At 46.2% G+C, this 278,707-nt stretch overlaps 3 protein-coding genes across 7 annotated transcripts; 2 read left to right on the forward strand and 1 right to left on the reverse strand.

Moving 5' to 3' along the window:
* Positions 1-17,424: 17,424 nt before the first annotated feature.
* Positions 17,425-74,626, reverse strand: LOC119168188 (uncharacterized). Of its 3 annotated transcripts, XM_075882524.1 has the most exons (5): positions 61,251-74,626; positions 59,810-60,986; positions 41,866-42,018; positions 39,856-39,944; positions 17,425-38,824 (listed from the first exon to the last, which is right to left on the reverse strand). In XM_075882524.1, exons 3-5 carry the CDS (start codon positions 41,938-41,940, stop codon positions 38,710-38,712), a joined length of 279 nt encoding a protein of 92 aa, XP_075738639.1. In that variant the 5' UTR covers positions 41,941-42,018; positions 59,810-60,986; positions 61,251-74,626; the 3' UTR covers positions 17,425-38,709. The 3 variants fall into 3 exon arrangements, with proteins under 3 accessions (XP_075738639.1, XP_075738641.1, XP_075738638.1); XM_075882526.1 differs by lacking the exon at positions 59,810-60,986 and having other exon boundaries at positions 74,499-74,626; XM_075882523.1 differs by lacking the exons at positions 17,425-38,824; positions 39,856-39,944; positions 41,866-42,018 and adding an exon at positions 57,093-59,592.
* LOC142783844 (uncharacterized) lies at positions 45,628-49,495 on the forward strand. Its single transcript, XM_075882522.1, has 4 exons — positions 45,628-46,623; positions 46,715-47,030; positions 48,070-48,153; positions 48,765-49,495. Exons 1-4 carry the CDS (start codon positions 46,521-46,523, stop codon positions 48,838-48,840), a joined length of 579 nt encoding a protein of 192 aa, XP_075738637.1. The 5' UTR covers positions 45,628-46,520; the 3' UTR covers positions 48,841-49,495.
* A 167-nt stretch (positions 74,627-74,793) lies between the features above and the next one.
* Positions 74,794-222,555, forward strand: Ufsp1 (UFM1 specific peptidase 1). 3 transcript variants are annotated; one of them, XM_075882527.1, is made up of 9 exons: positions 74,807-75,034; positions 83,732-83,823; positions 86,979-87,050; positions 119,412-119,552; positions 120,890-120,992; positions 162,770-162,849; positions 195,984-196,035; positions 196,596-196,723; positions 221,637-222,555. In XM_075882527.1, the coding sequence occupies exons 2-9, from the start codon at positions 83,761-83,763 to the stop codon at positions 221,805-221,807; spliced, it is 810 nt and encodes a 269-aa protein (XP_075738642.1). In that variant the 5' UTR covers positions 74,807-75,034; positions 83,732-83,760; the 3' UTR covers positions 221,808-222,555. The 3 variants fall into 3 exon arrangements, with proteins under 3 accessions (XP_037274023.1, XP_075738643.1, XP_075738642.1); XM_037418126.2 differs by lacking the exon at positions 83,732-83,823 and having other exon boundaries at positions 74,794-75,034; XM_075882528.1 differs by lacking the exons at positions 83,732-83,823; positions 221,637-222,555 and adding an exon at positions 218,912-220,260 and having other exon boundaries at positions 74,794-75,034.
* The last annotated feature ends 56,152 nt before the right edge of the window (positions 222,556-278,707 follow it).

A 278,707-nucleotide genomic window follows, 5' to 3' on the forward strand; every position in this document is an offset into this window, starting at 1 on the left:
GCGCCACTTAATTTTTCTTTATTCTTTATTTAATGATTACCCCGCTTAGCCCGAAGGCGCTGCAGCAGGGTGGTTACAATGTCGAGAAAAACACATCTTCATTAATACAGCACACTTGTTCATTTAAGTGATTCCATTCTCTAATGAAACGAACAAAAAACGAATTAGCATACAAACTAGATCTGGTACGGTACTCTAAAATCTTGAAACAATGATCATTTCGCGAAGAGATATAATCTCTTGATCTTGATCTTCATATAATCACTTGATCCATCCTTGTCTATTGTGGTGCATAAGACCCTTATTTGTTGAAATTTTTCTGTCACCCTTGTTCTTATATATTCAATAGCTTCGTCCCCTTCTAGCCTAGCACCTTGAGCCGTAGTTATAAACCCCTGTTCTAGGTTTGTTTAATTTCTTAAGGAGTTTAGATGGTTCCAAAATTTCGCAGCTGCCTTTCTGTCCTTTTTATGCACTTCTGCTAGCCACTGAGCACCTTTTTTTCTAATGTTTTCATTGATCAGGAGGGATGCTTCTCTTCTAGAGCTTAGAAAGATGTCCCATTTTCTTTCAACCTCATCTGTCGGTTCACCCCGCTGCTTAGCTTGTCTGTGTTCCCTAGAGGCTTCCTGACATTTTGCTATGGCTCTCTTAACTTCCTCATCCCACCAACTCTTGGGCTTGTGTCTTCTTTTCCTGGGTGACTTGTCATGTGCCTTAGCAAGCTCTAGTCCAAACAGTCTAACTAGATTTGTCTATGTCCACACAGTTTTATTATCCTCAGTGATTACTTTCTCAATTTGTTTAGTAGCAATTTCTATTTACCTTTCTGAACGCCAATTTTCCTGTAGTTGCTCATCTTGTTGTAGTTGTCTCCTTCCCACTTTCGCTGCCTTTCCAAAACTTAGCTTGATACGCTTGTGATCACTACCCAGACATCTGGAGCCGCCTTCATCTATGTGCATTCCCCTGGGCTTATCATACATCCTATCAGATATCAGTGTGTAATCTATCGTTGACTGCAGCCTTCCTACCTCCCATGTTATTTGCCCTTTACACTTCTCGGTACTGTTGCAAATTTTCGAATCATGCCTTTCACACATATTCATGATCATTTTGCCTGTTGAGTCAGTATACCCATCTATATCTTCTATGTGCGCATTCATATCTCGTAGTATAATTATCTCGCACTGTCCTCCTAATTGCTCAATGCCCTTTGATATACACTCCACCATTGCTTGGTTTTCTTCTCTGGCCTTTGCTCTCGTCCACAAGTAAACCAAACCAAGGAGTGTCATCTGCCCAGCTAGTTTCCCTCTTAACCATAAATGTGCCACGCATCCCTGCTTGACTCTTTGCCAACCCATGCTCTTATGTATAAGTGCACCGATTCCACCCCCCTTTTTGCTGCCTTCCGTTCTATTGCAATATTCCCATAAGTAGTCCGTATTGTAGGGTGGTTGCTCCATGTCCCGAAGATGTGTCTCCACAACCCCATATACCATCAGCTCCTCCTGCCTCAACTGCTCTCTTATCTCTTCCAACTTTAACCAATTCCTGCCACCCTGCATGTTAATATAGCCTACGTCTGACTTAGCTCGGCCCTTGTGCTTACGTTGATTTCTTCTACAACATACTTCGTGTGGCTTGATTATTTGAGCCCCTTTAGGTCCGTCTTTGGCTACACTGTTGACCTCAGGGCTCTGGGTCCCCCTAAAAAAGACATGGCTTTTCGACCCATTCTGTTACCGACCCTCTTGCCCGTCGCACCATTGTAGTGAATGCCATCTTGTGCAAAGGGGCAAGCGCCGGGCTCGTGCACGTCTTTGTTAACTTCCATTACGCTGTATTCGAGTTGCCGGCTCAAACCCTTGATCACACAATTGGCCTCGACAACCCTCCTTTCGATCCCTCGAGGCTGCCCTCAGGCCTCTGGGACTGTGCATATGGTCACATGCACACTCCCAGAGGCTTCTCGGAGCTTACGCATATTATCCTCTAACTTTTTCTGAAGGTTCTGATCCTTGCCCTTTAACACATCATTGAGCCATCATGCTGTTTTCTACAACCTCCTGAGCTTTGGCCAGTGCATCTACATGCTCTTCCCTGACTGTGCCTCCACCCTGACTTTCCCATGTTCCTTCACTGTCTTGAAGATGCCATTCCTAACCCTGACTACGTTAGAGTCCCCCACCACTAGGACCCTTCTACGCTCCAATCGCTGGCTTCCTGTTTGTGATGGCGCCCCTGTTTGCTTCACCTGTCTCTCTCTCTGCCGTCTGTCCTGTGTTTCTGCCCTGCTTGAAGAGTGCCGCGCCACCGAGCTGTATGTTCTCGGAGCCTCCGTGCTGTGGCCAGACACTGCGACCCCCTGACCTCCCTTCTCGCCTGTTCCTTCCCGCCTGTCGCCTTCTCCGCTACCCACACCTTCCGTCTCACACCACTCGGGGCCGGGGCAAAGCGCCATTAGCTCCTTTACCCGCTGCTCGAGCTCGGTCCGCCCTTTCCGTTCTTTTCGAAGGTCGCATTTCATTTGCTCTAATAGGCTGGTGGTAGCCTCTTCCCGCTCACGCGACGCTCCGAGCAGTTTTTTGGAGTTCTATTCTCTGCTCCCGTTCTGCCCTAAGCTCCCCTTGAAACCCCTTGATGCTAGCCTCCATGCGCTGCACGGCCGCCTTCAGTGCCTCGCACAGCCTGCACACGAAGCTCGCCTTCTGCGCGTCGGCCAAACTCGTGAATGCTGTCTCATCTAAGCAGCACCAGCGCTTGCATTCTCCGCACTGCACCAGCTCACTCTTGCTCGTGGTTTTCCTAGCCTCCTTAGCCATGGCCCACCCGACCATCGGACCGAGTGCCCGACAGGCCTACGTTCAACCCTAATCCCGCTATCTAGCCACCTCCGTTAACTCTCCTACCTCAACAACTGTTTGAAGCTGCCACCTACACCGCACACATACGTGTTCAATTTCGCTAGTAGCCTCTCACTAGGTTCCCTTCGTGTTCGGCTCTAACTCTTTAACAAATAACCGGGCGCCCCGACCTTCTTCAAAACAGCCGCCTATTCCGTTCACGTGGTCAACGTGACTACAACATTGCCCGTGTCCCACACTTACGGTACTCGCAACGCTAATTATTGATTATGAGAGAAAAAATAATAATGGTACTCACAAATATTAAGAAATAAAGAGAAACTTATCTCTCGTTGCGCTCTGCTGCTTCACCAACCGACCTTGCACCACTTTGCACGACCTTGATTTCGCCGAACAGGCGGAGCATGCGAAAACACCAAAAATAACTTGCCGTGAGCAGGAATCAAACCTACGACCTTCGAATAACGCGTTATATACTCTAACTACTGAGCTATCAAGAATAGGAGAAGAGAACCACTGAGCTATCAAAAAGAGGGGAAGAGTGCCGCATCGCGGCGTATGGCAGATTTTTTCCAGGTACATTTTTTCATTGGGGCGCGCGCCGAATGAAACCGCCGGGGAAATGTAGTTTGTGTGCACACGAACTATAGGTGCTACGCGTGGTGATTCAAGATGGAGGACCGAGAGATGATCAACTTGTTTTGACTGCACCAGATAACTTTCAGTGCCTGCCGGAAGGGGAGGAGAACAATAGGCGGTGGCCGTCGAAGCGAGTGCAGCTGCTCACCACTAGGCGCCACCACGTAAACATGAGTCTCTCGTGTTGTCGGTCGCAGCTCGCGCATCACCTGCGCAGATGCGGCTGCTAGTCTCATTTCTCGGATTCTGGTCACCTGGGTGCTCATAACGACCGGTAAAGCCACAAAAAGGCTTCCTCGACTGGCAAGCTCTCGAACCCGCTTGCGATAGCGTCTCAATCAACCAGACAAGGACAAGACTTGGCAAAACCAGGGGTTGCTATAGCGTCCCACAACGAAACAAGTTTATTCCAGATATCTCGTGAAATCGCAGTGAACCATGAAAGAAGTGCGTTCTTCAGCCTGGGGTGCACCCTACAATTCCCCAGTAGTAATCGGACCACAAGAAAAAAAAAATAACAGTAACCTACTTTACGGCCTTACATATGTTGGCCTACAAATCGAACGTTTGGTGACAAAAAAACAGAGTATAAACTAGAGAAGAAACAGTATTTGTCACAGTCCTACGTACACTGGCCTAAGGCTAAAAGATTTGGTGACAAATAAATCAAATTGCACAAGAAAACAATATTTGCTCAGTCTTACTTACGGCCTACGACAACAAAAAGTACACTTGGCGACGTGAGATCATAAAATTCCAAGGGAACATTTTTTTCAGTGTTATATAAGGTGGCCTAACACCAAAACATTAGGTTTTATTGTTAAGCCAGTTTGACATACTGGCCTACAAAAAAAATAAAAACAGAAAACTTCATGACAAAAGATCACGAAATGCACAAGGTAACACCATTTTTTTCATAGTGTTGGGAGACTGAACCATTTGGTGAAAAACAAATCTAACTGCACAAGAAAGCCAGTTTGACACACTGACCTATAAAAAAAAGAACTTGGTGACAAAAGATTATAGATTGCACAAGAAAACACCATTTTTCTTGTTACGTAAGTTGGTCTCACATTAAAGCATTTGGTGGCAAAAAATCAAATTGTACAAGAAAGCCAGTCTTACACAATGGCCTAAAAAGAAAAAAAAACAACTTGGTGACAAGAGATCATAAATTGCACACGGAAACAATGTTCTCCCCGTCTTGCATACTGGCCTATGAAAAAAAAAACTTGGTGATACAAGATCATAAATTGCGTTGGGAAAGCAATTTTTTTTTCACAGTGTTATGTAAGTTCGTCGAACATTAAAACATTTGGCGACAAAAAATAAAATCTTAAGGGAAAAACACTGCCCAGTCATGGATACACTGGCTTGGAATTCAAACATTTGCGGACAAAAGAAAATTCGGTCACATGCTGGAGGAGTCTCGGGCGGAAAGTTACTGCGTTGATTGGTAACGCTGAAAGCATCGGTGATATCCATGGGCTCTGGTTCTTCAAGTTCGTGGTTTTGTGGTGTCGGTACTGCAGGGGGCAACACCACAGATGCAGCGGCACTCGTCGCATTATCACTTTTCTGTTTCAAAGGAACACAAGCTCGCTTTACGATGCTTGCTCTGCTTCGCTCGGCGCTTGATTTTAATTGCAAGTGCGCAGGGTAATCTTCAAAAACTCAAGGAACAACACCTTTTTTCAAAAACCGTCGTCGTTTTCCTTCCACAAAGTCCTCGGCGTGAAAATGACGACTGCATACCTTTGTGTAGCAGGACGATGAATTTGGCGACCAGTTGTCACGTCGAATAACGGCCAGCCACTTTTCTCGTACGTCGGCGACAGAAGGAATCTAGTGAAAAGACAGTCCCGGCGTTTTCTTTTTCTCGTCAGACTTACACAGCGGTACGCAGCAGTACATCTTCAGTCGCGCTACACGCGCGGCTGAAGCACAGGATTAAAAAAAAAAAGAAACGTGAATCAATATACGACAGCATGCAACTTGAACGCAACACCACGTGCAGCACAGCGAAGGGAGTACTGCCCACGACCTCCTCGGTGCCACCAAACCTTAGAAGTGTGGCAGCTTGGGCTAGTTGGTATGGCATGACGATAGTTATAGCGCGAGAACAAAACGACGACACAGAGTTTCTTTCGTGTCCTTCTGGTCTCAGTGTCATCGTTTTTTTCTCGCGCTATAACATATCGCCACCAAACCAGCGAGCCATGGATGGATGGATGGATGCTATGAGCGTCCCCTTTATAACGGGGTGGTGACAAGTATGCCACCAGGCTCGACAAAAAAAAAAAAAACTTTTTTTCTTCTTTTTATGTTGGCCTAATGCCTTTACTTCGATAAATTCTATCTTAATAGAAAAAAAAGGTAAATTTTCAGCTTAAGTTCTCTGCCATTTACGGCACACTGTCCATATTTTATTTTTCCAATATTTATTTTTGTCCTTTCTCTCTAATTTTCTGCCACCAATACTCTAACCGTCTCTTACTTATTTCAATCGCGGGTGTGTTCAGCTTTCCATTGTTGTCCCTAAAACCCAAGGCTTCCTGTAGGCTCGTGCCCAAACGTACACCTGGGTGGATATCTCCACATTCAATCAGAACATGCTCCGCCGTTTCCTTATCTTTCCCGCAGCATGTGCATTGTTCTTCTTCTTTACTGAATCTTGCTTTATAACTACGCGTTCTAAGGCAACCCGATCTCGCTTCAAACAGTAAAGCGCTTCCCCTTGAATTATCGTAAAATGCCTCCCTCCTTATTTCATTTTTGCCCTTTCGGTAGTTACTCAAAGCCGGTTTTTTCTCCATAGCTGCCATCCAGAAAATCCTCTCCGCCTCCCTGACTTTTCCCTTAACGCTCTTTGTTGACATACGGCTTACAATACCAGCCGTATACTTACTAGTGAGTCTTCTAGTTCTTTTTCTCCACTGTGTGTCCACGCTCTTCCTATACAAATAACGGAACACCTTCTCTGCCCATCTACTCTCCTTCATATTTCTTAGCCTTTCTTCGAACCTTATTTTGCTCTGCGCTTCCCTCGCCTCAAAACCTGCCCACCCCATATCGCCCTTTACAGCCTCGTTTGTCGTCTTCCCGTGAGCACCCAACGCGAGGCGTCCCACAGTCCTTTGATTTACATCCATTCCCGCTTGCACCTCTGCCCTCATGCACACCACTGAGTTCCCAAAAGTAAGCCCTGGAACCATTACACCCTTCCACAGACCTCGAAGCACCTCATACCTATTGTATCCCCACAACGCTCTGTGCTTCATTATTGCCGCATTCCTCTTTCCTTTTGCTGCCGAGGCTTTTTCCTGTACCTCCATGTATCTATCACTCTCATTTACCCATACTCCAAGGTACTTGTATTCACTTACCCTCGGTATTTCTTGGCCTTGTATGGACACCGTCTGATCACAGGGATCATTGAATACCATCAATCCACACTTCGTTACACTGAATCCTAGTCCAAGAGCTTCACCTTCCCTTCCGCATATATTCGCCAGCTGCTGTATATCATCTCGACTGTCCGCAAATAAGACGATATCGTCCGCATAAAATAAACCTGGAAGCTTCTGCTCAATCATCATGCCGCCCTGTTTGTGTGACAGATTAAAACCAATGTTGCTACCTTCTAGCGCTTTTTCCATACTCACCATGTACAGCATGAATAACAGCGGGGACAAAGGACATCCCTGTCTCAGACCCCTGCTAACCTCAACGTTCTCTTTGCTACGCATTCCTTCCCACTCTATGCAAACTGTATTTTCTCGGTATATCTCCCTCAAAAGCTGTATACAGTCGTCGCCCATGCCCATTCCTTTCAATATATCCCACAAAATTTCCTGATTAACGTTGTCGTATGCCCCCGTGATCTCTAGAAAAGCCACGTACAAGGGCCTATTCTCTATTTTGGATATTTCTATACACTGAGTGAGAACAAACAGGTTATCGTCTAACCGCCTGTCGACTCGAAATCCGTTCTGAAGTTCTCCCAAAATATCGTTATGTTCGGCCCATGTTTCTATTTTCATTTTTACTGCTTGCATCGCCATCCTGTATAGTACCGATGTAATTGTTAGTGGTCTATACGAGCGAATCTTGTCCTTTTCTCCCTTGCCTTTATAGATTAAGTTCATTCTACTTTGTCGCCAACTGTCCGGTATTTGTCCGTCCTTTAAGCTTTTTTCTACTGCTTTTAACAATGCTTCTTTAGTGTTATGTCCTAGTTCGTTAATGAGGCTAACGGGAATCCCATCTAAACCCGCGGCAGTGCGCTTTGGAATTTTTCCTTCGGCCTTTTTCCAGTTGAAATTATCAAGTACTAGCTCTTCCTCTGTTGCTTTTTCCGCCACACTTTTACTCACCGGGGAGATCCCCTGGACGCTCTTTTGAAACGAATCGGCTGTTACCTTTTGGATGTAACCTAGCGCTTCGTACCCTTCCAATTGATTTCCTCCTTCATCTAGAATATGTTGTTGCGTTGTGACAGACTTCCTACCTAGCGCCTTTATGTGGCTCCAAAAAATCCTAGGCGCGGCCTCCTTTTTTTCGTGTATCTCTGTCATCCAGCGTTCACTTTCACCTTTAATTTTTGCCTCTACCAATTTCTGTACAAGGGATTTTTTCTCTAAATATATTTCCCATATTTTTTTGACTTCGTCCTGCGGCCGCTTCTCCTTTTTTGCCTTTCTATGCTCCCGTAAGGCTTCGCGTCGCTTCTCGATCGCCTCCCGGATTTCCTTGTTCCACCAACTTTTTGGCTTTCTTTTTCCTTTCCAGCAAACAGTTTTCTTCTCTTTCCCTATCTCCTTCGTCATTAGATGTAACAGCTCACTATACTCCCAGTCCTTGCCTGGTATTTCGCCTACTTCTTCCTCGACTCTTGCGGCTATATTTATTATTTGTTTGTCATTTAAATACGAGCTGCCAGACTTTGATTCCATGCTCATATTTTCAGTTTCGTATCCCATTTGTAATGTTATTCGTTTATGATCACTACCCAAGCTGTTAATGCCTTCCTCGTCTATCCTCATTTCTGTCAGTTTGTGGTAAATTCCTTCAGTCATGAGACAATAATCAATACTTGATTGCTTGTTTCCGACTTCCCATGTGATCTGGCCGTCACATTTAGGCCCCGTGTTAACTATCTCCAGACTATGTTGCTCGCAAAGATCTAGTAATAACTTCCCATTGGTGTCTGAATATCCGTCAAGGTCATGTATGTGGGCATTCATGTCCCCTAGAAGGATGATTTCGGCCCCATTACCAAATTCCTTAATATCCGCACTCATGCAATCCACTATCTCCTGATTCTTTTCTCTGCAGTTATTCCCCGTCCACAAGTAGGCTACCCCTAGCCACGTTTCCTTTCCACCTACTGTGCCCCGAACCCAGAGGTGCTCTGAACACGTCTGTTTCACTCTAACCCATTTGGCTCCGCGGTGAATTAGCATTCCTACACCCCCACCTTTCCTTTCCGATATGGTCCTGTTACACCCTTCCCAAACATAATTTTTAATATGTGGTGGCTCTTCTAAGTCTCTAAGGTGTGTTTCTGTAACCGCATACACGCCTATCTGTTCTTTGTTTAACTGCTCCTCAATCTCTAACCATTTTGCCTTCTTTCTGCCGCCCTGCATGTTTATGTAACTAATTGCAACACGCGCCTTTTTCCTTTTTCTTTTACCTTTTTTCTGGTTTTTCGCAATTCTACCTGTCAAAGCGTCCTCCTGGTTGCTTTCCCTGTTACGAGCTACCCCGGACTCCGAAGGGCCCGTGAGCCCCCCAAAAAAGCTACTGCGCGTCCTGCCAGTCGCCAGCCCACCTCGTGTCCAAGCCTCTTATCGAAATGAATCCTGTCTTTTTGAAATCCACCCCACCTGTGCACTTCCCTGTTTAAATCCACTACCTCGAAACCCTTCTCTCGACTAATCCGCCATATCTCCTTGTTTGCGTCGACAACCGCTCTTCGCAGGTTGACGTTGCGCACCGGTACTTCCGGTACTGTGCATACTACAATTTGCACCTGGGGGGACACGGTGCGCATGTCATCCACCCCTCTCGCCAAGGCCGTCGCTAGTCCTGACGATTCTTTTTTCAGGACGTCATTTAACCCTCCCGCAATTACAACGAGGTTACGATTGCCAGCCTTAGCTGCGAGTTGTTCACCCGCTTGACTCATTACTGTCCCCAGCGTTTGTCCTGGGAACGTCCCTATCGCAACTCTCTTGTCGCCTTTCACCCTTTCTTTGATTGCCGCTGCGCATCGGACCAAATTTGAGTCACCGGCGATGATGACCTGTTCAGACATTCCTTCTGAAACCTGCCCCTGGCTGCTGACTAGGTGACTAGCGTGAGTCACGGCTGCTGGTTTGCTCCCTCCCTCCCTCAAAACTACTTCCCGGTAGCTGGGCCCTGTGGCCAATGTATCTGCCTTTGTCATGCCTGTTTCCTTCATCTCTCCCGCACGGGGGGTCGTCGCCATAATGCTTCCGCCGTCACCTGCGTCTTCGTTCCCTTTCACGACCTTCGATAGGCCCTTCTCGGCTGCCCGGAGCCTTTCTTCCATGGCTGACGTTTTCTCTCGCTCCTTCGCCAATGCATTCTCCAGCGCTGCGATTTTCTCCATGAGCCCACTCTGGACCACCATCATATTTTTCATTTTCTCCTCGAACTCGCACTGTTTACACTTGGCGTCATCTTCTGCTTTCTCCTCCGCACTAATTTCCACCTTCAGCCCTACCCCGCACTCGGAACACTTTACGGTCTTTTTGACCATGGCTAGCTCAGTTTACCGATGCCCACGTGTTAGAAAACTGTACTAAAATACACTGGTCTAAGCCAAAAAGAACCACAATAATAAATAAATACGCTACACTTCACAGCACCTGCGCATGCACGTGGTCGGTCTACGCGCAGGCTTCAGCCACGTGGTGGCTGGAGAAAAAAGACACAGTACAAAATACTAATAAAAAAAAACGTACACCGTACTAGACCTAATCAAGCCTTACGCTAGTGCCTTACGTTCTCATAACGCTACATATAGAGGCAAGCTGGAAACATGCAAAAACACTTATCTGTAGCTGTCATTCCGGAGCTCTCCAAAAACACGTCCGACCTCTACCACTCAGCGCCTGCCCACTCAGCCAACCATGTTTACACAGCGCCACTACCCATTAGCGGCGAGCGGGGGAAACACTAGCGCCGACGGCGGTGAAAGGGCCTTCTTTTAGGCACTGAAAGTTATAGAGAAGGCACTGACTGCACGTAGCGTGTCTTAGCAGGCCGGCCTTTTGTAGTCTCTGTCAGAGCAACGCCTCCTATACTTTGAGATGCCTGGCACGTCAGCCGCTATCCTATTGTTCACCCGCGGCCACGGTGTTTTACCGGACTGCCGCGAGGCGGCGCCAGCTTTTGACACTACGCTCCGCCACAGAGAGTCACTACGCTAGTCGCTCTGTGGAGCTTCGCAGCGCTCATCTTTGCCGACCTCAATCAAAAGATGATTGAGGTCGGCACTCAGGTGAATGTTACCAAGAAATGCATCTCGTTGCTTGTGGCACTCAAGCTTCTGTCGAATGCGCATTTCATCTACCACGAGACTACATAGTTTTAATTGGGGTGTTGTGAGACATTCCAGCTCTGCACTCAGCCTTCTCTTGACAAGTTCACTAAATCCAACCTCTCCTGATGAACTTCCGAGGTATTTCGTCAGAGTATTTCTGCACGGAAAGGAGAGCAGGTTCTCAGTTCTCATATGTTCGTAAGATTTTGCTGAGAGGTGGCGCAAAATGGTACATTGCCTAATAGTTGTTTCTGATCATATAGGCTTCTTCTTGGCCTTATAATTATTCACTTGGTCCAAAATAATTTTGGCCTTCGTGCACGCAAGCTCCGAGTCTCTGACGACGTTAAGAAATTTGCTGACGTGGCACTCCTCCTTCAATCGTTCGAGCTCCTTCTTGTACGCGTCAACCGTTGAACGCAACCTCTCATTCTGTGCCTTTAAGGCCTTTTCTTTCTCACGCCACTTTTTGCTATGCAAGAAAGCCGCTGACGAACTTCGCTCATTTGTCTGCGTGCCAAATAACCTCATGGCGTATGCGGCCTGGCCGGCATGTAGCAGTCTATCTGCGCTATTTGGATCAGGCCTCTCATAGGAATTTTCGCTGGCACGGGACGTGCAGCATTGTTGCATGAAGTCCTGAGAGGCGACGCTGCTGTTGTCACACACGGGCACGTCCACGCAATCAATGGACAACATTGAGTCCGACACATTCTGCTGCGTTTAACGAGCACGAGTGAGATTTTCAGACGCGCCATTGGAAGCTGATTTCGTCGGTGAACATTCGCGTTTCCTTTTTGCAATGGTTCTCTCACCTCGCGGCTTCGACGGTGCTGGCCTGAGGTAAGAAGGGTATTGTGGGAAAACACTGGGCACAGTACCTGGCTTCAGCATGCGTCTCTTGGTGTCTTCACGAAAGTCCGCATCGAGAAAATGAAGGCTGCAGACAGCTCAGTAGTTAGATGTGGAATTTGGCTGCCAGTCCTTTCTTGATATAACTTTCAGCCATTGTTCCCGGAGTGTTGCATCTGCAGGTATCTCGTGGAAGGAAACGCCAGGCTGCTTCTTGCACTGGCTCGAGGTGCAAAAGGGCACGCAGCAGTACCGCATGGCTGGGTTCAGCTGCGGTTATTAGATCGAGCTCCGAAGAGGCAATACGCGCGATAAAAAGTAGCACGTGGCACCCTGAGAAAAAAATGACCAACAGCATTAGCGCTCACTCCGAACGGGCTACCGCAAAGCCTGCGCGGGCGCTCGCCTGCCGGCAAGGCGCACGATGGATGGATGGACGGATATGGCTGTACCCTTTAGATCGGGCGGTGGCTAGCGCCACCAAGCCGTAATACTTAATGGACCCAAAACTATATTTATTTTTTTCCTTAAAAAGTGAGTTTGAGGATTCGTACTTTGCAGTGAAGAGTTTAATTTTCATTCGTGCCTTGACTTTAGCCACCAATCAGATAACCTCCTTCTAGTTAAGTCTACTTGCTTAAAGTCTATTTTACCCTCCCGGTCCCAAAACCCCAGTGCTTTAAAAAACTCTGCGCCATCATCCTGAACTATAGGGTGAAGCCCTTTACAGAACATTATCAAGTGTTCGGCAGTTTCTTGTTCCTCTCCACACGCACTGCATACTATGTATACCCCTTCGTATTTGGCCCGATGGGTCTTGGTTCGCAGTACTCCCGTCCTTGCCTCAAACAGTAGAGAACTACCCCGAGTATTATCATAGATCCTTTCCTTGGCAATTTCCTGCTTAAAAGTTCGATAGATCTCTAGTGCGAACTTCTTAATCATGCCCATTTTCCACACATCAGTCTCCGTTTCCTTCACTTTCTTCTTAACCGATAGTTCTTTTTGGTTTGGCCACCTGCTGTTTTCTAAGTATTTACCGGTTAACTTCCTGGTTCGCTTCCTCCATTTTGTATCGACATTCTTCATGTACAAGTATCTGAAAACCTTCGTAGCCCAACGCTCCTCCTTCATTTCTCTCAATCACTTCTCAAATTTTATCTTGCTGCTAGCTTCCCTGCCCTCAAATGATGTCCATCCCATATCACCTTGTACTCCCTGATTTGGTGTATTCACGTGAGCTCCTAAAGCAAGCCTACCTATTCCACGTTGCTTAATTTCTAATCTTGCTTGAACTTTTGATCCCATGCACAAGACCGTATTGCCGAACGTCAGCCCAGGAATCATGACCCCTTTCCATATTCCTCTCACAACATCATACCTATTGTAATTCCACAGTGCCCTAGTTTTTATCACTGCTGCATTCCTGTTACCTTTAGTCGTCACGTATATTTCGTGTTCCCTCAGGTATTCGGTCCCATTGTTTATCCATACGCCCAGATATTTGTATTTATCTGTTATCTCTAGCGTGACCTCTTGTATCCTAAGCTCACTCCCTTCGTTGTCATTGAAAATCATGACTGCTGATTTTTCCTTACTGAATCTAAAATCTAACCTATCTCCCTCATTACTGCAGATCTCCATCAATCTATGCAAGTCTTTCTTGTTGTCGGCCATTGGCACTATATCATCTGCGAACACAAATGCTGATAATGCCTGCTCAATGAGTTTTCCTTGTTTGACGAAAGAGAGGTTGAAGCCAAGTGCACTTCCCTCTAATTTTGCCTCTAATCCTTGTAGATTCTTTATGAATAACAATGGTGACAGAGGACACCCCTGCCTAAGCCCCTGTTTTACCTCTGTGGGCTTGGATACCTGTTTTTCTCGCTTTATGACTACCTTGTTACTTTTATAGATTTCCTTTAAAAGATTAGTGACTCCATCTTCTACACCCAGTGTGTCTAGTATTCCCCACAATTCCTCTTGAACAACGCTATCGTACGCTCCCTTGATATCCAAGAATGCTAGCCACAGGGGCCTGTGTTCCTTTTCTGCTATTTCGATGCACTGTGTCAATGACAACAGATTGTCTCCCAACCTCCTGTGTTTCCGAAACCCATTCTGCAGTTCCCCCAGCACCCCCTCATCTTCTATCCATGCCTGCAGTCTTTCCTTTATAATCTGCATCGCCAGCCTGTAGACCACTGATGTCACTGTTATAGGACGGTAGTTGTTTATGTCAGCTTTGTCCCCCTTTCCTTTATAGATCATGCTCATCCTGCTAAGTTTCCATCTATCAGGAACTTCACCATCGATTATTATTTTGCTCCCTGCCTCTCTCAAAGCCTGCTTAGACTTCGGACCTAATGTCTTTATCAGCCTAATTGGAATGCCATCTGGGCCTGTTGATGTACTACTAGGAACCCTTTTCTCAGCCCTTTCCCACTATCGTTGTGAAAATGGAGCCATTGCACCACTTGATTCGTCCTTGTCTTCTGTGGTGCATAAAGTACTTCTTTGTTGAAATTTTTCTGTCACCCTTGTTCTTATATATTCAATAGCTTCGTCCCTTCTAGCCTGGCACCTTGGGCTGTAGTTATAAAACTCTGCTCTAGGCTCGTCTCATTTCTTAGGGAGTTTAGATGGTTCCAAAATTTCGCAGCTGCCTTTCTATCTTTTTTATGTACTTCTGCCAGCCACTGAGCTCCCTTTCTTCTAATCTTTTCATTGATCAGAAGGGATGCAGCCTTCCACAGCTTGGAAAGGTTTCCCATTTTCTTTCAACATCATCTGTCGGTTCACCCCGCTGCTTAGCATGTCTGTGTTCCCTAGAGGCTTCCTGACGTTTTGCTATGGCTCTCTTAACTTCCTCATCCCACCAACTTTTCGGTTTGTGTCTTCTTTTCCGGGGTGACTTGTTACGCGTCTTAGCAAGCTCTAGCTCAAAGAGTCTAATTAGGTTCGTGTATGTCCACACTGTCTTATTATCCTCCGTGATTACTTTCTCGATTTGTTTAGTGGCTATTTCAATTTGCTTTTCTGAATAAAAATTTTCCTGTGTCAGAACACAGCGCCGTGGCGCGGCGGCGGCGTGCGTAAACGAGAGAGGGACGCGCCAGGCATCTCAAAGTACAGGAGTCATTGGTCAGAGTTGATTCTGAACGGCTGTAAAATGCCGCTGCCTTTTGCAAAGCAGCTATCACTAGCGAACATTATGGCACACCTCGAAGCTTCTGAAAAAAGGATTCGGTGTTTCATCGAGGAAGTAGAGGTTTTGAACGCCGGCCACCTTATTTGTTGTGGCGTCAAAGCAAGAACAAATTCGTTTATGTAAATATTTGTATGCATTACATTAAGCACCACAATTTCCTAGGCTATTGGTAATCTTTCTGTTAAACCTCCATCATTCCAAATCTGAACAGTAAATTTTGAAACCACTCGATTCTTGGCCAATCCCCCACAGTGGGTGTGCGCCACTAACAATAGGAGAACAACAACAACAGCATGCAACATTGACGCCGTTACCATTCAAGGACTCTGCCTGCAAACGTCCCATGTTCGAGAGAAGCATAATGAGCTGGAGCTAAACTCATAAGCGCGAAAATGCACGCGACAGCGACGAGCGATGCTATGAGCGACGAAACAGGGCGTTCGCGCGCAGCGTCGCTTGCTCGTTTTCACGCGATCGCTCGGTTCTCCAGATTTGGAAACCGTCGCTCATCACCCGGAAGTGCTGAGCTCAAGCAGCCAATAGCCAAAAACCGAAAAAGACAAAGACTACATAGGTGCACGTGGCCCTGCGCGAGTCACGTATGTGCAACAAGAAATAACGCAATGTTTACGCACGTGCATTTAAAGAAAGTGCTTCAAGGCATTCATAAACACTTTCCGTTCCATTACACAACAATATATCTTATTTTTAAATTGCATACCGCTCGCTACGCGGTTTTCTTGGTGCGAGTAGACGGCCTCATGCCAGCAACAGTGGAGTTCGCTCGCCGAAGTCGTCGCGTGAATCAACGTTTATAAATATATATCTATAAACGTTGGCGTGAATGAGGTTTGCCTGCGCCAGCGACTGATCGCGCGAAGACAATCTACGTCGCGTCGCTGTCGCGTGCATTTTCGGGCTTATGAGGTTTGGCCCTTATGCGGTCACAGTGGCTGCGCATATGTCTACACCAAACCGTCATATACCCTATGTGAATATCGATGACTAGCATGTTCAATAAGTAATGCTTACGTGCTCGACATCGTGCCGTCACGAACAAGAAGTGCGTACGCGCTTATCTTACCGCACAGTATCTGAAAACGACGATATGGCTGTGTGCGTTTTCGGAGTAAGCCAGAAAAAGTACGCTGTTCTCGTTTGCAAATTGGATTATGATCGAAGGTAGTTAGTGTACAATATAAGATAGAGATTAGATAGCTAGCGACGGCGTGGACCCTGTTATGTTCGTTTGCAATGAGCCTGCGAGGTGAAGGACGTACGCTTCAGCGTGCCGCCCATGAAATTTGCTTATTATGTTTCGCCTGCCTCCGCAACGAAAACAAAGCAAGATGCTTGGGGTGGGGTTGAAAGCACTGTCGTACAACCTACTTGGGTTACAAAAAAAGCACCGCGAATAGCCGAAACCCAAGAATTAATCGGTGTACGTTACGGTGAAAACTTATTGTAATGCGCTCCTGGTATTACATTGGGTATGAAACAGGCTGTACCTTGCCATTTTTTCCTGCGTTAGGAGCTGTACTTATGTACTTGAAAATTTTATTTTATTTTTGCCAAACTATCAAACACTCAAAATTCATGCACAGCGGCGATAAACTGTGTGTATGATGCAAGTGATCAAGCAGTCTTCTTAACTGAATTTTAGTCCACTATAATTATGGCACTCCTAAATAATGAAACGTTACCCAAAGCAACCAAATTTTTTGTTGTAAACAAAATCGCAGTAGTAGTAGGAATACCTAAAATCAGTTTGCAGATTTTATGCTTATATAACTGACCCAATTAAAGCATTTTTAGGTAAACTTTGGGTGGTTATGGTGCATGTGATGATATGGTGGACCAAGTTTGACAGCTTCCAGATGGAAGCAGCTTTCTTTTCTGAGCCTAGGTGACTAACGCAGTAGTGCAATCTTTATTTAGAAGAAGCATTACCATGTTCTCAAAGTTGGCTTATGTGCATAACCTACTTTCTTCTGCAGGGGCACTGCTCCTGCTAGGCCGGAAACTCTGAGCGTTGCAAACGTATGATTGCAATGTTGCTACATGTGAACAAGCAAGGAGCAGTTTTCTCATTTTATTTAATTGTATAAAACAGCAGCCAAGCATACAGATAGCCAAACTATGCGATCTAAACTTCCATCAATGTTTTCTACAGTGATGATACTTGTAGCTGGGTGCTTTGGTTCACACTTGAACGTAAAAGTGGTATGTTCTTATGAACTCGGCAGGGACATGGAAAGAATGAACATGAACAGGCGCCAACTTTTAGCTTTTATTTATCATCACCCTACACTATATATTCATGATACAGACATTTACAAGTGTACGTAGTCACATGGTCATAATCAAACAGGTTACAAAAAGGCATGCAAAAATTTGCACTCACTATCAAATGATGATACTGATCTGTCGCTATCACAAGCATTGCCTCTTACAGCAACTGGCGTTCTCACACTCTCAGGCATAGCATACATACTATTCGAATTTGTGGTGTCCAAAACTCAGAAACCAACAAAAATTAGAGGTGGTTCTAATTTTCCCTTCGCCACTTTCGGCTTATGGCTTTTAATGCTGCAGCAGCCAGCATTCAAATGCACTGATGCTTCTGGTGCCTCTAGCATGATTTAATGGGGCTACTGTCTCAACAGAAATTGTTCGTAAACTCTGATGGTAGTACCATAAGCTTCACCACCAAAAATATTTGTGCGAAAACTTTTCGCAGCATTTTTTTTTCAATTTGCCTCTCCTCAATCAAGTAGCTCAAGACTGACTGCACATAAATATTTTGTATAAGTAGCTAAAGTTACAAATGAGTGAAAAAGTAATTTTATGGTTCACTATGGTCTCTTCATGCTGTTTGGTTCATGCCAGAATCACTGCTAAAACCTCATTGATACAGAGCAAAATAAATTATCAAAACCAAGAACATTGACGTGCACAACAAAATGTTCAAGATAACTGTGTAGCAGGCATGTCTCAAAGTGAGCCAACGTCACAGGTTACTAACCAGCAAACCTTTACGTGCGACTTTGCAAAACATGCTCGACACGTGCTTCTCAAGTAATCTATTTCACAGCACTGCAATGTAGCAGAAGCTATCTTGAGTGTTATCTGTGGTTCCTTTCATTTTATTAATAGGACTTGCATTCAGAACTTGTATCTGCTGACATCTACTGACGTTACACAAGCCTGGGGCAAGTTAAAGACAAATACACTATATGAGGCCTGTAAACTCAAAAAACTGTGCCATGTACAGTCCAAACCGCTGCCAATTCTGGGCACCGAATAAGAAGAGGAAATACGCCAGCGACTGATTGCGACAGCACACCAGAGTGCGTTGGCGCTGCATCAGCGTGGCAGAATGCACCATATTGAAAGCAATCAAGTTCGCGAGTGTGCCACTATTCAGGAGCAATTTTTAATCAAGCCCATCATGAAGAATGAAATGGAACAATACAGTGAACTAATGTTCCATGACGTGGCATTCAGTGATGCAACAGCAATGAAAATTTATAAGTTTTCCAAAAATAACCTTGCGAAAAATGAGCTTCAATTCTACAACACACACATTGAACTCACTGGAGAGGAGGCACTTCTAATATGCACTGAGACAAGGCATCAGGACAACACAAAGTGGCGAAGAGCTCGAAAAGTGAGGAGAACAGGGAGAATATGTCACGCTTATTTTACATACAATTCAAAAGATCCAACATCTTCGGAAAGCAGGGTGTCAAAAATGCTCTCCGAAAGCTTCTGGGGAAATAACGCTACTCGTTATGGTAAACACTGCGAACAATTAGCCATTGAGAAATACAATAGCATAACCAGAAACTACGTTTCAAAGATCGGTTTCGTTGTTCACCCCAAGGTTCCATGGCTTGGATACAGCCCAAATGGTGTTGTTTTCAAGAATTCCAACCCTGCAATTTTGTTGGAAGTCAAGAGCCCTCTACTGGGAAAAGCTTCAACTGCTGCCTAACTTGCTATGCAAAAGAATCTTGCCTACATAAAGAAGAATGGCGAAAACTTCACTGTGAACCCTAGGCATGCATACTTCTCGCAGATGCAGCTTGGCATGTTTCTTTTGAACTTGGCTGTTACACACTTCGTAGTGTATTCAAAACTGGAGTCAATGATAATAACTGTGCATAGAAATAATGACCACATCGACAAACTTGTCTGCAAGCTGCAATTTGTGTATTTCAAGCATGTTTTGCCGAAACATGCTGAGCTTGCTTAATGATAAGCAGGCTATGCATTTCTGTTCAGTAACATTTGGCCTCGTTTACCTGCTCTGCCATGTTAAGTTCTTAAGGACTGAGGGTAGTGTAAATTTAATAAAATCAGATTTAGATTTTTTGGTTGTTTGTGATGATAGAGCTTCCTTAACAATATTCAGTTCCCCACACATTTTTGTGTGTTTTGATTAAGCTGAACGACCTGGCTTTTGAAGACCAACTGACGAGCAGCCAAGTCCCTTTTTTTCTCGGAGCGTGCACAACCTGGGGTTCCTGGCTCAAGTGAATACAAGGTTACTTGCTTGAGCAAGTTAGTATCTATTCATTGTTACGTTATTGCGCACCACTTACATGACGAAGACTTTTGTAGGGCCACTGTGATACCATACTTTCACAATGTTTCCCATAGCCTGAAAAAGATTGGGAGCCGTGTCTGAGTGCAAGCGGTTCTTCTGGCACCCCGTAAGTTCTCATCACTTTGCAGGGTAACAAAGAAAACTGTGACAGGAACAAATGCTTGCACAACTAACCACACCAACAAGTTTGTGGATTGTGTCGAAAAAGTGGTGATGTGGCACCGCTCTCGTGCGGAAAGAATTACGTAGGCCAGAGGGGAAGGTGCGTTAATAAAATGACTCCGGGAGCAGAACAACACTGTGCACAAATCTGTACAAGGACACCTAGGCTTGCATTGTCAAGATTGCGGATGTCAGCCGAAGTTCTATGAAACCAAGGTGGTCGCTATACACAGTTATTAGATGCGCGAAATCATTGAGGTGTCAGAGATTATTCGACTGCGGAATGGCTGCGTCAGTATGCCATCTGTGGGACTAAAGCAGAAGGATGTTGTATCTGTATTCGTAATGTAGGGTTGTGCGATAGGTATGTGATTTCTTGGCATGTGTGCTTATCAGCGGTGTACTGTTTACATTTTTGTAAATCAATCTTTGTCAACATTTTTTTTCTAACCATGAAACACGATTGTACAAAAGCATCATGTGTCCGTCTAATAAACTCAGTTATAAGTTTTCGCTTGTGTCCATGTGGTTTAGTCTTTGTCGCCTAAGCGGTGTGCAATAACATAAAAATCAAGTGACTGGTTTTTAAAATTGAAACCAGTAGTTCTTATTAGCGTAACAGACTTCCAGAAAAGTATTATGGCTACTTAAAGATACTTGACGCTGCTTTTCTTAACATTTAACATGTGTTGCATTCACCTAGGCCTATTGCCTTGTGTGTCCAAACGTGCATGTAGGCGCTGTTCTGTGCATCCATATTCAGTTTAGTTGCACTACTGTTGATTTTGTTGCGGTGGCAAATCATATTCTTCCTTTATTTATGTGGAGCTTCCACAAACCGTGGCGGAGACGCAGCGTTTCAGCGCGCGCGAGACGCATGCCACGTCAGCTCCGTCGGAAATCGACGAATGTTGTGGACTTTTGGCAAATATCCTCCACCAGAAACTGGTTTCAGCGTTTCGGCGAAGCCATCAGGAACCTCTGGATACCTATTTTATCCAGGTAGGCCCATTTTCCGCCAATATACGACTGGTTGAACACCACGCGACGCCCGAGCCCGGCTAAGCCTAACGCCGACGAGGCTTACGCCCGGGCTCCCCAGCCATGGCAGCGTCCACGAAGACAGGCTACGACCCCAGCACGATGCAGTGGGTTGACATCGAGGTGGCAGAAACACGGGAAGACCCCATACCAGGTGAAGACGAATATCTTCAGATCATGGTTCGCCAACTGCAAGAAAAGCTCGCTAAAATGATGCCCCAAGGCTCGACGGCCGCCGCCCAGCCACAGGCTCGCAAAACAGGATCAACACCCGCAGCTTGCGTTGAGTCCCCGCGGAAGCTGGCGACGTGGAAGCCAACACACACGCCTCGAATCCGGTCGGACGAGTTGGTTATTGTGCTTAAACCAAAAATAACCATGGATCTGCACGCTGCGTTCGGCCCAGACGAGATTGGCACAGCAGTGCAATGCTTCAACGGCAGCACCACGAACGCTGGTATCTCCGTGTGGCCGGTGTGGGACCAAAACATCGTTGTTGTAGGTGTGAAAACGGAAAGCCTGGCCTCGAAGCTCATCGGGGACATCACGCTGACGATCGGGGACCGCCAGGTACCGTTTCAAGGACATTTGAAATCAGCCGGAGAAACCTGCAAGGGTGTCGTCACCGTCGCAGACAATGAAACTTCGGAATCCCTTCGACGCAAGCTCGAGTGGATCGACGGCGAAATTTTGTATGTGCGGAAACTCGGAACATCCAATGTTGCAGTGGTGACCTTCAAAGGACGCCGCGTTCCAAGATTCATTCACTACTGCTGTGAAAACGTGCCAGTGCGCTACTACAAGAAAACGGTTCCGGCATGTTACCGGTGTGGAACGGTGGTCCACAGACCGGATGCGTGCCCCAATCAGGACAATCAGCGGTGCATTCACTGTGGTGCGAAGGTGGAACTCACTCTGGAGGGCCCAGTGAAGCACGATTGTCAGCCCGAGTGCCTTATATGCGGTGAAAACCATTTCACCGGCTCAGCGCAGTGCATCGGAAAATTCCGGAAGGCATGGAAGCCCGCTCTAACACAGCGGCAACATGGACTAAAAAACAAGCAAGAAGAGCCCTCAGCAGCTCTCAGGAGTGACGAAAAAGTGAAGCCCATGCATAACAAGCCCAAGCAGATCGAAGCCCCAGCCGGACAGAAGTCGAGGCCGTCTACCTTCGGCGCCGAGGATTTCCCGCCACTGGCAAACCCGCCCAAACAGGTGAGCAATTGGGTAGGGGTCTCCTCTCAGTCTCCCATCACCACCACTGCCTCCCCCTCCCATCCTGAAATTTTAAAACAATCGGAAGCCATGAAAAAAACGCATTAAAACTCTGGAACGCGAAAATCGGGCGCTGAAGGCGTCGCAGGCTGCTATTTCTCCACCACCGTCGGAACCGGTGGCTATGCACACCTCCGACTGCTCGGACGATGAGCAGGACACTCAGTCAGACGTATCAGGTAACACTAGTGTGTCTAAAACTGTAGTAGGTGCTTCGAACGACATAGAAGGTCGACTAAGCAGACTAGAGGCTAAACTTGAGGAGCAGAGCAAAATGATCTTAGAACAAACCAAGCTTACAGTACAAGACATTATTCCGCAGCAGCTGAACCTATCAGTTCTAGCCGCTATGCAAGACCTCAAGCAAAGCGTTTTGCCAATTCTCACAGCCAGTGTACTACAAATCATTCAAAATTGGCTCACACCCCAATTGGACGAACTCAAAACTAGCATTAAGACAACAGAACAACCCCGACGCCAAATTGTTCATCGTAACCTGGCAAATTCTGAATCCGAGAGCAACATAGCCCAGTCGTTAACAAACCAAACTGAGTCCCCCACGCCTCTCCAGGCTCCCACGCTGGCTGCAGTGGCGAAAATGACACCTCCTCAATAATAAATCCATGATGGCAGGCAATTCTAAACATAATAATAAAAGCTCCAAACAACAGCAACTCGATATTTTCCAGTGGAACTGCAGGGGGTTTAAAGATAGGAAAAAGAGGGCCACTCTTAATCTTTTCCTGCAGAATCAACATTTTACCCCAGCAGTTTTGGCGCTACAAGAAACCGGCTTACAGGCGAAATTGCCTGGTTACAACTCATTTCAGCGAAGTGCGTCCACCTGTGTTCTCGTACACAAGGAGTATACCGCTTGTCAGATAGACCTTGATCTGTCAGAGGCGCATGAATACACAATGGTCAAAGTCCTTCTCAATAAAAGACGAGATCCTAGCTTGTACATTCTGAATGTATACAGTTCTCCAAAATCTAGGCAATGTGTCTTCAACGAAACGTTTTATAAAGCGATTAAGGAAGGAGATAAAGACCCACTGGTGATTTTGGGTGACTTTAACGCCCCCAGCTATCATTGGGGTTACACCCGCGAAGTCCCCAAGGGACGGAAATTGGCAGAACTCATATCCACTCTTCGTCTATCGCTTCTCACAGATCCAATGAAACCCACTAGAATAGGGAATTCTGTAAACCGAGATACTTGCCCGGATCTATCACTGACTAAGAACATTTCCTACGCAACATGGGAAAACTTAGAAGAAACGCTCGGCAGTGATCACTGTCTCCTCAGAATCACACTCTCCGGCAACATAGGCTGTAGAACATGGAGTCAAGCTAAGCTGACAGATTGGACAGCCTTCCGCTCACAGGTGATCCCCTCTGTGCCAGGGGCGGGAGGATATACGGGATGGGCAAAACAGCTCCTTGCAGCCAATTCCAAGTGTCTTAAAACTATAAAGACAACGGAAGACACCCCCACTGTCGATAAGTACCTGCTCCACCTTTGGGACGCCCGCAGAAGCTTAACTAAACGTTGGCGAAAAAACAAATTCAACCGCAAGCTTAAACTTAGAATAGCCAAGTTGAGTAAGCAAGCGGATGAATATGCTGCACAACTGAACGAATTCCATTGGATAGAACGGTGCAATGTTATAGCTAAAGAAATGAATACAAGGAAAGCATGGCGCCTTTTTCGAACTCTCGTGGACCCCGCCCAAACCCGAGGAGAAGCGCAAAAGCAGCTCCGTCGAGCCCTGCACAGTTTTCAGGGAACCAACTCCCAGCTGGCTGATGATTTGTGTGCTAGATACCTAGGTCGCACCACGGATCCCAACAGGAACGCATATGAATACGCAGGTAGAGAAAACAGTCAGCTCGATGCCCCTTTTGAATTGTGCGATCTGAAAGCAGCACTGAAAAAAATGCGCAGGGGCACTGCCCCGGGCCGAGACCTGATCACGGTAAAACTGTTAGCAAATCTGTCAGACGATTCTTATCGGCATCTATTGCAGTACATTAACGCGATCTGGGATGGCCAACCACTGCCAACTGAATGGAAAACTGCGGTTGTCACATTCATCCCCAAACCAGGCAAGCAAATCAGCACGGACAACCTCAGACCTATATCATTAACTTCATCTGCCGGCAAATTGATGGAAACAATGGTTAGAGACCGTCTCGCCACGTACCTCGAGAGCAAGGGGCATTTCGCAGATTCCATGTTTGGCTTTAGGCCACACCTGTCTGCGCAAGATATCCTCTTGCAACTAAAACGAGACGTTATCCAACCCATTCCCTCGACGCACAACGACAGAGCGATCCTTGCACTAGACCTTAAAGGCGCATTCGACAACGTTAAACATGAAAGCATCCTGAAAAACTTGAGTAGTGTCCATTCCTGTAAGAAAATATTTGCCTACATCGGAGACTTCCTCTCTGAGAGACTGGCGTTCATACACATAAATGACGAGGAACATGGACCATTCAAAATGGCGACGCGGGGAACCCCGCAAGGAGCTGTCCTGTCTCCGCTGCTATTCAACATTGCCATGATGAAGCTCCCGCAAGCATTGGCAGTAGTGGAAGGAATATATCATGCAATATACGCCGATGACATAACAATCTGGACGAATCGGGGCAGTTTAGGAGAAATTGAAGACCGCCTGCAGCAGGCCGCCTCTATTGTGGAGGACTATGTGGCCCAGTGTGGGTTGCAGTGCGCTCCATCCAAATCTGAATTCCTGCATATCAGAGAAAACATTAAAGATAGGACGACCCTGAACTTGATGGTATCAGGATCAACAATACGAGAGGTTTCAGAACTACGAATCCTTGGCCTTCTGATTCACAACAGAACAAAAAACAGTACCACGCTAGACAAGCTACGGAAAATTGGAGAACAGGTAGGGCACATGATCTGCCGAGTGTCAAACAAGCGCGGGGGGCTACGAGGAAGGGACGCGATTCGGCTCGCCAATGCTTTTGTAACTAGCAGGATTCTATATTCAATACCGTACTTACAAATGACTAAACACGAAGAGAACAGAGTCGATGCTATTTTTAGGAAAGTAATTAAGCGCGCACTTGATTTACCCATCAGCACTTCAAATCAGAAACTCTCTGCATTGGGAGTCTTTAACTTTATACAAGAGCTCCAAGAAGCCCACCTCACAAATCAATATACGCGTCTTACGCAGACGCCCCCCGGGCGGCGCCTACTGGACCGCCTCTTGATCCGGCACGAATGCGAAATCGAAAACGCGGAGCGTACTACTGAACTTTGGAGAACAAAACTCTGGATGTCCCCGCTTTCCCGCAATATGACCAGGGAGGCGCACCAGGGTAGAAGGCAAGCGCGCGCTGAGGCACTTGAACAACGACTTGGCTCCCGTAATGGGGTCTATTACGCCGATGTGGCCGGGCCGTCACCTAGGGGATACTACACGGCGGCGGTAATACATCAAGGAACGCAGGTGGACTGCCTCACTTTCAAAGCCACAAGCTCAAGTAAGGCGGAGGAGGTGGCCATTGCACTGGCAGTATCCCATCCAAACTCAAAACAAATAGTTAAAGACTTCGGAGAGCCTGCGAGAGCTATCTTCCAGGAGAAATCTCTCCATTGGCTAATAGACTTTTAAAATTCAGCATCAGGAACCGCGATCCTACCTCAAAACGTCTTATATGGACTCCGGGACATCAGGGTCTACAGGGTAACGAGGCTGCACATGCAGCGGCCCGCGTGCTTGCTTCCCGGGAAACTCCCCGTTCCCCTGATAGACCTGAACGTCCCCCACCTTTAACACGGTTTCGAGAAATCAAAGAATACTACATTGAGCAACGCCGCTTGTATCCCGCACCAGCGAAGGGACTCTCGAAAACGGAGGAGCGCATCCTGCGGCACCTACAGACAAATACGCTGCTCTGTCCAGCCATACTAAAATATTACGACCCAAAAACAAGTGGGCTGTGCCAGTACTGTGGGGAAGTGGCCAACACTTACCATATGGTCTGGGCCTGCCAAATGAACCCAAAATGAACCCCCTTTCCCAACCCCACCAGAGAGGACTGGGAGACGACCCTACTCAATAGCTCCACACTAGAGGAACAGCGAACTCTAGTTCAGCGGGCTCGGGTGGCGGCCTCGACTAATGACGTCCCGGACTAGGGATGTCAACCAGCCCGGTGGGGATAAAGGCTATCTGGCACAGCCAGCATCAATAAAGGTTTTTTCCTTTTCCTCCTCCACAAACCGTGATTTCGAATAATTGTATCTGCACCGAATGCAAAGGAACCATGGAACACATAGAGAACACAATGTATCATGTTTATTTAAATAAAAAAAGCCCCCAAAACTGCCACCTTTGAAACTGTTCTCTGACTATTTAAAAGGCCTGCATGGCCGCAGTAAACACTATGAAGGCGGTTTGGGCGTAATGCTGCGATATGATTTGGTGCAATTGATCGCTATCATCAGTATTCGGCCAATAGAGACAGAAGTTACAGCAAAGCAAACCAGGAACAAAGAAAGGGAGATGATTCATGTCATGATTTCATGGCAGATGATCTATTCGAACGAAACAAGAAATTAACTTTTTTTTAACTTCAGCTCTCTATATGTTGAAGCTATTTTTTGTTACCTTTGACCAATTAACAGAGCAAGCTAAAAAATTTGGCAGATCTGACATACTATGAGAATCTTATGTTATACGAAACATGTGCAAGGGAAGTGACTGTGATCTAATTGATCCAGGAATCACAGCACTCGGGGCAAACGCTCGCGCTTGGCTCCTCTCGCTAAAGGCGTGACCCTGTGCGGCACGTAATCTTCTTCTCTACAATACCCCGGCAACGAAGACGAGCCATCTTGGCAAGTCAAGGTGACGAGAGTAGGAGTGGGTCGTGATAGGGCTTGAGACGACTCACGTGGACAGTCTCACGACCAAGGCGTCGCTTGTCTGTAGATGTGTGACCGGCTCGATCACGTATGTTACGTGAGATCGACGTTCGACCACGCGATAAGGACCGTGAAACTTGGGGCCAAACTTAGAGTACAGACCTGGGGAGTGGAAGGGCAGTCGGAGCCAGACGAGCGAGCCCACGGCAAAAGTCTCGACTTGCTGGTCGTGGTCGTGGCGGTCTTTTTCGAGTGCTTGCTTGTCTGAGGTGAATAATCAGGCCAACTGACGACACTCTTCTGCGTGGTGCACAATTTCAGAGAGAGGGTTGAACTCTGAGACATCGGGATGATACGGCAAAATGGTGTCAAGGGTGGAGCATGGCTCACGCCCATATAAAAGAAAGAAAGGCGAGAAGCCTGTGGTTGACTGCGTCGCGGTGTTTTACGCATAAGTCACAAATGGAAGAATAACATCCCATTTCGATTGGTCAGAATTGACATACATGGAGAGCATGTCTCCTAGCGTTCGGTTGAAGCGCTCAGTTAGACCGTTGGTCTGCGGGTGATAGGCTGTAGAGGTGCGGTGCACCGTGCGGCATGCTCGAAGGGGTTGTACAACTTCGGATAAAAAGACACGCCCTCAATCACTCAACAGTTCACGTGGTGCCCCATGGCGCAGTACGAAGCGTCGTAAGACGAAATTGGCTACGTCACGTGCACCAGCCGTAGGTAGTGGAGCCGTTTCAGCATACCTCGTCAGATGGTCGACCGCGACAATGATCCATTGACTTCCAGTGGCAGTGTATGGAAGGGGACCATATAAATCAATTCCAACGCGGTCGAAAGGGCGCGCAGGACACGGTAGAGGCTGTAATAATCCGGGTGAATGGGCCGCTGTTTTTCGTCGTTGGCATAATGAACAGGACCGAATGTATTTTTGTACAAAGGTGTACATACCACGCCAGTGATAACGCTGGCGGATCCGGTGATATGTTTTTAACACACCAGCGTGAGCATGTTGTGGGTCGGCGTGAACATACGCACACACATCACATCGCATGTGGCGTGGTATAACCAAGAGCCATTTACGGTCATCTGCATGATAGTTTTTGCGGTATAGTTGCGCATCCCATATCTCGAAATGTATGGCTTGGCGGCGAAGAGCGCCTGGGCACGCAGACGTTGAGGAGTCGAAAAGAATGTTGAGGAGAGATTTTATGCATGGGTCTTTCCGCTGTTCATACGACATGCTTGAGACGGAAATGGGAGTGATGGGAAAGTTGGCGTCCGAATGCAGGTCTGCGCTGGATCTCACTGGTGATCGTGAGAGGGCGTCTGCATCAGAGTGTTTTCGTCCTGAGCGGTAGATGACACGAATGTCGAATTCTTGTAGGCGAAGAGCCTAACGTCCAAGGCGACCTGAAGGATCTTTTAGCGACGCCAACCAACAAAGTGCGTGGTGGTCTGTCACAACGTCGAAACTCTGTCCATACAAGTAAGGACGAAACTTGCTTAACGCCCGAACGATTGCGAGGCATTCTTTTTCAATTACGGAGTAGTTTATTTCCGCTTTCGTGAATGCGCGGCGTGCATATGCGACGACGTACTCTGGAATACTGGGCTTTCGTTGCGCGAGTATGGCTCCCAGACAAACGCCACTGGCGTCTGTGTGCACTTCAGTGGGGGCACTTGGATCGTGATGGCGTAGAATGGGTGGCGACGTAAGCAGGCGGCGCAGTGTAAGGAAGGCTTCGTCACATGCCGGGGTCCAGTTGGAAGGATTAGCTGGACCATTCAGTAGTTGCGTAAGTCGGGCTATTAATGCAAAGTTGTGGACGAATCGGCGAAAATACGAGCACAAGCCGATAAAGCTCCCAAGTTCTTTGAGTGAACTTGGCTTCGGAAAGTTGGCTACGGCTCGAAGTTTGTCCGGGTCGGGGCAAATTCCATCCTTTGACACAACGTGACCAAGTATAGTAAGTTGGCGAGCCCCGAAGTGGCACTTCTTTAGGTTAAGCTGGAGGTTTGCCTTAGTAAGGCACTGAAGAATTGTGCGCAGATGGTCGACGTCGGTAGGGAAATCAGGAGAAAATACGATAACATCATCAAGGTAACATAAGCATATCTGCCATTTAAGGCCACGTAAAACGCTGTCCATCATTCGTTCAAACGTTGCAGGTGCATTGCACAGACCGAATGGCATAACCGTGAATTCGTATAGGCCATCCGGCGTAACGAACGCTGTTTTGGGACGGTCACACTCTGTCATCAGACTGAACGTAAGTCCAGCGAAGAAAAGAATTCGGCACCTTGTAGGCAATCGATAGCGTCGTCGATGCGGGGACGAGGGTACACATCTTTCGTGTAATTTTGTTCAGTCGCCGGTAGTCGACACAAAATCTAATCGAACAGTCTTTTTTCTTCACTAGCACAACAGGTGAAGACCAGGGGCTAGAAGATGGCTTGATGACACCGCGCTGAAGCATATCGTCCGCGTGCTCTGCAATTACACTTCGTTCCTAGGGTGATACGCGGTAGGGGCGTTGCCGCAAAGGAGGATGCGTTCTAGTGTAGATTGTGTGAGCGACGGTGTTAGTTTGACTCAGTGCCTTTTGAGGAAGGTCAAATGAATCACGGAATTCATGCAGAAGGGTTATTAGCTGGTTCCGCTGATCCAGAGGAAGCTTGCTATCGATGGAACGATCGAAGATATCCGAGGAGTAGTCATCTCGCGTAAAAGGAGGAGTAACAGCGTTCAGTTGAAGTTGCTGGCCAGGGTCATGGGACTCAATAGGCACAATAACGTTGTCATCAACAGGAAGAACATAGCCCAGTGTTTCGTGAGCTTTTGAGGTGACAGGGCAGGAGCTAGGATTGCAAACGACAATTCCGGAAGTATCTTGGTGAGGTGGCAGAACGGCGTATAACAGAGACGTACCATGGCGGCGACTGAAAACGTGAGATGGATAGAACGCAACGGTAGAGCCGGACAATTCAAAGCGATTGACGGGGACAACGATGGCACTAAGAGGGGGAGCATATATGTCGGAAGCAACAAGAAGCTTGCCAAGGTGAGTGCGCTCATTGTCGGTAGATGGCGCATCAGAAAACACAGAAAATTCAACTTGCGCGCGAGCGCAGTCAATTACGGCATGGTGGCGTGACAAAAAATCCCATCCAAGTATCACGTCGTGGGAACAAGTGGCCAACACGAGAAACTCAATGTGGTACAGGACGTCCTGAATGATGACTCTCGCCGTACATGCTCTGACTGGTCGAATAGGTTGCGTGGTCGCGGTATTCAGCAATACGTCGGAAGGCGACTTTTCGTATCGAACGGCAGAGTTTTTCACTCATCACAGATACGGCGGCACCCGTGTCAACAAGCGCAAGAGTTCGTCGACCTTCAACAAACAGTTCCAGAACATTTGTGGGGGACGGGCGAGGACTTCTACAATGCGACGATTTCGCAGCTCGTGCCTCAGGAGCTGCGGCAGTCAGTTTTCCGTCTCTACGGGGTTCGGTCGGCGACGCAGCGGGGACGGAGAATGGTAGCGGCGTGGTGAGGATGAGCGACGGGGACCGAATGGTCGGTAGTCGGCAGCAGGGTGGTGTTCTAGTTCGGAAGGGGACGGGCCGCGTTGCACTGATTGTCGGTCGCATTGACGAGGCATTTCTTGTTGCGCGTTGTACGGGGCCGGGAAAGAGTCGTCAGAGTACCTCGGAGCTGCAGCCGAGCCCGTTGCGAAGCGCAAGCGACAGAAGCGCGCCACTTGACCTGGATATCCGCATGCGTAACAGATTAGACGTGGTATGTCAACTGTGCGCCAAGGCATGACGATAGTTATAGCGCGAGAACAAAACGACGACACAGAGACAAGAAGGACACGAAAGACACGAGCGCTAACTTCCAACTGAGTTTATTGCGCAGAGCACGAAAATATATAGAGGAGACAGTGACCATGGCACAAGAGCAGAACATGAGTAAGAAAACCAAAAACAAACAACACAAATACAAAGGCACTGAAAAACAGCAAAGAAAAGCCTAGAAGAAACCGAACCAGAAAGGTAAAGCTACCTGCCCGCACCGAATCCTTCGAGGAACCTGCGTTCCTTCTCGGACTAAGCCATGGAGGGCTTGCTAATCCAAGGCACCTGTTCGCGTTACCTGCCCGCACCGAATCCTGTGAGGAACCTGCGCTCCTTCTCGGACAAGGCCACGGAGGGCTTGCTAACACAAGGCACCTGTTCGCGTGCCATCTGCGCAGCCTCGACAATGACCCGGGTGCTTACATCTCTGTGTTTGTACAGCGTCGCTGTTTCCTCGAAGAGGGGAACACACTTGCACTCAGTGCAGTGCTGGGCAAGAAAACCATCTTTCCCGTTTTTAACATTGTTCGCGTGCTCTCTCAGCCGATCGTTCAGACACCTTCCGGTCGTTCCGACATAACAAGCACCGCATGAAAGGGGGGTCCTATAGACGACTTCCCGGGAGCAGGCCGCATACCTGTTTCGATGTTGAACTCTGCAATCTGTTGATGATTTTGTTTTCAGGGGGTTGGTAGATTTGGTGAGGCTGATTAATTTGAACGGTGCTGAGAACAGGACACGAACTCCAACACGTTTTCCAATTTTTTGAGCCTATGTGATATCTGGTGTATGTATGGAATCACGGCTATCCTTTCACGTTCTGTATCCGTGTTGATCAGATTCTGTCGCGTCCTATGCTCCGCCTTCATAGTCCGCAGGATCGTCTCCGCAACCGACGCGATAAACGCCTCGGGGAAGCCTGAAGCCTTAAGGCGGGAAACTTGAGCTTTGAAGCTCGCAGAGATATTGTGGGCGCAAGACCTATTTAAAGCATTCTCAAGGCAAGTTCGTGCTATGCCTCGCTTAACTATCTTACTGTGAGCAGAAGAAAAGGGGAGTAGAGGTTTCTGCGCACGTGGTTCATAACACCAACAAATGTGCTGTGGGCTAAAAACCAGATTTAAATCCAAAAAGCGTAATTTGTCATTATCGGGCATTTCATGTGTCACCACAAGAGGCTGCAAACAATTTTCGAACACGCCTATAGTTTGAGTGGCCAACGAGTGAAACATAGAAGACTTACAATTTAGAATAACCAAGAAATCATCCACGTATCTAAAAATTTTGACGACATGCGAGCCTTCTAACTTTTCCTGCAGTTTTTTGCCCATTTTTGCCAATAGAAGATCACTGAGTAGAGGTGCTATGCATGAACCAATTCAAACACCCTTTTTCTGCAGATGAGTGCGATCATTCCATTGAAAGAATGTAGACGTAAGATACAGCAAAACCAGGTCAAGAAAATTCCGCGAACTAATGCCAGTTTTTAATTGGAAGTTCAATTCCCCGAAAATTTCTATGTTATCCCTTATACATTCTAGTACCTCATCGTGAGACAGCGAGTACTGCGACCGAATTGAGTACACTGCAAACCGCCTGTGGTCACGTGAGCTTGCCAGCCTTCGTGCACAGCGCCCAACTGAGCCTCGGCAATCGGGTGTCGTCCACTCATGCAGTGACGTTGTTCTCCCAGACTACGTCCACAACACCCTCGCTTTAGGTCCGAAGTTCGCCGTTGACCGAGGGAGGTCCGCACCCGAGCTTCTTTCAATGGTGCGCTCTGTGGCTGGCCATGCTTCACCTGAGGATTCAGACAGGTGCATCTCAGAAGGCGTCGACGTGCTCCTACGGGGTAAGCCTACCAGCAACAGCCTTCCGGTGCGGAAGACGACCAAGTTTCTTAGAGACAATGAACTTTGTGTCGTGCCGTCAGATAAGGAGGGTGGTTTCGCCGTTCTTCCTAATAGCTTGTACCTGGAAAAGGTGGTCACAGCTATCGAATCTGTTTTCAAATGTTGTACCGACATTCGTCTAGATAGGGTAAAAACGCAGGCCAGGGAAATGTGTCGTAAACTAGAGTTAAAACAGTTAGCACAGCACATTAGAAAAAGTGACAAAAATGGGCTCAGCATGTTTTTTTCTGCCAAAACACATAAGGTTGACATGCCTTTCCGTGTCATTGTGACAGAAAGTGGTACGTGGCAAAAGCAACTCGGCTTGTTTATTCAGACCCATCTTAAGTGTCTAAAGATTGATGACCCATTTGTGATCAAAAACTCGCAGGCTCTGATAGAATTTTTCAAACGGTCAAATCAATCTAATCTTTTCAGTTTTTCTACTGACATAAAGGACCTATACTACTCGCTGCCTCACGATGAGGTGCTAGAATGTATAAGGGATAACATAGAAGTTTTCGGGGAATTGAACTTCCAATTAAAAACTGGCATTAGTTCGCGGAATTTTCTTGACCTGGTTTTGTTGTATCTTACGTCTACATTCGTTCAATGGAATGATCGCATTTATCTGCAGAAAAAGGGTGTTTCAATTGGTTCATGCATAGCACCTCTACTCAGTGATCTTCTATTGGCAAAAATGGGCAAAAAACTGCAGGAAAAGTTAGAAGGCTCGCATGTCGTCAAAATTTTTAGAAACGTGGATGATTTCTTGGTTATTCTAAATTGTAAGTCTTCTATGTTTCACTCGTTGGCCACTCAAACTATAGGCGTGTTCGAAAATTGTTTGCAGCCTCTTGTGGTGACACATGAAATGCCCGATAATGACAAATTACGCTTTTTGGATTTAAATCTGGTTTTTAGCCCACAGCACTTCTGTTGGTGTTATGAACCACGTGCGCAGAAACCTCTACTCCCCTTTTCTTCTGCTCACAGTAAGATAGTTAAGCGAGGCATAGCACCAACTTGCCTTGAGAATGCTTTAAATAGGTCTTGCGCCCACAATATCTCTGTGAGCTTCAAAGCTCAAGTTTCCCGCCTCAAGGCTTCAGGCTTCCCCGAGGCGTTTATCGCGTCTGTTGCGGAGACGATCCTGCGGACTATGAAGGCGGAGCAGAGGACGCGACAGAATCTGATCAACACGGATACAGAACGTGAAAGGATAGCCGTGATACCATACATACACCAGATATCACATAGGCTCAAAAAAATCGGAAAACGTGTTGGAGTTCGTGTCCTGTTCTCAGCACCGTTCAAATTAATCAGCCTCACCAAATCTACCAACCCCCTGAAAACAAAATCATCAACAGATTGCAGAGTTCAACATCGAAACAGGTATGCGGCCTGCTCCCGGGAAGTCGTCTATAGTACCCCCCTTTCATGCGGTGCTTGTTATGTCGGAACGACCGGAAGGTGTCTGAACGATCGGCTGAGAGAGCACGCGAACAATGTTAACAACGGGAAAGATGGTTGTCTTGCCCATCACTGCACTGAGTGCAAGTGTGTTCCCCTCTTCGAGGAAACAGCGACGTTGTACAAACACAGAGATGTAAGCAACCGGGTCATTGTCGAGGCTGCGCAGATGGCACGCGAACAGGTGCCTTGTGTTAGCAAGCCCTCCGTGGCCTTGTCCGAGAAGGAGCGCAGGTTCCTCGAAGGATTCGGTACGGGCAGGTAACACGAACAGGTGCCTTGGATTAGCAAGCCCTCCGTGGCTTAGTCCGAGAAGGAACGCAGGTTCCTCGAAGGATTCGGTGTGGGCAGGTAGCTTTACCTTTCTGGTTCGGTTTCTTCTAGGCTTTTCTTTGCTGTTTTTCAGTGCCTTTGTATTTGTGTTGTTTGTTTTTGGTTTTCTTACTCATGTTCTGCTCTTGTGCCATGGTCACTGTCTCCTCTATATATTTTCGTGCTCTGCGCAATAAACTCAGTTGGAAGTTAGCGCTCGTGTCTTTCGTGTCCTTCTTGTCTCTGTGTCGTCGTTTTGTTCTCGCGCTATAACTATCGTCATGCCATACCAACTAGCCCAAGCTGCCACACTTCTATGTGCGCCAAGGGTTTCCGTTATAGCGCTGTTGTGTTGCTGGAAATGGCGTCGTTGGTACTCGTAGAGGTTGGGGAGTCGGCCGAAGTGGAGGTCGTGGTGGAGTAGCAGCAACAGCAGCGTAAGTCAATGGCGCGGTGACAGGTGTTGACTGAGAGACGAGCAGCAGCGCCTCAGAGACCTGCGCCTGTATTACCTGTCTGATGGCGGGCGCGAGACGCTCAGAAGAAGGTTTCGTTGCCGGTTGATACGACAGACACGAAAGTTGTCGGGCCACCTCCTCGCGCACATATCGTTTGATTTCCGACATGATTGTGTTGTTGTCTTCACCTAGGGACAATGCCGCGAGAGTTTCGTCGGTAGCCCCTGGCCGCCGTGTCATGACCCGTTGTTTGCGCAATTCCTCGAAGCTCTGGCAAAGAGTGGCGAGTTCGGACACAGTACGGGGGCCCTTGGCCAGCAGCATCTGGAAGGCGTCGTCGTCTATCCTCTTCAAGATGTGTTTGATCTTGTCTGCTTCGATCATTGAAGGGTGAAGGCACTTGCACAAGTCGAGCACATCCTCGATGTAGCTTGTGAAGCCTTCCCCCTGAAGCTGTGCGCGTCCCCGTAGACGCTGTTCGGCACGGAGCTTGCGTACCTCGGGGCGACCGAATACATCAGTAATGCGTAGCTTAAAAGCACCCCAAGTGGCGAATTCCGAGTGGTGGTTGTTAAACCAGAGACTCGCTACCTCATTCAGGTAGAAGGGTACATATTGCAGCTTCGATAAGTCATCCCACTTGTTGCTTGCGCCTACCTTTTCAAATGTTGACAGCCAATTTTCTACGTCTTGCTCATCGGTACGTTTGAAAAAATGTGAATCGCGCACGCGTAGCGCAGTGGGCACGATGACCATTGAAGGCTGGGTCGTACCTTGCTGGGTGTTTTCTTCAGCCATTTCTGGGATGGCAGGTAATTTCCTGTTGCGGAGTTCCAGGTTGAGTTACCCAGCACCTCCACCACTCTGAAACGGGGTTTATTGGCGCAAGTAGTACTTGCACTGCAGGCCTATTGATGCGGAAAGCGGGCGGCAGCAACGGACCCAGGAATCACAGCACTCGGGGCAAACGCTCGCGCTTGGCTCCTCTCGCTAAAGGCGTGACCCACTGCGGCACATAATCTTCTTCCTCTCTACACTAAAGATATGCACAAATGTTGTACGCACACACAGTCACATGTGTTTTATATAACCAGTTGTTAAGAGTTCTGTAACAATTCCAACAGCAACGTAGATATTACCAACATCAGAAGTGGTTAACTTATGTGTATCTCTTATGATTGCTGGCTAGTGCAACCTAAACTAGCTTTGGAGGATGGCGCCTAGCCTAACTCCAAATGATGTTAACTCGACATGACGCCTGCATCATTGAAGTACATGGGTAATATATAGGTTTATATAATTAGGTAGCAAGCACCACAATTGACCCTGCACTGGCATTATGGTTACACAGGGCCTTTTTCCAAAACTGTTTCGAGACCTGGTGTGTTACTATGGTAGAATGTTTGAATGCCCCAAAGAATCACCAATGTTTGTTCTCGCCATACCTAGGTAGATAAAAACTGTCAATCACCTTTCTCGCATTAGCATTCTACTGCGACCCATGATAACAGGTATGGGCCACACATGTCTTGAAGAAAGATTTAGACGTACTTGACATGATTGTCCCGTTATGCATATCATGATCATCCACATATATTCCCAAAACCCTCTTATCCTTTTATACTAATTTTGGTCTACCTTAAGTCAAAGAGGCGATCATGAGGCATAGCATCCAGGCTTAGGCGGCGAGACAGATAGCCTGCAGTTCGCTAAGGAATACTTCCAATTTAAGACAGATCAATTCTTCCTCAAATAAACCAAACATCAATACGAAGCTACCGAACTATAATGAGGTAATGACAAAATGTACATACTTCGCTAAACAAATGTGAAAAATATCAGCAGTGGATAGATTAATATCATTTAGTTCCACTGCAAGAACATGCTAATGCACAAAATGAAACAAACCCAAACAATTTACATGCAGTAAAGAAAAAATGCATGCTACTGTAGCCTTAGAATACATGGGAGATATCGGCCTACCCTCTGCCCTTTAGATATGTGTAATGTCACTCGTCATGTGCTCTATACACAGCCATGGTGTGAGCAGTCGGAAGCATAAATGGGTTTGGGAATAATAACGTGGTAGCATTAAAGAACTCGTTTCACAGAAATTCCGGCGTCGGGATCGTTGGTTGCGAGTGAACAATCACCTTGTCCATGATTGAAAAATCGAGACATATGCGAATAAAATAAGTAATGAATTTCCGGGTCCGAGTGAAGATTAAGCTCAGGCTATTTGCGTGGCTAGCAGGTGTTCTACCACACAGCTATGCATATGTTTAGGAGTACATCGAAAATAACTTCCTCAGCTCGGAAATGCAGTTAAAATAACTCTCTTCACAAACACACGTGTCCTGGGTGGGGGGGGGGGGGGGTACAACTGTGCATCGACATAGAAGAAAAAGAAGATGGCTTTCGTTTTCAAGTCTTCTTAGGTGATTGCCCAAGGGACCCTGTGTGTCGGTCCGTTAACTCAATAGTCTTTACATAGCACAATGGTGTGTTATCCCTCATGTTGTGGTGCTCAGCTTTTTTAGCTTCTTCATTGACCTCAGTTTCTGACTACCTGCATAAAAAGTTCTACTACATTTCATTGCGAACACAAGTTCCATAATATCCCTCGAACCTTTTCTCAGAGAGAATAGGGGAGAAGAGATTTACAATTCCACCAATCACAATAAATATTTCATCAAGGGCGCCGACAACTTTTCAAGGTACAGGTTCCTTCAGAACTTGAAAAACTTTCATCCTCTGGATTGCACGCTCGACGAGCACACGTGCCCTGGCTATTTTTAGAGTCTTTTCTGAGTCTTTCGCTGTGAACTGCAGCTTTCGCCATGAACCCCCAGCCCAAGGTTTCCGCATAGCGAGCTCAAGTTGAAACTTTTGTCAACCATGGCATCATCTTCAAAACTGTCGAGTTTTTCTAGAACTTCCAATTTCTTTACGGAAGTCCTGTCCAACGCTCGGCCTCCGAAACTGCAGCTCACAAAAGTAATTAAGCCAGCAGGTGAGACGCCAACAAGAAGCTTTTCTGTTTGTGTACCTTTTTAATGAGAGTATTTTAAAATTCTACAAGAAGCACAGTGCGATTTTTCTACTGCAACCTCTGTGCAGTCTAGCACAACACGTACCTCTTTATATTTTTCAAAGCATTGAGGCAGATTGTTTGCAATTTCTTGTTTGTTTGGCCATAGAACTGCACATTTCAGTACCGCTACAAGGCTACACCGTGCTGTAGAAGTGGCGAGAGATGGCTGTGCGGCTCACAGAAAATAGTGGTGCCATACACACAAAGGGTAAGCTAGTTTTCAATCGCACAAGAACGAGAATGACTCGTTCAAGAGTATACATTTCAGTTACTGCGTCTTCAATCCTGCTCACTTCATTACTAATGGCTACAAGCAAAGTCATTGATGACACACCAGTAAAAGCAAGCACAGTATTATCTGATGTCAGCATATCTACAAGCCTGAACTGCTTCCCTATAATGGAGTCTACATCGACCTGGATGCCTTGGTCTTGTGCGCACATGATGCCTAGTACATCCTTCATGCACTGCGAAAGGTGAAGAAGGGCTTCTGCAACCTCCACTGTTGATAGAGCTGTAGCAGTTGCACCACTAGCACATAGATGTGATGCAGTTTCCTGGCCCTGCTCTTGTACCTGCACGCAAGAAAGATTTCCCATAAAGACAGATTCAAGCCAATGCTAGAGTGCTGAGAATCTTCTAATTCTTGGAAGAAATGATGTCAAAATGATTTAACTTGTTTTGGCTTAATTGCTATAAAAAGCAATTACATAGCTCGTTTGGCTTTGTAATTGTTTTTAAATGCTTCATAGCATCACATGTATACACAGTTGCCTAACGACTGATGATACGTGCCATAGTGTGATGCCACGATCTTATACTGTTTATATCAATTTGTGCATACGGTTGAACCCTTTTATAAGAGGCATACACCGGGGAGCAATTCTTGTCATGTACATGAGATGTCTCTTATGAGCAGGGTACCACGTAAGCATTTTCTTATGAACCCCTATTTAAATCTACGCACACTAGTGTCTCTTATATCCAATTGTTTCTTACATTAGTGTCTCTTATAAATGGGTTCGACTGTACCAGTGTTCTGGCATTTAGCTCCCCGCTTATCTTGTATATTGCTTGACTCATTGTTTCTGTGATAAAGTGGCATGTTGAGATTTTCGACTATGGAGCAAAATATGAAAAAATTCAAGGTATATGCTGCAACAACCCTATTTTGAAACAAGAGTATGAATGCTTGCAATAGGTGAAATGTGGCATATTTTTTTCCTGAAGGGTCTCTAAAAATCAGTAGAAGTTTTCACTTTATATTCGATGATAATGCATAAGTTAATATGCATTCCTTGAGCAGTTTTGTAATTTTACCCTGTGCATACCTTGCATACTAGCTCGTGCTGCTCACTTCATTCTCCGCTGTCGTCCTGCCAGCTATTAATCGTGCAATATCGAAGGTTAGATCAAGGTACGGCTTATGGTGGTAAAAAAGTTGCCAGAGGGCGTAACAACGCTTTGAGGGATATGTGCTTCAAGCTATTAACATAAAGTTGTTCTCTTTGGTTATTATAAATCCTTATTTTAGTTTCCAAGCTTTCACCCTGGATGCATATAACTACAATAGCACTACCTATTACGGATATGATTGAGCCTTTACATCACAAAGGGCTTCATCGGTGTTCTCTTCACAAGGTGACACATGCACAGGTTAAGTGGGCTCCCAACATGTTCCTTGAGAAGCTGATCCTGCACAAAAGTAAAATGAAAGAATTTGTAAACATTCTGCATTACAAAAGAGTATACAGGAACAGTGACAGCTCAGAGTGTACTTACGATATGTTGAACATGCAAGCCTGAGGCAGTTTATATTTAGGAGTGATTGAAAACCGCTTTATCTTGGCCATAGCACGAAATGGGTATACTTTGAACAGTTGTAGATTGGTTTACGTTTTCTAGCCCCAGATGAGTGCAAGCAGCTATACTGAGCAACACATTTTTATTCTTGTTTGCAATGATGTAGTCTAGCCATGTGAGTAATGCTTTAAATTAGCCCTGTTATATCCTGAATCTCAAGATATTATCTGGCATCAAAGGCTGGCAAACTCACAAGTGAACTCGCTCAAACTCTAAGTGGTGAGTCTGTGTATGAGTGAGTCGGGATAAGTAATTTAGTCAATTTGAGTCCGATTGAGAAAATGTTTTGCAAGCCTGAGGCAGAATAAGCCCTAAGGGCAAAATGTATTTGCCGAGCGTGAGTGAGCTCTACATGTTTTGCCGACATACGTCTGGCATTAATGCATCTTGTGACCACCTGAAATCACTGCAAAGAAGCCAATTTTTGGAGAGTAAAGGAGTGTAACTGAAAGCTCTCACTTCCTGTCCTGTCATTTCTTCACTGCTTGAGCTGGAGCACGAGAAAATGCCGTTTGGACAATGTCACAAGGCACACTCTATGCCTTGTTAGTTTTTTTTTATTGCTGCAGACTTTTTACAACATGTACTCGAAACTGCACAGCAGCTCTTTTATGTCAAATAGTCAGAGCGATAAGTTTTCGCTGCCAATCAGTCTGTCTCGTTTACGGTTCGTCAACCATGCATTTCTACAGCCAGCTGTTGCATTTTTTAAAGACTTAGGCACTTTCAAGTTTCTTTCAAATGTTATTGCAAGGCACAGACTCAACACTAAAGACAAATAGAGACACAAAGGCAGTGCGAACTCTACATAAGCACAAACAAAGACACAAAAACGCGCTCTGTGTGTGTCTTCTTTGTGCCTTTGTTTGTCGTAGTGGGGAGTGCATGTTTCAACCAATTGCTAATATTGGTGTCATGCACTTATGACACTTTGCATTAGTTTCGTTGTGTGCATTCTTAGCTGTTCCATGACGCACAATTCAGTGGTAGCCTTAATGTCGGGTAGCATTGTTTTGCAGTGTCTGCAACATCATGGTGGTTGAAGAAGAAATTAGAATCTTAAGAAACCTAGGAGAGATGAAACCTTTGCCTATGGATGGTGTAGAGATCGCTGACAGCCAGTGGTGCTTAAATAGTTTGCAGCACTTCCAGAACAGAACTGAATTGGTTTGACAATACACAACTCACTATTTTCTTACAACTGACTATCTTACATTTTAGTTACATTTTTAGTACATCGGGCATCTATATCTCCTCTTGTACGAGCCGTTCTTGTCAGTTTAATCAGTGTGGTGGTTTGCTGCGCATGCTCTCTGGCGTATTGCATCCGGCTAAAGATACTTCCCGAATCAAGGCATTGTTTGGGGGCCTCACTCCCTCTGTTGACAATTTAAGAGTATCCAAGATTCTATGCTCGGAATGGCTTCGGCAAGCTCACCTGTACCGTCAAGCCCTGCAAATACAACTTCTCGGAAACGATCGCACAGCAGCTAAACAAAAGAAGTGTCGCGAGCTCTTCAGCCTCCTGGACCCTGTCCTGTCCCTTTTTTGCTGTGTTTGCGGGCTGAAAAAACTTGCAAATATGACTATCTACGGGTTTACTATCTTTTCCAATCTAGCAGAACAAATGCCGACTAATAAACAATATACCAGTGTGTGACCCACTTATGGTCGATTCCACAGCCTTCCAAAGTTTCTTTGTTGTATGCCCTGTGTGACGTGTCATAATAAATGTTAATAATAACAAACATACCATGCTCATGTCTAGCAGAGGCACAGGCATCTCGGGCAGCTGCTTCCTGAATCCATGCCAGGTCTTCTTTTTCATGTGTTCTTATGGGCAAGCTCCACGAAGGCACAGCAGTCTTCTTCAGTCGTCTTCGTTTAGGTGTCCACAATTTGGGATCTACATAAAATGAGGATTGAAATTAAATCCTGCAATTTCATGTGCCACAACAACAACCTAATTTAGTGCATTACAGAAAATCACATTTCGAATACCTTACTGTTAAATGAGCATTCAATGCATGCATGGTAGCCAAGCATTTTACCTAATTCTGCATTCATAACGATGCACCAGCCATATTTAATTAATGGAATGAAATGCAAATTACAGAATTCGTTTTAATTAACAAAATGAACCGCGCCTCACAGAAGTCATTCCGTTAATTAAAACGGCCTCATAATTGCATGGCAGCGCCGCGCTCGACTTCTGCTAGGCGCGGTTCATTCCGTTAATTAAATTGGCCTCTTAATTGCGCAGCAGCGCCACGCTCGACTACTGCTAGGTGCGGCTCATTCCGTTAATTAAAACGGCCAGCGTCGCTCGTTCACGAAATGCACCGCGGATGGCACCTAACTCTCACGAAGAAGCCACAACTACAGAAAAAAAAAATTTTGCAGTCAAAGTTAGTAGCAGTCTGGCAACACTGACCCTCCCAGTCTGGAAACCACTTATGCAAAGCTAGAGTGTACTAGAAAGGGCAGTGAAGCGGGCGGAGAGAGCGACCCATAGGACCGGTAGACACCGCCGCTGGCGAACGAAGCGGCGGCGCTGTAGTCGTCCAATCTTGAAGGCGGCTGCTTCGTGTTGCCGGCGTTGCCGGTTCCTTGGCTGGAACGCGCTTGTTTGGAAGTGATTCTCCCGCTTTTCTCTCATGCTATAACGTTCGAATGGCTTCTAAAAAACAACGCTTGAACCATTGCTTCGCTCCTGGATGCAGCACAGGGTACTCTCGAATGAAACAAACGGCGAAGCTTTCGTTGTTTAAAGTGCCCGCAGACCCAGAGCGAAGAAGCGTTTGGGAACGTTATTTGCACAGAGGCGACAAGAGACTAACACCGGACTCTGCAGTGTGTGAGCTACATTTTGAGCAGCGTTTCATCGTTAGGGACTATGTGCACATCATCATTGGCACGGAGGTACGGATTCCTCGCGGAACGCCAACGCTAACACCCGACGCTGTTCCCACCATCCTGCCTAACGTTGCCCCGCACTTGACACTAACTGGGGAACGTTTCTCTCTGGAGGCAAGCGCTTGCCTCCAGAGAGAAACGTAAGGAAGAGATCCGAAGAGGATGCTGTGCCACGAAAAAGGCGACGGCTGTCAACTACGGACGAGCCAGCTGTGCGGAACAGGTCTCCTTCAAGCGTATCTGATGTCCTCAACGAGCCCACGGCGAACGACGACGTCCTTGCAACGATTGCAGCTTTGAGGGATGTGAAACTCCCCAACAGGTACTGGACACTTCACGAACTTCGGGAGGTTGACGGTGCGTGCTTTACGTCTTGTTCACTGAATGGTACCACGGGTGAAGAGAAAGTAGAAAAGGCCGTGTTTTTTACTGTGAACGCCGACGGTGGTATCCACTCGAGAACCTTTGTTCAAGGGAAGCCCGTAGCAGAGGCTGCAGTTTTTACGATGCTGGACGCAGAAGCGGTATTGGACTAAGCATCTCTACTGCATTTGTGCAAGGGTGCGGGAACACAAGCTGATTCTTTGAGAGCCAACATTACTGTGAATTTGCAACGCCAGCTTGAGTTGAAGACGGGAGCAGTTTTTAGTGTCAAGTGCCTTGGAAGCACCAAGAAAGACGGAACGCCCTGCTTCAGCTGTAAGTACTTGAGAAAGGCCCTCATCACAAGGCAGTCGCGGATCAGGAAACGACACAAGACATCAAGGGCCTGCAGTAGTACTGTGAAAAAGCTGAAGGTGTGCGCCCGCAGGAAGAAGAGGCTCATGGTGAGGCTGGGGAACCTAGCAAAAGATGTTCGTAGGTTGAAGGATGAATCTGCTGCGACTGCTGAAGAAGTATTAGCAACAAAGATAAGCTTGCTGTCATCAAAACAACAACTTGCCGTCAGAGAGTGCTTTCGAGAATAATTTCGAGAAAATGAAGGCAAGTTATGCTTTTCAGATATTTGGAGACGGTCCACTTCGGGCCTTTTTCATTTATCGTACACAGCTGCAGAGACGCTTTGGGAACATCGATGCCATGGAAAGTTTTTTTAAAAAGGATGAAAGCTCTGATCGCTGTTATGACTGGCAGATATACTGCAGAAGCCATCCAGCCAAACTCTCCTAGTGTAGGAGTCATAAAGGAAATGCTTGAGTTCCTAAACAAGTGGGAGGACCACACAGACAAAAAGCAGTTCCTCAGCCAATCCACAGCAGAAGGGCTAAGAGTAACCCTTACCAGCACTCATGAGCTCCTCGACTACCTACACAAGAAAGTGGGATACACGTACCTGATGACATCTCGACTCAGCCAAGACAAAGTTGAGAACTTTTTTGGAATTGTAAGGATGTCTTCAGGCTGCCATACACACCCGACCCCGCAGCAGTTTCTCCTCACAGTGAATTGCCTGTCGTTTTATAACCTTGACCGTAGCGTAACAGGTGGAAATTCAACTGCAGATACAATCAGCTCCCTGCTCAGCATTGAAGACAATGAATTGACAGGCAAGAAGAAACTGATGGACACAGTGAATTTGTACTTGAACAAGCAAGCTCCTGCCAACGAGTCAACGTCAGGAAATTCTGCATAACATCCATACAATGCCAGAAGAAGCAACTCGAGGCTGGTATGTCACATTGCCGGCTACGTTGCCAAGAGGTGCGTCTTACCAAGCAGTTGCCCTGCTTGTACTGACTGCCTTCTGCTTTCAGCACAAGATGGGCGTCGCATGCCTGCAGCAGAATTCATCAAGCACATCGACCTGGGTGGCCTGCATTACCCCTCACTTGAACTGCTGAAGTTCATCTCACGTCTTGAAGATGTGTTTACAAACTGCTTCAGTGGACGCAAACTTCGTAGCGAGAGTGTTATGGATGTGTTGCACATGATTCATCATGCTTCCCCATTGCAGGTTGGCTGCGAAATTCACGCCAAGAACCTAACAGCACGCATTGTTGGCTTTTACGTTACTATGCGACTGCACTTTTTTTTGAAAGGCGAGAATAAGTCAAATCTGCTGAGGAAACTTAATTCAGCCAAGCGCCTCAAACTAAGCAGGCTTAACTAGGTGCATGGCAACTCTCTTAACATGCATTATGCTTTTGCCTGCCTCGCCTGCTGTTATTTATTTTCTGAGATTTACCTTGTCAGCTGTGAGGATTTGCTGAATCAAAGCAAGCGGCTTCCCTTTTGTATAGTAGTTCAGTTGTTTTTTTACCCATTACAAGGTAATGTTCTCATTGCATTAGTGTGAAAAACAATTTCATATATCAATGCCCTGCGCCCTACTGCCTCATGTGTGTGTTCTCAAATTCTGTGATGTATTGTCACTATTAAATCACAGATTACAGAGACCATGACCTTGTGTCCATTTTGTGAAATGCTGTAGCTCGTTTAACTGCTCACCGCAGCGTGCACGGTCACTATAGATACAATCGGCTGCTCTGCCAGTTTAAGCAAGTTCCCACTTGGCTTTCTTTCTGCATCAGTGGTGTGCTAGTCCTCTTTTTCAGCTTGCTTGAGTTGCGTTTGGGGCACGATTTCTATTGGTAAATTTCAGTGTCCTTTTCAAAATAAATTGTTGCTGTGGGCGTATATGGCTATTCAAATTCGTGCACGAATGTTTTATTATAGCTGTTTCAGCAACGAGTACAGCTGATTCTGCGTGACGTTCATTTTCGCGATCATTAAAAAAAAATTTTTTTCAGGCCTTGCATACTATGCTGTTGACAGGGGTTGCAAGAGAATGAGCGTGTTTCATAGTTGTGGCGACTAGCTACGTTTATGCTCCTCTCACACGGCATCCCTATTACGATTACCCAAGATCCGAATCTACTCGCTCTCTATCAGAGATTCATCTGCGCTTTCAAATTTTGTGGGCTAAACAAACTCGATCCTGATTGTTAAAACGGTTCAAAAATGTTCTAATGGGGCTCAACTGCGATGGAAAGTGTCCGTGTTTTCGAGAGCGTGGCTCTATTAAAGCCACCAGTACTTTCCCAAAATGCGTTTGCATCTGTGGGAAAACCAATCTGTCTTGTAGTTTCTGGTCCTTAGCAGATAATAAAGACTAAATAAGCGAAATGCTTACGCGCAAACATCTGAAGCACAGCTACAGCACGCGTCAAGCACACGCGAGCGTCGCAGTGAGCTTCATCGATTTACAGGTCCCGGACGGCTCCGGACGGGCCCGGACGCCGGCCGGCGTATTTGTTTTTCACGGGGATCAACCGGAAGCTCCGCCCACTGGTCCGGAATCGCTCGGCGCATGTTCGTTTTTTGCTTGCCTGGCGGCCCCCGGACGGCTCGGGACCGCCCGCGCAATTTTGTTCGGGCAGCAGCAGACAACGTTTATTACGTCACGACAGCCATTTTCAAGTGGCCGCGAGAACTCAGCTGTGCGCGTTTGAGTGTTTTAGTGTGCCGATTTTTCGCAGCTGCGCGTGCTAAATGGCCGAACAAGTATTTGTTCGGGAAGATGGCGAGACCGTCGTGCTTCCAGCCAACATCTATGGAACACCTAGGCTCGACGAAGGAGTGCTGTACGTTAACAGTAAGTGTCCACATAAAGTGGCAGTAGTAGCTGTTATTCTTCGTCGCCTAATGTCACCCTATATCAATGTCGCATTTGTTTCCGCTCGTAGGCGACGACAGCAGCGAGGTGCTGCCCCAACTTGCTGAACCCTGTGCCTTGAGCGAGTGTAACCTGTGGCCTCGACCAAAAGTTCTGAGATTCCTTGAAGAATACAAGACCTTCAAAAAAACCCCCAAAAACCGGCTGAAATCGAATCGGCAAATGTTTGAAAATATCGCCACAGTACTGAACAGGCACTTTCCGGGTCGTGCCGTCACGGGGAGCCAAGTTGAAAACAAGTGGCGGATCCTTAAACGAAGCAACCTGTGTACGCGCTGGAAAAACAACACCTCTGGGCATGGGCGCGTCATCTGCGAGTACGAGTCGTGAGTTGCTTTTGTGAATCTGTGCAGTACATCTTTCTGTTTTGCATTAAGTTTAACATGCACACGTGTACGTCTTATACGGCGGTAAATTAACGCATAATTTCGCAAGATAAGTTCCCTTCACATTGCACCAAATCGTACGCGCTTTGCAAACATGATTTGTACAATGTTAATTGAGAAAATAGTGCGAACAAGGGACAGTGTAAGAAAGTAGTTGACGTTTCCTCATGTCTTTCTTTTAGATATTCGATTATAATGATTAATTGAAATGAGCAATGGAGTGTTCAGTGGCAAAAGTAACGAGCGCACACACACACACATACACACACACAGAATCATTGAAGAAATGTCCACACGGAATTAGAGCGAATGGGTGTTTATTAGGCACATGTGTTCATAATATTTTTGGTCACACCTGGCAAGGACCAGTTACGATAGAAAGAGATAAATACAGGTACATGTGCACGGCAACCTTGTTTTATGATTGAGGGGGGGGGGGGACAGATTTGCAATCAAATTCGTAAATGAAGTCGCTGTACACGTACCTCCATAAACTTGACCATGATAAACATGAGATATCACAAGGGAATGCCACTCTCAAAGGAGCTGTGGCATGCAGGTTTCACACTAGCAGGGCAAAGCGGGCACCAATAGGGAAGAATGAGCAAAGGTGCGGTAATGGCCTTTCCTGCAGTATCGTATTTACTCAATTGTAACACGAGGGGTTACCTCATTGAGTTCATGGAAAAAGCTTAAGTGTTTCGTGCGTGATTTTGTACTACATTGCAATGCGACAGCCTGCTTTAGGTAGAGAAAAACCTTGAAAATGCTACTATTACAATAACGTAAATACGGTAATCTGCAGGTGTCAGGTAATTTACAAACATAAGTGTTCGGTGTGCTTATTCTAAAGTGTTTTTTCTCGTACAAAGTAAACCGTAAAGAATGTACCGCCAACTTGCAGAAACATGGCACTTCAATACTGCAATGTCTGTTTTCCTAAATAACTAACGATCACATTGGTGCTGCATGTATGCAGTGAGCTTGCAGACATCCTTGAAAAGTCACACGTGGCCAATCCGCCGCTGCTGCTTGGGCCAGGCCGTTTACGAAGGCATAATGAGTAAGTACGTTTATCTGCATATACCGATTTTATTCTTACCTTTTGGCACACGCACATGAACAATGCAACACATGCACATGGAGACAGTGTGTTCACTGTTTGTGTTCATTGTTTCTGTAAAAATTTTACCATTATCATATGCTTGGTGTTCTCGAAGGTGAGCTGCCAGATACAATTAAGTGCAGCATTTTTCTGCAGTAACTTTTCTTTTTTAAATGCATGGCCAGAAAAATTGCAACTATGTTGCTTTATCACTTCACTGGCAGGCAGCTCACACAAGCCATAAGCTTTATTCTTGATGATGTTGCAACTTGCAACGAACCTCAACGATTGATGTCATGCTCATGTTGTGTACTCCAGTTTGTCATTTTTCACTGAAGAACTTTGCATCGTCGATATGTCAAACCAGCTAAAGTAAACTTCCGCACTGTTGTGGTAGTCTGGTGAGACATGAGCGCATGCATTTTTTTCATATCAATGGCACCGTGCTTTCATGCCATGCAAAGGCACTATCTTGGTAGAGAAGTTGCATGCATACCTCTCATCTGTGTTTATTCACCGGCAGCAATGCCACTTTGTGTGCATCTTGTGTAATGCATACTCTCCTGCAGGAGATCAACCGTCTGGGAGCACAGGCAGAGAAAGTATCAGGCAGCAGGCTTCCGACAGCCCACATGTCAGAGATGACACGGCCGGCCAAGAACACCATGCAACACACCCCCAGATACCACCAACACCAACACCCACCACCTCGTCAGCTACGACCACAAAAAAACGTCGCCAAACACCCAACCAAACACTCATGGCAGGCCTTCTGAAATATCTGCATGAATCAGAAGCGAATCGAGAGAGAAGGCATGCTGAACGCCTTGCTGCCTATAAGCCAGCTGAGGCGGAAAGAGCCAGGTTAATGAGAGATCGAACCGCTGCTCTTGACAGGCTAGCCACTGCCCTATTACAGCAAGGGCCTCCTGGAAGCCACAGTGATTAGGCCCAACACTTGCTATGGTTCATTGTAGTGTAAATTTGAATGTTCTTTGTTGGGATACATTTATTTAATAGAGTTCAATACAATGTGCTGTGTTGTCAAATGTATTTATAATTGTTTATTTCATTTTTTTGTTTAGCATGATTGCTTACATTCATACACATATTTTACGTTTGCCTATTTCACCAAAAACTCCATTTAAAGTGTTTTGCAATTAGAGCCAGTTGTTATATTTAGTGTACAGTGATTCTTTATATATGTTTTTTTTTTCTTTTTTGCTGTTATGTCTTATGTGACAAAAGAGCAGTGATGTCACAAGTGATAGGTACAGTCGTTCAAAGCTTTAAATATTGATTATGCATGGCAACTACTTTTCAGTCTGTCAGCACCTTACTGTGGAACAAAGCTATGAAAAAATGCTTGAAAGACATGTGCTTTGTGGGCATACACTTGTCCTCACCTTTTTTGAAAATTAATTCAGTCGTATGGCAAATATATACAGAAAATCTACAAGTCATGCATGATAGCCGAAGATTAGGCCTACTGTAGAGGTAGTGAAGTGTATATTCATAAGTTCAGTTCCATTAACAGTGGCGAAGTGCACAATGCACACTATTGTGTGTAAGTGCTGTCATTATAGGGCTTGTGAGATCTCAATTTTTCGTAGTGAGATGTGGCAGAGCAAGACTTTCGCAAGCAATATCCACATATGATTTATGATTATGCAGTCAAATCCTTTTATAGGAGACACTGATGTAACAGACAACTGCGTGTGACACTGGTGTGCCTATGTCAATATAGAGGTTGACAAGAAAATGTGAAACTGGTACCATGCTTATTGTTATGTCCGGTGTTGCCGTCGGCCCATAGAGAATAGACCTATGCGTTGGTCGCGGTAGTCCAAAAAGCTCAGACAGCCTCGAACGGTTAAAAACAAGTTTATTCCTATTCGGATGGAGGCGGCGGCCGAACTGCCGGGGGAAACGACGGTGGCTCGTTTGCCCCGAGTGGGGGAAGGGGAGGAGTCAACATCTGGAAGCAGTTTCAGCATCCGGTCTTTCGCGGGTTCGGAGGCTCGCTCGTGACACAGAGGTGCTTGGAACACAACATCTCCTCCCTCCTTAGATTGTCGCTTGGAAGCGATCTGGGGGCCGCCGTGGGCGCGTGGACGCACTAGGAAGAGAAGTCTCCGCTCGCTGGGTGTCGTTTCTTTTGTGTTCAGGGCGGGCGGGCGGCGGCGCCGATTCATCTGGTGCGAGATGCCAGGCTAAGTGGAACGAAGCTTCCGTCGAGGTGGCTGCTTGAATGGGAGGTTCCCTTGGCAAATTACCTGAACGGCGTAGCTGATTAAGGTGGCAGCGTGTGGCCTTTCCACCAATGTCGACGAGCCATGACCGCAAACCTATGCGTTTGAGTGCCGTCGCTTCAGCCCAGCCGGGCTTTCTGTGGAACTGGCGGGCGTATATGCGCTGTCCACTTTCAATTCTCCTGCTATGCGGGAGCGTTTCTTCCTCCGACGGTGCTTTCGCAAGGGCTCTGGAACAATTGCTGTCAGCTGGGTTCTCATTTCTCGTCCGAACATCAATTTCGCTGGCGTTTGATCAGTAGTGCTTTGAACAGTGTTGTGCTGTCTGAAGAGAAAGCACGCGATGCGGCGTTGCATTGTCCCAATCTGGTCTTTAGTAAGGGCGCGCTTTAGCTCAGCCACGTAGCGCTCGGCTTGTCCGTTCGTAGCCGGGTGGTAAGGAGCTGATGTAACAGACGAGACGCGGTTGTCGCTGTAAAGCTTGAGAATCTCCGTGGACACAAACGGAGTGCCGTTGTCCGAGACCACCTTGCGCGGTAGGCCAAAGGTTGCAAACAACGACCGCAGAGTGTCGATAACTGCTGCCGATGTCATTGCAGCCATTTGTTTTACCTCCAGCCACTTGGTGTATGCGTCTACAACCACCAGGAACGAACACCCTTCGATAGGTCCAGCAAAATCAATGTGCAGGGTGTGCCAAGGCGTGTCTGGTCTTTCCCATTCAGGAATAGGGGCTCTTGGCGGGCTTCTGTGGTTGCATTGGCAAGTCTGGCAATCGTGAACTGTTAATTCTATATCATGGTCGATACCAGGCCACCACATATAACTTCTGGTGCACTTTTTCATGGCAACAATGCCTCGATGACCTGCGTGAACAAGCGACATGGCCTGTTCGCGAAGTGCTGCTGGAATTACAACTCTTGATCCCAAGGTGACGCAACCGCGATGAGTGCTCAACCCCGCAGCTCGCTTGCGGTAAGCGTTGAAGTGTTCACCCTTTAGCTTCTGCACGTTGCCTTCTTGTATAGCTGCGTAGACTTCCTTCAAGACAGTGCACTCCTACGTTGATGCTGCTACCGTGTCAGCTGTTAGCGGAGGGTTCGGCAGCGTCTCGAACATGAGTATATCACCCGGCGGGGGTGGTTCATCTATTGTGGTGTCTAGCGGCAGGCGGCTTAGTGCGTCGGCATTCTGGTGTTTCTTCCCAGTGCAATGTACGAGTTCGTAATCGTACGCCGACATCTTGATGCACCATTGTGTCATTCGCGGCGACAATGTCTGTGGCATTGGCTTCTGGGGACCCATAAGACTCAATAAGGGCCGGTGATCTGTTATGAAAGTCACTTTCCTGCCGGTAATGTACTGCCGAAAGTGATCTGCTGCGTAGAAGATGGCAAGTCCCTCTTTATCTAGCTGGGAATAATTACTCTCTGCCTGCGATAGGGTGCGCGAAGCAAAAGCGATCGGGGCTTCCCGTCCCTGGTCGTCAACTTGGAAGAGGACTGCTCCCACTCTGTATGGTGATGCGTCACAGGCTAGCAGTAGGGGTCTCCTTTAGTCATAGTGTCGCAGAACAGTTGACTTGCGAAGTAGTTGCTTAAGGGCAACGAATGACTCTTGGTGGCGTGGCGACCAAGTCCATAGGACTTCTTTCTGCAGGAGCTGATATAGATCGTTGGCCACTGTAGCTCGATGTTCTAAGAACCGGTCGTAGAACGTCAATAGCCCCGAAAACGACTGCAGTTCTTGCTTGTTAGTAGGCGCTCGTGCTTCGGTGATTGCACGCAGTTTGTCTTCAGTGGGATGGATACCCTGCGCGTCAATTTGATGTCCAAGAAACTTCGCTTCAGGCACCGCAAAAACACATTTTTCTTTACTGATGCGCAAATTAGCATTTGCTAGCCTTTCCAAAATGAGCTCCAAGCGTTCTGTGTGCTCTTCATTGGAGGCGCCACCGACAATAACATCGTCCAAGTAGACGCAAACACCTGGGATCCCGCTAAGTGTAGACTCCATAAATTTCTGGAAGATTGCTGGCGCTGCAGATATTCCGAATGGTAGCCTTTTAACTTTGTAAAGACCCTTAATAGTGTTTATCGTGAGCAGTTCAGACGTTGATTCGCTCACCTTCAGCTGCTGGTAGGCTTGTGTCAAGTCCAAGGTGCTGAAGATTTTTCCACCACGAAGCGTGCTAAAAACCTCTTCCGGTGTCGGCAGTGGGTAGGAAGATGCTTTTGTCGCCAGTTTGACAGTGCTCCGGTAGTCTCCGCAGAGGCGTAGGGTACCGTTCTTCTTTCGGACGACAACAACTGGTGTAGCCCATTCTGAATGTTGCGTCAGTTCGATGATCCCTTCTTCCTGCAGTCGGTCAAGCTCATTCTCGACTGACGTTCGTAGGGCGAAAGGCACCGACCTAGCTTTCAAAAATTTCGGCGTCGCATCCTCCCGCAGCTCCAGTGTGACTGGAGGTCCGTTGTTCCCTGGTATTTCTTCGGAGAAAACCGCTTTGTACTTATCTTGAAGCTGCTCTACTGACGGATAACTGGGTGTGTGGTGAACTCCACCAATGACCACCCCAAGGGGGTTGAACCAATTTCGTCCTAAAAGGCTTGATCTAGAACCGTGGACGACTAGCAATGGGAGCTGATGGGTCTGCCCGTTGTAGTACACGTCTACGTTGGCACAGCCCAGCAGTGGAAGGGAATGTCCGGACCACGTTCTCAGCTGCGTGTCGTCTTGCTGGAGAGCTGGCGCGTTCTCAGGCCAAGTAGCGCGAAAAGTGTCCTCGCTGATGAGCGTACATGCTGCTCCGGAATCCACCTCAAACCTGATAGGGCGCTGGTCTACCATAATTTCAGTTGTAATCTTCGGTCTCGTTCCGAGGTTCACAACGGCGTTTAAGTCATATAGTGCCGATGACGTTAGTGCTGTTCAGCTTGTATCTTGCGTCTGGCCCTCCTGTGCGTCGACATTGTTGTTCCGTTGCACTGAAGTCTTCGGCCCGAGCTGTTTGCGCTTCGAGATGCATGCCTTTTCAATGTGTCCCAGTTTTTGGCGAAAATTGCAGGTCGCTGTCTTGTATCGACACACCTGGAGATCGTGCATGTCGTCGCATCGCCAACAGCGCTGTCTCTTTCTGCTTGATTTCGCCTTAGACGTGGAATGACCTGACTGCTGACTGGTGTGATGCACCGGCTCGACGTTCCGTCGAATATCCCTCAGCTGGTGACCGGCGCTCTCCGCTCGTTGGGTGATGTCGTAGGCTTTGGAGAAGGTGAGACCCGTCTCCGCGAACAGGCGTTGTTGTAGGCCTGTGTCACGCAGTCCGCACACAAAACGGTCACGCAACATAACGTCCAAGGGGAGCATAGTGGTGTTAGCAGGTGTGGCAGTCGATCCTTCCTCCTGCGCAGTAGCTGCAGTTGTCGCGGTCAACGTCCCGAAATTGCAGTCAGCAGCGAGCTTTTTGAGAGCCGCTACGTATTCGGCCACTTTTTCGCCTTCCAGTTGGTCTCACCGTTGGAAGCGGGCTCGACAGTAGACCTCCGATGGCCTTGGGTCATAGTGCTCTTGTAGCGCTGCTACGATGTGGTCGTAGTCAACGGCTGCTGGAGTGCGTGGCTGAATCAGGGCACAGACTGTGTCGTGTCTGCTCCCCACACAGCGTTACCAGGTTGGCTCTCTTCATTGCTGCATCAGTGATGTTGGTAGCCTCGAAGTAAAATTGCAGGCGTTCAAACCACGATGACCATGAGCCGTTGAATTCGGGTAGCCGATTTGGGAGCCCGTGTGTAGCCATAGCTTGTAGCTTGTCAATATCGTTGCGTAGCGTTGGTCCAAATCCACTTCCTCGTCGCCACTGTTATGTCCGGTGTTGTCGTGGGCCCATAGACGTACGCGTTGGTCGCGGTAGTCCAAAAAGCTCAGACAGCCTCGAACGGTTAAAAACAAGTTTATTCCTATTCAGATGGAGGCGGCGGCCGAACTACCGGGGGAAACGACGGTGGCTCGTTTGCGCCGAGCGAGGGAAGGGGAGGAGTCAACATCTGGAAGCAGTTTCAGCATCCGGTCCTTCGCGGGTTCGGAGGCTCGCTCGTGACACAGGGGTGCTTGGAACACAGCACTTATAAGAGACATCTCATATAAGAAACAAGAATTTTTTCCTGGTGTAAGTCTCTGATAAAAGAGGTGAAGTTTACAATGTACACTACTGAGTGTTATAGCTCGAGACAAATTTTTTCCTGGTGTACGTCTCTTATAAAGGGGTTGAGCTATACGTGGCGGTGCAAGATAAAAATAGATATTTCGGAGTTTCTACCTGAATGTGCTCTTAGGTGTTCCCATAATGGTTAGTGCATCGATAGTCCTGCGTTTTGCCCCGCTAAAAGCCAGCTGTCATGTCCAGGAAATCAACCTTCACCTTTGAGCTCCCATTGCAACACCTTGCTGGCTCAGCTACCAGTCAGGTGCTGCTACCTTAATTGTTAAATATGCACTCATAATCATTTTGACTGGTTGTTTTTATTGAAATGATGCCACTTTTATTGGGAACGGGTTTTTGTTTTTTATGCATTTAAGTAGAACTTTGTTACAAGGTTGATGTGAGTGTGATACCCCTTTGATTCATCATTTCTGCTACATTAAGATTAAAAATAGAAAGGAAACGTTTGGTCAAGGAAGCTGAAATACTTATTACTGCTATTTGGTCCATTACCAGCTATATTCAGTGCAGAACATTTTAGCTGTGCAATAATTTGCAGGTTAGAACATTGCTGTGTGGAGCTTATCTTATCCTTTTCCATGTTTTCTCCTTCGATTAACATCCAGCCTCATGACTTATAACACCATGCGCACCTGTGTGAACTTATTCTGTCACAAAATTAACTTTTAGCTGTTTTTCTCTTTTTCTCAGCACAGTACAACTCAACATCCAAAGTCCTCTTGGTTGTGAGCCCTCTCATGTTCTGGTAGTGTTTAGTGTACCTCACATGCATGCATATCTTTGGGGAGAATTTGTTGCATTTTTGCTTTACTGTTACTATATGTGATGTTACTGTTTAGCTTTACTGTAACAGTAAGGGGACACTAAAGTCAACTATTAAGTCGACATTGATTGTTGAAATGACGGTGCAGAAACCTCGTAGTGTCACTTTTGTGCCAAGGAACGGCGTATTTTAAAATAAAATCCCGTTTTAGGGCTCTGCATCAGGTTGGTGCACTCCAAATTACCTGCCTCAAGAAGCGGACTGATCGGACCGTCTCACGTCACTATTGCCATGCACAACGTTGCCAGGCTTTACTGTGCTAGTAGCAGCAGACCGAAAGCAGCGAGAGCCATAGCATAAACAACAGCCATTGATCAATTTCCCGTCATTGACTTAGATTGCAGGTGCTTTTGTTTCAACTGCGCCCTGCTGGATGGCACCTTATAACCACATGAAAATTGAATTTTTGAACCACTCGTGCCATTCCCCATAATAAAGTCCGGCGGTTCTTTTTTCCATGACTCAAACAGAAACGAAAAAAGCAGCATTTTATTGCATCTCTTAATGCCCAGAACATTCTTTATTTAGTGCAGTTACTTGATTAGTGATTACTTGTACGGGGTTCGTCTAATGTCATCGGGATCATTTTGAAAATGTCCTACTGCGGCTCTTGTGTTCTTGTGCATCATTTTTAATTTCTCAGTAAGTAGGGCACAGTTGTTGATAATATTGTCGTTTTGGATGTTGTCGAACATTGAGCTTTCACTCTGACGTAAATTGCTGTGTGACTTTAGTGTCCCTTTAAAAGCTACTTGCACCAATGGCAATGCATCTGTGCATTCCTCATCAAAAACGCCTGTGAACTGATTGTCATGCAATGCGTGCAAAGCGCTGTGCCTCTAAATGTTAAATTTAAGAACATTAGCGTTGCTTTATTTATTCTTCTAGGTTTAAACATCCATTCGTAACTACTGCTTTGCACAAGCACTTTCCATGTGCATCAATTAGTGGAGCTTGATTTAAATGAACTTGCCATATCAATGTCACAAAATACTTGAGGTATGTCCCAAAGGAAAACCTGACGTTTAATTCAAGCTGTTGGATTTTTTTTAGCATGCACCTAGGTAAAGATAAACAGCTGTTCTAGCAATTTGCGCCCTCTAAATATACTGTACGAAATTGGTAATTTAACCTATATCTTTATGCTTAGTAGTGTAACGCCTTAACCAGCATGTCAACTTGTCAAATTTTTATTGTTCACCTGTGGCAGTTATGGTATACCTTTCGCCAAAAAGTGTGTATGCCCTTTCATATTGTAAGCTTCTTTAGTAGTAAATGCCGTGGTTGTACAGCATGCACGTGCATGTTTGCCTGCTTCTGAGGTATACTATAGCTTTCAGATGAGAGATCAGCACTGCTCCACACAACTGCACCTTTAATCCAGTCTAAAAAAAAAGCTTTGTGCTCGTTGCCTCGCATGATAAGTCGACCATTTCCAATGTCAGTTGCTGTACTGGTGGGCTTGGACTAACAGACCTGACACATCAGTGAAATGTTTGTGTTGTTTGCAAGTTGCCCAATGAGCACAATACATGTTTTTTGCTTCGAACTGCGCCGGTGACTCTTGAATTACATTTGCAGAAATATTTATAACAATAAGTAATGACCACTGTAATCTTTATTTCAATAAGACTGAGCTGAGACTGTTTCCACATATTCATCCCAAAACACTGGGGGTACAAACAAGAGAAAAGTGGTGTTTTAACTTTCCTCTTGCATTATTGTTTACAAACCCAAATTACATAAAAATCGTGTTACTTGTATGTACTAGGACAAACGTGTCATCATTATAGATAAACCCACGACTGCAAGGGCATTTGCACGAACTCAGACGCTGAGTAGGTCTGTGTTTCCCAACAATGGTGCCCATTCTATTTTAACATTATTGTACTCAGCTTGCCATACAAATGTGCTGCTTTGAATGCTAAGCTTAAAAAGCACTCTTACATTTTTTTAATAGTTTGTCACATCCAGTTTGTTAACCTATCATAGTGCTATGATGTTAACATCATAGTGCTAGCTATTTTGGTGGTTAATCGTATGCCAAACTACACACATTGCATTTTATTTTTCCTGTGAGTGACAGTTGCATAGAACAACACCGCACGTATTTACACACACGTGGTGACCCAACCACCTTTGGCTGATGTGGGGAAAAATATCACATTTATTTATAACCAACTTTCACTCCGTAAGAAGCATTGCTTACGTGGGTCATAAACAATCCAAGGGGCAAGTTGAACCATCATATATTCACAGTGGTTAGCATCTGTAGCATGCAACCAGCACATTCAAAGCGTGCTGCTTTTAGGCAGGATAATGTGTCCAAAAAAGAGTTCCTGCTAAACAACAATATAAAGAAACAAGTAAATGCAGTGCTCAGTAGAGCAACTTACATGGAATCAATGTTGCATGTACGTAGATTATTACAGCAATACATGTCATGACTATGTGAAAAAAAATGAACAAAAATGTCATCTTATTTCGCACTACTGAACCAAGCTGCTGTAAGTAGTTCAAACCTGTCACAAAAAAAATTTTGAAACCTGAATAATAGTCAGCATCATGAGTGGTCCGTAGTACACTGCCTAACTTATTGGAATTAACATAGCCATGGCATTGCTGCAGGTCGCATTTGAATCAACGTAAGCCAGGCTGAATATTGCACTGTAAAGTTCGTTCAGCAATCATGCAGGCAGCCTTCAGGGCACTTGCAGCAAACATACAATGCAATATACTCTACAGTGTCAGTGCACTTATGCAGTAAACAATAATGCTCCATACTCAAAAGTTGTGGCTGGAAGCCATACTCATGAAAGGTAACATTAACTAAAAAACGCATTCTCATCCATAAACATACACTTTCTCGAAGACGTAAACACATGTTTTTAGACCCTACGTCCATAACAGAGTCACGTAATCACGTGCTTCAGAGTGTCGTTATAAAATAGTTAAAAATTGACCAGAAACTCCTAAGAAGTCTTATTACAATAACTAAGGCAAATCATACTGCTATCAAAAGTGAGCCGAAGACACGATGAGTTTACACAGAACGGGACATTAAATTCTACGCAGCAATGTCATGTGTTAGCAATCGGTGTTCTAGTATTGTGGTCGTTATATGCAGTTCCTTGGAGCTCAAGAAATCTGCAAATGTCATTGTCAGAAAAAAAGTTGAATTTTTTAGTCATATTATGTCTCATAATTGGAGCCCTTTCAAATTCTGGATATTTGGCTACAATTTCGCATTGCGGTGCAGCTCGTTAATGTATCGCTTTTTCTATAAAATGGCTGTAAAATACTTGTTGAATTTTCCTACATCATATAGACGCGGGCCCGATCCCATTTAAAGAGGAAACATAGCTAGAAAAAGCTTGAATGAGGGTAGTTTTATTTACAAGCTGCTCAGGCGAGGGGTGCCTCATCACTTCCAGCAGTCCACAGGGATCCCCAAAATATGCAAGTAATGCAAATCGTTTCTTCTGTCCTGAAAATACTCATGGCTGAGAAACTCTGCTCTGGTAGAATACATTTGAAGACAGAACTGCTCCCCCCCCCCCCCCCCGCAAAACACATCCTCTTCAAAGCGTACCAATCACAGTAATTAAAGTAATGATAATAAGCTGACACATACTCCAATGGCTTACATAGAAAGAGTTAATAGGATGTTCACTAAAGGCAGCAAAATTAACACAGAGCATACAATCACAATGGCACACTCTGGGCCAGACGGTCCCGCAGCTTTGCTGCCAACGTAGGTTTGTGGCCAACATCAACTGGCTCACTGGAAAATATGCCAAGGTTGCTGTTTGAAATGTCACTATCTTCTAACACATCGGCATGTCTGCGGGCAAGGTTGTACAGCACACAGGCTGCCATCACAATTTCCACAGCCTGCGGAATGCTGTTAACATCGATCTTGTCCAATCGCCAAAAACGTCCCTTCAGCAGGCCGAATGCTATTTCAATAACAACGCGTTGCTTGGAGTGCACACGGTTAAACTTGCTCATCCACGGCTGCCAGCTGCTTGTGACGTGGCGGTAAGGTGGCAGCAGCCACGGAAGCAGAGGGTACGCAGCATCCCCCAAAAGATATCCACCTGCCAATGCACATGGATGTTACTTCGGAGTGCCAATTATAATGAGTTATTACAAACATATAAAGTGTGTACTCTTAACATTATTCTCTTGCTTACGCTCCAGAACAGGGGTTGTTTAGCTACCCTAGCGCAACAAAACTCAATCAAGGCCACCGTCAGCCAAACAAACCTGTAGAAATTGCGATCTTATTCGATTGAATATTACTTATTCGCTCACCGTCGTATCTCGACGCTGCCTCTTCGAATAGAAAACTCTCCTCCAACACCCTGGCGTCGTGTGCTCTGCCTGGAAAGCCAACGAATACGTCAGTGAACACCATGTCGGCATCACAAACAGCCTGGAGAATGATGGAGTGGAACTTCTTCCTGTTGTAGTAGTCCTCCTCACACACTGTGGGTCTTGTGATGCGAACATGGCATCCATCAATGGCACCGATGACGTCTGGCAGGCCAGCCTCGACGCCGTCACAACGACCAAGCGCGCGAAACGCACGCTTATTTCGTGCAGCCTCCTCGTCGTTAGGCCAGCGTATTTCTCTTTCGCTTATGGACAGCAGAAAGTCCAAAACGCGGCGTATCGCAACGTGCACCGTCGACTCGCTGACACCAACTTGTCGCCTATAGCATTCATGGACCACTGCGTGCCCAGGTACGTCAGGGCAATCAGCATAGTCTTCAATGCTGTTATTTTCTGTCTTCCGCGCCCACCGCGAGGATAGTATGAGGAAGACTCGAAGTCGGCCGTGATCACCTCAGTGGTGCACCTCTGTAAACGGAACAGCCTTCGGAACTCTTCGTCACTGTAGCTGTCCACCACGCTTTCTACATACAGCCGCACCCGGTGTCGGTCTTCCCTCATAATTTGTGCGACAAGCACGGCAGCAACGGTGAGATCTGAAGTCTCCTCCAGTTCTTCCTCCGACATTTCGCCGTCATCGTCATCTGAAACCAGCACGTCTGCGACAAGCTTAGCGAGCGCGGCAAAATTTGCTTTCACGGCAGCCATTTTCGCAGCAATCGGCGGTGTCGCTGGCGATACGGCGAGCACCTGGTCACCAAAAGTCCTGACCTCGCGGCCCGGGACCACTCGCATCACGTGACAAATGACGCCGATCCCGTCCGGGGGTGACGGACTGGCTCGGGACTTCGTAAATCGATGAAGCTCAGTGGATGCTACGTTTCGCGTGCTCCTCTTCAAGATTGGTCGATCGCATTGCCGCCGCTGCTGGCGACGCCGCCGGAGTCACGCGGAAGCTGCCGCCCGCTTCACCATAGAGAAAGAAGAAGACCAAAAGGAACCTTGCCAAGGAACCTTGCCGCTTTTGGCCGTGTAATTGCGGTCTGTGTTGATTACGAAATCCGATCCGGATTGGCCCTGATCGCAATGAAAGAGCCTGCAAGGAGGAAAGACACTTCAAAGTGCAGTCGCGCATTACGGTCTGTTAAAAAGACCGACAGAATGCCAAAATTAACGCTCCCTTCATTTTATACGGGCGACAGACGCCCAGGCACTAGATTCCTAACTCTCCAAAAGCAACAAGTGTTGCGGTGTTTACGTCCATCGTCCCGCATCGACGGCGCCGTTCATTTCAAGAATATCGTTAGAGCGTAATCTTTATGCTTTCGTGAAAAATGTCAACAATTAGCATTTGGCTTACCGATGCTGCTCTAGAAGAAGTCTTCGGTGACAAATGTGCACTGCAAACCTTCATTGGCGGCGTCACAGGCTTGCCACCCACTCCTTCTTGAGTCGCACGTCCAGCGGAAACGAACGAATGCTTATCTCATCCTTCACCGCTCTGTTCGTGCACTGAGGCACGCAACACATCCTGTTGCTTTCTGATTTTTTTGCCATCGCGTGCATGAAAGTTGGTAAGAAACGAGAACCCCACCTGGCTCCACTCCTCAACGGATCATCTCTGAGATTTTGTTCTCACCGGCGGCTAGGTGGCGCGACCACAGAACACCTACCACATCCATAAATAGACGTAGCCACGAGTGCCGAGCCCATTCAGACATAGAGTATATTAACATGCAGGGTGGTAGGAACAGGCTGAAGTGGGAAGAGATAGAAGAACAGCTAAGGGAAGAGAGGCCAATGGTATACGGTTTTGTAGAAACACATTTCAGGGACATGGAACAACCTCCGAACAATCCGGACTACGCGTGGGCATATTGTAATAGAACAGAAGGCAGCAGAAAGGGGGGTGGGATTGGGGCATTCATTCATAAAAGTACAGACTGCCAAAGGGTCAAGCAGGAGTGCAAGGAACATTTATGGCTAAAAGGGAAAGTGGCAGGTCAAATGACACTCCTTGGTTTCGTGTACTTGTGGACGGGAGCAAAGGCCAGAGAGGAAAACCAGGCAATGGTAGAGTGTATATTAAAGGACATTCAGGAGTTAGGAAGAGAGTGCGAGATAATTATACTAGGAGACATGAATGCGCACATAGAAGATATAGATTGGCATACCGACCCGATAGGCAAAATGATCATGGATATGTGTGAAAGGCTTGATTTGATCATTTGCAACAGTACCGAGAAGTGTGAAGGGCAAATAACATGGGAGGTAGGAAGGCTGCAGTCGACGATAGATTATGCACTGATGTCACATAGGATGTATGATAAGCTCAGGGGAATGCACATAGATGAAGGTGGCTCCAGAAGTCTGGGTAGTGATCACAAACGTATCAAGCTAAGTTTTGGAAGAGCAGTGAAAGTGGGAAGGAGACAAGATGAGCAACTACAGGAAAATTTTTATTCAGAAGGGCAAATTGAAATAGCCACTAAACAAATTGAGAAAGTAATCACGGAGGATAATAAGACAGTGTGGACATACACGAATCTAATTAGACTCTTTGAGCTAGAGCTTGCTAAGACGCGTAACAAGTCACCACGGAAAAGAAGACACAAACCCAAAAGTTGGTGGGATGAGGAAGTTAAGAGAGCCATAGCAAAACGTCGGGAAGCCTTTAGAGAACACAGACATGCTAAGCAGCTGGGTGAACCGACAGATGATGTTGAAAGAAAATGGGAAACGTTTCTAAGCTGTAGAAGGGCTCCATCCCTTCTGATCAATGAAAAGATTAGAAGAAAGGGAGCTCAGTGGCTGGCAGAAGTACATAAAAAAGATAGAAAGGCAGCTGCGAAATTTTGGAACCATTTAAACTCCCTAAGAAATGAGACGAGCCTAGAGCAGAGTTTTATAACTACAGCCCAAGGTGCCAGGCTAGAAGGGGACGAAGCTATTGAATATATAAGAACAAGGGTGACAGAAAAATTTCAACAAAGAAGTACTTTATGCACCACAATAGACAAGGACGAATCAAGTGGTGCAATGGCTCCATTTTCACAACGAGAGTGGGAAAGGGCTGAGAAAAGGGTCTCTAGTAGTACATCAACAGGCCCAGATGGCATTCTAATTAGGCTAATAAATACATTAGGTCCGAAGTCTAAGCAGGCTTTGAGAGAGGCAGTGAGCAAAATAATAATCGATGGTGAAGTTCCCGATGGATGGAAACTGAGCAGGATGAGCATGATCTATAAAGGAAAGGGGGACAAAGCTGACATAAACAACTACCGTCCTATAACAGTGACATCAGTGGTCTACAGGCTGGCGATGCAGATTATAAAGGAAAGACTGCAGGCATGGATAGAAGATGAGGGGGTGCTGGGGGAACTGCAGAATGGGTTTTGGAAACACAGGAGGTTGGAAGACAATCTGTTCTCATTGACGCAGTGCATCAAAATAGCAGAAAAGGAACACAGGCCCCAGTGGCTAGCATTCTTGGATATCAAGGGAGCGTACGATAGCGTGGTTCAAGAGGAATTGTGGGGAATACTGGACACACTAGGCGTGGAACAAGTAGTCACTAATCTTTGAAAGGATATCTATAAAGGTAACAAGGTAGTTATACAGTGGAAAAAACATGTATCCAAGCCTCCAGAGGTAAAACAGGGGCTTAGGCAGGGGTTTCCCCTGTCACCCTTATTATTCATGATGTACCTACAAGGATTAGAGGCCAAATTAGAGGCAAGTGGACTGGGTTTCAACCTTTCTTTCGTCAAACAAGAAAAACTCATTGAACAGGCACTACCAGCATTGATGTATGCAGATGATATAGTGCTAATGGCCAACAACAAGGAAGATTTGCAGAGATTGATGGACATCTGCGGTAATGAGGGAGATAGGTTAGATTTCAGATTCAGTAAGGAAAAATCAGCAGTCATGATTTTCAATGACAACGAAGGTAGTGAGCTTAGGATACAGGAGGTCACGCTATAGATAGCAGATAAATACAAATATCTGGGCGTATGGATAAGCAATGGGACTGAGTACCTGAGGGAACACGAAATATACGTGACGACTAAAGTTAACACGAATGCTGCAGTGATGAAAAGTAGGGCACTGTGGAATTACAATAGGTATGATGTTGTGAGAGGAATATGGAAAGGGGTCATGGTTCCTGGGCTGACGTTCGGCAATGCGGTCTTGTGCATGAGATCAGAAGTTCAAGCAAGATTAGAAATTAAACAACGTGGTAAAGGTAGGCTTGCTTTAGGAGCTCACGGGAATACACCATTTACCAAATCAGGGAGTACAAGGTGATATGGAGTGGACATCATTTGAGGGCAGGGAAGCTAGCAGCAAGATAACATTTGAGAAGCGATTGAGAGAAATGAAGGAGGAGCGTTGGGCTACGAAGGTTTTCAGATACTTGTACATGAAGAATGTCGATACAAAATGGAGGAAGCGAACCAGGAAGTTAACCGGTAAATACTTAGAAAACAGCAGGTAACCAAACCAAAAAGAACTATCGGTTAAGAAGAAAGTGAAGGAAACGGAGACTGACATGTGGAAAATGGGTATGATTAAGAAGTCCGCACTAGAGATCTATCGAACTTTTAAGCAGAAAAATTGCCAAGGAAAGGATCTATGATAATACTCGGGGTAGTTCTCTACTGTTTGAGGCAAGGACGGGAGTACGGCGAACCAAGACATATCGGGTCAAATACGAAAGGGTAGATACAGTATGCAGTGCGTGTGGAGAGGAAGAAACTGCCGAACACTTGATAATGTTCTGTAAAGGGCTTCACCCTATAGTTCAGGATGATGGCGCAGAGTTTTCAAAGCACTGGGGTTTAGGGACCGGGAGGGAAAAATAGACGATAGTTATAGCGCGAGAGCAAAACGACGACACAGAGACAAGAAGGACACGAAAGACACGAGCGCTAACTTCTTTCGTGTCCTTGTTGTCTCTGTGTCGTCGTTTTGTTCTCGCGCTATAACTATCGTCATGCCATACCAACTAGCCCAAGCTGCCACACTTCTAAGGCAAAATAGACTTTAAGCAAGTAGACTTAACTAGAAGGAGGTTATCTGATTGGTGGCTAATGTCAAGGCACGAGTGAAAATTAAACTCTTCACTGCAAAGTACAAATCCTCAAACTCACTTTTTAAGGGAAAAAAAAATATAGTTCTGAGTTCATTAAAATTACGGCTTGGTGGCGCTAGCCACCGCACGATCTAAAGAGTACAGCCATACCTATCCATCCATCTATCCATCCAACCAGTTTGGCGCGACCACACCTATTTCCACGGAGGAAGGAAAAAGGTAAGGAGAGGGCATGCCCAGCCGACGCAGGGCGTAAAAAATGTGGCGGAAATGACATCATGGCGGCCATATTCAGTAGGCGCGATGGCGGCGTTGTTATGGTTACGTGTTGCGCAGTGAAGCCGGTCTAGCAGTTGAGCGGCCGCGGCTGGCGGCGGAATGTGTGCCTCCGCCGGTCTCGTGCTGAGCCGTGGCGGACAATATCTGTGCTCGGCGCGGCGTTATTGGTTACGCAGTGTTCGTGTGGCTGTTACATTACTCTTAGCAACGTTTACAAATCTCTTTGTCCATCACGGGTTTTCAACAGTGCGTAGAACAAGTGCATATCCATGTGTCGTGCGGCGGATGAAGCAGTTAGTGTTCAGCGAAATGGCGTTGGGCACCATGACGAAGCTGAATGACGACGAACGCCTTGCAGGTCAGTGACGGTTGAGCAGTGCTCCTGCTTGTGACAACGGACGACGCTGTTGAGCCCAGCAAGACGCCGTGAGGACCATGTGCACATACGTAGTTTCGTGTTGTGTGTGTACAGTAACAACTTGCATGTGCGTATTAAAACACCTTTTCTGTTCCGCTTGGTACACTCTCCACCAGCATTGCATGTAATCTCAACGTAACAGCAACCACGTTCAACTGTCACTAGCACCGTGCTCAAAGTCACCACGGTCGCAGAATGCTGACGCAGGTGAGTTTCACGCAAAACACGGACACAGTGGCGGGACGCTGCGTCAGTCGCGTGGCGGAATGCAACCGTAGAAGGCGCACGACCGATCGTGTTGTCTGTACAGTTGCTGAATTAATGACGTGAAAGCACTCGCCGTTGTCAGTGCATCTAGCGCGCGTTCTTTCGTAGTTGCTTCGTTGTCAGCGAGCTGTTACTCTTTGTTATTACTCGGACGAAGCGATTTCGCTGAAGGTGTCCCGCTGGCTCTGAGTGATGAGCCCAGTTCCATTAGTTCCGGATCGTTATGACACACGCGCTGCGCAGCCCACGTGCTTTCCGAGCTGGAGAGGGAGTCGCGCCTTCTGCTTCGCATTCATATGTAAACAAGAGAGGAGAATTAGCCTACTCAATATGGCCGACTTCCGGCTTCAGAACGAGTGACGTCAGGGCCTCTCCTTACCTTTTCCTTCCTCCGTGCCTATTTCCTTCCTCCGTGGGCGCGACCGTCTGTGAAACCTCGGAAACTGTCAAGTTCAAGTGCTCACCTGTAGGGGGCGAAAAAGTCAACCGCGGCACGTTTCTGCTTGAAACCCCCACAGTGGCATGACGATAGTTATAGCGCGAGAACTAAACGACGACACAGAGACAAGAAGGACACGAAAGACACGAGCGCTAACTTCCAACTGAGTTTATTGCGCAGAGCACGAAAATATATAGAGGAGACAGTGACCATGGCACAAGAGCAGAACATGAGTAAGAAAACCAAAAACAAACAGCACAAATACAAAGGCACTGAAAAACAGCAAAGAAAAGCCTAGAAGAAACCGAACCAGAAAGGTAAAGCTACCTGCCCGCACCGAATCCTTCGAGGAACCTGCGTTCCTTCTCGGACTAAGCCACGGAGGGCTTGCTAATTCAAGGCACCTGTTCGCGTTACCTGCCCGCACCGAATCCTTCGAGGAACCTGCGCTCCTTCTCGGACAAGGCCACGGAGGGCTTGCTAACACAAGGCACTTGTTCGCGTGCCATCTGCGCAGCCTCGACAATGACCCGGGTGCTTACATCTCTGTGTTTGTACAACGTCGCTGTTTCCTCGAAGAGGGGAACACACTTGCACTCAGTGCAGTGCTGGGCAAGAAAACCATCTTTCCCGTTTTTAACATTGTTCGCGTGCTCTCTAAGCCGATCGTTCAGACACCTTCCGGTCGTTCCGACGTAACAAGCACCGCATGAAAGGGGGTCCTATAGACGACTTCTAGGGAGCAGGCTGCATACCTGTTTCGATGTTGAACTCTGCAATCTGTTGATGATTTTGTTTTCAGGGGGTTGGTAGATTTGGTGAGGCTGATTAATTTGAACGGTGCTGAGAACAGGACGCGAACTCCAACACGTTTTCCGATTTTTTTGAGCCTATGTGATATCTGGTGTATGTAAGGAATCACGCCTATCCTTTCACGTTCTGTATCCGTGTTGATCAGATTCTGTCGCGTCCTCTGCTCCGCCTTCATAGTCCGCAGGATCGTCTCCGCAACAGACGCGATAAACGCCTCGGGGAAGCCTGAAGCCTTAAGGCGGGAAACTTGCGCTTTGAAGCTCGCAGAGATATTGTGGGCGCAAGACCTATTTAAAGCATTCTCAAGGCAGGTTCGTGCTATGCCTCGCTTAACTATCTTACTGTGAGCAGAAGAAAAGGGGAGTAGAGGTTTCTGCGCACGTGGTTCATAACACCAACAGATGTGCTGTGGGCTAAAAACCAGATTTAAATCCAAGAAGCGTAATTTGTCATTATCGGGCATTTCATGTGTCACCACAAGAGGCTGCAAACAATTTTCGAACACGCCTATAGTTTGAGTGGCCAACGAGTGAAACATAGAAGACTTACAATTTAGAATAACCAAGAAATCATCCACGTATCTAAAAATTTTGACGACATGCGAGCCTTCTAACTTTTCCTGCAGTTTTTTGCCCATTTTTGCCAATAGAAGATCACTGAGTAGAGGTGCTATGCATGAACCAATTGAAACACCCTTTTTCTGCAGATAAATGCGATCATTCCATTGAACGAATGTAGACGTAAGATACAGCAAAACCAGGTCAAGAAAATTCCGCGAACTAATGCCAGTTTTTAATTGGAAGTTCAATTCCCCGAAAATTTCTATGTTATCCCTTATACATTCTAGTACCTCATCGTGAGGCAGCGAGTAGTATAGGTCCTTTATGTCAATTGAAAAACCGAAAAGATTAGATTGATTTGACTGTTTGAAAAATTCTATCAGAGCCTGCGAGTTTTTGATCACAAATGGATCGTCAATCTTTAGACACTTAAGATGGGTCTGAATAAACAAGCCGAGTTGCTTTTGCCACGTACCACTTTCTGTCACAATGACACGGAAAGGCATGTCAACCTTATGTGTTTTGGCAGAAAAAAACATGCTGAGCCCATTTTTGTCACTTTTGCTTTTCAATTTTGAAGGCGTCGCTTGCTTTTGAAGGCGTCGCTTGCTGAGTGCTTTTTGTCACTTTTGAAGGCGTCGACGTGCTCCTACGGGGTAAGCCTACCAGCAACAGCCTTCCGGTGCGGAAGACGACCAAGTTTCTTAGAGACAATGAACTTTGTGTGGTGCCGTCAGATAAGGAGGGTGGTTTCGCCGTTCTTCCTAATAGCTTGTACCTGGAAAAGGCGGTCACAGCTATCGAATCTGTTTTCAAATGTTGTACCGACATTCGTCTAGATAGGGTAAAAACGCAGGCCAGGGAAATGTGTCGTAAACTAGAGTTAAAACAGTTAGCACAGCACATTAGCAAAAGTGACAAAAATGGGCTCAGCATGTTTTTTTCTGCCAAAACACATAAGGTTGACATGCCTTTCCGTGTCATTGTGACAGAAAGTGGTACGTGGCAAAAGCAACTCGGCTTGTTTATTCAGACCCATCTTAAGTGTCTAAAGATTGACGATCCATTTGTGATCAAAAACTCGCAGGCTCTGATAGAATTTTTCAAACAGTCAAATCAATCTAATCTTTTCGGTTTTTCAATTGACATAAAGGACCTATACTACTCGCTGCCTCACGATGAGGTACTAGAATGTATAAGGGATAACATAGAAATTTTCGGGGAATTGAACTTCCAATTAAAAACTGGCATTAGTTCGCGGAATTTTCTTGACCTGGTTTTGCTGTATCTTACGTCTACATTCGTTCAATGGAATGATCGCATTTATCTGCAGAAAAAGGGTGTTTCAATTGGTTCATGCATAGCACCTCTACTCAGTGATCTTCTATTGGCAAAAATGGGCAAAAAACTGCAGGAAAAGTTAGAAGGCTCGCATGTCGTCAAAATTTTTAGATACGTGGATGATTTCTTGGTTATTCTAAATTGTAAGTCTTCTATGTTTCACTCGTTGGCCACTCAAACTATAGGCGTGTTCGAAAATTGTTTGCAGCCTCTTGTGGTGACACATGAAATGCCCGATAATGACAAATTACGCTTCTTGGATTTAAATCTGGTTTTTAGCCCACAGCACATCTGTTGGTGTTATGAACCACGTGCGCAGAAACCTCTACTCCCCTTTTCTTCTGCTCACAGTAAGATAGTTAAGCGAGGCATAGCACGAACCTGCCTTGAGAATGCTTTAAATAGGTCTTGCGCCCACAATATCTCTGCGAGCTTCAAAGCGCAAGTTTCCCGCCTTAAGGCTTCAGGCTTCCCCGAGGCGTTTATCGCGTCTGTTGCGGAGACGATCCTGCGGACTATGAAGGCGGAGCAGAGGACGCGACAGAATCTGATCAACACGGATACAGAACGTGAAAGGATAGCCGTGATTCCTTACATACACCAGATATCACATAGGCTCAAAAAAATCGGAAAACGTGTTGGAGTTCGCGTCCTGTTCTCAGCACCGTTCAAATTAATCAGCCTCACCAAATCTACCAACCCCCTGAAAACAAAATCATCAACAGATTGCAGAGTTCAACATCGAAACAGGTATGCAGTCTGCTCCCGAGAAGTCGTCTATAGGACCCCCCCTTTCATGCGGTGCTTGTTACGTCGGAACGACCGGAAGGTGTCTGAACGATCGGCTTAGAGAGCACGCGAACAATGTTAAAAACGGGAAAGATGGTTTTCTTGCCCAGCACTGCACTGAGTGCAAGTGTGTTCCCCTCTTCGAGGAAACAGCGACGTTGTACAAACACAGAGATGTAAGCACCCGGGTCATTGTCGAGGCTGCGCAGATGGCACGCGAACAGGTGCCTTGTGTTAGCAAGCCCTCCGTGGCCTTGTCCGAGAAGGAGCGCAGGTTCCTCGAAGGATTCGGTGCGGGCAGGTAACGCGAACAGGTGCCTTGAATTAGCAAGCCCTCCGTGGCTTAGTCCGAGAAGGAACGCAGGTTCCTCGAAGGATTCGGTGCGGGCAGGTAGCTTTACCTTTCTGGTTCGGTTTCTTCTAGGCTTTTCTTTGCTGTTTTTCAGTGCCTTTGTATTTGTGCTGTTTGTTTTTGGTTTTCTTACTCATGTTCTGCTCTTGTGCCATGGTCACTGTCTCCTCTATATATTTTCGTGCTCTGAGCAATAAACTCAGTTGGAAGTTAGCGCTCGTGTCTTTCGTGTCCTTCTTGTCTCTGTGTCGTCGTTTAGTTCTCGCGCTATAACTATCGTCATGCCATACCAACTAGCCCAAGCTGCCACACCCCACAGTGGATCTACTAAACTCTCTCGCCACTCGCGCTATTGCACTTTCTTGTAGAGACGCCTTCGTCGGGGCCAAGTTTTATTTTAAAATGATCAAATACTACATGTTTGCGTACCGCTACACATAAAAAACATTTTGTTGTTCTAACAAGTAGTTTTGCTCAATTATGTGCTGCGTCACCAACTTTTTGTAATAGTTTTTGCTGCAGCTGACTCGATGTCAGTAGCAGCCTATCAACATCACTATGCTCATTTCAAAGTTTTTGGCGGCCAACGGTTGCGACGGCAGGCAACGGCTCGCGGTACGTTCGGAGGTGTCTCTGACTGTTTCGTTTCGCTGTAAATATTTCGAGCCTCTGCCGACCGGCACATTCTTTCTCATTCTGTTTATTTTGACTCGTTCAAATGTGTTCGCGAAGGGAATTCGAGTGACTTTCGGGGAACGAAGCGACCGTTGAAGCTTTCATCGGATGAACACCAGTTGCAAGCTCAGGGCGGTTTGTAAAAACCACTTGAGTTTTTTAAGGATGGTTTCTCGCGGGCCTAGTTGGTTCATTTCAACATATGTAGTTTTTTTTTGCCAATGACTGCGTAGGCGTCACACGGTGGCAGCGCATTGCAGTATTAAATTTTAAAATTGTTGAACGTCTCAATCTGTATGCGAAAAAACGTGCGTCACTTGCGGCGTGCATGGCTTCACGTGGGAACGAGTCACTAACTCAATAGTTAATTCTGAAATTCTATCATCAGGTAACACCAACCAGGCCGTTGCGATAAAAGAAGGCAAATAAATCACTATCGCCTCGCATGTGTCTTCTAGTAGAAAGCCTACTAGTTAATAGTTTACTGCAGTCGCGTTTGAGAAACATCACATAATTATGGGTCTGGTTTTGCTATTGTGTGATAAAGGAAGCGTCACATAAATGAGAAATACTTCTTTTTCTGTCACAGCCTCCTGGCCCACCTGACATCGAAGCAAATGTGCAAAAGTGTACAATGGGGAAGGAACCTGCTACATGACATGCATTGTGAAGAAGCAGCCCTGAGTGATATACGTGTTATGAGGTACCACTACATATATGTATAAAATACTGCTGTTTACTAATTAATTGAGTTTATTTGTTTACTTTGGAAAATTTCATGCATTGATTATGCATTGATATCTGGTGATGTTACTTGTTTTTCCAGACTGCCATGCAATGACAGAATGACAACCCCCGAATGTCCACTCTGTAAGCACGCTGAAACATCTGAATGTCCACTACAACAGGTCATCTCTAACCTCACACATGTAATGCTGTATTTGTGAATGTTTTACCACGCATATCGTGGAGAGGTGCTTTAGATTGGCTACAAGCATTGCCTGCCTACCGTGGCATGGAATCTACACTTCAATAATGTTGGAACTGTAACACTATTAGTTAGATTGTGTGGCACTGCTGAGCTCAACAACACACTGTTTGATCCCAGCCACTGAAGCCATATTTCGATGGCGGTGAAACGCTAAGACGCTTGTGTGCTTAAGGGTTTATTTGATTCGCCTGCACCACACGATCGATTTTACAAAGTGCTGCACCTCGCCATTCATTTCAGTGGCGCAGCAATGGCATCTTCTAAATCGTGCCATTAATTTCAAAAAGCGCAGGACAGGTACAGCACCAAAACTAGTTCATGACTTTCCCATACCTTCTGCCTTGACGGCGCTGGTTTGGTGCAGGCGCATGCACAGCTTAACAAACAACATACCATTCGACGTAGGTACTGTACATACCTGTGCAAATGCGGTGTGTTTTGCCAAGATGTTTGCACCTCATTAAATTAAGCGAACAAAAATAAGGATTCCACCTTGTCGGCACCTTGTCATTCACTTGTGATGCCGCACCGCTGAACTCCTGCCGCACAAGTTTTGAACTTCTCGTGCACAGCTGTGAACCAGTTCGGATTGGTGCAGGTGAACTAAACTGACCCTTAAAAGATGAAAGCTTGAAAATATGAAAAATATGTTAACATAAAGGGTCAAAGCAAATGTTTTGACACGCAGTCTTGTCTTCTGTGAAGCTACAGTGTCATTTGTTTGAACCCATGGAAGCCAGAATCAATCTAAATTTTCCCACTACTGTACGACTCACGATCACTTCATAGCTGGCACGTGAATCGTCGGATATCATTATTTGCACTACATAATGAACACACTTACAGTGATGGGCATTAACAGGCTTTCCGACATTTAGTTGTGCCTTGTGACAGTTTACTAACAACACCCAGAACTGTTTTGTCTTAATTAACTGTGTTTAGCTCATACAAGTTTACAAAAAGATGCACCAAAGCTCATAAGACCGCACTCAATTGCTTTAGCTTTGCACATATGTTCAATGGGCTCCTAAAATAATAAATCATAAAGGTGATTAGCAGTTGCTGCACAGCTTCCTAAAAGACGTGAATGCTGTCATGAAGAGCAAGATTGTGTTCATTGCATGTGGTACTGTTTTTTTTTTTTTTGGCAGAAAAACGTTCCAGATTTCTTTGCGCACATCTGCTTCTGTTTAAATTAAGTTGTCATAACTATAGTGTCTACCACTACGAAGTGAAATTCTGTGCACTACGGTCATGAAAAAAAATCTAGGAAATCCCACAGGTAGTTGAAACATACATGATCTTCACTTATATACAGCCAAACTGCAAGATATATAGTATGTATTTCAAGTCCTAACCTCTAAAAGTAGCAGGGAGAAAACAACTTCATTTTCAAGCACAAGTATACTGAAAATGTAAACATAATAACAAGTGTGTAATAATTGTGACCTTTATTGATCCAGTATTCGGACAGATTCACATCATGTACCTCCAATTGATTTCAGGAGAGCTTGCTTGCAAGAGAGTACTCAAATTCTATGGATATGTCTATGCAAAAAAAAAGAGATGGTACTCAGGGCTGAGCAGATAGTGTGATGTAAGAGTGCCAAAAAAGATGTACAGACAACAAAATTGTACAATGCATACCTGAAGCTTATTTTCTTAGAATTGGGCCTTTTCGATCGTTAAGCACACACCTCATAAGTGTCCCTTTAGCATACATGTTCGCTGCATACTCAGCAGACTGTTCATTATCTGCGACGAGAAATTCTAGCTGTGGTAACTGTGTAACTTAACTCTAACAATAAATGTAGCAAGCCTGAAATAATTTTGGCCCATCACCTGAATACATATTACCTGTGATATGGGCTCACGGCTGAGTATGAAAACTAGTGCCTACCCTCTCGACACAACGCGACATTGCAGAATTGTGAAGTACTCAATGTAGCATTGCAGAGCGAGAATAATTAAGAAATGCACGCATCCGCAATTGCTTATTTAACAAATTTAGCAAAACTACATTGCTCTAACTGCGCGAGCTATCTATCGGCAATGTGCAAGTTTCCTTCCCGATTCCACATCATGCATTCGCTTCAAGATCAACACTAAGGGGCAAGCGCCGCATCTGACGGCAGAATCGGACCCTTGTCCTGAAGCCACGCTATTAAACTCGAGCGCCGCAACACAATGAGAGCGACGTTCATTCAGCGATTTTGATTTCAGTTATATGCATATGCTTGTTAGCTTTCAAGAGTCTTCACACATGGGTTGAAAGTTTTTGATATGTTTGAGTGACTTGTTTTGTTCGGACCCGACCGTATACATTGATTGTACCGGCTTGAACACTGCCCGGAGGATCCCCCGCCCACCGACCTCCTTTGCTCACCCCCCACCGAGGGACAATGGGAGACCCTTCTCTCCAGCAACGACATAGACATCCAGACACGGGTCCTGAAACGAGCGGAAGAAGTCATCGAGAAGCACAGCCTGGCAGCCTTCGTGGCTTAGCCTCCCTTACCCCTCACCCCTTCGACTAATAAAGTTGTTACTCACTCACTCACTCCCAATAAACGATGCAAACCTTACTTGATTGACGTTGTTTTTGCCAGTCGAGGCCAGCTAGGTCCCCTGGCGATAATTACAGACGCGAAACGCGATTGGGCAACAAAAAAAAAAAAAAAACAGAGGAAGCGAGCAGCGCGAACCAGCCGCGTGTTCTCCACCTGCAACAAAAAAATGCGTTTGTTTATTGATGATGATAGTACTACTAGCGCCATCTTGCCTCGCGGTATTGCAGTTTAGTACGCCGCCGCTACGTATTTGCATGTTATTTCGATACAACAGCCCAAAGGTACAGTTTCCGTTCTCTAATCTGGTAGGTGTTCTGTTAAGGCTTCCAGGTTTTCTGTGGGCTGCCGTGCTGGAGTGCGCACACGTTGCATGGCGCGTTGTTTAGAGCGTAGCTGTGGATACGTTGTGGCGATATAGGTGTGAGCAGGATGACAGCGCTACTCGAGGACGCCCACGAAGGTTTAGAGCTGCCACAACGAGTTAATCGCGTGGCATATGTGAGGGGACAGTATGCCTACTACCACTACGGATGCGACGGCCTCGATGACAGAGTATGTGCCCAATCGGATACGTAATCGTGCGGCTGATTGACGCAATGACTGACTTTATAACTACCTTGTTACTTTTATAGATATACTTTAAAAGATTAGTGACTCCGTCTTCCAACCGTAGTGTGTCCAGTATCTCCCACAAGTCCTCTTGAACTACACAATCGTACGCTTTCTTGATATCCAGAAATGCTAGCCACAGGGGTCTGTGTTCCTTTTCTGCTATTTCTATGCACTGCGTCAGTGAAAACAGATTGTCTTCCAACCTTCTGTGTTTTCGAAACAAATTCTGCAGTTCCCCCAGCACTACTCGGCTGCTGACCCGCAGGTCGCGGGATCGAATCCCGGCTGTGGCGGCTGCATTTCCGATGAAGGCGGAAATGTTGTAGGCCCGTGTGCTCAGATTTGGGTGCACGTTAAAGAACCCCAGGTGGTCGAAATTTCCAGAGCCGTCCACTACGGCGTCTCTCATAATCGTATGTTAGTTTTGGGACGTTAAACCCCACACATCATCATCATCATTATCATAGATCTCCCAGCACCCCCTCATCCTCTATCCTTGTCTGCAGTCTTTCCTTTTTACATAGTGTTCATGTGATGTAACTTTCACCGTTGTCGCCCTCTCCCGCCATGCCCGGGTACCTCTCTGGGTACCTACGGCAGCTCATGTGCTGCAGCGCGGTTCGTTGGGGGCTGGTCATCTGTTGCTGTGTACAATGTTGAAAGGGAATAATTGTAGTTCTTTTTGTTGTTGTCGTACTTTAACAAGCATCCGCCAGGGCGTCTGCGTAAGCAGGCGTTTTGTGTTTAGCGACACCACGGACCCGAGCAAACGGGGGGGGGGGGGTCGCAACAGAGAAGGATTGGCCACCCTCGTGCAGTATCTGGCCACTACCTCCCACATGCACATGTCAATTGACTCACGGCCCTCAGTCCCCAGCAGCTGCGAAGCAACTGACCGGGGCGGCGGTCAAATCTGTAACGCAGCCGAGGGTGCTAAGAATCTCTGGATCTGGACAGGCCGCCATTGGAACCTGAACTTGGCAACGTTTAATGCTCGAAGCTTATCTAGTGAGGCAAGTCTAGCTGTACTATTCGAGGAGCTAGAGAGTATTAAATGCGATATAATAGGGCTCAATGAGGTTAGGAGGACAGATGAGGCCTATACGGTGCTACAGAATGGGCACGTCCTTTGCTATCGGGGCTTGGCGGTCAGAAGAGAACTGGGAGTGGGGTTTCTAATTCACAGAAACATAGCTGGCAACATAGAGGCATACTATAGCATTAATGAAAGGGTTGTAGGTATCGCAGTTGAACTCAATAAAAGGTACAAGATGAAGGTTATACAGGCTAACGTGCCTACATCCAGCCATAATGGCGCTTCAGTTGAAAGCTTCTATGAACACATGAAATCGGCAATGAGTAAGGTAAAAACACTGTATACTATACTGATGGAAAACCCGCTTAAAGTCTATTTTGCCCTCCCTGTCGCTAAACCCCAGTGCTTTAAAAAACTGCGCCACCATCCTGAACTGTAGGATGAAGCCCTTTACAGAACATTATCAAGTGTTCGGCAGTTTCATCTTCCTCTCCAGACGCACTGCATACCGTGTCTACCCCTTCGTATTTGGCCCGATATGTCTTGGTTTGCAATACTCCCGTCCTGGCCTCAAACAGTAGAGAACTACCCCAGATATTATCATCGATCCTTTCCTGTGCAATTTCCTGCTTTCGATAGTTCGATATATCTCTAGTGCAGACTTCTTAATCATGCCAATTCTCCACATGTCAGTCTCCCTGTCCTTCATTTTCTTCTTAACTGATAGTTCTTTTTGGTTTGCCCCCTGCTGTTTTCTAAGTATTTACCCAGCAATTTTCTGGTTTGTTTCCTCTATTTTATATCGACATTCTTCATTTACAAGTAGCTGAAAACCTTCCTAGCCCAACGCTCCTCCCCAATTCTCTCAATCGCTTCTCAAATTTTATCTTGCTGCTAGCTTCCCTGCCCTCAAATGATGTCAATCCCATATCACCTTGTGCTCCCTGATTTGGTGTAGTCCCGTGAGCTCCTAAGGCAAGTCTACCTATTCCACGTTGCTTAATTTGTAATCTTGCTTGAACTTCTGATCTCATGCACAAGACCCCATTGTCGAACGTCAGACCAGGAACCATGACCCCTTTGTATATTCCTCACATCATACCTATTGTAATTCCACAGTGCTTTATCTTTCATCACTGCTGCATTCCTGTTAGCTTTAGTCGTTATGTATATTTCGTGTTCCCTTAGGTACTCGGTCTCATTGCTTATCCATACGCCCAGATATTTATATTTATCTGTTATCTCTAGCGTGACCTCTTGTATGCTAAGCTCACTACCTTCATTATCATTAAAAATCATGACTGCTGATTTTTCCTTACTGAATCTGAAATCTAACCTATCTCCCTCATTACTGCAGATCTCCATCAATATACGCAACTCTTTCTTGTTTTCGGCCATTGGCACTATATCATCTGTGAACATCAATGCTGATAATGCCTGTTCAATGAGTTTTTCTTGTTTGACGAAAGAGAGGTTGAAGCCAAGTGCACTTCTCTCTAATTTTGCCTCTAATCCTTGTAAGTACGTCATGAATAACAATGGTGACATAGGACACCCCTGCCTAAGCCCCTGTTTTACCTCCGTGGGCTTGGATACCTGTTTTTCCCACTTTATATCTACCTTGTTACTTTTACAGATATCCTTTAAAAGATTAGTGACTCTATCTTCCACACCTAGGGTGTCCAGTATTCCCCACAAGTATTCCTAAATCACGCTATCGTACGCTCCTTTGATATCCAAAAATGCTAGCCTGTGTTCTTTTTCTGCTATTTCGATGCACTGCATCAGTGAGAACAGATTGTCTTTCAACCTCCTGTGTTTCAGAAACCCATTCTGCAGTTCGCCCAGCACACCCTCATCTTCTATCCATGCCTGCAGTCTTTCCTTTATAATCTGCATCGCCAGCCTGTAGACCACTGATGTCACTGTTATAGGACGGTAGTTGGTTATGTCAGCTTTGTCCCCCTTTCCTTTATAGATCATGCTCATCCTGCTAAGTTTCCATCCATCGGGAACTTCACCATCGATTATTATTTCGCTCACTGCCTCTCTCAAAGCCTGCTTAGACTTCGGACCTAATGTCTTTATCAGCCTAATTGGAATGCCATCTGGGCCTGTTGATGTACTACTAGGAACCCTTTTCTCAGCCCTTTCCCACTCTCGTTGTGAAAATGGAGCCATTGCACCACTTGATTCGTCCTTGTCTTCTGTGGTGCATAAGGTACTTCTTTGTTGAAATTTTTCTGTCACCCTTGTTCTTATATATTCAATAGCTTCGTCCCCTTCTAGCATGGCACCTTAAGCTGTAGTTATAAACCTCTTCTCTAGGCTTGTCACATTTCTTAAGGAGCACAGCACACAAAAAATAAAAACAAATCAAAAATACCTAAATCACAGCATACAATATCATTGTGTGACCACATACTCCTTTCAAAGGGAAGGAAACGCTGTGGAAGGGGCGGTCACAATGTTTTTTGGAAGGCTGTTCCATTCGTGTATCGTTTCAAGAAAAAAAGTATTTGCATACGTTGATGTTCGGCACATATATTCACACACTTTCAAAGGATGGTCCCGTCGTGATGAGATGTATGTTGGTGGTCTGATGTATTTGTTTTTATCAATCTCAGTTTTGTTATTTATTAGGTTGTAGAAAAGACATAGCCTGATATATTTATGCCTAGAGGAAAGTAACGGCCAACCAAGTGAACTAACAATTTCGCTAGACCTTCTGGTATGTCGTAATCACCCGTCACAAACCGGGCGGCCCGTTTCTGAATGCGCTCCAATGCACCAATATTTAACTTTGCGGCCGGGTCCCAAGCAGTGCAAGCATATTCTAAAATCGGGCGTACATTTGACACGTAAACAACTTGTTTAAGAACAGAGGGGGCAGTTCTGAAATTGCGGCGTAGGAAGTTCAGCACGCGACTGGCTTTAACTGATACCATGTGAACATGATCATTCCACGATAGTGTGCTGTTGATGACAACGCCAAGATACTTGTATTCATTTACCATGGATATTGGTTTCCTTTCCATGAAGTAATTTGTGATAAAAGGCTGCTTTTTTCATGGTAAACCTAATGACACTGCACTTAGACACGTTAAGCTGCATTTTCCACGTACTGCACCATGCTATTACTGAGTCAAGGTCTTTCTGCAATTGTTCGGAATCTTGAGTGCACTTAATTTCACGATATATGCAGCAGTCATCTGTGTACAACCTCACTTGACTGTCCACGCATTCAGCAAGATCATTGATATAGATCAAAAAGAGAAGCGGCCCCAGGACGGAGCCTTGTGGCACTTCTGAAATGACGTCTACATGTGACGACGACGTGCTATCGATGATGGTGCATTGTTTCCTGCATGAGAGCTAAGCTTGTAGCCATGCCAGTGTGTTAGCAGATATATTGAGACACGATAATTTTAGTAAAGGGAGCGAGTGTGTAACAGTGTCAAAAGCCTTGCTAAAGTCTAAAAAAATGCAATCAAATAGGTTACCGGAACTTAACGTTGCGGCAATGTCATGTGTAAATTCTACGAGTTGCGTATTGTAGGAAAACCCTTTCCGGAAACTGGGCTGTGTTGGACAGAAAAAATTTTTAGTCTGAAGATGCTTTGCCAAGTTCGAGTACATAATATGCTCAAGTGTCTTACAGGACACACAGGTTAACCAAATGGGCCGATAGTTACAAGTACTTGACTCGTCACCACTCTTGAAAAAAGGAATTATATTTGCTCGTTTCCAGTCATCAGGTAATGCACCCTGCGATAAAGAATTTCTGAACACAGCTGTAAGAAATGGGCTTATTGAAAAGGCACAGTTCTTTAAAATGAAGTTTGGGATTTGATCTGGCCCTCATGCCGAGTTTGCACTAAGGTTTTTTAAGAGAGATGCAACACCTTGTTTGATTACTACCCAGACTTCTGGAGCCGCATTCATCTATGTGCATTCCCTTGAGCGTATTATACATCCTATGTGACATCAGTGCATAATCTAGCCCCGCCACGGTGGTCTAGTGGCTATGGTACTCGGCTGCTGACTCGCAGGTCACGGGATCAAATCCCGGCTGTGGCGGCTGCATTTCCGATGGAGGCAGAAATGTTGTAGGCCCGTGTACTCAGATTTTTGGGTGCACGTTAGAGAACCCCAGGTGGTCAAAATTTTCGGAGCCCTCCACTACGGTGTCTCTCATAATCAAATAGTTGTTTTGGGACGTTAAACCCCACAAATTAATCAATCAATCAAATCAGTGCATAATCTATAGTCGACTGCAGCCTTCATACTTCCCACGTTATTTGCCCTTCACACTTCTCGGTACTGTGGCAAATGATGAAATCATGCCTTTCACACATATCTATGATCATTTTGCCTGTTGAGTCAGTACACCCATCTATATCTTGTATGTGCGCATTCATATCTCCTAGTATAATTATCTCGCACGCTCCTCCTAATTCCACAACGTCCTTTGATATACACTCCACCATTGCCTGGTTTTCCTCTCTGACCTTTGCTCCCGTCCACAAGTACACCAAACCAAGGACTGTCATCTGCCCAGCTACTTTCCCTCTTAGCCATAAATGTTCCATGCATTCCTGCTTGACTCTTTGCCAACCCATGCTCTTATGTATAAATGCACCAATTCCACCCCTGTTTTTGCTGCCTTCTGTTCTATTGCAATATTCCCATACGTAGTCCGGATTTAAGGGTGGTTGCTCCATGTCCCGAAGATGTGTCTCCACAGCCCCATATACCATCAGCTCCTCCTGCCTCAACTACTCTTTTATCTCTTTCCACTTTAACCTATTCTTTCCACCCTGCATATTAATATAGCCTATGTCTGACTTAGCTCGGCTTACATCGATTTCTTCTCCCACTGACTTGAATATTTGTGTGGCTTGAATATTTGTGCCCTTTTAGAACCGTCTTTTGCTACACTGTTGGCCTCATGGCTCTGGGTCCCCCTAAAAAAGCTGTGGCTTGACGACCCATCCTATTAGCAACCCTCCTGCCTATTGCACCAGTGTAGTGAATGCCATCCTGTGCAAATGGGCGAGCGCCGGGCTCGTACACGTCTTGGTTCACCTCCATTACGCTGTAATCGAGTTGCCGGCTCATACCCCTGATCACATAGTTGGCCTCCGCCACCCTCCTTTCAATCCCACGAGACTGCCCCCAGACCTCTGGGACTTTGCTTATGGTCATATGCACACTCCCAGAGGCTTCTCGGAGCCTACGTATCCCATCCTCTAACTGTCTCTGAAGGTTCTGATCTTTGCCCTTCAACACATCATTGAGCTCAGCATGAATAGTGACGAGATTTTCGCCCTTCATGCTGTCCTCTACTACCTCCTTAGCTTTGGCCAGTGTATCCACCATGCTCTTCCCTGACTGGGCCTCTACCCTCACTCTCCCATCTTCATTCACTGTCGTTAAGACGTCATCCCTAACCCTAGCCACGCAAGAGTCCCCCACCACTAGGACCCTCTTTTTCTCTTATCGCTGGCTTCTTGTTTGTGATGGCGCCCCTGTTTGCTTCACCTATTTCTCTCTCTGCCGTCTGTCCGGCGTTTCTGCCCTGCTCGAAGACTACCGCACCACCGAGCTGTATGCTCTGGGAGCTTCCGTGCTGTGGCCAGACACTGTGGCACGCCGCCAAAATAGCAGCTCCCACCAAGTGTCTCAAACAGTGCTGATGTTGAGCCTATTTTATTGAAATTTGTGGAAACAGCCGCGAAAATTATTATGCGAGGCAGATGGAGACTTTGCGTGGTGCGTGCCGCGATAATGCCGGTCATCGCTTTTTTTTGTGTGTATGTTTTGACATCGTTTTCACCTTGTATTTTACTTTTGTTGGGCGCTAATGTACAGTGGGGTCCCTGAAAATGATGGAGACCATGTTATCTAATTAACCAATTAAAAAAAATCCTGACCCCCCAACTCGAACAGATCGACTATACTTCAAAGTAAACTGTTTCGCATCCATTTTCCCAGTTTGTTTTTATTTCACCATCTCGATTTTAGCCGCCTCCCTGACATGATGATTGAGCACGCACTGTTCGCGGACAAGTTCTTTTGCACAGTATCTTGGTAAACTATTTCTGTTTGCAGGTACGTGCTTAGATAGAGCACTTGCCCGTAATGAAGTTACAGCTGAAGTTGCAAATATCACCAAGTTTCTTCGAATAGTTTTTGTGAATTCGCGCCAGCCAAACATGCCGGCACTTTTCGGAAAATCGCAATGTGCGTTGTCAATTTTAGGTAAGAACTTTCGGCGAAGAAACACCCCAAAGCTGTGCTCCCTCTTCGTGGACTACTAAATCAACTTGCCTCACTAGCAGCTGATAATTTCTCAAACTTGCATCGTGAGGCAAAACTAAACGGGCGCTAGCACGAGAAAACAGCACGGCAGCGGTAGGCGACGGATCTGGTAGGTACCCGGGCATGTCGGTGGTTCATTTTAGAAGTGACGTAGGGGCGCTGCGTGACACGTGCACACTATGTATAATCTGCATCCCCAACCTGTAGACCACTGATGTCATTGTTATAGGACAGTAGTTGTTTATGTCCGCTTTGCCCTCCTTTCTTTTATAGATCATGCTCATCCTGCTAAGTTTCCATCCATCGGGGACACATCATGCACCATCGATTATTGTTAGATTTTTCGGGGGGATACGAACACACAAAAATTATGAAAGAGATGCGGTTCATTGAAAAAAAGAAACACAGAGGCGCAAAGGAAAAAAAAAAGCTATTGCACAGTGATAGCGAAAGCGAGCCATTCTTTAGGAGACTGTGGCCGCAATCGTTTTTATCACACCCGCATGTTTTCTATTCCCCAATAAGAAACTATATTATCTTTTATACCAGTGTCACCTGTGTAATTCTGACCGGGATCAGTCAGTCCGGATAGAGTGTTTTGGTCGCTATCGATGCGCAGATTATAATGACCTTTTTGGTGCGGAGTTTATCCTCTCACAGGTAACCCCATCGCTAGTTTCTCTGACAACAACGTCAAAACAAAGTTCTAAGTAATCACTTTCTTATGTTTCTGTTATTGTGGTAAATGAGTCACTGTTTGTGACACTTAATCGTATTGACATTGCTCTAAAGCCTTGGGATGTAAAAACAGCGCAAAAATATAGACAAGGACAGAGGAAGAGGCGACAATGACCTTTTTCAGTTTGGAAACCGCTGCGCAAAGCTACTCTCACGCTGAGTAGATGAACACATAGCTAAACGATCCACCATCCACGAAGTCATTGCAATATGAGACGCTGTAAGTACTTGTGTCGTATAGTGGCGCACAAGCATGAAAAAAAAAATCCGAACACAGATGGGTATGTGACAAGTGGAACTATATCAGATGCAAGCTTACAGCGTGTTATTATGCGGCAGAAGAACATGTGCATCGTAAAACTTCCCATAAAAACTGTTATTCAATTAGCATGCCCCACTTATATGACCATTGGAAAAAACTAATCTTTTAATAAATGGTTGCCTCAGTGTTCTTAGTTTTATTATCACTTTTTAGAAAAAATTTCAGCACTACTGTGGTGCGCAAGAGGCTGCAAATAACTAACCATTATTTAATTCAGCGGCACGCCCGTGCGAGCGTCGGCGAAAAATGGTGCCGCGCCCCACACGTACAACAAGCAGGCAAGGAGAATCAAGGAGGAAACACGTGGAGGTTAGTGTCGTTACTTTCCCAAGATCAAGAGGCTTTACTCAGTGCAAGTTCTGCTAGGAGTTTGCTAGGGGCACGGCGGTGCGCAAAGGTTCGCTCCAGCTTCTCACTTCTTTTGACCGGAATTTCAGGCACAACTGCAAGGTATGCGATCGGCTGTGGTTTCACAACAATTTGACGAAAATCACCATCATTCAAAATGGATAGTTTCGAACCAATGCCATTGCTGTACTGCAGCAAGAGTTTGCTTGCGATGACGATCATAGTGAGCACTTGGTTTGCTCTACATGTAAATCAAAGTGGACACCTCAATTCCATATTTGACCAATAAAATAATACTGTAAATACTCTACACATCTGCTGTTACTCATTTCCATGTTCTAGCGGGCAATTTACGGGGTATTCATGGCTACCCCAATTGTGCCCTGGTGCTTCGCCCACTCATCATTCACTTCATGAATATGTGGTGATTTTTTTTCTGCAATGTGATTTTTTTCCTTAAACAAATAGTGTGCAAGCTCGGCCAATTGTGTTTGTGCACACTATTTTATAGTAGCAAGAGATGTGGTTGCTAAAAAAAAAACACTCCATGTCATATGCAAAGCATGCTACCGATATAGCGAAAAGAGGTTGTGGGGGGGGGGACAGATTACAGAGACGGCGCTCGACCGGCAGCACCTCCATCTTTGTGGTCTCTGCATAGGCACTGAACCGAATTTTATTCATACACACTGCAGTGTCGTGCACACTGTCACGCACACAAACCCTCGTAGCTGGTCACCATTTCAACAAAGCCGATGAAGGGCGCCACCAGAGAACATATGCGTCCCTATGGACCGCAGAGATGGCAGTGGGTGCCACCAGCACCAAAGCAGATGGCGTCATTTGTAACCCTCTTATAAATATTTCTGCCTTCTTATGACATGACACATGTCAGCCAGTTTGGACGCTAGATACCTCTATTCACCCATTCTTGATACCTTCTTTCTTTTTGTATATCAGCTTTACTTCACGATACCTAAAAGCACTGAGCCGTACTGTCACCATGGAAGGCAGAAAATAGCGTTCTTTTATTTTCTTTTTTTTTCTCAGACCATTCTCTCTTTCTGGACCCTGATTGAATTAGTAGGCGAGGAAACATGAGCTTTCTTTAAAGTGTGCAAATTGAGCGCAATGGCCTGCACATTGCCATGAGCATCAATGTGAACCATGGCTCTACAAGACTAGGTTTGTTGACAGAAGGAAAGTTATGACCACAGGAGTATTGTTAGAAGCCCTTTGTACCAGGAAACAGGGGGATTTGTGTCTGAATGGCACATCCATTTCCTTATTCCTAAAGGTAAGTAATTTTTTAGAAGGTGTGGATACGATGCATGAAGGTATTCTGTTTGGCACTTTGCACAAGAACAGTGTATCTTATTGCCAGGGTTGCCATGCTACTTTGCACCAAACTGGCTGCTTTAAAGGGCCACTGACCAGGTTTGACAGTTTTGAGTTAATGTGCGCAATGCATACATGGGTCGTTCATGATCACATCTGCCGAAATTTTTAATGCTACGACCCGCGAAAATAGGTCGAATTTCAAAATGAACGCTGCTTTCTCTTCTTGTCGTGGCCGCACACCCACAGAATGAAGGCATGGTGTACACGTAAGAATAGCACTGCATACACGGCCGCGCTGTGACTTCAGTCTTCTACATAGGCCACTGTGCTCTGACATAGCCAACAGTAGTTCGTGACATGACGAAAGTTATTTTACATGTCATGTGTAACTTGTATAATTTGTTGTTTGAATAAATGAATAAAACTTCAGATAAATAATGAGACACAGTAAGGGAATGTGCACATCTTTTCCACTTTACCTTCGTGAATAGCAATGAGATGTAGGGATAATGCGCATGTGTTTGTGTCCATGTGGGCAGTTCATCATGCAGACACATGTGAAAAAAAAAAATAATGGTCCTGCGTGTTAGAGCACTTTTTATGCTCATCTATTCTATCATGTCTAAGCCAGTGTTTACAAACCATCCTAAAGAAATGGGGAGTAAACCACAAAATAATGCTTGGCAATAAAACAAAGCTGCTCGCGTGCTCGGGAATTGGGCTTGTTTGAGCTCGTCATGCGCACATGACCTCTTGGTTGGATGCTGAAAAGGGTAGGAAAAAGATTTAGCTTGCGAAGGCTACACGAGGGAGCATTAAAGGTTGCGAGCTCGCCTCCTCTCATCTGCGTTTCTCGCCGCTTCAAAAAAGGTTTTCTCAGCTCATAGTGAACCGGTTGAAAAAATTTTTGTGGCATAATTCTCTTCATCGAACACACAAGAGCTTCCACCGTCTACCTAAAATTTGTTATGGGGCCTGGTGAGTGGCCTTTTAAAACTCTGTCCAGTGATTAAAATTTCAGGTTGGCTCCATAGTTACTTTGAACTTCTATTTTGGTGTACCTATGAGTAATTTTGCCTGTTATTTAATGATATAACAGTGAGATTTTGTTTCAAATTTTTTCAGGCTATTCGATGTTTCAGATTATTTAAAATCATGCATTTCAATATTTTATAATGAAAACTGTATTGATAATATCACTTTTGCTCAAGTTCACTACAAACATGATGCTAAAATTAAAACAGCATGTCTACTCTGGCTTCATTTAGCTTGAGTTATATCTCCTTTTCAAATGTACTCTGCTTGTTGCAATAAGGGAGTCAAATATTGCTTCCCTTCCCCCACTTTTTTTTGCCATTTTGCAATGAGTGTAACACAAAAAAGCAATGGCATTGCAGTCGAAATGGTGAATTGTAAATAACTTTTTACATTAAGGCATGCCCAAGCTTTCGACAGTGCGTTACAGCTTCTCATTTAATGGAAATACGTTATTAATTGAAACTTCAATGGAACAAATGCTTCTGACAATATTGCTTTTGTTCTTATATTCTGTACCCTTGTTCATCTCTCAGTAAACAGAACTCCTGTTAAACAGGACATATTTTTCGTGTCCCTTCAGGTTCTGCTTAACGAGAGCCTACTATATCTTGCAAAGGAGCATATGCAGGTTATTTCTGGTGAGCTGTATATGAAGAGCTGTATGCCTCAATGCAACTTATTGAGTGCTCTGCCCATATATTATGGAGATGGCCTGAGGAACATATGCTTCTCTGCAGGGCTGGGGCTGTGGCTATCGGTCACTGCAGACCATCTGTTCGTGGGTGGTATTGCAAAAGCGCAAGGCTGGGGTAAGTGTGCTCTGCATCTGTGTTTCAGTCTAGCAAAGTTTTGACAGCCGCTTGTGTACCACAGCATGTGCCTAGAAGCAGTAGTGATGGCAAACTAAGCATTTAAGTGGGCACAACGTCTTGAATCACGAGAAAGTAATAGTCGAAATGTGAGAGCGTAACACAGAAAGGGATTTGGGAAGACAAGGACAAGCAAATCCCATTACCAACTGAAAGTTTATTCTGAAAGTGCTGACAAATAGATGTTTTGTCAGTACATACGATAAGATAACACAACAAAAAAGAAAAAAAAAGCATGAAGATACAACTGATCTTAAGTCCCTGTTTAAATTGCATGCTTATATTTCAACTGTTATGAATCACCAACTCACCCAATCAGATATTTTGATAAAAAATAAGTTAAAAGAAAGGAAGTCAATATTGAATTCAAGATAGGTGTTAGCATGAGATCCTGCAATGTTGGGCTCTTCTACAGCACCTTAAAGGGACACTGAAGGCCAGTAACAATATACATCAAAGTGTTTGAGAAAACAACTAAAATGTCAGTACAGTGGGCTCCCTTTAAGAGAACCACGATCATTTGTTCGTCTTATCAGAAACTCATCTTATCAGAGGTGCCCCTCAAAATCAAATGCTAACATGCCAAGTACGCCCAAATATGTTGCTTGAAAACGATGAATGAAATATGCTTAAATGGGGAGGGAAAGAACAAGAAAAAGCATTTATTTGGCTAAGCTAGATAAAAACTATGCTTTCAAGTAGAGTATTTAGACTAATCTAAGTAGTACTTAATTTCACGAGTTCGTAATAAATATTCTCATGAATACATTGCTACCACATTTTAACAATAAAACTGTAGTACATGTATATAAAAATATAAAAAGAGAGAGACAAGCACAATTTTTAATTAAAGAATAGAAAACTTATTCTTTTGACTGTTCACCTTCTGAGCGGCTGTTTTACTGGCTTTGGTTTCACTTTTGGATATGTCTCCATTGCATACCTCTACCTTGACAAAGCCAATGTGTGCCAAGTTGCTTATCCAAGTCTGCAAGCTTTTTTTTTTTTTTGAGGTTCAAATATTTTCTTATTTTGAGCCTGCAGTAACTTTTTCTGAAGGATATGCAGCTGAACGTCTTCGTTTACGCTACTCACTATCACAAGCCTTGGGCAAACAAGAAGGTACTGCGCAGCAATACTTAGTGTGTAAAATGACCTTTCTTTGTCAAGCAATTTCATAATGAAAATGGATTATCACAAGTTGATGCATTGAAGTGGGAACAGATATGACGCGCACAGGCCCTATGCAAAACATAGCAAATCGACCACAGCACATGCTCAGGCGCCATTGTGTGGCGGCGATAATTCATCTGACTCCTCTGATGGGAGTGCTAATGCTCGATATGTGGTTTCCGTTTTATGTGATTTTAATGGTCAAGAAAATAGCTTCTTCATTGCAACGCAACATGGCTTCAGGGCTGGTTTTTATTGTGACACTCAGCTGATAGAATTTTGTCCTGACATTGCAGCACTTATTAACTCTGCTTTGCAAGTTGACTGCATCTTTTTACTTTCGGAGAGCATTCGATACCATATCTCATACCCTGTTGCTACAAAAGTTTACCGGTCTCAATTTGCCAAAATACCCTCCTGAAGTGGTTAGAAGCATACCTGCTAGATAGAAACCAACACGTGATACTTGTAGGTGTTCGCTCTTCTGATGTCTCAGTTTTATCAGAAGTGCCACAGGGGTCCGTTTTAGGGAATCTGCTTTTTCTAATATTCATTCATGATCTAACTGAACACTTGTCATGCCATGTGAGGCTATATGCAGATGACTGCTGTATCTACTGTGAAATTTCTAGCAAATCAGACAGTGAACAGCTTCAAAATGATTTCAACACAGCATTTTCGATGGAGGCGGAAATGTTGTAGGCCCGTGTGCTCAGATTTGTGTGCACGTTAAAGAACCCCAGGTGGTCTAAATTTCCGCAGCCCTCCACTACGGCGTCTCTCATAATCATATAGTGGTTTTGGGACGTTAAACCCCAGATATCAATCAATGATTTCAACACAGTAATGTCTGGGTGTTCAACTTGGAACTCAACCTGTCCAAATGCAACCTCTTTAAGATTCATGAACAAAAAGCACCCTCTGATGGCAACCTATGTCATGGATACAACACAGCTGCCCCTAGTGACAGCATATAAGTACCTGGGAGTAATTTTTTCCAGCATCTGACTTGGAATGTGCACATTGATTACATCGTAAGAAAGGCGAGCGACACATTGAACTTCTTGCGACGTAACTTTAAACAAGCAACGGCCAGTCTATATCTCGAGTGTACGCTGTTACGTTTGGCCCGGCAATTCGTGTGGGCGGACGCCATTGTGTGTAAGTTGGTCTACTGGGGAGGCTCTCAACCCCATCAGCGCCCATTCTGCAAGATGCTGTCTGGTAGACGTTCCAACAAACAGTCGGGTCTCAACGAAAGCTTGGCGAGGCAAGCCTTTTGTTGAACGGGCTCGATCAGTGGGGGAGCAATGCCACTGTGGCGGTCTCATTAAGACAACTTCGTGGCTCGGCTTTTGTCAACTAAGTGAGGTCATTTCAACGCACCGACAGCCCGGAAGTGTGGGAACGCGTCGAAGAAGCCTTTCACCGGAATTGAGCCTTGGGACTGCCTCAGCTGAATCTTGCTAAATCTTGTGTGGAATCATGTGAGGAATCATGATCTCTGTTGTACATTTTGCAGGATCTTCTGGATTCCTGTACAATTCCTATCCTTCTTCAATAATGTAAATAAATCTTTTGTTCTACCTCTCTTAACGCGTCCCCTCACTGGCGAAGATCGGCTATGGGGACGACGGCGGGGTGCCAGCCACCCTAAAGAGAAGCCCGCCATTCCCATCATCAACTTCCTCCTACCCTTTGCAACTGGTGGCAGCGGTAGGATGCCATCATCAATTCCTTACCCCTAATAACGCCCACTTTCGGAGTATGCGTGTAGCACCTGGGACCCTTTTACTGAAGGGAACATCGACGCTGTAGAGCGTGTACAGCTGAGAGCGACCCGTTTCGTCACAGGTGATTATGACTTTTGTAAAAGATCTTTAGAAATCAGAAATACTTTAGGGTGGCCCCTTCTTTAAGACAGACGCAAATTCTAACATTTATCTCTGTTTCACAAGATATTCAACGGTTTAACGGGTATTCACGAAGAGAACCACATATCGAAGTCTACGTATATGTCCGCTCGCACTGACCACCCACTCAATGTGCCCAAGTTCGCTGCCAGAATTAACCTTTTTAAATATTCACTTTTTCTGCGATCTATACAGCAATGGAACAAACTACCTCAACAAATTGTAACCGCACCAACGGAAATATTCAGCGTGGCGCTTCAAGGCCACATTTTTTTGCAGCCTGATTATACTTTCGTTTGTTCCTTTTAGCAGTCTGCACCTAAATTTGTTTTCTTGTTTTTTTTTTACTTTTTTGTGATGTTTTTGCTATCTCTGTTTGTATAGATGTGTGTGTACATACATATGTGTATATATATATGTGTTCATGTGTTTATTATATTTAAACATGTTTTGCTGTGTATATTCTGATAATTACGCATCACAATTGCATGCTTTATTATGTAGCTTTCTTTTGTGTACACCGCAGAGTTAATAGCTTGTCGACATTCTATATACTTTTTTTTTCTCTTTATTGTTCTGAAATTTATTACTTTTTTAACTTTTTCTTTAAATATGTATTTAAATGTTATCTCCCTCTATACTAATGCCCCACGTGGGTGTTATAGGTATTGTAAATAAATAAATAAATGTACAAGTAATATTTGTTCTCATTTTCACTTTCATTTGGCTTTTTTTCACTGCCCTTTCCTTGCATTTTTCTCTCTAGCCAAGCTTCTGTGTTCTGTTCTCCACTGTGCTCCTGTTGGGGAACTTGAAAACAAACTGCAATGAAATTTGGCACTCCACAAAAAGTCAATGTATCAGTAGTCTAGCTAGAGGTAGGGCTGCCTGCTAATATCACCTTCGAAATACAAGCACTTACCTTAGAAAAAAAACTTAAAAACGATGGTGTTTTTGAGACCGAAACTAGAAAAAACGATGCCAATACAGCTGACCGAAACGGAGGTGAACGACTGAAAAATTGTCTGCTCCGCGCTTCTCAAGCACGCACACCGCTGACGTGCCACTAAGTGTGTGTGTTATTTCTATTTTAACTTAAAAAAGCTGTGTGAACATGCTTCTTATTAAACGCTGATCCAGGCTTCTCACTGGTGGGTTTGCAGTGTCTGGCCCTCGTATCAGAAATGCTGCCGACTTGACTTGCCACCGGCTTCAATGCAGCACAAACTCGTCTCAATCGCGTTGTCTTTAGGTGGTGCCATGGCAGCACAAACGCACAGACGCTTTTCAAATGCACTGCATTGAAAGCGGTTTCAACGCAGGAAAGTGATTCAGTGGCAGAGAGGATTGCTCACAAAGAGCGACGCGACGACGTTCTGTAGTAATCATCATATCTGGATCTGTTCTATTTGCTTGGGCAGACCGCTAGAGCACTGCATCGTCTGCTTGCTGCCAATTAGAGCACCAATTATAAATTAAATATGCAACTGCAAGATTTTTCACTGTTGTTATCGTAACTAACCATATCTATACACTACGTATTTATGGCCATTTCGGCCCAGTTGGCCATTAAGAACGCGAAGAGAACACAAAGGACGATCGCTTTTTGTTGCTTTCTTTGCTGATAAAGGCAGCCATTTATCCACCTACAGGCGAGGGAAGTACCAGCTTTATGCGCTGACTTTTCTTTTCCACATATTTTGCTTTCTCTGTCCATGTCTCAATTTGCTTTCGAGGAAGTTTTTTATTTTGCTTTCTCTTCTTTGCCTGTATGCCCCTGCCCCATCAAGACTATACTGTTGGTTGCACAGAATCCCATTGTTGTTGGTAGCTGTGAGAATTCGTCTTTACAGAAGAGGCCTGTTAAGGGGTTTATCTTAAGCAAATTTTTTTGGCGTTGAATTTATGATAAACCAAACTAACAGTCCCGTATTGTGCGTCTTAAGCAAAAATTCGTCTTAACAGATTTCGTCTTGAAGGAAGTTCACGCTATTATAAGCAGGCACTGCTCTACTATTCGAGAAATCAAAGAAGCCCTGCAACACTTTTTCAAATAGCCATGTAATGGATTCACTAAAGGAGCTTATTGCCTCCCAAATTCATGGTCACAAAAATTTTCAGAATCCGTCCAGTTCGTCTTAAAGGGAGTTCACTCTATTATTAGCAGGTAGCGCTCTACTATTCGAAAAATCAAAGAGGCCCTGCAACACTTTTCCAAGTAACCATCGAATGAATTCACTAAAGGAGCTTATTGCCTCCTGAATTTATCGCCACAAAAATTTTCAGAATCCGTCCAGTTCATCTTAAAGGGAGTTCACTGTATTATTAGCAGGCAGTGCTCTACTATTCAAGAAATCAAAGAAGCCCTGAAACACTTTTCCAAGTAGCCATATAATGGATTTACTAAAGGAGCTTATTGCCTCCCAAATTCATCGCTCGCAGCGAAAATTTTCAGAATTCGTCCAGTATGAACAGAGTGACAAAAAAATTGTTGCATGCTGCAGTTGCCTTCTTCTCTCGACTCGACGAAAGCTAAAAAGCTCTGGAACTGAAATACAAAAAGATGCGACCATCAAGGATTAAAATGGAGGGCAGAACAGAAAGGGCGACTGTAAGCATGTATGACATATCCTAACAAGAAGTTTTATTGAAGCGCTGGAAGCAAAGCAGGGAGGGATGGCATGGAGATATACAATACATTGCGTGCATTTCATGACCTTGAGCCTTTTTTTTTTGTTTCTTCCAACACACAGCTTTTCAGTGCGACCACGCACGCTCAGAGAAGTCGCTGCCTTTTGTGGGGGTCCACATAATGACCAAGCGCGCCATGCTCCGCTCAACCAATTGCTGATGCAATGGTTACGATGAGTGATTTTGGAGCTTGTATCCTCATTTGTCGAGAGAAGAGAAAGCAGTTTTAGTTGACTTTATGAATTGATTGTGAATTCAAAGCTGCATTCTGCACTAACGTAATATTTGGCTCATGTTTTCTTTGGAGCATCAACGACCGATCAACAGCATTTTTTGACCACTCACAAAAAGTGTTACAGAACCTCCTTAAGGTGAATATACCGTATGGTTCAGTGTTATCGGAAACTCGCGAGCTCATGATCATAACGTGTTCTGGGCTGTCTGATGCATCGTCATTTGCACATGTCACTGCCACTGCGCACGTTGTGTGCGCATACCCTTCAGAGGCTATAAAAAGCCTCGCTCCCAATAAACGTGGTTCACTGTTGTACATTCGTGTCTGTACGCTTCAGTGGCGACGAGGCGGTCGAACCGTTGGTCGCGCTGCGACCATGGCTGCGCACGTGGGCCCATCGGGTTTTGATGAGGAGGCGGACAACTCAGAGGCTTACCGGCTACGCTTGAAAGCATACTTCGAGGTTCACGACGTCACGGACGAGAAGAAACGCAGGGCAATTTTGGTCACGGCGTTGAGCACAAAGACAGTGGATTTATTGGCTGCACGATGCGCGCCGGCGAAGATACAGGACCTGAAATACGAAGACGCTGTGAAGTTCCTGGATGAGCGATTTGCTCCGCCGTGCAAAGAAATCGCAGAATCGTACAAGTTCTTCACAAGGAAGCAGCTTGCAGGAGAGTCGGTAAATGAATTTCTCGTGTAAATACGAAAGATTGCAAGCAGGTGTAATTTCGGTAGCGCCCTCGACAGGATGCTAAGGGACCGCATTGTTTGCGGCCTGCGCGACGCTAGTGTTCGTCGGCAGCTGTTGGCAAAACCGGAACTCACGCTGAGGGAGGCGGAAGGGGCAGCGCGTGCAGCAGAGATGACAGCGGCAAACGTGGACCACATGGCCAGCGCGCAAAACACGGACAATGTGCACGCTATGACGATGAAGCGCAGAGGCCAACCAACTAGGCATCCGTCACTACGAGAGTCGGCGAGCAGGGAAGACTGGCGGCACGAAGGGACGTGCCCATGCTGCGGCAAAAGTGGTCATACAGCGGAAAAATGCAAGTTCCGTTCTGTTAAATGCTTCACTTGTAAGAGGCAAGGACACCTAGCCCGTGTGTGCCAGCAGCACCAGTCCCGGCAAAACAAAGTGTTCCACTGTGAAAGTCAGTGGTCTGATAATGACGACTACGAACGATTTCTGCTCAACTTGCAAGTGGCATCGGTGAACATGGTCCAGCCAATTTATCGCACCGTGGAATGGGATGGCGTGGCCCTCCGAATGCAAGTAGACACCGGTTCCCCCGTGACAATCATCACATGGCCTACCTACACCAAATACCGTCACCTTTGGCCTCGGCTCCAGAAGACTACCTTGCAACTGACTTGTTTCCTCGGTCAACTTCCCGTCAAGGGTCAACTCAATATCTCGGTGACGTACGGCGGGACCACACTGGACGCTACCTTGGTGGTGCTGGGGTGCTCTGGACCGGATCTGTGTGGGCGGGACGTCATCAAAGCCCTCGAACAGCACGGAAGGCAGGTTCTCGCCGTCGGAATGAAGGCTGCCCCCGGTAAGCCATCCTCTACTAAGGACGATTTACAAGTGCAGCAGTTGTTAGATGAGTTTCAGGACTTGTTCTCGGAAGAGCTAGGTTTAATCAAAGGGCCACCCGTTGAGTTACGCTTGCGCGAAGGTGTCGTACCTCGTTTCTTTAAGGCACGTGCCGTGCCTTACGGGATGAGAGAAGCCGTTAGCCAAGAGATAGATCGTCTCGTTCAGACAGGAATCTGGACACCAGTTGCTTGCGCTGGCTGGGCAACGCCTCTTGTTCCGGTAGTAAAGAAAAATGGGTCCACACGACTTTGCGGTGACTTCAAAGTAACAGTCAACGCTGCTTGCCACACGGAAAAATATCCGTTGCCCAAAATTCAAGACATCTTTGCTAGCTTAAGTGGAGGCGAAGTGTTCTCCACAATCGATCTAAAGGACGCTTACAGTCAGCTACCTCTAGATGAGAACGCAAAGCAGCTTCTAGTCGTTAACACGCAAAAAGGACTATTCTGTTTCAACCGGCTCCCTTTCGGTGTAGCGTCCGCCCCAGCAATTTTTCAGAGACGCATGGAAGCCATCCTTCAAGGAATACCGGGTGTTCAAGTTTACTTGGATGACGTGGTTGTGGCAGAGAAGCAAGACAACTGCGAAAAATTGCGCGAAGTCTTCCAGAGGTTACGGGACTACGGTGTGAAGCTTCACCCAAGCAAATGCAAAATACGGAAGAAAGAAGTTGAGTATCTTGGGCACCGCATATGCGCAGATGGCCTTTTGCCGAAAGCGGAGAACATTGAAGCAGTATCAGGAATGCCCAGGCCCACATGTGTGGCAGAGCTGCGGTCATTCATCGGCTTTGTGATGTATTACCATGCATTCCTTGGCAACTTGTCCACTGTTCTCGCACCGTTGTATGAACTGTTAAAGAAAGACGCTCGTTGGCAGTGGGGAGCAAGACAAGAGGCCGCTTTCGAAGCAATGAAACGCCTCGTCAAAGGTGCCAAGTTTCTCACGCACTACGATCCGCAAAAGCCCCTCGTGTTAGAAACGGACGCGTCGTCTTACGGCATCGGGGCTGTTTTATACCATTGGGTCAACGGAGAAGCGAAGCCAGTTGGATTTCGGTCGCACACTCTGACTGCCGCAGAGCGGAATTACGCACAAATTGAGCGTGAAGCGCTGGCAGTTGTCTTTGGGGTGACCAAATTTCGTGAGTACCTACTGGGTAATACTTTCACGCTAATTACAGATCACAAGCCACTTCTGTGACTGCTCAGCCCGGACAAGCCCGTACCTGCTCTGGCAGCGGCACGGATCCAACGTTGGTCTTTATTACTCAGCGGCTACATGTACACGATCGAGTACAAGGCAGGAAAAACCCTTTCGGTAGCTGATGCCCTGAGCCGCCTTCCGGCAAGCTACCAGCACGATGCCAGTATCATGGAGTCCATCAATAACGACGCCCGTGAGTACGTACTTTTTGCTGAGCAACTAGACACCACCCTGATGTCGTCTAGTGATTTGGCCCGGGCGACAAAAGCAGATAGCACCCTCAAGCAAGTCGCTGTCCATATTCGCGACGGCTGGCCTAGGAAACTACCGAGATCAAAACCAGACTTACGTCCATTCTTTTTCTAAAAACACGAACTGGTGCGCAGTAATAACATTGTCTACTGGGGCCACCGAGCGATGATTCCAGTCGCCGCCCGGAATTCCGTACTACGCGTGCTGCACGAGACTCATCAAGGGATGACGTCGATGAAGAAGTTGGCGCGCTCCATATTTTGGTATCCTGGGCTGGATCGGGACATTGAACGTGTGGTAAACACTTGCCCTGTATGTGTGCAGTGTAGCAGCATGCCACCTGCCAAGGAGCCTGTGCCATGGCCGGAAACCAAGGAAAAGTGGTCAAGGGTGCACGTAGACTATGCCGGCCCGGTTGACAGACATATGTTGCTCATCGCGGTTGATTCGCACACGAAGTGGATAGAGGTGAGCCCAGTGAAGATAGCCAGCGCGGGATGGACTATCGAAGCCTTACAATCAATGTTTAGTAGGTTTGGCCTGCCCCGAACCGTGGTTTCCGATAACGGGCCACAGTTCACTAGCGCGCAGTGTCAGTCGTTCATGAATGAAAACGGAATTCGCCACTTTTGCACCGCGCCTTATCATCCGCAGTCCAACGGTTTAGCAGAGAGGGCAGTGCGAACGATTAAACTGGGACTGCGCAAGAACGCTAGAGGCACACTGCAAGGCCGATTAGACCAAATTCTGTTACAGTATCGCCGCACCCCTCTGCCCAGCGGGAAAACGCCAGCGTTCATGCTGCTGGGTTTTGAGCCTCGAAGTTGGATAACATCGTGTCATGTCGGCCATTTTCTCACGCAGATACGGAGCACCCCGGAACCACTCGCCAAGTTGGAGACTCTGTTTGGTACAGGAACTACGGGACAGGAGTCAGGTGGAAGGATGGCGTCGTACAGACCCCCGAAGGCCACGGCATGGTAACCATCAAGGCCGCAGACGGCGAACATCATCGCCGGCATTATGACCAGTTGAGAGGAAGAGAAACCGACAGCACGGGACTCGCTGCCGGTGAAGCAGAAGTCAAGCAAGAGCCCGGGGTTGAGGCACCGCAGACGGAAGCTGGCGAAACCGGTGCACCACTGACCTCAAGAGAACCCCAGAGCCCAGGTGCGCCAGACACAGAAATGACGCCAGCGGCGCGCAATCTGATGGCAATAAAGAGTTCGATCCTGGCGAAACCATGTTACGCAGGTCCACCAGAAACCGACGCCCGCCGGATCGCTACCAGCCTTAAGGGGAAAGAAGGCTGATGCATCGTCATTTGCACATGTCACTGCCACTGCGCACGTTGTGTGCGCATACCCTTCAGAGGCTATAAAAAGCCTCGCTCCCAATAAACGTGGTTCACTGTTGTACCTTCGTGTCTGTACGCTTCACTGTCAAATTTTTGAGTCATCATAATCACACACCTGTACACATAAGGCTGAATATTCTTGCTGGTGACAGATGGACGGCAAGTCCACCGTGGCCATAGTTACTCGCTGAACTTCTATATAAATGTGGACTCATTTTGCTGTGTTTCCTGGAAGTTGAGTCTACTGTCTGGGCCATCTGATAAAAATACACTGCGTCTCCCCCAAATAAGGCTGCACGGCAAGCCGGTCAGTTATATGGCATCCAATGTATACAGTATCCAAGTCAGGACAGAGTAAAAGACACACACACACGGTGCTAACTTTCAACAATGCAGTTTATTTCAAGGATCAATAGTACCTGCATACATCCTGAAGTTGTTTGCAGTGCAACACTAGAAACACAGGACAAGGAAGGAGCAAAAGAGAAAATAAAAATAAAAGACAGCACTGACTCACAACTGTTATTTATTGGAAAAAAAGGTGAAACATATATATATATATATATATATATATATATATATATATATATATATATATATATATATATATATATATATATATATATATATATATATATATATATATATATACCGGGTGTTCAAAATTAAGCTTTATGATTTTTTTAAAATTAGGCGCTCGAAGGCACGTGAGAACCACTTGTGCAAATAAGTTAAGCGGCCAGGGGGACAGAAAGTTAGATGATAATTATCGCTGTCAGCAGCCCAATTAACTAAAATTTAATAATTAACTTTTTACTGGCTGCGGTAAGTTGGCATGTTTATATTGAAAAAATGTAGGCAGTGGTGTTTGTACACAGTTTCAGTTGGAAGATTTTTTCTAGCACGCCTGTGTTCCGAGATATCCGGCTCCAAAGTTTAATTGTCTTTCGCACGATTACGCATGCAAGAGGGTGAGGGTCCGCGCAAAGCTCCTCCCTAAAGTGACGCATCTGTTGCGTGTGGTGTTTAGTGTGTGAAGAGGGTGGAAGCGTAGGCATAGGTGATAGCAATTACCCTTGCCCTCTTCGGCCGTCGAAATCAAAAATCGAAGAACGCTTGCAACCAGTGTCGTAACACGCAACTGCAGAGCCTCTAACGATAGTGGCAGATACCATGCCGAGATAATGGTGCGAGCGGAGAATCTGGATGCCAGTGCGCGTGCGTAATAATCACTAGAGAAGCATGCGTGGTCGTTGCCTGGGCTACGCGAATAGCGTGACTGCTGATGTCCGAGTACTGTAACTTTTATTGAAACAAGAGCAACAACTCCACCAATAATAACTGAAACAGTTTTATCCTTGCTAACGCATATTTCCTGCTGCTACATAAGCATATTTCGGTCATGCACAAATCTCATCGAAACTCTTCACCTCTCAAGACGTCAATGCCCCAAAAAGTGTTCAAAATGCCTGCCTTCGGCAGCAACGCAAAGCATGAACCGCTGTCGCGTCGACTCGATGACTCGGCGCAGTACTTCTGCAGGAATACTCGCACAGGCAGATGTTATCCTGTCCTTCATGTCATTAACATCGCTGGGCTCTGTTACGTAAACTCGATCTTTAACGTAGCCCCAAAGGAAAAAGTCGAGCGGAGAAAGGTCAGGTGATCTTGGTGGCCAAAACATCGCTCCTGCGCGCCCAATCCACTGTTGTGGAAAACGTCTGTCCAACCAGTTCTTCGCCCTGGTAGAAAAATGTGGTGGTGCTCCATCGTGCTGAAACCATACTTGGCGCAGGTCATTCAGGGAAAGACTGCAGACAAGATCATCAATGACAACACCTAATATTTCTTCTGTGTACATCTTTCCGTTCAAGTTGTCCTCAAAAAAGTGAGGTCCGATGATCCTGTCCCCGAGTATGCCGCACCACACATTCACACTCCAGCGAACTTGATGCTTGTGCTGCCTCAGCCAGTGTGGGTTTTCTTGTGCCCAATAATGGGCGTTGTGAAGATTAACACTTCCATTTCGGCAAAACCGAGCTTCATCAGTCCAAATTATTCTGTGCAAAAAGTCATTTTCTTGATCAGTTTTGATGAGGCCCCAATTGCAGAAGTCAACTCGCCTTTCAAAGTCCGCCTCATTTAGGTCCTGATGAAGGTAAACGTGATATGGATGGAACTTGTGCTTTCTTAAAACATTTGTGACTGTTCCGATGCTGCGACCGCACTGATCGGCAATCTGTCGGATGCTGAGCTCTGGCATCGAGGTTACGCACGCGACAACGTCGATTTCAAAGTCTTCATCGACGATTGCCTTCCTGGTCCGTCTCGGAAGGTGGACAGAGCCTGTTGTGCAGAAGCGTCGAAACAGGTTTGTGAAAGTGGGCCTTGTTGGAAGGGGACGGTGTGGGTGGCGAGACGCGTAAAGCTCCATTGCTAACGAAGCGTTGCCATTCATTTCAGCCATTGCAAGCACCACGTCTACTTTTACTTTGGTAGAATACCTCACGCCAGAAGCAGCCATATTAGCTCGAAAGGACTCCACGTGGATTTCCTTGGTAGACCTTCAATGCAGAGACGCTGTGCTCTAACCGGAGGCACCCTAGTGCAGGACGGTCCTGCTAACGCGTTCACAAGAAGATGTCTCAGTGTGATCTAAAGTCACGAAAAAACGTCGCGAAAAATGGTCTCCTGTTATCGCGTTCATCAGGATCATGCGTAAGGCTCATGGCGCACCGCGCTGTCACATTTTGATTTCGCCGGCCGAAGAGGGCAAGGGTAATTGCTATCACCTATGCCTACGCTTCCACCCTCTTCACACACTAAACACCACACGCAACAGATGCGTCACTTTAGGGAGGAGCTTTGCGCGGACCCTCACCCTCTTGCATGCGTAATCGTGCGAAAGACAATTAAACTTTGGAGCCGGATATCTCGGAACACAGGCGTGCTAGAAAAAATCTTCCAACTGAAACTGTGTACAAACACCACTGCCTACATTTTTTCAATATAAACATGCCAACTTACCGCAGCCAGTAAAAAGTTAATTATTAAATTTTAGTTAATTGGGCTGCTGACAGCGATAATTATCATCTAACTTTCTGTCCCCCTGGCCGCTTAACTTATTTGCACAAGTGGTTCTCACGTGCCTTCGAGCGCCTAATTTTAAAAAAATCATAAAGCTTAATTTTGAACACCCGGTATATATATATAGGTACTGACAGCCTACATCACGACATGTGCAGAACAAGAGGTGCACTGAGGCAGCGTTTCACTCTTATGGCAATAATCAAGATTGGCCTAAATATAACTAAATTCTTTTTCATGCTGTGTGATGGATGTTTCACTTATCCACATGCTACCGCTAATCTTTATATGATATAATGGTATAGCGCGCCAAGACAAGGACACAAAAAGAGAGACGCACACACACAGTGCTAACTTGCAACTTGTTTTATTTGCGATGACACATGCTATTTATACAGTAACAAATGACCAATAAAATCTAGAACATATCATGTTAAAATACAGCATGCCTCATGCACGTGTCACCATCCATTGCGACAATCTGCACTCGCCAACGTCAAAGTGAAGATTCTAGAATTTTTTTTTGTCTTTAGGTGACAAAGCTATCGAAGCCACACTCACACATTTATTTTTCATTTTGTCAATTTCAAAGGCTTCAATCATCTCACGCGTAGTTCTGTCACGAGCCCTAAAGAGAATACGGGTGTTTTGAAACACAGGGACAGAACCACACCTCTGACAGTGAAGGGCCAAATGACCAATATAGCTTTTTCTACGTTGTACTTGTGTTCCCTAAGTCTTTCGTTCACACACTTTTCAGATTGGCCAATGTACACGCAATCACAAGTCAAGGAGTGCAGATTGTTGCAATCGATGATGACGTGTGCATGAGGCATGCTGTATGTTAGATTTGATATGATATGTTTTAGATTTTATCGACATGATATGTTTTAGATTTTATCGGTCTACTGTTACTACAGAAATAGCCTGTGTGATTGCAAATAAAACAATAGTTGCATGTTAGCGCTGTGTGTGTGTGTGCATCTCTCTTTTTGTGTCCTTGTCATGGTGCACTATATCCTTATAAATGATGAACCCCAACCAACTAGCCTGGCGACGTGTCTTAGCAAATTTTATATGATAGGCCTCAGCCGGCAAAGTTAGGCTTCGTTGCGATGATGAAAGCGTTTCAAACTGGGAACATTGATGACGTTGGTCTTTCTTAAGCCGTGGCCAGTTGATAACAGCTGAGATATCACGTACGTGATATTGCTGAGACGTTCCAGGACAACAATTGGATTAGTGCAGTTGACCAGAAACTTTTGGCAGAGGCCGGGCTTGCAAAGCAGTGTCCAAAGCCACAACAAATCATCTTTCTCAAACAATACATGCCGCTGACTTCCGTCATAACGGTTCTTCGAGCGTTTCTGGGAAACGAAAGTTCGAAGACAGGCGATGCGCCGAGCCTGTTCTGCACGGCAAATGGTTTCGGCGAGAGTAGGTTGGTCGGTCCCAGAAAAAAGAAGAATAGTGTCAAGAGCTGTGCGGAGTTGGCGTACGTAGAGCAGATAAAATGGACTGTATCTCGTTGTTTCATGCTGTGCGCTGTTGTAGGCAAAAGTTATAAATGGCAAGATGGTGTCCCATGTTTTGTGTCCGGAATCAACATACATGGAAGTCATGTTGACGAGAGTTTTATTAGTTCGGTCTCTCAAACCTGCGGGTGATACGGCGTGGTGCGACGAAAATGGCACGAAGCAAGACAAAGGAGGTCTTCAACTACATCGGCAACCAATTGCCACCCGCGGTCACTGATGATGACACGAGGGGGGGGGGGGGGGGGGAGATCCATGCGTAATATATTGTGTGACAGCATGAACTGTGAAACTTGAGTGGCCATTGCTGCAGGAATCGCTGCAGTTTCAGCGTAGCGTGCGAAATGGTCAACGCCCACAATAATCTATCGGTTGCCGTTTGTTCATCGCAGAAAAGGCCGAGCAGGTCAACACTGAGGACTTGAAATGGGGAACCCGGGGGTGCTATGGGATGAAGTAGTCCGGCTGGCGGTGTTGTAGGCCACTTGTAGCATTGACATTACTCACAGCTCGCAACTTACACAGTTACACTTTTACGCATCTTCAACCAGAAGCGTTCTTGCATGCGATAAAATGTCAGAAAAACCAATATGGCCAGATGTTGGGTCATCGTGCATTGCTCGAAGTACGTGTTGTCGCAAACTTGTAGGCACAGCTAGAAGCAGACGGGGCGTATTGCGGAATAATTCTTCTTGTAAAGAACACCATCCTTTACGACGAAACTGCATTGATCGTTTGTTCCGGAGATAATTAAAGGAAGCGAAATTGTTGTCATTACGCTGCTCTGCTCGAAACGTTGTTAGATCAGGAAAGGGAGAAAGGAAGCATCCACTACCACCAAATTTTCATAAAAGTTGTCTGCTGTCGGAAGGGGAAGCCGTCAGACTTCAAAGTCGTGTTCTTGCAATCGTAACGCCCAACGAGCAAGACATCCAGATGAGTCCCGTAGTCCAGTGAGCCAACATAAAGAATGGTGTTCCGGGATAATCGAAAATTGGCGTCCATAGATATGAGGGTGAAGCTTAGTGCAAAGTAACAAAAACGCCGACCATGATAAAATACACAAAAGTTAAAAAGACGTTTAGGCTCCCAACATGAGAGCCTTGTTCACAGTGACTCACTGTGAACAAGGCTCCCGTGTGGGTCACTGTGAACAAGACCCCCGTGTGGGGAGCCTAAACGTCTTTTTAACTTTGGTGTATTTCACCTTGGTCGGCGTTTTTGTTACTTTGCACTATGTTTGTCCCGGACCAGACGTGATTCCGTCGGACTCTTGACTAAAGGGTTAAACTTGTGCACGGCGAATATGGCCGCGAGACATTCCTGCTCTGTGACAGTGTAGTTTCACTCCGGTTTACTTAAACAGCAACTGGCATAGGCAACGACGTGTTCAGCAGCCCCATGGCGTTGGACCAACACGGCACTGATACCTACACTGCTGGCATCGGTATGAACTTTTGTGGCAGCACATGGGTCATAGTGGCGAAGCACGGGCCCACGTAAGAAGAAACTTGAGTTGCGAAAAAGACCACTTGCATTCCGCTGACCACCAAAAAGGAGCGTCCTTGTTGAGTAGGGATGCCAAGGGATAAGTGAGGTCGGCGAACTTAGGCACGAAGCGGCAGAAGTACGTGCATAAGCCCAGAAAGCTTCACAACTCTCGTACAGACTGAGGTTGTTAAGCTGCTGACTGCAGCGACTTTCTGGGGGTTAGGTCGAACGCCATGCTTGTTCCCCAGGTGACCGAGAACCAGAGTCCCACAGTTGCCGAAGTGACACTTCTTGGAGTTCAGGGTGAGCTTAGCTCTCTCAAGACAGGTGAGAGCAATGTGTAGACGATGGTTGTGTTCATCGAATGTATGGGCAAAAGTTATAATCTCATCCGAGTAGCAAAGACAAACTTTTCACTTTAGTCCACATAATATAGTGTCCATGAAGTGCTCAAACCTGGCTCAAGCGTTGCATAGGCCAAAAGGCATTAAATTGAATTCAAAAAGACCATCTGGGTTTATGAAGGTCATTTTCTCTTTGTCATTCTCTTGTTATGTTTTCTCTTGTCATGGGGATTTGCCAATAGCCAGATTTCAAATCCACGGAGAAGGAGTACCATGCCCAATGTAAACAATCAACGACGTTATCAATCCTAGGAAGCAAATAGACACCCTTTTTAGTAACAGAGTTGAGGCATCTGGAAACCATGCAGAATCACCATGTACCATCCTTCTTCTGGACAAGAATCACAGGGGCAGCCCAAGGGCTACATGACTCTTGGATGACCCTTTTCTTTAACATCTGTTCTACCTGTTGAGCAATGACCTTGCGCTTCGCAGATGAGACATGATATGGTTTCTGCCGGATAGGGTGCGCGGATCCTGCGTCGATCCCGCGGCGAGTACGAGACACGGGTAAACTTACTTGCTCTTCGTGCTGCGCAAAAGTCAAATATAAAAGCATGCTTCGCAAGGACTTTGACCAAAGCTTGACGTTTTTCTGATAATAGTGACTTGTTTATCATACTTAGGAAGTTGGCTTCTGTATAGTGCGTTGCACGAATACGATCTATGCTCTCGTCGCTTGAAGATGCAGTAAAACTGTTTGCATTTTGTTCGAAGAGCGCGAGTCGCAATCTGCAGGGTAGCATGAGAAGTTAGTAGAATGATTCAACACTCATAAGGCCGATCGCCCATCACTGATGGAAAGAACACAATGTGGAACGAGCACATTTTTCTTCGCACAATTGAGAGGAACGGGCTCCACAAGAACCTCAAACGTGCCAGCATCTGAGGCAGAAGCGTCAACGTGAACGTTCTTCATCGAGTTGGGCGGCAAGACAACATCCTCAATGACGGTGATGGATCCTTGACAGCGCTTAGGATCGTCAGTAAATGCTGATAGCATAATCTCGCCAGCACCGCAGTCTACAGTAGCAAATCAATACTCATGATGATGTCATGGGTGGAACTGGCCAGGACAGGGAATTTTGTCTCGAACACCTTGTCGCCCAAAGTAACACTAACAACACACACATTGACAGGGCACAGCGTCTCCCCGCTTGCATGAAATGCTGCAGAACTGTCCCAGCGAAACATCACTTTATGTCCTAGCCGCAATTTGAAGTTAAGACTCGTCACTGAAACAGCTGCTCCCGCACCTATTAAAGCCATCGTAGGCAGCCCATCAGTAAGCAATTTTGAGTCATAAAAACGGGTGGAGGCATAGGTGAATGTAGTGAAAAATGTTCGGCGACCTCACCTCTATTGGCCGCACAACCTAGTTTTTAGGAGGTGGACAGGTGATGTGTCGACCAGGGGATGGTGAACAGACCTGGCATGCTGTGGGAGGCGTCAAGCTTCGCAAGAAGGAAGGCGAGTTGTTGCGGAAATTTCGGTAGAAATTGCGTCCCACATCTGTGTCACTGTGGGCAGTTTGCTGGAAGCTGTCCCAAACGTGCCCGTTCCACATCAAGTGCATACCACCCAACCAGCTGTTTTGTCGAGAAGAAGCTAATGGTCCCTCGTAGTGGAACCACACTGCTGGGGCGACGCCTCTGACTGCAGAATTGAGCCACATGTCCACGGAAACCATAGGTATAGCACACAGGGGCCTCATGGACGTCGCCAAACGTTCCACGAGGCACGATTTTATTTATTTATTTTATTTATTTATGTTAAACATACTGTTAACCCTTTGGAGGGTTTTTACAAGAGTGGGAGCAAAAAGAAAAGCACAAGAAGCAGCCACATCAAAAGTAACAATACAATACAATTTAGTCGGAGCAACGTTGATGAACAAGTACAAGTTAAGAAGAAGGAAACTACATGCATATATAATGTGACAGTGGATGCATTATTAATTTTATACAACCCTAAAATGGGTAAAGAAAAGTTTACACACTTGTAACAGTTGATGTAAATACACATATTGGCAATCAACCCACTACAAGGAGGTAATCGTAAAATGAATATACAGTGCATACTATGTTATCAGGCTTATTGTCAGATGCTTTGTGTATTTTGCAACATTTCTTTAAATTCGTCAACTGTCGCTGTTCGGCTACAAGTTGGTCAAGGGCATTCCATTCTTGAATGCATCTAGGAAAAAAAGGAATAATAGAATGTGTTGTTGATGCAAGAGTATTCTTGGAGTGTGTGAACATGTGTGTGACATGCTTCTTTTGTCACTTTGGTTTTCGCGTATGTTGTATGGTCTATCTTAAAACAATTGTGCAATAACTGATATAGAAACTTCAGACGATCAATTTTTGCTCGACTTTGGAGTGTGGGCAAACCAGCGCGGCATGGTAATTCAGTTGGTGATTCGAGGCGGCGATAGCGGTTGAAAATAAATCTAATCGCTTTACGCTGTACGTTTTCAAGTGTGCTGATACCGCTGCCTGTAAAGGGGAACCAGATTATGCTGGCACATTCCATGATCGGTCTGACAAGTGTGACATATGCTAGATGCTTAGTGTCACGGTCGGCGTGTCGCAGCGTTTGCTTAAAAAAAAACAATCTCTTTAAGGCCTTCTTTTCTACGGTTTGTATGTCCACTGTCCAACTAAGATCAGAAGTTATAATCACACCAAGGTATTTGTACTGGCTTACATTTTGTAGCACTGTGTTATTGTAGCCATAACGAAAGGGTAAGCACGATTCCTTTTTCGTGACTTGCATCACGACTATTCTGTCAGAATTAATCACCACTTGTCAGTTAGAGCACCATTGTACAACGTCATTTAGGGCATCGTTTAATTCAATTTGGTCACTGCAGCTTTTGATCTTTTTGTATAATATGCAGTCGTCTGCAAAAAGTGTAATGTTTACGTTAATGTTGGTTGTTAGGTCATTTTTAAATAGAAGAAATAATATCAATACCAAGACGGATTCCTGAGGCACGCCGGACATAACGATCAGTCTTTCACAGACGTGATCGTTGCATTGCACAAATGGTTGGCGACGAACAAGTAGTTTGATATCGAAGGGGTTACCGGCCCATCCCCAAGTTTGCGAACCAGCTGGTAAACTAGCTTTTCATGGGAAACCTGGTCAAACCCCTTTGAGAAATCCATAAAAATGAAATCGATTTGGGAGTTTCGATTGATGGCTTCGGCCAGATCATGGAACTTTTCGGCAAGTTGCGTTACGGTTGACAGGCCTCTTCGAAAACCGTGCTGGTTATGGTGTAGCAGGCTATTGTCTTCGACAAACTTTGTCATGAATTTGAGAATAATATGCTTGAGCAGTTTACAGCTAGTGCAAGTTAAGGAAATGAGTCTGTAGTTCGATGGAGTTGATTTGTCACCAGATTTGTGCATTGGAATTATTTTCGCAAGTTTCCATTCGGAAGAAATCTGCGAATCCTGGATATATTTAATAGATATTAAGCACAGGTACTTGCTGAGTGGTTCGGCATACCGTTTGAGAAAGACGTTCGGTATCCCATCTGGACCACAGCTCTTTTTATCATCAAGGTTTAGTAGAGGGGCGCCATGATGATGCCACGAAGACACCATTGTAGGTGGTTGGCTAGAGGCATTCTGAAAACTACCCAAAGGAAAAACGCTTTCCCTACCCAAAGGAAAAACGCTTGTACTATCCATCCTGGGGCACCATGTACCCCCAGAACTTGCCTCTGGTGGAACAACACGTGGAGCTCTACTTCTTGTCCTACATGCGCCTCAAGCCCGATCTTGGCACTAGGGTCTTAAGTTTATTTTGCTCCAAGGCCAAGCATGTCAATGATCGGTACGGTAAGCAGCAGCGCTACTATGAGCCACACTCAACCAGGTACGTAGACCCCATGACCGTCTATGTCGCTGCTGAATATCACAAAAAGATAGCGCCTAACACTAAGGACCTACACATGATGTACAATCGCTACACGACAGAGGTTCAGCACTACCCCACTCACCTCATGCAGAAAGCAAATGAAAATGAGGACTCGCAGGAAGCCGGACACACCGTGGTCGACCAATCGTCTCTAGACTCCTGCAGCGATATCTATGGCGATGCCGCCATGCGTCAAGCTCATGTGCCCAGAAACGTCAGCTGGATGTGCGCTATTGTTTGCTACACCGGGACGGATGGCGACAATTTGCTACCGGTCACAGAGCACGTAGACAAACCTCCACTGCCTCCGAACGTGGCCGAGATTCCCGCCCTTGGCAACGTCACCGTCCGACGGAACCAAAGTCCTCTGGCATCGTTGTCGTCCTCATTCAACGAAGAAGAATCATCGTTGATCTCGGATTGTTCATTCAGATTGGAAGCACCTTCAAACCAGACACACAATCAGGAACACCTGGCACCGCCGTGGTGGTCTAGTGGCTAAGGTACTCGGCTGCTGACCCGCAGGTCGCGGGTTCAAATCCTGGCTGCGGCGGCTGCATTTCCGATGGAGGCGGAAATGTTGTAGGCCCATGTACTAAGATTTGGGTGCACGTTAAAGAACCCCAGGTGGTCGAAATTTCCGGAGCCCTCCACTACGGCGTCTCTCATAATCATATGGTGGTTTTGGGATGTTAAACTTTACATATCAATCAATCAGGAACACCTGACACCCGAAGTGGCCAAGTGGAGCATATTCGCGCAGCACCTCCAGAGGCTTGACATGAAATGCCAACAACAACCCAAGGATAATGCTGATTACCAGGAAGCCTTCAGAGTCTATAAGAGCAGGCTAAAGTCACACTCATCCTACTACAAGAAGCAAAGCAAGAAGCGCAATAGCCACCAGGGTGGGTTAAGCATAATGTCGGCGCGACTAGCAGCGGCAAGCAAAGAAGCAAGTGTGCAGGGTCTTAAGACGAAACATTAAGGATATCAAACAACATGAAGGCTACGTCATCTAAACACTATAGCTTGAATGTACGGCTTCCCCTGCAGGACAAGCTGCCACATCACTTAGCTTTATCATCTTTCTAGAAGCATTTCTGTTGCCAGTTAACACCGCCTGGTAGACTCGCTCAAAGTTTTCTTAAAACGTGCATGAATTTGCCGGCCACAGCAGTGTGTTACAAATACAAGAGGAAAAAGGGGCATGCACACGAGCCACGTGCACTGACTCGTTCAGTTGGTCCGTCGCCCTGTGATGTAGCCAGGCGCTCGGGTCTGGGTTTCCTCTTCATTTCTCACAGATACGTTCTTCGTGTAGGCTGATGGTGAACGTAACCTTTCAAAATTCACTTCCAATGTCAACTCCCTCCACCCTTTGATAATGTTCACACATACATATTCGCAGGAGCGAGTTCACTTCCAGGATGTCCCTGTATCACTCAGTGGCACCACCATCTCTACTTCCTTATACAAAAAGCCAACTAGCCCCGCGGCGGCGGTCTAGTGGCTAAGGTACTCGGCTGCTGACCCACAGGTCGCGGGTTCGAATCCCGGCTGCGGCGGCTGCATTTCCGATGGAGGCGGAAATGTTGTAGGCCCATGTGCTCAGATTTGGGTGCACGTTAAAGAACCCCAGGTGGTCGAAATTTCCGGAGCCCTCCACTACGGCGTATGGTGGTTTTGGGACGTTAAACCCCACATATCAATCAAAAAGCCAACTAGCCGGCAACAGTATCTGCGTTTCCACAGCAGCCACTCCCATCATCCCCTCATATTATATGCATCACTGAAACATGGCTTCATGGAGATGTCCATGATACAGAATTCACTCCTCCTGGTTACATCGCCATCCGGTGCGACTGCCAGTATAAGAAAGGGGGAGGCGTTGCTTTACTCTTGCGCGCTGATTTTAACTTTAAAATTTTTTCAGGCCCTCCTAATGTAGAATCAGTTTGGTGCAGGTTACTAGCGCATAAGCAGAATTTAACAATTTGTGGCCTTTATCGCCCTCCTGATAGCTCCAGTGACTTCTTCGATAACATTTCTCAGTTCATTCATGACCATCGCCTCGACAGCACACACTTAATCATTCTTGGCGACTTCAATGTTCCGGGCATTCATTCACCTTCCCTCACATATTCCACCACTAGTTCATCTATCTGTAGGGAATTAATTTCATTTTCCTTGTCCCATAACCTGATACAATTAGTTGAACTCCATACTCGGCAGAACTCTATACTAGAGCTAGTCTTTATCGGTGACAGTCTTGCTAACTTAGGCTTTAAATACAATATATTAGAAGGAATTTCAGACCATGATGCCGTCCTTGTACATATAAATTGTCCTATCCCGCATGAACGTTACAGCTACTCTACATTTCGGGATTTCAACAAAGCTGATGATACGTCTATTTCTGATACTCTGGCGAATAACTTTGACCATTTCTTGTCACTTAGCACTGTGTCTCCTATTAGCAGTGTTGTTGGTTATTTTAAAACATTAGTGAAATTCTGCATCAATAATTACATGCTATTAAAAAAAAAGGTGAATAACAATCTGCCTTGGATTAACAGGGATATATTGCATTTATCTCGCCGTGTTGCCAGACTGCGTAAAACCAGACATGCTAACCCTGAGCTTCAAGCTTCCTTTGAGAAAGCCAAGGCGGAACTTCGCGCTTGCACAAAAAACGCTAAAGGCTTCTACCTTTCTGTACAATTTCCTTTATTACTTAAATCCAATCCTTGCAGGTTCTGGACTTCAGTCTTGCCTAGTACAACAACCAGTTCCTCTTTCAAGATTAATGACACCATTACAAACGACACCGTTGTAGTTTCTAATGCATTTAACTTTTATTTTCAGTCAGTTTTCACCCTCGACAATCATGTTGTTTCAATTTTTAATCATGACGTACAAACCAGTAAAATAAGTGGTATTGTAGTAAGCACTGAAGGTGTATTGAACTTAATCTCGAATCTCGACACCAAGAAATGTTCTGGTTCTGACGGTATACCGAATTCCATTCTTGTGAGATACTCCGCATGGACAGCCCATTACCTCACTGTAATTTTCCAGAAATCCGTAGACTGTGGTGAAGTACCATCTTCATGGAAAACAGCGAAAGTTCTGCCTTTGTATGAATTTCGTGATAAACAACTCTTATCTAATTACAGGCCAATATCTCTTACACCACAGTCATGCAAGATGTTGGAACACATTATCCACAAGCATATCATTGAATTCCTCAACTCCAATGAAATTCTAACGTCTGTTCAGCATGGTTTCTGTCGAGGCTACACCACAGTTACACAATTAGTTGATTTTGTTCATGACGTTGCCTTTGTCCTAGACATATGAAATCAAATAGATGCCATTTTCATTGACTTCTCTAAAGCTTTTGACTCTGTTCTTTATTCTAAGTTGCTAGTGAAATTAGATACCATACTCTACTCAATAATTCCGGTCTTGTTTCTTGGATCACCAGTTTCCTTCATTATCGCTCACAATTTGTTTCCTTCAACTCAGTGGATTCATCCCTTGTTGACGTCACGTCAGGTGTTCCTCAGGGATCTGTACTAGGCCCATTATTATTCCTTATATACATTAATGATTTACCTCACTGTACATCATCTAAAATAAGACTTTATGCTGATGATTGCGTATTATACGGACCAATTAATTCTGCAGAAGATCATCACCGTCTTTCACAATCGCTCATTTCTTTCATCTCTTGGTGTGAAACATGGCAGATGAACGTCAATTGCATTAAAACAGTCGTCATGTCATTTACCAATACACAGAACCTGTTTTTGTTTGATTATTACTTGGATGGTATACAACTTAAAAGGGTCTCACAATATAAATATTTGGGTGTGATTCTGACAAAAAATCTTTCCTGTACCAACCACATTGAATATATCAGCGCGAAAGCTCTAAAAAAGATAGGTTATTTGCACCGTACTTTGGCTAAATCCCCCCGTGATACCAAATTACTTCTGTATAAAACATTGATTCACCCTATTCTAGAATACGCATCTGTCATTTGGTACCCTCACAAACAAGGTGACCTAAAAATTCTCGATAGCGTTCAACATAAGGCCATCCGCTTCATATGCCGTAACTACAGCCACAACTCACGAACACAGGCTCTACAATCATTGAACTTTGTACCATTACATTCTCGTTATTGCATCGAATCTTTAAAACTATTATATACAGTCATCAACTCTTCTCCTGGCATCTTTGGTGGTAACTACATCGCATTTATGGAAGAATCTGGCACTCACAGCTCCCACATCTTGAACATAAAGCCTTTATTTGCTCAGACTAACACATTCAAATTTAGTTTTTTCCTACGTACTATAGACCTCTAGAATTCCCTACCGGGCAGTATTCGTTCACTATCTTTACAATATTTCATCGATGCTGCTATTGCCCATTTAGAAAATAGGTAAAGATCGTGTTTGCAGTACCATAGTGATGTTTTCTTTTGTATTTCTGTTTTATTGTTGTTTTATTGTTGTTGCTCTGTTTGTATTAGTTTTGTCTAACTCATCCATTCCTGCTATAGTCCCGCATTAAGGCTGCAGTATATTCAAATAAAAATAAATAAAAAAACAGGTGTTCCTTACTCTCAATCCATAGATACAGAAGAATTTGCTCTGAAATTACACAATTTGACACCCACGCACAGAAATTGAGAGCAACCTTTTTGCATCAAAAGTACACAGAAAAAATCATTGACAATGCAATTGAACGTGCTCTCTTTTTAGAAAAAAGTAGCAGTAGAGGAAAAAGACATGAATAAAGATATAATGTCAGGGGATAATTTAATCGTCACATACTCCGCCGCCGCTCGGGTAAACTCTAAACTAAGCCGCCACTTCAACATGCTTAAACAGAGTAGTCGACTATCTGCTGTTTTCCAGACTCTACTCAATGTGGTTTACCGAAAAAATGAAAACCTGGGAGACTTACTGATCAAGGCGAAAACACACAAATCCGGCCACTATCATGGCTATAGACCGTGCGAAAACCTCATTGCAGGGTGTGCACACACATGGCGACCACAGATACGGCCAAAGCCTCCTGTTCAGACTTTGTTTATAAAATTAAAGACGACCTTAACTGTGACTCGGCCAAAATGGTATACGAAATTTACTGTAAATTGTGCAGACTGGAACGAAAACCGCATTTCTTTTACGCTTCAACTACCACAGGGCACATCTAAAAGGCCTCCCGAATTTTCCATTTTCAAAACACATTAAGCAGCCTGGCCACTCTTTCGAGCGCATGTTATACTCCTACAATGCAGCTTCCAGAACACATGAGAGCGCAAACAGTGTGAATCATACTTCATAAATAAACAATCCAGCTTTCAGAACACATGGGAGTGCGAACAGTGCGAATCATACTTCATCATACAGTGCAAATCATACTTTGGCATTGGCCAAAGTTGTTGAAAGGACAATATATGTTACACTGAACAATTTTTTTGAGAAACACAATCTATGTGCACCTGAGCAATACGGCTACAAGAAGGGAAAATCGACAGAACATGTACTACTTAACATTGAAAAAACAAAAGCAAACATAGAAAATAAACTACTTACAATGGGTATTTTCGTTGACCTCACGAAAGCGTTTGACATGCTTGATCATAACATATTTCTAACCAAACTAGATCACCACGGAATATGCGAGACAGTGCTAACGCTTTTGTCGAACTATATGAATAATAGAGAGCAATATGTGTATGTGAACGGTGTATCGTCATGTCGATGTATAACTAATAGAGGTGTTTCGCAAGGTTCAATTCTAGGGCCATTCTTGTTCTTAGCTTATATTAATGATCTGCCATCCATAACATCGGAAGATTGTATCCTTTATGCAGATGACACTGACATATTTATAATAGCAAAAAACGAAAATATCCTATACTATAAAGCAACAACAGCCTTACAAAAATTATCATCTTGGCTTAATGCAAACAAACTACTCGTCAACAGCTCTAAGGGTAATTACATTATCTTTGCCCCCAAAAACACCCACCTTACATTAAGTAATCAGCTTGAAATGAATAACACAGTACTAGAAAGGGTTAGTTATACAAAATTTCTCGGTGTATACTTAGACGCACAACTTTCATGGCACACACTGAAGGTATACAGAAAAATACCTATTCTTTACATGCTACACTATATTCTCCCAAATAAAGACAATGTTAACATTATATCATTCTTTCATACATTCACACGTCACATATGCCATAGTAATTTATGGATTGACCTACCTGACAACACTGAAACCCCTCAAAGCAGCACAGAACACGGCTCTGCGTGCCCTTCTCTCCATACCAAAAACAGACTCAGCTTGTTATGCTTATAGACTACTTAACATACAACGCATCACAGTTAGTGTCAATTACCGTGTTTTACTACTTGTCTACAAACTTTTGCATAACGCTGTTCAATGCCCGTCTATGGCATTAACATATCAAACGCCCACATATTCCTTAAGTTCTACTTTAATTAAACCGTTATACATACCTCAAATAAGGACTAACTACGGATCACATTTATTTTCTTATATTGCATCAAAACTCTGGAACACTTTACCTTGTACTATCGCAGCATCCACATAATTTCATTTGTATAAACAGTGTGTTCGCGATCACCTGCAAAACTCACAACAGTAATATATGAATTGAGAATATTATTCCGATTTCCTTGTAGTTTTATGTATTTTTGTATTGCCATGTATCAATTATATGTATTTATTGTATTTCGTTGCACTTGTATGTACTTACCATCTGTTGGTAGCTCAGCACTACCTACTACTGTTAAAAACGGACCCCTGCAACTGCCTTGACTAGGCTCTGGGGTCCTACCTGTATATTAATAACCAGCCATTATATGTATGATACAGAAGAAAACTGATTGATTGATTAAATAAATTCATACTTCATAAATAAATTCAAATTACTCAGCCACAGAATTAACGAGAGCTGTGGGCGACTGTTGTGCCTCCTCAACTTCTCATAGAAAAGAGAAAGTGAATTAATTATTTAAATTATTTACACATACATGAAATCAGACACACAAGACGATCAATCTAGTGCTTGAAAATGCCTTAGTACAATCGATACAATGTGCGTGAGCCGGCGCATGTTAGTATCACTAGTATATATCTTTTTCAACGCTGTCGCAACAGGGTTTATTGGCAATAAATAGCCTTTCACAAGAAGGTTTAGAGACGGTAAAGGCGGCCAGCGCCAACCTGTCCAGAATCACAGTCCTAGCACCAACAGCTTGCGCTCGGCTCCTCTCGCAAACGTCGTGACCCACTGCGGCACATGATCTTCTTCCTCTATATGCTGTTCTTTATGCTCTTGTTTGTTTATCTCTTAATGATTATCCATTTATTTATTTTGAGTATGATTCTGGCCAATGTTTTCCAAAGGCTGGAGCAGGTCGTATGTATGTATCTTCCTTTGTGTAAATAGCCTGGCGCCACGAGCCAACCATCAAACCACCTTAACTTGAACTGAAACCATATGTGTGATGCGAAGAAGCAGAAATTTTTTACTTTTCCCCTTTTCTTTTGTTGCTTCCTCAGGTGGCCCTTTTATTTACCCCTTATGACAGTGCACGGACAACTAGCCCGCTTCCAGCGACACTCTGTGTCTCTCACTTGCTTTTCTTTTCTTTTAGGGGCGGAGCTCTTTAGGGTAGAGCCATGTCCCCTGTCCATTGGCGTGACACGCTAGTACATGAAGCACCCAGTAGAGGGCAGGGCGATGCCAGTGCTCACTCTTGGCATGTGCTGTGGTTTGAAAGGAGACCGCTAGGGGTGCGGCTCTCTCTCTCTTTTGAAAGCGGTGGTCATGGAGTGCGCTTCGTTATGAATGAAGACACACATATTCTCACGTCTTTGCATGATCGAGTGGGCAATGTACGGTGGAATTCATGGTTAATGATCCCCCAAAGATTCGCCCATTCGTCATCTTTAATTTCGTGGATATGCTGTTTTTTTCCCTTCCTGATGAACATTCCAGCAAAGCAATAGTCACTGTCCCCTCCCCGCGATAGTTCGTTCTCTGTGATTTTATTTTTTTGGCCCTTAAACTGGGTTGGCAGTTCTCTACTACTGGATGTGCCATTTCACTTACGTCCTCTGAAGAAGACTTAACTGCCAGCCGAAACTGTTAGGAGAGAATAAATAAGTGTGTTGTTCTCTATCGACCTCGCCGCGGTGGCCTAGTGACTAATGTACTTTGCTACTGACCCGCAGGGTGTTTGCATCGAATGCCGGCTGTGGCAGCTGTATTTTCAATGGAGGTGAAAATGCTGTAGGCCCATGTGCCCAGATTGGGGTGCACGTTAAAAAACCCCTGGTGGTCAAAATTTCCAGAGTCCTTCACTACGGCGTCTCTCATAATCATATGGTGGTTTTGGGATGTTGAACCCCACATATAGATCAGTGTTGTTTCCTATCTTGCACAACTCTCAAAGTTTATAATATACATTACGGTAGCCAGAAACATAGAGTTTCCTAATATACACTAGAGGAAAAACTCTAGCGCTAGTGTCTATGGGAGATGCAACGCATGGCGCTTCAGCAAGCATGGGAATGATAAGTAGTACACGTGTTTGTCTAATCTTCGTACTTCTGGCCTGCTTCTGGCTCCGTGTGTGTTCGTGTGGCTTGGAGCTGTTTTCTCATGAAACAAAAATCAGCAAATGTTCAGCAGTTGCACATCACCACCTTATTCTTTTAGGCTTACCATTTCGAATCAGGTCATGAAGTTCAAAGGGTTTGTTCTTTCCTTCGAAACAAAACCGAAACACAGCAATAAACGAAGCAGTAAGTACCATTTTTCGCCTGCATGTACGAAGACTAGGCAAATCTGTGTACTACCCATCATTCCCATGGTCGCTGAACAATCGCAGCGCGCCAGAGTCCCCTCTAGTTATATTTAAGAAACTCTATGGCCAGAAAAACCTTTGTTCATTATATATATATATGTATATATATTAGGCTTGGGCAAATAGTGAATTTTAGGTTTTAAGTGAATTGGAAGCGAATAGTGATTCTGGTCGAATAATTTCGAATCGAATTCAAATTGTATATGTGACATTTAAAAAATGGGCATATTTATCATGACCTAACTAACCTGCACAATATACCGTATTAAAAAAAATTGAAATAGGGCCTCTATGCAAATTTCGTTTTTTTGGTTCAAAGGAACTCGAAAGAACTGTGAGCAGTAGCAGGATTTGTCTTTCAGCATAACGAGAGTCATAACCCTTAAAATACGTAACATTTTAAAATTTGTTAAACCTAGAACATATAAGCTGTCATAATTAGCTTTTAAGCTTAATAAAATGAATTTATTTGAGAGTAATATTTTCATTTAAAGGGCCATGCGACATTTTTTCATGTAGCCATGGAATGAGTTCACTAAAGAAGCTTATTTATTGCCTCATGAATTAACTGCCACAAATATCTTTAGAATCTGTCCAGTATGCACGTAGTTGCAAAAATTTCTTGCACGTTGCAAGTGCATTCTGTCTTTTCGTCCCGACGAAAGCGCTACTAGCTAAGCAGGCAGGGATGGCACCGGGAAAGAAAATACGTTACACGTGCTTTTTGAGCTTGTGGAGTCATTTTGGAGAGAAGAGAGCAATTTTTAGCTGACCTTGAGAATGCATTGTGAATCGCACGCCGCGTGCTGCACTCTAATGTTTAGCTTGCGTGTGCTCGGTAGCCTCGACTACCGATCGGCAGTGTTTTCCGACAATGCTGAAAAAGTGTTGCAGGGCCCCTTTAAATTATAAGGGAAGCTTCACGGCAAAGCGGATTTCTCTTGAACAGGTGTTTTCACGGTTTAGCACTTGTAGACAGCAGTGAAGCCACCTTTACAAGCGATATATTCGGGTTAATATGCATTTATTCGTTCCTTATGAATACTTCGAAATTTTCAATTATTTAAATTCGAATCAAAGCTAATTCGAATACCCTACTATTCATTTGAATATTCGAAGCATTCGAGTATTCGCACAAGCCTAATATATATATATGTGTATGTGTGTGTGTGTGTGTGTGTGTGTGTGTGTGTGTGTGTGTGTGTGTGTTTTTACTTGCTTTTCTTTTCAATAAGCTGTAGGTGCCCATGGTGTAAGCATTTCCTTCTTGTGTCTATCCAGTCGAAACATGAATCAATACCAATAAGGTGAGTTGCTTGTTGAGCAAGTTGGTATATACTTAGTTAACTACAAATGAAGCCACAAAACGTCGAAACAGGAAAAAAGCAGAGTGGTATAAACAGAGACAGAGAGCTGAGACGTGGCAATAACAACAGCTCTCCATCTCTGTTTCTACCGCTCTGCTGTTTTACAATTTTGACGTTTTGTGGCTTTATTTGTAGTTAACCAATACCAACTAGCTCAATTATCTGTGCTACTGTTACTCCAATACTTTTAGGGATCTTCCAAAATAAAATTAGGCAGCGCTGTATTAAAATATTGTTCTTTCAAAGAGCATACCACACGTGCAAGGTTTTTATTTAGTTCCCTTAGATTACCTTTAAGCATATGCCATTCTTCAATCTCTTTATTTTTTGCTTCAGGTGGATGATTTCATTTGTCATCCACAGTGTCTGCCTACGAACTAGTTTTGTCTTCTCGATGCGAACATATCTACACAGTAATGCCACAACTTGATGTCATCATCATCATCATCATCAGCCTGACTACGTCCACTGCAGGACAAAGGCCTCTCCCATGTTCCGCCAGTTAACCCGGTCCTGTGCTTGCTGCTTCCAATTTATACCCGCAAACTTTTTAATCTCATCTGCCCACCTAACCTTCTGTCTCCCCCTAACCCGCTTCCCTTCTCTGGGAATCCAGTCAGTTACCCTTAATGACCAGCGGTTATCCTGTCTACGCGCTACATGCCCTGCCCATGTCCATTTCTTCTTCTTGATTTCAGCTATGATATCCTTAACCCCCGTTTGTTCCCTAATCCACTCTGCTCTCTTCTTGTCTCTTAAGGTTACACCTACCATTTTTCTTTCCATTGCTCGCTGCGTCGTCCTCAATTTAAGCTGAACCCTCTTTGTAAGTCTCCAGGTTTCTGCTCCGTAACTAAGTACTGGCAAGATACAGCTGTTATATACCTTCCTCTTGAGGGATAGTGGCAATCTACCTGTCATAATTTGAGAGTGCTTGCCGAATGTGCTCCACCCCATTCTTATTCTTCTAGTTACTTCAATCTCGTGGTTCGGCTCTGAGGTTATTACCTGCCCTAAGTAGACATAGTCTTTTACAACTTGATGTAGGCAAGGCTAAAATTTCATCAGTCATTTCTTGTGTTGGTCCACCTGGTTGTCCCTTGATGTTTTAGAAAGAAGCGAGGGCTGTGCCGAGCATCGCCGAGATCCAGGCTGCCCTCGTGTCTCTCGGCGACAAGGAGGCCCACTTTGAGGGCTGTTGTGACTGGATTGGTAGCACAGAGGTGTTCCTCTGTCTCGACCACTTCTACCAGGTGAGAGGTGCGATCAGCTTGGCTGGCACCTTATGCACTGTGTTACTCCAACTTTTCTTTTGTGGTTAAAGTATGCAGTTGAGAAGGAATTTTAAGCACTTTTTTTTGATGGACACAATATATGTGAGAATAGAAAATAATGCAATGGGAAATATGCAAGATGTTATTGGTTGTAATTGTGAAATAAATTGGAAGAAATAATTGTAACCTTAAAGCTTGGTAGTGCAAGATTGACGAGAATAGCAAGGAACACAGAAATACAGGACTCCTATTCGATTTGGGCTACCAAGCTTCAAGATTATGAACCAACTAGCCCAGCAACACATTCATTTAATGTACATGTGACGGTTACGCCCGTGCCACTGGTCGGGACCGAACTTGCAACCTTCAAATTACACATATCGGATGCTCGACATGCTCTGCCTGTCGAGCTACAGTGGCGGTCACCCCTCCATCCACTACACTGGGCACAGCTGTGCGTTAGCGCCAATCGCAGCCATAATGGCTGGTGTGGAACACTCCTCATTCTATCATCTGGCATCACAGAGCACTTTTCTTTTTTACAAGCTTGCAGCTGACCAATAATCTCTCGCATGCCTGCTATGTCATGCCAGCAGGCAAAAAAAAGGTGAAAAGAGAAAAAGGCCACTCCTCGAGCGTATACTGTGTTGTTCTGTGCAGGCCTAAGTTCTAGTTGCAGAGCACCCTAGGTGCTAGGCTTGTCGGCGTCTCCTGTCGTCACAATCTGTCATGCAGTCACGGTCCCTCATAAAAACTGCTATGCATCACTAAAATTGAATAAATCCCACTTCTTGTCACTGCTATACTAAAAATTAAGATAACAACAGTTATGTTGAAGCGTGGCACAAGGAAAAACGGGACACAGTAACGAACAGTAATAAACACGACTCACAGTGCCTATCTGTGTGTTCTTTACTGTGTCCTGTTTTTTCTTGCGCTACACTTGGACATGTCACCAACTTGTCCTGCAGTCTACTTTACTTCACTTGAGGCAACAGTTAACCCTGTGTATAGCCGACGCCGTTAGTGGAGCATGAAACAGCCTTCTTTGCTTACCATAGGGAACTGAAACTGAGCTTTTAGGGAGGAAGAAAAAGCGCCACCTTAGGGTTCGCTGCATTCAGGGTAAACGATTTTCCATTGGTGTTAGTGGAGTGCTTCCCTACATGCCCGCAGTCAGTTTTGACTGCACTCATCAAAGAGATCTCTCACTCCCTGCTTCCCCAGGTTTGTGGAGCTGAAACTTCAGTTCTTTCTGAGTGAGTTCTTGTTGCCTTTCCTGTTGATGCCATTGTTCATAGTGCGTCCTGTTTCAGGTTCCCTGTCGTATCCTGCACGCCAGCACTGGTGGCCAGGTCGCCCACCATGTTGATGCCCTGCTGAGGCACTTCGAACAGCTAGGCTCACCAGTCATGATGGGTAACTTGCAGGCTACCCATTTCAGCCTTCTTCTTTCGTGTCTGAGCTTTATTATCACCAAGTTTTGCTCTTTAATTTATGAAACACAAGCAGCTTCTATGACTGAAGTGAGATGTCATGCTTGATTCTTGGTGCAGTAAACATAAAGCTAATGCAGGAGTTCGAGAGCTTCCTGGTCTTGGGGAACCCTAGCAGCTTCTGTAGAAGCCCTCATTGTTCTCTAAACACTTGTGTGTTTTTAGGTTGAAAACCGAGAGTGGGGGGAGGCGGCCAAAGTAGTTAACGCTTTGACGCCACTGCAACAGAAAGGTTCATAAAATGTTTCTTCTTACTGGTGAATCAAACTTTGTTTCATGACATGGTGAAGGTGCCATGTCCTGTTGAAGTAGTGCTCAGGTGCTTTTGTGTGCTTGTATATTTCGTGAAGTTTGCTGAGAAAAGTCAGTTGGAAGTCAGCGCTATGTCCTTTTGTTTAGCCAGCTTGACCGTTTCTTCTCTACCCGTGATGCGCTGTACCAGTTCAAGAGCGACAAAGCAAGTTGACAAATCTTCAAAACTTGTCACGGAATGTTAAGCAAACTTTCAAAGTTTGGCAGGACAACTGGCAATAATACCACAGCCCTTCGAAGGTGTGCATATGGCAGAGCAAAGGTGCCAACTGCGTGCAAAGAGTATGAGTTAGAGTATGAGTCGGGCACAAGGTGATTGAACAGAACTTCTCTTTGGATGAGTTGGTTCATTGTAGAGTGAGGGAGTAACAGTGCAAATGCACACACAAGAGAGAAGACACAGACACACAGGCACTGATCTGCTGCTGATATTTAGTGGTAGAATGAAGCACATTATATCTGCCAGAGTGAAGCTTGTAAAGAGAGAGAAGGATGGGCAGCAAGGTTTTTCAGGGCAAAGCGTCAACAATGCAAAAAGCCAGCCAAAGATTAATCGCAACAAAAACGTGATCTTTGAGTTTTTATTCCACATCTAAGACCTGATAGCCGCATCCAACAGATGAAACTTGGCATCAAAGGGGGCAAGAGATGGAGCGCTAACACATTTATTATCTTAGTATGATGTGCTTCTAAAGTGATATGTGCAGTCTTGTTATCCCTGCTACCTAGAAGCGTTGTCCCATCGACCCGATCCACACATTCTGTACACTTATCAACATACACAATTAAGCATACTTGTCTTTCCCCAAATGGGCATTGACACAGCAACCGGTTTCTCCAACGTAGAACATAATACGTGAAATGGGACATCCGTCTCTCTTTTTTCATGCTTCATTCTGGCATATAGGTAGTATATGTGTTTCAGTCTGCCATCAAAAATAAGTTGCATGTCAGTGCCTGTGTTTCCATGTTTTCTCTTTTGTGGGTGTGTGTTTGCACTGTATTCTCTCAATCAAGGTGATTCAACTGGGGCTTGTAATCAGCAGTGCAGAGCTGGTTGGGGGAACCTGCTTGCCATGCCATCGGCACTTCATTCAGTCGCTGTTGTGTTTGCGCTGCTTCTCAGTTTCTGTGGATGTATCAAAGTAGGGCAATACACATCTAATATATTTCGAAGGATAAAAATAGTTGCGCACTACCGAGGCAAGGGCTCAAAAGACACAGACGAAAGCAAGCTTTCAAATAACTTTATTATTTTTTTTCTTTCATCATGGTCAGTATATCTATCAAATGTGTGGTAACAACAATATTTGCATTGTAACTCTATGCAAATTACAACATGCCATGCAAGAACCTCATCTCACAATTCAATAATAATAAAAAAAAAACTGAAGTTGGGCTAATGCATGCATGCTTTCTTGTCGAGATATAAAATGCTTCCGATGAGTTTCCAGGCAGTGCTATCATGGCTTCTGCCCGAAACATTAAGGCTTTGGAAATTTCAAGCACACATGCAATCCCCAACATGTACAGGCAAATGCACATTGTTTTTATTGATTCGATAATTCACGTGCCCTTGCACGAATGTTTATGCACTGTCCAGTCTGCCCACTATAAGACTTTCCACATTAAAGCGTAAGCTCATAAACAATGCCAACTGTGCAGGCTTCATAAGGCAGCTTATGCTTCATATCGCACCCTCCAGAATTCTTTTTAGCCGAAGAAATTTTTGTGCAGAACTTTGTCAGCTTGCGCAAGGCAGCAAAAATCACGAGCACATCGTGCCTGCTCGCAACCTTTTTCAAATTGTGAGACTCGTAGTGCTTGTAGGGCAGCATTTCAGGGTGGCTCTTGGATTGCGGCCCAGGTATCTCAACGGGATGGGGTGCTTTCATCTCACGCCGGGAAACCTCTGCGATTGCCTTAATGAACGTGCTTCCAACACATGCCGTACTCGATTGTTAAAGCTGTCCTGTATAGCATATGGGCACGACCTTCTGAGTGGAGATCCCAGACAAATTTCACAATGCTCCGCTTAAGGTAGGTCACCACTTTCAAAAACACATTTTTTGAAAAAGTTTTTTTTTGTTTTGGGGATTTGATATTTTCGAGTTCCCTGTCCAGTTAAGAATACTTAAAGAAAAAATTGTGCAGCCATCATGAATCGCTCACAATCTATCACCATTTTTTCGACCTCTGGTGGATGCATCCGAGACTGAAACTGAATGTCTCTGTGTCCACAACACCTACCATCTCATCCTAAATATTTTTTATATGCATATCATGTAATTATAAGTTATCCAAGTACGTTTTAAAGTTTGCAGAAACATGTTCTTAATTTATTTTGAAATTTTTTACTACTTGGTTGTAGTCCTCCACTAGTCGCATTGCACATGTTTTCGTTCGGCAGTCAGTGTTTGTCTTCTATGCCGTTTCGAGTTCTTGGATTTAGTTAGGGATTTTTAAGGAGACAGCTGTGGTATTTCATGAAACATAGCATAGTATAGGACGAAAAATAAGATTCAACGCAAGTTAGCCATTCAATGTACCAAATGTGGACCCACTGTGGAGCACGGGGATGAGAATCACCTATAGACACTTCACCTATAGACAGCCTTTTGAACATTTTGGACGAGACCTCAGGAAGCTTGCTCAAATTTGTAATTTACCTTACTGATTCTATGGTCAGGGACCAAATTGTTTTTGGCACCATGAATCCAGAACTGCGAAAGAAATTGCTGAAGGTGAAGGACCTTACATTGCGCAAAGCCGAAAGCATCTGCAAGGCAGAGGAAGTATGTGCCGAGCAAAACAATGCATGGGCTTCAGCGCAAAAACAGGTGGTGCCAGTCCAAATTTTTCAGCATTCAGCATTCATTTTCAGCATTCAGCGTACGAAGAGCTTTTCCCCAAACGCAGAGCAAAGTCTTGCCCAACCTGAAAATGAAGTGGTGCAGATCAAAATACGGAAGCAATTCAAATGTTCAAGGTGCAACCGCATTCACGAACGGGGCAAGTGCCCAGCGTTTGGGAAAATATGCTTTTCGTGCAGTGGTGCTAATCACTTTTTTGTTTGTTGTAGTAGGAAGGGTGCTCAAGTAAGCACTCTGCGTGATGAACACGACGATTTTCAAATTATTGATGTGGGCGTATTCCACAAAGCTCATTGACGCCAAAGTCGCATCGCAACAGCTGTCCCTGAAAGTAAACATGGGCTGCCAAGCCAACTTGCTTCCTCGCACCATTTTTGAGAGACTGAAGGTCAAGACGCGTCTGAGGACAAGCCTATCTTTTTGCGCTTGTACAGTGGCAACGTCATCCAGCATGTAGGCGTAGCAACGCTGCCAGTGGCTGTGAACAATCGGCGCAAGTACCTTGACTTTTTTATTGTCAGCAAGAGGAGCCAGGCCATCTTGGAGTTGTCCGCAAGCAAGGCTTTAGGGCTGGTTTAGCGTATTGTGGATTCTGTTCAGACAAGCAGTACTGACCACATTGTCAAAGAGTTACCAGAGTTGTGTCACGGTTGCCTTGCCCGCCCGTATCGTATGGTCCTGCAGAAGGAAGCAATGCCGCTAGTTCAGCCGGTTCGACGGGTGCCCCTATCTTTACGTGACCCACTCCGGGAGGAGTTGGACCGCATAGAACGCGCAGGCATCATCGTTGAAGTCAGCAAGCCAACGAACCGGGTAAGCCTCTTTGTTGCAGCCAAAAAAAAGGATGGCAAACTTCGCTTATGCATTGATCCGAGGTGAATTAACTGATGCATAAAGCGAGAGCACCATCAGCTACCCAAAAGAGAAGATATTGAGGCTGAGCTGACAGGAGCAAAATTTTTCAGCCGCCTCGACGCGTATTCGGGTTTTCATCAGATTCCTCTTCCTGAGGTCATTTCGAGAATATGAACAATTGGAACTCCGTTTGGGCGTTATAGGTTCTTGAGACTTCCCTTCAGCATCTCGTCTGCGCCGTAAGTATTTCAAAGAACTATGAATGAAATAATAGACCAGGCCCCAGACGTGGGTATATATATTGACGACATACTGGTGTGGGGGAGCACGAGAGCAGAACATAATGACCGCCTCAGAATGATTTTTCAGCTAGTGAAGAAGTCTGGGCCAACGTTTAAGGCAAAATGTACATTCGGCGCTACTCAAATTGACTTCTTGGGGGACACGATCAGCGGAAATGGAATAGGTCCAAACCCTCTTATGACAATGCCATTACGCGAAATGCCTGAGCCAATCAACGAAGCTGGGGTGCACAGAATGCTTGGGGCCATTAATTACTTTGGCAAATACATACCTAACTTGGCAGAAAAAACAATGTCACTGCGAAGCCTACTGAAGAAAGATACATTCTTTGAGTGGTCTGGAAACCACTCTAATGAGTGGCAAGCTGTCTCCCGTATACTAAGTTCTGTGCCTCTCTTAGCCATATTTGATCCAACTTGAGAAATCAAGATTTCTTCTGACGCGTCTATGAATGGGGTCGGCTCAGCCCTGCTTCAGTGGTATGGTGACATTTGGAGTCCAGTTGCCTATGCCTCATGGAAAATGACCGAGGTGTAACAAAGATACGCGCAAATAGAAAAAGTCGCAATGGCGATAACCTTTGGGTGTGAAATATTCTTTCATTTCGTCTACGGACGCAAATTTATGGTTGAAACTGATCATAGACCTTTGGTAGCTATCTCTTCTAAAGCCATTCCAGATATGCCACCAAGAATACAACGGTTTTTCTTGCGCTTACTAAGATATGATTACATTCTCCACTTTGTCCGAGGAAATCAACTGCTCTTGGCAGATACACTATCGAGATCGTCGCCAGGCTCTTCACCCAGCATGGATGACTTCACAGATGACGTCGAGGTACATGTAGTGGGTGTGGCTTCAGGACTGTTGAGCAAGAAAATGTTAAACAGACTAGCAGAAGCAACAACGGCCGGCCCCGACTTTCAAAGGGTGATACGCTGCCTTAAAAATGGCAAAGAAATCACTAGCGAGATGAAACGAATCTTCTCCGATTTGTCCGAAGTTCAAGGCATAGTGATGAAGGGACCAAAGGTGGTTGTTCCGAAGGTCATAAAAGCTGATATGCTCACTGGTATTCACGAAGGACACTTGGGAATAAATAAGTCCAAAGAAAGAGATCGTCACTTAGTTTTCTGGCCAGGACTGAGCGGAAGTGTCAAAAATATAGTGAGAGCATGTGTCATTTGCTAAAAATAGGTTTATAGGCAGCCCAGTGAACAGATGTTACACAGACCGATCCCAGGACATGCCTGGTACCGTGTGGGTGCTGACCTTTTGTTTTACGGCAAGGACACATGCTTATGCAAGTTCGATGCATTTTCAAACTTTCCAGAAGCCCAGAAGCTACCTCACACAACAACAGCAACCGTCATAAGTAAACTTAGCGAAATTTTGGCAAGATATGGCATTCTAATAGAAGTATGTACCGACAACGGTCCGCAGTTTTCATCCCGTGAATATACCCAGTTTGCAGACACATATGACCTCAAGCACGTGACCTGAAGCTCGAGATTCTCACAGTCCAATGGTCTCGCCGAGAAGGGTGTCCAAATTGTCAAAATTATCATGAAGAAAACAGGTGAAACGAGGGAGGACTTCTGGCTCGTGTTACTCTGCTACCGCTCGACTCCACTTGAAGAAGGTCGCTCTCCTGGAGAATTGCTTCAAGGCAGAAGGCTGCGTGCTTGGCTGCCTAACTTCCAGCTGAGCCGCCAATGAAGAACCTCTTAGGTGCCAAACTTCGGAATCGTTAAAAACGAAACCCCTCCCTGAACTCCAGAAAGATGCCGTGCTAAGAATACGAGGCAACACACGGGACCGAAAGGCTCAAGTCATGGACCTGGTGGCTCCCAGATCTTATCGCGTCGCTACAAAAGACAACCAGATACTCTGACACAATCGGCAACACCTTCTAGCCACACGTGAATCTTTCCAGATGTGCTTGTATGAAGACGATTCGGAGAGCGAAGAAGTTTTCACGATGACGTCAGGGAGATTGCCGCCATCACAGACGTCCGCAACTGCGTCGTCGTTTCAAGAAACGACCGCAGCTTCAGGGTGTAGAGCGCAATCCACGCTTCCGCAAGCAGTACCAAGACGGTCAACCTCGCAAATGCATGAACCAAGAGGTTTACATTATGACACAGGTTTCAAACAAGTCTCAAATCTCACCCTCAGCTTCTAACATTATCCCGTGGGAAAATGTATCTCCGGTTGCGCATGCGCTCTCGGATTAACCCGTTTTGTGAACTGCCTAACGTTACACGTGTCTGCTATCAATCAGTCAACCAAAGCTATATATACTTGTAATCAACCGTGAATAAAACACTTCTCATTCTTGTTGCTACCAAGCTGCGTGTAAGTCACTGAGTCCGGGAGCACAATTCGATGGGGCATTCTAGCCTTTTGCAATTATTGTTTACATGTTCCGGCGTTTTAAAAGGACACTGACGGCAACTATTAAGTCAACATTGATTGTTGAAATAGCGGTTCACAAACCACTTAGTGTATTAGTTTTGTGCCAAGGAACGGCTTATTTTGGCATAATAAAATCGCATTTTAGTGGTTGTCATCGAGTTAGTGCGTTTCAAATTACCTGCCTCAGTGGACCGTCTGATGTCACTGTTGCCATGCATAGCATTGCCCGGCTTTAGTGCACGGCCGCCGACACTATAGTAGCAGCAGAGGAAAGTAGCGGGAGCCACAGCAGCAACAACAGCCATTGAACAATTTTTAGTCATGACCTTAAAGATTTCAGACGTGCTTGGTTCAACTGGGCCCAGCTAGAAGGCAGGACTTGTCCAGTTTAACCAGGTGAGAATGGAATTTTGGGGCCCCTCTCGGCATTTCCCATAGTAAAATCTTTGTGTTCTTTTTTACATGAATCAAACAGAAATGAACAAGCAGCACTTTGTTATGACACTTGATGCACTAGCGATTACTAGTGATTAATTGTAGATGGTTAGTTCAGCATCATTGGGAACATTTTCCGAACGTCCTACTGTGGCGCATTAATTCTCGTGCACTTACCTTAATTTATTGGTAAGTAGGGTTCTGTTGATAATATTGCCATTTTAGACATCATACAATTGAGCTTTCACTTTAACGTAAATTGTTATTTGACTTCAGTGTTCCTTTAACGAGGTTAGGCACATGTCAGGCTTGGGTTTCCCATAGTGTTTATTACTCGTTCCGCAGATTGTTCTTCACATGATCATGGCCACAGACGAGTGTAATGAGTAGTTGAACGTGTTTCGTAATGCTATAATCACAGTGAATGTTCTCAAAGCACAGGCAATCACAGGCATTGCAGCTGAAGCTAATGGGCCACTGGAGAAAGTCTTGCCGAAAGCGGGCGTTCCTCTGGTGAATGCGCTCCAGCAATCATCCCATTGATGTTGTTGTAGCCGTAACGGCGCGGTATTGTTGCAAGCGTTTGATATCACGAGCTAACTCAGCGGCGTCGTTTGCAGAATCTGCCCATCATTAGCGCAGAATCTGCCCGTCATTAGTGATTTAGTCCGGCTGTCAGAAGTCGGCCTCCCGGGCTTGTTTTTGTGTCCAAACTGCTTCATTGGCTTGATGAATGCGAGCTCTCCTGTCCACAATCAGCACTCTACTAGAGTTGTTCGTGGCATACCTATGTGGAAGTTTAAGGAGAAGCTTGCGCGTGCTCGGCACAAGGGGATGGATGGCTTATGTCACTCACAACGCAGCCAATGGCACGCATGCTTGGGTACAAGGCTGGGAATGACGTGACTGATAACACAGCCACTCATAATGAAAATTAAAGGGAGCTTTGACTGCGATACCAGCAACTGCATCTATCTGCTGGAATACTCAGCCTGCAAATTTCAATATATAGGTCACACTGAAATGCCATTTAGATTACGTTTCAATAATTACAAGGCAATGTGACCACATATCTTAACCTGTGTCACACCTGTCCCGTTTATTAGGGAGGCAATCGCCGGGCTAATTCCAAGGGTCGAAGTATCGGCCCCCCGAACCGCACCACGAAAGCGTGGACAATTTAGAAGTGGTCCTTTTTGGTGCGCCAGCGGACGCCGGCTGTGGCCCAAAGAACAAGTCGGAGCCGAGAGTTGATAAACAAACAAATTATATTCTCAATAATGGCAGATCGAAAGCAATACACAAAAATGCACACTCCACAATAGTTGCATACAATATGTCACCAATCAAACCAATCAATCAACGTACTACACAATACAATCAGCCACACTCAAAACAACGGACACAGACAACAATACGAACTACAATGCAGTCGCATGCATTGTACAACCAAGACACTTAAAGACTAAAGAGATAGAAAACCTATTCAGTCCAAAGTTCTTGGAACCAAAGTCGAGATGATACTCTTCCGAGAATCACTCACTCAAAGTCCAGCGTTGTTGTCGTTCCGCAGTCCTCGAAGTTTCTCTTCCAGGAAACCTCGCCGGAGTTTCTCTTCCAGGAAAACTCCCGTCTTCAATAGGCCACTCTCCAAGCTTCAACTTCTTCGCCGGAAATCCGTCGGCTTCCCACACGCAGCTGTTGCCCGCGTCTTCGCTCGATAGCGGTAAACCCACGCTCTTGCCTGTAGCTCGAGCCGTCCCTACGGACCAAAAACTTCGCCGACTACACGGCGGAATCTCTACGCACTCTGGTGCTCACTTCCGTCTCCTCCTGTTCTGTCACTACGGGCAGAACCTTCGCCGACTACACGGCGGAATTCCTACGCGCTCCGGCGCTAACGTTCCGTCTTCTCCTGATTTCTCGTCTCGGCTGCTCGGTTAAATACCTTGCGCGCGACTTTCCAGATGTTTCTCGTCATTTCGTCGGCGCGATACGCAGCGAAGGCTGGGGAGAGGCACGAGACGGTTCGACTGCCCTCTCCCGAGGATGATTCACTCGGTCTGACCCCGCCTCCTTCGTTCTAGAAAAATCGCGGTCTTGCTGGGCCGCCGATGTGGGGTGAGGAGGATCGTCTGCGAAGCCGTGCTTCTGCGGGGAGAGCGCGCGCCCGAGAGCCCTGGATGTTGGCTTTCTTTTTTTTTTCTTTTTACCTCGCGGCGTTTCTGCCGCCCATTGTCGCAAGGATTTGGCGGCGCGCTCTTGTTTAGCGCTCGTTCTGTGACACTGCCCCCCACTTTAAGAATATTATCTCATAATATTCAGAACCACACAAACGAGCGCGAACAGTCACCACACATTCTCACAGACTGTAACACAATCCGTCGCTCATGACACTTCACATTCACAATATGTCTCTCAATACAATCGTACATTGTAGTTCAATTCCACAACACATGAAATATAGCCACAGGTACATGCCTACAACACTTCATCACACATTCTAAACAATACAAACGTACAAAGTTCTGTCTATACAACAATTATACAACACTATACATCGCATCACAGCACAACACTTCGGCACTTGTTACACAGGATAACAAGAACATTAACACAACATATGTCACTCAGCTCTGCCAAACACATTCTGATTCCACCTCAGTACCTATCTTGAGTACTTCGAACAGCGCTTGCGCCCTTTCTTGCGGTGCTCGCTCGATTCCTTCTTGTGTTTCCTTGTTCTTTTTCGGCGAGCCCTTTCCAACGAAGATATCTGAGGCGTCGTCCCAGCCATCGTTGTCTCTTCCGACACCGTTAATGTGTCATTACATTCGACGGGTCCTGTCTGTTTATTTACCCGCTTGATAATGCCTCTACATTTTGCCCGGCTGGCCAACACCGTCTCCTTTACACTGTCGGTCGGTTGAGGTCGTGCCGACGTAAGTCCGGTTGCTCGGCCCGTGAACTTATTCGACACGATCGTCTTCTCCTTCGCTGTCTCTTGCGCCGCGGCTTCGCCTCGGGCTCTAGTGAGATCCGTCACGGGATGTTCCTCCACTGTATCTCGCGGCCGCTGTGTTGGCGAGGGCTCCATCTTCGGGTCTTCTCCCAAACATTCTGGATCACTTGGCCCTCGCGCCCCGTCGATGTTTCCGATGACAAGGTCATACAGGGGGGTCGTCATGCACAACGCAGTAACCTTCCCGCTGAAGTACGGGGTTTCAACCTCAATTTCTGCTTCGGGAAGCATCCGGACCGTACGGTCAATTAGGCAAACCGGTTTCGTTCTGCCTGTCAACTCTCTTTCCCGTACCAAATTTCTCCTCACGATAACCGTGGAGCTACCGGTATCTCTTAACACCGTAATCTTTTTGTCCGCAACTTTTCCAGGCAGCGCTGGCATTCCCTTCGTAACACCGGTTGGCTGTTTTGACATTACAGCACCCACAATAGGAATTTTCTCCCCATTTTTCAATTCTACGAATCCATCAGTGACGGCATTAGTATTATCAGATTTCGGTGCCACTTGCACACAGGATACCTGGTGAGTTTGACTCGCTCCGTTTCGACATGCATCTGCTTTGTGCCCAGTCTGACCACACTTAAAACATTTCACTACCGTAGGGCTCGTAAAGATCGTTCGACAGTTTTTCGCGCGATGACCCACTCGGTTACACAGAAAACATCGCTGCATGCTCTCTGGTGCACGCTTCTTTTCTTCAGGAGCCAATTTCTTCGAATCATCGGGACAATCCTTCTTGATCTTGGCCAAATTAGTTCCTCCTTGCGCTTCTAAGAATTGATCAGCCAATTCAAGCATTCCTTCAAATGACTCCGCCTTTCTCTCTTTCAGATACAGTGACAGGCTTGGGTGGCAACTAGTAAGAAATTGTTCTCTAATTAGCAGCTCTCTAAGTTCATCGTACTCCTGCGCTATCCCTGAAAGTTTAATCCATCTGTCGAAATAATGGCAAAGTCGGGCGGCATACTGCGTAGCCGTCTCCCCATCAGCTGGCTTTCCTGTCCGAAATCTGTCCCGGAATCCTTCTACAGTAAATCTAAATCGCTTCAGCAAAGCAGCTTTCACCTTTGCATAGTTGGCTGCATCGGTCGGCGTCAGCCTACCGTACACACTGAGCGCTTCACCACTCAAGCAAGTACTCAAAGCAGTTGCCCATTGATGTTCTGGCCAATTCTGGCTCTTCGCAATCGTCTCGAATCGGTGAAGGTACGCGTCAAGGTCGTCCTTCCTTTCATCAAACGCTACGAGCAGCTTGCTTGGGTTCAAGCGGAAGCCGTGATCTTCCCGTTCGCTGCTTTCAACTCTAGCTTGGACGGGAGTTTCGCTTCGCTGTTGCAAACGGAGCCGCTCGAGTTCCATCTCGTGCTGACGCTGCCGTTCCCTTTCCTCTCTTTCTTCTTTCAGCTGTCGCTCCTTTGCCTCTCTTTCTTCTCTCGCCCTCTCAGCGGCCAGCTTTTCTCTCTCCAGCTCCAACTTCACCTGCTGCTCTCTTTCTTCTTTCAGCTGTCGCTCCCTTGCCTCTCTTTCTTCTTTCGCCCTTTCAGCTGCCAACCTCTCTCGCTCCACCGCCTCTTTCTCCTTCTGGCTTACCCACTTCCGTAGTTCGGCGCCAGAAAGACCCATCTTCTCACCAAGAGCGACTAACTTTTCGAGATCCATTGTGTCTCGCAACTCGCAAATAAAACCTTTCCGCGTGCAAAAAGTATCTGCCTAAATCAGTCTATCGGAAAACTCTCCTGCACTTGTTAACGAGAACACTGAACAACACACAAAATCGTTCCGATAGCACTATCAACAACTCGAGGCTCTTTCTCACTACTTTGGACACACTGTGCACCAAAAAGTCCTGTCGCGGACGCCAGATTAATTGTCACACCTGTCCCGTTTATTAGGGAGGCAATCGCCGGGCTAATTCCAAGGGTCGAAGTATCGGCCCCCCGAACCGCACCACGAAAGCGTGGACAATTTAGAAGTGGTCCTTTTTGGTGCGCCAGCGGACGCCGGCTGTGGCCCAAAGAACAAGTCGGAGCCGAGAGTTGATAAACAAACAAATTATATTCTCAATAATGGCAGATCGAAAGCAATACACAAAAATGCACACTCCACAATAGTTGCATACAATATGTCACCAATCAAACCAATCAATCAACGTACTACACAATACAATCAGCCACACTCAAAACAACGGACACAGACAACAATACGAACTACAATGCAGTCGCATGCATTGTACAACCAAGACACTTAAAGACTAAAGAGATAGAAAACCTATTCAGTCCAAAGTTCTTGGAACCAAAGTCGAGATGATACTCTTCCGAGAATCACTCACTCAAAGTCCAGCGTTGTTGTCGTTCCGCAGTCCTCGAAGTTTCTCTTCCAGGAAACCTCGCCGGAGTTTCTCTTCCAGGAAAACTCCCGTCTTCAATAGGCCACTCTCCAAGCTTCAACTTCTTCGCCGGAAATCCGTCGGCTTCCCACACGCAGCTGTTGCCCGCGTCTTCGCTCGATAGCGGTAAACCCACGCTCTTGCCTGTAGCTCGAGCCGTCCCTACGGACCAAAAACTTCGCCGACTACACGGCGGAATCTCTACGCACTCTGGTGCTCACTTCCGCCTCCTCCTGTTCTGTCACTACGGGCAGAACCTTCGCCGACTACACGGCGGAATTCCTACGCGCTCCGGCGCTAACGTTCCGTCTTCTCCTGATTTCTCGTCTCGGCTGCTCGGTTAAGGGGAGACGCTCCTCGAAAGCACTTTTTTTTTGTTATTCAACTTAGAGCTTCAGAAATTGGACCACTGATGCAGTTTTTCCTCCTGATTCCAAATCTGTAATCAGTTTTTACATAAGTGCAATAGTTTGGGAGTTGTGTTTCAAGTAATGGTGAAACTTGATAAGTTTTCCGGGAACTTTCGCGCATACTAAATGTTCATGCAGAGAGTTGTTCAATGGCTCCTTTTGCTCCCTATTAGCCATAGAGTGCCGATATCTAGCTAGAAATTGTGCTCCAACTTTGAAACTATGAAAAAAACATCTGTGTAGCAAACTACCCTTTTTTTTCCACTCGACCACCATTAAATTTATTAATAGATATTTACAGCTGATAGGTTGTGCTGATTCAAGTAGATATCGGCACCCTACGCACTCTCCTCAATGTGTGTGCCAAATTTCGTCGTCGTATGACCATTCTAAGTGCCCGAAACACTTCCCGCAAAAAATGCAAATTGGCCAAAATTGCGAAATGAGAAAAACGCGTTTGAAAGTTTGAAAGTCTGTATTTACAAAAATGAAAAACGCAGTAGCACGAAACTTGTGCTGAACACATACACACATGTCCAGAGGGAATATCAGTTGTCTAAAACTCTCCAGCACCGTAGGTTTTCCCTTCCCGGCTGGTGCGGCAGGACTCTTCCACCCGGGCCCTCTTGGCTGCACTGCGACGGTGTGCCCTCGCCTCAGCGGTCTGACGCACATTCATCTTGTGCATGCGCATGCTGTCTCGGCGGTCGCTGAGGGTAACCAGGGCCTCCGAAGGAAGCACCCCAAGCTCTTCCAGCACCTTTTCAAAGCTCGCGTGGCCCCGGTTGAACCACAGGACTGCAATGGCTGTGGCTGTTTCCACAGCAGTCCGGGAAGCAAACCGGGTCTTTGGACACAGCAGCCATATTTTGCTGTTCAGGGACTCGGCCGCGTTCTGTGTCTTGCCGTGGAGGCACCGGGCAAGCAGCTTCGCATCTGTGAGACGCTTGTAGATTGGGAGGACTGCCAAACCCTGGGCCTTGGTCAGGAGGGGGGTGTGGCACGGTGCAGGCTGGCCCTGCGCCTCAGCACGTCGGTGCTTGCACCACGAGTCTGGGCCTGCAGGACAGAACTTGTGACTTCCAGCACCGTCTGTTGAGCACGAGTGCAAACATGAGGCCCATATGGCAGTGTACATCTTGTGGACATTTCCCCGATTGTTCACAATGGCCACCTGAAAGTAAGTTTGAAGCTTCTGGATGGTGGTCTCCTTCAGCTTCTCCCCTCGTGGAAGTGGCGTTGGCAGCTTCCGCAGGCCGGTGCCCAGACGTTTCGCCACGTGGTTGGTGCACTCCTCTTTTTCAATTGGAGTGTCAGGGTACACGTTGGCATCACAGACCCCGTTGTAGGCCTTGCTGTCTCCATCGCTTAGGAAGATGGTGAACCGCAGGGGTGTCTCATAGTCCACAGTCCTCTGCCAAATGCGCACTGCAGCTTCGGCCTTCATGGCATGCGAAGAACAGTCGCAATTCTTCTCACAAACGGGATGATGAAACGCCTGCCATGTTTCTTCATCGCCTCCCATGTCGTTATGCAAACTGCACGCCAGGCAGAAGTTGGAAAGCACTTCATAGTCCAGGCACAAACCAGTGTCCAAGGACACTACAGTTCCCACACCATTGTGGCTTTTGTGGCCTCTTTTTTGCCATGTGCCGTCAAACATGACTGGCACGTCACTGTTACCAGCCACCTCTTTGGTGACGCTGCGTGCCCTTTGCATGTTTTCACAGACAGCCTTCACTGCCGCACTGTGAATCTTTTTGCCGATAGCATGGAAGGTCTTATGGTGCATAGGGTTTGGCAATCCAACTACTGCACAAAATCGTGAAAGTTGCTCATGCCCGATACCGACGGCACGCGCTGCAAGCACCACTTTCAGGTTCACGGCAAAGGCGTCACGCGAACTCCCGCTGTCGTAGCTTCTGCTTGCACCGCGGCCGCCATCTGACGCGACCCGCTTCGACGAGTACGCGGACGAAAGGATGCTCTCCGAGCACTCCGCATTCTCGCAGTGTAGCTCCAGAAACGCCGAAAGGCCTTTCCGCTTTTTATTCGGTGCCCGAACTGCGAGTTTACTCTCGTGACAAACGGGGCATGCCGCGCCTGCGACGACGGCCGTCAATGCACCCAACTCGCACAGCACTACGCTTTCGGCACGATCGGCATTCGGCCTGACGTCGTTTTCGAATAACGCGATCTTTTTCTGCGATGCACTCACAAAATTCACTGCAGCGTTGATCTCGTCGTCGCAGTTGCCATGGTCGACGTTGCCGTGGTCGATGTTAGGCCTACCGGCCGCTGGCCCGTCGCGGACATTTTCGTTGGCGGTGGCTTTCTTGTACGTCCTCCGCCGCTTCCCTCTGAACTTGTTCTTACTTCTGTATTTCCGATGGTCGGCAACGGCCTTTTTCGGGCTTGCCATCGCACGAAAACAGCGAAAAATAACTCCGGAAAACAGTGAAGCGAACTACGGCAAGAAAACACGGGTGCTGTCAGCCAATGGCGGCCCTGCGTTAGTGGCGCGCGGTTTGAAACGGCGGGAAAAGACTGTTTTTGTTGCTTTTTTTTTAGATTTTTCGTGAACGTACGAGACTTCGAGAACCGGGATCGTGGAGAGTAAGGACAACTCTACACGAGCCAGCGGCCGCAATATGGCGGACAGCTCTCTTCGCGGCCCCGCGAGCACGCGAACAGCAGCCCGTTTTGTGTAAATTTCGTGATGCCGCGCGTCACTGCCGCTCACTCAGACGCGTTTTTCACTGACTTCTGATGCTTATTTCGCTGTGATATTTTCAGATGTCAAAATATAATGTATAAAGATGATAAAGCAACAAAAACAGAAAAGGTGAAATTTGGAAAAAAAACGCGACTTTTCGACCCGCGTCTCCCCTTAAATACCTTGCGCGCGACTTTCCAGATGTTTCTCGTCATTTCGTCGGCGCGATACGCAGCGAAGGCTGGGGAGAGGCACGAGACGGTTCGAGTGCTCTCTCCCGAGGATGATTCACTCGGTCTGACCCTGCCTCCTTCGTTCTAGAAAAATCGCGGTCTTGCTGGGCCGCCGATGTGGGGTGAGGAGGATCGTCTGCGAAGCCGTGCTTCTGCGGGGAGAGCGCGCGCCCGGGAGCCCTGGATGTTGGCTTTCTTTTTTTTTTCCTTTTACCTCGCGGCGTTTCTGCCGCCCGTTGTCGCAAGGATTTGGCGGCGCGCTCTTGTTTAGCGCTCGTTCTGTGACAACCTGCCCCTTACGAAGCACGTCAGCATACTAGGGCATTCGCTTGACCAACTTACAGCAACGATATTGGAATATAGTTTTCGATCACACCACGGAAAAGAGGTGCGTGAATCTACTTATCTATAAATTTAGGGCAGTATCATCTGGTATTAATGAAAGTGCTGGAAAGCTGACATTCCTCACCACATAATAGATCAGCCATTCTCGCATACACCTGCTAATGAACCACATTTGCACATTTTCTGTGCTTGTTTTCGACCTGTTCTCACCGGCTTTTGTGGCGCACCTTGCCGAGTTCATTTTCATCACTGTCACAGCTTTTATACTTTATATTTTTTAGATTTCTAGATTTTATATTTTACCTTTTATTGTATTGTTGGTTTATCCTTGTTGCCCCGCCGCAGTGGTCTAGTGGCTAAGGTGCTCGGCTGTTGACCTGCAGGCCGCGGGATCGAATCGCGGCTGCGGTGGCTGCATTTCCAATGGAGGCGGAAATGTTGTAGGCCCGTGTGCTCAGTTGTGGGTGCACGTTAAAGAACCCAGTTGGTCAAAATTTCTGGAGCCCTCCATTACAGCGTCTCTCATAATCATATGGTGGTTTTGGGACGTTAAACCCCATATATCATAGGTTTATCCTTGTTACCGTTGGCACACTTCATTTGTTATACACGTTCTCTTCACAATATCACTGTTCTAATTTTTAGCTTTTTATTCTTGTTGGTTTACCCTTGTTACCGTTAGCACATTTAATTTGTTATACACGTTCACTGCCCATTTTCACCGCTATTGCTGGTTACCTACTTGAGTTTTTTATTTTACACTGGTTTGTGTTAGCCTTTCGAAACGTTTTCTTTTTCTTTTTTTCACTTCATTTGTTATACACCTCTCCTGTGACGTGCCCTGAGGCACCTTGCTCATTGCGCATATTCACTGCAGTGACAGTGGAAACATTTTTTTTGGTTGAATTCTTTTTTTATTGATTTCTTTCCTTACGTGAGTTTTCGTGTTCACAAGTAAGCCTGCACATACGCATAGCCCACACTTTTTACTTGAAAACTGTCTCTTGCCCACAAAAATAATTTTCATGAAGTCATAATTATATCGAATTAGTGCCTATGTTTATTGATAGTCATATGATATATGCTATATCTATTACAATTATAGTTTAGCATGTGTTGGGGGCGCCACCATACTCATGTATTTAAGAAGTACGTTTTTGCGTGTGCCCTGTATTTCCTGACGAAGGCAGGCCCTTCTGCCGAAACGTAGGAAGTAATAAACATTTTTGCACGTTCGTCCGTCGTTTCTCAACATATATATATATATATATATATATATATATATATATATATATATATATATATATATATATATATAGCTTGCTCTCTGTATTATACAAGCTATTTACAAAGGTAATTGCTAACAGAGAAAAGAAAACATGAGAATTCAATCAACCAAAGGAACAAGCAGGATTTCAAACAGGCTACTCAACAATCGACCACATTCATACTATCAATCAGGTAATAGAGAAATGCTCAGAATATCACCAACCACTATACATAGCCTTCATAGATTACGAGAAGGCGTTTGATTCAGTAGAAATATCAGCCATCATGCAGACACTGCGGAATCAGGGCGTAGATTAAGTATATATAAACATTATGGAAGAAATCTACAGGGGATCAACTGCTACCATAGTGCTTCATAAAGAAAGCAACAAAATACCAATCAAGAAGGGTGTAAGGCAGGGGGACACAATCTCCCCAATGCTATTTACCGCGTGCTGACAGGAGGCTTTCAGAAGCCTAGAATGGGAACAGTTAGGGATAAGAGTTAATGAAGACTATCTTAGTAACCTGCGCTTCACTGATAATATTGCATTGCTGAGTAACTCAGGGGACGAATTGCAACTCATGGTTACGGAGTTAGACAAGGAGAGCAGAAAGGTGGGTCTTAAAATTAATCTGCAGAAAACGAAAGTAATGTACAACAACCTCGGAAAAGAGCAGCGCTTCGATATAGGTAATAGTGCACTTCAAGTTATAAAAGACTACTTAGGGCAGGTAATAACCGCACAGCCGAACCACGAGATTGAAGTAATTAGAAGAATAAGAATGGGGTGGAGCACATTCGGCAAGCACTCTCAAATTATGACAGGTAGATTGCCACTATCTCTCAAGAGGAAGGTATATAACAGCTGTATCTTGCCGGTACTTAGCTACGGAGCAGAAACCTGGAGACTTACAAAGAGGGTTTAGCTTAAATTGAGGACGACACAGCGAACAATGGAAAGAAAAATGGTAGGTGTAACCTTAAGAGACAAGAAGAGAGCAGAGTGGATTAGGGGACAAACGGGGATTAAAGATATCATAGTTGAAATAAAGAAGAGGAAATGGACGTGGGCCGGGCATGTAGTGCGTAGACAGGATAACCGCTGGTCATTAAAGGTAACTAACTGGATTCCCAGAGAAGGGAAGCGGGTTAGGGGGAGACAGAAGGTTAGGTGGGCAGATGAGATTAAGAAGTTTGCGGGTATGAATCGGCAGCAGCAAGCACAGGACCGGGTTAACTGGCGGAACATGGGAGAGGCCTTGGTCCTGCAGTGGACGTAGTCAGGCTGATGATGATTATATATATATATAAGAGAAAGAGGTGTACATATACTTAAGGGCTCGTTTTTCCGTGTTTTGACACAATATTAATGAGATCTAACAGACATTAATGCCAAGGAATGTATAGGGGAAGTTATTAGAACAAATGTAATGTAAATAAGAAGAAAGAAAAGTGGGTGAAAAAATAACCAGCCGTGAGTAGGAACCGAATCTACGACCTTTGTATAACGCGTTCGATGCTCTAACCACTGAGCTATCACAGCGGCCTTCCCCCAACTCACTTTTTTGGATTTATATGTGAATTTACAGGCTCTTAAAATGGTGTTGCACACTCGCCGCTTGGCTACAGATGGCGCTGACTGACACTCCCGCGTTTAAATTCCAACAACGCTGTCGCGTTAAACTTTGCAGCCAGCGAGGACACACTGAAACATCCACTTGGACGTGAAGTGCAAACGGAGAATTGGAACGAAGTGGCCTGGAACGAGAGAGCTGCGAGAGCGACGTGCGCATTTTTTTTCCTCCGCTAGCAGAGTTCCATGACAGAGGGTGCCCAAATGCTGTGCTCGATTTCGTAACTTTTTCAGGGCACCCCAACGAGCGCAGTTTTGCCACCTCCTCAAAAATTCTTGCTTTGTGTCTCAAGGTCACATCTCCAGTGATTTCAACAACACTCACTAGATGGCACGCCGCCACCAAATTCCTAAAGAATGGCATAAACACATGGTGATTCTTATTTCAAAAAGAGGTGGAGATGCGAGAAACATCGCAGACTACAGGCCAATAACTGTCACCAGCATTATGTATCGCTTGTTCGCGGGGGTGATCAATACATGGATGAGTGGCTGGGCACAGAGACTACTGACCGAGCTCCAGAATGGCTTCAGACCGGACAGATAGCTGGATGGCAATCGGGCAATCGCGCACACAAGGGTCTGAGACAGGGCTGCCCACTGCCGTCATTGCTGTACATTCTGTACGCATCGAGGCTAGAGAAGGCCTTGCTAAACTCATACCTCGAGTTCAACATGCAATTCAGCACAACTAGTGCCAGCGAGAACTACCACCTGCCTGGTTTGGCATTCGCAGACAATCTGGTTGTTCTAGCAGAGAGTAACCAGGATTTGCAGTCCCTCCTCAACATCTGCCAAACTGAGGTTGCGAGTCTTGGACTTTGGTGTAACATTAAGAAACAAGCGGTTGTCTGTCTGGCAGAAGGGAACACAGATGCAGCGGCATTTACCTTGGGGGGAGAACCACTGACTGCATACAACAATGACAGGTACCTTGGTGTTACCTTGTGTGTGGATGCCGCAAAATACAGTCTACAAAGACCAGGATATGACAGGCGGCACTGCAGGCTCAACAAATCCTTTATTGTCGATGCTTCTGAGGTTGCAACCACTTCCAAATGATCTGTGACCTATGGAAAATCGTGCATGTGGCAGGTGTGACATTTGAAAACGCCATTTTGTCCCTATCACTAAGAACACTGGAGGTATTGGAGTGTCAGCAGAGAGAGATCGGCCATGCAGCGCTTGGTTGCCATGGTCGATTTGTCAACGAGGTGGTGCAGGAGGGTGTCGGCTAGTCGAACTCTGAGACTCGAGAAGCCACCAGCTAGATTGCTTACCAGGGTCGCCTCATGCTCTGCGATGCACTCATGCACTCGGTGGTCACGCCGTGTGTTCGAGTACCATTCAGCATCCTGCATGCGAACAGCCTGGACACGACGGATCTACTAACTTGAAAAAACGTATGGCTTCTACAAAGATGCAATTCCTACCAAAACTGCAGCTGAGTGGGTGGTCGAGGTTCGACTGACTGCTAGTCGGGAAGTAAAAGACACCCAGTGGGAAAGGCTATAGAGGTCAAGTCCACTCTTGGGTGCTACAGGACCCATAAAGAGAACATCAGCGGGTCATGCTTCTATGACAACATTTTTCGCAGCAGTCTCCTGTTCGAGACCCGTCTCGGTGGACTAGTGGCTAAGGTACTCGGCTGCTGACCCGCAGGTCGCATGATCTAATCCCAGCTGCGGCGGCTGCGTTTCTGATAGAGGCAGAAATGTTGTAGGCCCGTGTGCTAACATTTGGGTGCATGTTAAAAAACCCCAGGTGATCAAAATTTCCAGAGCCCTCCACTACGGCGTCTCTCATAATCATATGGTAGTTTCGGGACTCTAAACCCCACATATCAATCAATCAGTCTCCTGTTCTGAGAGCTGGGGCTTTTGACATGCTTGAGCACCTCAGAAGGTCCAATGATGCTGTTGTCAGCAGCCTGTGCATAGTCAGCACTACGGAGACCGAGACGCAAGAACACCTCGTTCTTCACTGCAGGAGACTTCCCACGTTTCTGGTGGAGGGTGTACTCTCCCACAGATGCCAAAGTTTCTCGATGCAGTGACAACAGCGACAATGAGGAGGTACGTTGTACGGTGGCTGTCACGAAAATGCCGCTCCAAGTGGCGGAGAACTCTATGCCGAACTTAGGACATGTTAGGTGCACGTCTCAGGCTATTGGTGAGTGTAGGTGTTTCACATTTTTTAACTTTTTTTGTCTTTTTTTCTCGTGTGGCCAAGACACCATAGAGTTTCATACAATAATACCTAGAGGGTAATCTGGCGCTAGTGTCTACACGGGCTACTTCAGCGGCGCTTGTAGCCCCATGGGAATTATGGGAAGTACAGACTGCGGATCTGCTTCGGATGGGTCAAGTTCTTGAGATTCGCGATGCTTGTTTGCTGAGTGTAAAACTATGTGATATAAAGTTATGTCTTATTGAAACTTGCTTTATTTTTTTACACAAGCTTTATTGCAAAAGGTTTTTGTGACTTGGCAGTAGAAGAGAAACCTGGTCAAATTTAACCACCAGGGTTTGCATTGCTCTGTGCATTCTAGATTTGGCATCAAGATGTAATGAATTATTTTTTCAACATTTCTAAACGAACATTCTTGTTTTGCCCTCGAAAGTATGCAATACCTATTTATGAAAATAACAGCTCAGTATTAAATGAGGAACACTTAACATTTCGTCTGCTGCGATGCCAGGTGGGTCTGTTCAAGTGGTCTGCCCCCAATGCACCCCTTGTTTTGTTGTGAAGTCGAGTCAGAAGAGGGTGACAGTGTGCCTACTTCGCACTGCCGTCGTTTTTCAGTCGATTTCAAGGAGTTGTGGTAAGATGCACTAACAACAAACGTGAACTCAATGTAATATTCTGGCATGGGACGCTACATCTATTCGCAGTGGGGAGTGGACGACGCTTCGCTCAAACTGTCAAACACGACTTATACAGCTCCAGCGTCACAGTAAATTGAGAGGACTAGCAGTTTTTAGCTTTTTTGAACAACAAAGGCGCAGCTTCAGTCCTTTGCACTCAACCCGCTACCCACTCTACGCGAAGAACGAAACTGAAACTGTAGAAAAAGATCTGTAGTCAGTTTGCTAGCTAATGCGATCCAATTCGAAGCCTGTACTTCCCATAATTCTCATAAAAGTACACGATCGCAGCACCAGACTCCTCTCTAAATATTATTGTATAGAACTCTATGCAGGACACCGAGTGTGTTTCCCCATTTCAAAGGGGCAGGCCACCACTATATTATCATCATCATCATTAGAGTGTCTCCATGTGCGCGCCCCCGCTGAAGGGTCAATACTACTATGTGCATAGGTCACACTATGCATAATACATAGTGCATACTACATTGTACACAGTGCATAGTCATACCGTAGATGAAGTGTTACTTCTACATTGTACATAGCGCATACTATGCATACTACATAGTGCATACAACATTGTGCATAGTGTTGCGACACGCGCCTCCGACGACGTTACGAAGGGCACTACGAATCTCACCACTGCAATCACTGTTTCGAAAGACAGCGACGCCAACACGGTCCCGAAGGCGCCATTGCTTCGAACTCTGCCGGGAAGGTCACCAGCCGTTTGGTAGCGTAGGTTTCTCAGCTCGCGACTGCTTCTGCGCAGAGCTGATAGACGAGCGGACGAGACGACGGTGAGTTAAACAAGGTTTATGTACAGCATATATATACAGAGGCGTTACAAATTCGGCACTGGGGCCGACAGCTTAGAGACCCAAAGAGCCGAGCTCTCCTCTCTAACACATAGGTCTGCTCTCAAATGGGTCTGCTCTCGACGCGCCTCAGGGCTTCTTTTATATGCACCAGGTCCAACCCAAATGTCCAACCAGAAGCGCCGCTGGTCGTGAGGTCAGACTCCTCCAATGGGGTTGCCGCTGGGCCGCGTCATTCTTTCTCATCGAATCTGGAGAGGCTGGGCTGCAGGTGGCTGCACCCAAGGACGAGTGACGTCGCCAGGCATTGCGTCACCCCCCCAGACAGGAAGGCGCCGGTTGTTTACTCGATGGGCTCGCTGGCTGCGATGACTCACTGCACGTGCGCGCCAGAAAGGCGCCGTCGTGTGATGACGCCGTTGAGTTGTTGATCGCGTCAGGCGGGCTCGCGTGCTGGCCTTGACACAGATTTCCTTTTTCCGAGGCATGGACGTTCGCTGCGGACTCGCAGGCGTAACAGCACTCCGCCGCCAGACAATGCGTTGGAAAGACGAGCTGTTTCCACGTGGCTCGGATGTCAGGCACGCTCGTTCGCCAGGTCCCTCCAGGTTTGCCTCCAGGGCCATGGAGAGAATGCAGCTCCAGACTCAGTTCCGAGAACACACCCCATTCTTGAGGACGGATCCCAGCTCCACTGGCTTGTCGCCACAACTTGTCGGCCAGCTTCGCTCGACTCTTCTTACGATCCTTGGTCTCAGCACTTGTCGATGGTTCTGCAACTTGTCAAGAACGGATCGACAACAGACAACACACGACACAAGCAAGTGCCCTCGGTCACCCGACAGAACACCAGACAAAGTATAGTACAACATATACCTAGCTACGTGTCTATCGGAATTTCGTTCCCTCTACATCAAGAGGCACATGTGGGACACAAGACTCTTAAAATGACAACTCAATTTTTTTTACACGTACAACAACGTAACGAATTAGAATACAACATAAAGTTGGCTTTTTGAGCTCACTCTGGATGAGAGCGCTCAGCTCAGGTCGTGATGAGGTCAAAATTTTGCCCTGAATCGCCAGCGAGAAACCAAAAGGTGGAGAAAGTACTAACTAAACGCACAGCTCAATGCGTCTGCATTAGCGTTTAGCTTTCCTTTTTTTTTTTTTTAGCGAACGTCAAAGTTGCGCTGTTGGAGCATCATGCTCCATCTCAGTAACCGGCCACTTTTAGGCGACGATACCTATGCGGTACTAAGGGCTGCTCGTACTTGCGACGTTGCACAGGGGAACAACGATACGGCTTAGTACGGATTGGCTCCTCACCAGCTAGCTCGATATCGTGTTCAATCACCGTCGGGTTTCCGGGACGGTCCGAAAACACATCTTCAAACTCGGAAACAATCGTTCTCAGGTCCTGCTTTTGGACTTCACTTGACCTAGGCTCTAGGTTCAACTCCTCCAAGGTTACCTCCGATCCCCTTTCTATTACATCACTGGAACTCAAAATTTCTGCTCCCTCTCCTCGGAAGCATTCAAAAGCAGATTTACGACTGCTTAACGTTGAACGTATGGTTTCATCAAGTTGCTGTGGTAAATTTTGTTCGGCCGCCTTCCTAATTTCACTTCATAATTCGTATCGGAAAGCTTCGATAATACTTTGGTGGGCCCTTCCCAATGAACCTCAAGCTTGTTCCTTTTGGACGGCTGCAGCAGCATTACCTGACTTCCTACTTCAAAAGCGCTCTTCTTCACCGATTTGTCGTTGTACTCCTTCGACAACACTTGTGCAGCTTTCATGTGGCTTTCCACTAGCGCTTCAATCGAGAGGTCCTCACACTGCTCTCGAATGAGCGTTTCTCGATCAACCCTTGACAGCTCACTCCGACTTTCCGCTACAGGCGAGAGCGTTTTACCCCTCTCGCTCTGACTCAATGGCACCATGTCGTCTCCCCCTGCTACGCATACCGCGCCGGTCACTTACCGCGCCGCATACCGCGCCGCGTCACTGCTACGCATACCGCGCCGCGTCAGGCGGGCTCGCGTGCTAGCCTTGACACAGATTTTCTTTTTCCGAGGCATGGACGTTCGCTGCGGACTCGCAGGCATAACAATAGTCATCTTGCTAATGAAGGGTCACTACTACATTCTGCATAGGGCATACTATGTATACTACATTGTGCATATGCATAGTCATCCTGTCGATGAAGAGTCACTACTACATTGCCAAATCACTACATACATTCGTGGCGAAGACCACAGGCGACATACTGGCCTACTACTGGCTGGTCAGGTAATGAAGTGGAGGCAAACGAGTGCATAGAGGCACTCTACAAGGCGTACATACATTCGTAGTGAAGACCACAGGCGACATACTCGCCTACTACTGGCTGGTCAGGTAACGGAGTGGAGGCAAACGAGTGCATAGAGGCACTCTACAAGGTGTTAGGGGGAGTCACTCTAGTTAGGATACAATATCGTACAAGGTGTCGGTTTTCAACGGTCCGCGCACTTGTCTCCTCACAACTACACGTACTTCATGCTCGTCGCTTTGTAGGCACAGCAGCACGTGACAAGTTTGTACAATGAGTGTTAGGCACAGGTACTGATATCCTTCTAAGCCCCTGACCTGCCTGCTCTCGAGTCACCACCCAAGGCGTCGTTTTAGGGGTGAAGCTTCTCTTAGTCTAACCTTGTCCTGCCGTCAGGGATAACTGGCCAGAAGGACAGACAGACAAACGCACAGTCAATGGACAGACAAACAGATGGAGAGACGGACAGACGGACACACTGATGGACGTACTAATAGACAGACAGATGGACAGAGAGACGGACACACGGACAAACAGATGGAAAGACAGACACACAGACAGACATACTGACGAAGAGGCAGACATACGGACAGATTGACACACATACAGACAGATAGATAGACAGACAGACGGACACACAGTCAGACGCTTTGCCTCACTCATCGTCATTCACTCCATGGATATGCTGTAATTTTTTTCGATGGCCTACGTGCTCGCTTTCTCGCGACCACATCCACTTCGCTCTCATCGCTTTGTAGGCACTGCAGCGCCTGACAAGTTTCTATCATGAGTGTTACACTAGGGTACCGATATCCCCCCAAGCTCCTCACCTGCCTGCTCTCGCACCGCCACCCAATTGCGTCGTTTTTCTATATCCCCCACGCTCGCCTCTTTGTAACCACATTCACTTTGCTCTCATCTCTTTATAGGCACAGCAGCCCGTGACAAGTTCTTACGAGGAGTGTTATGCAAGGGTACCGATATCCTCCCAAGCCCTTCACCTGCCTGCTCTCGCGTCGGCACCCGATGCATTAATTTAGGGGCGAAGCTCCTTAAAGCGGCACCCCTTCGTCCCTCGTCATAGTACGTATCATGTCTTACGCTTTGACCTGCAAGGTGGCGCCGGTGGGAGAGTTCTCCCATGCGTTGTTGAGCAATAAAAAATTTGCAGCGTGCACATTAACTAAAAGCCAAATTCTCCTGTCTCTCATTCCCCATTAGCAGCCATTGCCATGTACATTGAGCAATACCTGACAAGAAAGGGTTGCTACGTTATACTCGCTGGGTGTAACCTCCTTGGTTTTAAAAAAGTCTAGCGAGCATTGGCCCGCAGTGCCATGAATACAGCGAAATAATATATACTATGAACTCGAGGTGGTTAAAAGTGGGAAGTACGGACAGAGTGTGTAGGGTGCGCATGGCGAAGTGAGCAAAACAGCAATGCTGACCATGTCTGTTCCCTTTGCTATCCATGCTATCCTGCTTGGTAGCGCTTTCTTAGAGTCCGTCTGTCATCAGAAGCCCATATTCCTGCCCTCACCTGCCTCGTCATCGCCTACCACACCACCGTGCATGCCTGAACCAAGGCACATGCTGTATAGTCTCCTGCTCATCGACTGCTTCATAGCGCTCCTGCCTGTGACGTCAGCCTCAGCGCGGACTATAAAGCCTGGCCTGCAACATTTTCACTTCAGTGGGCATGGCGAAGTGAGCAAAACAGCAATGCTGACCATGTCTATTCCTTTTGCTATCCAGGCTATCCTGCTTGGTAGCGCTTTCTTCGAGTGCTTTTGTCATCAGAAGCCCGTATTCCTGTCCTTGCTTGCCTCGTTATTGCCTACCACACCACTGCGCATGCCTGAAACGAGGCACGTGCTGTATAGTCTCCCGCTCGTCGACTGCTCCATGGTGCTCCTGCCTGTGACGTCAGCCTCAGCGCAAACTATGAAGCCTGGCCTGCAATATTTTCACTTCAGTGGGCACGGCGAAGTGAGCAAAACAGCAATGCTGACCATGTCTGTTCCCTTTGCTATCCAGGCTATCCTGCTTGGTAGCGCTTTCTTTGAGTGGTTCTGTCATCAGACGCCCAAATTCCTGCCCTCGCCTGCCTCGTCATCACCTACCACACCACCGCGCATGCCTGAACCAAGGCACGTGCTGTATAGTCTCCCGCTCGTCGACTGCTCCATGGCGCTCCTTCCTGTGACGTCAGCCTCAGCGGGGACTATAAAGCCTGGCTTGCAACATTTTCACTTCATTGGGCATGGCGAAGTGAAAAAAACAGCAACGCTGACTATGCCTGTTCTCTTTGCTATCCAGGCTATCCTGCTTGGTAGCGCTTTCTTCGAGTGCTTCTGTCATCAGAAGCCCGTATTCCTGTCCTCGCTTGCCTCGAAGAAGAATTAAGCAGGTCGTGGTAATGCAGTAGTGTCAGTTGGGAGAGGCAGTCTACTAAGAACATCATCGTGGCCGAGCTCTTTGCCAGGCTTGTATATAAGTTCGTACTTGTAAGCAGAAAGCTTCAGAGCCCACCTGACCACTCGAGGTGAAGCTTGCAAGGGAACGGGCTTGTTGGCACCCAGCAGTCGAAGAAGTAGCTTGTGGTCAGTGTGTGCTTCGAATGAGATGCCCCACAAGTACTGGTGGAACCGATCCACATCAAACACTAAAGCCAGTGCCTCCTTGTCGAGTTGACTGTAGTTTTGTTCTGCTTTTGACAAGCTTCTTGAGGCAAAAGCAATGGGATGTTCCCAGCCATCAGCATCTTTGTGTGCCAGAGCTGCACCTATACCATGAAGCGATGCGTCACAGCTGAGGCAAACATGCCTGGCAGGGTTGAAATGCACAAGAACTGGAGCTGATGTCACCAAGTGCTTGCAGGCAGTGAATGCATCTTTTTGTTCTTGTCCCTACTCCCACTTCTTCCCTTCTCAAAAAAGCAAGTGCAGTGGACGAAGGAGTGACGAAAGATTGGGTAAGAAGCGCCTGTAGAACTTGACGAGTCTTAAGAAACTTTGAAGTTCCCTGACATCCTGAGGCACAGGAGCGTGCAGAATGGCTGCTATCTTGTCAACATTTGGGGATGATGATGTGCCCGAGATACTAAACTTGTGGCATGAAGAAGTGGCATTTTCAAAGTTTCAGCTTGAGGCCAGATTTCTGAAGCTTGCTAAGCACAGCACGAAGGTTGCAAAGGTGCTCAGCATCATTTGCGCCAGTCACAAGAATGTCGTCGAAATATACTGCTACATGTGGCAGTCCCCTGAGCAAGTTCTCGCATCTCGCGCTCAAATATGGCAGGAGCAGATGAGATGCCAAAAGGCAACTGGATGTAGTGAAATAACCCCATATGCGTCGAAATGGTGACGTACTCCCTAGAGGCCTCTTCAAGGACAACTTGCTAGTACGCATCTCGCAAATACAATTTTGTGAATTTTTTATCTCCAGAAAGCACAGTTCAAAGGTCCTCGATCCTTGGAATGAAGTACTGCTCCACTGTTGCCACTGGGTTTATGGTGACACCAAAGTTTCCACACACTCTGATGCGTCCATTCCTTTTGGTCACAGGAATAATAGGTGCAGCTTATTTTACTGTCTTCACTGGAACAAAAATGGAATCTCTTCTTAGTCTATGGATTTCTTGAGTTACTCCATCTGTCAAGGCATACAGCAGTGGATGTGGCTTGAAGAACCAAGGGAAAGCATCTGAAGGAGCATGTAGAGAAGCTTTAGCACCCTTGAATGTACCCAGGCCTTCTTCAAACACTTCGGTGTAGTCTTAGACTAGGTGTTTGACGTTGGAAAGTGCGCGGATGTTCACTTCAATGTCGGCAATGCCGATGCCCAGCAAACGCATCCAGTTGTGTCTAAGAAGAGTGGGTGATCCATTCCCCGTCAGAAAAACAAGTAGGTCGAACCTCCCTGTCATGAAACTTCACGCTGATGTCAGCTTTGCCTGGAACCATTGTTAGTTCCCCGAAATAGCTTCGCAGAAGCACTTGTGACGGCTGCACAGGAACCGAAAGCAAAAGCTGAAGAAGACGCGCTTGGCTATGACAGAGACACTTGCTCCCGTGTCCACTTCTATGCAGAGCGGCTTGCCGCAAACATCAACAGTGGCGGGGAAAGGCGGAGGCGGCGTGGCGTAGTCGACCGGCCACATGTCAAAAACTTCGTAAGATGAAGTGGCAGTGGTGTCCTGCTTGGGTACAGAATTAACACGATGATGGTTACTCGTCGACGGTGAACTGCAAGCCGAGAACAAACGTGCGTTGGTAGGGCTGTTGGTTTGGGCTTGGCTGTCCCTTCGTCTCGAATTGCACACCTTCGCCAAATTATCTCGTTTGTGGCAGTAATTGCAGATTGTCTTCACATGCTTGCATTATGATGCAAGATGTGCGTTCCCGCAGCGGTAGCAAGTGATGCTCCCAGAGCCTGACGAGACACGGTGAGTCGAGAAAGCGCTGCTTGGGTTCGCTTGCACTATCTCACCTGCATCCTTTTAGGGGCGAAGCTCCTTAAGACCTCACGATGTCCGCCGTCTCCCGTCTGTCCGCAACACCTTGTAACCTTCAACTTATAAGCAACAGAGGGCATTGGTGGTAACCGTTTTGCATGTAACCTTCAACTTATAAGCAACAGAGGGCGCTGTAGTTAATTGTAGATGTGATGGCGCTGCTGTCAACACTATATATATATAACCACGTTCCATACCACACATTCTCTTTTCTCATATAGACGAAGACCAACGCAGGAAAGCGCGACGTGCTGAGTATCAGCGTCGCCGTCAATGGGAAGCTATCGCGGAGACAAAAGAGAAGGAAGCGGATGCAAAGCGGTGACGGCGACAACAAAGTTCTACACCACAGACTAGGGCTAAGGAAGCAAAGGCTAAGTGGGAAAAACGCCAAGCTGACGCGCAGTTGAGACAACTTGAAGCGAATGCAAGGCGGCAATACGGACAAGAAAATTCCACACCAGAGACGATAGCTAATGAAGCTGTGATTATGAAGTCAAAATGTAACCTGGAACTCGGAACCTCATATCAGCTATAAAGAAGATTCACCACTCTATCACAATCGGTCTCAGCACTATCTTTTTGAATAAAAAAACATAAGTATCACAACCACAATCAATCTCAGTACTATCTCAACTTTAATCACAATAATCACCTCCGAAAGCTTCGCCCCATAATTATCTTCAAGCAGCTTGAAATGCAGTGATTTTTTTTGCTGCTTCTATTGCCAGGGCGGTCTGCACAGCGTTGTTGAAGGTGAGGTCCGGTTTTTCCAGAAGTCTTGTCTGGACATCCCTGTTGTTTATGCCACACACGACGCGGTCGCGGAGCATATCTTCGAGTTCAGCCATGAAGGATTTGATTTATCATTGCTAATTTTAACCAGTAATACATATTTGTCTACTAACGTTCACAAAATTTGGTTTAAAAGCAACCGGTTCTCTTCGACAGATCGATTGTGGAAGCAAGGTAGGAAAGCATTTTCAGGAAACAATACTAGTTGACAATTAATCTCCTGATAATTGCCTTTATTATAGCCTCAAATTTGTTTTACATGTACACCGGCTACAGGTCAAGGTATGTTTATCTTTACTTGGAGTAACGTGTGGTCACTGAATCTGTCCAAGAAATTCATATTATGATTTGTGTGCGGAGCAGTAGTGACAATAGGATCTATAATGTTTGCACCACCTGTAGGCTTCAGAACAGTTTAGAAGAGGTTGAAATCTAGAGTTAAGAAAATCATCTCAGATCCTACCTCTGTTCTTTGTTCGGTGCTTTGCTACCTGTCGGCCTTGCACGCGAATACTGTCGCGTGTGGTCATATGATCAAAAACGATTGTTCTGTTATCTGGGGATATAGAGCAGAACATAGGCCCTCTAACATAGCAACAGGAAAAGCAGATGTTCGACACCATCATGACATTACCTTCAATGCAAATCTCTCAGTCTGCCACTCTTGATGAACTTAGCTCTATCCGAGCTAACCACGAAGCGTTTCAACAAAAAAATAACAGAAGAAATACATTCAGTGCGAAAAGAGCAACAGGCGCTTGAGCAGCGAGTGGCGGATGTATGTGATAGATTAATGCGTGTAGAAAATAACATTCCCCTAAGTAACATGGGCAAAAAAGAACTTGAGCAACTTGCAGCTCAATGTGGAGTGCTTGCGCGTGCCTGTCAGGCTATGAAAGATTGTCAGGACGACCTTGAAAGTAGGGATCGTCGAAATAACCTGGTATTTTATGGTTTCCCAGATAATGAGAATGAAACGTGGACACAATCAGAGAAAAAAGTTATTTCTTTTTGTTCTAGTGACTTACGGCTCAGAGTTGCCCCTGACGCAATTGAACAAAGTGACAGATTAGGCCGATATTCAGCGGCGAGGAAAAGGCCCATCATAGTAAAGTTTCTATCTTTTAAAGAAAAAGAACGTGTGCTGAAGTCTTCTGGCAAGCTAAAGGGAACCAATTTTGGAATCAGTGAAGACTATTCACCCAAAGTCAGGATAGAGAGGCAACAATTGATACAATACACTAAAGGAAAGGGTGGTGATTTTAAGCTTCGTTTCAATAAGTTATTCATGAATGACCGAATATTCCGGTATAACAGTGCTGAAGATAGAGTTGTGCCTAGTCGTAGGTAGCAATCACCTCGAAATGCCGTTTTACTGACAAAAGAATTGAGAAAAAATGAACTAACGTGAATCGTAGTTAACTGTCGCAGTTTGAAAGACAAAAGAACAGAATTTCTTTCGTTATTAGACATGACTAAACCACACATAGTTTTTGGCACGGAATCTTGGCTCGATACCACCATCGCAGATTATAAATTCTTTCAGTCGACCTATGCAGTATGCCGAAGGGACCGCACGGCGCACGGAGGTGGTGTATTCCTAATGACCCATAACAGTATCAGTAGCGTTCGTATTCATTGTGTTAGTGACTTGTGTGAATCTGTGTTGTGTAACGTTATGCTGAGTGGTGGCTCAACTATGGCTGTTGGTTTCTTCTACAGGTCCCCTAGTAATACAGCACCCCAGCCTTTATTTACGTTAAGCAATATTTTGTCAACCCTAAATACAACATACATAATGGTTGCTGGTGATTTTAACCTACCCAATGTTGCATGGTCCTCATTCAAACCGATAATTCACAGTGAGTCACTGCTACATAGAGCTATTCAAGAAATCGTGAATACCCATCAGTTATATCAGCTTGCGACAGCCCCCACGAGGTTGTGCAGTACTTGTGCAAACGTATAAAACCTTTTTTTTTTTTTTGCAATGATGAAACGCTTGCTTCCTCTATTGTTATAGTACCAGGTATTAGTGATCACGAAGTTGTCCTTGTTAAAATGTGCTGAGCTGTAGCTCAACAACGAGCTTCGGGGCCCAGAAAGGTGTTTTTATATGAAAACGGAGACTAAGCTTCTATTTCAACAAAACTAGACGCTTATTCACCTGAGTTTCAAGAACTATGCTCGTGTTCTGACGTGAATGGCTTGTGGAATGAGCTAAAAACAAAACTGTTATCTCTAACTCAAAATTTTGTACCATCGCGAGTCATATAAGCCAAGCAACGAAATGATAAACCATGGCTAAATAAGAAACTCCGAATGCTCATAAACAAAACAGATCGTCTCTATCGCAAATATTGTAACACGTCAGACCTTGAAACATACAAACAGATGAAACTTCTAGGTAAGAAGATAACCAAAGATCTGAGGAAAGCAGAGAGAGCATACTTGAGTGATCTGAGTATTAAGGTGAAAACTAACCCGAAACTCGTCTGGAAATACGTTAAAAGAAAGACAAAGGTTCCTGGTGGTATTCCTGATATAAACGATGGTACTAAATACTTGTCGGACAGTACAAGTAAAGCTGAATGCTTTAACCGGTACTTTCAGTCTGTGTTTTCGGTTTCGTCAGTGGTTCAAACTACAATGTGCCACACAGTAACATTATCGGAAATGGCGGAGTTTGAAATTTCAGAACAAGATGTTGCATCTCAAAAAACCTCAGTGCGAACTCGGCATCAGGGCCAGACCAAATCTCAAACTTCATTTTAAAGAAGTGTGCCCTTTCAATAAGCCCATTTCTTACAGCTGTGTTCAGAAATTCTTTATTGTAGGGTGTATAACCTGATGACTGGAAACGAGCAAATGTAATTCCTATTTTCAAGAGTGGTGACAAGTCAAGTACTTGCAACTATCGGCCGGCCCATTTCATTAAAGTGTGGGTTCTGTAAGACACTTGAGCATATTATATACTTGACTTGGCAAAGCATCTTCAGACTAACAATTTTTTGTGTCCAACACAGCAAGGTTTCCGAAAAGGGTTTTCCTGCGATACGCAGCTCCTAGAATTTGCACATGACATCGCCGCAACGTTAAATTCCGGTAGCCAAATGGATTGCATTTTTTAAGACTTTAGCAGGGCTTTTGACACTGTTACACACTCGCTCCTTTTACTGAAATTATCGTGTCTCAATATATCTGCTAACACACTGCATGCTACAAGCTCATCTCTCATGCAGGAAACAATGCACCATCATCGATAGCGCGTCGTCGTCACATGTAGACGTCATTTCAGGAGTGCCACAAGGCTCCGTCCTGGGGCCGCTTCATCTTTTCGATTTATATCAATGATCTTGCTGAATGCATGGACAGTCAAGTGAGGTTGTACGCAGATGACTGCTGCATATATCGTGAAATTAGGTGCACTCAAGATTGCGAACAACTGCAGAAAGACCTTGACTCAGTAATAGCATGGTGCAGTATGTGGAAAATGCAGCTTAACGTGTCAAAGTGCTGTGTCATTGGGTTTACCAAGAAAAAGCAGCCTTTTATCACAAATTACTTCATGAAAAGGATACCATTATTCATGGTAAATGAATACAAGTATCTTGGCGTTGTCATCAACAGCACACTATCGTGGAATGATCATGTTCGCATGGTATCAGTTAATGCCAGTCGAGTGTTGAACTTCCTACGCCGCAATTTCGGAACCGCCCCCTCTGTTCCTAAACAAGTTCTTTACGTGTCAAATGTACGCCCGATTTTAAAATATGCTTGCACTGCCTGGGACTCGGCCACAAAATTAAATATTGATGCATTGGAGCGCATTCAGAAACGTGCCGCCCGGTTTGTGACGGGTGATTACGAGATCACCAGAAGGTCTAGCGAAATTGTTAGTTCACTTGGTTGGCCATTACTCTCTTCAAAGCGTAAATATATCAAGCTATGTCTTTTCTACAACCTAATAAACCAGAAAACTGGGATCGATCAAAACAAATACATCAGACCACCAACATACATCTCATCACGACGGGACCATCCTTTGAAAATGTGTGAATATATGTGCCGAACATCAACGTATGCAAATACTTTTTTTCCTAAAACGATACACGAATGGAACAGTCTTCCAAAAAACATTATGACCTCCCATTCCACAGCGTTTCCTTCCCTTTTAAAGGAGTATGTGGTCACACAATGATATTGTATGCTGTGATTTAGGTATTTTTGATTTGTTTTTATTTTTTGTGTGCCGTGCAATTCAACTCGTCCCCACTGATTTAAATGTACTTTGAATTTGTAAACAACCCTACAACAATGCCCCCAGAGGGCGCTGTAGATATAAGTATAAATAAATAAATAAATAAATTTGACATCTGACATGGTGATGACAGCGTAACCCAGTCAATGAGGGGAAAGTTAAAGTCGCCAAATATGTAAACTATCTCTGCTTTAAAAATTTCACCTGCCTTGTTGATACTGTCTCGTAGCAACTGAAGAAACAGTCGAAGTCCCATTTTTATTGTTTATCAACAGTATTTCACATGATATACTGGTAACTGTGAAGTTATATGCTGATGACTGCATCCTGTACACAGAAATAGAAAACCAGACAGACCGAATTCATTTGAACAATGCATTTAATAAGGTCATTCGTTGGTTCGATAAGTGGCAGCTGTCAGTCAATATTAAAAAGACCATTGTCATGAAAATTTCTCACAAACATAATCCTCTTCGTTTCATATATTCAGGGTATAGTTTTTTGGAGGAGGTACAACACTACAAGTACCTTGGTCTTTGGAATTTGTATGACCTAAACTTGACAAAACATATAAAAACTGTAATAAGCACATGCAATTACAAACTCTTTTATCTTAAATGAGCTTTCAAGCTTTCCACTCTCGCCGTTCCCCTTACTGCATTCAAGGCAATTGTTCTACCTACTCCAGATTATGCATCAATAATTTAATACCCTCACACTAAAATCAATATCAATGCAATGGAAAAAATTCATAAGAGAGCTGTTAAATTTATTTATAACGGTTTCGGCCATACTCCTATTGCATGTTTATTAGCAAGAGCTAACCTCCCAATTACAACTCAGAGAAACACTGTATTGAGATTAAAATTTTTGTTTCAGTTCAGACTTTGTTTTTGTTTTAGACTTATCACACATACTTCATTTTCTGACTGGATATTACACAAGGCGGAGGCATGTTTTCACATTGACTCTATTCATTATTCGTAATAACACATTCAAATATTCGTTTTTCCCCAGGACAAATACTGAATGGGATAGTCTTAATAATGATGTTGTTTTGCAGTCATCTTTGAGTGTTTTTACTATGCAGCTTCAGCAATAACTGTGTGTACTTTATTACGTAAAGTAGTGCTGTGTATTTCAATCACTGCAGTGTTTATTCTACACTGGTGGTCATCTTGAATATAGTGCTTAGGTAATTTTATTGGATGGCCTTGTGCTTGTTTATTGCAAATTGTCTTTTTTTGTCTTTTTTTCTCATCTTCTTAAAGCCTGTACATACTTTGTCTCATTTTTATTCTGTTGCCAATCTGTAAATTTAACAAATGTATGCCCTCTCTGCTAAAATTTCTCTTTGATGGTTGCAGTATTGATAAATAAAATAATGCCAACGGGACTTCTGAACCGACCCTGGCAGCGATCTGGTGTCAATTTTTTCTGCGTGAAATGTTCCACATATCTCTCAGTGACACAAAACTACTGGTAATACTTAAAGATTGCACTTCTTGAGATGACCGGCCTGCAGCAAGCATACAGATGACGAAATCAGTCTTTGTGCATCATGGCATTCTAGGTACTCTTGAAATTTATTACTGACAACGGGCTACACTTTTATCCTTGCAATGCATTTGAGTTTTCGAAATTTGTGAGAGAGTGGGGATTCAAACGCAGTGAGATGAAGCCCAAGGTACCCACAGAGTTATGCACAGATTTGCCAAGACAGCAATGAAAATTGCTAAACAGAAGATAGCCAAGGCTGACCCCTATAAGGTTCTTCAGGCATACCGTTCAACACCTTTGGTAAATCGTTATAGTTGGGTGGAGCTACTTTTTGGCCGGCGTGTTTGCAGTACAATTTCAACTTTTTCACACATGCTGATGCCGGCGCTCACAGACAGTCAGCGACTTCGAAGGAGCGAGCAAGAAATCAAGTGGTGCCAGGAAAATAATTACAATCACCACTGTGGTGTCCGCCATTTACTGATACTGAACTTCGGACAGCAAGTGTGGATAAAAGACATCAAATATAGCAGTACTACCATCATTTGTACAATGTACAGTTTGTTTTATATAACAGCACCTGCACAATAACCGAAGCCTGTACACCCTCACTATGAAATTTGTAAAATGCTCTGTGAGCGTTGTGTACAGGCTTTCTTTGTAGTGTGAGCACAGTTACATGGGACAAACTAGACAATGTATGAAGAAGACGTTAAAAGAGTGAATGACTTCTGCGAAGGTATATGTTCCAACCTTGTGATACACTTTGAAAGTTGTGGCTGCCAGCCTGAACGTCAGGCTGGAAGTGTGTTGGAATGCCATAAAGATAAACTGACATGGAAAATCGTTGAGGCGTAATATATTGGAAAATTCAATGATGAAGGTATGAGTCAGCCTCTGGTAATCAATGCCTAGCCTTGAACACACACTTTTTTGGTCCCTGGCTCAAACCCTGGACCAGGACGAATTTTTCTGCAACTAGGAAGCTTTTCTTTCTGAGAAATTTGTACTCTTTTGGCTTCATGCTACAAACAAGTGTTTGTCTTCTTTACTTTTCTTAACCCTTCCGTCACCTTGCAGGTTTCCGCAGAACTTAATTGTAGATCAGTTGGTATAGTCAGCGTTCATACCACCCCTCTGTGTTTTCCCTTTTTTGCTGTTATGTCTTTCCTTGAGCACTTCCGTGCTTGTGCTGCAAACTATTTCTGAAAAGGCTCGTTCCCCCCAGAAATGCAAACTGGAAGGAAAAATTAAGCTAAATGCATATTTGCCAAGTCTCCCGGATTGGCCGGAGACTCTCGGACTAGGACCGTCTCTTACCGTTTGTACGGTTGTCATGAAAATCTCCTGGCAATCGAAATTTTTGTGCGTGATCCTGCCGCCTTGACAAAAAAGCAGCTCCATCCGCTCCAGGTTTTTCGAATCTACCCCATTTTATTATGAGTAAGAGGCATTCACCTAAACGTACAGTGATGCGAAACCGCGGCGGATTCATCAGCGAAAGTCCACTGTGATGAGTGAAGAAAATGACAACGACGGAAGTGCGGGGCAAGGCGCGTGTAATGTGCGCGTGAGTGTCAGCGAATCAGCTGATGACCTGTGGTGGCCCATAGAGGTGGCGTGCCACGATTGGGCACGTGTGATCATTACGTGGCGGTAAGCTTTGTGGCTGGGGACGAGCCGGAGCAGCGGCAGACGGAAGACAGCGGGCCGAAGCGTCGGACGCAGGCGATCCAGGTTCTGGCCAGGGAACGCGGCCGTCCACGCTGCTGCCGTCCAACCACCAGCTGGGGCGGCATTACCAGCACGAGTACTACATCTCGGGGCGCGGCCTGGCCTGCTGTTCTCTTCCTTGCCGAGGGCATCGCGGATCTCGGCGAGGTGTCTCCACGGTCAGCCATTCGGCACAGCGTTGAACGTGGCCTGGCTAATGGTCACGGTTGCGCCGAGCATCGCGTCTCGACGCAAGCTGTTCGCTGGACGGGCTGGCCATTCCCCGCATGGAGCATCGCGTCTCCGATGCGGGTTGACTGCTCCGTAGCCGCACCCATGCCATCAAGCGCCGGTGTCTCCAGAGCGTCGCACATCGGCAAGGGATGAGCAAGACGTTCTGCCGGGCGAGACGTGGGCGTGTGTACGGAGGACCACGGAGCCGGGCGAGGTTCAGGGTGGCCGAGGATCCAGGTGCCAGGGGAGTTCTGGCTGAATCAAGGATCGCCGAGCGGTGCCGAGCCGTACCGAGCGACGCGCCAGACTTGGACGTGGGCCGCAAGCTCATGAGCTGCAGTGTGCACCCGAGGGTACCTGGCGGTGCCCTGGCCAAGAAGAAAGAATGTGGGAAAAAGAGCTCGAGGGTTGAGGCCACGAAGGTAGACGAAGCGGTGCGCCGCTCGAGAGGACGAGTTCCTGGCGGCGTTCTTGAGCCGGACGTGGGACCCGTACGTGTCGGCCAGTCGAACGCCGGTGTGTCTGTTCGAGGTCGAGTCCGTCGGCCTGTACAAGGTCCAAGGACGGGGCCTGCAGAACGGCTCCTGCCTGGGTGCAGTGGCCAGGAGCAGGTTCGTAGGCGAGACCTACCGGGTGTGGTCCTCGTGAGCCGTGGCCTGATCCTGGACCTCCGGAGTTGCGACCCTGACTGCTGGGTTGGCCGCGACGTCCGACTCAACGGCGCTGCACACGGTAGCGTTTCCATGCGCCGTCAGCCGTTCCACCCGTGCCATCAAATAAATTGTTCATGTTAATCCTTTCTCGTCCGCTATCGACAAGCATACTTACGAACGTCCTTAACCATCACATCTACTATGTCTATTGGGCCAAGATTCCAATGTTCGAACACATTTCCTAATCGCGACGGGTGATACGAACTTTAGTATGGAAATCGTCGAACGAAGGCCGAGAGCAATGTACTCGAAGCTTCGGAAGCACGCGTGCGACCGGCGCACGCACTGTCTTTTACAGTGTGCGTGATTGTGGTTGCCACAACCGCTGTCAAAGAAACCGTGGTCGCTTTTGACGCGATCATGTATGGCAATGACGTAACTGTCCTGAAAGTCATGAAAGTGTCCGTGCGTCCAACACTCAACCAGTCAAAGCAACGCTGCTTTCCGCGAATCCTGCGGACAAAACTGCTGGAGGTGCGATCGTAGACGGCATAAAACGACTTTGTTTTGAAGGCATGTATGCAGTAAAGCGCACGGGGATCGGAAAAGGAACTATCATTTGCCGCAACCACCATGCACAACATCGCGGTTGCGGCGGCGCGGTAGCGATCTTTGAGCTTTGAGGGCACGCAGCTGTAAACTAGAGGCAGTAAATACGTAAAAAAAAAAAGTTAGTTTCACCGCAAGGGCAAAGCAATAAATGCGACTGCAACAACTTGGAATGTCACTCTGAGAACGGCAAGCAGATCGAAACGTGCAGCGCGCTGCTCACACACAAATGATGCACGAAAACAATACACACTAGACGAAACCGAACTAACAAAGTTTACCGCTCGACATGTAACGCGCTGTTTAAACAAAAAAAAGCGAGGCTCCATACATAATCAGAAATACCGGTGAGTACGAACTAACAAGTACCGCAGTTATACCTTGCTGTGTATGAAAAGTGCGCTCTTTTCGCAAACAGGGCTTGTGCATAGACAGAACATACCTTTGTGGGCCCCGGCCACTTTCGCGACTCTTCCAGTGAAAGCCAAAGGCACACGATTATCCCCACCGAAAGATAAGCACGTGCGCATAAGCATCAACCCCCCCTCCCCTTATCCGCAGAGCAAAGTACGTGTCAGAGACGAGCGCGCGTCGGCGCACTGCAAGGCGCTGGGTACTGAGCGCGGGTGTCTTTTTTTTTTCTTTCTAGAGTGATAATATATAGAGATAAGTATGCATATATAGTAAATGACGGCAGTGGCAGCGATGGGAAAAAAACGGCCTAGACAGTCAATAACGAAGGGGCAGACTCGTTTTGGCGTTCCTGTCAAAAATATCTAGTAGGAAGCAAAGCTTTGACCCGCGCTTTTGCAGCAGTCAGCTGCGCCGTCCCATCCGTTCGCATGTGTCTCAGTAAGACATACACGAGCTGTTTTGAAGGAAATAAATTCTGCTAGTTGTGTTGATTCTTTGAGACTCTCACCTTAGCGGGAAACACTACCTTCGTGTGTTCGGCCACTCTAAGCCGACCGCAACGCTGATGTTTGTGCTTGTGATTGAGACCCCCCCACCCACACCCCCTCTTATTTTTTGCGATGTTTTTCGTTTGTTTGTCCTTGGTTTTTTTGCGTTGAAAAAAAATAGAAGCAAATAATTCAGCCCCCCCCCCCCCCCCCCCACTGCGGAAATCTCCCGGATTCAGAATCCTTGAACCTGGCAGGTATGTAAATGTCAACATTCTATTTATTTCGGTAATAAAACAGTGTCAAAGTGATCTGCTGCACAAATACGCTGCCTTCGTCATCAGCATCATGCTGTTCTGTGACAATTTCATGCAGCCATCTTCAACTTTTTGCAGCTGTTGAGCTGTGAATGTTGCTCACAATACGTGTTGGTCACAAAATGAACCACACTCTGATTGCAATGAACTCCAGGGAAACGAGCACAAAAGTTGAGTAGCACGCTCTCACAAACACAGCAGGAGCAGCTCATAACTGTTGCGAGAGTAGAGGTGGATGGTCGCATCATACGTTCTGGTCAATTTGACTTTCAGTTCCAGTATTCAAGTAACTCTGTCATCACCACTGCTGCACTGTTTTGACTTATTATCTTGTCTTGATGATGTTTGAGGTTTTGTGGCGCAAGGGCCACTTCATGGCCAAAGAGCGCCAGGATATTATCTTGTCTTCTTGTGTGCCTTCACCAGAAGTCGTTTGTGACCAATAGGCCTGGGACGATATACAAATTCTCTAACGCAGCTATTCATATCGAGATCGACATCTTGCTCGCTTTTCAGTCATATCTTGAGTCGTATCATGACAAATACTGCTGACTGGGCGAGTTGGTGCATGATAAAATGATATTGTTTTAGCGCGGCTCAGTTTGAGCATGAAGAAAAAATACTACGCAGTCAAGAACTGCGTAGTATCTTTCCTTCACGCTCAAACTGAGCCGCGCTAAAGCAATATCATTTTATTATATCTTGAATAGGGCATTTCAGAGATGCTTTTCACAGCCAGTGCGCGTAACCGTCTCGTGAAAAGAATTAGTCTTATTCTATTCTGCTGTCTCTTCTGCTGTGCAGATTTGAAGCTTATTTTTTAGTTAACCAGCAGCCCGAAACAACTCATATTTCAAAAAGCTGTTTTTTATTTGTTTGTTTTTCCAAATCGTGCCTCGCATGCCTTCTTAAAGCTCCGTTTTAAATCCATCTATAGCTACTGGCTTTTCGCTGACTGCTTTTCATTGACTTTCAAATAGGTGGCGACTGTGACGCATCTTCCAAAGGCATTCTCGGAGTCTGCCAGACATCATCAGGAGAATCCCACCTACTTGTTCTTGTGAGTAACTTCACTCTTATGTGCACTGAAAGGTCTTAAACTGGTTGGTTGATCTTGAGTGAAGGCTAAGAATGCACTTTCGAGAATATATTCTCACGGTTATTAGCCATAAGCTCAAAAGGAGGAAGAAGCTAGCATCTCGACGAGTGGCAACCTTCCCTCTAAAGGTCGCAGCTGTTAGTTTCCCCAATGAGGGCTTGGGGGCCTGTCCCAGACAGCATCGGCGTAACTACGACGAATCGCCGAAGGTGACAGAGAACGGGATCGACAATACAGAGCGGATGGCTGTCCTTGCGGGTGCGCACTGTCACGTCGGGTGTAGAAATGAGGTCGTGAAAAAGTCAGCGCATAAGTCAGGTATCTTTCTTCACGATATGGATAGATGCGGTAAACATGTCCAGCTTCTCCGCAATTGAAGCACAGTGGACGGCGGTCGACGGTGCGCCACAGATCCGTCTTGCGAACGAATGGTCGACTGGTAGGCACCCTCAGCGGCCAAGTTGCAGGTGTCGGCAGAGGGTAGAACAGCGAGTAGAACGGAGTGTCAGTAGGTGTGTTATATTGCGGAGGTGTCGTCGTTGGTGGCGGCGGCGGTGGGTTGTAGACTGGTGCCGCTGGCGCGTTGTAAGAATGAGCCAATGCAGACGAGTTGTACGGCACTGGTGACGAACGGCGGGTGGCTGCCGCATAGTTAATAGATCGCTGGGCTGGTAGCGATTCGGGCTGCAAAAATGATTGCCTGTTTTCCTGCCGCACAACTTCTCCAATTGAAGCCATTGCCCGTTCTTGCGTAGTCACAAGGAAGCTGCGGATCTCCTCACAAACAACCTCGCGAATAAGCTCACGCAGAGAACCGTCACTGTCAGTCGTCAGCGCAGAGACGCTGATTGAGGCACCATTTGGTCGGTCGTAATAGCGACACTGTTGCTGCAGTGCGCGCTTGATAGCTGTAGCCTCTTTGATGAATTCTGCAACGGTCATCGGTGAATTGCGGAGAAGGCCAGCGAACAGCTGTTCTTTGACGCCTCGCATCAAATGGCGGAGTTTCTTGGCTTCAGGCATATCAGGGTCAGCCCGTCCAAATAGGCCCCTCATGTCCTTCGCAAATATGGCAACACTCTCATTCGGTTTCTGGACTCGAGACTTGATGAGTTTCTGAGCAAAGTCACAGCGGTCGTTGTTTGCGAAGGTGCTGAGAATCTGCTGCCGAAATTCATCCCATGAAGACAGCATTGCCTCGTGGTTCTCATACCACGTACGAGCGCTATCTGCTAAAGCAAGGTAGGCGCGTGAAAGCTTTAGCTCGGTGGTCCAGCGGTTTGCCTTAGCGACTCGCTCATACTGTGCTAACCAGTCTTCAACGTCTTCATACACCTCACCATGGAATGTCTCCGGAATCTGAGGCTGCTCAAAAGTCAGCTGGGAAGCACCTGCAGTTGCCATTTCTCCAGGTGGTGTGCTTTGCTTGGAAAGTTCCAGGGGAATCGCCTCAGGACTAAGGCCTCGCTGTCGGCGACTGTAGCGGTGGACAGGAATATCCACTGAAGGAACGGGTTGCGGTGTCGGACTTGAAGTGCCGAGCCACGGAGGAATCGCGAGCATCAGTCATAGAAGTCCAGCACCTCCACCAGTGTCGCAACGTGCAAAGAACAGGACACAAGGCTTCCTTTCGACGTTAACAGCAAGGCTCTATTCGCACACGAAAACAAAGCGCAAGAGCAGACGCGCAACGTCGTCTTCCTCGAAAAACGCCAAAGACTGCCGCTCGTGATGCTGGCTTCTTCCTCCTTTTGAGCTTACGGCTAATAACCGTGACAATATGTGCCAAGGCTTGGCTCAATTTTTTTACAGAAGTGTGAAAATTTTCTGCCAGAACTGTTCAAATCTTAAAATCTTTGGGATTAAGAATAACCTTTTAAATTTTTATCATTTTTGGCTGTTTCTTTTCAGTAAAAGCATAAATAGTTTACCAATTTCTTGCAAGATTTGAATAGCATCAGACAGAAAAACACACCCCCTGTCGCTCAAGAGTTCGCAGGACGCACCATGGCGAAGAACAAAGTTGCACAAGCTAAAAACTGCAACTTTTCTGGCGGTTGCTGCGGGTAGTGCTCCCGTCCCCACGTAATGCGTGAGATGGTCCACGTCGACAATTATTCACCTATTTCCGAAAGAGGACGAGGGAAGTGGTTCGTATAAGTCGATACCGACGTGGTCAAATGGATGCGCTGGACAAAACAGAGGCTGAAGTGTAGCAGCCAGACGTTGAGGTGGAGCTTTACGTCGCTGGCATGCAGTACAAGCGCGTATGTACTTGCAAACAAATGTGTACGTGCCGTGCCGATAGTACCGCTGACGCAGACTATTGTACGTTTTGAGAGTGCCAGCGTGAGCGTTTTGCGGGTGGTTGTGGAAAGCAGTACAGATTTCCGAGCGCATGTGGTTGGGTATCACTAGCAGCCACCGTCGGCGTTCAGACGTTTAATTCCATTGATAAAGAAGGTCGTCACGAATAGTGAAATGCGTGGCTTGACAGCGGATATTTTTTAGACCGGATGAGCCAACGGATCAGTCAGAAAGTTGAGGAGTTGGAAAATTCATGCATCTTTGCTTCGCTCTGATGCCATGTCTGTGAAGTCAATTGGTGTCTTGAGAGCTGAAGAAGGTGATGAAGAGGTTGGGTTAGTCGGTAGCGGTAAGCAGGATAGCACATCAGCGTCGCGGTGCTTGCGGCCAGGTCGGTATACTACACGAATTCCGTATTCCTGTAGGCGAAGCGCCCAACGACCAAGGTGTCCCGACATATCTTTGAGCGGTGATAGCCAACATAGAGCATGGTGGTTCGTGACGATTTCGAAAGAACGGCCATAAAGGTATGGGCGGAACTTTGCTAAAGCCTATGTAATTGTGAGGCACTCTTTCTCAATGACGGAATAATTACACTTGGCTTTCTCCAGGATTGAAGTTGCATAAGCTACCATGTATTCTTGGTATCCTGGTTCTTGTTGAGCCAATATTGTGCCAAAACCGACACTTCTGGTGTCAATGTGGATCTCCGTAGGTTCATCAGGGTCAGAATGACCTAGTATTAGAGGCGATAATAATAACCGCCGAAGCGTGCTAAAGTATTCGTCGCACTCCTTTGACCAAACAGAAGTGTTTTTGAGGGTTGTGAGCAGGTTGGTAAGAGGCACAAGGATGAAAGCGAAGTCGTGCGCAAATCTACAAAAGCATGAGCACAGCCCAATAAAACTTCGAAGCGTCTTCATGGAGTTGGGCTTCGGATAGTTGACCACGGCGCGGAGTTTCGCAGTATCCGGGAGAACACACCCTCCTTGCAGACGACGTGACTCAGTATAGTGAGCTGGCGTGTAACAAAATGGCACTTCTTGATGTTAAGTTGAAGGCTAGCAAAGGTGAGACACGTGAGAATATCATGAATACGGACAAGGTGAATTAGAAAGTGCGAGAAAAAACTATGATGTCGTCAAGGTAGCAAAGGTATGTGTTCCACTTGTAGCCGCAAAGGATTGCGTTCATTATTCCTTCGAAAGTAGCTGCGGCGTTACACAGTCCGAACAGCGTTACGTTAAACTCATATAACCCATCAGGTGTGATGAATTCAGTCTTTGATTGGTTAGGCTCAGCCATTGGAACTTGCCAATAACCTGAGCCGAAATCCAAAGAGGAGAAATATTCTGCTCCTTGCAAGCAATTGAGAGCATTGTCGATGCGTGGCAACGGGTACACATCCTTCCAAGTTACCTTTAGAGCCGGTGGTAATCAACACAGAAACGAATAGACTCTTCCTTTTTGCGCACAAGCACAACAGGGGACGACCAAGGACTCTGCAAAGGCTGGATGACACCATGCTTGAGCATATCATCGACTTGTTTATTGATAATACGCCGCTCTTCCACCGAAACTCGATATGGTCATTGGCCTAAGGTAGCTTGAGAACCGTTGTCAATCTGAGGTGTGATGTTTGCCGCGCAACACAACAATGGTTGAGTGCAATGGAAGGAAGAGCGGAACTTTCGAAGAAGAGACAATAACTCACGTCGTTGTATCGGCGATAGCTCATTGGCAACAGAACGGTGGAATGAGTCTTGCGCGAAAGTGTGGCCATGGGTGGCATCATTGCATTAAGCTGAAGGTGACGTTGGTTTTCGGCAAACTCCAGAGGGCGGAGGAGGTCAATGTCTTTTATGCTGCCCAAACATTCTTCGCGAAGTAAGGTAGCTGGCGACGATAGCGAGTTCGCAATGAGCATAATGGCAGCACCAGATTCCACAGTGAGTACAGCAAAAGGCAGGTGTAGGCCGCAACGACGGAGAAATACGTCAGACAGAGTAAACAAAACAGTTCCGGCAGGAGCGGCCATACAGGTCAGGGCTACAAGGGTGGATGTTTCCGGTGATATGTCCGTGTTTGCAGCAACAAGTTTGTAAGCTTTGGAAAGGGAGTCGCCCAACCGAGAAGTTGGCAGCTGTGTGAGGGCAACTTCTACATGGGAGCAATCTATGATGGCTCAATGACGCGAAAGGAAGTCCCATGCAAGAAGGACTTCGTGGGAGCATCACGCCAGCACAAAAATAAAGTTCACCTTGGATAGTGACACACGCAGTGCACACAGCTGAAGGTTCTACACACTGCTAGTTGGCCGTGCATAGTATTAGGCCCGAGAGCAATGCCGTCACCTTTTATACCTTGCGGCATAGGGTCTTGCAAAAACAGAAACAGCGGCCTCTGTGTCAATAAGCGCTTGTGCAGCGGTCCCCTCCCCATTGATGTCGGCAACGTTTTGCGGTGAAAGAGACGGAGGCCTTGAACAGTTCGACTTGAATGCAGCTCTTGCCTCCAGAGCTGCAGCGATCAGTTTCCCCCTTCTGTAGCAGGTCGGCGACGCATGGGTGACGGGGAGCGTCGCCAAGAAGATGGTGGTCGTTCGCGTAGTAGAGTCATTTATCATCAGCGGTGTACCTTGGTGGCGTCTTTGATGATGACGAAACTGTCCTGCCCACGGTGTCAATTGGACGAGGAGCTTGGCGACAGTAGCAGGCGACGGGTCCAGAGATACCGCAGGCGAAACAGACGGGCCTATTGTCCGGCGTTCTCCAGCGTATGAGCGACGGTAAAACGAAGCTGAAGACCTCGTGAAGGGATACGGCGCAGCAATAGTTGTAGGCACGACATGGGGCAGCATGGCAGGTTGAGCGTAAGACGTACTTAATGTACCTTTCAGCACGAAATAAATACGAGAGAGAAACATGCGCTCGTCCGTATCTTGTGTTTATTTCATGCCAAAAGCTATATTAAGAATGAACTAACTCGCCCATCAAGTTACTCTGCTGAAATAAAGCATGCGTAGGCTGAGAAGCGACGCCAGCGTACATAAGAGGCGCAGTGACAGGTGGTTGCTGATGCATCGGCGGAAGGGCCTCAGCAATTTGGGTCCGAATGGCGTGTTGAAAGTTCGGAGCTAAAGCATGCACGGGGTCATGTGTCGGTGGCAGCAGTGACAGCTGGCGTGCTACCTCTTCGCGGAAGAAGTCCTTGATTGCCGAAAGGAGCAACTGCTGATCGGCAGGACAAGCAGCTAGCTGTAAGCTTACGAGTGTGTCAGGCACCATGAGGGCTTGACGAGAATCGCGCGCTGCCTACGCAACTCGCTGAAGCTCTGACAGAGAGAGACGAGCAAAGCGATTGTGGGGGTGGGGGGATTTCTCGTGAGCAACATCTGAAAGGCACTATTCTTGATACCCTTCATAATGTCCCTGATCTTTTTTCCTAAGGCATAGCAGAGTTGACGCAGTTGCATAGATGGAACACATTGTTGTAGCTGCAGGTATGGTCTCGGTGTGTCACAAGCAGGTAATCTTCAGGAAATACCGCATCGGGGGGGTAGCTTGCACGGGTGCTGAGTCGACAGCACGAGGAAAAAGGCTTGATGCCCACCTTGACGTTTGATCCACGTAGATTGAAGACCCTCGTCGCCGAAATGTAGTATCGTGCTGCGGACGCGATGCGCGGAGAACAGAGGGCATGGCGCTAAAGCGCCTGCCAACACAAGGTACACAGCAGCTGGTAGCCAAGCAAGAAATTTGTTTCATATACGCAAGCATGCTATTATATACATATGTACAACGCCCCTAGGGGCCAGCCAACCGGTTCCAAAACCGGAATCAAAACCCCGATGCCACACTTCAGTAAGCTGTTACCATCTGTTAATACAAAATAAGCATCTGTTTCCAAAGTAGGTAATAAGTTATATGAATGCCATGCTAACATTTATGGGGAAAATTTTGACAAATTTTGAACAAAATGAGCCAGGATGATTAATAGGTCAGGTAAGCTCTCCATTCAATAATTCATTCAATAGTTGCAGCAATGGCGTAGTGGTTAGAGCATCCGCCTCGCATGCAAAAGGTTCTTGGTTTAAATCCCGGTGCCGGGCAGCTTCCAACAGGATAAAAAAAAAAGAAACGCGTGGTGATGGAACTGCATTAAGAGGCCTGGGGTGCAGCCTCACCGGTGACCACCACCGGGAACGCACTCCCTCACCAGAGAAGGATTGGCCACCCTGGTGCAGTATCTGGCCACTACCTCCCACATGCATACGTCAAATAACTCACGGCCCTCAGTCCCCAGAGGCTGCGAAGCAACTGACCACGGCGGCGGTCAGATCTGCAACGCAGCAGAGGGTGCTAAGAATCTCTGGATCCAGACAGGTCTAGCTGTACTATTCGAGGAGCTAGAGGGTGTTAAATGGGATATAATAGGGCTCAGCGAGGTTAGGAGGACAGATGAGGCCTATACGGTGCTACAGAATGGGCACGTCCTTTGCTATAGGGGCTTAGTTGACAGAAAAGAACTGGGAGTGTGGTTCCTAATTCACAGAAACATAGCTGGCAACATAGAGGAATGAATACTATAGCATTAATGAAAGCGTGGTAGGTATCGTAATTAAACTGAATGAAAGGTACAAGATGAAAGTGGTACAGGCTTACGCGCCTACATCCAGCCATGATGACGCTTCAGTTGAAAGCTTCTATGAAGACGTGGAATCGGCAATGAGTAAGGTAAAAACACAGTATACTATACTGATGGGAAACTTGAATGCAAAGGTAGGGAAGAAGCAGGCTGGAGACCAGGCAGTAGGAGATTATGGCATCGGTACTAGAAACACCAGAGGAGAGCTACTAGTAGAATTCGCAGAACACAATAATTTACGGATTTTGAATACCTTCTACCGAAAACGAGGAAACCGTAAGTGGACACAGTGGAGCCCTAATGGCGAAAATAAGGCGAAATAGACTTTATAATGAGTACACACCCAGGCATCGTGCAGGATGTGGAAGTGGTTGGCAAGGTACGATGCAGTGACCATAGAATGGTACGGTCTCGAATTCGCCTAGACTTGAAGAAGGAACGACAGAGACCGATACGCAAGAAGCCAGTCAATGAGCTAGCATTGAGAGGGAAAGTACAGGAATTCAGAGTCTTGCTTCAAAACAGGTACTCAGCTCTTAGTGAAGAAACCAACCTTAGCGTAGATACAATGAATGATAATCTGATGAGTATCATTATGGAGTGTGCAGTGGAAGTTGGAGGCAGGGTAGTTAGACAGGACACTGGCAAGCTTTCCCAGAAAATGAAGAATCTCATTAAGAAGCATCAAATCATGAAAGTCTCAGGTACAACAGACAAAATAGAACTGGCAGAGCTTTCAAAGTTGATTAACAGGCGTAAGGTATGCAATGTAAGAAGGTATAACATAAAGAGAATTTAACACGCTCTGAAAAACGGAGGAAGCGTCAAAGCAGTGAAGAGGAAACTTGGGATAGGCAAAAATCGGATCTAAGCAGTAAGGGACAAAGAAGGCAAATAAACTACCAATATGGATAGGATAGTTAAAATAGCAGAAAAGTTTTACAGAGATCTGTACAGTAGCCGGGACAACCACAACTTTAATACTATAAGAACTAGCAATAACCCAGACGACACCCCACCAGTAATGATAGAAGAAGTCAGAAAAGCTTTGGAGAAAAGAGGCAAGCTGCTGGTGAGGATCAGGTAACATCAGATCTGCTGAAAGATGAAGGACAGATTGTGTTAGAAAAACTAGCCACCCTGTTTACGAGGTGTCTTCTGACAAGAAGAGTACCAGAGTCTTGGAAGAACGCTAACATCATCTTAACACATAAAAAAAGAGAAGACAAGGGCTTGAAGAATTACAGGCCGATCAGCTTGCTCTCTGTAGTATACAAGCTATTTACAAAGGTAATTGCTAGCAGAGTAAAGAAAACATTAGAATTCAATCAACCAAAGGAACAAGCAGGATTTCGAACAGGCTACTCAACAATCGACCACATTCATACTATCATTCGGGTAATAGAGAAATGCTTAGAATATAACCAACCACTATACATGCCTTCATAGATTACGAGAAGGCGTTTGATTCAGTAAAAATATCAGTCGTCATGCAGACACTGCGGAATCAGGGCGTCAATGAAGTGCATATAAACATCCTGAGAGAAATCTACAGGGGATCAACTGCTATCATAGTGCTTCATAAAGAAAGCAACAGAATACCAATCAAGAAGGGTGTAAGGCAGGGGGACACAATCTCTCCAATGCTATTTACCGCGTGCTTACAGGAGGTTTTCAGAAGCCTAGAATGGGAACAGTTAGGGATAAGAGTTAATGGAGAGTACCTTAGTAACCTGCACTTCGCCGATCACATTGCATTGCTGAGTAACTCAGGGGACGAATTGCAACTCATGATTACGGAGTTAGACTAGGAGAGCAGAAAGGTGGGTCTTAAAATTAATCTGCAGAAAATGAAAGTAATGTACAACAACCTCGGAAAAGAGCAGCGCTTCGAGATAGGTAATAGTGCACTTCAAGTTGTAAAAGACTATGTCTACTTAGGGCAGGTAATAACGGCGGAGCCGAACCACGAGATCGAAGTAACTAAGAGAATAAGAATGGGGTGGAGCACATTTGGCAAGCATTCTCAAATTATGACAGGTAAATTGCCACTATCCCTCAAGAGGAAGGTTTATAACAGCTGTATCATGCCGGTACTTAGCTACGGAGCAAAACCTGAAGACTTACAAAGAGGGTTCAGCTTAAATTGAGGACGACGCAGCGAGCCATGGAAAGAAAAATGGTTGGTGTAACCTTAAGAGACAAAAAGAGAGCAGAGTGGATTAGGGAACAAACGGGGGTTAAGGATATCATAGCTGAAATCAAGAAGAAGAAATGGACATGGGCCGTGCATGTAGCGCGTAGACAGGATAACCGCTCGTCATTAAGGGTAACTAACTGGATTCCCAGAGAAGGCAAGCGAGTTAGGAGGAGACAGAAGGTTTGGTGGACAGACGAGATGAAGAAGTTTGCGGGTATAAATTGGCAGCAGCAAGCACAGGACCGGGTTAGCTGACGGAACATGGGAGAGGCCTTTGTACTGCAGTGGACGTAGTCAGGCTGATGATGATGATGATGCATTTTGCATTGCTTGGCACTAAGCATTGTACTGGAGAGACATGCGCCTGAGAGGGAGGGTCGAAATATGCATTACTCATGTCATGCTTTTTAAAAGGAATTCGTATCTTTTATCACAGGTAACAAGGGGCTCTATAATTGTCATGGCATGACAGACAATCACTACACATTGAGAGTACTTCCAGATTTCATGTATTTATGTTACCTGTAATGAAATTGATGATATTATTTAAGAAGAGCTAGACAAAACGGCATGAGCACTACAATAACAGAGCTGAGCTAGTTGGCTTGTATTCCTATTAAGAGATAGAGCATGCAAGCATGAACACCAGAGAGAAGTAAAGGTGTGACAAATCCCAACTAACAACTGAAAAGATGCACAACAGCTGAAAAGAAAGCAAACATGCAAGCTTGCCTGCACATATCTCGTGTCTGTGATTGCATGTCGCATATTTTAACTTTCCGCTTGTGATCACTGGAAACTAGTGGTAAAGAGTCCAACAGCTTCTTGATGCAGATCAAAAGATCATTTAAGGTGCTTCATGTTGTATCGTGCGGTGGACGCGCCGCACAGAGAACACAGCGCTGGCGCTGAAGGGCCGGCCGAAAAAAAGTGCGCAGCAGCCGGTAGCCAAGCAGGAGCTCCCATTATGTACACAAGCATGCTAATCTACAACGCCCTCTAGGGGCCAGCCAACCGGTTCCAAAACTAGAACCAAAACCCTGATACCACAGTAGCCCCTGTAGTTCTTGCCTGGTTACTGTGCACGTTGACGAAAAAGCTGCTTGGCGTGAAGCTTGTGAGCCGCAGGTCTTCCAAAGATGTCCGTAATAACAGTGTTGAAAGCAGACGATCACGTAGACATCTCAGCCATGTGGTTATTAAACCACAGTGGCGCAACGTCTGTTTGAACTTGACGTAGCCGAGCTTACTTCCCATTTGTTGCTCGCACCGATTTTGTCGTACCTTGCCACCAACCAATATTCCTCGTTCGATTCAGTGGAGCTGGTAAAGATGGGGAGATCTCGTTGAGAATACATGGTGCCGCAAGTGACGTGGCCGGCCGAAGGTCCCAGCTGGGGAGGAGTCTCAATGGCCATGTTGGTGTTGTGTAAAGGGTGAAGCTCACGGGAGCAATGTTCTAGGTTTGTACGGGAGTCCACACTCCTCCACCAAATGTCACGTTATTTATTCACGTGCAAACGTACTGGGAGGCCGAGGAATGTCAACAGACCGAAATGTAAGCAAATGCAAGCTCGGGTCGTGCCCATATATCACTAATGCTGTAGCTTGCCTAGCTGGCTGCTTCGTTGTCGTCTCGCATTGTTCTCTACGCTTGGTATGTTTATTTTATGTGAGTGCTAATACAGATTTTGTGAACCTTTCTTTTTTGCCTCGCTGTGGTGGTCTAGTGGCTAAGGCCACTAGGAGAGGCCTAAGGCCACTAGACCACCACAGCGAAACAAAAAAGAAAAGTGGTGGTCTAGTGGCTAAGGCCACTAGACCACCACTTGCGAGTTGCGGGTTGCTTGACTTGCGAGTTGCTGACCCGCAAGTCGAAGAATCGAATCCCGGCTTCATTTTCAATACAGGCAAAAATGCTGTAGGTCTCAGATTTGGGTGCACGTTAAAGAACCACCTGTGGTCGAAATTTCGAAAACCCACCACTACGGCGTCTCTCATAATCATATGGTGGTTTTGGGATGTTGAACACTACATATCAATATAAATTTATTTTCTTTTAATCAGTGCATACTGGCTCAATAATCACGGTAAAGTAAGCCAGTTGTCCAAATGCAAGGCCGATGTTTGATTATCGCTTGTATGTTTTTACCAGAGGCAGCTTTGATCTCGAAGAGTACTTTGCAGCTTGGCAATGTATGCTCAATCTTGAACATAATGAACACGAATATAGTAAAATATTGGTCATAACGAAGCGTATGAAAAATACTCTTTCAATAAATACAGTGGTATAAATAACCTTTACAACAAATTTTCAGATTTAACAAACCTATTTTCTTGTAAGTAACATCTTTGGTATGAGGAGGTTTGAGTGTATTCAGCCTGCTGGTGAACAAATATTACCTTGTGACTGTTGATACCAGAGACATCATTGGTCATTTTCTGCCATGTTATCAGCACTACTGTTTCGTATACTATGTTAAAGGAGCCCTGAAACACTCTTTGAGCATAGTCAAAAAATGCTGCCGATCGGTTGTAGAGGCTCCTGACAACACACGATACAAATATTATAACGCAGAATGCGACCTGGAAATCACAATAAATTATCAAAATCAGCAAAAAATTGCTTTGTCTTCTCTCGACAAATTACGCAATAAGCCCAAAAATCACTCTTAGTATGCCCATTTATCAGGCATTTGCTGATTTGAACATGGCGCGCTCGGTTGTCACAGAGATTGTTGCGGGAGGCCGTCACTTGTCCACGCATGCACGCGCAATCGCACTGAAAAGCCATGTATTCGAAGGAAAAAAAGAAAAAGTGCTGAAGGTCAGAAAACGCACATGATGTTTATTGTTAGCCCCCCCATCTCTCCCTGCTTAGCTTCCAGCACTTTTGTCGGGACAAAAGAAGAGAGAATGCGATTGCAGCGTGTGACAAATCTTCGTAACTCCGCTCGTACTGGACAGGTTCTTGAAATTTTCGCGGTGTTGACTTTGTAAGGCAATGCTCTTTTTCAGTGAATTCTTTGATTACTCAAAAAAGTGCTTCAGGGCCGCTGTAAGCAATTTGAGTGCTTAATTATTACTTCAGTCATCAAACCATGGTACTTATCTAATGGGGTGATTGGTGACTGAGCAGAGAAGAGTCTAAGCATATGTTAGAAAAGCTTAGTTTCAGTGTTGCACTAGAAAGATCGTTCTTTCCCAATCTTGGTACGATTTCCCATTACAAGTTCCTTTAATATGAAAGGAGCTCATAGCAGTTACATATTGAAAATCGGAACGTGAATAGTTACATTAACCTTACATTTGCCTTTTATTTATTATTTATTTATTCCGACACCCCGAATTCCCATTCGGGCTGGCAGGAGGGCAACGAAAATACACGACATACACTTAATCATTGAAAAGTAGAAATTCATGACTATAGAAATTCTATACTATTACAAGAAATGTATGGTAACATAAACTTTGTGGCAAATATTATTTAGGACACATAAATGGTACATTGTAGATGTACTATTTAACGTCTCAATATTGCGCAGCAAAAATGTCACTAATAAACACGAAAGAAGCTTGACCGCATCAAATTGACGTATTAAAAAAGAAATCACACAAAAAACAGAAAAAAACAATTCAAGTTTGGGTGGCATGAATATGTTCATCAAGTAAAGTTAAAAGCATATTGAAATCTTTACTGTTGGATATACAGATGGGCAATCTAATCCATTCTTTAGTTGATTGTGGAAAAAAAGAATACTTGTAGCAGTTGGCATTGAGAAAGTATTCCTGTAACATTAATGGATGTTTGTGGAGTGACTGTGTGGTTTTTTTAAATAAGTATGAATCTTGAGCTCTCAATGTTCAGCTGCGTATGAATAAGTTAGAAGAGCATTTTTCTGCGTGCGAGTGTAGCGCAATTTTTTAATGTTAGTAGCCTAGCTATTGTGATTAGTTCAGTGGGTGAATGGAGGAAACTGTATTTGTTGTAGATAAATCTAGCCACTTTTCATTGTACGTTCTCTAGCTTTTTAATTAGTAGATTACTTGTGGTCGGGAACCAGACTAAGTTAGTGCATTCTATTAATGGATGAATTAAGACCCTATAGGCTAGAAGTTTGTTTGAGGTGGTACAAAGTGTAGTAGTCTTTTAAGGAAAAATAATCTTTTCAAGGCTTAAGCCGCAACGTAGTCAACATGTTCCACCCATCTAAGGTCACTATAAATCACTAGTTCGAAGTACCTATGTTGTTTGAGGGGAATTGGCGGCGTTTTCTCGATAGTGTTAGTAAAATATCATATGTTTTGTTTACGTGATATTCTTAACAAAGCTGATTTTTTAATGATTAGAGTCATCTGCCATTCCGTGCACCCATTTGACACTGATTTTAGGGCATCGCTGTGAACAATATGATCTAAAGGCAAGTTAATTTCTTTATGAATGTTCCAATTGTCAGTGAAAACCTTGGTGTTGGTTCCAATGAATTAGTACAGATCATGGATAAAAATAAGAAAATAGGAGCTAGGACACTGTCCTTACGTAACTTCCGTTAGTTGTGATGTTTGCTGGTTTATTTTTCAAATTGCCTCCGCTTGGTCCGATATGCACTAATACAGTTTGTGATTGGTCCATTACCTATCGTCGCCTGCGATTTCTTTAGTAGCTTTTGATGTGAAACCCGGTCATGTGCTTTTGTAAAGTCGAGTGACATAAGGTGGATCTGATTTTGATGATGAATGTCAGAAGACAGTTCATGTGTTAATTCCGTAAGTTGCGTAATGGTAGACAGACCTTTGCAAAATCCATCTTGAGATGGTGACAAAATGTATTTGTCTTCAAGATAAGTAGTTAATTGCTTATGAATAATGTGCTCTAATATTTTACAAATGCTGTTTGTCAAGGATATCGGGTGATAATTAGCGACGTCAACTTCGCTACCCGATTTGTGGATTGGTATGACCTGTGTCATTCTTCAGTCATTGGGCAAGCAGTGAGCATTTTTTAGGGACTCGTTAAGAATAATGAACCGATATTTGGTTGTCTATTCAGCGTACTGAGTGAGAAACTGATTTGGTGTCCGATGCTTGATATCGGTATCAGTATATGTGGATTAAACTACACACACACACAAACACATATGTCCATCGTGAACTTACAGCGCAACACCAGAAAAAAATACAGGACAGGAAAGGAGCAAAAGAGAAAGAAAAGACGGCGCTGACTCACAACTGTTGTTTATTGGAAAAAACGGGGTGAAAAGTGTATATATAGGTACTGGCAGCCTACATCACAACATGCGCAGAATATGAGGTGCACCGAGGTAGCGTTATCACACTCATGGCAATAAACAAGATTGGCCTAAATAACTTAACTATTTTTCATGCAGTGTGACGGATGTTTCATTAACGCACTTGTTCCCCCTAATCGTTATATGATATGCCTCAGCGATTTCTCTTGTTAGCTGGTTAGGATGCTTGAAGATTATGGTGGTTCTCTCAAAAATGGGACGACAACCGCATGACCTGCAATGTTTCGGCAGATGAAGTCGCGCAATTTCTTGAAGAGATAACTCATGCTCCCTTAAACGAACATTCACACATTGTTTCGTTTGTCCCACGTACTCCCTACCACACGATAATGGAGTTAAATATACAGCTTTTTTTACGCATGCGATGTACTTGTTCTTATGATTCACAGCGCATCTCTCTTTGGCTTGTTTGTTCCTCAGCGTATGATCAACCATCGGGCAAATGCGACCTATTTTATGTTTGACGGAAAAAGGAACGTCGACACCATGCCTTGAGCCTACGTTTTTCAGCCCATGCGCCAACTTGTGTACATAAGGAAAAACTGCTCTTTTTCTTTTTCTATCAGAATTTTCTTGAGCTCCTCTGTGTTTCACGAGCTTAACGCTCCGAACCATTGACTCACACACACACAGACGAAATCACCTTGTCAGGACAACCAGCATCAATTAACCGTTTTACCTGGTTATGAAAAGCAGTATTCGGCACGTGCACACAGGATTTCCTGAGCGACGCATTTAAGATTGTCTTTGCAATCGCTCTCTTCACAACCTTAGAATGGCCAGACTTGTAGTTTAAGATAGGCTTCACTGATCTTGGGTCATAATTCCAACACAAATGATCTTTGTCAAAAGTTAGCTTTAGGTTAAGAAACTGTAGCTCGTAATCCTTACAGACTTCGTCAGTGAAGGTAAGGCCTATACCATGCTGACTGAACAATTTGAGAATGTGGTCAATGTCCTTATGGTGAATGTCATTGTGGGAAAAAATTACAAAATCGTCGACGTATCGAAAAACAGCACTGCAGCACTTACTAAGGTGACCTTCCAGCTGCCTGTCAATGTAGCCTAAAATAATGTCACTAATAATGGGGGCCACGCTCGACCCTATGCAGACACCAGACTTTTGTACATAAAAATCCCCCGCCACGACACAAAGGTACTTTCAAGGTAAAATGACAAAAGTTCAAAAAATTATTCTGAAGAAATACCACAATCATCGATGAAAGATTGTTCATCGTTGTCAAACACAATGAAGGCTTTTACGCATTTCATAACCTGGCAGTGCGGAAGGGAATAATATAAATTTTCCACGTCGACACTGGAGGCGCAACGTAGGCTTATCGAGTTATTTTTGAGGTACTCGCACACAGAATCCGAATTCGGTATGCGGAAAGGGTCAACAATATTCAGGCATGCTAGGTTCTTTTGCAGAAAACGCGAAACATCTAACTGCCAGCTACCTTTTTCTGAGACTATGGCCTGGAAAGGCATGTCTTCCTTGTGTGATTTTACCGTAAAGAAAACTTCTAACTCCAGGTTTTTCGCCCTCTTTACGCTGGCTGCCAAACGTTGCAGATTCATTCCTTCTAACAAGGAAAGCGCTCGGTGTTCTACTTCTATGGCCTTAACACTGACACGCCTGAAGTTTTTCTTAACTGCGGCTTCGCTCTTCTGTGAATACGCTTCAGAATTCATAATGGCAAAGTATCCTTCTCTGTCGGCTACTAGTACATGCAGTTTGTTTTCACAAAGAAAATCAACTAGCGGCCTTAGAGAATCCCTGCTCCCCCGCAGCTTTCCCGTTCTGGCAATGGTATCAACACAGTTCGAAACACACCTTGAACGTTCATCTTCCTTGGCACACCTTGAGACCCCCCTCGCTGTGGCTACTTTTTCAAAGGGATTCAGGCAGGGCTCGAAGCAGTACTTCGGGCCAAGTCCCAGCACCCTCTCATGTTCCTCCGGTATTGCCGTTGCGCTAAGGTTGAGCACATGGCCCTGTACCAAGTTTGCTTTCTTCTTCACCGGAAGCGTCGGACGTACAATGCGCCAGAGGAACTCGCTGGTGAATTCGGCCGTGTCGCACCACTGTCTATACTGGCGTGAACCAGGGTAGTGATCCAGATAACTCGAACATGCAATGCGAAGTAGGTCCTTAAGCATCCTAACTTGTCGCCACCATTCAGACTTGAGAATTTTGCAGATCCTTCGCGAATGTCCATCCGAAGGCTTCAGCCAACCTTCAATGCGCCGAAGAAGCCCGACAACTCGCACGTCTCCGTATCAAGAATCAACAGACGACTGACAGCTGCCGTTACAATCTTCGACGACGCTTCGTGGAATACCAGCCCGGTGAACGCGTTTGGGCGTGGACGCCAATACGCCGACGTGGACTAAGTGAAAAGCTTCTGCGACGGTACTTCGGACCGTACGGGGTGGTTCGACGTCTCAACCCACTTGATTACGAGGTTGTCCCCAACAGCATCAAGAACTCTCAACGACGCCGATCGTGACTTGAAGTCGTCCATGTCGCACGCCTCAAGCGGTTTCATGCTGGTTAACAAACTGAAACAGTGATTTTTGAATTATTCCTTTATCGTAATTTATTCATTGTACTTTCTTGCATTGTTGTAGTACCGTCATCTTTAGTTAAAGCATCAGGACGATGCCTTTTTCAGAAGGGGGCAATGCGTTCCATTCCTCAAGTTTTGTTATCGCCCCAAATACACTAAACGATTCTCAGCGCAAACTGCGACTGCAGTTTTCGAGAAGCTTCAGGACTGTAGTAGATCATTTCTATAAGATCATGCCCACTCTGCGAACTGTACAGATTGTTCTGGAACCTACCTCAACGCCAGCGATAACGCTAGATTATTTGATGGCAAGAGTATAAATGCCGACGCACTTCACCGCTTGTCAGTAGTCGACCGATGACCGACACTCCGTTCACTGCTATCAGTGCAAGACTGCTACTGTAATCGAATTTTCTGTTTACCGGGCACAGGTTCACCCAAATAAACAGTTAAATCCCAACATAAAGCCTCCTGTCTTCGGCCACGTCACGACCCTGTGACAGTATTCTAATATCATATTCTTCCAGTTTTCTCTTCGTACAATTGCAGGTTGATGCTATGTTATAATGAGTTTGTTAAGCATGGTACCAATACCACAATAAATCTTGCTAAAGTGAACATAAACGCAAGTGTTCGACTAACCAGGCACAAAGAAGTTTGGATTGTACCCACCCCAAGAACTTTTTATGACGAACAATCATTGTCTTACACGCTACTTTCTCTGTTCAACTTTTTAAACCGCGAAGATATTGATCCTTCGTCTAAACAAAACTGTCACATTAAACACTTTGCCCAACTTATATATTTTCTTGAATAACACATTTCTCAAAATTTATTACCATTCTTTCCTTTCTATTATATTGCTTTTTCATGTTCATGCCACTTCATCACTATACATTTCAACTATTCTTTTTTTTATTTTCAGCGCCTCCTTTCATAAATTTTAGTAATTGCTTTTTGCGATGTTATACGTATAAGCATGATTGTCTGCCATCCCTGTTGCTTTGCCAACTTGTGAATGAGGTCGGGACCTCGTCAAGCTCTTGAGCTTTTAGTTTTGTACTCCTGCTAATCAAAAGAAAATAAAATGATTGATTGATCTGCCAATGGCTACACCCCTCAGATATTTTTCCTAATCTAACCTGCAAGTTCATTTGATCGTCTGTTAATGCTTTCTATTATATAATACACAATCATTTGCGAATAAACGAAGTAGAACACTTGTGCACTTAATATTAAATATTGTGATAACCGGATAGTCCTGGGCCATGCCGGTTGCTGGACCAAATCACACACATGTACGTTGGCGGGTTCCATCCTGACTGGCTGGTCATGTGCGCCGTATTTATTTCCTTGCAACATCGAGGCCCCCGGGCGCCGGAATGGCAAACTAATCTTATCACATTCCTCCCCCCTTTATTAATGGTTGCAAAATATTGTTCAAGGTACGTAGCGCGATACTGGTCGTCGAATTCTGGTACTTCGTAGCAGGACAGGGGTACTGGGTGCTGTGACAGCAAGTTCCGGTTCCCTCGCCATGTCTTCCCTGGGATCTTGCCTAGACTCTGTGTCGTGAAGACGATCCGGAGATAGCTGCCTCTGACCTACGTCCAAGCCCGGAGCAAGACCAGTTAGCTGCGTCTGACCCACGTCCAAGCTTGGAGCAAGACCGGTATATACTGGGCTGCCTGACTTTTGGTTGTCTGCACTCAGTTTCTCAGGGGCCTGGCGGATGTGATCCAGATGTTGAGTTAACTGTCGTCCGTCTTCCAGTAGAACATCCATGGACGAAGTGCGTTGTTCGGTGACGACTGCAGGGAGCCACGCAGGTCCTGGACGGAAGTTCCTTGCGAACACCTGGTCACCTGGGTGGCCCAAAACCCTGGGTCTTGTTACTTAGTCGCATCTGATTTTCTGCTTAAGTTGCTTCTGTAGCACCTTGGTCCTGAGGTCTGGGTGTAGCAGGTCCAACGCAGTCCTCAGCTTCCGCCCCAACAACAGCTCCGACGGACAGCAACCCGTGACCTCGTGAGGCGTTGACCTGTATGTCAGGAGCGTGCGAGCAATTTGAGTACGAATATCTCCAGGGCCAGCCTTCCGCAACTTGTTTTTGACAGTCTGCACGGCCCGCTCTGCAGCACCGTTCGACACTAGATGATACGGCGGCACCAGCATTCGCCTCACCCCGTTTTTCTTGAGGAATGTGGAGTAAAGCTCACTGGTAAATGCTGGCCCATTATCCGACACGACCACATCTGTAAGGCCTTGGTTTGCGAACATAATGCGCATGCAGGAAATAGTTGCTTCAGCCGAGGGCGTAGAGGCCAGGAACACTTCAATCCACTTCGAAAACGCATCGACTGCGATAAAAAAATAGGTGTTCCTGTAAGGACCGGCATAGTCCACATGCAGCCGTGACCACGGTTTCTCCGGGAACGGCCAGGGCATGACAGGCACTGGTCGTGACACTCTTTGATGCTCTTGGCAAATACGGCACCTTTGAATGGTTATCGCTATATCGTTATCCAGGCTAGGCCACCACACATGGCTACGCGCAACTGCCTTCATTTTGGACAGTCCTGGATGACTCTCATGCAGTAGCTGGAGGACTTTCTTTTGCAAGGATTTTGGAACAATGACTCTGTTGCCCCACAATGGACAGTTCCCTTGCACGCTCATCTCATGAAAGCGCGTCTCGTAGGGTCTTCCCTCTGACCCTAGGTTTATCTGGCAGCCTGACCACAACGCTGCTCTCACTTGTGACAGCACTGGGTCTCTGGAGGTGGCTGCCGCAACAGCATTCGACGACAGCACCCCTGGGTATACTCCTTCCAGCATTAACACTTTGGCAGGGCAGTCAACAACAAATTCGGCAGTTGGCAGTGGTAGCCGGCTTAACCAATCAGCATGTGCAATTTGTGAACCCGGCCTATACTTCAGGTCGTAACTGTACCCCGACAACAGCAAGGCCGACCTTAGCACTCTCGGAGAACAGGATTCGGGAACTGGTTTGTCTGCTGCGAGCAGGCCGAGCAGCGGTTTGTGATCTGTGACGGCTTCGAATTGCCAGCCCCATAAGTACTGCCTGAACTTTGTAATGCCAAATACAAGGCTCAATGCCTTCTTATCTAATTGGCTGTAGTTTTTCTCCGTGGTTGCCAGGCTGCGGGAAGCAAAACCAATGGGCGCTCTTCTCCAGATGACTCTCGTTGCACCAGTACTGCTCCAATCCCGAAGGGAGATGCATCAGTGACAAGCACAGTTGGCTTTCCTGGGTCAAAGTGTGCCAATATAGCAGCCGAGGCCAATAGCTCCTTGCTTCTCCGAAATGCCTGCTTTTCATCAGTTTCCCAGCGCCATGGTGTTCCCGGCGCCAACACACTATTGAGCGGCTGTAATACGGCAGAAAGGTTCGGCAAAAACCTTCTGTAAAAATTAACCAACCCGAGGTAACTCTGCAGTTCCTTGACCGCTCGGGGTGCGGGGGCTTCCAGCACTGCTTCAGTCTTAGCCGGGTTTGGACGCAGCCCAGCCGCACTAATGATATGGCCCAAGTACTGGACTTCTGGTTTCATTAATTCGCATTTGGATAACTTCAGTCGCAGTCCCGCGGTCTTCAGGCGATCCAACACTCGCCCCAAATTTTCCCAATGCTCTTTGTCACTGGTTCCTGTGACCAGAATATCATCAAAGTACACTACGACATCGAAGGTCGTGCAACAAATTTTCCATCTCTCGCTGAAATATAGCCGGAGCTGATAAAACCCCGAACGGCAGCCTTGTGAATTGGTATAACCCCTTCGGAGTGTTAATGGTGACTAGCTCTTGGCACTCCTCATCGAGTGGAACCTGCTGGTAGGCTTCTTGCAAGTCAAGCTTTGTGAACTTCTTGCCCCCTGTAAGTCGCGCAAAAAGTTCCTCAATCCTAGGAATAAAGTAGGACTCGATGACTGTCACCGGGTTTATGGTAGTCTTAAAATCGCCGCAGACCCGAATTCGGCCGTTCCGCTTCAATACAGGAACGATGGGCGCGGCCCACTGAGAAGTTTTCACCGGTTTGATAACGCCTTCCCGTTCCATCCTCTGTAGTTCTTCAAAAACCCTATCGCGCAAAGCAAATGGTATCGGACGTGCTTTGACAAAACGTGGCTTCGCACCCTTTTGTACGGATATAGACGCTGTAACGCCGTGAAACGTGTCAAGCTGCTCCGAAAAAAACTTCGTGATATTGGCTTACCAGGTCTTCCGTAGACTTCACGACGTTGACTCCCTCCGTCTGAGCGATGCCTAGCTTGAAGGCCTTCATCCAGCTTCGTACAAACAGCGTAGGACACGCCCCTTTTATGACAAATAGTGGTAGCTGGCGCTCCTTGTCGCCAAGTTTGACCATTGCTTCCAGCTTTCCCTGGACGCGTTTCATGTCGCCGAAAAAACTTCTCAGCTGCACACTCGATGGCTCCAACGGCACCGACGGAAAAAGCTCGGCAAACTTACCATCATCAATGGTCAACACACTAGCGCCGGTGTCCAACTCCATATCGAGCATTATGCCATTAACTTCAACCGCTATGCGCATTGGCTCCGAACTAGCTGTGTGAAGCGTCCACAAGTCGAAAACTTCGGGCTCTTCAGCAGAGACAGGCAGGTCGCCCAGGTTGTTCACGCGACTAGACTGGCTCCGGTCGAAATTTCTACTTCCCGGCTGAACTGTGCAAACTCTTGCAAGGTGCTCTTTTTGGCGGCAGTTGTGACAGATCGTGCTGCCGTGCTTACACCGACGCGCAGAATGACCTCCCCCGCAACGGAAGCAACAGGTATCATTTTTCCCCGAGGTGACAACGTTCGCTTGCTCCGGAGCTTCGTGAAATAGTAGCTGTGCTTGCTGACAGCTCAATGTGCATGAATTTTTACGCGCAGCCTCCATATCTACGACGGTGTCCTTTGCAGTTTCGAAGGTTAAACACGTCGTTTCCAGCAGTCGTGTTTGCATGGTTACGTCATTGATTCCGCTGACTATCTGGTCGTGCAACGTGCGCTCTTGAAATGTTGCGAAATTACAGTCTTCGGCTAATTTTTTCAATGAGGCAATGTAGTCACTTACGGTCTCCCCCTCTTTTCGATGTCTTCAGAAAAACTTGAAACTTGCCACTACTTCTGATACGCGAGGGGCGTAGTGCTTGCCAAGTGCGGTAAAAATTTCGGTCAGTCCTGCTTGGGCGGGCCTGCTTGGTGCTAGGAGGCCTCATAGCAGAGAATAAGTCTCTGGACCGCAGCATGTCAAAAATACGGCTGTCTGCTTGTCGCTCGGGATGTCGTTCGCGATGAAGTACAGCTCGGCCCGCTCACGGTATTCCGCCCACTCTGGTGTACTCGAGTCGAACGGATCCAGCTTCCCGACGACAGGCATGACGACGTGTGATTGTGCTGTGCCCGTCCGGTTCGTCGGTCGACCTCGTCGCCACTTGTGATAACCGGATAGTCCTGGGCCATGCCTGTCGCTGGACCGAATCACACACACGTACGTTGGCGGGTTCCACACTGACTGGATGGTCATGTGCGCCCTATTTATTTCCTTGCAACATCGACGCCCCCGGGCGCCGGAACGGCAAACTAATCTTATCACAGTGGACTTGACTGCTTTATTGTGATCGGTTCTAACCAGACTGCAATGTGGATGGGGTATCTCTGAGAAGTGTCTCTGGTTGACGGCTTTGGCTGCATCAGGATGGTTGGTCCTGGAGAACTGCCCGAAGTGCATCCAGTGGGCAATGTTGGCTGCCTTTCAGTGATGAGTCCTCGTGATGCTGCAGCTTGACTCGTGGATCTGCGATAAGTAGATATGGTGGGCGGGCCTGACTAAATTGCAGTGGTCAGCCTTGACCACACTGCCATGTTTTATGACCTGCAAGTCATGCTTTTGGTCGTCGACTTTGGCTTTGTTACAAAGGTGATGGAGAGTACGACATGCTTCAAGAAGAATGCCAGGACAGTATCCGAGGAGCCACCGTGGCTGGCATAACCTGTCGATGCTTCTGTTCGGTGATGCCCGCATGATTGTCAGCACTGTTATGATCAGCCTCCCTGACATGGCGCAGCTTGGACGTGAGACGGTTGCAAGACAGCGCTCTCGCAGGTGAACCACTAGCGACAATGACACGCAATACGCACTTGGAATTTCGCGGTGCAGCTGCCTCCCCTCGTAGAACCCTTTGAACCTACTCGACCGACTGACGGTGTATAAAGGGCTGTTTACAGTCAAAATGGCTTAAAAAGGCTAGTAATCCCTGTAAGTCTTTGCTCGTCGGAGTGCCGCGGACAATAAGCCAAGTGACTGAGATCTGTGTTCGAGTGCATTCTCACATATTCCCTGGTAACGCCATGCCACCGTTTTCACATACCGCGGCCTGCCTGGCGTCGTAGACTCATCACTGCAACGAACTAGAGTTCATTTTCATGTAGGACTTAACGTCTTCTGCTGTGCTGTGTCGAGTGCAGTGTGCAGTGTTTTTGCCCTCACCCTGGGACGAACTGGGCGTGCTTCTTCCCTCTTTCCTGGGTCGGAAAGGAGACGGCGTTTCGCCTTCCCCTTTTTGGGGGCGGAGCTGAATATGGCAATTTTAATTGGACTGCCTTGTCCTCTATTGTTTTTCTCTGCAGGGAATCCTGGGAAGGCCAGGACATAAAACGCGAGCGCTGAGGTGCTCCCAACAAGCTCTCACAGGCTCCCAAAAGCTCCCATCATGCTTTTATCGAGAGCTTCCATAATGCTGCTACCATCATGTAGTAACACGCTACCTGTAAATAATGTAAATAAAAGTTACTGTTAACAGCTCCGAGCTTCTCTCCTTGACTTCTCCCCGAGACTATGGCTGGCTCCAGTCCTATGGGCTGGACCCCCAGTTACATCAGCACAAAGAAGACGGTCAGGATTTTTGTCCAGGAATCCTATCAACAAGCCACTCCCTCTCTTCGGTTTCACTGACGGCCGATGGCTCTGGAACTGGTCTAGGTGGCTCTTCTGATGCCATAATTGTGAAGTCCAGCACAGATTTTAGTCCATCAGGAGACCATGGCAGTAGCAACAGGGAAGCTTCCTGCGCTTATTCCGCGATACCTTGCTGAACTCCTGCGTGTTTGACACTTGGTATTGCATCCCGTCCACCTGTGGCATACCGGATGCAGAGTGGCACCATTCCCTATTAGAGAGAGGCATGTTCTAGCATCTGCCTGGTTGGTGTCACAGATTAACGTAGTATTGGATTCATCCAGAGTGGCTGCACACCGAGTGCGAGTGTATCCAGTACATCCAGGTTACCAAGGGAAGATGAGCTCTGGCCACACTGGACTAGCACTTCTGAAGGGAGTGTGGTCTCGGCTGCTTGTCATGGTGGTGCTGTGTTGGACACCGGCACAGTGTAAAACCGCTGCCCGAGTACAGTGTTGGTATGTGGGTAGGGTTGGAAGCTTGCTGTTGACACGTTGCATTGTGCAGTAGCACCGTCGAGGTGCTGCCTCTCCAGAAGTGAATCCTTCTTCGCGGCGAGGTTGGAAATGGCGGTGGAAGTGAGTTCATAGCCAATCGGTTTGAAGGCAGCAATGAGCTTGGTGCTCCAGTCGGGCCAGGAGTGGTGCCTCACGCCTTCATACCTGTGCCATGCCGCGGCACCATCTCAAAGGCGGTTAATGGCCATGCATCATTCATGTTGGTCTGTCAAATCATCGCAAGCTCCGAGAGTGTTGATGGTTGCCACACAGTTGTCAGTGTCGTTCTTTACGTCGTGGAACTCCGATATGTCACTGGTGGCTTGTGATGGTGGTATCACAGACAACAAGGCAGGGAGCACCAATGCGAAGCAGCCCAGCCGGTCTGAGAGCTGCATGAGGGCATGAGGGAGCTCTCAGCGTAGCTCGGCTGGGCTGGCCTTCAGATAATGTTAGGCAGCTACGTACAGCGCAGCGTCGGTGGTGATCAATGCTGGCAGGATGGCAGGAGGTAGTGCAGAGCTCGATGCTATTAAGGAGTTGATCGTGAAGCGGAGTCATGCTATGGTATGCCGCAGCTGCATGGTGCTGTCCGGCGACTCTTACGTGGAGCTCGTGGGGATGTCCGAAGAATATGAGACAATCCTTGTTTTTGCTTGAACGGGACCCTTGTCAGGCGGTGCTGTGGTAGCACCCTTCAGCAGCTCAGGTGTCAAGAATGATCTAAAGGGGTGGTTGTCGCCTTGGGAATCATGAACAGCATTCTTGGAGAACAGGATGCTCTGCGCCGTCTTTGCGGCGCCGGGTCATGCCAAGGAAGCCTAAAGAGCGTCTTTTGAATGCGCATGGGTTCCTTTCAAGAAACACCTTAGAGCCACCGAAGAGGCATGGATGTCGTCCGCGGTTGAATCAGTGGGTAGCACTTGGGCGGTGAAGTCCATGCTCGATAAAGCATGAATGGCGTTCTTGTGATGGAGGGACCTGTGCTGCCAGCGGCTCACTAGGCTACAGATTGGTGGCTTGAGCCGCCATAAGGTTCAATGGTCAAGCTGCGCCATTGTAATGAGCGAGAAAAGAGACCAGCTATTCTTATTCTGTCTCCGACGATATATATGTACATATCAGAGTGTCTACCAACCTGAAAAACCTGGAAAAGTTAAGCAATTCGAACCCGTCTGGAAAAGTCATAGAAAATTCAGGGAACCTCTGCCAAATCTGGCCTGTCATGGAAACTGACTGTAGCCTGTGCGACCATTACAAAAATAAGCATTACCATAGATCAAAGCTTAAAAAGCTACTCCTACGGCTGCAACTACAGTGAACAGATAAAAGTTGTGTGGAAAAAAAAGCAATGCACAACTGTTGCTTCTTAGTAAAGACAGGAAAGGATGTACCTACCCAAAGAATACAAAATTCACTGATATTATGGCACCCGCTACAGGAGCCTTGTTCACAAAAATAGCCATAAGAAAGGCACAGCATCTCACTACATTTTTTTTTACTTTGTGGCTCTCGCTTGTATGTTTTTTGTTGATCTTGTGACTTTTTTTTAATCAATAAACTGAAAATAAAAAATGAAATGAAGTACGCCTAAGTAAGTGACGTAAGCATCGGAAGTAAATTGTTGGAAGCGTCCCATCACTCCTGTTCCGCATATGAAAAGTTGTCTGCATGTGCTCGTATTTCAGGCACAAGCATGGTGCAAGCTTTTCTTTGACCATAACATGCACACTTGACCAGTCAGTTTGGGTGGCTTATAGAATCCCCACGTTTAGCGAGGGCGTTGAGGTTATGTAGTTTTCTGACATCATATTCATGTTTTGTTTAACAGCGAGGGACATAAACTTTTTTGTAGATGGTTGATTTTGGAAGATAATGAATCGGGGGGTTTTCAACTTTTTCCTTGAAATCAGTGGTCGCAATGATGTATTGGTTGTCACAATTGTGGCAGCCTGAAGTAAAAAAGACAGTGGAAATTTTTGCTTGGCAAGTTGTCTTTCACGTTGTATAAAGCGTTCTCTAGCTTCCTTATGTGTACATACACTATGTTGATGTCTGTTGCTTCTACATATCATGCAGCATATCTGACTTTCCAACCACAACATAATTCTCGTCGTTATATTTGTGCATGTTTGTCCTGACCGTGATTTTGCTCGGCTTGAAGGCATTCTGATTCGGCTAGTACTGTCATTAGCAGGGGTTTGCTGGGCTATGCCTTTTATAATTATGATTATCAGGGATGAGACAGCTGCACATATTGTGCATTTTTTATACATTTCCATTTTCTTGTGCCAAGACTCTCCGAAAGCATAAAAATCGCAAAAATTGTGCCGAAGTGCTCGTAAAAAGCCTCGAAAGCTAGAATTTTCATGCCAACCTCAGCTTTAGTCGGGAAAAAAAGGCCGAGTTGAGTAATAAAACGCGCCCAATCGTGTTTTTTTTTATTTTGCACCTTTCTGGTGATGAAGGCTCCCATGCATGGTGCCGCTACAAATCTCCTCTGAACTGTTGTAAATATGCCTGACCCTGCAAAAATGAGCTGCCGTGCATCGAGCATGCTGCTTCTACTAGCTAGGCCGTATGTTTTGGTGCCTCTGTCACTTAGCGAAAACCACAGAGCCAAGTGGCGAACTTAGCCAAGTTGACTCTCAGGTTCTTTGTTGTGCGTTGAGCATTCCTTTGGTCACTGCAGTTTTTATGTTGACGCTACTGTGTGCAGTCACCTATGCTTGCGCGTTTGCCATGAGCTAGTAACTGTAAACATGGAGTCATTTCCCTGCATGCGACGCATATCCTGCATGCTCTGGCGCATGCACACAGGTTTTCAAAATAGGTTCTGTGAGCGATAGAAGGCATGCAACCCATTCCCGGCTTACGCACGTTAGCTATTAATTTATTTAGACAAGCGAGTTCTCATTGCATTTTAAAAGAAAAATTCATCGCTGGTGAAATCCGCACATCGGTGTCCGCAGGAAGAAAGACTTACTTATTTGCGAAGCCGTGATGACCGAACTGCCTCCAAACCATTTTAAACGATATTGCTACGGTATGAGCCGGGCTGTAGTATGTGTCAGGTAGGTAGAAGAAGAAGACGACATTGTCTGGTGCGGCTTGAGGACTCCATCTTTACCGCCAAACAAACGTTACTGCAGAGAGCTCAGATCCCAGCAGAGATGTGGACGACCTATGTCGAGGCAATATTGAAGCTCTGCAAGATTGTCAACCCTTCTATGTCAGAGGAAGACAAAGTTGGCCACCTGTTGAAGGGCATTGCCGAGGACGTGTATCAGTTCCTTATCAGCAAAGACAGCCTTGCTACAGTAACCGACGTCGTAAGCCACTGTCGCACATTCGAGACCCTGAAGATGCGACGTATCACCCCCAAGTTCGGTCGCCTACCGAATGTAACCACCGTGGCAAGTGTTGACGAATACATGCCACTTGATCTCGCGGCGACAATACGCCAGATCGTTTGAAAAGAGCTCACTCGACACGCTCGCCCGATGCCGTACGAAGCTACACCCGCACCGCCTCCCTCTCGCCCTCCCGTGTCGATTGCCGCAGCAGGCATCGATGGCTGCAACTACAGGCCACCCTCACCACCGAGGTCACAGCGCAATAACTACCCGCTGCTGAGGTACGAAGACCACTTCAGTTACCCCCATCAGCCAGCCAACACCTATTACGACCCGAAGGAAGGTGTACCTGTACCACCACCACGTTAGCGCAATGCCTTCCAGGAGTACAATGCATACCTCCAAGCCCCTGTGTGCTACCGTTGCGGTATCGCCGGGCATATAGCTCGGTTTTGTCGTCGACAGAGAGAGCCAACATCCCGATATCATTCCCCATCAGAGTTTCCACCAGCGGGCATTGGTCACAACAACGGCCATTGGCCCGCCTATTTCAGGAGTACCTCATGGCAGGGAAATCACCGTGGCAGTTCTCCCGCTTCTGACCGTAGTTTGACGCCTCCATCTGGCCGACTGCATCGTTCCCCTTCGCCGGGATGACGCCTGTCATCACCGCCGCTGCCGGAAAACTAGCCAGCGCGACCGATGGAGGTGAGGTCGCACAACAGGATTTGACTCAGATGCCTCCGCCAGTTATAATGTCGAAGAACAAGATATGTGTGGAAATAGATGGCTTTTGTACAAGTGCTTTGGTGGACACTGGTGCTACGATATCAGTTATGAGTCTTTCTTTCAAAAGTCGCATTGGCCGCAAAGTTATGTTTTCTTGGGGCGAATCAACAAGGTTTCGTGGTGTTGGTGGGGAAGTACTTCATCCTGTCGGAGTTTGTGCCGTTAGTGTCCTATTGGCAGGAAAGGTGTTCCCAACAGAGTTTCTTGTGCTGCAACGTTGTACCCCCGATGTGATTCTCGGTCTTGACTTTCTCCAAGGATGTGGCGCTTTCCTCGACTGTGGAAGCGGTGAACTTTCCGTCAGCGGTGACGTCGTTCCTGCCCTCGTCGATGAGGCCCCGCAGGCCGCGAAGGATGCTCTGATTGTTTCCGATGAGCTGACAGTGCCGCCATGATCAATGAGGTCAGTTGCGGCGTTCGCCCCAGAATCTGCCACATCTTTTGACGTCATCGTTGAACCTGCCATCGTTCATTGTGCTAAGAAAGGCATACTCGTCCCTCGTTGTTTGGTATCTGTTGATGAAGGAGCAACCTTTCTGTGGGCACTGAACTGTTCGCCAATGCCGGTTGTGCTCCCTCAAAAAATGAAGCTTGGCGTCTTCGATGATTCCACTGAAGGTTCTGTAGCAGTCGTTAACAACGATGAAATCGAGAAAGGTACAGTCTCTGGCAAGCGCAGTTGCTCTTACGAGTCGCAGATCCTAGGCATGATTAGCGCCACTTTGCGGTCACACGAGCAACAGACGTTACGCTATCTCTTGAGGCGACATGCTTCTGTGTTTGACTTTTGCCAAGAGGAGAAGCCACTACCTTTACCATGTTCTCGCGCTCATCATAGGATTGACACCAGCACTGCCCATCCGATTCGATAAAAGCCTTACCGAGTGTCGTCATCAGAACGAAAAGTTATTGCCGACCAGGTTCAGGAAATACTGAAGAAGGGTGTCATTGAAGAGTCGTGTAGCCCTTGGGCAGCACCGGTCATCTTGGTTAAGAAGAAAGGTGGTGCTTGGCGGTTCTGCGTTGATTACAGAAGACTCAACGCCGTGACCAAAAAGATGTATATCCGCTGCCTAGGATTGACGATGTTATTGACTGCTTACACTCGGCTTCGTACTTTTCTTCAATAGACCTACAATCAGGATATTGGCAGATACCTATGCACCCTTCAGACAAGGAGAAGACCGCATTCGTGACGCCTGATGGACTGTACCAATTCAATGTGATGCCGTTTGGGCTTTGCAACGCCCCCGCCACTTTTGAAAGGTTTATGGACTCCTTTGTGGTCTTAAATGGGAGGTGTGCTTATGCTACTTGGATGACGTCATTTTCGGGCGTACCTTTGAAGAACACAACGTCCGTTTAAGCCTTGTTTTAGACTGTGTCGAAAAGGCTGTCTTGATTTTGAACTCTTAAGTGCTGGTTTGGTGAACGACAAGCTTTACCTCTCGGTCACCTAGTTGACAAAGATGGTGTCAGGCCGGATCTCCGCAAAATCGAAGCAGTTGGCACATTTAAACCACCCCAGGCACTGAAGGAACTTCGCAGCTTCTTGGGCTTATGTTCCTACTTTCGCCGCTTTGTGCCCTGATTCGCGGACGTAGTACACCTACTGAGGAGCTTGTTGAGAAAAGACAGCCCATTTGAATGGACACCTGATTGTGATGCCGCATTTTCTGAACTGAAACTTCTACTGACATCTGAGCCTATTCTTCGTCGTTTCGATCCTTCTTCTCCTACAGAAGTGCACAGTGACGCAAGTGGAATCGGCATCGGAGATGTTCTTGTTCAGCGCCATGATAATGCAGAGCATGTTGTTGCTTATACGAGTCGATCTCTAAGCAAGGCTGAAATTAATTATACGGTGACAGAGTGAGAATGTTTAGCGGCTGTATTCGCCATTCAGAAGTTTCGATGTTACCTCTACGGTCGTCTATTCACGATTGTGACAGACCATCATTTATTATGTTGGCTTGTTACCCTCCGAGACCCTTCTGGCCGCCTTGCTCGATGGGCTTTACACCTTCAAGAATTTGACTTCAGCATTTCGTACAGAAGTGGACGACGTCATTCGGACGCTGATTGCCTTTCTCGCCTGCCTATGACCACAACGGAGGACAGTGCAGATACCTTCGACATCTGTTTTTCTGCGGTATCTCACACGTTTCCTGACGCCAATATCTTCAAATGAGAATAATCGAATGATTTTATCTTTAGACCCTTTGTTCATTGACGCTCGGAATCGCAAAGACAACGGTCGCTTTCGCATTCGTGATGGACTGTTGTGCAAAACGAATTACTCAGCAACCGGCGCACGTAATTTACTGGTTGTACCTCACAGTCTTCGATGCGTCATTCTTCGTACTATGCACGATGATCCAATGTCAGGACACCTTAGGTTCATTCGCACCCTGCATCGAGTGCAGCAGCGTTTTTACTGGCCTCGTATGCGAGATTTTACGAAACAATACGTCTCGAGCTGCGAGAACTGCCAGCGTCACAAACGACCTACCAGTGCACCGCATGGCCTTCTTCACCCCATAGAACCGCCTACTACGCCTTTCGAGCAAGTGGGCATCGACCTAGTGGGCCTGTTTCCGCGATCTTCGAACAATAACCGCTGGATAATAGTGTGCGTCGACCACCTTACCAGATACGCCGAAACCGCTGCGATACCATCTTCTACAGCTGATGGCGTTGCTGCCTTTATGTTACGCTCTATTGTTCTTTGCCATGGTCCATCTCAAGTAATCATCAGTGATCGTGGTCGCCAATTCATCGCGGATGCTGTGGAAGAATTGCTTCGCCTCTGCACTTCACTGTTCAGACATTCGACACCATACCATCCCCAAACGAATGGTCTTGTAGAACGCACCAATTGAACTCTTACTAACATGCTTGCTATGTACGTCGCATCCAATCACAAAAACTGGGATGATATCTTACCATTTATTACTTACGCATACAATACAGCGAAGCACGAGACCACGAACTTCACGCCCTTCTACCTGCTTTACGCTCGATCACTACGCTGCTCCCTTGATACAATCCTTCTATTTAAGCTCCATACAGATGAGTCCGTGGCTGAAACATTGTGCCGGGCTGAAGAAGCTCGTCAAATTGCTCGCTTGCGCACACTGGCATCACAAGATGCTCCAAGCAACGGTACGATCAACGCCATGATGCCATTTCATTCCGCAAAGGTGAATTCGTGTGGTTGTGGACCCCCCAACGAAAACCTGGTTTATGTCAGAAGTTTTTACCGCAGTACACAGGCCCCTACGTCATTGTAGATCACTTGACTGACTTGACGTATGTTGTGGCACGCTTGACGACACCTTCTCGTCGGTCAAATCGAACGCAGTTGGTGCACGTGGCTCGCCTCAAGAAATTTCATTCCTCCAGTGACTTAAACTCGCCCAGTGGGCTTTCTCTGTGAACCGGGGATTGCTACAGTATGAGCCGGGCTGTAGTATGTGCCGGGTAGGTAGAAGAGGAAGTTGACGTTGTCTCAGGACTCCATCTTTACCGCGACTGCCGAACTTCATCTTCACCCTGTGAATAAATCCACCTATCCTTTTTTCAACCGCAACAATATTAACGGCCACCTCGCTGCTTTATTTGTGACTCGTGAAGCGTCCGCGATCATGTGGCACAGTTTTCATGAATGGTGATTTGCCACTGCTTCGTTTTGTAATCCTAACTCGCAACGAGCGCTTTAAGAGGCGTCCCTGCATTCCGGCTCGGTGCTACGCGAGCTTTTCGGCTTAGCTTCATATTCGATCGGTGTTTTGTTCGGCAGCTGTTCCGCTGTGTGACTTCATTTTCCTTTTATATTCTTTTTGTCTTTGCAATAAAACCAAAAAATGCAACATTGAGACTTTTAAATGTTATTTTAGAATAGGTAATTTTCAAAAAATGAAGAAATGAAATGGCAATAATATGTAATACATTGAATTTAAACTACAAGTATAATGCTTTTGAGCCTATATTCCAGGCTGCCACACAAACCTGATGGGAACAATTTTGAAGAACTTAGTTAGGTATTACTTTGTTGAAATGACCAAAAATTTTAAATACCCAAATAAAATGGTACTCGTTGAGTAGCTATAATGAAATGACACACGACATTAAAGGTATCTCTGTGAATATGGTTGATTGGGCGAGTTAAAGATACATGATTGTTTGAAATGAGAGCGCTCTACGTAGACTCAGACAGACCCCTGTCTATCCTGTCCACGTCTACGCAGTGTGCTCTCATTTGAAACAATCAAGCATTCGTGTGGCAGTATCCCAAGCCTGAGACACTGAAGCTTAAAACATTTTCCACCTATATGGTTAAGCCTATTTTTGAAAAAGGTGTAATGAGAAGTCGAGTTCTAATATGAGAATATCTTCAACATGGCAAAAAGTAATGTTCAATATTTTTTAGTTCTCCACAGATTGCCAGAAGGGTGATATCGTCAGACCAGCCATGTGCAAATGTAAGTTTAATGGGGGGGGGGACAGGGCATTGAAATCTAGTGATCGGCACTTCTAATTGTCGAAATTGGTTCCACTGTAACTTCCATGGTTATTTTAGGTGCTTATATTATATCCATGTGGTTATAGCTTCCATCCGATCTGTGTGAATAGGTAATCTTCTATGCTTGATTGCGGTAAAATATTCTACCAATGAAAGAACCTGTACTATTGGAAGATATAGCGATGCGCGAGTGAAGGCATGTGCCATATCAGTTAATTTTAACGCACAGTGACCTGGGACTCATACTAAATTCAAATACTTTAGCTGAGATGGAATTAAAAATTGTAACGTCATGATGGCACTTGAGGATTGAGAAACTTTAATAGTTGTGCATACCGAGAGGCTGTTCTTATTCTACCCTTTGTCATTATCTTCCTCTAGCTTGCCTATCGCGCGCCCTGGCCACAGTGGCGTTATCTTCTTTACATGCAACCATGCTGTGGCACTGCATGGCGATTGAGCTGCAGAATTCTCTGGCGGGCGACTCTGGCTGTGCCTGAGTAGTGGTTTTTTTTGCAGGCCACGATGCGTCTTGCAGAAGCACCAAAGACTCAGGCGGCCAGCTTAGCTGCCTCGTTGTGGCCGCAGGTTTCAGCCAGGCTGTGACATTGTATGGAGAGCTGCCAGAGCTGCCAAAATTTTCTCTGGTGGGTGGCCTTAGCTGTCTCGTTTCAACTGCAGCACGCTTAGCAGGCAATGCTGTTGCCACAGTTTGGGGCACTGATCTCTATGCGCGTTGGCGTGCTAGAGAGGCAAACACCATCACCTAGAGCACAGCTCGTCGACTGTTTATTGCGACATGCATATGCGTCGTGCTCATATGCATTGTCATGTTAATAAATTGTTAGCAAGGCATACGTCATTATGATGTAAAAAAAAAAGAGCACAGTGCAAGCCACGCATAACATACAGTTCAAAGAGAAGCCCGCAAAGAGGAGATCTATAATTGACATGGAAGAGCGGCATCACATTCGTCAACGAGAGAAACAAAGGGGGACAGCCATGTTCATTCTGCAGCGGTGCACAAGGAGAATCTGAATTTGCTCTATTTGTGTGCACTGCTGGGGTTTTCATAATTTTTTGGGCAGATGTTGTGCGCCCTCACATTGCAAGGAACTGAAGCGCCGCAAGATATGCGAGGAATAGACTGCAATCAAAACAAGAGATAATTTCGTTTTCTTTTTTTCTCTCTTTCCCTTGCACTTCCTATCGAAACTGGACTCACGTTGTTAACCGCTTTTCTGGCTACAATATCTCCTTCAAAACACTCTTGGCCCACATGCCATTCACAGAAAAAATATGTGCGGTATACTGCTGTCGAACTACTGTTCATTGTAGCCAGTATTTCTGCTCAACCAGCGCCTCCTCTGGCTCAACTGTTTTCCTGTGACCCCCATACAGTGTTAATGGCCATTGTGAACTTTCTTACAGAGCAACACCAGAAAAACTACAGGACAGGGAAGGAGTAGAACAGAAAGAAAAGACGGCGCTGTTCTACTCCTTCCCTGTCCTGTATTTTTTCTGGTGTTGCGCTGTAAGAAAGTTCACGATGGATCCTAACCAACTGGCCCAACTTACCGCCTTAATGGCCATTGGCTGGAATTGAAATGGTACCATAACTTAACATTTCATTTATTAGCATATGCTATCACTTTCTCTTCTCTATTTTGCTATTGCACCAGGACCGCACCTAGGCCAAGACTGCTGGCATCTGTATGAACGTCCGTATTCGCGGTTTTATCGAAATGGGCCAGGAAAGGTGGGGCTTGCAAACGTTTCTTTAGTTTGTTTAAAGCACTGTCTTGTTCGGTGCTCCAAATAAATGGCACCTCTTCTTCTGTGAGTCTTGTTAGAGGTACGGCAATTTTCACGAAATTTTTCACAAACCGCCTGTAATAAGCACATAAACAAAAAGATCGGTGTACCACCTTCTTGTCTTTTGGCTTGGGAAACAGCCCCACGGCCACAGTCTTGTCCAAGTCCGGGCCAACACCTTGAGTGCTGATTACATGACCGAGGAAACGAAGCTTCTTGAATCCAAACTGGCATTTTTCCGGTCTAATCGACAAGCCGGCTGACTGGATAGCCTGAAGTACCGAACGTAGTCGCTCTACATGCTGTTCAAACGTTGCTGAAAACACCACAAAGTCGTCCAGGTAGACTAAGCACGACTGCCATTTGAGGCCTGAAAGGACGCTGTCCATCATGCGCTGGAATGTTGCAGCCGCACAACATAGGCCGAATGGGAGTGCTTTAAACTCATATAGACAATCCAGAATTATGAAAGCAGTCTTTTCACGGTCTCTTTCGTCCACTTCAATTTGCCAATAACCGCTTTTTAAATTCAATGAAGAGAAATACCTTGCGTGCCGTAGCCGATCCAACGTATCATCAATACGTGGCAAAGGGTAGACATCCCGCTTGATCACGCTGCTCAGCTTTCTGGAATCAATGCAGAATCTCAGTGTGTTGTCCTTTTTCCTCACAAGGACTACAGGCGACGCCCACAAACTATTGAATGACTGTATGACATCGTTCTCCAGCATCTCTTTCACTTGGCTCTTTATGATCTCTCGTTCCTTCGGTGATACTCTGTACGAATGATACTGTACCGGTCTTGTAGCTTCATCTGTTATTATTCGGTGTTTAACAACCTGGGTCGGCCGTACTTTTGACGAGGTAGAGAAACATCCGGCTTAAATCTCTTATGAGGTCTCAAATGATTTTCTTCTCGGCTGGTGAAAGATTTTGGCTGATTGCAACTCTTGCCGCGACATCGGGCGCAGGTTCCGAAGCAGGTGGCCCTGACACCAGACCACATAAACCCGTCACTGTTTCAAAACTGTGCAGGAAGGCGATAGCAGTGTCCTTTGCAAGATGCTGAATTTCGTTTCCAAAATTCGTGAGCAATACATTGGCACATCCACCACGTAATTGAACAATACCTCGAGCTACGCAAATGTCTTTCTTGAGCTGTAGTTCGATGTTTGCATCCGCTATAGCTTCAGAATCAACGAATGCTTCATTTTTTACACTGACTATTACGCTGCATCGTGGCGGCACGCTAACATCACAATCTATAACACGTAATGCTGTGTACTCTGGCTTATTTGTGTCTATGGCCAGTTTCGTCGAAAAAAAGACACTAGAATTCTGCAGGTTGATTATAGCTTTGTTTGCTAGCAGAAAATCCATTCCGAGTAATAAATCTCTAGATCATTTCGAAAGCACGGCAAAGTCAGCAACGTAAGTAGTGCCTTGAATTCCGATTCTTGCGGTACATCTTCCCGGAGGTGTAATGAGATGACCCCCAGCCGTGTGCATTTGGGGTCCACTCCAAGGCGTCAGAACTTTCAATCCTTTGCAGCAGCTTAACTGACAACCGAATAATCAGCACTTGTGTCAACTAAAACGTAAATTCACACCCGTCAACGGTAACGCGTAAGTCTGAAGAAATTTTGTCTTTACCTAACCTAGTTGTAGTGTTCCGCTCATCGTTGCTGCACTGGGACCTTGAGGGAGGATCTTCAGTTGGTCGGACATCAGCGGCCTTGCCTCCACAGGTCGCTGGCTTCGGTTTTCCTGATGAGGACTGCTTGAATGATATTGTGTTGAAGTTGAAGGTGGAGAAGGTGAACTAAATCGTCGAGCGCTTGGTGATCGATAGCGAGCAGGCGCTGGTGATCTAGGCTGATGCTGGAAACCAGCAGTTGGAAACAGATGGCCGGACAAGTAATCTTCGATTTTAACGGGTCTTTCGCCATTTCGAGGGCATGGCGCCTTAGGGGAAAACCCGCGGAGACCAACTCGTCGATATGGGCATATTCTGTACAGGAGTCCAGCTTCGCCGCAGTGAAAACAGAACGGCGTCCTGTCGGGTGTGCGCCGTCCTGTCGGGTGTGCGCCACACGTCCCTTTTCCGTGGCCTCGAATTAGCTGGATAGTTTGAGCCACGCGAAGACTGTCGGTAGCCACTGGGAGCTCCAAACGAAGCAGTATGCACAGCGGGCTGGCGCACAGCATTGGCGTAAGTCGGTACGGGGCGTTTCTGCAATTGCTGTTCAAGTTGAACAGGTTGCGCCTCGGATTCCGCTTGTAGAATGGCGTGGCGAACTTCATCTCTGATCAGGGTAGTGAGAGACGAAACTGGCGTTGCTACTTGTGGGGTCAGCAGCTTCTGGAACTCTTCCTTCACTACGGATCGCACCATTTCTCTCGATGCTTCTCTGCTGCTGCCGAGGTTTGCTGAGAAGACATCCACAGGAACACTACTCGTATTATGATTGTAGTGACGGGAGTGCTGCTGCAGTGCCCGCTCTATGAAGGTGGCTTCGGTGTGGAATTCAGCAACTGTACAAGGTGGGTTGCGTACCAAACCAGCAAATAACTTTTGTTTGACAACCCACATCAAGTGGCTCAGCTTTTTCTCTTGGTCATGTTCGGGTCAGCGCGTTTGAAAAGGCGGGACATGTCCTCAATATACATGCCAACGTCTTCGAACGTGCGCGGGTTCCTGGACTGTAGTGCATTCTCTGCCTTCTCCCGACGATCAGTGCTGGCATATGTAGCAACTATTTGTCGTCGAAATTCTTCCCATGTCGGTATGCCCGCTTCGTGGTTTTCATACCACGTCCTCGCTGTGTCCTCCAATGCGAAGCACACGCGACGCAGTATCCTTGCTTCATCCCAGCCGTTGGTCTTCGCAACTCGCTCGAAGTGTTCTAACCAATCTTTACATCTTCAAACGTGACGCCGTGGAAGGGCTCAGGCAAGCATGGTGGAGACAGAATAAGTTTGGATTATGTCACCTGGCAAGCCATCATTCCGTTGTCTGTAGACGCTGCTTGCGTTGCTGGAGCGCTGGGGAGGGGTGCGAATTCAAGCGGCTCTTCTTGAAGGGGGAGGCTTGAACGCTGGTGCACCGGAGTCAGTTTGCCGGGTTCCAATTGTTGAGGATTGGGGCTTCGCTCTCTTGCGCCAAGGGGGCTTCCAATCATACACAGCACCTTCACCAGAATTTAACGGGTCCAAGAGAAGAAACACCAAAAACTAGTTTATTATGGGCGAACTTGTGCCCTGAAAATTATGGGCAAGAAAAATGAAAGAGCCCGCTAGAATGTTCCAAAACAAAAACTGTTCATCCGCCAATGCGCCTTCTTCTTCTTTACAGCTCCAACCCACACTGACTCGTGCCCATGAACAAAAGGCATAAGTCGTGCGGCCACAAACAGGAGTTGCCAAAAGACTGTGGACGCTGATTCTTCATAATATCGGATAGTGTAATTAGTCTCTGTGGCAATATTGCCAGACATATGACAGCATTGTAGGCCATAAGAATTTTGTAACACCTGACGGCCTCTACCAATTCAGTCGTGCCTTTCTGCTTTTGTAATTCCCCCGCCACATTCGAACGAATGATGGATTCTCTGCTTCACAGATTCAAGTAGTCTACGTGTCTCTGTTATTTGGATGACGTAATTATATTTTTTCCCACTTTTGAAGCTCATCTTCAAAACGACGATAGTTATAGTGAGAAAACAAAATGACGACACAGGGACAAGAAGGACAAGGTCCTTCTTGTCTCTGTGTCGTCATTTTGTTCTCACACTATAACCATCGTCATGCCATACCAACTAGCCCAAGCCGCCACACTTCTAAGTCACCTTCAAAGATTGTCGAAAATTCTTGAGGTATTCCGTCAACTGAATACATCTAAGTGCTGGTTCCGCCCCCGCCGCATTACCCTCTTTGGGTGTATTGTGGACGCAAACGGCATGCAGTCTGACCCCAAAAAAGTTCGAGCTGTAAGGGACTTTCTTGTGCCCAAAACTGCCGAAGATGTCCGTAGCTTTTGGGGGCTCTGCTCCTACTTTCGGTGGTTCGTCAAGAACTTTGTAAGAATTGCTAGGCCCCAAACAAATTTACTTCAACAAGATGCAGCTTTTAGCTGGGTCCGTTGAAAGCAATAGCCCTCTTCGATCTCGCTGCTTGGCTCACGTCTTCTCCTGTTCTTACCCACTTTAACCATTCTGCGTCAACCAAAGTCCACATCGATGTCAGTGGTCATGGAATAGGCACTGTGGTGGCCCAGCGACAGCGTGGGCAGAATTGCGTAATGCTTATGCCAGCAGGCTGCTGTTCACCTCAGAGTGCAAGTATTCTATCGCAAAGCGCGAATGCCTCGCTCTGGTGTGGGCAGTTGCGAAATTTCGCCCTCATTTATACGGCCGCCCAATTTCTGTTCTCACCAAGCAGCACGCCCTATGCTGGCTTGCTCCCTGAAGAATCCCGCGGGTCGTCTCGCTTGCTAGGCACTCCACCTTCAAGAGTATTCTTACCCATGAATGCAGAGATGTTACTTTTCTCGCGCCTTCGACTTGAGTAAGTCGGCGTGAAGCAAGCAGCAGACTTCAAAACGCCCAAGTCGGCCTTCGCATTTCATAGATGCTCAGGCTGTCTTGCTTGGCAAAGTCAAGAACGTGCTTCAAAGCAGAAACACGTTGCTCGTTTGGTAACGAGGTTAATCATGAAGTTGTTCACGTAAGGCACATGTTACAGGAAACAAAGATCAAACATTTCAAGGTAACTATAAAAATAAAGTCCCACAAGCATATTTTTGCCATTTTGCAATTAACGAGCAGCACGTGGTGCCTATCGCCAACGCTACTAGATATTAGTCAACGTTACTACATTCGCCTGCCACCCCAGCAATGTGCAGTGTTGCTTCTGTAAAGCGTTCGTTGCCCGCTGGTTTTAGTGGCCACCCAAATGCATCACATTTTTCCACGCTTCTTTGTTTAGAGGCGAAACAAGCATCGCGTTGAGATTTTTCGCCGTTTCTTTTTTTTTTTTTTTCATCGAATGCCAAGGCATGTATTTGTGCTGACCTGGCTCACGAGGTAATGCGATTTTCAAGGTATTCGCCTTTCTATTCGCCTGTGGATATGCTTGTAGTGAGCTAGGTCACAGTTATATAGGAAAAAAAAAAAACAAGTTCTGCGAACAAAAGTGATTCGTATCCTTTTGTTGAGCTTGGTAAACAAGAGAAAAAGTGGGGGTTATGACATTGCCTTCGACAGAATTTTGTCTCGTGGCGTGCAGACATGATCAGAAATGTGATAGGGGCACTTTTTTTTCTTTTTTTTTGTGTGAAATCTTTCGTAGCGTTGTGCTGCAAACGATGCCTTTCTGAGCGAGAAACAGTGCCCTAGATGGGACGAAAGGATAGAGGAGGCACACAGACAGTGCGCTGAGCCAATTTGTACGAAAAGAGACGGAAATGACGAAAAATGTCATCGTGTTTTAGAAAAACAGAAATAGCCTTTGCGGTTAATGAACACTTCGGCATCGTCACCACTGGGGATATAAATGCGCACGTGTAAGCCATCGACACATCCTGTAACGCCAGGGAACTCAGCCACTTAAAAAAGTCCCGCATAACTATAGGAAGGGCCACCGGCTGCGAAAAATGCACAAGCATCGTGTCTAGGTGCTTTGCGATGAATAGCGTAACTTATCTAACTGAACGGCACACTGTCGAATACGCAATGCGGACAAGATTCCCTGTGACTGTTTGGAATGTGCCAGCACCATAAAACCTGAACGCCATCAGTAGCTCTAACTTTGAAGGCATAGGTGGTATTTGGTTGTCTCCACTTTCACGGAGCGGCAACATAGCCAGCAGCTGCTGCACGGCCTTCTTCATGAATCTGTACTGAGCGTGGAATTGTTGCTCGTCGTACAACTCTATCGGATTTCTTCGGTCACCTAAAGCGGGTCGATGAATCCTCGGCAGGCAGTGTGCCTCAGAAAAGGCTACGCTTATGGCGAGGCAAGCAAACCCAAAAGCGGCCAACCTCCGTGCGGTGTCCATTCAAGAGGTGGCCATGTTGCAATAATGTATGAAGTTGCTTTCAAGGTAGCCCCACAGCTGGCTTGAAACTTGTCCTGACTTCGACTGTGCCAAGTCGCCTTCAAGTCGTCCGCAAGTTCGAGAATGATTTATGGCAAGCAGCAAGACTCTTTAGTCAAGAACGAGTCATGTACGAGTCAAGTAACATCTCTGCATTTGAGGGTTACACCATAGTGTATAAGTGTGGAAAACTGCACGAAGGTGCGCATTGCCTGTCACGCTACCCTGTGGCCGACTGGAACCCCACAAGGACTGACTGCATTGACTGTGTGTTTTCCATCTCCCAGATGCTTTATCTCAGCGATGAGCAGTGTCGGGATCCGCTCATAAGTCACTCGAATCTTCACTGTGCGACACTTCTGTTTGCATGTTTACTTTGAAGGACCACGTCTTATATCGGCGTTATTGGTCACTCGCCAGTCACGACCTAACTTCCTGTCATACCAAAGCACCTGCAGTGCACATTCCTCCGCAAGCTCCATGACGCACCAACCGCAGGTCACCTTGGCGTCTCTCGTACATATGACCGTATGCACCACTGCTTCTACTGACCTGGCCTTGCCGGCTCTGTACTCCGTTATGCCAACGCCTGCAAAGTTTGCCAGTGCCTGACGAAGCTGTCGAGACTCCCTGCGAGGTATTTTCAGCACATCGACATCTAATCGGAGCTCTTCTTTCATGTCAGTTTGGCCCTTCTCAGTCTCCTCTGGAAAAAAGTGGGTGCGGGTGCTACAGATCACGCGACCTGCTATGCAGTTATACCTGCCCCGCCAGCAAGCTGCGCTACAGACGTCGCAGATTTTTCACTACGAGAACTTTTTTAGTGCACGGTGCTTCGTGTCAAGTGCTGACTGACCGAGGCCCTACTTTCCTTTCTAAAGTGGTTGATGATAGCCTACGTTCCTGCTCTACCTAACGTAAGCTCACACCGCCGTACAACCCCCAGACTGACGGACCTACAAACCGCTTAAACTGCACCCTGAGGGACATGCTATCAAAATACGTATCGGCTTACCATCTTGACTGGGGCCCTGCACTACCCTACCTGAAGTTCACGTGCAATTCCTCCCGGCATGACACTGCTGGGTATACTCGCCATTTTATCTTTTGTTTGTAGGCGAACTAACATCGCCATTAGATACCTTGCTGCCATCTGCTGTACAGTTGACCACTCAATACGCGCCCGACGCTATTACCCATACTGACTTTGCCCCTCAGCTTGGTCACAGCAAATTAACGGCTTCCCAAGAAACACAGAAGCATCGTGATGACAAGCGGCATCGCAACGAATAATTTCCAACGGATTCGCTCCTTTCTCTTTCGTTACCTACAAGACATGCAGGCCTTTATGAAAAGTGCCTTTCTCGTTTCGCGGGCCCATATCGCGTGCTTCGATGAGCGACAGACATGTCGAGCAAGATAGCCTGTCGAATCAGACAACACTCGAGTTGATGTGACAGGTGACCACTTTTATTGGACACTTGCGCCTTTTATTAGAGGCGAAGCTTCTTATAGCGGCACCCGTACGTCCCTCGTCGTATGTAACAAGTATAACATTTTGACCTCCAAGGTGGTGCCGGTGAGAGACTTCTTCTGTGCGTTGTTGAACAATAAAAAATAGTGCTCAATGTACATGTCAATGGCTGCTAATGGGGAATGAGAGACAGGAGCATTCGGCTTTTAGTTAACGCGCAGGCTGCGATCACCATTAGCAGCCATTGGCACGTACATTGAGCACTATTTGACAAGAAAGGGTTGCTACGTTATACTCGCTGGGTGTAACCTCCTTAGCTTTAGAAAGGTTTAGTGAGCGTTGAGCTGCAGTGCCATGAATACAATGAACTTGTATATACCATGAATGAACTCGAGGTGGTTAAAAATGGGAAGTAGATACGAAGCGCAAGCCGTAAGAAAGTAAAAGCCGAATTCTCCGCCTCTCATTTCCCATTAGCAGCCATTGGCATGTACATTGAGCACTATCTGACTGAAAAAGTTTGCTACGTCATACTCGCTGGGCGTAACCTCCTTGGTTTTCGAAAGGTTTAGCGAGCGTTCGGCCGCAGTGCAATGAATACAGTGAACTAGTATATACCATGAACTCGAGGTGGTTAAAGATGGGAAGTGGACCCAAAGCGCAAGCCGTAAGAAAGTGTGCGTGTGCCACTTCTCGTTTAGTCCTTGGAATGTCCGCTGGATGGCGGTGCTTCTATATGGGGAATATGTGATGAAAAGATAGGCGAGATGGTGGTACTTGGAGCGTTGAATAGATGGACGAACGGACACATAGACAGATGCATGAATGGACGCATGAATGGACGCAGGGACGGACGCACGAACAGATACACGTACGGGCTGGTGGACATATGGACGGTCACACTGACGGATGCACGGACGAACAGAAGCAAGAACGAATGGACGGACGAATTCTTCGCCCCACTCTCCATCATTCACTCCGTGGATATGCTGCCATTTTTATATTAAGACATGCGCAGCAGGGTTGCTAACCTTACGGGACCCTGGTTGCCAGTTTTGATACATCTTCTTTCCTCTAATAACAGAGACTACATATTATGCAGAAATTACACATTGCTGGTTAATTAAGCCATTTGCAGAAAGTTCTGGTCATATGTGAGAATAGTCGGCTGTCTTCTTGATCGGGGGCTGTGATGAAAGCCAGTGACGCCTGGCTCAGCGTTTGTGTCTGCCGGAGAACTTTGTTGCCCTGGCGTCCGGTACCCTTGAGTTGTTCAGACAGCAGAAACTGGATCGTCAGACATGGGAATCTCGTTGCCTTGCGAATCCTGTGGTGCCACATCGCCTAGAAGAGAAGTACAAATGTTTGCAGTGTTCCATAGAGTCCGCAATGGTTTGCGGGGACTCTCGAAAGTCTTCATTGGTTTGGAGCTAATGTGGATTGTGACGAAGCTGCAACCCATCCTCCGTGCGGACAATATATGAGTGAGGTATGACCGCTTTTTCTATGAGGGCCTTCGTATTCCACCTGCTTTTGTCAAGCAGCCTCACAGTGTCACGTTCACCCAGTTCTTGCAGTGGGCGCCTGTGGGGATGCGTTTGATTGTGCTTTTCGACCTCTGGCGCCTTGTGATCCCCGAAATCTAGCAGCCTTGCTCTCAGCCTCCTACCCATGAGGAGCTCGCATGGTGCCTTTCCATCTTCTAGTGATGCGGTTCTGTAATTGAGAAGTTCGATCCAGAAGTCTTCATTCGCATCTACTACTTTCTTGAGAAGTCCTTTCATCACATTCGCTCTTTTCTCGGCCAATTTGTTTGAGCGTGGAAAGCCGGGGCTAGACACAACGCGGACAAGGTCACACTGCTTTGCGAAAGATTTAAATGCCTGTGGTGAAAACTGTGGTCCACTGTGTGTGCAAACTTCCAGTGGAATGCCATGGCGTGCAAATATCATGGCCAGCTTTCCTATGACACAGTGGCTAGTGGTTTGTGCAAGCGGCTCTACCTCTGGGTAGTTTGAATAGTCATCGTACATTGCAAGGTAGTTTTTCCCACAGGGCTTGAACAAGTCTACACCGACCCTAGCCAATGGTAGTTTGGGAGGAATCCTTTGCAACAATGGTTTGCTCGGCTGCTTGTAAGCAAAACGCTGGCAAATTGAGCACCTGGAAGCTTTATCGGTTATTTCTGCCACATTGCCAGTCCAGTACATGAGTACGCTTCCAATTGTCTTGCATTTGCCGACACCCAAGTGACCCTCATGCAGACGCTGCAACATTTCTCTCTGCTGGAACTTTGGAATGACAACTCTGGAGCCACGCAGCGGTATGCGCTCTACGTAAGATAGTTCTGCTTGGAATGGGGCAAGCGGTCCTGTTATGCTTCGATCATCTCTTAGCACTTCAATTACTTGCCTTATCTTTTGATGCTTCATCGTTGATCTCTCTATACGCTTGCTTGCTAAATCACTGACGAGCATGGAGAGGACGGCCGTCACATGAATGGCAACGTCTTCAGGCTCGCTTTCTGGCTGCTCACTGCTGTCGCATCAGATCCTTGAAAGGGCGTCGGCCAGAGCAAGGTCTTTCCCAGAATGTACTGCAAGAAATTGTTGAACAGCATGAGGCAAAGAAAGAAACGCTGTAGGCGAGGAGGCATGCCTGACAGGATCTTCTGAGCAATGGCTATTAGTGGCCTATGGTTAGTTTCAACAATTACGTCGAAGCCAGTGATAAAATCGCGAAAACACTCGCAAGCAAATGTGATTGCCAAAGCTTCTTTCTCTATCTGTGTAGACCTGGTTTCTGCTTCTGCTAGCATCCGCGACGCATATGCAACTGGCCGCCCCTAGCACAAAACTCGACGCACCAGCTGTTATCTTTGATTGCTTTGATGCATCGGATATGGTAAGTACAGGTGCTGTGGGAAACGCTTCGCACAGATGTTTCCACTCTTTTTCATGGCCACCTGAATAATAGAACATGCACATGCTTTAATAGGGCTAGCAGATTTTTAGGCTTCTCAGAGAGGTTTTCAATAAACCTCTCAAAATAGTTCACTGCGTCCAATAGTTTCTGGACATTTTTCTTTGACGATGGCGGCGACATTTCCACTACAAATTTAGCTAACTTTCCATCTGGCGTAATTCCGTTTCGTGAAATGACGTTGCCCAAGAACCTTACCTCTTTTGTGTCAAAAACGCACTTTTCGCAGTTGAGTGTTAATTCTGCAGGTTTTGCTACCAGTAGTGTTGCTCGCAGGTAACTGTCGTGTTCCTGTTGCATTGTGCTCCACCCGAGTATATCGTCGATATAAGTGCGAGTGCCTTCTAGGCCATCAAAAGTGTTGCCCATCGCTTTCTGGAACACTTTGCCAGCAGTGCATATTCCGAAAGGCAGCCTTAAGAAGCGCTACTTTCCAAATGGCGTGGCAAAGGTGCAGATTTAGGAGGTTTTGTCATCTAAAGGAATTTGATGGAAGCCACAGTTGGCATCTAGCTTGCTGAAAGTCTGTGCGTTTTCTAGCTCAGACTCGATTTCTTCTTTTGAAGGCAGCTGATGGTTGTCGCGCTTCACACATCGGTTTGCCTGCCTGGTATCCATGCATACACGCAAGCGGCCGCTCTTCTTGTGGACAATGACAAGAGCACTCACTCATTCAGCAGCCTCTTGCATCTTTTAGGTAATTTCTTGACGTTCCACGCGGACCAGTTCTTGACGCAGTGGTTCATGAAGCGCATGTAGAATCCGGCGCGAGGACAGTGACACTGTGTTTGCTTCTTCATTCAGCTGTAGGCTGTAGGTTTCTTTTAGGCAGCCCGAGCCTTCAAAAAGCTGTAGAAATTTGTCGAACACTTCAATCTTCAAATCAGCAGGCATTTCAATGGCTTGTACCCTTGAAACAACTCCAAAACGTTCACAAGCCTGAAGGCCCAGTAGCGCTTGCTTTCTTTTCTTGACCACGAAGAAATCAGTAGGTTGTTCAATTTCACCAATGCGCAGTGGGATTGTCATGGTCCCAAAGTGTTTTATCACACCACTATCGTAGCTCGTCAGGAGCACGGAAGATGGTACAAGACGCTGTTCTTCGTCCTTAACTCACCGAAGAAAAAAGGCATTAGGAAGCAAGTTGGCCTGTGCCCCTGTATCAATTTTCATCCGTACAGAGCGATTATACAGCGTTGCTGAGATTATCCAGTCATGGGCGCGTTAATACACAGTTTATTCTCACGGCCAAGATCTGAAATTCGTCATCCGATTTCGCTCCAGTCTGAGACGGACAGGAAACCTCTTGAATACTTTTTTTCTTGTTTTTTCGGCTCGTGACTTTGGTTACAGTAGGGGCATTGGCGAATATACATTCTCGCGGGGACTGCTTTTTGCTGGGGTTCTTTTTTCGTACAATATTCAACTTCGCCTCGTCCTTTTCCCATGCCTGATTTTCGCTAGTAGCTAGCTCTGCAGCTTTGCAATGTTTTATTGCCTTATCAAGTGTGAGGTCCTTTTCTCATGGAAAACTTGTCCTGAGCTTCTTGTGTGCCATTCTGCAAACAAGCTGGTCTCGAACTATTGATTCCTTTAGGTCTCCGAAGTTACAGCTCTGAGCCTTCAGCTGAACATCACGCAGAAACTGCTGAAATGGCTCTCCATCCCTCTGTTGCCAGGTTCTGAAGATGTAGCGCTCGTAGGTCTCATTTCGTTTGGGCGAGCAGTATTCTTCAAATTTCTTCACAATAACGCTGTAGTCATTGCACACATCTGGTGACAGCTTAAATGTGTTGAATATATCAATTGTTTTTTGACCTGCTACATGAAGGAAGACTGCAGCCTTCTTAGCACTCGAGCGCTCAGTTACTGATGATGCTCCCTTGAAGTAAGGTCCATGCTCTGGCGGAGTTTCCTCCAGTTTTCGGCCGGTGCCTCAAACAGCACAAGCGCCTCAGGGGGCGGGAGTCCTTCCATGGTCCTTGCTCAGTCGAAGCCGGTATGGGCATGGTAAGAAACTTCTGACACCATGTGTCGATGAAGATAGCCTGTCAAATCAGACAACACCCGAGTTGCAGTGACAAGTGACCATTTTTATTGGATTCTCGTGCCTTTTATATATTAAGACATCTGCATCATGTCTTAATATGGTTGCCAACCTTACGGGACCCTGGTTGCCAGTCCCGATACAGTTACATATACGAAATTGTTCCTGATGATCCCTCTGTTGTCCCGTGACGTCATCTATGTGCCAAGGCTCTAGCGTAACCCCACTCCTCCTGCTGTGGCCTCGTAAACGTGCCGTGTCAACGCTTTCGCGGATGCTTGTGTTAAGTGGTTTTGGCTGTTGGTAACAGGGCATAGTGGGACATGAAAGCATGAATGAAATGCACCCCAAAGAAAAGAGATTGACATTGTGTGTGACCTATGCAGTGGCTACTAACTGATTGTTGATATTTTCACATAAAAATATATTGCCAAATTTGTAGCCAAATAGAACACGAGTGGGCCTATAAACCATCTTTACTATTGAATTATAAGTAAAACTGTTTTGAATAAGTGAAACCAGAAATTTAAAAGTAACCAGTAATTTGCCATGTGCCAATTAGTACTTTAAGTCAAGAGACGGGCTGGAAAATAGCGAATTTGGCCAAAAGTAGCCACTTACGGCTTGCCTGGCTCCATATTATATGAAAACATATATACCATAACTTAAAGCACATCAGTTTGTGAAGCATGCGTGAACAAAGCATATATATTTGCCACTTGTAACTCTTTGATGCTGATTCTATGTTCGGGATATATGACTTATAGATTAGGTCAAGGGACCGAATCTTGTTTGTGGCGGTTGAATTTTCGATGGAGGCAAAAATGCTGTAGTCCCGTCTGCTCAGATTTCGGTACACGTTAAAGAATCCTAGGTGGTCAAAATTTCCAGAGCTCTTCACTACAGCGTTTCTCATAAGCATATGGTGGTTTTGGGACATTAAACCCCACATATCAATAAATCAACCCACATTAGTGGCTCAGGCTGCTCTCAGGCCGCGCTGATTGTCGGACTGGGCTGGGTAGAATAAATTTATCACAGGGGCTCAGTCCAGGCCCGGGTCTCGCTTTCGAGTTATCGGGACAGGTTCGGGCGGGTAAGCTTGAATGACTTCGGGCCAGGTTCGGGTCGAGAATCACAGCCCATGCAGTGCTCTATAGCACATGCAGGCCAAGTACTGATGCACATTATTCATAAAAAAGGACGTTTGTGCATGCACCATGAAGCGGCGATATTAAGTACCCACTTACACAGCTATTGCCTTTTGTTTTGATTATCAAAGCACTTAAGCTTCCCGAGCACACGTGTTCTTGCTACGTCTCAGTATTATGATATGCTGAAATCATGCCTCACATCCACAGGCTGTACCGTGAACTGGTAAATGAGTCATTTTATTATTTTTGATTGAAAACTAGCATTCATGTACGCAGTCGTTTATGCAAACAGTTTTTGTGTATAGAGTGAACCCCCTCAAGACGCCCTGGCCAATTCATCGTTATGTGGAACTGTGCTAATCATGCGTATCAATGCGTACTAACCATTATCTTAGACAATGTTGAATAACTTATATTTTGACTGCGTTGTCTACTAGCCCAGCAGTAGATAGTTTGTAGGCTTCCTAGTGTTTATGAAACTCTGGTTGAGCTGTTTATGGTAGCAGTACAGCTAGTATGACATACTGGGGCAATTTATGAAACTTCAACATTTTATAATGTGGATATGAAGGGTGGGAATGCAGAACACAAGCTGGTATAGAAGAAAATTTTTTACTTATTGAAATTGTGCCCACTAAAAGATAAGCTCAATGTACATACAAAATATGCTCTGTCTACAGTCATAGCAGCAGGCATGGACTTCGGGCATCAACAGATGTGCCCTACTGCGAAGTGTGTCAGCTTTTGTGCATGCCTTATAGAACCTTTCAGCGTTATTGCGGGTGCTTGAAATAGGAATAAGCTAGGTGCCCTGTGCATAGTCTTGAAAAACCAATCTAATAAAACAACCACGAAGCTTCGTAACCTTTGTTACACCACATGTACCATCCACTCAAAAGTGAAAGAAAGAAGGGCACCTTTGGCCTGACCTTCGCAGCTTTCGTACTTTGTGCTAGTACCCTTGCACAATATCCGGTTTTTACATTGAAGAAGAACGGCTATTTGGGATATTTGGTTAAATTTTATGGTGATAAGGGTTGCAGGGCAAGCATGAAGGTGCTGGAAGAAACATGAAACGAAAGGTGAGGCAAGGAAAGCAAAGAGGACAACACGAGCGCTGATAACAACGACCGCACGTTAAAGGAAGCATGTAGACAACATCAACAGCGCAATCTATAAATTTATTTATGTGTTTTACGGTGCATGTCCAACTTTTTGTGGTGATTCCACTGAGGCGCTCATCCGTAATTGTGCAAATCTGGCCTAATTTGCACGAAGCTGATAAAACTACATCCACACCATATCTCGAGCCTATCATTTTCAAACCATGAGATATATTGTGGAAGTATGGAATGACAGCAACTCTTTTTTTCTATTTTTTTCCTCCAGCTTTTCTTGTTTTTGTTTGATTTTCTGCAGCAAAGTTTCCCACACTGAAGAAATTACAGATTTTGGAAATCCCGCTGACAGAAGTCTGTTAATCTGAATTTTTACACTATCAGTCATCTTGTGTAGGCATGACTTAGGTAAGCCAGCACTTACAGCCGACGAAGCGATAGCTCTTTTGACCAGTTTCGTGTGGCAGGAAGCATAGTTTAACAAGGGTTTAACACTTCGTGGTTGGTATTCCCAACATACGTGATTTGAAAACAATGTAATATTGATATCTAAGAACTTCAACGATCCCTGTTGGAAAACTTCGCAAGTGAAGTCTAGCCCACCCCCATGTGTTTTAAAAGCACTCAATGCAAGCTCACCCGGGCTTTTCTTATTCGTTACGGAAGGCTGCAGAAAAATTAAATAGTCATCCACATATCTGAAGGCGGTTTGTACCAAATCTAAGAGTTTTTCATTGGGGATCGTGTCAATTTTGGCAAGAAAAATGTCACTCAGAACCGGGGCTACCCTTGACCCAATGCAGACTCCCTTACGTTGTTTATAAAGAGACCCACCGCACGAAACAAAAGTGGAATTCAAGTAGAAAAGCAAAAGTTCCATGAAAGAATTAACACTGATGCCACTTTCATTGATGAACAAATCTTCATGATTATCCTTGGTTATACATTCTTTAACATAATTTAGCAATGTGCTCTGAGGAATGGAGTAATACAAATCTACGTCGATACTTAAAACAGGGCACCCAATTGGATTATGATCCTTGAGGTATCTGACAGCTTCTTGCGAATTACGGACGCGGTAGGGGTCACCAAAGACTAAACTAGATAGATGTTTCTGCAAATAACCTCCCAAAAACTTCTGCCAGGTTCCTCTTTCGGAAACAATTGCACGCAGTGGTTGTTCCGGCTTATGACTCTTAATAGTGAAAAAAATAGACAATTCTTGGGAAGTAGCTTTTTGTACGCTACGGGCTAAACCTAGCAAATTTACAGCCTGGAGGCGAGCTATAGCTTCTTTCTTGGTATTTGAACTTTTTGCTGTAACTATATATATAGTTGTTATATAGGCCAAACTGGGCGGTGCATTAATAAAAGGTTGGGAGAGCATATGAACGATTTATACAAAGGAATAAGTTCAAACCTTGTTTTGCACTGTAAAAGCTGCGGGTGCCAACCTCGATTTCCGGGCGTGAGTGTGCTGGTACGCCATGTGGACAAATTAACCCGTGAAATAGCTGAGGCGTATTATATTAGAAAACATGGTGACAGATGCGTGAGCCAGCTTTCGGTGGCCTTGCATGACAAAAAGATCGCGCTTTTAGATAGGAATTAGCCATTTTATCATTGTGCCTTCTTTTTATCGGACACTTCCCCAGAACTATGTCACATTGCTCACGTTCTCTGTTAAAAGGTTGCCTGTTGTATACAGCGCTCGTGTTGTCCTCTTTGCTTTCCTTGCCTCGTCTTTCGTTTCACGTTTCTTCCAGCACCTTTGTGCTTGCGCTGCAACCATTATTACCGGTTTTTACAGTATGTTATGCATACAGTGCTCACCAAGGGTTGCAGTGCGGGATTGTTGGTGAATCATTCGAACAGCTTTTGGGGTAGTGCGCAAAATGACGCATGGGCCTGCGCAGGCACATAGGCACTGTCCTCTTGTGCCTTCTTGTGTGTGTGCCTTGTTTCGTGCTGCATGAGAGCTGTGCAAAAAAAATATTACTGAATCGAATCCTTTGCGAGGTGAATTGGTCATTGTCTTGAAAAAATGCTGCGTGCAGAAAAGAGAGGACAATAAAGACAAGAAGATGAAATAGGCGCTCACTAGCAACTGATGTATTACGAAAGAATTCAGGGAAAATGTATTATCAACAGCAAAAGTTTGCGGGAGGCAAAATGTTCAATATAGCTCAATTCCCTTTTTGTCTGGGAACGTAATTACAAAATAAATGTTGCATACTGCACTTGGAATTCCGAAATATACAGTCACCAGCTTGATTACAAGCATTGAGCCGTGGCATATCAGAAATTCGCATTTGTTGCGTATCCAACATCCTGCAAACTTGCGGTTCATAGTACAGTACTTACTGATAAGAAGTGCAGTGTCAAAACGTGTTCAACGTCATCCACTTGTGTTACGTCATAGGCAAGCCACTTATATATATATATATATATACTTATTCGCCTGCAAAATAAGGGGCATTCTGCGTTGGTTCTCAGTCTGGCTCGGTCACTCTGGGCTAGTTTCTACAGTGGCGACGAGGATGGGATCCACAATTTCTGAGCGCGGGATGTAACCACCTACCACCACAGAACGTCGACGGGCATGACCATGGCTACGAGTCCCGGCACCCCAAGTTTCGACGAAAATCAAGATAAGTGGGAGACTTACTTGACTCAGCTGGAGGCATTCTTTGAAGCAAATGATATTAGCAAAACGGAAAAGAAAAGGGTGTTGCTGATTTCGACGCTATCAGCGAAAGTGGTAGGCGTAATTGCGGGACACTGCCCTCCACGTAAAGTAAATGAGCTGAGTTACAAGGAAGCACTCGCTTTCCTAAATTCCCACTATACGCCGAAGTGTAACGAAGTAGCCGCAAGTTACAAGTTCTTCACTAGAGATCAAACTGCCACTGAACACTAGAGATCAAACTGCCACTGAATCTGTCCGAGACTATGTCGTTGAACTCCGCAAGCTGGCAGATAAGTGTAATTTCGGCACCTGCCTTGACCGAATGTTACGTGACCGCATTGTTTGTGGCATTCGAAATCGCGCTGCGCAGCAGACGCTGCTCGAAAGAAGTGAGCTCACGCTGGCGGAAGCGACAAACATTGCTACGGCTGCTGAAACCGCTGCGCAGGAAATTAGCGCCATGATCAAACAGGATGTGGCAGCGGTATGCAGTTTAACGGAAAAATCGTGCCGGTATAAAACAAACATCAGAGATAAGAAGCAACGGGTTGCCGATTACCCACGCTGCGGAGGATGTGATCATCAAGCAAATGATTGCCCGCACAAAAGAGAGCAATGTTTTTGCTGTGAGAAGGCTGGTGATTTCGCAAGAAAGTGCTGCTCCAAATCGAGGCTCAAGGCTTGTAGCAGGCAGGCTGGCAGTGCTTACGCTGTTCACACCGAGAGCACTGAATCTGAAACAGAGCAAAGTGATATTTCAACAGTTTTCACTGTACAAGAGACACGGGAGAAGCAACGTTTAGTACACGCGTTTCGGAAAGTCATCCGTTGGGGGGGTGTACCCTTAAATATGATGATTGATACGGGATCGCCATTTTCGATAATCCCGCAAGAAGTGTATCTGAAACATCGCCTGAGCCCCGCTTATCAAAATGCAAAAAGACTCTCAGCTGCTACCTGGGCAAGCTGCCCATTGTCAGTGAACTGCAGCTTCATGCTTAGTTTTCAGGCAAAGCTGTCCCTGACACCCTGATCCTTATAGGGTGTTCTGGTCCTAGCCTTTGCGAAAGGGATTTAATCCAAGCCTTGTCAATACTTCCGAGCGAGTTCCTGGGAACAGTGCAATCGATGTCGGTCGCTCGTGACAGCCTCTGCACAGAGTTTTCTGCACTTTTCGAATCTGGGCTTGGAAGAATTCAGGGGCCACCGGTGAAATTTGACCTTCAAGAACACGCCCACCCTAAGTTCCACAAGGCACGGCCTATCCCGTACGCTCTACGTGAGAAAGTGGAAAGGGAACTAGAACGCTTAGTGAGTGAATGCATATTGTCACCTATAGAGCATTCAGAGTGGGCGGCACCAATAGTGCCGGTACTAAAGAAAGATGGGTCCCTTCGCATCTGCGGTGACTTTAAAACCACAATTAATACTGCGTGGATAACTGAGCAATATCCACTACCTAACATCGAGGACATTTTCGCGTCACTTCGTGAGGGATCGCCTTTCACTACATTGGATCTGAAGGACGCGTATAACCAGCCATCGGATGAGGAAGCGAAGAAGCTGGCCGTTATAAATACGCACAAGGGCCTGTTCTGCTATAACCGTCTTCTGTTTGGAGTTACCTCGGCTTCCGCGATTTTTCAGCGCTTCATGGAAACCGTCCTGGCTGACCTTCCAGCCGTGCAGGTGTACTTGGACGATGTACTAATAGCCGAGCGTCAAGACTGAAACGACTCTGTTCTCCGGAATGTCTTACACCGTCTGCAGAAAAACGGTGTCAAACTGAAGGCAAAAAAGTGTCACTTCCGTAAAGACTCGATCATCTACTTGGGGCACCGGATCGACAAAGACGGCTTGCACCCGTTGGAAAAGAACTTCGCTGCAATATGCGATTCATCACGGCCTACTAGTGTAAGCGAACAGTGCTCGTTTTTAGGTCTGCTGTCGTATTGTCAACGATTCCTACCGCACATGTCAGCGATCTTGGCCCCTTGTATAAGCTGCTCGAAAAAGAGCATAAATGGAAGTGGGGTGCAACTCAAGAAAATTCTTATCTAAAGGCGAAACGAATGCTTCTCAGCTCATCCGTGCTGGCATATTTTCAGCTCGACCAACCAGTGCGGTTGGAATGCGATGCATCACTGTTGGGTTTACGTGCCATCATTTCGCACCGAATAGGCAACGTCGATAAGCCCATCGCTTTCCGTTTACGCACAGTGCGGAAAAAAATTATTCGCAGCTCGAGAAGGAAGCTCTGGTATTGGTGTTCGGAGTCTCAAAGTTTCGCGACTATCTGTTGGGCCGCGAATTTGTGCTGGTGACGAACCGCCAACCACTTGTGAGCCTGCGACAAGAAGATCGACTGGTGCCTCCAATGGCGTCGGCGCGTATCCAGAGGTGGGCTCTGTTTCTAAGTCAATACCGGTACTGTATCGAGTACAGGGCCGGGAAACAAAGTGCCAATGCAGACGCACTTAGCCGTTTTCCAGTGCCGACACCAGAGGTTGTTCACTCCGAAACCTTGGCAGAATACGTGCTGTCTATGGAGCAGCTTGACAGTACGTACACGCCAGCGGGTGCTTTAAAGGCCCTTGCCAGTGCAGACAAAGATCTTTGTATCGTCCAAAACTTCATACGTAATGGATGGCCGAAACGCCTCTCAACATGTCACAGTCATCTCTAACCTTATTTTCGCAGAAGACTGGAACTGTTGAGCGCCGAAGGTCGGCTCTACTGGGGTCATCGAGTTATCATACCCAGCAAGGCGCGGGAGCCCATGCTATCAGAGTTACACCGGTCACACTAGGGAGCATCGGGGATGAAAAGACTGGCTCGGACGTTGTTCTGGTGGCCAGGGTTGAATGGTGAGATCGAAAGTTTCACTCTTTCACATGCGTGCCATGTGTACAAGCTCAAGCAATGCCGCATCGTCAGGAGCCTATCAGTTGGCCAGAAACAGGGATGAAGTGGTCACGGCTTTACATTGATTACGCTGGGCCAATAGAGGGGCGCATGCTACTCATAGTCGTCGATTCGCACACGAAGTGGATCGAGGCATTCCAAGTCAGATCAGCAACTACCGAAGTCACAATTGCACGGCTTCGCGAATTATTCGCGCGTTTTGGTTTGCCGCAAACTGTAGTGTCTGATAACGGGCCCCAGTTTGCAAGTCAGCAGTTTGCCCAGTTCATGACAGATAACATAACGTATCTACGCAGTGCCCCTTACCACCCGCAATCGAATGGCCTTGCGGAACGCACAGTTCGCACTATCAAGGACGGTCTAGTTAAACACTCGATGGTAAACGACCTCGAAGTTAAACTAGCACAAGTATTGCTAAGCTACCGACGCATGCCTCTACCATGCGGAAAGTCTCCTTCGGAACTGCTGCTTAATTATCAAGTGCGTTCACGCTTGGATACTTGTGTGCTGTCTTTATCTCGGAGTCATTTGCAGCCTTTCAGATTCCAGCCCGGAGACCCGGTGTGGGTGCGCAACTTTGGACACGGGATGCGGTAGTGCCCAGGCATCGTCAGAGGCTCTGAAGGTTCACGTTGCGTGAAAGTCGACACAGCAGAAGGGCCGACCCGGCATCACTTAGACAAGATTCGTCCGTGAATGTAACCCGGGGCTCCAAAGGCAGACACTTCTGAATCGGTACCGCCCAGCCGCGACAACGCGGAGCTGCAAGCGTCACCACGGGAGCAGCTATTAAGCCCGGTCACTCCAGCACGCATGAACGCTTTTCCCGCTCCTTCGGCAACGCCACCAACATCTCTTCCAGCTGTGGCTGCTTCCCCAACTCCTCAAGTCTTACGAAGGTCTACCCGACTACGAAGGCCCGTGCAAAGACTCAATCTTTAAAAGAAAGGTAGAAGTGATAAGAAGTGCAGTGTCAAAACGTGTTCAACGTCATCCACTTGTGTTACGTCATAGGCAAGCCACCTATATATATACTTATTCATCTGCAAAATAAGGGGCATTCTGCGTTGGTTCTCAGTCTGGCTCGGGCACTCTTGGCTAGTTACTACACTTACATCACAAGTGCGCCGGAAACATGCATTTAAACCTAATCTATCGAATCAGCTGAAATCTCTTCTCCTGCAATGTCTCAGCGTGCTTTTTAGAGTAATAAGAAACATTCGAAACAATGAATGTGTAAACCAAAAATGTGATGTTCAACGTTTTTGGGATTGTGCATTTTTTAATAGTGTTGTGTTTTGTACGCCTAGATTATGGTCAACTTTAAATAATATCAGCAGATAATTAAGCCTAAGACAGTATTGTAAATGTTAGCTATACCATTTTAAATGTACTGTAATAATTGTGATATAGACGGGAAGCATGAATTTAGAGTGGCGCAAAAAAGCAGATGAAAAGGTAAATTATACGAAGACAAGTGCCGACTAACAACTTAAGTTTATTCAATAGCACAGAGTGATATTGCCACATGCGTTTCTTTTTCACACTTATGTTTCTTTCGGTTTTCGCCCACAAAGCTTGTCTGGAATGCTCAGCGCAAACTGCGCCTCATTGTTCTAGAAGATTGACAGTTATTATAGATCATTCTGTTAAGATTATGCCCACTTCGTGAACTATATAGATTACTTTGGAAACTATGTCGCCACTAGCGATAACGCTAGAATATTTGATGGCAAGTGTATAAATGCTGACATTCTTCATCGCTTGTCAGTTGATTGATGGCTGACGTTCGGCTTGCCGCTATCAGTGCCAGTGTGTTGCTGTAATCTGACTTTCCTTTTTCGTGATCACAAGTTTCACCAAATAAACAGTTAACCTGACCACCCAGTCTGCTCTCTTCGTCCGCGTCACTACCCCATGACAACATATACTCACACATGGCTAAGCACTATGCAAAAAGCACAAACAAAAACCATAGCAAGTTATCCGTTCAGGTATAAGATTTCTTTATCTTTAAGTGCAGTTGAGGGACAGCTGATACAAGACTGTTCTTTATTTTGAATGTTTGATCCTTCGATTATTTGTTTGGTATTAAAGTTCTGTAAGAAAGCTATGCGCGCCGTCATAACAAACGTGATTGAGTCAAATACGACGTGTCCTATTCGTGATTTTTTAGTTTTTGCATTCGTTCGGTTATTCTGGGTTCAACGTTCGCTCACTATGTCTGTATGTCAATTATATGTTAAAGTTGCTTTTATACATTGACACTTTCACTTACGTGTATGTCTGTTTTTTATATAAAACGGTAAAAAAAAAGCTCATTTTTTTGTGATGATCAAGTTTTGTTCTATTGAGAAATCAGGCGTCTTAACCTTCACCTCTTCAGAAAACAACATTTTGCGAATGACCGCATTGCCCAAGCGGCTACCGGACCTAAAAGAAGGCTCGAGCGCATTACACTTGCATGGGAATTAGAAAAGGAGGGCTTCCGTAGCCACCCTCTTCCTCTCGAATGTTCGTCCTTTCCCTCTATTTTGGGACGTCGTCAGTGATGTCATGAAAAAAATTTTCTGTTCGTGCATTATTTCTAGCAGTACGCCTGGCAACTGCCAGTGGTGAAATCGGTGCTGCCGCTGCTGAGAGTGAATACATGGGAGGTATAGGGAGTTTCTGCCCCCTGCTATCGCAGCGTAGGCTGGCCTCATGTTCCCTTGACCGCATGTTTGCAAAACTGCCCGTCTGTCCTTATTGTCTTTTTGTCTGCTTTTGGGACGACCAACTCGCCCATTATCAGTGCTACTCATAGATGTGAAGAAAGTGAAGTGGATGAAAAGACAACTTGCTGCTGGCAGCAAATGAACCTATGACCTTCGGATCATGTTCCCGTACCAACTTAGCTGCTGTTGCGGTCTTTCCCTCATTCCTTGATTAGGCGTTTATGTGCATGAAAACCATGAAAGCGTTAGTTGCCGCAGCTCCTATCCTTGATGATGAGTGTGGAACACTCATTTGCCATTTAGTGTCACATAGCACGTGAATATTTACCAGGCCGACAGCTGACCAATGAGCCCTCACATATGTCTCTTGGCTGCATGCTGATTTTTAATAAATTGATATCAAACAAAAAAAAAGCAGTCGGAAATTACTATAAAGTCATCACATATTATTGTGTCGGCATGAGCTATGTCTGTCAGGATTGTTGAGTGTTCTCTATGTTTCTTGTTGAAGTCCATATTGCCAACCTGTACCACTCATGCAGGACCCACATTGGTACAGGAATGATGCAAAACACGGCCTTCTCGCTGGAGCCAGAGCCAATCTGCAGCAGAACGGCTGGATCTCATGGCTTTCTCTAGATTCCCTCATGGAGAGTTCCTTCTACAATCTGTGCCTGCCATTGCTTCCCTCCACAGAAGACAACACCTTGTGATCTCACTTACCTAGATTAGCACTTCTTGCCTTCAGAACATGATGTCGATTGTTTTCTTCAAAGTGGCACTCGAGGGACATCAACAGTAGTTTCATGGGGAAGATGATGACTTGAAGAAATTGAAGGTTTGTGAAGAGGCCAACATTTTAACGAATAGACTCGCGGTAGACTCGTGATAATTCAAATTTTTAATGGATGATTGATATGTGGGGTTTAACGTCCATATGATTGGGGTTTAACGTCCAAAACCACCATATGATTATGAGAGATGCCATAGTGGAGGGCTTTTTGACTACCTGGGGTTCTTTAACATGCACCCAATTTTTTTTATCATTCATACTTTCGGTTAATTCAAACAAAATTCAATTTTTTGGTTGACCCTCTATTTTTTCAGTGTATTTAAAAGCCTCTTAATTCAAACTCCGTCATTCTGTTAATTCATACTTCTTGCAGGTCCATACCAGAAAACATCTGCTGCTTTCCCACTACTATTTAAAAATTTTTGTGTTTATATAGTCCTAACAGTCTAAAACTCAAAAATAAGAATCCCTGGTCTTCAAGAAAAAAGGCTTTGCTAGTAAACAAATGTTTGAAAAAAGCACAAGCATGGTAAACCGTGATGCTTTTCAACTGGTATAAAGAGCTTTGTGCTGAAAGCACATACCTTTAGCAATAAAGCAGTTGGCAATTCACAATTTCTTTAAAATGTGTGATCAGCAACAAATGGCCAATAAACTTGCAGACTTTACACCTCTGCTTTCTGTTTACTGTGTGCAGTTCGAGCTTAAAGACACTTTTAAAAATTTTAAAGGTGATAAAATCAGTGTGTAATCATAATGTGTGGTGTCACCTCACCCAGACTCATATATTTGAGAACTTCTGACAATTCAAACTTCTTGATAATTGACACAAAATTCAGAGGTCCCTTTGAGTTTGAGTTTGAAAGAGAGTCGACTATATTTACATTGTTGCGCTGACAAAAGTTCGCCCGTCAGAACGTTGGCTCCAGCTGCGCCCCCTATTCTCGGATTTTCCGTCTCCACTAGAGCGACCTCTGTGTCACAAAGTTCCAAGTGATTTCCTTAATGGTATATGATATGAGGCTGCAAATAAGCAGTGTGAAGTAAGGAAGCTTCTAAACCACCTAAAAAGAAATTTGATTTATGTGTAATGCACACTGCACACAGTAGAAAACTTCATATTTGTGGCAGTGTTATGCATATAAAGCAAGCATTTGTTTATTCCACTTGCATTTTAAACCAACAGCAACATGACAGCTGTTTCACCGCAACACGTATCACCTGTTCCGTGCTTTTATCGATTTAACACAAACACGCATGGAAACCCAATGTCACTCACATGAGGCTATGCACAACATTACAGGAACGACAACACAGCTGGCACACAGGCTCGGGGACCGATACCTGTTCGCCACCAAGAACCCCTGCACGGCTGCATACTCGTATGCAGGCTAAGAGAACACACTTCTAGGCAACCCGTTCCAGCTCCAGGACCTCTGGGAGGCCTTATGCAAAATCGAGCGTGGTACTGCACCCGGGTGTGACCAGGATACGGTCGAGATTTTGGACAATCTTCTCGACACAGCATGCACCGCACTCCTCAAATACACCAATGTTGCATTTAGGACGGACAAACTTCTCTCCCTCTTGACTGGACATTGGCTCTCGTGACATTAATCCTGAAGGCTAGATAAACCTATTAACATGGAGAACCTTCGCCCCATCTCACCACGTCTTGTATCCGCAAGCTAAGGGAGACGACGGTGCATGACAGACTCTCCGACTTTCTAGAAATACAGCGAATTTTCGCGGACACCATGTTCAGTTTGCGCCCTCAAAAGTCAGCTCAGGATACACTTCTGCAGCTCCATCGAGACATATTAGACCTTGTCGAATATCCCCACAATGACAAGGTAGTCTTGGCCTTGTATCTTAGAGGCACCTCAGTCAAACAAACTGCGGGTACAAAACATTCAATTATATTAGACCGCTTTTTGCACACAATGAAGACCACACACGTATATAAAGTGAGGAACATGAACCTTACGCCCAGCTCAAGTGGGTCTTCTCTCACCTCCCATTTAATTTAGCCATGTTTCATGTTCCTTCTAAATTGGCTTCTCTACCCGGGATACATTACGCTATTTACGTGTCTGATATCATGATGTGGGCAGCGCAAGATAATCTGGGTCACATTAAGTCATGCCTGCAAGTAGCAGCAACTGTAGTCGACGGCTACGCAAATACTGCAGACTCTGGTGTGCCCCTGCTAAGTCAGAATTTGTGCACGTGCGTCCCTCTCCTCGGTGGACAACTCAGCTAAACATCAGTCTCCCCTCAAGACCGATCTCCTAGGCTAAGGAAATTCGCGTCCTTGGTCTCTTCATGCACCATCAACGCAAAGCCGACACCACAATAGGCAAACTTTGTATGGTAAGAGACCAGGTGAGCCGTATGGTTCGCCGGGTCTCCAACAGGCGAGGCAAATTACGAAGCAGAGATGCAATGTGGTTTGCCCATGCTTTCCTAACGAGTAGAATACTCTACTCGACTCTCTACTTGCACCTATGCAAACACGATGATGACCAACTCGAGGTCATCCTTCGAAAAGTCATCATGTGGCCTCTCGACCTCCCTGTCACCATATTCAACCAGAGACTTCCTGCCCTAGCAGTGGTGGACACCCACCAGGAAGTTCGAGAAGTCCACATCGACCACCAATACACGCATCTTGCACAGACCCATTCCAGTCACAGCCTCTTCGACCGGCTATATATCAAACAGGATTACTGTATTGAGGAAAGGGTGAGAGTGCCAGAGCCTTGGAAAAGCACCCTCTGGGTGCACGTTCTTCCTGTAACTTGTCCACAGAAGGCCACAGTGGTCACCACCAGGTGCACGCAAAAGCTTTGCAGTGGCACTTTGATCAACAGCAACACGTGTGCTGCATAGAGGTGTGTGTCGAGACACCGTCATGCCGCCACCGACAGTTCTTGCTGGGCCGTCGCCCCCGTCGATGTATTCTCTCGGCGTGATTGCCGCATCATTTTTTCGTGTACAATTAAATTTCTTTAGTAAACCTGTTTTTTATGGCACCTTATTCTCACCAATAAATAGTCGGTCGTTTTTCAATTCTGCCCGCTTGGTAGACGCATCGTAATTGACTCGCCTGCCGTTCAGTGGCCCTAATAACATAGAAAAGTAGTGTTAGACTTAAACAAACATTAATTTTAATCCCCTTTCAAGGTGAATGCGCAGTAGACTCTCGTTAAACGTAACCTGAAAGAACCAGAAAAATGTGTTTCATTTAACAGGAGTTGCGTTTACTGAGAGATGAGAAGGAGTGTGGAATTCAGGTACGAAACCAATTGTGCTAGAGACAGCTGTTCTGTTTAAGCAGCAGTTCCATTTAACAGATTCCCATTTACTGAGAGTGCACTGTATTTAAGCAAATCCAGATCTGTGATAGCGTCAATGGTGCTGTTTGGCAAGGACTACCAAGACATTTTGCCTGACGATCCAGTTCGTATACTCCCTGTTACAATATATGTATGAATGAAAGGTGTATAGAGTCGGTATTGGAGTAACAATCAGTATGACTGTGAAGGCGAGTCAAAGAATGGCGGCAGTTCAAAAGGGAAAAGCGGCGCATGCTATGTAAAGCGCTTCTATTCGCATAGAAGCAATAGCTTATATTGCTCAACAGTCTGAACAAGTGAGAGCGGGCTGTTTGAGGTGTATGTATTCAGAAAAAGCCAGTTAAGTAATTGGAACACTGTCTTTAATGAAGAAGAAAAGGGAAAACACAACAAATGAAGTATGATCCATCAAACAAACGATTAAATCGGTAGAGTGGCAGGTTCAGCAAGGTCGACAATTGGATGCGATGGGGATCACCATAAACTTCGTGTAGAGTACTGCACAGAACATGACCGCATGAAAACAAAACATCAAGGTGTGGGTGTACAATGTCTTGTGTGTCTTCTACTTTATCATGCATTGGGGAGACAATCAAACCGAGTGATGTGCGCCTTTACTTCACCCGTTTTCTATCTCGGACTAAACTCAACAAACCAGATCTAGATGCCAATTTGTAATGACCATGTTTGAAACAATGCATCATTAACTTAGCCTGCTGTGCGAGCTGCTTCAGAGTATTCGGAAGGGAAAATCAGTGAAAGACACGAAGACAGCAAAAAAGAACAACCAGACAAGACAAGCGCTGGACTTCAAACACATTGTCTATTGCAAAAAGCCCACCCACACACAACCCAGGAACGCATGCATAGTCTATCTGAGTCATTTCACAGTTGGCACACCTAACTGTGCATCAATGTTAAGGTGTTACAAACAGTACATTTTCATAAAATGCCGAAAAATCAATGCCACATGCACTCACTATGTAGCAACACGAATTCTTTATCTGCAAGAGAAACTGAGGGATGATTTACACGTCACATCTACCCGGCTTTGTTTTATTTTGAAGGCATTACAAAATTTTATGTTCAACCTTATTTACTATTTCTTTAATTGCCAATGACACTCACTGATTTGAAATGAGGGGTGCAGAGTCTTTGCAGCGCAGAGGTTAGTTCCCACCAGTATACCTATAGGAAGTAGAATGCGGTGTTCATGCAGCCTGTCATTGAAACTGATCGAAATGACCGCTGTAGACAAGGCCGAATATGACAAGGAACTATGGAAACTTACGTACGTCCGCACTGCAAAAGCTGTAGCTGCGCCTCTGATTTCAAACCAGTATGCCATAGCAAAAGAGTTAAGAAATAAGATTAAACTTGAAAGTTGCAAAGCCTTTCAAAATAATAAAAAAATAGGAAAGGTGCCATGTCTGATGTTATCCCAGCTCAGTTTTCCTCAGATAAAGAATTCAGGTCTAGTCAAAGGGTACACGTGGCGTTTATACTCTGGTGTTTCGTGAAAATGAACTGTTTTACACACCTTGACACGCTTCTTGGCTTTGTACTGTTGATTTTGCAATGTTACTTGGCTCAGATAGCCTATTTAGGCATGCGCTGATTGTTAATGCATATGTGGGTTTTCAATTTAGTTGTTAGTCCAGCGCTTGTCCTGTCTGGATTTTTCGCTGTTTTCATATTTTTATTTGCTTTCTTCTCATGTATAGTTCACTAAAGATTATCATGTTTATCATTATGAATGCGAGCGTAACAACCATCCTCACACATGTCTTTTTTCCCCGATAATTTGCCATCACATGCATACGCAAAATGTCTCTATCAGTGCAAGGCGTGATATATTGTACTATATTCTGTTGCACCAAAATTTATTGCACCCTTGGGAGGCTTCTTGCTTACACGAACACACGAATTTATTTACAGATTTACAGGTGACAAAAACACCAGGCGTCGAGAAGTGGCGCCATTGCACCAGACACGACAGGCCGTAGAAAGGCCACAAAGAGAAAGCACCCATGCACACATATACGATGCGCTTTTTATCCCCCTCGGTCCGTGCACGTGCGTCTCCTGAAACATCGACTGCGTGTCACACATTTCATGAGCGACACAGACCACGTGTTACTGGCACGCAGGTGCGTATTCCTTGCAGTGCACTTGGGAGTGTTCCCGCGTTCTGTTGGGATCCAGACAGTGTTCTCGTGGACGAGCACCGCTTGAGAGAGCTCAGCTGATAGGCGTCTCTTGAACTGCCAGTCCCCAGTCATCACAGCCCGCCCGCTGCCCGAAAAAGTCACGCTAGGGCTGCAGTGTCACTGCTTCCTGAAGTGGTCGTTGTACTTCTCCTTGGGCGTTACACTCACTGTCCACCACCACCTAGAGCCGCACACCACACAGGGTTCTACGGGAGGCACATCCACACACCTTGTCATCTCAACCACACTGAGAGCACAACACACACTTGTTCACAGCATGGATTCATTCACAGCCGCAGAGTCCAGGTCGCCGTTGCCTGGTTGTCCCTTGGTCGAACGTGTCACATGGCGCTGAATGAAGGTCGCCGTCCTCAAAGGCCGGTTCTTCCTGTGACAGTAGCTATAGGTGGGCTTCTCTGCCTGAATTTTACGGGGAGGGCGAAATTTGCCAGGTGCAAGCTATGGCAAAGCTCCTTTTACAATTTATTACTGAACAGAAGACAACACTGAGGCGGTGACCAGCCAAACTTGAAACACATGGATGCGCACAAAGCTAATTCCTTGTAGTATGCACAAAAACTCGAAGTACTGTTTCGAGTTTACCCCGCTAGTTCGCTAAGTTGCACCTGGGCTTAGGGCGTCGCCGTTTTCATCATCTCAGCTTTAGCTCAATCACCTGTGCCCCGAGTTCTCTGACGCTAAGACTCAATTCTCTTAACAGAAAGTTGGACTTGTTTGAGAACAGGTAATGATACTGCTTCGGCAGACTATGAGACTGCCGCATCAGTCTCTAGCACTTCAAACGACCCCTCAATCTTTAACTTTGCAATAGGCAGGGAAACGCTGTTCTTTTCTGCTACCTGCTTTATAAATGCGAACTTGCCTGTCAAATTTTCATCTTCTATGTAAACGGGGTGGACAAGGTCAATTGTGGTGGCGGTGTCTCGAAGTACTCTGGAATGCTTTTCATTTACCTTTAAGTCACGTGTGTAAGGCTTTAAGAGATCCACATTTTGGTCGTCGCCGCCCGTTACCGAGAACACTAACTTGGGTTTCCAGCAGCCAGCTGCTATGTGTCCTGGCTCATGGCACCGGAAACACATCAGGGGTTTCTTTCACTTCCCACAGTATTTCTTTGCTTTGTTCTCTAGTGCATTCCTTATAGCGCTAGTGCCTTTGTATACAACACAATCTTTGAGCGGCTGTTTGCTGAACGGACGAATGCGTGCTCTCTTGGACTGGCGACGGGCGGTGTACTCATCAGCCAACTTAGCTGTGCGTTCAATGTTGCTTTCACACAGTCTATCTTGAATCCATAGATACATTTTCTCTTCTAAACACCCATAAAATTGCTCAAGACATATCAAATCCACTAGCTTGTCTCGATCCCCGTAGGCGCCTTCTCCCTTTAGCCACTCTACCAAATCAGCCGTCATGCTGAATGCAAACTCCTGAAATGTTTTGCCCGCTTTATTTTAAGCATCCCTAAACTGCCGGCTGAATGCTTCTGCTTAAAGCCAGAATTACTTTAGGAGCGCAGCCTTCACTTTGTTATAATCCTTTGCATCTGTTGCTGGCAAATGCGCAAGTGTGTCCTATTGCTTCGCAGGGCTAAACCATTAGCAGTTTTTGCGGCTATGTGGCACAATCGAAGCCTATCCTCAGACAAGCTCTTTCAATATTTACAAGAAACAAGGCGATGTCCTGGCTCATTTTGTAAGGCTGCAAGAGTTCTCACATGCTCAATCGTTCAGCTGCCTGATCTCTGCATTGTCTGTTCTCTGACCACTCGTGTGTTTTGCCTCTGTGATCTGCAGCTCAAGCATTATTTTAAAAAAAGCCGCTTGAACTTTCTTTGGCTTAGCGCTTCTTCTCTATGCCTGGCAGTCTCTGTTTCCTCGTCTTCTCGTGCCCTTTGCTTCTTTTGCTGAATTAGCTCCCAGCACTCGGAAAGTTCCTCCTCATCCACACCGGGCTTCTTAACCGCCTCTACAGGTGTGGCTTCCTATGTATCGTTGCCACCTCGATCCTCAGCTCCTCGCAAAAAAGCACTAAATCTCGTTTTGTTAAATTGCTCAAATTCATGGTCCGACCCCGTTACGACTTCTGTTCAAACTGCTGTGAAGGTACCAATCTACCTCTTAGGATAAACCTCAGCATCTATCGAAAGCACCTGGCAGAATCTCTACAGAAGGCGAGCACTCACCAGCTTCTGCACCATGAAAGAACATGAACCGGATCCCACCGCTGCCACCAGTTGATGTGACCGAGGAGTTGGGCTCAGGCGGATGCCCAGGCGCCGGGACAGGAGCAACTCTTGGGAGGCTTCCTGCTCACAGGAAGAACACACAAATTTATTTACATATTTACAGGTGACAAGAACACTAGGCATCGAGAAGCACCATTGCACCAGACCCAGCCGGCCATAACAAAGGGCACAGAAAGAGAGAACCCCTGCGCACATGCGACGCGGTTTTTATCCCCCTGCACGTGCTTCTTCTGAAATGCTGACTGCGTATCACAGCTGTCGTGTTTGAGGCAGACGGCGTGTCACTGGCACGCCGGTGTGCGTTCCTTGCAGTGCACTTAGGAGAGTTTCCGCGCTCTTGTGGGACGCAGACAGTGTTCTCCTCAACAAGCACCGCTTGAGAGAGCTCAGCTGATGGGCGTCTCTTGCACTGCCATGACAATTTGATAATGTTCTGTAAAGGGCTCCACCCTATAGTCTAAGATAATGGCGCGAAATTCTTCAAAGCATCAGAGTTTAGGGACAGTGAAGGCAAAATAGACTTAACGAATAAAGTTAGTTGGCATCTAGACTCGCAGCCGCACGCTTCGTCTCTGCATTCCTTGCGCATACCAACAATAGACATTGGATGGCTGCTATAAACGTCCCTTTATAATGAGGTGGTGACATGTGGGCCACCAGGCTCGAAAGAAAAAAAAATGAAAAGAAAACCTTTTTATGTTGGCCTTGTAAATAGACACAACGCTGATCGTTGGCAGATTGTCCTATTATCTGACTTCCTTTCTCTGCCTCTAATTGCATATGCGACCGTGCCTGAGCCCCAGCGGCACTCATTCTTACACTTGGTCATGACTGCGGCGTTTTCATACCAGTTGCCGAAATTGTCTCTGGTGGGTGGCACTGAATGTGCCGCGGTGGTCTATCTTAAGTATGCTGCGTGTTGCCGTGCCGAGCTGGTGAACTTTCTGAGGGGCGGCACTGGCTTTGTCGGGGTGGTTGCTGCAGGTCTCCATTTCGCTGTGACTTATCTTGCATCACTTCCGGACATTCTGCGGGAGCGACATTGGCTGCGTGGCGGCGATCGACCTCGACCACGCAGCGACGTCATGTCAGCTGGCAACCATGGATCGCGCAGAAGAAATTTACTTGGTCGTGGAAAAAACAGGCTTGTGGCATATCAAAAGGAGGATGGCGGGACAGCACCCGAGGGACTAGCTACATCGGCACGTTTTATAGCTCGGTGTGTCTTTTTAGCTATCTTCGAGCCGAGTGGAGGTAGCTTGTGAGGCAACTCATGCTGTCCCAGCATAGTCTTTGTCGGGCTGACGTTCAAGCTGCTGAGTTTGATAGCTTCACTTGCAGTAGAGCCTTCTTTGTCAGATGCCATGTTAATAGCTGGAGGTATTGCCTGCACGGGCAGGTATTTCCTGACAATGACTTCATTCTGATTATGCACCTCAGCTTCTTCGAAGGAGCTGATGCATAACACGTGGCAGACATATCCGCACACTCGGCCAATGACTCCGTGATTTCCGGGGATGTGGCTTCGTAGTGAGGGTCGGAACTGCAGTGGTGCTTGTTTCTTTGCTTTCGACTTGTAAGGAAACTGACACTGTCACACAGCCGGCCAGCGCCTCCATACACTTTTGCGTTGGCCAGCCTAGAGTTCGTGTTGGCGGCTGTGGTGATTGCGATGTGGTCTCGGCATCTGTCCAGAATGTTAAGGTGTGACATGCTGAAACGAAAGTCTGTGTCCGGAAGTGGTGTCCTGGTCTCTGTGGTCTGTTGGTACCAGAGCAGCTGGTTTGACTGGCTGCCGAGATGCTGCACTGTATATTTGCAGCCTCGAGGTGGGTCTCTTCCCGATCTCCATCCTCGGTAATGGTCATGTTGGACTAGCTGGGTGGTCGTGGAGAGGAGATAGTCACTCCGTCAAATAGCATTTATGAGCTTGGTGCTCCAGTCTGCCCAGCTGCCGTCTCATACTTTCATGCTGGTGCCTTGCCGCGGCAACATTCTCGAGGCACAGTCTGTGGCCAAGACCCACTTCTGCTCTTCAGTCCATGCATTGCGGCCTCCAAGAGAGTTGATGGTTGCCACCCATTTCTTGGCAGCATCCTGGCAGTCACAAAACTCCGGTAGTTTGAAGGCAACCGGTAGTAGTGATATGGCAAATGAAACACCGGAGTTACACAGTCTAGTTGGTGTGAGAGCGCTGTGAGGGTTTATCGAAGCTTTCTGCGACTCTCAAGTGAGCTTTCTTTATGGTCTTGCAAGGTGGCTATGGCCAACACCTCATCGATTATGTGCAGCCCTGGCAAGGCGGCAGGGAACAGCGCAGAGGTCGATGCTGTCAAGGCATTGACCGCAACGTGGAGTCGCACGATGGTTTAGAAAAGCTCGGCTGGGCTTTCAGGCCAATCGCATGCGGAGCCAGGGGTGACGTCTGAAGATATGGAGTACTCGGTTAGCGCACTCACTAAGGCAGTATCCTTGTTGGCCAAGGAAGCTAAAACAGCCCCCCTCTAAGTGACTCAGGGGCCGATGTAGTATGGAGTGAGGCATTGTCACGGTGGGAAGCATGAACGGCATTCCCGAGCAATAGTAGGCCGTGCACTCTCCTGGCGGTGCCACAGTAAAGGTGCCCTTGAGCCATCAAGAGGGCCTGAACGCCGTCCTCGAATGGTGGCGTAGGTACTCCCGTGCTCTCCGCTGCAGGAGGGCTGCGGGATCCATGGTCACGATACCGTGATCGGCATTCGCAAAAAAAAAAAGCCCACAGTAACGATGACCCACGTGGATGCGCTTAAAATTCATAGTTTGTACGCTGCGGTTTTCATGTCGATGCTGCTGCAAGCGGTCATTTACGCATGCGCGTTTGCGTTTGCAATGAGCGAGTGACTGTAAACGTGTAGTCATTTCCCTGCATGCGACACGTCTCCTGTATGCTCTGGTGCGTGCACATAAGTTCTCTAAATGGGTTCCATGAGTGACAGAACGCATGCAGCCCATTCCACGTTTACGCCCATTCATCATCATCATCATCATCAGCCTGACTACGTCCACTGCAGGACAAAGGCCTCTCCCATGTTCCGCCAGTTAACCCGGTCCTGTGCTTGCTGCTTCCAATTTATACCCGCAAACTTTTTAATCTCATCTGCCCACCTAACCTTCTGTCTCCCCCTAACCCGCTTCCCTTCTCTGGGAATCCAGTCAGTTACCCTTAATGACCAGCGGTTATCCTGTCTACGCGCTACATGCCCTGCCCATGTCCATTTCTTCTTCTTGATTTCAGCTATGATATCCTTAACCCCCGTTTGTTCCCTAATCCACTCTGCTCTCTTCTTGTCTCTTAAGGTTACACCTACCATTTTTCTTTCCATTGCTCGCTGCGTCGTCCTCAATTTAAGCTGAACCCTCTTTGTAAGTCTCCAGGTTTCTGCTCCGTAACTAAGTACCGGCAAGATACAGCTGTTATATACCTTCCTCTTGAGGGATAGTGGCAATCTACCTGTCATAATTTGAGAGTGCTTGCCGAATGTGCTCCACCCCATTCTTATTCTTCTAGTTACTTCAATCTCGTGGTTCGGCTCTGCGGTTATTACCTGCCCTAAGTAGACATAGTCTTTTACAACTTCAAGTGCACTATTACCTATCTCGAAGCGCTGCTCTTTGCCGAGGTTGTTGTACATTACTTTCGTTTTCTGCAGATTCATTTTAAGACCCACTTTCCTGCTCTCCTTGTCTAACTCCGTAATCATGAGTTGCATTACGCCCATTAGCTACTATTTATTTATACAAATGAGTTCTCATTGCATTTTGCATTTAAAAAAGCCATTGCACGGGAAATCTGCGCATCGGTGTCTGCAGGTAGAGACAAACACTTGGTTATTTGCAAAGCCGGGGTGACAAAATGCAGGTTCAAACCATTTTAAACGATAAGAACAGGCACCTCAGCTTTTTATTTGTGACTCATGACGCGTCAACAATCTCGTGGCACAGTTTTCACGATTTGCCACTGCTCCGTTTCGTAACCTAAACTCAACGTGTGCTTTAAGAGGCATTGCTGCATGCGTGCTGACTCTGGTCTATGCATGCAGTTAGGCTTAGCTCAAATGGTGTTTCGGTTTTGTCTTGTGGCCTAGAAAATCTTGGCTCATACCCACAAGGGAGATTGGCCACACTTGTGGGGATCTGAGGCGCGCCTGCGACCATTTCGCGGGCATTCCGCCACACGGCCACACCCTTTCGCTTTCTTGCTCTGTTAACACCACGTGGCGATAGATGGCGCCACGTGCGGGCACGGCGCGCGCCGAGAGAGCAGTCTCTTCTCCGTGGACGGCGCCGGGTAAGCAGGTGTTTTCCTTCGTCCGCGTCCCCTTTGGGAATCGCGGACGGTAGCCTGCCCGGGGTGGCCTTGGGCACCCCGGCAGGCGTGTTTACTTGAGTGCTAGCTTCGGTAGCGTACGCTAAGCCCAGAGCGGTGCCTAGTGCTTGAAGTGGTCGTACCACAACGAGCCGCACTTGCCGTAGGCCTACGCGTACGAGGTTGCCCTAACACTCGCGACCAGGCCCATTGGCCATCGTGAGAGTGCGCAGCATAGCCGCGAGGGACCTTTTCCCGACCGGCGTGTCAAAGCTCGCCATTGCCAGCTGCGACGTGCTCGCGGTTTCCCCTTATTGTGAACGTCCGCGTGCGGGTGCCTTTGCTACCCGCGTCCCGGGAGCGGACGTTGTACTGTTGTTCGGGGTGCCGCCAGAGGCAATAAAGTGTTGTGTACTTTTGCATTAGAACACTGTCTATTTGCCGCGCCGTGCTAAACGCCTTATTAGTTGAGCGCGCGCGGAGCGGTGCGCTACACGCGAGTAAAAGGAGTAGCGGCCCTGTGGCTCGCTAAGCGTGAACCCGCGGTGATTGTCCACTGCAGTAAGAGCGGGGGTCACTATACTGGCGCCCAACACGGTATCAAAGGCTAATTAAGCCTTTGATTAGTCTTAGCCGAGTCAGCCCGCCTTTGCGAATCAGACTCGCCGCGTTTACCCGCGTTATGTCTGCTGACGCTTTTAGCAGATACCGCATTGCTCGAGAACAGGGCCAGTGCCCCCCTTGAGCATCACAATCGCGCACCCTCACTTGTCACAAGCCCCAGTCGGGATGACATGAGGCGCTACGTATCAGCTCCCACTGGAGAGGTAGCGTGTTTTGGGTCCGGGGCCATAGCCCAACCCGAACAGTGCACAAGGGCAAATTGGACTACTACTGCTCCCTTTGGAATGCATGACAGTTCCATGTCACAGCGCTCCGAAACGGCTCTCACTGGAGCTTCCGGGGCGCAGATCGGCACCGCGGCCTCAGCCGTGCCCGAATTTTGCCCGCTGGCTGCTACGCAACCTGGCAGCCAAGTTAGTAGCGGCGCCACCACATTGGCACCCAACGCGGTATCAAAGGCTCATTAAGCCTTTGGTTAGTCTTAGCGAGTCAGTTCGCCTGCGCGATTCGGGCTCGTCGCAACATGTCTGCTCCGTGGCATGCCGCGTTGCACAAAGAGGCCACCGCCTCTATCGACGGGCGCCCTTCGGCGCTCGCCTGTGTCGTCACCCCTTTTTGTGGTGAATACACTCCTATGTGGTAGCTGACGCGCTATCTTGTGCCCCCTGTTGTCTGCCGAGAACCTGGATTCCGGCGCGACTGCTGCTCGCGGTGCCTTAGCACTGGCAAGCGTCGGGGGGCGAAACAGCGGCGAAAAGGGGGAGTCCCCATGAGGACGACCTTGGCTGCTATCCAGGTAAGCGGCGCACTGCGTAGTGGCCGAGCGGGGAGGAACTTTCCGAAGGCCACCGTGCCGAGAGCGAACCCGTGACGCCATGCACGCGGCGGTTGCTGCGGTCCTGAGTGGGCGCGATACCAGACTCCCCCATTTGGGAGAACGGGAGTTGCTTTCGGCAGCGAAGAGCTACTGTGTGAGGGCTGGGCGGGCTAGGCATGAAGGCTGAGAGGCGTTGTGAACGAGAAGAATGCGCTTTATTCGAACATGAAAACGTGCCGACCGCGCCGGAGGCGGGAGCGAGATTGATAAAACGTGTCCCCGGCCCTCGCTTGGGCTTGGAGTTTATCTGAGTAAAGGCGCCGCAGGTGGCGCTGCCGATTAGATAGGCCGCTACGCTATAGTGCGCATGCGGGCGCTCACATCCGGCCCCTCCTTGTCTGACCAAGTCCCATTGGTCTAGGAAAGGAGCACTACTTGGTGGCTTCACTGCGAGAGAGAATAGTCCTTCAAGCGCTCGGGTGGGCGCTTTTGGCGGTGAGGTCGCGAGGAGGGTACCGCTGGAGGCAAAACTGCAGGGCCAAGGGAAACTGGTGGTTGAGATAACTCATTGCCAACACTGGGAGAGCCAGATAAGTCACACAAAGGCCACTCTTGGGTTTTCACAATGTAAGGCTCGACATAAGGTGGCACGTAGTGCTTGAGTTGAGAGACGTGCACTATCCTGTCTTGGAGTCGATCACGAGGACCTTGACCAGTTACGCGGCTAACGACAAACGTAACGGGTGTTTTCTGGTTGGTGATTTGGTATATTCCCTTGAATTTGGGTGCCAACTTTCCAGTTCCATCTGCTACAGGCTCTTGGCGGCGCACCCAGACGAACTGGCCGACTTGGAAGGAGTGGTCTCGATGGGACTGATCATATGCTGTCTTCCGTTTCCCTTGTGCTTCCTCGGTATTACTTGCTGCTACGGCCCGGTTCTGAGACAGCATTAGGAGACGGTCTTGTAGGGTCCTGGCTGTGGCGGGACGGTGGCGTTGATATGGGAGCTTGGGGACGTATCCATACAGTAGTTCAAATGGAGAGAAACAGCTGCTGGCGCTATAGCTTGTGTTGATGGCAAAAGCAGCTTCTTCGAGTTTGCTTGCCCAGGAGGTCTGGTCCGTTGGACACAGCTTACGAAGAACGGAGACTAAAGTCCCATTGCTTCTCTCTACAAGACCATTGCTGGCTGCGCGGTATGCCACTGAATAATGAATCTCAGCACCGTGCATGTGCATGAAGTGCTTAAACTGGTGAGATTCAAAGGCTGCTCCATGGTCAGACATGCAGTCATCAGGACAACCAAAGCGGAAGAACACCGACTGTACATGTGCTATAACTTCCTTAGCTGATGTTGAAGTTACAGCCGCTGGGACAATGAAACGCGTGGCAAAGTCAATGACATTCAAAATGTACTTCTTTCCTGAAGCAGCCGGCATTGTGATGTGATCAATGGCAATTAAGGCAAAAGGAACATCCGACACTGGCATGAGACCCATTTTGCCAACACTTTTAGATATTGGGCGGTTGTTGCTTTGGCAGATCTGGCATGCTGTGACGTAGTGGGTCACTGAAGACGTAAGGTTTGGCCACCAGTAACGTTCTCTCACTTTGGTCAGTGTCCGGGTTACATCCATGTGGCCTCCACCGTCATGAACAACCTCCAGGACAGCCTGGCGCATCTTTGCTGGCACTACAATAGCTTGAGAACCTGAAGTCGCGTCACTATGGTACAGGATGTCATCAATTATGGCAAGGTCATGGTCCCACGATTCTGAAGATGACAGAGAGCGACGAAGGTCCTGGCACTCTTTGTCTTCTGCTTGCATAGCTGCGAGAGACTGTGTCTGATGGAGGACTGCTGCAGATAATCGTGACAGCATGTCAGCAACCACGTTTTGACGGCCTGGATGGTGCTGCACAGTGAAGTCGAACTCTGTAAGATCCATCAACATGGTCGTAAAACGACGTGAAGGCCTGATGTTGGCTGTTAAGCATGCAACGGTCCAGTTGTCAGTCAACAGGCAAAATTTCTTGCCGAGCAAGTAGTGTCGGAACTTGATCGTAACCGCCCAGTGGACACCAATACACTCCCAAACGTTGCTATGCAACTTCTTCTCTGCGGCCGTGAGTGCGCGACTCGCATATTCGATCACAGTTTCTTTTCCACACTGTTTCTGAGAGAGCACAGCACCAATTGCGGTTCCTGAGGCATCTGTTGTGACTGTGGTTTGGGCGTCTGGATCAAAATGGCCCAGTACAGGTGCCTCTGTTAATGCTGTGCGAATTCGCTGAAAGGCTTCATTGCAGTCGCTGGTCCAGGCAAACTCCTCAGACCGTATGAGACTCTGCAACGGTGCTGCTATCCGAGAGAAATTCTTCACAAATCGGCGATAGAAGTTTGCTGTCTGGAGCCATGACAAAACTGCTTTGCTGTTTGCAGGCTGTGGGATTTTCATGATGGCTTCGACTTTGGCAGGGTCAGGCTGCTTGCCGTCCCTGCTCAAAATGAATCCGAGAAACCTGATAGACTTCAAAGCAAACTTACACTTGTCAAGTGAAACTTTGAATCCACTGGCAAGGAGTGCACCAAGTACTTCGTCGAGTAACCTTGCAAACTCGTCAAAAGTTGGCGCAAAAACCAGAACATCATCCAAGTACACCCGCACACCGCACTTTGGGCAATGGGGCTGCAGGTTAGCAAAAATTGACTGCATGGCTCGCTGGAAAGTGGCAGGTGCGTTCTTCAGCCCAAATGGCATGCGGGTCCACATAAAGGTGCCATAGTGGGTCACAAAAGCAGTTTTTGCCTGGTCTTCCTTACGAACGCGAACTTGCCAGTAAGCAAACTTTAGGTCAAGGCAGGCGAAGTACTGTGACCCAGCAATGTCATCCATGATGTCATCCGCATGTGGAAGTGGTTGCACGACGTTCACAGTCATCTTGTTTAGGGGCACATAGTTAACACAAAGGCGCTTCTTGCTACCTCGGCTGACAACCACTGCGGGGAATGCCCAAGGTCCTAAGGCTGGTAGAATGATGCCTTGCCGAAGGAGTGTGCTTATTTGAGCCTCAAGAAAACGACGGTCTGCAGCAGAGTAACGGTAAGGGGATCGACTGTATGGCACAGCATCGGGAAGAAGGTCGATTGAGTGTTCAACACCCTCGTACAGACCTAAGTCATCCTCTTCACGAGCGAATACTTCAGCGTGCTTCGAAAGAATGCTCGTGATTTCCCGTTGTTGGTGTGCTGGCAAATGGCTACCAACCTGAGCGGCAGGCAAGGATGGGTCAATGCAAACCTCTATTGTTGAAGAAGCACCTCGCCTGCATTCAGAAGACGGGCCGTTGGTGTTTGAAACCTCATATTGACAAGATAGTGCTAACCACGGGGGTTCATCTGGGCCTGGGAGTGGCATTCGCTGGAGGCCTGCTGAGCTGTGGTGTCCAGATACATGGTAATTGAAAGATGACCCCTGGATCATAACAGCGTTCGACATCCTGGGCAACAGTCGCTCATAGCACCGCACACTTGTTCCTGTGGTGGGATGACGAATTTCAGTTGGCATGGGTGGCTGGAACACCAACTGTGCGTGACTGGCAGCAAACCAGTCTTCCCCCAATATAAGTGGCATGGCATTGTTATCGAGGACGGCGGCTTCCACCAAACCGGTGATGGGTCCCACAGAGATCTTCAAGCAGATAGCACCAGCAGGAGCCACTGTCGTTCCTCCAACGACAACTAGAGGGGGTCTGGTCCAGGGCAGGAGGGGCAAAGATCTGACAAGGTGACGAGAAACAAGTGTCACCTTGGAACCACTGTCTGGAAATGCGTCCACTTGGCCGCTTCCAGCAATTGTGGCGTTTACAAGGGCGCATTGGACCAGCGATCCATCAAGGGTCTCGGAAAGTGTGCTGTGAAGAGCTGGCGAAGGATGCGTTGTAGACTGTGTGGCAGTAGCTCTGGATGGGCACTTTGAAGCTAGATGTCCTTTTTGGCGGCATTGAAAACACACGGCTTCGGCCAAGTTCTGGCCAGAACGGTAGGCAGGAGCGCCGTGCCTCGTAGAGATGGTCAGGTACCGAGCCTCTTGTTGGTCTGGTGCTGCCTGAACATTCGTGCCCTCTTCACTGTGGTGGGGCACCTGTGGGCTTGGCATTACTAGTTTGGTGCTTGAATACCCTGGGCGTGGGAGTCGACGAGACAAGTGGCTCAATGTTTGGTCAAGCTGCGTTACGATGTCCATATAGGCGGCGACGGTTTCTGGCCGTTGTGCTGCTATAGTAGTGGCCAGGTTCTCGTCGGAAATGCCCTGAAGGGCGTACTCTATGCGCTGAGTGTCGGTAAGAGTGACTGGGCATCCCGAAATGAGCTTCAACTTCGCCAAAGAATAGTGGACCAGGTTCTCTCCGTGCGCTTGCACGCGACAAGTAACAGCTTGTTGCCACTGTAGTAAGGTTTGCTTGGCGCTGAATTGATCCAAGAAAGCTTGCCTGAAGGCGTCCCAGGTGGGACACTGACGGCCAATGACTGCTTTCCAATCCGCGGCTGCTCCACGGAGCTTTCCCAGAGCGACGGCGAGTACGGTTGAAGGCTCCCACGAAGCTAGGTTTCGAGTTCGTTCCAACTCTTCAATCCAGTGGGACGCTGAAATGCTGCCGTCTCCATTAAATGTAGGAAGCGATGCGGACAGGTCTGGAAGGGTCGTGACCTGAACTGGCGCTGCAGCGCGTTGTGACACTTGAAGGAGCTGTTGAAGTAAACCCGTCAGCAACTCGGTACTTTGGGCTGCATCGAAGCTCGAAGGAAGCGGCGTAGTGTTCGGGCGCTGGCTGGACGCTGAGGAATCTGGGGAAGGCGACAAAGGCGTCATTGAGCGGTTTTGGGCTATATCGGCGAGGAGACGATTGATCACTTCTTCCTTCGGCCCCGTAGCGTCCAGGTTTCGGCGAACCAACTCTTCACGGAGGAAGTCTGCTGTAAAGCCGGCGAGGTCCTCAGGCGTAGCCTCGTTCCAGTTCACAAGCGGCATGGCGTTCACAAGAAATTAGCAGAAGGAGCACAAGACTCACGAGAGACGAAAAAGGCGGGCAGGTCAAGTTGGTTCGGCTCTGCAGGCGAGCTACTTCATCGGGCGGGTGGGCGTCAGCACGACGGTCGGCGAAACAAAAGGCAAAGGCACGAAATGACTCGGACGAAGCGGCCGAAAGGCGTATCGGGCGGCGGACGGTAAACACAGGACGGAGCGCCGCGCGGCTAGTCCGGCGGATCACTTCACGAGGCGGGCAAAAGGCGACGTTCCAGGCATGGTTCGGAATCGACTGCGCCAGTTGTGAGGGCTGGGCGGGCTAGGCATGAAGGCTGAGAGGCGTTGTGAACGAGAAGAATGCGCTTTATTCGAACATGAAAACGTGCCGACCGCGCCGGAGGCGGGAGCGAGATTGATAAAACGTGTCCCCGGCCCTCGCTTGGGCTTGGAGTTTATCTGAGTAAAGGCGCCGCAGGTGGCGCTGCCGATTAGATAGGCCGCTACGCTATAGTGCGCATGCGGGCGCTCACAACTGAAGGCTCAGCAGAGTGATCCGTTTCGAGTCTCGGAGGGACGGAGCGCCGTTACGCTGCTTGTTCTGCGGCGGGCGCGATTAGGGGGCTGAAACAGCGTGTGTCGCTGAGTCCCCGGCGGATTCATTTTGCTGGACCATGATGGGCTCCTGCTGAAGTATATAGCCACTGACGACGAGTCCATAGACCCGTTTAAGGTGGTTATGCCCAAAAGTCTGAGAGCCGCACTGTTGCGAGCCTCTCATGACGAGCCCATTGCCGGTCACCTGAGTGGCTCTAAAGTTTTGCGAAACTGAGCAAGGTTGTGACTTGGCTTGGCATGAAGCGTGACATTTTTCGCTATTGCCGTTCCTGTCACGTCTGTAAAACGGTAAAATCAAGGGGTGGCAAGCCACCCAGCTTGATGAAACCGATTGTCAGTGAGCGCCCGTGGCAAGTAGCCACCTGCGATCTGATGGGGCCGTTCTCCAGGAGTAAGCAGGGGTTCATACATCTGATGGTAGTTGTTGATCATTTTTCCAAATTGGTGGAGCTGTTTCCGCTGCGGAAAGGGACAGCGCGAGCGGTGCTAGAGAAGCTACAGGAAGTGTTTTGTCGGTTCGGCTTTCCGAAAAGATTGATCACGGACAATGCGTCGTATTTCACCACTCGGGTGTTTGGTAATACGTGCCGTTCCCTAGGAATAGATCACTGCACCACTTCACCCTACCATCCCCTGTCCAATTTGACGGAGCGAACCAATCGTACGCTCAAACCAATGTTGGCGGCCTTTGCCGAAAGTCAAAAGGACTGGGCAGACCATTTGAGTGAGCTCGCGTTTGCAATCTGAACCGCCGAGAGTCGCCCTGCGGGTTTCTCTCCCGCCTTCCTTAATTTCGGAAGGGAGTTGGCAAATCCGGTGACCAGTGTCATGCAATGCCAGCTCGGAGACGAGGAAGAACCGACAGACTGTTCTGCTTACGCTTCCACACTTCGGGACAGGCTTTGTCGAGCTCTCAGTAGAGCGAGGCAGAGTTTGGCATCGGCCAGGGCCGAGAAAAAGGCCCAGTACGACCGAAAACGTCGCCACCTTTCATTTAAGGTGGGTGACCTCGTCCTGAAGCGCAACCACGCTCTTAGCGACGCGAGCAAGGGTTTCTCAACTTCGCTCGCTCCAAAGTGGCTTGGTCCGTACCGAGTGGAGAAAGCTTGGACTTCACTCGCGTACTTGCTGAAAGACCCGCTTTCGGGAAAACTCAGCCGTGCCCATATCGCAGACCTGAAAGCCTTTGCGTAGAGGTCTGACGAGCCTGCGCCAGCGCCCAGTGGCTCTGCGCGCAAGCAACGGCGCACACCCGGCGCGGCGGACCGCATTCGGACCACGCACCGGTATAATCTGAGGAAGCGGTCACCTTAGTGAATTCGCGCCGGACGGCGGGCTTATTTCCGCAACCGAAAGCCCTCATTTTTACTTTCTAGTCTCAGTTAACTAGCTTCTTTACAGCCAGTGCTTGCAAAGAAGTTGGTCCCGCCCAGTTGCTGCTGCTGATTGTCTGTGAGCGTGCATGTTTTCTTTTTTTTCCGTTTTGCCCTGCGGAGGGGGACGGAGGAGCGACCGGTCGCTCGCGGGAACAATCGAGGACGTTCTGGTGGTGCAGGTGTGTGTGTCTGTGTGGTGCGGAGAGGGGGATGAACCGGGTCAATGACCCCTACGTCAACATAGGTGGCGCTGGTTGTCGGTGGGGCGACGGGGGAAGCCGGAGACTGCCAGCGGTGCGCCATTCTTGTTCTGGTGCCGGTCGTCGTGGTCGCAGGCCCTTCAGAGACATGCCCTCCAGCCAGAAACCCACACGGCGGGCGCCTCGGTGGCCAGAACCTTCCGCCCCGGGCACCTCGGCGCCACCCAAGTCTACCAGGCGGGCGTACTGGCGGCGGGGATCAACAACATAGCCACCGCCACCGGTCTCCAAAACACCAGGGCGGAGCGTGGCCACGTGGGCGCGGCAGGAGGGGCAGGAGGTCCCGCGCTACTTCATAAGCGACGCGCCGTGGAAAACGCAGCAGCGCGTTCGGCGCGACCTGCCGCTGGACCGTGTCCCGTGGCCATTCCGGGGCTGCACGTTGGCGGAGGGCGAGAAGACAGCCGGAGGCGCCCAACTACCTACCGATGCAGCGGTGGGGTTCTGCGCCACGTGCCGCGTGGCCGTGCACTTCAAAAGCCACTACAAGGGTGCCATGCACGTGGCGCGGACAAAGGCGGCCGCCGAGGGGAGGGCCACCGAGAGAAAGGCGCCGGATCCAGCCCCGCTGAACCAGCGCTCGGACACGGACCTGGCGGCCCTGTGCCGACAGCGAATGGGGGAGGACCCCCATTTCACGGCACTACTGTCAGGGCTGCCACCGACGGACCACGTATGGACGGCGTCGCCACCATGGACGTCGACCGTCTTTTGGAACTATAAGGCACAGTGAAGCCTCCCCCCCCCCCCCCCCTAGGAACGCTGCAGCAGGCAAAATATATGTTTTTTGTCTTTCTCATGTGTATTCTGTGTTGTTTTATTTTTTTTTACTTCAGCAGCAGTTGCAGAGCGAGGCTGAGGCTAGCTGTTGCCCATTACATGACGACGCCTTTGCATGCATGGGCGACGACCGGCTGCCTTTGCAGACCGGTATATAGGGTGAATTAAGGAGAGGAGGATGTGGGGATCTGAGGCGCGCCTGCGACCATTTCGCGGGCATTCCGCCACACGGCCACACCCTTCCGCCTTCCTGCTCTGTTAACACCACGTGGCGATAGATGGCGCCACGTGCGGGTACGGCGCGCTCCGAGGGAGCGATCTCTTCTCCGTGGACGGCGCCGGGTAAGCACGTGTTTTCCTTCGTCCGCGTCCCCTTTAGGAATCGCGAACGGTAGCCTGCCCGGGGTGGCCTTGGGCACCCCGGCAGGCGTGTTTACTTGAGTGCTAGCTTCGGTAGCGTACGCTAAGCCCAGAGCGGTGCCTAGTGCTTGAAGTGGTCGTACCACAACGAGCCGCACTTGCCGTAGGCCTACGCGTACGAGGTTGCCCTAACACTCGCGACCAGGCCCACTGGCCATCGTGAGAGTGCGCAGCATAGCCGCGAGGGACCTTTTCCCGACCGGCTTGTCAAAGCTCGCCATTGCCAGCTGCGACGTGCTCGCGGTTTTCCCCTTATTGTGAACGTCCGCGTGCGGGTGCCTTTGCTACCCGCGTCCCGGGAGCGGACGTTGTACTGTTGTTCGGGGTGCCGCCAGAGGCAATAAAGTGTTGTGTACTTTTGCATTAGAACACTGTCTATTTGCCGCGCCGCGCTAAACGCCTTATTAGTTGAGCGCGCGCGGAGCGGTGCGCTACACGCGAGTAAACGGAGTAGCGGCCCTGTGGCTCGCTAAGCGTGAACCCGCGGTGATCGTCCGCTGCAGTAAGAGCGGGGGTCACTATACACTGTACCTTATAATGGAAATTTTTATACAACGCTTGTTAAAAAGAGATAAATTAGATAAGAACAATACTAGTGCTCCTTTAGAAAAGGTGAAAAGGGCATGTGATTTCATTTTTTCCTTTTCTTTAATATGCAACAAAACCTGCGTCTGTAGGTTCGACAGTTCGTTTGCATGGACAAGAATGCATCATCTGCGCTGCGCGAGTGCCTTACGCGAGTCGCGGAGTGGCAACAGCAAGTGGATTTATTATTAAAATTTCTACATCGATGATGATAACGTACGATAAAAAAAAGAAAGAACTGGTCAACGTGTGTCGTATTAATACCACGTGCTTGCTCGTGTGAAGAGGCGTCATCGCTGATGAGCATCATTCGCTATCGCCTAGTGCTATACGCACGCACCTTACGAGATAGTCGGTGCGGCGAGGTTTCTTGGCTCCGGCGCTGCAATCTTGAAGATGGTCCCGCACGAGGCGGCTGCGAACAGAGGTGCAGCGCGCTTATGTTGTCTGTTGAAAGCTCTTGATGATATCATGTCAGGATTTTCTTTAGGAGAAAGACCACTGTTATGTAACTAAGATTCTTGTAGAATCACAATTCATGAATTTTTTTAAATGTTATGTGTTTTCCTTTTGAATCTTTGTGGGGAACCTAGTTTTGAACGCAACCTTTTTTATGAAATATTATTTTACATGTTCATTACGAGGGTCACGTGGTATGCAAAAAATTGCCAGGTCCACGTGTGAGGCGCAGCGCAGTCACAGCGAAAGCTAGAAGAGTGGACCTTCAGAGCCTTCTTTAAACACTCATTGGGTAACTACTGCAAGCACACTTGCTTGATGCCCACTATGGCATGAATAATAAATCTTTTTGGTAGAAGGTCGGCATTCGCTTAGCTATTTTTCATCATTCTTCTGAGAAGTGTAGTATCCACTCAACACTTGCAAGGAATTTCGTGTCAATTCATTCATTTATAATACCCTCAGGGCCAAAAAGGCATTAAAGAGGGGAGTGGGTGAATACATGAAAAATACAAATAAAACAGTGCAATAAATACAAATAAAACAATACAATAAAAGACTTAGACGATATCAACATTTCTGCTGAATATACAAAAATAGTTATTTCCAAAATAAAAAAAACAGAAGTAGTAAGTAAAGGTAACAGATTTTCCTGGTTATGCAATGTTAGCTAATGTTTCATGAAAAAGTTTGAAGTCAGTGATGGTTGCTACATTCGAGGGAAGGTGTTTCTAATCATGAGATGTGCAAGGAATAAATGACTGAAACAAAGACTTACTGTGACATGATGCAATTCCTACCTTATTTCGATGATCAGCACGGTTTGAGATGTACAGAGGCTGGAGTATCAAATCATTATGAAGTGCTGGGTGATAGAAAATTTTAGAAAACAGTGAAAGACCGCCGATTTTTCGTCGGTGAGGCAATGAAATAAGTGATAAGTTATTTTTCATTGAAGTCATACTTGCAGTGCGGTTGTAGTTAGCGAGGATGAACCTAGCAGAGTTATTTTCTACGAGTTCAAGAGAGGTGATGAGACTAGCATGACTGGGATCCTATATGGCAGATGCATACTCGAGTTTAGGGCGTATGAGAGACTTATAGAGTATTAGTTTTGAGAAAGAGGGTATTTTGGAGAAGTTACGTCATAAGTAGCCGAGCATACTGTTAGAATTCTTAATTACGTACTCTACATGACTTGTCCAACTTAAGTTATATGCGATGTGTGTGCACGCCAAGATATCTACAAGACAGAATCTAAGAGAATGTTGTTTAGATAATAGGTGTTATGATTCAAGTTAGTTCTTGAAATGCGCATTATCTTACATTTCTTAATATTAAGTTCCATTAACCAGTTATTGCACCAATTAGCTACATTATTTAGGTCAGTTTGAAGTGTTTTAGTGTCATCAACATTGATACTTTCGTGGTAGATAACACAGCCATCTGCGAACATATGTATGTTAAACGTTATTGAAGTTAGATCAATAATATATACAAGAAATAATAAGGTCCCAACACTGAACCTTGAGGCACACCTGACTGTACTTCGGCGAGTGGAGTGGCTGATGACGATGAAGAATCATGCCTGAAGTGGGCAACAAGAACAAGCTTTTGTAATGTGTTACAGTATTGGACGACCCACTCGTTACGCTATTCGTACTGTGCGATGACAGTTTGTTCTTTCACTATTTTAAAACGCTTTATAAGTCATAATAACGCAATTGGTTTGCCGACATCAAGCCTGCCGGAGGCAAGTTTGCCAGCAAGTTCAAAGCGCCAGCATAGCTCAGTGGTTTTTGACAACCTGCAGTTGATGTGTGTCTTGAAGAAGATAAATATAAAGGCGCAATTATACGAGCAAGAGCTGAGAGATACCTCGTGGGTGAAGCCCCGACAAAGCGAGCCTTGTCAGATGAAAAGGCATATGCTGGAGCTTACGACATACTAGAGATAGAATGGAATGGTAAAATATTGAAAGAACATAAAGATATTATGAAAGCTTTTGAAAACTATTACCAGGACTTGTTTGCTTATCGCGAACCAAAGGAGCCAGGTTTTGTAGATGAGTTCTCGATAGAAATGCCGACACTTAATGCTGAGGACACAAATTTATTGGAAATGTCTATTAGTATAGGGGAAATTGAGAAGGCTATCGATGATCTCGGCATGGGCAAATCACCTGGTGGCATTAATGATGGCATTAATGCCGCCTTTTACAAGGCGTTCAAGGAGGATATGACTGCCGCATTGCATGAGGTTTTTTCAGAGTCTTTAGATCGCGAAACTCTGCCTTCATCGTTTAATCGAGCACACACCGTGCTGATTCCCAAAGGGAAAGAGCAACATGTTTTACGCAAAATGACAGGATACAGGCCAATCACGCTAACAAACGTAGATTATAAGGTGTTTATGAAAGTTCTGGCTAGGAGGTTGCAAGGAGTTATATACAAGTTGGTCGGATCACATCAGACTTGCGGCATCAAGCGTAAGAGCATATTCACGAATATTCATGTTGCCAGGAGCATTTTGGAGTATTGTGACGCTGCGCTTCTAAGAGTAGCTATGTTGCAAATTGATCTAGCCAAGGCTTTCGACATGGTTCCACACAATATACTCTTCATGCTAGCTGAGTACGTTGGTCTTGGTGCGATCATATGTAAAGGTATTAAATTGGCATACAAAAATTCAACCACAAATTTAATTGTAAATAGAGAACTCTCACAGCGCATACAAGCACTTTCCTCCGTGCGCCAGGGGTGTCCTTTAAGTCCTTTGCTCTTCGCTCTATTTTTGGAACCATTGTGTCAGAAAGTGATTCACCATGCAGGGATTAATGGTTTCAGGTTGCAGTCATGTGAAGTGCGTGTTTTGGCATACGCCGACAATATTGCCTTTTTTGAAGTTGATAGAGAGAGTGTCACTTTGTTATTAAAAATCACTCAAAGGTTTTGCGACACGAGTGGAAGTTTAATGAACAAAGAAAAACGCATTGGTTTATGGCATGGTAATTGGGACCTTACGCCCAGTTCCTTTGGAAATATTCAGTGGCTCACGACGCCTAGTCGTTACCTAGGGGTACCATTGGACAGGTATCAAGACAGTGAAGCATTTTGGCTTGAAAAGGCTGAAGAACTGCGCGCGACCGCCGAAGGATGGGGCGGTCGTGGCTTATAAATTTTCTCTCGGTCAGCTGTATGCAACGTATTTCTGGCTGCTAAAATTATGTACCTTTTGCAAGTACTTAGTTGTAAGCGTAAAACCATTCACAAAGTCCACAGGATATTTGCCACGTTCATCTGGAGCTCTACGTGGGAGAGAACATCTAGAACGAACTTGCTTCGGCGAGTTAAGCAAGGAGGGCTGTCTCTGTGCCATCTGTTTCTTAACCAAGTAATATCACGTTTCCTGCTCATTAGAGACCAGAGAGACTCTTTTTTACGTTCTTTATTTCAAACGACGCTGTTACACCACATGCCTGACTTCTTTGTATCTTCAGACAGGCGAGAACGACACACCTTGTCACCGTTCTTGCGCGAAGTTGTGTTCTCATATCGTTTCTTAAGGGCGAGGTTTTCGATAGATTACCTAACTAATGTGAAAAGAAAGCGCCTTATGAAAGACCTAATACAGAATGTTTTTCCTGTGCCCCTGTACCGTTCAAGGTATGGAAAATCATATGGTCATGACGTACTAAAGTGAGTGAAAAACATGTGTATACCACCCAATGTGAAAACCTTCTTTTTTAAACTTCATACGGGAACCTTGCCAATAAAAACGTGGCTTGAAGAGAGAGGGATGTATGTACCATGGGGAAGCAGCTGTCTCCTGTGTAACAAACCTGAGACCATTGAACATGTGTTTATTGATTGTAAGAACGCTATTTTCTTTTGAGACATTTTACAGATGACTTTAAAAAAATATTTACCTCTTACTTCATATGGAATTCGTTTTTTGCCTTGTGATAGTTCTGTGCAAAATTTGGATGTTATATTTGTACTTGGTCTTCATTCGGTTTGGCGTAGTATGCTATCGTACAGACACGATGATGTGAGAGTTCTATCCGTTAATGAGTGTTTCGTGGAAGCTGTTATAAAAGTGCGAGATGTGTATAAGACTACCGACTGTAATGAAGATGTAATATCTTTGTTTGACGCGTTGTCACGCCTGAAACACGTGTGATAGTGATTGTCATATTAGCTTGACCTGTAGTCAAGAAGGCAATAAAGAAAAAAAAGCCAGCATAGCTCAGTGGTAGAATACTGGGCTGGCACCCAGCGGACCCGGGTTCGAGCCCCACTGTGTCATTGGCACTAGGTTATTTTTCTAACTTCGTGGTGCGATGTGGTTACGAACACCGGCAAAATCTGTTTAAAAACTTCCTTCAAAATCTTTTTTAGTGTTATGTGTATTATAAACCAATTAAAATATGCACTAGTGCTCCCACATTGGTAAATATTTGTATTTGAAAGCTCCCAGGATGACATATAATAAATGCCGCTAACTGCTCCCAAGCAATATTCTTCTGTTCTGAAATTGAAATTTTGCTGCTCCAAAAACAGCTTCCAGTTTAGTCTCAGTCATCTCTCCCCTGTTACACTAATAACTTTCTACTTCGATTAAATTGGTTTTATTATAACAAAGAAAAATGTGAATTTATGTTCAATCTCTGCCTCTTCATGTTGGAAAAAAAGATTGAAGACGAAGAAGACGATATGAGCTGGCCTCGGGATCATGCTCTGCAGCACCAATCCACGGAGTCGGGCTGCGGTTTATTGCAAATAAACCCCTTTTTCTACGCAACGGCAGGCTCGATTAACTACAAGTAGTGCCAAAAAACCATCAAAACAGCAGACCACGTCGATGAACTCAAGGTAACTGGCCATCCACATACGGATTCGACCGACCGACTTACAGCTGCTCAACGCGTCGAGGCATCATGGAAGCACTCTAGCTGGAGCGTAAATCTGAGAGAGTCCAATCAACCCGCGTTATAAACAAGGCACAAGCAATGCTCACTCAAGAAAGCATCATGGAAGAGGAGCTTTGTGTTCTCAACCAGCTTCACATCGACTTGAAGACCACCGTCTCCGACATAGTGCCTCTGCTATCAACCGCAGAAGCAGAGACAGAGTTCGACCGGGTTGTGGGATACAACGATTGAGCCACAACCACGTCAGCGAAGCTGAAGTATAGGCTACGCCAACTTCAAGATTCCTAGAACCGTGCACTACCACCGAGAGCAGCTACTGTCACGCACGCCCCAGCCCGTCATCCCACTTCCGAAAATCGGCCTCATGAAGTTCAATGGCCAACTGTCATCGTGCACGCCTTTTTGGGAGCAGTTTAGTCAACTGTTCCATAACAACGGTGCACTCACAGACGTAGACCGGTTCACTTATTTACGTTCGGTTCTGACCGCTGGCGCGGCATCGACTATCATGGTACTTCCAGCAACGGCAAGCTGCAATTGTGATGACTTGGACATTTTATAACAACGCTTCACCAAGACTGATGTCATCATTCAGGGTCACAGGCACTGACTCATCGACATGCGAGCTGTGCAGTCCTCCAACGATGTTCGAGGACTTTGATACCGTTATGACATAGTTCAATCACAGACACAGACACGTGCTCTCAAGACTCCCGGAGCATCGGAGGATAATTACTCCGTTATGTTCTACCCCTTCCTACTGAAGTCGCTTCCTCACGATATTGTCCTCGACTTCAAGAAGGCCATCACACGCCAATGCAAAGAGCACCCAGTATGGCCCACACAAGAACAGAAAGCGAGCATTCAATCTTTGCTGTACTTTATTGAGACAGAAGTAGAGTCCCACGAACGAACTGTCTTGCACGTGTCTGCAAAAGAGCACATGTCGAAATGCCAAGGTACAGATTTACGCACCAACACGACAGCTTTTTCGCGACATCAACGGTTCACAATCGAGTCATTAACCACATCGGCTAAAGCAGTTCCAAACAAGCACGCCTTCCTTTTTTTTGAGAGGCAAACACACATAACACAGAGCAGTGCGACTGTCCGATTCCACCCGAGAAAAAGAAAAAAAAAACGACTACTCAGCGCGGGCCGATGTTTCCGATGTATATTTCAATGTCATTTGACGAAAAATTGCAGAAGGAACGTAACATGTGCTGTGTTTGGGGCTGGCTGGTCCCGACGAAGCAGAAGAAGAAGACGGCCGACGGAGACGTACGCGGCCGGTGGGGACGCCGACCAGCCCGAACACGCGGGTTGGCGCAAAGCGCCGAAGAGAAGAACAACAACCGCACTCCACGGTTACCCAACACACACTGCTTTTATTTTACAGTCGCCTTGAAATCCTAGATGCCAGAGCGGCGCCCCCTGGCATCCTCACATGTCATTCCGAAACCGAAACCGAAAACCCAGAACACAACATGTTCTAAGTGCAATCCACTCCATGCCAAAACAACGTTTCGACTCTCGGTTGCTGAATTCAATTAACAATCTGCAAACATCAACAGTGCCGATGCAGCTTGAAATGATTGGAACAGGCCGCTCTAAACGGCATGTGTTCCTTCAGACAGCTATTGCTTGGGCCACCGGACAAGGAAACAAATTCCTATTTCAAGTTTTATTTGGTGGAGGCAGCCAGCGAAGTTTCATCACTGAGCACTTGACTCAATATTTTAATTGTCACGTACTGGATCACGAGAACTTGACAGTGGGATATTTCCAAGGGCAACATGATAAGAGAACTGTCCAGTGTGTGCCGTCACTTTAACTTCTCAGCATAGTAAGATGCCTTTATCGATCAAAGCCCTCGTCACGACAAACATCTCTCACCAGTCTGCCCCACGACTGCATCAGTTCTTCATTGACAAGGTTTAACAGCAAGTATATTACTTTCCTTATGTGGATCAAGCCAGAAGCTTAAACGCGATCGATGTCTTGATTGGTATCGATTATTATTCGTCACTTGTCACGAGCAATATGCGAAATTTGGACGACTCAAAGGCATCGAGACCAAATTAGGATGAACGCTACATTGCCTAGCAACATCTTGCACTAACGCCACGCATTGCAATGAGGTCATTGTACTCGAAGCCTCAACGACCAACCATAGGTTCACAACAGACAACCACAGTAACTTACAAGTCATCAGAATGAAATGGGATGGACGTAAAAGGACCCACAATGAAAATGCAAAAGGAATTTTAGTCGAAGACACGTCCAGACTGTGGTCAGAAGTCAGCGAGACACCATGTGCTTTCATGAAGATGAAGAAGTTGGCTTCAAATCATTCACGCGTTATGGGCATGTAGTCTATGCAACCTTCGGAGTTGCATCTTGAAAAATAAAAAGAGTACCGAAAACCTTAACAATGATAAGGCATCCTGACACCGACGTGTATTGTCGTCAAGTCGGAGAAATTTCGCGGAATTCTTGAAGCAAAGAACAGCAAATAAACGGCAGCAAGCAATCACAACAGAAGCTACTTTAGGCCTAAACGACACTCTCGACGTATTGGATTCTTCCACAGTGAAGATGAGCCCTGGCTAGCAAAACCTACGTGACTATTTGACAAGAGGAGCATGGGGTTGTCAATCCTTCCTTGTCTGTCGGGCAGGAAAGAAATGGCTTGCTCCCGAAGACCTTGAATAGCCGCACAACTCTACCGACCGCATCACAGCTTGGCTACTACGCTATGCTTCCAAGCGCAAGCAGATGAGTGCTCTGAAGAGAACCTTCAATGCCGAAAAAATGAAAGCCAGCACAGTATGCTTTCCTGGGAACACTGATTTATCGGATGTCTTTCGGAAGTGAGAACAACTTTAAGCAAAAAGTTAGCGCCCTGTTTACACTGGTCGAGTGAACACCAGAAACTATAGATTCATGAATAGTGGAGTTCCACAGACTACGGTGTAGAGCTACCATGAAACGACATGGGCCTTTCAGCATGCGTACCCACTGGAATTAAACTTTTTTAAACGTGGGGCAGTTTGTTGGACAAAAAGATCGAAGACGAATAAGACTATAAGAGCTGGCCTTGAGATCACGTGCTGCAGCAGCAACCCACGGAGTCGGGCTGCGGTTTTTTGCAAATAAACCCCTTTTTCTACACAACGGGAGGCTTGATTTTCTACACTTAGAGCAGAATTACCTCATTTTCCCAATATGTCTGTCCTTCATCTCTACTTCACTGCCGCCAATATTCCAACCATCTCTTACTTTCTTCTATCGCAGACTTGTTCAGCTTTCTATGTTTGTCCCTGAAACCCAAAGCACCATCTGGGCTTGTACCCACGCGTATAATTGCGTGGACATCGCCGCATTCACTCACAATATGTTTCACCATTTCCTCAGCTCCCCCCCGTCTGTACGTTGTTCTGTTTTATATAATCTCACTTTATGACTATCTGTTCTAAAGCAACTCAACCTCGCTTCGAACAGTAAAGCACTTCCCCTTAAATTATCAAAGCACCTCCCCCTCCTTATTACGTTTTTGCAGTTTTGGTAGTTACTGAGAGCTGCCTTCTTTTTCATCGCTTTCATCCAATAAATCCTCTCTGCCTCTCTGACTTTTTGCTTAAGGCTCCTTGTTGCCATGTTGCCCACATTGCCAGTCGTATATTTACTCGTGAGCCTCCTAGTTATTCATCTCGACTTTGTATTCATGCTCTTCTTATACCTGAACACCTTTCCTGTCCATCCTTCATTTTCCTAAGCCTCTCTTTAAATCTCATTTTACTCTGAGCGTCCCTTACTTCAAAGCCTGTCCATCCTATATCCTCCTTTACAGCCCAATTCGTCGTATTCCCATGAGCACCCAACGCGAGGCGTCCCGCAGTCCTTTGATTTATGTCCACTCCTGATTGCACCTCTGACTTTATGCACACCACTGAGTTCCCAAATGTAAGGCCCGGAACCATAACGCTTTTCCACAGACCCCGAAGCACTTCGTACCTAATGTATCTCTATAACGCTCTGTGCTTAATTATTGCAGCATTTCTTTTTCCCTTTGCTGCTGATTTCTTTCCTGTACCTTCATATATCTATCTTCCTCATTCACCCATACTCTAAGGTACTTGTACTCACTTCCCCTGGTATTTCTTGGCCCTGTATTGAGACCGCCTTGTCTTCGTGATCATTGAATACCATCAATCAACATTTTACTGCACTAAATCCTAGTCCTAGAGCCTCGCCTTCCCTTTTGCATATATCTGCCAGCCGCTGTACATCGTCTTGACTGTCCGCAATTAGAAAAATATCATCTGCACAAAATAGATCTGGAAGCTCCTGCTTAACCATTGCGCCAGCCTGTTTGTGTGACAGATTAAACCCAATTTTGCTATTTTCTAGCGCTTTTTTCATCCTCATCATGTACAGCATGAATAACAATGGAAACAAAGGACATCCCTGTCTCAGCTCTTTGTTAATTTGAACGCTGTCATCTGGAATGGAATGGAAGCACCCATTTCGCAACACTGAACACGACTAAGTCAGATATATGGGATCTTGTTCTATCTGAGGGGCTCTATTTTCATGAACTGGTGCCATGTCAGAAGACAACGCTGTCAAGTCTTTCCACAGCATGTTCATGGTTCCAGCCCTGCCAAGGTTCGACTTGAACCAGACGTCCGAATGATCTGCTTGGAGGGAACTATCCTTTGGCCGATGTTTTGCCTTGGGACTAAACGAACAAAAAGAGCGAAGGTCCGGTCCCTACTTTACAGGATGGGCAAGCAAGCAAGAGAAATCTTCTCGTCTTCTTCGTTATTTGAAGAGCAGAGACAGTTAGAAAAGTCTAGCAATTAATTTGTGGCCTCAAAGAACCATGTTTATGAGAGCGTATGCTTTCAGTGACGCATTCACGAAACCTGAGAGTCAGTCGCCCCATTAATTACTGCATGCATTCGCTCGCAGACCAGTGCGACTGTGGAAGGAAAACGAGCCCATAATTCGCGACAGGTTCGCTGTCGGCATCAGTGATGCTGAGCTTTCTTGAGTCGCTTCAAATGAATGCCAGGCCCTTCGGGAAAAAACGTGCCTGAAGAAAACTGACCAAAGACAGCATCACAGGAAGTACACCGAATCCTTAGCGGCATCCAACAATCTCGATGCGGCCAGCAAGCAAGAGCAGCCTAGCGAGAATTTCGCAGGACAGCAGTCGAGCAGCTCGTCTAAAAACACCTCATTTGGAATACGAGGTGAGTGCCTTTGAACACAGTTCTAATGATCAGGCACCCCCGGGTCATGCCTCAAGTGCGGTCGAGGAGTGCACACCAAGGCACCATGTGTAGCAAGAGCAGTGAAATGCAACTACTGTTGTTGATCTGAGCACTTTGGAGCATATGTTAGCAATAGACAGCTGGTCATCAAGGGAAGGTAGAACTGTCATCTCTCCATACGAGCTAGGGGGCATATTTTATTGGGGCAGGAAGTATGCTCCAATTCTCGCTGTGCACAGGTCGTGATTACCAACACTCCTGTGTTCGCTAAGGTAGATTTCAGTGCGGAATGTTCCGTTGAACATTTGACGTTCAGCGGGTACCTACCATGCAGATTAGACATGTGCGATCTAACCCTATGGCAGGCCTTCCAAATGAGCCAGTGAATGCGCTGAAATTGTTTTATGCAACAGGGAGTATGGAACACTATTTCTTGCCTATTTGGCCTCACGTAGGACTTGAACTTACTATGAGCTGGCAGCTGACCAATAGTCCCTCGTATACAACCTAAAGGCACCAAGTCTGCCAGTACGAGACCTTCGCTAAAGAATTAGGAAAAGAAGTGTATACGTAAGGGCTTGTTTTTTCATGTTTGACACAATAATAATGAGAATTAACTATGCCAGGAAAAGTATACAGGATGTTATCAAAAGTAAATTTCAAGAACGAAAAGTGGATCAAAAGATAGCTTGCCACTGGAAGGGACCGAACCTGTGACTATTGAATAATGCTTCCAATGCTGTACCACTGATGTGTATACGGTGGCCGTCATCCACCCGTCCACTTTTATAGGGTATAGATGTGCATTTACACGTGGGAGTGTCAGTCACAGTATCAGTCTGAAAGACTTAATGCGTAGAGGTAGTATACAAGGGATTATTGGTCAGCTGCAATCTTCTTTTAAGATCATGTAGTACGTGATGCCAAAGACACAAGAAAGTGTTCCACCTAGGTTGATATACGTACAGCACCCACTAGATGATAACAAAGAAAAACAAACACAGAGAGGTTCTTATTCGTAACTAAAATTTATTCAAGAAAGAACAGCATATGCCATTGTCACATGTGCGCTGTATCAATCGGCATAAGTGCATACCAACTCGCTCAAGATTCCATTCTTAGGAGTGGTCCACAGTCCCAGTGATGGCAACAGATGGCTGTGACTGATGCTCTCATGTTGAAATGCTCATATGCAGCCTATAAAGTGGACGAGGGGAGATAACCGCAACCATAGCTTAGTGGTAATACATCTGACGTGTTGTTCGAAGGTCGAAGATTTGGTGGTTGCCGCTGGCAAGGTAACTTTTCGTCCACTTTTTTTTTCTCATTTACCTTACGATTAGTATTTCAAATAACATCCTATATATATTTTCTGGCATTATTGTTTGTTAGTTCTCTTTTATATTGAGTCCAATAATAAAGTGAGCCCCTAAAATTACAATTTACAAATACAAATTACAATTACAAGTTAGGGCAAGCTAGTGGGAATCAATTTCAAATTGTTAACAGCACATAGAACGTATGGAAGCGTTCTTTGGCTCTGTTGTTTTGTCCTTTCCTATTCGTTTTATGTGCTATTCGCATTTTTTGATAACGAAGCCTCAAAATTACTTTTATTCATTCATCCCAAGGGTGTTGTATTGGCAGGCTTGATACATTGAGGTGGTATGCGAGGGATTATTGGTTGGCTGCCATCTCATGATAACATTAGAAAGAAGGAGCGTTACTTTTAAAATAAATTTTTTCCCAAACAGCTCCCAGACGACATTCTGAGAAATTCAGAAGGCATTTATGTGACCAAATTTTTTTCTCCAAAGTATTCTAGCGATTAATTATTTTCGATGAAGTAAATCAGCGTGATTTTTTTTGGATACATTTGAGATGGTCGCCAAGATGTCTGGGACATTTGCCATGAAATGACCTTGCTTCTATTTGTTTCTTTTATTGTCTTGCTTTATTGTTGTTATTTCTTGCATGTATTTTCGCCCTGTTTTCTGTCTTAAGCATCGGGACGATGCTTATTTAGAGGAGGGTATCGCCACACGTGTTATTTCGATGTGCTCGGTTTGAACCCAAAAATACTGTGAGCAATACTCGGCGCAAATCATGCATCAGTGTTCGAGAACCTTCACGTTTGTAGCAGATCATTTTGTCAAGACTGCTCGCAGGTTGCGAACACTGAAGAATATTTTAGAGCTTGCGCGACCACCAGTATTAAAGCTGAAAAGTTTGACGCATGATGTATGAAAAATGGTGCACCTGAACAATGATCATTTGATTGATGACCGACTCTCTGTCTGCAGCTATCAGGGACGGTGTTTGTTGCTGTAATCTGACTTTCCGTCAATGTTCTACGTGTTCCTTGCCAATTTAGGAACAAGTTCCCGTTAGAAGTTTTTTTAGCTGCAAAAGAAAGTCATTACAATACATGTTGAAGATTGCAGCATGTGTTTACAATAAGGTTACCAATAATATTATAAATTAAAAATGTTCTGTTGGTTAATCCATTGGTAGAAATGAAGTAAGCAGGTTTAAAGCTCACATCAAGCTATATATATATATATATATATATATATATATATATATATATATATATATATATATATATATATATATATATATTCGACATCGCCGACAGCAGGTTTTACGTAGGTAAAAGAAAACGAATAAATGCTCACACTCAAGTTTTCTAACCACCGGCAATACGAAAAGCATGTCTAACTGCCGCTTGCTTGCTCGTGAGCTTGAAGTCTCACACAAATTGCATGTTCCAAGTTGGTTTTCATAAGTGCAGTCAAAATACTACCCTTCATATATTCAAATAGAAACCTCCACACATGCATCTATATATATATATATATATATAAATTTCTTTCACAGGAAATCGTATCGAAGGGAACAACACTTCGGCGTTTCATGAATGCCGAATAAATATATCAGTTTGATTTGAAAATAATGTCCAGGAAACACATTTGCAACTTAGCGATGTCTACTGTTCACAGTCGGCCAACATATTTCTGGGTATTTTTCTCTCTATTTTTTCTGTCTACTGCTCTCTTTCTTCTCTTTTTCTCTTTCTTTACACATAATTCGCTGCCTCTTTCTTTCTCACTCTTTCTCTGTCTTTTTTATACCTGTCCTGCCCTCTTTTTCCTCCTTTGCACCCTCACTTCCCTTTCCCACTACTCTGCTATGCCAAGCTCTGCTATGCTCTGCTAGCACGTGCGCACATTGTAGAGAAATGCACAGCCTGAACATTCGATTTGATCACGATAGTCGTTCAGCTAAGACATATGTACAAGCAAAGGTGAAGTCAGCCAGAATGATATATGCATTCGTAATGTGCTCATACATCCGCACCGCCTTTGTAATGTATGATTAGAAAACATTGTTATTTTGATATATTACATGGTAATTCCAATGTTTGCGTGTACATTGGCTTTACCGACAGATGCCTAAATTTTGATTTATAGAATACTGCGGACAAAAAGTCCAAGCAGGGTGAGCATATACATAAAACACACTAAATAACAGAATGAAACAAGGTTGCAAAGCGTTTCTTACACAATTTCTTTGCATATAAGACAGAGGGGTTATGACTTTCAAAAAAAGTAACAATTGAACAACAAGATAATAGAATTCAAGGAAGTCATGGAAGAAGAGTATTTACACAAATGGTCAAGGGCGTTGAGAAAACACTTCGGTTAGTTTATTCCAATCATCTATTGTTTGTGGGAAGAAGAAGTACTGAAAAGTATCAGTCCTTGCGAAGATTGGCGTTAGGGAATGAGGATAGTGGTGTCGAGTGGGTCTGCTTAACAGGGGGGACACGTATGCTGGGGTGTCTAAGGGTAGCCTGTGGTTTACTATGTCTGAAAGAAACTGTAGCCGACATTTTTTTTCTTCGACTTTGTAATAGTTCTATACGATTTGCCGTTAGTAATGCAGTGGGGGAGTCGGTTGACATAAATTTAGTATATATGAATCGTACTTCTTTTTTTTAAATTCTTTCGAGGTTTTGAACGTTGATTTTTGAATGGGGATCCCAAACTATGGAGGCATACTCAAGTTTAGGCCTAATTAACCAAAAGTAGGAGAGGAGTTTAACTCTAAGCGGAGCAGCCTTGAGCTTGTGGCGGAGAAGGCATAATTTATGGAAAGCGGCAAAGCAGATGTTATTTATGTGCAATTTCCAGGATAAGGTACTTGTTAACGTTACGCCTAAGTATTTATAGGAGGCTACTTTAAGTGCTTCAGCTAAATTGTATGTGTAGTGTAATGGGACTTTTTTGTGCGTTATGGGAAGATGCACACATTTGTTTGCATTAGGAAGCATTCCCCATTATTCACACCATTTTGATACATTGTCTAAGTTAGTATTAAGGTCAAATTGGTCACTAATGCAGGTTACATCTCTAAACAAAACACAATCGTCAGCAAATAGACGAATTTGTACAGGGGTGCTAATTACATTGACAATGCCATTAATGTAGACCAGAAACAGAAGGGGGCCTAGTACGCTCCCCTGTGGAACGCCAGAAGCCACCGGAAGGCAGCCCGATTGTTTTTCTCCTACCTTAACATATTGGTTGCGATTGAGTAGATAAGCTGAGATCCAGGAGGTAAATAATTCTGGCATGCCAACTAACCGAAGCTTTATAATTAGTTTATCATGTGGAACTGTGTCGAATGTTTTACTCTAGTCTAAGAATATTACATCAATTTGGCCGTTAGTATCAAGACAAGCTGCAAGGGTATGAAAGATAGTAACCAATTGTGTTGTAGTAGAAAATCCTTTTCGAAACCCATGTAGATGATTTGTTAAAACTGAGCGTTCTTTCAAGAATTCATTTAATTTATGAGCTATTGTGTGCTCGATAAGCTTACAGCATGATGATGTTAAGGAGATCGGTCGATAATTTTGTAGTACTATACGGTCACCTTTCTTGAATATAGGAACTATTCGTGCCAACTTCCAGTCATCTGGTGATTCCGCTGACAACAGAGAGACTCGAAAAATGACGAGTAAGTATTTTGCAACAGACTCTGCAAAGCGACGCAGAAATATGTTGGGGATATTGTCGGGACCGCAAGAAGTCTTAGTCTTTGAGTTCAACAACATAGCAACGACACCAGAATAAGAAATAAAGTTAACATTTGCAGCATTGTCCACATATGTGACAGATGGGGAAGCACTGGGAGTAGAAAATGCACTATGAAAATACTCATTGAGGTGTTGAGCAATGGCAGTCTGATCAGATACCATTGAACCATTGACAGAAACCTGTGATATGGGTTTCTTTTTTTCGCTAATACAGTTCCATATAAAAGACCGGCTTAGGGAGCATGTGCTTAAGGTTAATAAAAATAAGGGTAAGTACACTAATCTTGTGGTACATATTGCCGCGTGTGCGTGTTAACCACGATTCGCAGATACGAAGGTTCTTGGAAGAAGTTTGAATTTATCTGCACGTCGGCTGCTGGAAGCATATTTTATTGAAAAAAAAAAGATATTTGTGTCTCTGTTTAAGCAAGCCATCTTTGGTGTTGTATCAACAGGAAATATCTTTTCTCGAGGCAAGAATTTAGTGGCTCTAGCTGATTTATCTGCTTTTAGTATTTGCCTTCTTTTAATTTTTACTTGTTTCCTGTTGTGTGGTGGTGCTATATGCATCACGCTTTGTATGCTTTCGACATGCGCGGTTCTGTTGATTATTTTCTTTGTGCATTCTTCTATACCTGTATAAGAAGGTCGTTTAGGAGCAATAAGCAGTTGGTAGAGAGCACTGAGGGCCGTGTGTGTTACTCGGATGGATGTGATTTTTGTGATACAAAGGTCAGAGCTAGCGGTAGCGAGAGTGAAGGTTGCGCTAAATATCTTTCAATATGACGAATAACCAACTAGCCCGACAAGATTTATTGGGAGGTAGCTGTATCAAAAACAACATCAGTGCTCGTCAAGATGCATTGAGTAGCATGGATCGCTTTTCAATGATCCCAAGCCGCGGGCGTCCACGTTTATGTAACTTTCTCATGGAGAAAGTGACATCAACCAAATGCTCGCTCAGCCGCTGAGTCTCAGTCCACATCAGTCAAACAGTAGCGTTCACTGAGGGAGAGTATCGATGCAACGGTGCAAATATTTGTCGTCAGCAGCCAGCAGAAATACCTGTAGCAAGAAAAACAACGTCACGATCGCTTTCCAATGATCCCAACCTAATGGTGTCTACGTTTGTGTGGCTTTCTCCTGGCGGAAATGATGTGAAGTGGATGCTCACGCAGCCGCTGAGTTACTCATGCCAGGCCAGTCTACATAAGTAAAACAGCGGTGATCACCGAGGGAGGGTATCGATGCAACGATGTATCGAAAAATTTGTTGTCAGCAGCCGGGCAGAGATTGCTTAGCAAGAAGAACAACATCAGTGCTCGTCAAGATGCTTTGAGTAGCACGAATCGCTTTGCAATGGTCCCAAGCTGCTGGTGTTTGTGTTTATGTAGCTTTCTCATGGAAAAAGTGAGGTCAACTGAATGCTCATGCAGCCGCTGAGTAAGTCATGCCAGGTGAGTTCACATCAGTCAAACAGCAGCATTCACAGGGGGAGGGTATCGATGCAACGATGCAAAGACTTGTCGTCAGCAGCCGGGCAGAGCTAGCTGTAGCAAGAAGAACAACATCAGCGCTCGTCAAGGTGCTTTGAGTAGCATGGATTATTTTCCAATGGTCCCAAGCCACTGGCCTCTGCCTTTATGTAGCTTTCTCATCGAGAAAGTGACGTCAACTGGATGCTCCCCAGCCGCTGAGTTACTCATGCCAGCTCAGTCCAGATAAGTCAAACAGCAGCCATCACTGAGGAAGGGTATCGATGCAACGATTCAAAGATTTGTCGTCAGCAGCCGGGCAGAGTTAACTGTAGCAAGAACAACATGAGTGCTCGTCAAGATGCTCTGAGTAGCATTGATAGCCTTCCGTGTTACTCAAAGGGGGGTGGTGATCGTCGCTGCTGTCGATGTTGGGATCCGGGGCTTCCTGGTTTTTTTCAGGAAGGGGCCCGTACTCTGGTTGCAGTCCCATCTGCCTGCCACTTATTCACTGTTCGCGGTTGGCTTCCGTGTCTTCTTTGCCACTAGGGCTGGGTACCTAGCTTGACGGGGCTGTCCGGAACATGAAAGAAGCAGCACCTCGACCACATGTCACGGGGTCGTGACGTGGAAGAAGGGAGCACAGTCGATGTTCAAATGAAAACTGCATGTTTATTTAGCCGAACTTGTGGCCAGGAATTTGAAGATCAGATTACAGCAACACAAGGGCAATTTCGGAACAATTTCGAGTATTCGCGTCTAGCGGGCAATCTTAAGAGAAAAATCTACAATGACCGCGGACATTCTCGAACAATGAGGCACAATTTGTGCTGAGCATTCCTAACCCAGTCTTTGCAGGCGAAAATCGAATCAAGCAAAAGTGCAGTTTGGTTGATATGTGGTTATGAGAGATGCTGTACTGGAGGGCTACGGAAATTTGTGCCACCTGGGGTTCTTTAGCGTGCACTAAAGTCTGAGCACACGGGCCTACAGCATTTCCACTTCCATCGAAACTGCAGCCGAGATATGATCCCGCGACCCGTAGGTCATCAACCGAGTACCTTAGCTTCTGGGCCACTGTGGTGTTTCGGTTTAGTGCCGGCTGCTCCGCCCTTCTGGTCGGCCGGCGCTTTAGCGCCGTGTCCTGTGTTCTCCATGCGGCGCATCTTCCGCACGATACTACAACCACCACGGTGGGGGAGCCGACATCCAGTTTTGTTGTGAAGTAGCGTCCATTCCTACGGTCTTTTTGTTCAATCACGCTGTTTCCGTGAACACACCAGACAGCAGCTGGCTGCGAGCCCTGTGGGACTTTAAATGTAATCAACTAGAGGGACGTTCTGTGGGAGCCAGTTATGCCATTCAAAATATAGAACACGGTGCTCCTGTGGGTTAGGGATGGTCGACTAAAATTTTTAGTTAATTAGGCATTAGTCAATTTCATCATCATTATCATAAGCCTGACTACGTACACTGCAGGACAAAGGCCTCTCCCATGTTCCGCCAGTTGACCCGGTCCTGTGCTTGCTGCTGCCAATTTATACACGCAAACTTTTTAATCTCATCTGCCCACCTAACCTTCTGTCTCCCCCTAACTCGCTTGCCTTCTCTGGGAATCCAGTTAGTTACCCTTAATGACCAGCCGTTATCCTGTCTACGCGCTACATGCCAGGCCCATGTCTTTTTTTTTTCTTGATTTCAACTATCAGATCCTTAACCCCCGTTTGTTCCCTAATCCACTCTGCTCCCTTATTGTCTCTTAAGGTTACACCTACCATTTTCCTTTCCATTGCTCGCTGCGTCGTCCTCAATTTAAGCTGAACCCTCTCTGTAAGTCTCCATGTTTCTGCTCCGTAGCTAAGTACTAGCAAGCTACAGCTGTTATATACCTTCCTCCTGAGGAATAGTGGTAATCTACCTGTAATGATTTGTGAGTGCTTGCCAAATGTGCTCCACCCCATTCTTATTCTTCTGGTTACTCAAATATCGTGGTTCGGCTCCGCGGTTATTACCTGCCCTAAGTAGACATAGTCTTTTACAACTTGAAGTGCACTATTACCTATCTCGAAGCGCTGGTCTTTTCCGAAGTTTTCCTGTAAAATTCGCCTTTACGCGGATGATTGTGTTTTGTATGAACCCATCGACTCTCCTGAAGCCCATTATCGTCTAAATGACTCATTTACTAAATTTTGTGAATGGTGTGCAACCTGGCAAATGAGTATAAATTTTAACAAATCTGTCCTTATGTCTTTCACGAATAGTAAGTCATGAGTATAAATTTTAACAAATCTGTCCTTATGTCTTTCACGAATAGTAAGTCCCCTTCCTGCTTCACGTACTCGTTTAACGGATCCACCTTAAAAAAAGTAACAGAATACAAATATCTTCGTGTTGTTATTTCTAGCAATTTATCTTGGTCTCAGCATATTAACTTTATCTGCACAAAATCTTTAAAAAAGTTAGGTTATTTAAGACGAACACTGTCCCAATCCCCCAAAAGCACTAAATTACTAATGTATATTCGTCCTATACTTGACTACGCATGCCCCGTATGGAATCCACACAAGCAGGGTGAAATCGATAGAATTGAGGCCATTCAAAAAAAAGCTATCAGATTTATTTGTAACCGCTATGATCGCTACTTTTCACCTTCCCTTGCCCTGTCTTCTCTTGAACTAACCACATTACGCATGCGCCGTCTAAAGGATTCTATGAAACTGCTTTACTGTTTTATTAACTCGGTCTATCGCATGTCCCACAATACCTACATCTCATTTGCCTCGCCGTCCACAACTAGAAGTAATCACCACCTTAATATCAAGCCTTACCATTGTCGAACTAACACATTCAAATTTAGTTTTTTTCCTTTCACTGCCGAAATGTGGAATCAATTGTCCGGTGATATTCGCTCCCTTCCGCTGGAAAATTTTTTACTTGCCCTTGCTGATTTGCGTTAAGTGTTTTTTTGTTTTATTGCTCTGTTGATCTGTTTGTTTGTTAATTTTTTCATTCTGTAAATGCTCACTCCTGCCATAGCCCCAAATTGTGGGCTGCAGTATGTATAAATAAAATAAAATAATAAAGTTGTACATTACTTTCTTTTTCTGCAGATTAATTTTAGGACCCACCTTTCTACCTTCCTTGTCTAACTCCGTAATCATGAGTTGCAATTCGTCCCCTTAGTTACTCAGCAATGCAATGTCATCGGCGAAGTGCAGGTTACTAAGGTAGTCTTCATTAACTCTTATTCATAACTGTTCCCATTCTTCATTAACTCTTATTCCTAACTGTTCCCATTCTAGGCTTCTGAAAACCTCCAGTAAGTACGCGGTAAATGGGTTTAGGGAGATTGTGTCCCCCTGCCTTACACCCTTCTTGATTGGTATTCTGTTGCTTTCTTTATGAAGCACTATGGTAGTAGTTGATCCTCTGTAGATTTCTTCCAGTATGTTTATATTGTAAGAATACTGTTAAATGCACGCCGGGGTGGAGCAACCGTTTATTGGGCCTGACCGCACCGAGACAGCAACCAGCGGTTTCAGCAGCAGCTGCAGCAGCACGAGCCTCCGCCACAACAAAAATCTCCGTTTTAGAGCCCGTATTTGTCACTACATTGACTATCCAGTGCGAAAGGAGCCATCCTGGCAACCTATGGCACAGGCAGGACTGGTGGGTCGTAGTGAGGTTTTAGACACTCGACGTGCACAGTCTCGCGCCCGCGGCGCGGTTGATCTGTAGGTGGCTGAACACGTTTAACTATGTGATTGACTGGTGAAGTCTGGCGCAGGATCCGGTACGAACCGTCATACTTGGATATGAACTTTGAGCAAAGACCTGGGGCAGACGATGGCACGCGGAGCCACACGATTGCCCCAGGCACGTATGACGAAGGGGATGAGCGTCGGTCATGTGAGTGCTTCTGGCGAGCCTGATCATGCGTAGTTAGCGAACGTGCAAGCTGCCGACAGTCTTCGGCATATGTGGCGGCTTCGGCCAAAGTTGTCGATGCTGAAGGGTCTTTGCGGTACAGAAGGATAGTGTTCAAGAACGATGAAGGTTCCCGACCGTAAAAAGGAAGAATGGGGAGAATCCAGTTGTCGATTTATTGCGCTATTGTAAGCGTAAGTAACGAATGGCAGTATGCGGTCCAAGTTCATATGGTCATCAGAACCATACACGGAGAACATGTCACCCAGCGTGCGATTAAAGCGCTCGGTCATACCGTTGGCTTGGGGGTGGTATGCAGCCGTTGTTCGGTGCACGATGTTGCATTCGCGTTGGAGGGCTTCTACAGCTTCCGACAAGAAGGAACGCCCATGGTCACTGAGAAGCTCGCGGGGTGCACTATGCCGAAGGACGAGGTTGTGCAGAATGAACAGGCCGACTTCACGCGCAGTGGCCTCGGGAAGCGCCGAAGTTTCGCCGTAGCGCGTAAGGTGGTCCACGGCTACGATGACCCAGCGGTTTCCAGTCGGTGTGTATGGTAGGGGACCGTTCAAGTCGATTCCGATGCGGCTGAAAGGCCGAGTAGGACAAGGCAGTGGCTGGAGTGGCCCTGTGGTTGTGCGAGGGGAGCTCTTCCGGCGTTGGCACAAGGAACATGAACGGATGTACTGCCTAACAAAGCGGTACATTCCGCGTCAGTAATATCGAATTTCTAGGCGAGCATACGTCTTCACTACACCTGCGTGGGCGCATTGCGGATCCGCGTGGAAGGAGGCACAGACGTCAAAACGTAGGTGGCGAGGTATTACCAGCAACCATTTGCGGCCATCAGATAGGTAGTTTCGCTGGTACAGAAGACCGTCACGGATGGTAAAATGGCGAGCAGTTCGTCGAAGTAAACGGTTGTCTGTACGTAGAGACGTCTGAGACAGGTACTCTAAGAGAGACGCTATTCATGGATTTTGGCGTTGCTCAGCGGACATGTCGGCCTGTTCAAGTGAAGAACATTCGCAGTTGCAAACAGACGCTGCAACATAATTGTGGGGAAATGGCGAGCGAGAAAGAGCGTCGGCATCCGAATGCTTGCGGCCTGACCAATAAATTACACGAATATCGAAATCTTGGAGACGCAGTGCCCAGCAAGCTAGGGGACCACATGGGTCTTTTAATGACGACAACCAACACAATGCGTGGTGATCAGTCACAACGTCAAATGGGCGGCCTATACGTAAGGTCGGAATTTTGTGATTGCCCAAACAATGGCAAGGCATTCTTTCTCGGTGACTGAATAGTTCTTTTCCGCTTTAGTGAGGGTGTGACTAGCGTAGGACGCAACATACTCATCGAAGCCAGATCTACGCTGAGCAAGAATAGCGCTGAGGCCAACTCCACTAGCGTCCGTATGGATTTCAGTTGGAGCGTCTGGATCGAAGTGGCGTAGGATAGGTAGGGATGTCAGAAGATGGCGTAAAGACGTGAATGCTTCGTCGCATGCTGGGGACCACGCCGAGAAATCTTTGTTATCGGAAAGTAGCTGCGCCAGGGGTGCCATTATGGTGGTGAAATCGCGCACAAAACGGTGAAAATATGAGCAGAGCCCGATGAAGCTGCGGAGTTCTTTTAGTGTAGCCGGCCTGGGAAAGTCAGCGACAGCGCGAAACTTGGATGGATCAGGACGGACATTATGCTTGCTAATAACATGCCCTAAGATGGTAAGCTGGCGGGCAGCGAAGTGGCATTTCTTCAAATTCAGCTGCAGTACAGCGTTCGAAAGACAAGTCAGGACGCTTGCGAGGCGGCTGAGGTGGGAGTTGAAGTCCTTCGAGAAAATGACGGTGTCATCCAAATAGCACAGGCACGTGTTCCATTTAAAGCCTCTAAGGATGTTGTCTATGAGACGCTCGAAGGTGGCAGGCGCATTACAGAGGCCGAATGGCATGACGTTAAACTCGTACAATCCATCAGGCATTACAAACGCAGTCTTGGAGCGGTCGGCTTCATTCATAGAAACCTGCCAGTAGCCGGATTGAAGATCTAAAGAAAAAAAGAACTCTGCTCCTTTCAGGCAATCGAGGGCGTCATCGATTCTGGGCAGCGGATAAACATCTTTTCTGGTGATCTTGTTAAGACGGCTGTAATCAACACAAAATATGATGCCACCATTCTTTTTTTTCACCAGTACAACCGGAGAGGCCCAAGGGCTGTTTGAAGGTTTTATTACACCACGTCGAAGCATATCGTTCACCTGATCATCAATGGCACGGCGTTCAGCGTGAGAAACTCGATATGGGCGCTGGCGCAAAGGTGCTTGGCTACCGGTGTCGATTTTGTGAACGATGGCAGACGTGCGACCCAAAGAAGGTTGGCTATGGTCAAATGACATCTTGAAGCGATTGAGTAAAGCCAGGAGTTGGGTGCGCTGAGCAGTGGGAAATTTAGGGTCAATTGATGGGAAAAAACCTCCGGAGATGAAGTGGGAGCGGTATCAGAGGTAATGGTGTTTAAGTGAGACGATGAGAAGTCATCAGGTAGGTGACTGGATGAAACAATCAATTTCATCAAGGTGACCGAGGAGTTCGCCGCGGAATAATATGGCCGGGGAAGGAAGTAAGTTCGTTATATAAATGAAGCCACGTGAGTTTGCTACGGTGATAACTGCGAACGGGAGAAGGAAGCTTTTGCGAGAGCCGAAGGTGTCAGAGGGGATAAAGAGGGCGGTGACAGAGGGTGCGTCGTCGCAGAAGAGTGGCACATGAACACAAAATAGAGGAGGGATGTGTGTGTCCGTGGCTACGGTGACTCGGGAAGATAGCGGCTTGAAAAAAGGTCTTTCAGAGGTCGGCGCTTCACACAGGGGCAGTTCACACATCGTCGGCAACTCTAGTTCGGCACGCGCACAGTGAACGACGTCCGGCATGATGAGCGCAGAGGAAGTCCCAGCCTAAAATGATATCGTGTGAACATAGGAAAAACACAATAAATTTGAATAAATACAAAATATTTTGGATGACCAGTCGAGCTGTGCACGCCACAGAAGGTTGGATGTGGGGCGCAGTGGCCATGCGGAGAGAGACATCGGAAAGTGGTAGCGTAAGCTTCTTCAACTTGCGGCACAGTTCACCACTTAGCACAGACACCGCAGCACCAGTATGAACGAGCGCTTTCGCAGGTACACCATCAATATGCACAGTTATTTCGTTAGCACGTAAAAACGGAGGCCTTGAAGGTTTCGATATGTGCGCAGCTCTTGCCTCGGGAACCGCGATGGTCAGTTTTCCGTTTGGGCGTGTGGTGATCGAGGAAGCACCGGAGAAATAGAGCGGATCCGTGGTGAGGGCGACCGATTTCTGTCGAAGCCGCGGCGACGTGGTGGCGACTGATCTGACGTGGGGGGGGGAAACGAAGACAGCTGTGGTGGCTCTGGACGATAGGAGTCGTAAGTCGCCTCACCAGCAGTTGGGTTGTAATCCCGACGACGGCAGTAGCGTGCTACATGACCAGGAAGCTGGCAGAAACAGCAAATTGGCCTGTTGTCTGGAGTGCGCCAAGGGTTTGTTGATGGTGGTGTGGGGTGGCGAACAGGAGGTGGGTGGCGACGGGCAGGTGGACTTGCTGCGTAGAGGGGACGGGGCTGTCTAGCAAGATCCGTGACGGTTGGTAGCGACGGCGGCGATCGTCTGGCGGCCTCAGCGTAAGTGAGAGGGGCGGAGATAGGCGGAGGATTGTATGTGAGAAACAGAGCGTCAGAAACTTGCTCTTCGACTGCCTTGCGGAGCGTTGGGGTCAGTGTGTGCGCACTGGTCGGGACGTATGGCACAAGAGACAATTGGCGCGAAACAACTTCTCGGAAAAACTGCTGGATTTGCTGCATCAACGTGGTTTGTTCGGAGGAAACAGCGCCAATAGTTAACCTAGATGTAGAGGTCGTGTCGAGGTTTGGACGTCGAGTAGAAATCCGCTTTCTCCGCAGCTCGTCGAAACTCTGACAGTGCTGAATAAGCTGGGCGACGGTTTGCGGGTTTTTCGCAACGGGCATGTGAAAGGCGTCGTCCTCGATACCTTTCATGATGTTCCGCATTTTGTCAGTGTCAGACATGTTGGAATCAATACGATGGCAGAGGTGCAGAACATCCTCAATATACGAGGTAAAGGTCTCGCCTGAGCGCTGTGCGTGGCAGCGCTGTTCAGCGCGGAGCTTGCGAATAGCGGGTCGGCCAAAGACTTCTGCAAAGTGCGTCTTGAAGGTTGACCATGAGGGTATTTCCTCTTTGTGGTTGTTAAACCACAGTTCTGCCACACCCGCGAGATAGAAGTTGAGGTAAGCGAGCTTGTCTGTGTCATCCCACTTATTGTGGGCGCTTGGGGCTTCATACTGCGACAGCCAGTCTTCGGCGTCTTGGTCGTCGGTCACGTTGAAAATCACTGGATTTTGCTGTCCAGGCATTCCGGAACAGGTGACAGATGGGATTATCACTGCAGGGGGCTGGGTCATGTTGTCAGGCATTGGTGAGGTGAGGGGCTGAGGTAAAGTCCGGGAACGGAGTTCCAGTTTGAGACAATCAGCACCTCCACCAAATGTAAGAATACTGTTAGATGCACGCCGGGGTGAAGCAACCGTTTATTGGGCCTAACAGCACAGAGACAGTGACCAGCGGTTTCAGCAGCAGCTGCAGCAGCACGAGTCTCCGCCACAACAAACGTCTTTTTCGTCGTTTTTAGAGCCCGCATTTGTCACTACAATATATACTTCATCGACGCCCTGATTCCGCAGTGTCTGCATGACGGCTGGTATTTCTACTGAATCTAACGCCTTCTCGTAAACTATGAAGGCTATGTATAGTGGTTGGTTATATTCTGAGCATTTCTCTATTACCTGATTGATAGCATGAATGTGGTTGATTGTTGAGTAGCCTGTTCGAAATTATGCTTGTTTCTTGGTTGATTGTAGTCTAGTGAAGCGTATAACAAATTGCTTTCAATGCAATGTTCCAATCAAATAATCACTTTAATGTGATGTTTTAATCGATTAATCAACATTCTCTGATTGTTGCATTAATGAAGCGTATTCTATTATTTGAGAAGTGCTGTTTGTATATGAATAGAAGATTCAACGAGTTAGTACGCGTTCATTTTGGTTCATACAGCGCACCTTAGAGGAGGACAAGGAATAAGAAACATACTAGCCTCGAAGCCTGCTTTAGGAATATCTCGCGGTCAGCTGTCTCTTGCCGTGGGACCCAACGTCCTTTGAGCCATCTTCAGAATTTTGGTCAAGTAGCCGGCGGTTACTTTTCTTTTAGTAGATCTACATCTTGCTCCGCAACTGTTCTGAGTGCATTGCTAAGTGTAACATCACCTTCTTTCATGTCTGTTTCTTCTTCGGGATTGAGGGCTTCTCTCCGGTCAGCCTCTGTTTCCTTTCAGGATCTGCTCATGGAGTTGTTTTCCGCAATGGAACCCGTAGCGTTCCTGTCGCTTTGGTGCCGACCAATGGTGTGTTCATGCGTATGAAAAATCCCAAGGCAATTCAAGCGGAACTTTGCGTGATCACTCCCCACTCCTTACTAATAACTGAGGTTCGTCAGTTTGGACGCGGGGGGTTACTATGCTGCTCACCAGACCAGATTTGTATTCAAGACCCACTGAAGTGTACCATTTTTGCCTCACATCCGGTGAGCTCTTTTATCCCTCATAATCCAGCCTGCTGCAAAGGATTGGTTCGGGGGGTAGGCATAAGTCTAAGTTCACCAGAAGTCTTGGACATTTTTTCTCCTGCAGAGGTAATTTCGGTGTACCGCTGTACCAAACGAGTAAGCAATCAGAAAGTCACTACTGAAACTGTAATTGCCACAATCGCTGGGATTGATTGCCCTTTGGAGATCAAGGTATGGCCACTTATCTATAGGGTTGAAGCTTTAGCTCCTCGTCCTCTGCAATGCACTAAATGCTGGCGTTTTGGACATAATACTAATATTTGTGATTCAGACACTCGATGCCGCATGTGTGGGGCAGGCCATAGTACTGCTGAGTGCCAGTCAGACAATAAGTCGTGCTGTTTGTGTAAAGCAAATCACGCTGCTGACGATCTTGACTGCCCCGCAAGATCAAAGGAAATTCAGGTGCTTGAAATCATTGAAAGGAGACTGCTTTCGTAGAGAAACAATGGCAGAAATTCAAAGCAGGAATCGGGGTTATGCCGGCATAACAGCTCGTCTGTCTCTTCCTATGGATGCATCACTTTCTCAGTCCATTTCAGCTATGGTATAGAAGGCCGTAAAAAAAGTATTAGAAAATTTTTTACTCAATCTGTTAAATTCAATCAGTAACAATGTGGATTCACACATGTCGGGTGCATCTGATCGAATAACTAAACATATCCAACCTCCTAGCGCTTCAATCAATAAGCCTGCCGAACATAAGACAAATGCAGGGCCTTTGCATTTTAAGACTACTAAGCTGGAAGGTATATCTGATTCAGAATCAATAGGTAGTTGGGGTGTAGATTTGAATACTCACCTTCTCGAATGCACCTGACCACCTACTAGCAAATTCTATAATTATTCTCATACAAAAACAAAACCGATAATGAGGGAACCTAGGACTAAAGCTGACTTCTTGAAAGACAGTATTTTAAATGAAGCAGTTGCTGCTGCTTGCCTGTCATCATCGTGTGCCCGAGAGTACTTCAGTGGAACTGCCGTTCAATCTTGCCTGCAGCTAGAGATCTATTACACCTAATTTCTCAACAATCTCATGAAGCTATAATGCTACAAGAAACTTGGCTGTCAGCTGATCAAACTTCTATTTAAGAACTATCAGTGCTTTCGACCAGACAAAGACTGACGGAGTGAAGGATTTTTTTCATTTCATCCAAAATTTGTCATAAAGCGCAATTAGTTTACAGAGCAACATCACACGATCATGAAGTATAGGTTTTGGAAATGCACTTTCCTGGCTGCGTGCCACTATCTATAGTTAATAACTACTTTACAGCTGGGATACAAGATGAAAGAGCCCTTGATGTGAGTGAGTTTTTGCAGAAATAGTGTACTATTTGGGGGAAACTTCAATTCCCACCATGTGTCGTGGAGTTTCCGCACTGATTCATCTGGAAAACGGCTGTGGGACTAGACTAATCGGAATAACCTTATTTGTTTAAATTCCAGAGTTCCCACTTTCGTTTGACGTAATTTGAGGTCCGTGTTAGATTTGGCATTTGCTAGCTCAAATGTTACTGTGTCATCTTAGACTGTTCTTGATACCACTACAAGTAGTGATTACTGTCCCTGGTATTTGGAGTCAGCATTCTTTTAGTGACGGTAGTCCACCAGGTGCAAAGTTTTGTAGACTACTCCAAATTAAAAAAAATTGCGGTCGACTCTGTCTTTCTTGCCCAGTATAGAAAGAAATGTTAAAGCTATGAGCCTTTTTTTCACTTTGAAGCATTTCACTGTATCTTCAACAAAAAATACTCCATATCTGCTTGGTGGAACTCGGATTGTGCTAGAGATTATGGACGCCGGAAAGCTGCATGGAAAAAACTCCTTACCAACCAATGTCCTACTAGTCGGAGAAATTATTTGTAGGGTAAAGCTACGTTTAGGAGAACCGTATCATTAGCCAAAGACGATTATAAAAAAAACGTTATAACTATTCATCTAAGAGTGGCAACAAGAAAGCTACATTCAGATTTCTCCGTAAACGCAAAGCTATTGCAGCACCCATAAATATTGACTCAGTTAATCTTTCCCAAAAGAATTGGAAGATATATTAGCTGAAATTGCATTAGTAGTAAAGAAGAGATTTACATCACAAATACAAATAAAGTTGGTAAAACATTCATACTGGAATTATTTTGTTGAAGTAGGTACAGATGAACTTGCGCCCGTCGTTTGCCTTCTGTCAAACACAGGCCCAGAACCAGATGGTGTCACATCAGGAATGTTGACGATATTATTCGACATCTCTCCTGAAAACCTTAATGTTGTCAACCACTCACCAAGAAATAGTTGGATACTTCATGACTGCAGATCTTACAAAAATAAATCTGCTTCTTGAAAAACAAGGACTAGGAACGCAGGTAGATAACATATTAGGCCAATCGCGTTAACATCACATGTAGGTAGGTTATTAGAAACAATACTTCACATTAGAATTATGAAATTTATAACGAATAATGCAATACTCAGCACGTGCCAGATTGGATTTAGACCAGGTTACTCAATATAGTGGGCACACGCTGATTTAGAGGCTTGTACAAATAGAGATTCCCCGCAGGGGCGCCTGCGCAAGTAGGCGTTTGGTGTGTAGCGACACCACGGACCCGAGCTAACGGGGGAGCTTCGGCTCCCTCCCACGCCTAGCCGTGCGTGGCTTTGCCGTGCCCGGGGAAAAGGGGATCCTGGGGGTTGAGCTGACGCTGGGTGATTGGACCTTTAAGGCCCCCCGGCAGAGGCAACACACCCCTTTGGCCACGGCTTCACGTAGACGGCACCCCTGGGCTGACCCACCCAGGGGAAATCGGCAGTCGCCTTTTCCTGTCTCCCACTCACATCTTCGTCTTTTCTCTTACTTTAAATCTTTCCTGTCCTCTACTCTCTTCCGTTGACTTCCGTGTTTCCTGGCGGCAAGGGTTAACCCTGTGTGGCTATCTTACCTTGGATACACCATATTCGGTTATAGTGGTGGTGTACAGCTGGCGTCTGCAGGGCCTGTGCTTCCAGACCCTGCAGCGTCCCCTTGTAGGACTCCATGGTGGGTGGCTGGCACCGCTGCCGAAAAGAAACCTTTTCTTATGGCTAGTTTCTTCCCCCCACTCCCTGATCGCCCTCAGAAAAGAGGGCGCACCGATGAAGTCTTCCAGTTTTATGGTCACCAGAGAGTATCCTTTCCCCGATTTCACGTTGTCCACGCTGACACACCCGGCAAACCAGTGAGAACAATTTCACCTTTTCTTGTTTTGAAGTCTTTGACAGAAATCTTTGGCCCAGGATATAAAGCTTCGAGAATGGCAAGTGGTGACTTCCTGTTGGAGCTCCGCGACCAGAAACAATATGAAAAATTGCCTAACCTAAAGAAATTTGCAGATACAAAATTAATAGTAACCCCACACCGAACCATGAACACCACCCGTGGCGTTGTCTCAGATGATGACCTGTTAGGGCTGATGGAGGCTGAACTCCTGGAGGATTTTAGCGAACAGAATGTCATCAATGTGAAACGAATTAGGATGAGGCGCGATGGTGAAGAAATCCAGACTAAGCACTTAATACTTACTTTCAATTCAAGTGTACTGCCCGACTCTGTTGAGGCAGGGTACATCAAGCTTCGAGTGAGGCCATATATACCGAACCCTCTCAGATGTTTTAAATGCCAGCGGTTCGGCCACAGTTCTCAGAACTGCCGAGGCCGCCTAACTTGTGCGAAATGCAGTGCTGATGAACACACATCTGATGCTTGTGAAAACTCTCCTCACTGTGTGAACTGTAACGGGGAGCATGCCGCATACTCACAGTCATGCCCCAGCTGGAAAAAAGAAAAGGAAATTGTCACGATTAAAGTAAAACAAAACATTTCATTTAGGGAGGCACGAAGGCAGGTGTTCTACCTGCCACAAACCAGCTTTGCCGAAGTGGCGCGTCAGGGGGCAGCGCCACGACGGCCCCCGGCGCCTGTCTGGCACACGTGTAGTGAGCCAGTGGTGACGCCATCCACCCCCACGGCGGTTGCAGCCACTGCTGCTCCGCCATCGAAGAAGGACCCACCAACCTCCGGGCTGGGGGCCGCGAAGGCCTTGTCTTTAGAGGCGAGGCCCTCAAAACAACCGCAGCGCTCGCAAGAGCGCTTGTTCAGTGCCTCGCTAGAGGCAATGGACACAACTTCGAGCGTGAGGGCGCAGCAAGCGCCTAAGGATCGGCGCGACTCCGTCGACCGATTCAAAAAAGAAAAATCTCGTGTCACGGCCCCTGGAAAGGGTCCGTGCGCTAATTTTCTATCCTTGAGCACACAGCACAAAACACATTTAAAATGGACACGCAGATTTTACAGTGGAATGTGAGAGGACTTCTCCATAACCTCGATGATATTAGAGAACTCCTTAATAAACATACTCCAAAGGTGCTGTGTGTTCAGGAAACACATCTCAAGTCCACACAAACAAATTTTCTAAAGCAATATGCTATCTTCCGCAAAGACCGTGACGACGCCGCCGCCTCGTCGGGCGGTGTCGCTATAATAGTTAATAAAGGTGTTGCCTGTAAGCAATTAAACCTCCGAACTTCTCTTGAGGCAGTTGCTGTCCGAGCAGTGCTGTTCGGGAAGCTACTAACAATTACTTCTATTTACATTCCTCCGTGCTATCAACTTTCAAAGACAGAATTTCAAAGCTTCATTGATGAACTTCCTCCGCCATATATAGTCGTTGGTGATCTAAATGCACAAAATCCTTTATGGGGCGACTCCCGTTTGGATGCACGAGGACGCCTAATAGAACACTTTCTGTTTTCGTCATGTGCATGTTTACTTAACAAAAAAGAATCAACATATTATAGCACTACACACAACACATACTCTTCTTTAGACCTGAGTATTGTCTCGAGTACACTAATTCCTTATCTGGAGTGGTCTGTTCTCAAGAACCCCTTTTGGAGTGACCACTTCCCGATAATGTTAAAGTTAACAAAAGAAGATACATGCTCGCCTGACTTTCCTCGCTGGAACACCAAGTCAACCAACTGGGAACTGTTTCGAGAAATTACATTTTTAGACGGAGATGAGATTGCTGATTTTAATATAGACAATGCTGTAGCATTCCTAACAGGTTTTATTATTGACGCTGCAGTGAAATGTATCAAGCAAACCAACGGAATGACCAATAAACGTCGCATTCCATGGTGGAACGAGGATTGTCGGAAAGCGCGCAATAGACAAAATAAAGCTTGGAGACTACTCCGAAATTACCCAACAGCTGAAAACCTAAACAATTTCAAACAGGTTAAGTCCCAAGCCAGAAGAACGCGTCGTCTTGCAAAGAAAGAAAGTTGGAATAGGTACATCTCCGGTATAAATTCTTACTCCGACGAAACGAAGGTTTGGAATAGGGTAAACAAGTTAATGGGTCGGGAGACACACCCCCTACCTTTGGTAAGTAGCCGAGGGGAGAGCCTGGAGGAGCAGGCGGACTGCCTAGGCGAACACTTTGAATACGTCTCAAGTGCATCAAACTATACAAAAACGTTCTTAAAATTCAAAGAACGCGAAGAGCGACAGCCCCTTAAATGTAAACGTCCATCCAGTGAGTCTTACAACTGCCCATTTACATTAGCTGAAGTTATAGCATCTCTTGCGTGCTGCAACAACTCAGCGCCAGGTGTTGATCGTATAACATACGAAATGGTAAAGTACCTTCACCCCGAAGCACTAAAAACACTCCTAACTCTCTTTAATAACATGTGGGCAGTTGGGTATATTCCATTGTCATGGAAAGAAGCTATAGTCATCCCAGTACTTAAACAAGGCAAAAATCCGTCTTTCGCCGCCAGCTACAGGCCAATGGCGCTAACAAGCTGTCTATGCAAACTATATGAGAAAATGATAAACCGGCGTTTAATCCACTTTTTAGAAAGTAACAGTATACTAGACCCCCTTCAGTGTGGTTTCAGAGAGGGGAGGTCGACAACAGACCACCTTGTTCGCATAGAGACATACATCAGAGATGCCTTTATTCATAGGCAGTTTGTACTTTCCGTATTCCTAGACTTAGAGAAGGCGTATGACATCACATGGTGATTTGGGATTATCCGCGATCTTGTCACCATGGGCATCCGTGGGAACATGCTAAACACAATTAAAAGTTACCTGTCTAACCGAACCTTTCGCGTAAAAGTGGGAAATGCTCTCTCTAGAACTTTTACCCAAGAGACTGGTGTTCCGCAAGGTGGCGTGCTTAGTTGCACACTCTTTCTTGTAAAAATGAACTCCCTGCAGTCATTCCAAGTGCGATGTTTTATTCCGTGTATGTTGATGATGTGCAGATGAGTTTCAAATCATGCAATATGTCTGTCTGCGAACGACAAGTGCAGCTTGGAATGAATAAATTCTCTAAATGGGCGGATGAAAACGGTTTTAAAATAAACACGAAGAAAAGTACTTGCATACTTTTCTCCTACAAACGAGGGGTAATGCCACAACCAAATGTTGCGATCAAGGGAGACCAACTCTCTGTAAGCAGCGAGCATAAATTCCTGGGAACCACTTTAGATTCTAAACTTACGTTTATTCCCCATATTAAATATGTCAAAATGAAATGTTTGAAAGCGATGAACGTCCTAAAACTCTTGTCACGTACAACATGGGGTAGTGATCGAAAGTGCCTCTTGAAGTTATACAAAAGCCTTGTCGGGTCGCGCCTTGATTATGCCTCTACAATTTATCATTCCGCAACGCCAAGTGCATCAAAAATCCTAGACCCCGTTCACCATCTGGGTATCCGACTTGCAACCGGTGCTTTCAGGACAAGCCCGATCCAGAGCCTCTATGTAGAGTCGAATCAGTGGTCACTTCACCTGCAACAATCCTATAGCAGTTTCACATATTTTATAAAGGTACGTGCAAACATCAAGCATCCATCTTATTCAACTATAAACGATATGACCGCTGCCACCCTCTTCCATAATCGACTCACAGTGAGAAAGCCGTTCTCCTTGCGTGTGAGAAACTTATGTGAGGAAATGGGTGTTCCGCTGCTGGAACTTTGTCCTACGCCCACAGGGATACTTTTAACGCCGTGGCAGTGGCAGCTTATACACTGTGACACCTCATTTGTTGAGATCACTAAACACGCACCAGAAGAACATATTAAAATGCATTTCCGAGAACTCCAGTCCAACTACTCATGCGTAGAGTTTTATACTGACGCTTCTAAGTCGCATGC

This window comes from Rhipicephalus microplus, unplaced genomic scaffold, assembly GCF_043290135.1.
Source record: "Rhipicephalus microplus isolate Deutch F79 unplaced genomic scaffold, USDA_Rmic scaffold_12, whole genome shotgun sequence".
Lineage (NCBI taxonomy): Eukaryota > Metazoa > Arthropoda > Arachnida > Ixodida > Ixodidae > Rhipicephalus > Rhipicephalus microplus.

Coding starts and splice junctions, on each gene's coding strand:
- Ufsp1 (XM_037418126.2), top strand. CDS start 74,912: ATGACAGCGCTACTCGAGGACGCCCACGAAGGTTTAGAGCTGCCACAA. Junction 119,553..120,889: donor GTCTCGACCACTTCTACCAG/GTGAGAGGTGCG, acceptor GTCCTGTTTCAG/GTTCCCTGTCGTATCCTGCA. Junction 120,993..162,769: donor AGGCTCACCAGTCATGATGG/GTAACTTGCAGG, acceptor ACTTTCAAATAG/GTGGCGACTGTGACGCATCT.
- LOC142783844 (XM_075882522.1), top strand. CDS start 46,521: ATGGCCGAACAAGTATTTGTTCGGGAAGATGGCGAGACCGTCGTGCTT. Junction 47,031..48,069: donor GTCATCTGCGAGTACGAGTC/GTGAGTTGCTTT, acceptor GCATGTATGCAG/TGAGCTTGCAGACATCCTTG. Junction 48,154..48,764: donor CGTTTACGAAGGCATAATGA/GTAAGTACGTTT, acceptor ACTCTCCTGCAG/GAGATCAACCGTCTGGGAGC.
- LOC119168188 (XM_075882523.1), bottom strand. CDS start 59,912: ATGGTGTTCACTGACGTATTCGTTGGCTTTCCAGGCAGAGCACACGAC. Junction 59,593..59,809: donor GGCAGCGTCGAGATACGACG/GTGAGCGAATAA, acceptor GTGCATTGGCAG/GTGGATATCTTTTGGGGGAT.